The sequence below is a fragment of the Diceros bicornis genome, chromosome 28 (genome assembly GCF_020826845.1).
Source record: "Diceros bicornis minor isolate mBicDic1 chromosome 28, mDicBic1.mat.cur, whole genome shotgun sequence".
Lineage (NCBI taxonomy): Eukaryota > Metazoa > Chordata > Mammalia > Perissodactyla > Rhinocerotidae > Diceros > Diceros bicornis.
This window is the reverse complement of record NC_080767.1, coordinates 28,186,747-28,421,190: the sequence shown is the minus strand read 5'-3', so window position 1 is coordinate 28,421,190 and position 234,444 is coordinate 28,186,747. Positions and strand designations below refer to the sequence as shown.

At 39.4% G+C, this 234,444-nt stretch overlaps 4 protein-coding genes across 6 annotated transcripts; 3 read left to right on the top strand and 1 right to left on the bottom strand.

Moving 5' to 3' along the window:
• The first annotated feature begins 51,964 nt into the window (after positions 1–51,964).
• On the top strand, positions 51,965–73,178 carry RAB14 (RAB14, member RAS oncogene family). Its single transcript, XM_058523918.1, has 8 exons — positions 51,965–52,196; positions 60,799–60,857; positions 62,038–62,091; positions 63,421–63,598; positions 67,599–67,665; positions 71,196–71,283; positions 71,628–71,658; positions 72,703–73,178. The coding sequence occupies exons 2-8, from the start codon at positions 60,806–60,808 to the stop codon at positions 72,878–72,880; spliced, it is 648 nt and encodes a 215-aa protein (XP_058379901.1). The 5' UTR covers positions 51,965–52,196; positions 60,799–60,805; the 3' UTR covers positions 72,881–73,178.
• Positions 73,179–76,782: 3,604 nt separating this feature from the next.
• Positions 76,783–161,352, bottom strand: CNTRL (centriolin). 3 transcript variants are annotated; one of them, XM_058523912.1, is made up of 44 exons: positions 161,264–161,352; positions 150,299–150,546; positions 148,573–148,703; positions 145,661–145,791; positions 143,947–144,088; positions 141,542–141,728; positions 138,455–138,648; positions 132,137–132,256; positions 131,020–131,248; positions 129,011–129,120; positions 126,563–126,757; positions 121,464–121,617; positions 120,201–120,421; positions 116,645–116,821; positions 114,272–114,406; positions 111,169–111,314; positions 109,654–109,861; positions 108,979–109,158; positions 106,917–107,096; positions 106,121–106,237; positions 105,365–105,509; positions 104,750–104,898; positions 102,800–102,989; positions 101,413–101,726; positions 99,681–99,886; positions 96,899–97,091; positions 94,558–94,688; positions 94,265–94,405; positions 94,036–94,162; positions 93,084–93,248; positions 91,982–92,141; positions 90,715–90,830; positions 90,413–90,630; positions 88,217–88,374; positions 87,051–87,124; positions 85,688–85,876; positions 85,019–85,244; positions 83,481–83,686; positions 82,323–82,463; positions 80,623–80,895; positions 80,396–80,458; positions 78,949–79,155; positions 77,651–77,737; positions 76,783–77,205 (listed from the first exon to the last, which is right to left on the bottom strand). In XM_058523912.1, the coding sequence occupies exons 2-43, from the start codon at positions 150,513–150,515 to the stop codon at positions 77,678–77,680; spliced, it is 7,026 nt and encodes a 2,341-aa protein (XP_058379895.1). In that variant the 5' UTR covers positions 150,516–150,546; positions 161,264–161,352; the 3' UTR covers positions 76,783–77,205; positions 77,651–77,677. The 3 variants fall into 3 exon arrangements, with proteins under 3 accessions (XP_058379895.1, XP_058379897.1, XP_058379896.1); XM_058523913.1 differs by lacking the exon at positions 76,783–77,205 and having other exon boundaries at positions 77,650–77,737; XM_058523914.1 differs by lacking the exons at positions 126,563–126,757; positions 129,011–129,120; positions 131,020–131,248; ... (6 more) ...; positions 150,299–150,546; positions 161,264–161,352 and adding an exon at positions 123,257–123,717 and having other exon boundaries at positions 76,784–77,205.
• A 25,149-nt stretch (positions 161,353–186,501) lies between these two features.
• LOC131393811 (complement C5-like) lies at positions 186,502–213,039 on the top strand. The gene is made up of 17 exons (XM_058524832.1): positions 186,502–186,593; positions 187,522–187,714; positions 188,916–189,078; positions 190,333–190,403; positions 191,912–192,003; positions 193,708–193,790; positions 195,396–195,498; positions 197,360–197,474; positions 198,092–198,218; positions 199,047–199,162; positions 199,621–199,806; positions 202,074–202,277; positions 203,282–203,491; positions 203,581–203,730; positions 204,995–205,148; positions 210,356–210,418; positions 212,747–213,039. The coding sequence occupies exons 1-17, from the start codon at positions 186,502–186,504 to the stop codon at positions 213,037–213,039; spliced, it is 2,415 nt and encodes an 804-aa protein (XP_058380815.1).
• Positions 213,040–215,884: 2,845 nt separating this feature from the next.
• Positions 215,885–225,926, top strand: LOC131393810 (complement C5-like). The gene is made up of 5 exons (XM_058524831.1): positions 215,885–216,002; positions 216,974–217,061; positions 219,238–219,311; positions 221,157–221,280; positions 225,738–225,926. Exons 1-4 carry the CDS (start codon positions 215,885–215,887, stop codon positions 221,240–221,242), a joined length of 366 nt encoding a protein of 121 aa, XP_058380814.1. The 3' UTR covers positions 221,243–221,280; positions 225,738–225,926.
• Positions 225,927–234,444: the final 8,518 nt, after the last annotated feature.

Genomic DNA, 234,444 nt, shown 5'->3' with positions numbered 1-234,444 from the left:
TCTTCCACAGAGAAAGCCAGTGAGACCCTCATTAAATGACTAGATGGGTGTGGATAAATGAGTGTGGAGAAACTCGGAGAGGAGAAGGCTGGGCTGGCCAGGAAAGACGTCTGGATCCGTGGGACTCGTTAGGATGCAGACCTCTCCTGGAGCTAGCCTCAGAAAAGTAAGTTATTAGGACAAGTATTTATTGAGCATTGAATGCCTTTAGCAGGTTCCTAGAAGCAGAGCACAAGATCAGGATTTTGTGCAAGGGATTAATTGAGGGAGTGCTCTCAGGAATCCTGGAATATCGCAAGGAGCCCTGAGGCAGGAATGCAGCTGAGCGTGGAGGTCAGACCAGAGCAGGGCCTGAACACTAAAGGGCACGCAGAAAGTGCTCTCCCTCCATCCGTCATCTCTGCTGTCTGCTTCATTGTTCTTCCTCACATCAGATAAGCATCTCTGCTTTCCACAAAATGGCTTCTACCAGCAGTGAGCTGGAATCTTTGTCTGTGGCCCACGTGCTAATTTGGGTCAGATGCCTACCCTTTATCCATCTGACTCTAGAGAGGGGCAGGGTCGTACTGCACAAACCTGGCTGCTCCCACTGTAACCTGTGGATGGAGAGAAATGCAGAGGGAAACCCAGGCAGAGAAGCTTCACTAGGCGAAAGGATACAGTCGGCCTTGAAAGGATGGAAAGAATAAGAATGGAGGTGAGGAATGGGACAGCATCTGCTGCTAAAGGTACGGAATAAGCAAAGGTGTGGAGGTTGGAGGAAGACAAGCCTGGAAGAAGAGAAGGAGTCTGGTATTCGCTCCAGCCTGGGCCCCTTCAGCGGTGTGCTAGAGCCAGCTTGAGCCGCTGCCAAGAACTGGTTGTTAAAACTCCAAGAATTTTGACAGCCAGTTGTTAAAAGTAGCCTTCAATAAAAATCAATTTATATAAATTTATAATTAAATACATTATAAATAAAGGTAATAACTTCTCAAAATTTACCACCTCCTAATTATTTTACTATGCTATTATCTATGTTCCTAAGGTTGTTTTAGCTGTTCAGCTATATGGAGGATATACTGTATAACCGTATGCTATTGCAAATCACTTCCCAATTCCACATTCAATGACATCATACTGGTAATCTGAAATCAGCGATGGTGGGAGTATTTACACCACTGAAATCAGCAAAGGCTGTGAATCAGGGCTTCCCTTCTCCCTGATCATCCCCCACACACTCCCAAGAGCCTATTGTTTACCGTTTACCAGCACAGCACTGCGCAATACCCCTAGGTTTCTCCATTCAACTCTCTGCAGTGAGATTGCCTGTTTATATCTCCCTCATTGACTGGGAGCTCAGTAGAAGGAGAAAGTGTGTTTGCTTCATTTTCCAGAATATGCCCAGTGTCAAATAGTGCCTGGCACAGAGCAGATGCTTAGCAAATTTTTATTGAATTAATTAATCAGTAAATGAGGGAAAGGAGAGGTGAGTTTGATCAGATAGAGTGAGTTGGGACCCATCAGAAGGACACAGGAGAGAGTTGTACTTTGAATTCCAAGCGCTGCCAATCCTAACGTCTTCCCAATGCCCCAGGCAGGAATGTGTTTGTCTCATTATTTTAATGAGAACTTAGAAATGTGGGTTCCATACAATCACTGTCAACTCAGTCATAAAACCCACAGTTTATATATTTGCACATCATTGGATTCTTAACAGACACAATTCAATAATTGTGCCCCATAAAGTCCAGTAAGGTACGGAATAACATGAGCTTCATCGAGGGTCACAAATTCTGATTTCCCCTCCATCCAGCCTCCCAAGTTAGATTTTCAAGGAAATAGCAAAAGCACCCAGATACCCTTCCTCCTTCCGCCATGCCTGTCACTGCTGTCCGCAGTGACACAGCTGACCCTATGACAGTGGTACTAATGAAAATAAAAACTAAAATCATAATTATAATGACCACTTTCTGGGTACTTACTGGCCACTTTATTATTTCAATTTATTATTTCCATTAAGCCTTACAAACACCTCCAAGTTAGGTATACTCTTCAATTTTACGAATAAATAAATAGGCTCAGAAAAGATAAGTAACGTGCTTAAGGTTCCACAGCTGGGTGAGTGGTAGAACCAGGCTTTGAATCCAGGTCTGTCTCCAAGGCCCAGGTTCCTTCCACAGTCAAGGCGAAAGACAGTCAAGGGGAGGGTCGGGCCTTTTCCACGCGTCCTATTCGGGATCAGGAATTATTTAATTTCATCTCGCTGATGTTAAGGCCTGATGTTAGGCCCTTCCCTGGACACTTCATATAACGCTTCGTGACACTCACTATTTCTTTATATGGAAGGTGTTTGGAGTTGTTGAAGAAATGTAGACCTATTTTAAGAAAGCTCGTAAACTGCTGTGCTTCAAAAATACAAAGTAATTCGTAAAACCCCTTAAATATACACACACCCAAAAAATCTTTGAGGCAGTGCTATTTTTGTACTCTTTTATTCTGTTCCCACAGCAGAAGTTCATATTTTCTGTTTTTCCCTCATTTATTATTTACTTACTGCTTTTCTGAGCACCAGCTATGTGCCAAGCCTTGTGCTTGGGCTTAAGGGCACGGAGATGAGTCAGCCATAGACTCAATCTTTGCAGGGCCGGTGGCCAAGGAAACAGACAATTACAATAGGGTGTTATGAGAACTAAGAGGAAGAGGGGGGCGCGGAGACGGGGTGAGAGGCTGGGGGACATAGACAGTGTCCAAGAAGACAGCAAAGAAGATGAGCCGGGCCTTGGAAGACGCCTCTCTGAACCTCAGTTGCTTCATCTGATAACCGTGTCTACCTCAGAGAGTTGTGGGGAAACGGAATGAAATTATCCATGTCAACTGCTTGCTGCAAGGCCTGGAGCATAGCAAGAGCTCTGCAAACAGTAGCTGGTGTCATTATGGGAGCCCCGTAGGTGAAGGCATGGAGGTGTTTAAGATGAGTGAGCACGTGCCAGCATGTCTGGAATGCAGGTTACACGGACCGAGTTCTGGAAGATGAAACCAGACAGCAAGATAACAACAAGATAGCCACAGGATAATAGTATTCATAAGTGCCTGCTCAGGTCATTATCCCCTTCAAATCCGACAACAAATTCCTCAGATTGGAACTATTCTCACTCCCAGTTCACAGATGGAGAAACTGAGGCTCAGAGGGGTGAAGTCACTTGTTTACATTGCACAGATGGGAAATGTCAGGACAGGGGAGACAACCCAGATTTCTCTCCAAAGCCACTATCTCCCAGGTGTTGCTGAGAGCACGCCAGGCTGAAGGGATGGGGCAGGGGGAAGTTGTCAAGGCTCTCATGCAGGAGACTGACACTGTTGGAGCCGGATCAAGAAGTTTCCGCGAAGGGGCACAGGGGCCGGCTGGCCTCGCAGCCCGTGCCTGCGAGGAATTTAGCAGGAAGAGCTGCTTTTGTTCTAGATGAATGAGCCCAGCTGTTTCTGAAAGCCCAGCCCCAGTCTTCTGGGCTCAGCGGACCAAAGGCATTCAGCTGTCCCCACAGGTCACCAGCGGGGTGGGAGGGGGCAGTACTCTGTACACTGGACTGCACCATTTACAGAGACTTACATTATCACAGCACGGAACAATGGGCTTTTCAAACGTTACGCTGCATCTTGGGCTGCAAGTTATAGTGGAAACACAATCAGGCCAGCAAAGCATTACCTTTTTTGGAATTTGGAGAAACTAAAAAAAAACCACTCATCACAGCTGATTGGATTAAGGTTTTAGTCAAACGCTGATCTCCCTCCTCTGCTTTCCTTCTTCTTTCCCTTCTCCCTATTCTCTGTGCTTCTCTTTTTCTTTTTGTTCCCTCTTCCTCCTTCTCCTCTTTCTCCTTTCTCACCTCTGTTCCAGCAAGAGCAGCACTTTGCTGGAGTCCAGATAGCCTTGCCTGGGGAATTAGGACACTCGGGTTTACTCCCTGTTCTGCCTCTTTCTTGCAGTGATCTGGGCAAGTCGCTCACTCCTTTGAGCCTCCATTGTCTCATCTGCAAACTGGGACAATAGAAGGAACTGTCTCCAAGAGAGGTCAAACCTAGCTCATAAAACCAGGAGTTTCTCCAGCCCCTGCTTCTGCTGCAGTAGCCCCAAGGAGAGCAGAGGGAACCTGTCTCATAAGATCTAGTAAACTGTCCTTCAAAACATTAGGCTGTAAGTTAAGTCACTCTAGGTTGTCTTACTTTACATCTGTAATTTGTAAGAATGTTTTCAAATCTCACGGTGCAAAGGCAATCACTTCAGTTCTTTTTTTTTCTCAAATCAAAAACCACCTTCTTGAGAAATCCAATGCCTGGCTAACAAGAAGCGCCATGTTTGCCTGATGGATCTCTCCTTTCTTCCTGAATGTTCCCCAAACTCTGAGGCTGAAGCAGCCCCAGCAGGGAAGGGTCAGCCCTCCATCCACACCCAGCAGGCAATCTGGAGTTTCGCTTTCTTCCTGGTGCACAGTCTTGCTGTTTTGACCCCGACCTCGGACCTGGGTGATGATGACCTTGCAGATCCAGGTCTCTGGGCAGGCTCCAGGGGACTCCAGGAGGGGTCCAGCACCCTCACTGCTTAGCCCAGGCCCCGTGCTCAATTTCTCACACAGCTATTCTCCAAGGTCGCAGCCTACCAGGGGCTCCATATCAACATTTGTCTGCATATCTGCCCTTAGGGACTCCAAACCTCCTTCTCTTTTGTCTCCAGGTGCCCTACCTGTCCCCCCTTAGGGATGAGGGAGCAACATTTAGGCAGTTAAAGGTGAATTACCCCAACTTGACTTTTAAGTTCATCTTTCCCTAGAGCTAAAAAAGAAAAATAGTTACATCTTAGCAGGCAACCTGTGACACCTCTTTTAAAGTATACAGCTGAATCATGGCATAAAATACAATCGATACAGTCTGGTTTTACGGAACCCACGGAAAACTATGGGAACCTTATATGCTGAGGGCCATGGGTTGGTAAGCTCTACATTTTATCACCATTCAGACAAATTCCAAGCTGCTTTAGCCTGGCACGGTGGCCACATGTGATCTGGCCTTGCTTTATCTCCCCAGCTTCATCTCGTCCTCTCCTTCCTTAGTTCCATATCCCTCTGCCACTGAATCACCTGCCGATTACCCAGCAGACCCTGTTTTCTGTCATCTTGATTGACACCTCCAAACCTTTGTACCCCAGTTCTCTCTCTTGGGATTGCCCATCTTGACATCTCCCCTTCTGTTTAACTAACTCTTCCCTATCTTTTCGGACTCAGTTTGGAGGGAACCTCCTTGGCAAAGCCTTCCCTGACTTCTCCAGGGTATATGAGGTTAGCCCCTCAGTATTCCCACAGTCCCCTGTGATACCTCCATCACAGCACTTCCTGGACCATTCTGCTGTAATAGGTTCCCCTATTCTGTGATTCTTCATCCCAGAACCCTGCTTAATTCCCTTATCAATGATGTTTATATATAATGATTTAGGTTACTGGTTTGTTTACTTTCTCTCCCACTAGACTGTGAGGTCCCTGAGGGCAGGACCAGATGTCTCATTCTCTACTGCCTATGACAGTGCCCAGCACAGCACCGTGGACAGAGCAGACCATCCATATACAGTTAAGTGAATTGAATTGAAATGGCACTTATCACACCGTGTTATAATCATCTCTTCACGTTTCTAACTCTACCAGCAAACCCCTTGTGCGCAAGAACCAAGTCTTGTTCACTAATACGCTCCCAGTACCCAGCACAGAACTTGGCATACAGTAAGAGACTAGTAAATGTGGAATGAATGAATGAATGAATGAACAAATGAAATGAAATGAATAAAGAAAAGAACTAACATGAAGGCAGGATTAACAAGTGATCAAATAAAGGAATTTCAAATAACCTTTCTGAAATAACCAATTGATAGCCGTTACTTTCTCTGTTTGAGATAAACATAAGCCTCCTGTCCTGATTCTGTTTGTTTATACTGCTGGAAAAAAATTATAATGGAGTTGGTCAAGGCTAACCTTTAAAAAACAATCCCCACAGAAATCCAATGACTGGAGTAGCCTTTTAATGAATAGGCAGGACATGATATCAATTTACATTAATTAGTAAGGCGAAGATACCCTCTCAAAATATCTGCTTCCTTAAGCTTCTGGATTTGTATCAAGTATCACCCCTTAGTTTTTCCAAATTTTATGTTTTAAAAAGTTTGAGTCACTGTAACAACACTGAAGTGTGTGTATGCGTGTGTGCGTGTGTGTATAAAGGGGAAACTACTGTTTCTTCTCTACTACTCACACAGAACTTCACTTCTGACACCAAATGTGTGGAGTTTTTCCCACACCAACCAATTCTGTGACATCGGCTGGGTGTCCTACAATTCAAGTCCATTCTGATATTTTCTGCCTGGAGTTAGCATCAGATCTCACAGGTTAAGGGCTCAGTCCCACAAGACTGCCCCCACTCCCACTTCAGATAACAGCTCTACATCAAGGGTTCTCATGACACCCTCCTCAGGTCTGATAATTTGCTAGAATGGCTCACAAAACTCAGGACAACAATTTACTTACTAGGTTACCCGTTTATAATAAAGGAACAACTCAGGAAGAGCCAGGTGGAAAGACGCATAGGGCAAGATGTGGAGGAAGAGACACAGAGCATCCACGCCCTCTCCAGGTGTACCACCCTCCCAGCGCCTCTATGTGTTCAGCAAACCGTAGCTCTCTGAACCCCATAGATCAGGGATTTCTATGGAGGTTCATCACATAGGCATGATCAATTATTAACTCCAACTCCCACCCTTCTCCCCCTCCCAGAGGATGGGGGAGTGGGGCTGAGAGTTCCAAGCTTCTAATCAAGGGTTGGTCTTTCTGGTGACCAGCCCCCATCCTGAAGCTATCCAGATGCCCACCAAGAGTCTCCACATTAGAACAATAGGTGCTCTTATCACCCAGGAAATTCCAAAGGATTTAGGAGCTCTGGATCAGGAACCAGGGTCAAAGACCAAATATTAGAACAAAAGATGCTCCTAGCACATTTATCACTGAGGAAATTACAAAGGTTTTAGGAGCTCTGGCCGGAAGCTGGGGATGAAGACCAAAATATGTATTTCTTATTATATCACAATATCACAATGTTTGTTCCATAATGTATATGCACATTTAAATGCTCATGGTATCAAAAATACCATAACTACTTAAATGTCTGCAACATAGCCTTTAGTTTTAAGAAAAGTAGCCATAATTCCCCAACTTTCCTAAAGACAGAATTTAGCACCTGATTGAAGGCTGATAACAATTAGAAACTTTAAACCCATGACTGCCCTAGAATATTCTGGATGAGTCGTCAGCACAGAAATACCACAAGTATTTCTGTATTTACGTAGTTGTGATCATGACATTTAAACAATCATACACACAGCTTTTTTTCCCTCGCTATATTATTTAACAAACATTTTTCCACGTTGCAGTATATTTTTTGTATTTCCCCTGAAAAAGTCATATAATCTCTTGAACTTCCATTTTCTCACCTGTAATCACTTCATCTCCGATGATACCTCCCCCAGAGCTCTGGCAAGTTCATTGAGCTGATGGAAGGAGGCCATTCTATTGGGTGAGAGAGCAGGCTTTGGGGTCACAGACCTTTACGAATCCTGGCTCTGCCACTTCCTTGTTGTGTTACCTTTGGCAAGTTATCTGTCATCTTTGATCCTCAATTTTCTTATTGGTAAACTGGAAATAATAGTGCCTTATGCAGAGAGTTGGCATAAGGATTAAATGACTTTAAAAAAGGCATGTGTGATACTTAATCCAGAGCCTGACACATAGTAGCTCTTAATAAACAGCAGCTATTATTATTGTTATTATTGTTGTTGTTGTTATACTTTGCTTTTTCATAGAGTTCATGTATCATCATTACTTAACTCTTACCAAATGACTTCCTATTCCTTACTCTTATACGTAATTCTGCAAGGTACATCCTCAGGCATACAACTTTTTTCTTCCCCCCAAAATTATCTCTTCATATTAAACTCCTAGGAAGAGCCAGCACAGCCACACAGGCTTTTCCTCTCTCTGCCTGGTGAGCTGGTTCTTCAAGACCCAATTCAAGAGCCTCACCTTCAGAAAGCCTTCTCTGACCCCCAAAGAGAATGAATCTGCCCCACCCCACTTTACCTAGAACACCACCATCTCCCTCATAGGTACTTCTAGGTCCTCTCCTTCCAATTCAACTTCCACATGGCCCCAGAAGGATTTTTCTAGAAATACATGTAGAGCACTCTGTGGGAAAACAGAATCTCTTCATGACTAGTGAGAGTGTAAATTGGTACAAGCTCAAGGAAGGGCAATTTGGAATATTTATTCTCTTTGATTCAGCAATTCCACTTCAGGAATTTTTCCAATTCCACTTTCCAGGAATTTTTTCTATGAATGTACTCAAAAATGTGCAAAATGGTACCTCTGCAAGGTTGTCAGGGTAGCGTTGCTTATAGTGGAAAAAAAATTAGAAATCAGCTAAATGTTCATCAATAGGGGATTATTGAAATAAATTATGTAATGTGCATACATTGGAATATTATAGATTGGTGAAACTCTATGTAGTAAAATGGGAATATTCCCAAATTATATCTATATTTTTAGTGAAAAAAGCAAGATGCAAATCAATGTGTATGGAACGCTAGCATGTGTGTGGAGACTAAAAAGAGGGGAAAGAATAGATATATGTGTGTGCTTGTACTTACATAAAGTACTTTGGAAGGATACGTAAGAAACTGGTAACACTGGTCACCTCTGAGGAGAGTATGGTGGCTGGTGGATGGGGCAGAAAGGAGATTTTTTTGTTTGTATACCCTTTGTTGCCTTTGAATTTTAAACCATGCAAATGCATCATCTATTCAAAATAATAACAATAATAGAAAGAAAACACACGTTGTGGCAACACAAAAACATTGCTATATGTGCTTGTTACTAAAGGGATGGCAGAAGAATTCGTCTTCTGGAGAAAATTGCTCTCACGTTGTGGAAAAAACTTCCTGAGGGTCTTTTGGTTTTGCAAAGCCAAAGCCCAGAGCCCCATCTGGAGGGGAAAGGTTAAAACTATTGGAAAGTAAAGGATGACCTCTTTGAGCGAAGAAGTAGTTCTGATTTTAAGTAATTTTTTATCTCCTCTGGGGTGGACCCAAGAGACAGGGGTTTGGGGCACTGGGAACTGGAGGGAGAGAAAAGGAAAGAGAAAGGAATAAGAATAAGAATAAGAAATAAGAATGGACCTCCAGGGCTGAGATGGCTCCCCATCAATGGTGTAAAGCTAAAGACTTTTAGAACAAGTGACTCGTTTTGGGAGGAGCCAAATCTTGCTATTACGTGTGTGGCAGGATGTGAAGGCTCAAACTGTTTTAATACCAAACAGTTTGTAGTTGCCTCCCTTTCTTTGTCTACTTACCACAATTATTTTCCCTCACTTATTATGCAGTTGGAATGTTGAGCCCTCCTCACCCTTAAGAAAAGGGAAATCTTTTCTTTTTCTTTTTTGGTTTGTTTGTATTAATAGCTGATGATGCAGACTCTAGATTGAATAGATCACCAAGTCTTCAGTTAAAGAACTAGAGAAGAACAGAGGAAGTAGAAGAGAGAAAGAAGGAAGTACTATTGAGGAGGCCAAAAGAGGAGAAAGATTTTCTCAAAACTAGAAGGAGGTCAGAGGATAGAAGGAGGAGGAGAAAGTAACAGGGAGGGTCACCACAACGACCCCACTGGCCTGGGACCTGATCTGGGGCAGTTTACCAACAAGGAGGAGGACTCGAAGCTCAATTGGGCCAGGTAAATGGAGCTATTAAAGAAGGTTTTAGGGACATTGAGCAACAAGGGGCAGGGTGAGAGCTAAGTCATTGTCACAGATTGCTCAGCCCTGACCAGAGAGATAACCTCCTGTTGCCCGCACCAAACTCACCCAGACACATTGTTCCTCTGTGGGCAGCTGGTGAATAGGTCACCCCATTAGCATCAATAACTCACTGGATGCCTGCCCAGCTGGAGAGAAGCCTGTCCATACCACACAACCTCAACATGAACCTGCCCCATTACTCCAGGTGACAGATACTTACCTAGTGCCTCGGAACAATGCCTATAAGCCCAAAGCAAGGGAATGGGGCCCTGGACTCAGTAGAATGGTGACAAGTAAGCTCTGGGCATCTGTACTTGGTGGGGGAAGGGAAAGGAGAAAAGTGCGAGCTCAACCGAACAAATTCAAACCCTCTTGAGATGGGGCAGTGGTTAATAACATTGCCGTTACACATGGATAGGGACAATCTAGATGGCAGTGTCTGGCAAATCTCCACCTCTAGGGTAAATTCCGAATTTCTCAGCCTGGTCTATCAGTCAGGATAAGACAAGTTATGCTACAGTAACAAATTAACCCTGAAATCCTAATGGCTTAACACAACAAAAGATTATTTCTTGCTCATGGTACATACACCATGAGTGTGCTCCACATAACTGCTCATGGACCCAGACTGATGGAGGGGCCACCACTGTGGAGCTGCACCACTTGGAAGACATGACCTCCTTGGTCACTGTGGCAAAGCAGGAAAACTAAGGGAGAACTTGCTTTTTTATACTTTAGCCCAGAGCTGACATGTGTGACTTCCATTTTCAGCCCATTGGTGAAACTAGTTATGTGGTTCCCTTCAAGTGCAAGAAGGCTGGGAAATGTGAGGAGTAGATGGATATTTGGTGAGCAGCAAATATCTCTGCCATACACATCTTTCAAAAGCCTTTGAGATCTGTTCCCAGGATCCCCCCAGCTTCATTTTCTGCCACTGCCCCCTTCCCAACTCATTATCCACCTGCGGTCACAGGGTCTTCTCCCAGCTCCCCAGGCATGTCCTTGAACCATCACATCCTCATACTTTTGCTCATGCTGGTTCCTAAATGTAAAAAGTCCTTTTTCTATCTTCCCCTTCTGCCAAAATTCTACTTCTTCTTTTTAAGTCCAGCTCAAACGTCACCTTCTCCATTTCTGATCCCTTGAGGTAAAAGTAATTGAGCCTTTTCGGTTCTGCCATATTTCTTTTTGTGCGTTTCCATTAGGACTTAGGGTCCATGGGACTGACTTCCTGACATCTTTCACAGTGCCTGGCACATAATGGGCACTAAATAAATATTTGTTGAATAAATGCTTTGACTTTAGAATTTTTCAGATAATAATTTAATTGTATGTCTTTCTCCACACCCATCCACCCAATCCCAATAAGTTGTGAACTCTGGATAATACCGTCTAAATCTTATTCATCTCCTCATTATCTACCAACACTGGAATATATTTCAGTAAATGTTTGGGGAAGAATCGATCAATTTCTCTCATATTTAATTTTGAATAATGAATTAAAAAGTAACTGTGAATAGGTCTTTGAAAAATGGACATCGGCTATGTGTATGTTATACTTCAATCAGCAAGTTTACTCTAAAAATCAAACAAGAGTGATGAGCAAAAATGGGAAGTATTTGGCGAGTCAATTGCACAAACACAAAGGCACTTCTAGAAGATGCAATCATGGATCTGTGAGTTTTGCAATGGCATCTGTAGACAAAACTATTAAGGTTCTTTTGGGTGCAGTCACATTGGCTGGAGCTCGCTAAAGCAAAACAGAACCCACAGGTAGAAACATCTTGGCCTGAGGATCAGGTGGAATTAAGGCCCCAAGTGTGTGGGAAACACACACAGCCCTCTTCACTTCTTTCATCTCTGTTTCCCTCTGAGCATACACTTCATTATTCTCACTCACTAAAAACCAGCCTTTTCGACTTCTCAGAAAACAGCCACTTGACCCACCAGCTGACAGTTACCTAATTTCCAACTTCTTTCCAGAGAGCAACAGTCACCTTCTTTGACCCAATTTCAAGACTCGGAGAAGGACTGATGGGCCCAGCTTGTTCATGTGCCCACCTGGCCCAATCACAGGTGACCAGGGTGGAAAGTCCCCAGGCATACACATGGCTATTTCTCACCTTGACCTTCTTTATGGAGGAACCAGGCACCAGAAAGAAAAAGTGATTGCTACCCACTAAAATCAGGAAGAGAGAGAACTATTCTTGAGAATGTAGCTTCGGAGAGAGATAATATAAATATAAATACAATTATAAATATAAATATATATATCCTCTGGAAAAAAAGGATGACAAGGACACATTATTTGGGAAGGAATTAAAACGGCAGGAGCCACTTCATAGTTATTCTCCTCCATCTCCCTATACATCACCCCGCATGTACATCCATTGTCAATTCTATCTCCTAAATGTCTTGTGAAATAGCTCCCCTGCCCTCACCATCTCCGTTGCCTCAGATCTTCCCTTACCATCCTTGGTCTGGGCTGTTGCAACAGTGTCTTAACTGGTCTCAGTGCTTCCAGTGAGTCATTCTAGTCATTCACAAGATGGCCTCCAAACGATCTTTCTTACGAACATATAATCCTACCATTTCCCCGCTTAAAACTCTTCTATGGCCCCCATTACCTTCCAAGCTTCTTAGCACAGCCTTCAAGGCCCTCTTTGGTCTAGCACCAGCTTCATCTGTTCTTATTCTTTCCTAGACACCAGGACTTCTCCCCATACCCTCCCTACCAGCAATCTATGTTTTCCCATCTTCTCAAGCGTTTGCTCTCTCTGTTCCCTCTGCCCAGGATGCTCGTCCCACCTCCATTATCTCTACTTGGTGATGCTACTTACCCTTCAAGGTCCTCCCTCCCTCTGTGATACTCCACATTGCGTCCATTTTTAGCTCTGGATACATCTGTCTCCCCTGCTATGTTCTTTCAAAGTAGTAACCATGTCTTAGTTATGTTTGAATCTCCAGCTCCAAGCCTAGGGACTGACCCGCAGTAGGAATCAACAAATGCTTATGGAAGGATGCAAGGAGGGAGGGTGAAAAGAAGGAAGGGAGAGAAAAAGAAAGAAGGAAGGAGAGACAAGGGAAGAGAAAGAAAGAAAGAAAGGAAGGAAGGAAGGTAGGTTGGTTTAAGGAAAGAACCAAGGGCTTGAAGTTACAACACTTGTTTTCTCCTCTAATTATCACTGACTAACTCAGACAGGCTATGTCGTTTCTCTGAGACTCAGTCCCCTCCTTTACAAAATAACATCTATCCTATCTAACTCACAGGCTTATTGGGGATCAAATAAAGAAAAGAATGTGGAAGCACTTTATTCATTTCTAGGCAAATATTAGTTGTTATTAATTGGCCATTGTGTACTATTTATTCTCCTAACTAACTGAAGACTGCGGTCTTAGTGGACCGCCTTCGTTGGTCAGGACTCCCTTGCAGGGGTCGGGGTGGGGCAGTGAGGTAGCTTTAGCTATGTTTTATCAGTGACTCATTACCAGAATCTTGTGAGTCAGGGAGGGCTGACACTGGGGTTCATTAGAGTCACAGTGTAACAAGTGAGTAAATTTGACAACATTATTCTATTTTGGATACTTTTTGTGCTTATTTTAAGTCTTGGGTGCTCTTTCCTCTTGATTTTAATGAAAACTAAGGAATATCCACAACCATTGGCTATTATTAATGATTTAAACTCTAATCAAATTTTTTTTACTCACTTCTTTCTCAAGCTTCTGGATCAGTTTAATTGGAAAGTAGCTTGAGATGACTTTACAACGGGAGATGATGAAAAATTGCTTCAGTTTGCAGCTACTTATTGGTGTGAATCAGGATGTTCTCAATACCGTGTAACCAAAATAACAAAAGGAAATTAGAAGCTGCACAGATGGGAGGCTGCAGTTGTCGTGTTGCACTTGTCTGGTAGACCAGGTGGGGCCTGGTTAGGCCTGATGGCGTGGTAAGAAACAGAACAATGTGGGACAAATGTGGGTCAGCGGTGAGTCAGGGTTCCCTTACGTGGGGGTAAACAGACCCTTGAGTGCTTGCACAGCCTCTCCCCCAGTGCCACCCTTGAGCACATCTGGCCTGGCTGATTCCTGACTCCCCAGGGATTGCACTGACCATTGCACTTGAACTTGGCTCTGTGAGGACCCAGGAACAGCAGGGAGCTGAGTCTCCTCACTTGTATCCTTGATCCATGCATGTCTTCTGCACTGTTCGTTTGCCTTCCCTAGTCAACCAAAAAAACACCTGTCCAAGTCGTCATTCTCACCAATCTCTGTACCCATTCTAAACTTCGTGATCTGGCCTGACTCTACTAGACATCTATTGTCCGTCTGCCCAGTTGCTTCCCACTCCTGAATCTCAGGCAATTGTTCTTCCCACGCCTCCGTTCACACGAACATCAGAGGATCCCACAGGATCAGCCACTTTGCACATACCTTGAACCCTAGCCATGACTGACCTAGAAACGGGCCCTTCCCCTTGGATAGGACAATCCCACCTCTCGGACCAATCAATTTCTTCTTCCATAATTTTTGGAATTGGGGTCCAGGGGGAAAAACCAGTCTCTACCTGGATGGCTGAACTTGAGCGTGTAAAACCAGAAACTACGGATGTGCATGTCTTTTATGATATGGACTGGAAAATGAAGACAGCTGGTCTGCAACAAGATAGAGCAGTGATAGATAGTCATAATTATGCTGAGCAGTGGAGACAAGAGATGGAGAAAGAATACTGACAGACGTTACATTTTGAACTACGTTCCTTAAGAGTCTTGGTGGCATTTTCTAGAATTCCACGAGACTTCCCTGAAAGTCCGTAATAAATCTCCAGATTTTACCTAAGCTAAGGCTTCTGTTATTTGCAACCAGAGAATTCTCATGAATACACATTGAGAAACCCCAATTTCAATGTTTATCCATCAAAAACTGCCTCATTTTCTCATTAACTAGCTTTATAATTAGTTTAACAAATTTGAATTTATACAAATTAAATATCTATCAATTTGGATGCTTTTTTTTTTTTTTGCTGAGGCAGATTCTCCCTGAGCTAACATCTTCCTCTATTTTGTATGTGGGTCACCGTGACAGCATGGCTGACAAGTGGTGTAGGTCCAAGCCCAGGATCTGGGCCCATGAACCCAGGGACACCACCAAATCGGAGCATGCCAAAATTAACCACTATGCCACAGGGCTGGCCCCTCAATTTGGGTGCTTTTGACCTCAGGCTTGAGCTCTCATGGTTATAAGGTGGCTGCAGCAGCTCCAAGCATCACATCCTCACGCAATATCCAAACCTTTTCACATACTTTTTAAAAAAAACACCCTTTTTTATTACGAAAAAATTTTTAATCATTTAATAATAGAAAGTATAGTATAATGGTCCCAATATTTTTTTAACGGTAATTTGAAGTTTATTCCAGCTATAATGCAGGTTATTCTCACTTTAAGGTAGTATCACATGGCATACTTCCGAGTCCACTCCCAAGATATCCTGTTGTGCTTATCTCTGTCTGTTTTATAGATCCGTGTAACCTCTGGCAGTAGGGAATCACCTGGGTTTGGATTACATAGCAGTGAACAAATGGATAAAAGACCTTTGAAATAGTTAAAGCAGGAGACCACTGTGATCTTAGAATAGCAAGATAAATGCTGCCATTACTGTTAATATTTGGATCATAAATTCTTGTTGTAAATGCAACCTTAGTGGTCTGACGGGGTAGTCTGTAGGAAAATGAATTGTCAAAAAATATACTTCCTTGATATGGGCTGTCACTAGGGTCCCATATCCGTGGCTTGCCCACCACCCAGCTTTCACAACCGTCACTACACAATCATCCTGTATCATATAAACTTTCACAAAACATTCTCCTCCCTTCAAATTATTTTGAGGCAAATCCTAGACATCATATTATTTCTTCTGTAACTATTTCAGATTATATCTCTAAAAGATACAAGTCCTTTTAAAAAAAAAAAAAAATCTCAGGCCAGCTCTGGTGGCCTAGTAGGAAGTTTACCAGGCGGCCTGGGTTTGGTTCCCGGGCACAGACTTATACCACTCATCAGTGGTCATGCTGTGGCGACAGCCCACACACAAAATAGAGGAAGATTGGCAACAGATGTTAGCTCAGGGTGACTCTTCCTCAGCAAAAAAACAAAACAAAAAAATCTCCACAGTATCATGATCACAGCTAAAAATATTGACAGTCATTTCCTGGTGTCATCAAATCTACAATCAGGTTCACTTTTCCCTGATTGTCTTAAAAATATGTTTTTATTTTTACTCTTTACTTGAATTTGAATTCTTTTTAGTGGGCATTGCTAGGACATATATACATTATTTTCTAAAGAGAAAAAGTATAATGTGTTCATACTGATAATTCCAATTGCAATGGAGAACTACAGTTTTCACTCAAGGTCATCAATCCTACATCTGTATCTCTGTGCCAAATATCTGAGTTCTCTAGGCACCAATATAATTACGTATTTTTGTCCCATGATACACAATTCCTTTTTGTCTTTGGACATATCCTCTAAGGCTGTAGAGTCGAATGATGGTGATTTAAAGTCACTCCAAGTCTTCTCTGTGTGGTTATGTCACCCACTGGATGCACAGTTAAGGTCATTTTTATTTCATTTTCCTTTCAATTTCTAGGGATTGCTTTTTGTTTAATTTTGTTTGTAACTATGTAAAATACTTACATAGTTCCAAGTTAAATCTACAAAATGAGGTGTATTTTTTAAAGTCTAGATTCTACTCATATTCTTTCTTCTCTGTTCCCTCCCTTTTTCCTATAGTAATATTTTATTAAATTTTTATAGCTTCTTCGTTTATTTGTAGATAAGTGATTACATACTCTACACATTTTTCCCTTGTATTTCTCTTCTTACTTAAAAATATATCCTGGAGAGCACTCCATAGTAGTAAAGATATTACTTATTCCTTGCTACAGCTGCATAATACTCCATTTGGGGAATGTACCATCGTTTATTCAATTAGTCTTCTATTGATGGACATTGGGCTGTTTCCAGTTCTTGTAGTTATAAACAGAGCCACATTGGATAGTCTTGTATATACATCTCTTCACGTTTTTGCCACTGCATCCCTATGATAGATTTCTAGAAGTAGAATTGCTGCATTACTGCACACCTATGAGAATGGCTAAAATTAAGAGAGAAAAAAATGACAATACCAAATACTGATGAGAATGTGAAGCAACTGGAACTCTTATGCATTACTAGTGGGAATATAAAATGGTACAGCCACTTTGGAAAACAGTTTGGCAGTCCCTTATAAAGTTTAACATACATTTACAATTTACAGTATGACCCAGCAATCCCTTTCTTGAATATTCACTTAAGAGAAATGAAAATTTATATTCACACAAAACTCATCTGTACATGAACATTTATAGAAGCTTTATTCATAATTGCCAAAAATTGGAAGCAACTCAAGTGTCCTTCAACTGATGCATAAATTGTGATACATTTCTACAATCAAATGCTACCCAGTAGCAATAAAAAGGAATGAACTACTGATACACTACAACATGGGTGAATTTCAAATGCATTATTCTAAGAGAAAGAAGCCATATTTTAAAAGCTACATACTCCATAATTCCATTTATATGACATTCTCCAAAAGGCTATACTGTAGGGACAGCGAATACATCAGCGGTTGCCAGGGGCTTAGGCGAGGTGATGGTTTGACCACAGGGCGGCAGAATGAAGGAATTTCTTGGGGGTGATGGAACTGTTGTACATCTTGACTGTGGTGGTAATTACAGAACTATACGTGTTTGTCAAAACTCAGAATTCTAGGGGCCGGCCTGGTGGCATAGTGGTTAAGTTCACACGCTCTGCTTTGGCAGCCCAGATTCACAAGTTTGGATTCTGTGCGCGGACCTACTTACTGCTCATCAAGCCATGCTGAGGTGGCGTCCCACATAGAAGAGCTACAACTCTACAACTATGATACACAACTATCATAGGGCTTTGGGGAGAAAGAAAAAACAACTCAGAATTCTACACTAAAAAGAGTGAATTTTGGGCCGGCCCCATGGCTTAGTGGTTAAGTACGCGCGCTCCGCTACTGGCGGCCCGGGTTTGGATCCCTGGCGCACACCGACGCACCGCTTCTCCGGCCATGCTGAGGCCGCGTCCCACATACAGCAACTAGAAGGATGTGCAACTATGACGTACAACTACCTAACGGGGCTTTGGGGAGAAAAAAGGAGGAGGATTGGCAATAGATGTTAGCTCAGAGTCTGTCTTCCTCAGCAAAAAGAGGAGGATGAGCATGGATGTTAGCTCAGGGCTGATCTTCCTCGGAAAAAAAAAAAAAAAGAGTGAATTTTACTATACGTAAATTATACCTCAATAAGCCTGACTTAAAAAAAAAAAGATAAATGCATAGGTAATTTTGCTAGTTAGTGACAAAATCCTCTGCAGTAGAATGATTAATGGCTCCCACAGATTTCCGGGTCCTAATTCCTGGAACCTGTGGATACTACCTTTGCAGACATGATTAAGTTAAGACTCTCGAGATAGGGAGAGTATCCTGGATTATTCAGGTAAAGCTTAAATACAATCATAAGTGTCCTTATAAAAGGGAGGCAGAAGGAGATTTTACTGTGGAGAAGGCAATGTGAAGACAGAGCAGAGACAGATTTGAAGATGCTGCATTGCTGGCCTTAAGATGGAGGAAGGAGCCATGTACCAAGGAATGCAAGAAACAAAGCTCTAGAAGGTGGAAAAAACAAGGATACAGATTCTCCCCTGGAGCCTCCAGAGGGAGCAGAGCTCTGCCAACACTTGATTTCAGCCCAGTGAGACTTCTGATCTCCAGAACTTGTAGAGAATAATTTGTATTGTTTTAAGTCATTAAGTTTATGGTAATTTACTAGTAGCCACAGGAAACTAATATGTTCTTCATAGGGGTTGTACTATTTTTTGCAGTCCTTCCAAAAGTGTAAGGCATGTCCATTTTTTTTAAAAATGAGGAAATTTTTCCCAGAAGTCCCAGAGCAGATGTCCCCTTATATCTCATTGGCCAGAATTGTGTCATATGGCCATTCCTAAACCAGTCACTGGCAAGAGTAATCAGGCTTCCTCCTACCCTTCATCCTGCATCATTCTCTCCTGAGCCACACAGCTCCCTGGTCCTGAATCACATCAGGGTTCTGCCCTCAAGGAAAGAGAGAGGCATAGCTTTGGGTTGGCCACCAGTGGTGCCTATCTCAAAAATTATGTGCAGAAAAAGAAAACCCCTCAGTTCAATATGTATTTTATAAGAGTTAAAAACCCTTGGACTAGACTCTCTGAGGGGCCATCAGCAGCAGCCTCCCAGGCCAGGGCTTCCCCCTGTCCAGCACCATCTGGCTCTGCCCTCCTCTCTCCCACTTTCTCCGGATGAGGCAGGGCCCAGCTGAGCTCTGGTTGTGAGTCACCTATGTTAAATAAAGCCCTGTGAACACATGGGCCTGTCTTCCAGAAAAATGTCCCACTTGCAATACTAACTCAAGTCCTCTTAAGGGAATTTTTTCTGTTTTCTCCCTGGTTTAGCTTTTCTCTGACATATTATCCTAGAATTTCAGAGCTGCAAAGGCCCTTAGGAGTAATAATAATAATACTAATAATATTAATATGTAATAATAATAACAATAATTATTATGACCACTATGGTAATTATAATAGTTACCATTTATTGAGCATTTTCTATGTTCCAGGAACTTTGTATTTATTGTCACATTTAATCCTCTAGTCTTCTTGATGAAGTAGATATTATTATCACCCTCGTCTGATAGACTTTGAAACCCAGGAAAAGAAAGGATGAGTCATCCAAGGTAAATGCTGGCCCCAGGGTTTAAACTGAGATCTGTAAAGACTCCAAAGATTTTGCTGTCAAACTCCATGAGGTCCAGAACCTTTCATCCTGTCCGTGGGCAATGATAACTCAGGGTGGGGAGGTGGAGTAGAGGGGGGCTTGGGAGGCATAAGCATCTTGCTCGGTTCGCATGACCGGTGCCAGTGGCCCGGAGAACGGCTGCCCCTTCTAGTGCAGCAAGCAGCTCATATTAGCTTTTCTGTCTCCTCCATCGGAATCAAATATTTACATGTAACTGGACTTAGCTAAGAGAAAAGGTGTTTGTCTTTTTGCAAACTGAGAGCAATGGGGACTTTTCTCATTGTGATTGTAGCATGTATCTGGCAATGTTGGGGAATTAAAAAAAAAATCATAGTTATAACATGAAGAGTGCCATGCAGTTTATAAAACGCTTTCAAATACTTTCTCTCACGTGATCCTTGCTACAGCTCTTGAAGCAGGAAGGTGTGATTATCCCACGTCACAGATGAAGAAACTAAGGCCCAAAAGGGTGATGTTATGTGCCGAAGGTCTCACAGATCATTAAGTGGCAGAGCCAAAATCAAAACCTGGGCCCTGTCCCTTGGGAGAAAGCTTGTTGGCTACGAGGACGCAACATCCAAGGAGAGGGACTTTTCCTGTGAATTTTAGATGCATATTTTCAAGTTTAAAAAACTTTAAGATTTTGATTGGCTGAAGTGATTTTTTATTTTGGCTGAGATTTTTGCACTGAATAAATCAACTTAGTGAGAAATGACATCTTTATAGTCTGAAGTCTTCCCATCCTTCATTTTTTATGCCTCCAAGGAGAATCTGATGGTTTTTTAAAATAGAGACCTTTGCATTTTTGCTGAGTTTTTCCTTTACAAGTTGCCTTGGTAGCTAATTTGAATAACATCTTTGGTTCTGTTATGCTTTTTTTCCAATTGATTTATATTACATTATTTTTATTTCCAGTGACTAACTTGATACTTGGTTGAACATTCCTGTTGTTTTCAAGAGCTTTTCAGTTGATTCTCTTCAGTTTTCAGGATAGAATTATACCATCTGCAAATATTTAAAAAAAAAACAAAACCTGCTCTTCTGATTTCCCAAGAGTGCTCTTTTTACCACATGACACTGAATTTTTCCGCAATTCTGCATTTTCCTGATGACTACATGGCTCTTTTAAGTGCCAAAATATTTAGAAATGTAGGTGCCTGAGCTGAAAATCTTTCTCAAATGAATTACAATGTGTAGCAAACAGCTGTGGTTTTGCCTGCACAAAACGAAACATCCCTCCCCCCACCTTTCGGTAGCAGCCTCTCTCTTTCTTTTGAGGAACTGCCCCTCCCACAGCCCATGAGGTCCCGGCAAGATTGTCCATCACTTGATCCTATTCACATATCCCCAAACAGGTCCTGATTCTACAGCAGGCTGACCCAACTGACTCTTCCAAGAATTTATGTCTTGAGAGAAGAGACACTTGGCCAGAAGGACACTGGAGCAGAGTCATCTAGAAGGCAGGCCTGAAGGAGATGTCCATGAGTTTTTGCCTGGGGCTGCCCTGATTTCTATCTTTAGCAAAGCCTGATTGTTCAAGTTCTCCTTTGATTCCAGGAGCTACCCAATATCCTTCCACTACATTCTCTTTGTTTGCTTAGGGTTGCTTCTGTTACAAATGCTACAGATATTGGTGCCCAAGAGTTGGTTGCAGATAATAGACTCTGTTATGAGTTGAATTGTGTCTCCCCCACACAAAAAAAAGATATGTTGAAGTCCTAACCCCTAGTACCTCGAATTTGGAGATAATGTCTTAACAGAGGTATTCAAGTTAGAATGAGGTCATTAGGGTAGGCCCTAATCCAATATGACTGGTGTCCTTAAAAGGGGGAAATTTGGAAGCAGAGACAGACACATACAAAGGGAAGACAATGTGGAGACACACAGGGAGATTTGGAGTGATGTGTCTACAAGCCAAGAAACTCCTGGAAGTGACCAGAAGCTAAGAAAGAGATATGGAGAGCAGTTCCTTCTCTAGCACCTTTAGAGGGAACATGGCCCTGCTGACACCTTGATTTCAGAGTTCTGGCCTCCAGAATGTGAGACAATAAATTCCTGTTGTGTTAAGCCATCAAGTTTGTGATACTTTGTTCTGGCAGCCCTAGAAAACTAATATAGACTCTCAAGAAAATATGGGCTATTTGGAATGAGGTATGGCAGAGATTGCTAGCTGTTCACCAAAACCCTTCTCCCCTTTTTTGCCTACAAGTAGACTTGTAGCCAGGCTCACGACTACCCCCCAGAACACCTTTGCCAGCCTCTGTTTTATTAGGGTGGCCATATGTCTAAATTCTCCCCAGTGGAATGTAAGTGGGGATGATGTGTGCCATTTCTGGGTCTGAGTTCTAAGATACACAGCAAGCCTCCTCCACTCTCTTCTCCTTTTTCACTAGCCAGAACCCAGAAGAAAGGGCAACCCAGCTTCCTCTCTGCAGAAGAAAACCCCGCCAAGGACATGGAAGAACGAATGACAAAGGAGCACAGCTGCCCTGCTGCCCTGGACCACTTGCCTCAGGGGGAAATAGGCCACTCTAGTTTGTGTTTTTTATTGAGAGCTTAGCTTTTTCCTCTAACTGATCCATGGTTATTGAGCTGAGAGGAGGAGCAAGGCACTGAGAATCCTGATCGTATTCCAGAAGGGAACTAGCAGCCCATGCAACACAGTGGCTAAGTAAATAGTCTCTTTTGGTCTCTTGGGACTTTTTACAAGTGGAAGACAAAACTCTTGGCAACCTAAAAGGGAGAGGAGAGATATTGAAACCAGTAGGGTGGCTGCTTCTGAAGCATTGGGTATCTTTTTTTTTTTGCTGAGGAAGATTCACCTTGAGCTAATATCCACTGCCAATCTTCTTTTTGTACGTGAGCCGCCGCCACAGCACGGCCACTGACAGACGAGTTGTGTGGGTCCATGCCTGGGAACCGAAGCCGGGCCACCGAGGCGGAGTGAGCCAAACTTTAACCACTGGGCTGGGGCTGGCCCAGCATTGGGTATCTTAATTTGAGAGAACGACAAGTTCAAGTCTTGACATGTTTGCTACAAAGCACAGATTGAAATTGAAGGCTTTTCTGTGGCCAAGTGAAAAACCTTTCATTGAGGCCGTGGGTTTAGGTTGCTGGAAGCCAAACTCAGATTCGGAGAGCTGCTGAATTTCAATGTCAGCTGACTACATGATTTTGCCAGGTTTCTTTTATTAACGATGGAGTTATCTGGAGGTTTCAGAGCACTTGGAGAATCCCTACCCACTAACTCTCTCCTGTCAGCAATCTTGTCCCTCATCTCCTTCTCCTGGAGAAGGAAGCTAACACTTTCCCTCATGCCCAATCCCTGCCTGTTGCTCGGGGGGTAACTAACTCCATCTGTAGCAAGTAAATTCTTCTCAAAGAAATGTTTTACATCTATTTTTCATTTGGATTTGCTTTCCCTGCCTTTCTTGCCTCTGCCAGCACCCCAGCCCATGGGCTTACGGAAAGCTTTTCATCCAGTCATGGTTATGTCACACAGCATAGCCTCTTATTAAGGAACTCACTTCACAGCAAAAGTGGCAATGGCCTAATGCCCACAGGATTTACCATCCACGGGCCCCACCTGTGATCAAGGAGCAGCTGGCCTTATAAAACAGTAGGATGGCCTTGTAGAGGCTCATAGTATCCACTGGAAGTTACCTGCTTACTCTCCTCTGGAAGTGATCTATGCTCAGTCAGTATCCCATACATGATCCTATTTCCCTATGTCTCTCTTTTTCTGGGTTGCAGAGGTGGGGCAGCCTTGGTAATAGTCTCCAGTGGCCTTTCTGACCTAAAGCAGTAGAATTTATAGCTGAGTCCGTGGCCGCCCAAAGTTAAGACAACATTTGCCAGCCTTTTTGATCACTCTGTCAAAAATTTGGAGCCCTTTCCCTCCCCACTTTCCAGCTCTCAGTGGAATTGACTGGAGGTCTGCTATCCACTTAAGTTATTGGGTTTGGGTTTTTCTTCTTCTTCTTCTTAGAAATAGTGTCCTAAATGAACTACAGCTTCAAAGAGCTTTTCTAATCAGCCTCTTCAATTGAGGCATTTGGCTCTGGATTGGCTGGATCTCTGCCCCCTTCACCCAGTTATTGTTTGAAGTGTAGGAGAAGTTCTTGATAAATAACATCAACCTAAGACTCTCAGAAATTATCTTGAGGATTGAAAAGAAGAAAAAAAATATCCAAAGTCTCCCGCTCTCCTCCTAATGATGTTTTCTGTGGAAGGAATATAATGATGCTGATGATAATACTCTTTTACCTTTCTAGGGCTCTGCAGTTTTGCAGAGCATTTTCACATCTAGCTCTCATTTGCTGTTCTGAACACTGTGACCTAAAGGGAAGGACAGGCATGGAGGTCAGGGAGAGTTGGGTGGAATCCTCGCTCTGCTATTCATTGGCTCTGAACTGCCAATCAATCGCGTGTCAAAGGAGGGGTATAGCAACGCTCACCTTTTGGTTTTAGCATTAGGACGGTGATGACTCTGCACATAGTAGGAGCTTGTGCAGTCTGTTGAGTGAGGCTGTGAAGTTTGCAAGGGAGGGATTATGAGCCCTGATTTACAAGTGAGGAAAATGAAGGTCATCAGAATGAGGACAAGACTTGTCCAAGGTCACAGAGGCTGGACTCGGATCTTCAAAATCCAAATCCATTGCTTTTTCTGTCACTTTAACCCACTGAATGACAGGATCATCTCAGATTTTAATAATAATAACAGCCCTGTTAGTAAAGGTAGCTTTCATTTATTGAGCATTTAACATGTGCCAGACACTATACTAAGCACTTTACATGAATGAATCTGTCAGGGCAGAGGCAGCCCCCGTTCTTCCCTTCTGTGTTCGTACGGCTGGACTAATAAAAATTGACATAAGACCAGATTAACAAGAGAAAAAAAATCGAGATTAATATGTGCATATTGAAGATCACAAAGAAATGATGCCCAGAGAGTGAACAAAGCAGGCAGTACATATATCTTTTACACAAAGAAACAATAAATTTATGAAGAATTGACAGGACAAAGAAACTTAGATTTGAGGTACATAAATAGTGAAGAATTTAAGCAGAGTTTAGATTTGAGGTAGTAAATTTAGCAAGGTTTGTTTATGCAGGCTTGTCGGCCCTGAGTTCCCTAGCTGTGGTGACAAGGATGCAGGGAGAGCACCTTTCACAGGGGAGATTTATTTCCTGCTCTCAGGGGGAACAGAGACAGGAGGGTCAGAATGGCCTTTTTGCCTCTCAAGTAACTTTAATTCAAAATAATCAATTTGCTATTGTGGGATATTTTGGGGTGGCATGCCCTGGGCCCCAACAAATCCATTTTACAAATGGAGAAGTCTGAGATTCAACAACGTGAAGCAACTTGCCCAAAGACACACACAGGGGCAGAGTCTGCTTGGGTCTTAAAGGAAACCTTGGTTCTTCCTCACTCCAAAACCTATGCTCTGATCCCCCACATTACAACTTCCTCAATAAATAAAATATCCTTGGAATGTGTTGCAAATTGTCTAAGTGGAAAGTTGTCATCCAAATGTTTGCGTTTTGTTACGCAAGCTCTGTGTGCAGTCAGCTAAGGGTTGGGCTGGCATTGAGATCATCTATATGTCTTGATAAGGTCCTTTCTGCACTATAGTGATGGTTGGCCTATCAGTGTAGCTACTTTCTTACGAATATGGATTCAAATGTCCTGAGCTTGATCAGAATCTCTCAAATCTTGTGAGGAGGCAAGCCATTTCACCTCTCTGAGCCTCCTTTTTCTCCTTTTTAAAATAGGGATAAAAGGTGAGCCTGGACTATCTTATTGTGCCAGAAAGCAAAGAAGTGCTAAAAGCTATTGGAGACATGAAGGCACACAGGAGCTGGCTCAAAGCAGCTCCTGCTGGTCAAATTTGGGACAATTTCAACATCAAAATGAATAATGATGATAAGGGATTCCTAGATACTGAATAAAAGAAGAATCCATGAATGCATCATGACACTCTATCCAAAAAAAAAGAAGAAAAAAGAAGAATGCAGAGAGCTCTGCTATATAGAAGATTTTCAGCTTAATAAATGTAGAAGAAATTAGAAAATCACCATTTTGCAACCACCATAGTAATAATTAATTCAGGTAAGATCATCGACGGATGCTAAAATTATTGGGTGAAAAGTTGTTGGGGAACAGAATATTCATATACTCTTAAAGTATCTCCCCAGAAGTTACTTATTAATTACAAAGAGAAAATGGTACGTTTACCATAGACATCTGGTGGACAATACCTTAACCAAGTTGTGTAAGAAAAACTCAGTTCAGGCCTGTGCATCTCCTTTACTTCACTCAGAACTTCACTTCTGACACTTCTGATCACCAAACATGTGGGGATTTTTTCCCCACCCCAAGCAATTCTCCGTGACACCAGCTGAGTGTCCTACAATTTAACTCAGTTCTGACACTATCTACCTGGAGATAGCATCAGATCCGCAGGTTAAGGGTTCAGTCCCACAAGACTGCTCCCACCCACTTCAGATGCCAGTCACAAGCAGTAGGTCCTCAGGTAACCCACAACTTCTGTCCCATTTGGCTATAAATTGGAGCCTCCCATGACCTGCTCTCAGGTTGGATTAATTTGCTAGAGCAGCTTACAGAACTCAGGGAAACACTTACTTATGTTTCCCAGGTAATTAAAGGATATGATAAAGGACACAGATGAACAGCCAGATGAAGAGATACATACGGTGAGGTCTGGGAGGGTCCTAAGTACAGGAGTTTCTGTCCCTGTGGAATTGGGGTGCGTCACCCTCCCTGGGTGGCTGAGATCACCAATCTGGAAGCTCTCTGAATCCAGTGCTTTGGGGATTTTTATGGAGGCGTCATCACATAGGCAGGATCCATCATTAACTCCATTTTCAGCCCTTCCCTCTTCTCCAGAGAATGGAGGGCGGGGCTGAAAATTCCAAGCTTCTAATCATGACTTGGTCTTTCTGGCCACCAGCCCTCATCCAGGAACCTACCAAGAGTCGCCTCAATAGCAGAAAAGAAACTCCTTGGGCCGGCCAGTGGCTTAGCGGTTAAGTGCGCGCACTCTGCTACTGGCGGCCCGGGTTCGGATCCCAGGCGCGCACCAACGCACCGCTTCTCCGGCCATGCTGAGGCCGCATCCCACATACAGCAACTGGAAGGATGTGCAGCTATGACATGTAACTATCTACTGGGGCTTTGGGGTGAGAAAAAAAAAAAGAAACTCCTATCACCCAGGAAATTAAAAGGGTTTCAGGAGCTCTATGCCAGGAACTGGAGGCAGAGACTGTATATTTTCTGTTATCTCACACAGTGATCAAATTTAGCATTGCCAATAATGGGACAAGCTGACAACTCATGCCTTCTGATGTGATGCACTAGAAAGACATGGCATCACCTGAATAGTATTTTTGCCAAAAAATGTATAACCTGATTGAATAGTGAAGAGACATTAGACAAACCCAAATTGTGGGGTATTTTGTAGAACAACTGGCCTGGACTCTTCAAAAGTGCCAATGTCATGAAAGACAAAAAAAAAAAGAAAATAGTGGGGGCAATTGTTCCAGGTTAATGAGACTAAAGATGTATGATAATTAAATGCTTCCTATATTGCTGGATGAAAACTAAAAAGCTATAAAGGACATAATCAGGCCAAGTGGAGAAATTCAAACATGGACTTTTAGGTATAATTGTATCCATCTTATATTTATTGAGTGTGACAATGACATCATGATTATGCAGAAAAATGTTCTTATTCTTAGGAGATATGTGCTACACATTTTAGGGGTGGAGTCATCATATCAGTAACTTTCAAATGGTTCAGGAAGAAAAAGTGTGTGTGTGCGCGTGTACTGTAGGGGAGCAGAATTTGTCACCCCAAAATGTGTCTCTTTGGCTTGATTATTTGGGGCTGATTATTTTTAAGAACGAAAGACTCAGGAACAAACTTTGACCTTCCCCTGACTGCCTAAAAGAATTTAAGATGGAAGGGCTGTCCCAGGAAGGAGCTATCACCAGAGACAACTGTAGTATAACATGAACTAGGTGTGGTAGACAGAGAGGAATCTAGCCAGGCCCCTTGGATCAAAGTCCTCTCCACATCCCATTGTCTCTGCAGGGCATGGCAAATATTTGTTTACCACGCATTTGCTCTTCTACCTCTATGCGAATTGCCTTCTTCCCCTTTGAAGTCCAAAACCACTAACCCCAACATCCTCTTTTGTTTTTAGCTGAAGATGGTGGTGGGTTGGCCAGTTACTCAATTTTCCTGGGTTTCTCCCATGTATACATGTTATTAAACTTTGTACAATTTTCTTCTGTTATTCTGTCTCACGTCAATTTAATTCTTAGACCAGCCAGAAGAAGCTAGAAGGGTAGAGGAAGATGTCTTCCTCCCCTATAGTGCATACATGCACACAGACATAAAACAATTGTGGCAAAATTAGCAAATCTACATGAAGGGTGTATGGGTGTTTATTTTACTGTTCATGTTCATTCAACTTTTCTGTTTATCTGAGTTTCTTCCAAATATAAAGCTGAGGAGAAAATGCAGGCAAAATAATGCCATTCTCCAAAAAGCAATTTAATAAGATAACATTAGTAACATGTCTGGCATACCGCAGATGCTCAATGAAACATAGCTAGTATTGGGAGATAATAATTACCTAAGATCAAATGAGTAATTCTTTGCAAAGCATCATTTATTATTCATTCAACAAACATACCCTCAGCAGCACCTCATATGTGCAAGGTCTGTGCTAGGAGCTGGTGACAGAGGAAGAAAAAAAAAACACATTCTCTTCTAACAGGGAGCTCATAAGATAGTGGAAGAACACATACGAGCAGCTGATTACAACACAGATAATGCCAGAGAGGGGGAAAGTACGACTTGACAAAGGAGAGTGATTGCATCAGGTTAAGACCAAGAACATGAGGCTGTTTGTCCACTTCCTGGTGGCACTGGTACAGAAGCCAGCAGGTTTCACCTGAATTTCTGGGTGCACCAGCCAATCTCTAGATGGACCATGTCACCTCAGAAGTAGTGAGTTCCTGGCCCTAGAATGTGCAGAGTGAAGCTGGGATGAATTCCTGTCTGGGACGCCAGAGCCAGAATTCCTGAGCTGGGAATATTCTACCCAAGCTCCAGCCACACCAGCCTTCTGTTGGTTACTCCAGATAACCCTGTTCCATCCTGCTCAGGCCTTACCAGGGCTTCCCTCAGCTCCAACCAATGCTAATTCCCCCCATCTCTCAGATCCCTTCTTCAGAGCCCTTCCTGAACATTCCCAAGGCTCCTGCTACACTCTGGGTTTCTTTTCCTCTTAGCTTTGCTTGAATTGTAAATAATTCATTTTTGCAAAACTATCTGTTCCATGTCTGATGGCCTCATTAGACTGTAAACTCCAGGAGGGCAGAGACTGCCTCTCTCATATTCACAATGGTCTCCACAGCACCTGCATGGTGCCCAGCATGCATACATGCGAAATAAACATTGTTGAATGAATGAACTGGAGAGTCCAGGAAATCTCTGTGAGTTCTCAGAAAAGGGCAGGGGAAGGAAACACACTTTTTTTTAATTGTCTAATAAGTGCCAGGCTCTGTGCCAGGCAGTACACATTCAGCACCTTATTGATTCCTCAAAAACATTCTCAGACTTGGGTATCACTAGCCCCATTTTACAAATGAGGAAATAAGGAATTGAGATGTTACACATCTCGTCAGAGGACTGGCAAATGCCAGCACAGCCAGGATTCAAATCCAATGTGGTTATCTTCAAAGCCTGGGCTCTTTTCCTCTTCTGAGGAAAAGTGATTGACTGATGCCCCCACAGCTCCCTTTACACCTTAACTCATGTCTGATGCTTTTCCACACAGATTTTGGCTGCATCACTGGAAATCATGAAGATCACAACGACAGTCATAACAACCATGTCTACCTTGATGAAAAATGCCTTTGAGTAAGCCACGTGCACAGGCATTATCTTTTTTTTTTTTTTTTTAGGTGAGCTAACACCTATTGCCAATCTTCCTCCTTTTGCCTGAGGAAGAGTGGCCCTGAGCTAACATCTCTGCCTATCTTCCTCTATTTTGTATGTGGGCCACTGTCACAGCATGGCTTGTCGAGTGGTGTAGGTCCGTGCCCGGGATCTGAACCTGTGAACCCGAGCCACCAAAGCAGAGCGGACCAAACTTAACCACTACACCTCCAGGCCGGCCCTCCAAGGCATTATCTTTTTTAATCCTATAATTGGTCTAATAGTTGGTGAATGACTAAGTAACTACTGATACGTGTTTTTTGTTTGTTTGTTTAAAAGAGTGAGATCTTGTGTAAATTCTCCTTTTGTCTTTCAAACTGCTTTGTAGTGGTTTGTTGTTGGTTTTGCCGTGTAGATGATTTAAAGCGTTTAGTGGTCAAATCTGTTAAACTTTTCTTTACGATTTGTTTTATCTGTTTTCTTTCTTTCTTTTTTTTTTTTTGCTCAAGATTAGCCCTGAGCTAACATCCATGCCAATCCTTCTCTTTTTGCTGAGGAACACTGGCCCTGAGCTAACATTTGTGCCCATCTTCCTCCACTTTATGTGGGACGCCGCCACAGCATGGCCTGACAAGCAGTGCGTTGGTGCGCGCCTGGGATCCGAATCCAGGCTGCCAGCAGCGGAGCACGCACACTTAACCACTATGCCATGGGGCCTGCCCCTATGATTTGTTTTATAAATCACAGAACTAATTTACTCTTATTTTTCTTGCAGTCCATTTATTTATTGATTTCACATTTATTTTTTTACTTTTAAGTATTTGGTCCATTGGTGATGAGGTAGGAATTCAGTTTTATTTTTTTCAAATGGCCTAACTAATGATATAATCTCCATTGATTGACTAACCCAAAGAAGAGCTGACTTCTGATGGGTCCCCATCACCCCCACTGGTATTCACACTAAAAGCAACACTGGTGTCAGGGAGGCTCATAAGAAAGGCTCTATTTATTCCAGAAAAAAGTCAGAAAACCCAGAGGAGAGTCCCAGGTCTGCCCCTAACTCACAGGATGGCCTCGGACAGGTCCCTGCACCACTGGGCACTTTGCTCTGAATTCACAGCTCTACCTTGGAAGTGGGGGGCGAAGGGCAAAGTGATCTCTGGCACGGATAATTATCCTTCTAAAAGAGTCCTGAAGAATTCTTGCCTTAAAAAGAAATATAAATGAAAATAACACCAAGAAACCATTTTTTTCCACCTCTCAGGCTGGCAAATATTGAAAAGATTGATATACTCATTGTTGGCAAAGAAGTATGAAAATAAAGTCTCCTAAACTGGCTGCTGATGGGAGTGTAAATTGATGTCGCTTTTTGGAGGGCAATTTGGTAACCTCTATAGAATGTAAAATGCACATATTCTTGAACACAGCTATTCTACTTTGAGCAATTCTAAGTGGAGAATGATACAAAGATGTTCACTGAAATGTTCATCACAGAAAAAAACTGGAAACAACGCAAGTGCCCATCAGTTGAAAGTTGGATAAACAATGATTTAATGTAGTATCAATGCAAATAATCCATAATCAATCTATAAATCAAAATTGGGATGAGTTTATCATATGAGCCTGATACCTACCGAGCCATGGGCTCGCTCTGCTTGCCGAGATCTGAGCCAATTATACACAACTTGAGCTAGGGATCTAGGGATCAAGAAAGGAAGTTTTAATTAGATTATATTAGCTGGCAAATCAGAAGATGAGTGACTAATGTCTCAAAAAACTCATCTTCCAGGATTACAGAACCTTGAGGCAGTTACATAGGGAAAATGAGCAGTAAGGAAGGGGTTTAGAAATGTACATGACAGACTCTAGGATCTCTCATTGTTCTTTTCTTCTGTCAGTGGTGATGAATATCCTACAGGTGTTCTTTCTCCCCAGCGGCCTTCTTATTCCTTAGGAAGATTCATTAAAATTGTCAAGAACAAAGCTATCAGAGTACCACAGCAGGGGTATGTGCACAGGATCAGGGCCAGAAAGTCATGAGATCATTCAGCTATTTATAATGATCACATGCTAGAAGGGTTTTAACTAGGAAAGGGTTATTTAGTATAACAAGATGGCCTCACTTCTGTTCACTTACAAGCCAGCTTTGAGGACTATAGCCCAGGAGTTTCCTCCCCAAGGAAGAAAACACTCCAAAGAAGCAGAGTGTACAGAGTGCTTATACACCATCTTGGAACAAGGAACATACATCACATATGACAGGAATATCTCTTTTACTACAGTCATGAGATGCCTTTGCTAGCTGTGCTAGGTCAGTGGTCATAAGATGAACACAGCAGGGCGGTAATTAATCTCTAGTTTCTAGGAAGAAATGTTTAAAGAAATGCTAATATGGGGGTAGGCAATACCTCTATCTCTAAAGGCCTCATTCTTTTTTTTTTTTTTTTTGAAATTGACGTTTTAATAGTTTTTAACATTGTGACATTTTGGGTTGTACATTTTTGTTTGTCCATCACCATATATATGACTCCCTTCATCCCTTGTGCCCACCCCCCACCCCCCACCCCCATTGTCCCTGGTAACCACAATACAGTTTTCTCTGTCCATGTGTTGGTTTATATTCCACATATGAGTGAGATCATACAGTGTTTGTCTTTCTCCTTCTGGCTTACTTCACTTAACATAATACCCTCCAGGCCCATCCATGTTGTTGCAAATGGGGTGATTTTGTCTTTTTTTATGGCTGAGCAGTATTCCATTGTATATATATATACCACATTTTCTTGATCTAATAGTCGGTCGAGGGACACTTAGGTTGCTTCCACTTCTTGGCTATGGTGAATAATGCTGCAATGAACATAGGGGTGCATAAGTCTCTTTGGATTGCTGATTTCAGGTTCGTTGGATAGATTCCCAGTAGTGGGATGGCTGGATCATAGGGTATTTCTATTTTTAATTCTTTGAGGAATCTCCATACTGTTTTCCATAGAGGCTGCACCAGTTTGCATTCCCACCAGCTGTGTATGAGGGTTCCTGTTTCTCCACATCCTCTCCAACATTTGTTGTTTTTTGTCTTGGTGATTATAGCCATTCTAACGGGCGTGAGGTGATATCTTAGTGTTGTTTTGATTTGCATTTCCTTGATGATTAATGATGTTGAACATCTTTTCATGAGCCTATTGGCCATCTGTATATCTTCTTTGGAGAAGTGTCTGTTCATTTCCTCTGCCCATTTTTTGATCAGGTTGTTTGTTTTTTTTGTTGTTCAGTTGTGTGAATTCTTTATATATTATGGAGATCAACTCCTTGTCAGATGTATGTTTTGCAAATATTCTCTCCCAGCTGGTGGGTTGTCTGTTCATCTTGATTCTGGTTTCGTTTGTCTTGTAGAAGCTCTTTAATCTGATAAAGTCCCACTTGTTTATTTTTTCTTTAGTTTCCCTAGTCTGGGTAGGCATGTCATCCGAAAAGATTCCTTTATGACCAATGTCAAATAGTGTATTGCCTATATTTTCTTCTACGAGTTTTATAGTTTCAGGTCTCACCTTCAGGTCTTTGATCCATTTTGAGTTAATTTTTGTGAATGGTGATAGCAGATGGTCCACTTTCATTCTTTTGCATGTGGCTGTCCAGTTTTCCCAACACCATTTATTGAAGAGACTTTAAAGGGCCTCATTCTTGGCTTTGGGACATTGTAAATGTTTAAAGCAGATGTACAATGCATGCTCAATAGGCCACGTCAGACCCTTTCAGAAAAACAAGGTCAGGCCAAATTAGTTTTAAACTCAATGGCTTCCTCATATACTCCAATATATCTTATTGCTTTACATTTATTCATCAGTAGTAGTTAGGGGCTTGAATTGTGGCTTTCCCACTGCCTAGGTATGTGACATCAGGCAAATTACTTAACCTATCTGTAGCTGAATTTTCTGATCAGTAAAAATGAAATGATAATAAGGTCTACCTCACAGGCTTGTTATGAGGATTAAGTGAGATAATACTCATAAAGTACTTACAACAGTGCCTGGCACATAGTAAACACCCCCCAAAGTATTAGCTATTATAAACATGATATATGTTTGGGTGAAAAATTGTGTAAGTTTATTGAGTGTCCTTTCAATGGAACGTTGGGTGTTTGGTGGTTATCTGATTCTATAGGGCTTGAGTCTTTCACTGTCTTTGCCTAGGCTATTTCACAACCCTGTAAATTATAGAAAAGTAATAGTAACACAAATTATTCTTGCCCATATAAATGCAAATTGATCTTGTCCTGTAAATGGATAATTTAAGAGATGATTCCAAACACCACTTTATTGCCCTAAAAATAATAACCAACTTTGCATCTATTAGCGAATTTATGTATATATATCTACATATCTGTTAACCAGATTCTCCTTTGAACTGATTTTAAAGATTTTATTTTTATTTATTTTTTTCCCCCAAAGCCCCAGTAGATAGTTGTATGTCATAGCTGCACATCCTTCTAGTTGCTGTATGTGGGACGCAGCCTCAGTATGGCTGGAGAAGCAGTGTGTCGGTGCGTGCCCGGGATCTGAACCCGGGCCGCGAGCAGTGGACCGTGCGCACTTAACCACTAAGCCACGGGGCCGGCCCCGAACTGATTTTAATATATTACTGGTTCCTTCATTAATTACTGAGTTAAATAAAATCTTTGACAAATGTTCATTTATATTTGTATGAGAGTCACGATTTTACCTTTTAAAAAATTCTAACAGTATTTCTAGTATGATCCTATCTTCATTATAAAGATGCATGTCTTTACATTTCCTAGAGAAAGCCTAGAATGATGAATACAAAAATGTTTATGAAAGATATCTTGGGCAGGGGTTGGTAATAATATTTCAGTTGACTTTGATTCTCTTCTTTATACATTTCTATATTTTGTAAACATTTTTATGCTAAACATATGTTTTATGGCAAGTTAAAGAAAACCAACAATGTTCCTTTTTAAAAGACAAAATAGAAAACTCTCCTGCTGGAACCAGTCATTTGGGATGGGAGGAGAGAGGGTTATGAGGGGTCAAATGTGAGCCTCCTTTACTCTGTAGGGCTTTGTGGTTGGTTATTTATGTAAGGAGATCCCTTGGGAATTGGGGAGGCCAGTTTAATTCCCAGCAGACCCATGTTTCCTGACATAGGGCACTCAGGCATAAAACAATATGAAGTGCAAAGCATCTAAGTCCTCTTTGTGGCTGGGCTGGGGTGGTCAATTCTGAGAGTTGGACCTCAGCTCTGGCACTTTAAGCCTCTTCGATGATAAGCTGGTCCATAAATTCAGTCTCAGGCTACAGCCCACAGAATGTCAGCCCTGAAAGAGACTCATCTAATCCAATCCCTTCTTTCTACCAATGGGAAAAGCGAAGCACGGTGAAGAGAGGGAACCTGCAGAGATCACACAGCAAATTAGAGGTCACTCTAGCACTAGAACTGTTACCAAACCAAAGTGGGTCCACTTCTTGGTGAGGTGAAATCAAAGCCTTCACCAGAAGTAGTTGTCACACAAAGTAAAGTTTATTTGCAGCAAGTAAGGACCCATGGGGAATTATTTCCAAATTTGTGGCTCCCCAAGCAGGTGTGGGAGATCAAAATTGGCTACCCTGAAATATGTCTCTTTACTTTGATTATTTTCTCTGACGGACATTTGACCTACCCCACTAACTGCCTGAAGAATTTAACATAGAAGAGCTGTTTCAGGAAGGAGCCACTATCATATGATGGCTGTAATATAATGTAAAATAGATGTTACAATAGGAAAGGCACCAAGCCCGTCTTATCAAAAATTCTGTCTCTTCCCAGTCACCTTCTCTAGGTGGCCCTGAAAAGAATTGCCAGACAAACATTTACATTTATAAGGGAAATCTCCATTTGTAAAGGTATCTCCCTCTCTGTACTGGGAAGAGGGGGGATGACCTCATCTCTAGAAACTTATCAGTGTGGAATGTGAGGCCTTAAATCTGCATAATAACCTTACTCTTATTTACTGGGCTTTTCTAATAATCTCCCATAACTGACTCCCCCCACCCCCAATATCCTCCTTTGTCTTTAGCTGAAGATAGTATTTAAGATGAGAAACTCTACCATTTTGTTGAGAAACTCACTTTTCCTGGTTTCTCCCATGTATACATGTTATTAAACTTGTTACTATTTTCTCCTGCTAACCTGTCTTTTAATTATTTGGCCAGCCATAAGAACCTTAAGGGAAAGGGCGGAGGGGGATTCTCCCTCTTCCCCAACACAGAAGAAAGCAGGGGACTTTTATTTTGGATGGGGAATGAATATCAAAAAGGGAGAGGTGGGTATTCGATTGCGAAGGTTCAGTTGGAAAACAGGCTTCCACATACATCACTTGTTATAGTAATAAGGCCTAAGCACCTCCTGGGGCAGAGATCTTAACATTAAAATGAAGCAAAGGTAATCTCTTGGGCACTTCTTGGCCTGTCTATGCAGGAATCCCTCTTGTGGTGGGGTTTGGACTGGTGACCGCACCTCTTAACATAACTAAAAAAATAATTTGGAGAAACAGTTAAGTGCTTCCAAAACCTTCCTTGAGTTCCTCAGGGCAGTTAGTCAGTGACAGAACCCCTTTATCCAGAATCCTGGCCCAGTGTGCTTTTACTTCACCATATTGATTGTGAAGGCCTCTGAAGCAAAGCCAGGGAGGTTGGCCAGAGAGAGACAGGCATGTTGGACAGAACACCCCAGGGCCAAGGTCAGAGCTGCGCTTTAGATGACTTTTCACTCAGAGCATGGGGAGAGCATACCCCTCCCCATCTGAGGGCTGGGCCAGGAAAGGGGGCTACTCTTATGACCTAACACTCTTCCAGCCCTTTAATAAACTGCCATTGCAAAGCTACTTGCCATTTTAATTGCATTTGAGGGGAAAACTGGCTGCTCTTTTTTTGTTTGAGTACACACAGTGTCAGGGGACTTTTGTTATTCAAAGAGAGGTGGAAATCCCCCTGGAAATGGAGACGTTTAGGACAATAAGGAAGCAGAAAGGCTGTGCTCCTGGTGGGTCTGGTGTACTATGATGTTAACTAGCTTTCATTGGGGCTGGAGCTGGGCTGGGTTGAGGGGCCTGGGGTCTCTGCCAGGAACAGAGGAGAGAGGCGGCCCCTTGGGACTAAAGAGGCCAGGCTAGGCGATGGATTCTGACATCCAGTCTTAAGTTCCTCGTTATTACGTGCAGTATGCAGCGTTCCCCAGTCTTGAGGCCCCACATCTCATAATTTTTCCATTTCAATAAATTAACCACAGTATTGTTTATATGATATTTTTCCGTAAATCTACTCACTTTTAATAACTTAAATACGTCTTTAAAGAGCATTTATATGGCTACATCAAAGGGAAATCAACATTTCCGTAAAAATAAGTGCAAGGAAAGCAACACATTGTGATTAAGTTCTAGCTAGATACCGTTACCCGCTCTCTCTTTGTTAGAAAGGGAGATTGGCACATGTTAGAGAACTTTTAAAAGGATATTAGAAACAACCTGAGGCTTTCCTCAATTTAATCAGAAGGACTGGAAGATAATTGAAAATAGAATAACTATCTCTCTACATGGTTCAGTTACTTAAAGACGTTGTGTGAAACAGCTTAAATGAGCTGTGGTTCCACCACTGATACTAGTGAAACTTTGGAAAATACTTTGGACAGAGTCCTGCTTGTAACTGCGGGCCCTCTAGGACCAGTTCAACTGACCCCACCTTATCAACAGAGTAATTAAGAGTCGATTTTCAGGAACTGAGACTTCTTGTCCAGTTCAGTCCAGTTAAGACCACCAACCCATTACCTGGGCCTGCGCAAATGCTCAATAAGTGACCTTTTGATGTCAAGGAGCTAAAAATTCCACCCTCAAATCATGGTAATGCCACCATTTTGTGAACATGCATCCTATGAAGAGGCATGAAGCTTGACCATGCTTGCACAGATCCTCAATTACCTCACTTCTCCTTACCTCCAATCATCTATCTTCACACTTCAGTCTGCCCTACCGTTCATTCCATAAATCGTGCCCCAAGTACAGATCTGAGGTCAGGGAGACAGATCTGAGAGCTGATGCCTCCTGTCTCCTTGCAGATCAATCTACCAATAAAGCTGTTTTCTTTTCCCAAAAGCTGATGCAGTAATTAATTGGCTTTTTAAAATACACATTGGGTAGGAGAACCCCATCTTTGTGCGGTAACATTCTCTCCCATCCATTAGCTGAGTGACCTTGGGAAATCTCCTCAACTTCTCTGAACCTCTGATTCCTTACCTGCAAAAGGGATATGTTGTCAGAACCTACCCCTTGGGCTTTTCTGAGAGGTGATAATGGTGATAATGATGAGGATGACAACAATGATGAGGATGATAATGATGCTATCAGGAAGGCTTTGGTCAAATTCCTTAAGCTGAACTTTCTGGTATTAGGTGTGCTTCAGGGAACTGAGTTAGGAGTCTGGGTTTTTGCTTGAGTAAAGAGGAGCAGAGAGGGGCAGCCCCCGTGGCTTAGCAGTTAAGTGTGCGTGCTCTGCTACTGGCAGCCCGGGTTCGGATCCCGGGCGCGCACTGATGCACCACTTCTCTGGCCATGCTGAGGCCGCATCCCCCATACAGCAACTAGAAGGATGTGCAACTATGACATACAACTATCTACTGGGGCTTTGGGGAAAAAAAAGGAGGAGGATTGGCAATCGATGTTGGCTCAGAGCTGGTCTTCCTCAGCAAAAAGAGGAGGATTAGCATGGATGTTAGCTCAGGGCTGACCTACCTCACTCAAAAAAAAAAAAAAAAAAGAGGAGCAGAGGGAGCATCAGCAGACAGACCAGCAGAAGAGCTGCCTGGTCAAGAGAAGTTAGGGTGGGTTTGTGGAAAATGGAAGTATTCCCTGGATTCTCAGAATGTCAAGGAAGTGAAACTGAATAAAAATATTGGACTTCTGGTGCTCATGCAGGATGGATGGTTGGACAATATTGGTTGAATATTAAAGTGAAGGGTAACCTCTGAATGACAGACAATTTGAGGACTCAAGGATATGAGTATTATAATTATTGTCCTCCATTTTACATACAAGGAAAATGAGACTCTATAATACTAGGTGACTGCCAGAAAACTCATAGCAGAACTATACTCCATGCCTCCATTCTTTTCAATATTTCAACAAATGTTCTGAACATGGTTAGCCATAGCTAAACTCTGGGTCTGGGCAAGGGGTAGGGTAGATAAAGATATTAAAAAAAAAAAAAAAAGGTGGGGCCAGCCCAGTGGAATAGTGGTTAAGTTTGCATGCTCTGCTTCAGTGGCCCAGGGTTTGCAGGTTCAGATCCTGTGCGTGGACCTACACACTGCTAATCAAGCCATGCTGTGGCAGCATCCCACATGCAAAATGGAGGAAGATGGGCACAGATGTTAGCTCAGGGCCAATCTTCCTCAGCAAAAAGAGGAAGATTGGCAATAGATGTTAGCTCAGGGCTGATCTTCCTCACACAAACAAAAAAGAAAGAATAAGATGAATATTGGACAATATGATCTTATTTATGTAAAAGAGAAAACAGCAAAGCTATATCTTTATGTGTGTGCACCCATATTTGCAAATGCTTAGACATAGATCTGGTAGCAGTGTTAACAGTCGGGTGGAGTGGGGTGGGGAAAGGAGGACTTTAGCTTTGCCTCATTTGAGGTAATAATAATAATAATAATAAATTTCTGTATTATTTGGATTATTAAAAATTTTAAAGAAATTGATACCAAACCTCTTAATCTCAAGTTCATGTGCCCTATGCACAGTAAGCCAATCACCGAGACATCAGTGCTTGGGAGATGGAGAAAGGTTTTATTCGAATTGGCCAAAACAAGAAGGCAGGAGGATAGGTTCTCTCAAATCTGCCTTACCAAGAGAAGAAAGTAGGGGGTTTTACAGAGCTAAGGGGCTTGGCAGTTTCAGAGAAACAAATGCATAATTCATGTTTCTTTCACTCTAGATAAGTCCTTGGGCAATCTGACTTCTGGGCATCAATGGCAGCTGGGGGCTGTTATCTGGTGATCGTAACATCCATGAAGGCATTCTTTTTCTTCTGTAAAACAAGCTCATAAATCATTGTGACCCTTGAGTCGCCCCTCAAGTTAAACAAGAAAACAGCAAATTGACAAGATTAACTTCTTTTCAGAACAAGTTTGATAGGTAATCTTATTGACTATTTACAGTAACCCCAGCTTCAAAATGACTGTTATGGGCTGAATTATATCCCCCTAAGAATCCATATGTTGAAGTCCTAACCTCCAGTACCTCAGAATGTGACTGTATTTGGAGATAGGTTCTTAAAGAGGTAATTAAGCTAAAATGAGGTCATTAGGGTGGGCCCTAATGCAATATGACTGGTATCTTTATAGGGAGAGGAAATTTAGGACACAGATACACACACAGAGAAGACCACGTGAAGACATCCATCTACGAGCCAAGGAGAGTCCTCAGAAGAAACCAACCCTGTGATACCTTGATCTTGGATTTCTAGCTTCCAGAATTGTGAGAAAATTAATTTCTGTTGTTTAAGCTACCCAGTCTGTGATATTTGTTATGGTAGTTGTTAAAGAAAAAAATTCAGTGACACTTGTTAAAGACGGTACGGCAGACTTTATCTAGGACCATACCAATAGGTATAGGGACTGCAATGGGATTTTACAATGGGGGAGAGAGATGGGGCTCAACTCTGAATATGGCATGAGCAAGTGGGAACTTATAGCCAGGAAGCAGGGTGGGGTCAGTGGATGGAAAATCACAAAGAGGAAACATCAGGGGAAGGGGGGCTCTGGCTAAATCAATGTAACCAGATTTTTGCTGAAGACAGGCCAGGATAATCAGACATCACTTGAGGGATGGTGGAGGATGAGGAACCTGATCAGAGATCAAGAGTGACCAGATATCGAGGATTGGGGGTTCTGATTAAACTGATTTAGCAAGGTTCTTGCTGAAACTAGATTTTACAAGGAAGTGCACAGATGTGCCTAGGAGAAGTTTCGGGAGGCTGACTAAAGTTCGCTCAAGCAAAGAATCTTTGTCACACCCCTGGGAAACTAATACAATGATCAAGATAAAGTTCCTGACTTCCAGGAGCTCCTAGCCTAGTGGGAGATGCAGTTAATAGCACAATGTCACTATAATACCAGGAAAAACTGGAGAAGTGCTGCAAAATGCAGAAGTAAAATGCTACAGAACCTGGGGTGGGAAGACATTACTATGCCTGGCAGTTTTCATAGAGGAAGTAGCTTTTGAGCAGGGCCTTGAATGATGAGTAGCAGAAAAAGCAGGGTGGGGTTGGGGGGGTGTTGTTGGGGGTGGGGGAGATGGAGACGGTGTCTGGAGGAAACACACATGCAAAGGCCTGGCAGTGAAGGTCTGCTCTGGGTCAGGTTGGGAAAGGGGAGCTACACTTGAGCACAGGCTTCACAAGGAGATGCGGGGGAGTCATAGCTGGAATTGTTCCTTGGAAGTATCCATTTGTCAGCTATTGCTGATACCTATTGGCCATCACCGAGGGAGTAACATCATCATATTTGCTTTGTAGGAAGGCTACCCTGACAGTCCATGAGGCCAGGGTTGAAAAGTGATGGCCTGAGCACCTTTCAAGTCCACAGAAATGTTTTGTCTGACTCATCTAGTTTTTTTTTAATTAATTAACTGTTCTAACAGCTAATAAATTATAAATGATTAATTTAAATAAGTAATCTATTTAATTAATAATTTATTAACATAATTAGAATTTATATCATGTATTATTTATAATATATAATAATTATATTAATTTTATATGTTAATAAAAATCAATATATTATAATTGTTATTATACTTTATATGTAAAATATAAATATTAATAAATTGGAAGAGCTCATAACATTTCAAATTTTTTGAAAAATCTTTTAACAAGTGCTATGGGTTGAACTGTGTCCCCCCACAAGACATGTTGAAGTCCTAACCATTGGTACCTATGAATTCAACCTTATTTGGAAATAGGGTCTTTGCAGATGCAATTAAGATGTAGATTAAGATGAAATCTTACTGGAGTAGGGTGGGCCCTTAATCAAATATGACTGGTGTCCTTATAAGAAGAGGAGAAGGGACACAGACACACATGAGGGAGAATGCCACGTGGCTGATGACAGAGGCAGAGATTGGAGTAATGCAACTGCAAGCCAAGGAACAGCAAGGAGTGACAGCCACCACCAGAAGCTAGAAGAGTCAAGGAAGGACTCGACCCATCCTCAGAGGGTGCAGGTCCCTGCCCACACCTTGATTTCAGATTTCTAACTTCCAAAACTGTAGGAGAATACATTTCTGTTGCTTTAAGCTACACAGTTTGTGGTACTTTGTTACAGCCGTCGTAGGAAACTAGTACAACAAGGAACCTATATGAGCTCCTAGCAACAATTGGCTGGAGCTGAGTAAGGGCCCCCTTGGAGGTGAGTCTCTAGCCAGGTGGCATTGTTCATTCCTCCCAAGGTGCACACTCTGTAGCAATAGCCCAGGGGAGAAAAGACGAGGGCTCAACTAATGCGGTAGCAATGAGGGGAGGTGAAAAGCTTTGTTCTTAGAAACAATCATTCTTTACTTCACGGAAGGAGATAAAGTAATGTTCATTATTACATATTGTATTTTGTATCATTACCATGAGCCAGGTTCTATGCTGAGGGCTTTTATATGTTGTGCCATTTAATCCTCCTCACAACACTATGACAACTTCCCATTCTATAGATGAGAACACTGAGGCTGGGAAAAGTTGCATGACCTAGATTATAAGAACTAACATCTATTCATTGCCTGCTGGGTGCCAGGCACTGAGCTGAGCACTTTATGTATGAGCTCATTGAATCCCCATAACACCTTTTGAGGTAGGTACTGTTTTATCCCCAATTATCTCCCTGCTACCCCACTGAGGTGAGGAAACGGAGACACAAGATGTCAAGTAACTTGCTCAAGTTAGTCACCGCTGAAGCTGGATGATGAACGTAAGAAGTCTGTGTTTTTGTCTGGATCCAAAGTCCTTGCTCTATAAAGGCACAAGCTTGTCGGTAAAGGGCTCTTTTTCTTTTCATTCATTCATTCATTAATGAATGCTCCTATGTTTTATGCATTTTTGAAGGATGTAGCGGAGAGAGCACAGGCTCAAGTGCTCAGAGACTTGGCTCTGGTCTAGCCTGAGCCTCGATGTCCCTATCTGTGAAATGTAGGGACTGTACCAGCCAGTCTTGAAGGCCCCTTCTTGCACCAAGAGTCAATTCTGTGATTCCCCAGCTTTGGGAAGATTCCCCAGCCTTGGGAAGAAGTTACCAATTATAAATAGAATAGCTCAGAATGCTAACTCATTTGCCAATGTTTCAGCAAATGACAGAGCCAGGATTTTTATCCAAGTCCACCTGACTCCAGAAGTTTCTCCACTTCCTCCTGGGTCTGGAAAAAGAAAGGAACTGAGAAAAGAGACTGAAGAAATACTGCTGCTGAACCAGATCTGCAGGAGCAACACAAATGCGACCAATGACCAAGAGCCAGGAGTTCTGGCTGAGCTGGCCCACCGTGGGCCTGTTACGCCCTCTTGTGGAGCATGTCTGAAATGCTTTGCTCTGCCAACTTTTTCATTTCCATGCCAGAACAGAAGCGGGGATTGGGGGAAGCAGGAAGTGGTTTTTCCAATAGTTTTTGAAAGCCAGTGACCCCAGCTATTGTTCTAAAACAGAGACTGCTTGAAGACATCGGTCACTTAGTGAAGCCCAGCTTCCCTGTGTTCATTTATTGATGAAATAAGTTATTTTTGTTTCTGTTTTTACATCTTGTACATACTTGTACAGGGTATAAAGCAGTGAACCCAACAGAAATGGCACCTTTCCTCCTTAGCTTGGGTGGGGGAGGTCAGACATTAAACCTGTAAACCCAGAATAAATACATAGGCAGGAAAGAATTCTTTCTCCTTCACACTCCCTTTTCTCCTTAGCTTTCTCCCCAGTATCTGGAGGGGAAAAGAATCGTTGGCAAGATCAAAGAATGAGAGAGACTTTTAAGCATACTTCATAATTCATTAAAATTACGTCTGTCTGCTTTCAAAAGTTTCATACGTTTCATGGATACTGTGCTCTGAGGATTCTAAAATAACTAAATCCTCATCTGCACTGAGGCACCACAAGGAAGGGGATGGCTCCTCCCACCAGCGAACCCAGGAGCAAAGCCCAGCTCAATCTTGAAGGCTGCAGGGAACTCCTCCAGGAGGCAGCTGACACTCTGGCAGAGAGAGAAGAGGTGTGGAAATGAGGGGATGGTGGCACGGTGGAGAGGAATTTTACATACATTTCTAACCTTCACAAGAATCCAATAAACTAGGGGCCACCATACCTATCTTACAGATGAGGAAACTGAGGCCCAGAGAGATTAAGAAGCTTGCCCAAGTCTCAGAGCTAAGAGGCTGTGGAATTGGAATCTAAGTCTTGGAAAAGCAATAGATTAGGAATCCAAAGTCTGGTTTCTAGTTCCAGTTCTGAAAACACTTGCTGAGTAACTGTTGGACAAGTCAATTAACACCTTGGATCTGTTTTCTCTTCTGCATAACGGGGGCTTAGTTAAAAAGGCCTCCAATGACCCTTCCTTGTCTGCCAACGTGAGGGCCAGAGCAGAAAAACAGGACGGGGGCCCTGAGGGGCTCCAGTGAACAGGAGGAGAGAGGAGCCCAAGTCCAAGGGCAGTCATTAGTCACTGAGGAGTGAATCACTGATGAGCAAATGCCCTGTTAACTGTGACGTATAATCCCCGGGCAGCCTCTCCTGAGGGGATCTTACAGCTTTCTCAGCAATAAAACACAGAATATCAGAGACCTCAGATTCCCTTATCCAGCTGATTCTAAAGTTTTTAAACAGAAGTCCCATCCATAACACCCTTCACAAAATTAATTGCTATGTGGTTTTTTGTGGGGAGGGCCAGGGAGCTTCAGATAGGTGGGACCTACCCTCTCTCAACCCTCTCCCAAAGTATGTGTGTTTGGGGTGCACAGCGGGTATAAGAAAGGGAAGGCCTAGCCCAGTTTGCCCTGGACCTCATTCCATCCAGTCTTTCAAACCAGCTAAGCCTGCAGGGGCCTGTTTCCTATTTTTCCCTTTTCTCTCTCTCTCCCCAGTTATTTTTATTATTCTGCAGAAACTCTTCTGACCTCTGGTGAATTCCATGATAGCAGATAAAGGTTTTTCTCCTTTCCCAATTTACATGGAGAAACTGCTTCAGGAGCTATTGATTGGCTCTCAGAAATAATAATCGCAGCTACTGTTTCTGAAGGCTTATTCACTACCAGGCACTGTGCTACGACCTTTTCATGCTTTACCCCATTTTCTCTTCACAACCACCCTAGGAATTAGATATTACTATTTCCTCATTTTAGAGATAAGGAAATGAGGAGCTAGAGACCTTATAGAACTTATCCAAAACCACACAGCTACTAAGAGGCAAGGCCAGGACACGAATCTAATTATGGTGTTGGGTAATTTCTGTCTTGTCAGTTTGCGACCTTCTTTTATTTGTAGGCTTTGTTATAACTGCTTGCTCTGCTATTTTAAGCTTCACTCTTTCCCCTCCATGGATGGTAGAGGGGAACCCCTTTTCCCTAGTCCTGGTTTCAGTGGGGAAGGGTTTTTTTTCTAAGCACATTCCTGGTACCTCTTCCTTGTTTATCCATTCCTGGGTAGATGAGGGACTGATCTGTTTGGTCAATTTGAGAAACCTAGTCATGCTCAACTCAGCATTGTCCTTCTTCTTACCGGGAGGGAGCTGCCAGGGGGCCTGCCTAGTCTTTGCAGGCCAGTTCTGGGGTTCACTATTAGTGGTGCCCTTCAGCCACCAGCTCTGAAAGCTTCTTCTCCAACCTGGCTTATATCGTAATAAAGGTGATCTTTTTGTTTTATTCCTCAACTTGTTCAGAACTCAGGCAAGGCAAATAGGATGCTATTTACTTAGAGTCCCCCAGAGAGCCCAAAATGGGCCTTCTGAGGGAATTACACTGGTGGGAAATCTTCATGCTCTACTGCTGGTTCCAATCCTCACCTTGGTGACTTCAGAGTGTAAGTCTAGCTTCTCTAGGCCTTTGAGCTCTAATGCCTGCCCCCTCTTAAGAAAAGAAGGGTGGTGTGGAAGAAATGGCTAGTTGTTTCTTGATATCTGTTCTTTTCTTCCTCTAGTAATAATAATCCTACCCAGAATAAAGACGAAATTTCCCAGTCTCCCTTGCAGCTAGGTGTGGTCACATCAATGGGATGTGAGCAGAGGTGATGAGCACAACTTATGATCATACATTAAAGGGAAGGCACTTGCTATCCATTTCTCTTTCTCCCTTCTGCTGGCTGGAATGGGACATGATGGTGGCAGCTGGAGTAGGAATTTTGAACCATGAGATGGAAGCTATGTTTTTTGGGTGGCAGTGTAACAACCAAGGAAGAGCTTAAAAATTGCCACCTTCAAGCTACCATATCAGCCCTTGACTACTTATCTAGATTTCTATGTGAAAGAGAAGTAAACTTGTAACTTGTGAAAGCCTTTGTCATTTTTGGGTTCCTTAGTTATAGCATCTGAACCCATGTATTGTAACTAACACAAGTAGGGACCCAGGAAGTTGCCTCCCAATTTGGGGGAGGGGTGTAGGGCTCTGGCAGAGGCTTAACTGTGCACCTGACTCACATGTATGAGGGAATCAGTGAATGAGGGAAGGATAGAAAGATTGGGCATTTGTTGAATGCTTACAATATTCCATGTGCCAGCCCTGATGGCCTAGTGGTTAAAGTTCAGTGCTCACTGCTTCGGTGGTCCGCGTTCACTTCCCAGTCAGAGAACCACACCACCTGTCTGTCAGCTGCCATACTGCAGTGGTGGCTCATATAGAAGAACTAGAATGACTTACAACTAGGATATACAACCACGTACTGGGGCTTTGGGGAGGAAAAAAAAAAAAAGAGGAAGATTGGCAACAAATGTTAGCTCAGGGCGAATCTTTCCCTGCAAAAGAAAAAAAGAAAAAAGAATATTCCAGATATTGTGCCTGATACTTTCAGTTATACTTTCTCAGTTGATCTAAACAATAATTCTATGGGGGTAGATCTCTTATTATGTAGCTGAGGCTCAGAGAAGTTAAGTAACTTGACTAAGGTCACAGAGCTAATAAAAAGTTTGCTAGAAATGGAGCTAAGTCAATGTGACTCTCAAAGCCATATTCTTTCCTCTATAGCATACCATTCACTCATTATCCCCTTCCACCAAATACAATATGATATAACACAACAAAATCTTGCCCGTGTTGGGAGACAACCCTCCATGGGTCTCTTGTGTTTCTGCACATCTTGTGAGCAGATGCACTGACTGTCGTTTGCCCCAGATTATCTTTTCACGGATGTCTGTAGAGCAAACAGCCTTCAAAGAGAGAGGTAGTGTTTCCCTTCACAGCAAAGGACAGAAATGCTTACTTCCCACTATAAAAGGTTTGGTTTCTCTCAGCTCAGAGTTCCCTTCCTGTAACACAGTGTGTAAAGACATCCAGGAACTGATATAAATATGCTGATGCTCACGCTGCACACAGTGCTGTGAATAATAAAGTCCTTTGTCTCTGACCCAGAAGTCTCATGTCTTCTGTCTGTGTCCATGAAATTGTATTAGGCTAAGTTGTTAGCTTGCAAACAGGGCGAAATCTCAGTTCTTGACAGTCCCTGCCATATTGGTGTCATAGTGAGAGTCACCATTGTTTTACTGCATGCGTCACATCACACAGGCTTTTAACTTAAATTATTCCAATTAAATGTACAAGGTCAAACAAAGCAATAAAGAAAATTTAAATACTACTCTGCCGTCCCTTTTTAAAAACAAGTGCAGGCCTTGGAGTAAGCATGTGCTGAAAGAGTTGAATCTGCTATTTTCTTAGTAGATCTCAGTTTTCACGTGGATCACATGGTGTGGTCATTTTGCCACAATCAGTGTGATTCTAAAGCTCAAAGATGCATATTTTTTCTTGTATCATGGCTTCTAAATCTAAACCACCCACTTCTTCTGGTGGTCAGCCAAAGAGATAGCTATCACATCCAACGCCAGAGGAAAACTAAGAGACTATAAATCAGACTCCAGTGTGGAGATTTCCTGAGAAATCTTCAAGTACACTTTTCACCTTAGGTGATTTTGTTGTTGTTGTTATGGGTCAACTTCAGAAGTCATGCCCTCGTATGGTGTAACCCCAGAGGATTATATTTTGGGGCATTGGTATAAGGTGTATGGATCTGTTGGAGGGGGGACTATTTTATGGACACAAAACTTCTTTTACAATTGAATATAGCATGTACTAATACTTACATTTTGCATCATTTTCTCCTTTCATATCATAAATTTGCATCTAATACTTTTTCATATCCAGAGACTAAAGAGTCTCATGCACTTGATTTTGACTTCTTGCTAAATTTTGAAGTATATCAAAAGCTATTTCTTTTTTGGTTAAACTAGTATTTTTTAACTATTTGCTTGTTTTTACTCAATTGAATTATATATCACTGGAGGTTAATCAGCGACACTTAAAAATATATTAGTTTTTTAAATTAGGTAGCACATGCACATGGTAATAAAATTCAGAGTATAAATTGTACTGGTTCTGCTGTATCTTCAATATTACCTCAGGAATTGGGACACCAATATTTTAATATCTAGTGCTGGATTGGTGGCAACTCCAAAAGCACTACACAAAAAGGGGTGAGTGTAGAGAGAGAGAAAGAAAAATAATCCACAGTCCAAGATAAGCCTACGAACCAAAATTCTAAAACATATGAGGAAAATCAACAAAATTAAGCTGACAAAACCAATAAAGATGAATTAATCTGATTTAAATAAACACAATAGAGAGATCTGAAAGTGACTCTAAATGTTTAGGCTCTGGAAAAAGACAAAGAACAGAATAATATCTATTTTTACAAAAGCAATTATAAAAATAGAAACAGGTAGAAATGAAACAAGAACAGATGCATAAGACAAAGAATCAGCACCTGGAGCGACCCCATGCACCTCCCCTGGGAATGGGTGACCTCTCATTCATTTGCTGCATCTTCCAGCTGACTGCCAGTTTGTGTCATTCATGCCACACCCCGATGATGAACATCTCTTTGCTGTACTCCAATCTACGACTGGGAAGTCAAGGTGTGTGTGGGTGTGGTGGGGGCAGGTGCAATCCCTCTCCGTCTAGAGCCCTCCACCATGCCACCCAAAGCCCCCTGCAATGTGGTCTCTCTCCATTTGTATTTTCCTTTGCTTAGGATGCAACGGGGCAAAGCAGATCAGTAAGTCTGCTCCCCAAACAGGTATTGGGGGCGTTACTAGTCTCCTCTTCCTGCAGGCACACCCAATCTTCACCAGTCATTCTCTTGGAGGCCTCCTCTCTTGCCTCTAGGAGGGGATACAGCCCCCCAAGGAGGGAAGGGAAGGGATGGGTCTCTTTCCAGAACACTGCATTTTCCTAAAGGCTGACTTACCCCCCATCTCTCCATTCTTTCTTTCCACTGATTAGTGGTGATGGTTTGCGGATGAGGAGAGGGGTGGGAATGAGGAATGGGTGGGGAGTAGGCTGCTGGAAGGGCTGGTAGAAGAACAATAATGGCTCTTCAAATACTCTGCTAGAAGAAAGCTGATTCCAACCACTGGTTCTTTTAGTGTAGAATGTGGGCTCCTTATGGACTTTTTTCTTCAGATTTGGGCCTCATCAGCAGTTTCAGGACAACAGGAAAAATCCCTCTCAATGTCCAGTTACATGAGCATATAAGTCTATTTCCCCCTCCATTTATAGTTGAACAAATGTTGGCACGCTGTTTAGTTTTCTGATTCCTGTTTTTTTCACTTGAGGTATTTCTTAGAGTTTGTTCCATATCAGGACATGTGCCTCATTCTTTTTTTTTTTTTTTTTTGTGAGGAGGACCAGCCCTGAGCTAACATCCAATGCCAATCCTCCTCTTTTTTGCTGAGGAAGACTGGCCCTGGGCTAACATCCATGCCCATCTTCCTCCACTTTATATGGGACGCCGCCACAGCATGGCCTGACAAGCGGTGCGTCGGTGCGCACCCGGGATCCGAACCGGCGAACCCTGGGCCGCCGCAGCGGAACGTGCGCACTTAACCGCTTGCGCCACCGGGCCGGCCCCAGCGCCTCATTCTTTTTAATTGCTGCATATATTCTACAATATGGATGTACTAAAATTTATTATAATAGCCCTCTAGTGACAGTTTGTCTCCAGTCTTTTGCTATTACAAACAGTGCTGCAACGAATATTTTGTGTATATATCTCTTTTTATATAAACAGCTTCTTAAGAATTTACCTAGAAACCCTGACACGTGTTTGGCATCCAAAAGACAGTCCTTCTTTATTATGCTGCAACTGGTCACACAGTCTCTCCTAATTTTGAAAATTCTGTGACTTATTACAACAAGTGACAATTTCTACTGCCTTTAATTGCATTGCTTAGCATGTGACAAGCACACTGCACTCACAATGTTTTCCTTCAATGCTGCAGCAAAGTGTAATGTCTTTTTTTGTGTGAGGAGGACTAGCCCTGAGCTAACATCCGATGCCAATCCTCCCCTTTTTTCTTGAGGAAGACTGGCCCTGGGCTAACATCCATGCCCATCCTCCTCTACTTTATGTGGGATGCCGCCACAGCATAGTTTAGCAAAGCGGTGTGTCTGTACGCGCCCAGGGTCCAAACCTGCGAACCATGGGCCACCGCAGCAGAGGGTGGGCACTTAACCGCTGCGCCACTGGGCCTGACCCCAAAACTGTAATGTCTTTGACATAGACTTAAGTAACAATTACAGATCTACATCTAAGCTGCTACAAGTGCAAATAAGGGAGGAAGTATAGAGCAGTGCTTTGGAATGGGAGTTCTGAAATCATACGTGCTTGAGTTCAAGTCCCAGTACCTCCAATTTTTACCTATATGACTTTAGACCTGTACAACATAGCTTTCTCATTCACAAAATGGGGTGAATATAGTACCCAATACAGAATGGGGATGTTGTAGGGATTAAACAAGAAAATATGCACAATTCTTGGGACAGTTCCTGGCACATAACAAGTGTTCAATAAGCATTAGCTATACATGAAGATTTCAATTCAGGTAACAACTAGATATACAGAAACTTTCTAGTCAGGCCTAAGTTCATAGCTGGATAAGTAATGGTAATTGGTTCACAGCTTTCTTCTTTATTTGGCACAAGCTAATTTATTGACTTTAGAGATGTTAAATTGTGACCACAAACCAACTTTATCTATCAGAATTAAAGAATATAGGAATAGAAGCATATACCTATTGGTTATATATATAATCTAAATATTATTTATATATATATATATAAAACCTACATATACATATCCACAAGGAGTTTTATACATATATACATCCACTAGCACAAGGCAAAAGCACCCAGAGCCCACGAAAGTTACAACACTGCCTTGTACCAAGATGTGCTAAACTTTCTGGTAAGGTGATTATAGCAGATCAAGTTGTAAGACCGGAGGTAGTGGACAAACTGTGAAAAAGGTGGTTACAATTTCTCTTCTCTCATCAAAGGCACCCCAAAGGGAGGTTAAAAGAGACAGAGGTGAAACACAGGGCATTAATTGCCACTTCCTAGCTACACGATCTTGGACAAGTGACTTGATCAATCTGAGCCTCAGTTTCGCCATCGATAAAATGGGGACACGTACACCCTGGGGCTATTGGACAGGGACCCACTGTGCCTTGCTCACCGCTATGCACGGAGCGCTCAATAAATACATATTGAATGAACGCAGTAAATGTGTGCTTAGCACAGTGGCCGGTGTATGCTAAGCGTCCAGTAAGTGGTAGTTGCTGGCATTAAAAATAGTGAAAAGTCCCCAGAGCGACAAACCTATTCCTGTAAAACCCAGACGCACCTCAGCACGTTCTACGCGATCTTGCGTAGTAACACCCCCCAGGGGGCGGAGACAAGCGACTGCGCTTGCGCATAAGCGCTTTCCCCGCCTCTTCAGGCGCGAGGGCCGGTGGGGCGGGCCTAGACGGCGGCGCGACGAGTCCAGAAGGGAGGGCGGAGGAAGGGGCGTGGCTAGCAGGCCGGGCCCCGGACACCCTCTTCCGGGCTCCGCCAGCTGCGCGCGCATCCTCCTCCCCCTTCTTTTGTGGTCCGGCCCATTGCGAGGGTGACAGGAAACCCTGTGCAGGGAGCGCCGCCATCTTGGACCTGCCCGGGAAAGATCCTGAGGGAGCTGCCGGAGCAGGCGCCGCCGCCACCGCTACTGCCTCCGGCGCGTCTGCACCTCCTCGGCCAGCCCGCTCCTTGCCGGGGCCTCGGCCGACCGCCCGTGTCCCTCTCCCGCTGCGCCCGCACTCCTCTTCCTCGTCCTGACGCCCCCCTCCCGCCCGGAAAGCTGCCCAGCCACCAGCACCCCCCCAGGTAACCCGGGCCTCCCGCAGTGTCCGTCCGGCCGAGGCCTCCGCGCCCGGCTCTCCCGGTGCCGCGGCGGGGGACGCCAGGGGGCAGGCCCTGTCAGGCGGCGGCGAGCGCGGGGTCGGCGGTGGGCGCCGCGGCTTCGGGCCTGACAGGACTCCGTGCTGCGGTGAGGGGTCCCCGCGCGGCGCCCGCCGCCCGCGCCTGCGGTGCTCCCGCCCCCGGAGGGCTTCGCGGCGTGCGGGAAGGGTGTGTGCGGCCTCGCCTGCCCGCCTCCCGGCCGGCCTGGGCGGATCGCGCCGCCCGCGGGCCCCGTCTCCTCGCCGCCGTTCCCGGCGGCCGCGGACCACCCCCGCGTATTTACCCCGCGGGCCGCGCCGCCCGCAGCCCCCAGACCCCGGCGCGGCCTCCCCCGTCCCCTAGGCCGCGTCCGGCCCCGAGTACAAAAGGCAGCACCCCGCAGCCCCGCCGGCATCTTGGGGCAGCTCCGGTGTCCTTGTCAATGTGCTAGACCGTCTCTGGGCTCGGGCCCGGGCAGGGTCGGGGGCTCGGTGCTCGCCGGGTGCTGGTTTGGGTGAGTCCCTCTAAGGCCCTGAGCCCGGACAGCCTCTAGAAATAACGAAGACGACAAAAAGTTTTGGCCTTTCTGGAATTTAAGAAAAGAAGGAACAGGCGTGTTTCGCTGGTTTGCACTTTACTGTGTGCCAGGTACGGCTTGAGTGTCTTTACACGGGTGTGTCTTGCTTCACGTAGCCCCTGGTGATAAGGAGAGGTATCTCCCTTTTACAAGTGAGGAAACTGAGGCTCGAAGGTGTGGTGTGGCTGGTTGACGATGGAACATACGGACTGGCCTCGCGCTGCACGGTGGCTGGTGTTTTCTCTCCTACATTCAAGTTAGGCTAGGGTTACAGACCCTTTGAAACGTAGCTACGGTGTAATTCCTTTTTTCCTGTGTTTGCGTTGGATGACATCTGATTCTCCTTTATAACCTGAAGTCTGTGGTGTCAGCCACTGCACTGCCAGCCCTCATCCTCACAACCCCAGAGGAGAGATGGCAAGGTTTCCACTTCATAGTTAAAGAAGAAACTGGGATTCCCAGAGAGCCGGTGCTTTCCTGGTGGTCCCACAGCAAGTGTCAGAGCCCAGATTTGAACTCGTGCAGAGGTTACCGCTCCTTTCATTATTAATTATCACACTGCCTTTTATTGAGGATAAACCTGACCTTGCAATAATCCAGCTCCCGCTTCCTGTTCCCCCAAGACTTTGCAGAATTTTTCTTCAGAGTTCTGCTTAGGCCCTTTCACTTGGTCGTGCCTTGAGGCATGTAGTGGTTAAGAGTTTTGGAGGGTTCCCAGTCCAGTACTGCCACTTCCTAGTTAAGTGACCTTAAGCAAGTTACTTAGCTCTCAGACTCAGTGTCCCTATTTATACAGGGGAAAGTTGTACGCACATTTTAGAGTTGTGAGGATTAAACGGGATTAAAAACCTTTAGCACATTGCTTGGCATATAGTAAGTGCCCCATTGCCTGTTAACAGTGCCAGGCATATAGTGGGTGTTTAATGTTTGTTGAGTGAATGAGAGGAGCATGGCTTTGGAGAGCTGTCGAGTTAGAGCTGGGCCTTAAGCTTAGCTTTCTCTTTAGTAATGTAAGACCCTGGATATACCACCTCTTTGAGCTGGTTTCCTTATCTGTAAAATGAGTTTTTAGGATTAAAGATTGCTTATAAAGTAGCTGGGATATATTAGGCACTCAATAAATGGCAGTTATTGTAAAGATGTAAAACCTATAGATTCTGATAACCTAAGAAATTCCTTGGAATTAAAGCTACATTTTTAAAAGTTTTTGCTTTTTATATTTCATGTTTATATTTGTTGGATACTTGAACTATACAACAGAATTTGGAGTGTTCTTACAACTGATTTTTATCAGTATTAAATATCTTTATGTAATCTTAGTAAGATATTGTATTATTAGATGAAACTTGGTTAAGGCAAATAAAATGTTAAAACTAGAACTATTGACGTGTTTCATTTTTTAAAAAAGCTTGAAACATTTTTATGTGGTTAAAAGTGGCAGGCATGGCTGGAGACAGCAATGTACAGATAGAGGTATCAAAGATACTATATTTTACTTTTTAAAAACTTCTTATTCTAGACAATTTTAAACATATACAAAATAGAGTTGTATATTGAGCCTTCATTTACCCATTAGCCAGTGTCAACAGTGATCAGTTTTGTTTCCTCTATATACACCTGTATTTCTCCACCAAATTATTTTGAAGCAAATCTCAGACATCATATCATATCATCAGTAAATTTTTCACTATTACTAATCCTTTTAACTTTAGTGGTAAGTGAGGGTTTTGTTTTGTTTTTTTCTCCTGAGTAGTTTCTTACTGTGAGTAGAGGTGCAGTATTGGAGTACTTTATTCTCTATTGATACCATCATAATTAGCTGGAAAATTTTGTCTTTCTCTTAACGCATTAAGGAATCTAATTTTTTTTCATATTCACATTAATTGATATAAAAGTGTGACATTAAATATCTTGTCAGAAGTGAGGTGTGTTTTTTTTTGAGTGAGTGTCAGAAATGGGTTAGTTATTTTCAGAGGTTGCATTGCTGTTGAGGAAAGGAAATTGATCAGTCATTCAGATTAGATTATTAGATTAGCTACTGAAGTTTTGTGTTTACTTGACTGACAAATCAAGTGGTATTTTACTTTAGTGGGCCTGTAAACAAATCAAAATGCTTCTGTTCTTGAGTTCCATGAAGGTGGGGACAATGTTGGGCTTTTTTTTTTCTTTAATGGCTATTATATTCTCGAAGTCTAGAACATGGCTTTGTGCTTAGTAGTAGATGCTCAACAAATATTTTTATATTGGAATCACAAAAGGAGTCTATCTTCCCTCTGGTGTTCTTAACAAAATGTCTTGCATTTGAAAAAAAAGAAAACTTACTAATTTTAACAATGAGGATCAGAATTTAAATCACCTGGAATATTTAGTGGGTTGCTTTTTTCCTGTGTTGTCTTGAATCAGTTATGTAAAAATTACACAGTAACATCATATGTTCTAAGGAATAGAATAAAATAGCTATATAACAGTTGTGAAAGGATTAGTCAGACTTAGTGCGTTAACACAGTAAGGAGCCAAACGCTAAAAAAAACTGGAAAAAATAGCCTCGATTATTAGGATGTTTTCTGAGGCCAATCATATGATTGACTTCATATGATCTTCCCCATATTATTGGTAAATGTGGAAGTAATATTATGAATGGGAGTTTTTTTGCCTTTATTCTTTAATTTATTTTGTATTAGAATTATATATAAAAGTGCTTTTAAAATATTTAACAGTCCTTTATATTCTCTACTTTGAATATTTTAGAATATTACCAATGAATATAGTACGTGCTCAGACTGTCAGTGTAGGGATATATAAAGAAAGTTAATAATTTCCCCCTTCCTTTTTTCTACTCTCAGCCCATGTATTCATTTTTCACAATTTGTTGTGTATCCTTCCATATTATATGCATATAGGATTGAGTGTATGTGTATTTAAAAATGGAACATGCTATTGCATAAAACTCTGCAACATGCTTTTTTTCATTTAACAAAATCATTGATATATTTCCAAGTTAATACGTATGTATCTAAATGGTTTTTAAGCAAGATGCTTATTATTTTATAGTATGGATGTACTTTATTCAGTCATTTCCCTGTTGATGGCAGTGTAGTTTCCAGTTTTTTGCTCTAAAGATGCTGTAGTAAATGCTCTTCCACCTGTAACCCAATGGACTGAAGCTTTTGTTTCTGTAGGCTACTTCTAAGTGGGTTTCTTGGCCAAGGGGAGATTTGGATTATTTTTAAGATTTTAAAATATACCAATTTCTTCCCAAAAATGTCGTGGCAATTCAGACTCCCACAAGCAGAATATATGGACGTGCCTCCTTTCACATCTGTATCTGCACATTTCAAAACTAGTCATTTATATGTCTGTATATTTTATTTTGAAAGGTGTGTGATTCGGTATACGGAGACCATGGGATTCTTTTTTGGCACAACAATGATTAGTGGTTAATATGCGTTTAGTAACCATTTAGATCTGTAAGTATTGGCCTGGAAATAGATCCTTGATTTTGTTAAGTGGAAAAAAAGCATGTTGCAGTCGAAATATAATGATGTACACCTGAAATTTATATAATGTAAAGTGCAACCTCAATAAAATAAAATAAAGCATGTTGCAGAGTTTTATGCAATAGCATACCCCATTTTAAATATATTTCTACCTTAACAGTGGTAAGTTTCATGTTCAAGAGATGAGGTTGAGAAATCGTTTGTTAAAGCACTATTAAGCATAGTTAATATTTAAAAGGGGCCACTCAACAATTATTAGTGTTTAATATGCATTTAGTAAACATCTCTCTTGACAGCCAGGAAGTTTAGAGCTAAATTTTACATGCACTGATAGTAAACTATTACCCTAAATTTTTAGTGTAATTATCCTCCATCTTTCTCTGATTTTTTCTTTCACTTTTATCATTCTACATATATATGCCTTTATAAGCTACCTTAGAGAAAATCATGTACTTTGGAATCAGGTCTGGGTTCAAGTTCCAGCTTTGCCATCTACTAACTTTTTAACACTGGCCAAATTAGTGAATTTCTCTAAACCTCAATTTCTTAATTTTTTTAATTTTTATTTATTTATTTTTTTCTCCCCAAAGCCCCAGTAGATAGTTGTATGTCATAGTTGCACAGCCTTCTACTTGCTGTATGTGGGACGCGGCCTCAGCATGGCCGGAGAAGTGGTGCGTCGGTGCGTGCCAGGGATCCGAACCTGGGCGGCCAGCAGCGGAGCACGCGCACTTAACCGCTAAGCCACGGGGCCGGCCCTAAACCTCAATTTCTTCAGTTTTGACATGGACATAATGATAGTGATTCTGCAGAGTTGTAAGAATTAAGTAAGAATTATATAAGACAATATAGGGAAAAGTAGTACAGATCATCACATGGTTTACTCTCAACAAGTGTTAGTTCCCTTCCGAAACTTTTTTGTAAGTAGATATAAATGAATTATTATTGATAGTATTATTATTTATCCATATCTACAAATCCTGATCACAATGTATCCTCTGAATGTAATTATTTAATACTGCTTGTTCAGAATATTAAAGTAGAATCAAGTGAGTGAACTGAGAAAGATTTGTGTCCCAAAGTGCCACTGTAGGCTTTCATAGTGTATCTCATAACTGGAGGAAGCAAGATGGTGTAGTAGTTAAGAGGAGATTCTTGGCAGTCAGAACAGTCCTAGGTTCACTATAGACTTGACCACTTAACCTGTGTGACCTGGGCATGTTACTGATCTGTTGAGTCTTTCCTCATCTGTAAAAGGAGGATAATAGTCACTATTTTATAAGGGTACTACTAAGAATTAAATTAGATTGCATGTGAGATGTTGAGCATATTGCCTGGCATATATTAAGTGCCCAATAAATGATAACTATGACAATTGTGTTTGTTATTAGTTTACAAGTTGTTCATCATGTATTTGGTGATGACTGTTGTCTGAATGTAATACATACTCTTTTCTGAAAGAAATCAGAGGCATTAAAGGAGATCTTATCTACATGTGAACTTTATTCAGATGCTTTTAGTAAAACATGGAAGAAAGTACATTTTAATCATGCCAGTAGCTGTGCACAGGTTTCAGAATATTATCAAGGTTTTTAATTAGTGGAGATTGTAGTGTTGAGTGGACTTATGTTTTCTTTGAACTAGACCAACATTTCTTGCTAACCGCCCGCCTTTTTTTGACTTTTCAGTTCTCGAAGTAAAGCAAAAAGCACCTGTAAGTAATAGAGAAAAAACTTTTTTCCACTTCCAAAAGCTAGTTAAGAATACATTCCTCACCTTAACAGTGCTATGTTTCATGTTGAAGAAATGAGGTTGAGAAATTCTTTGTTAAAGCAATGTTAAGCATAGTTAATATTTAAAAGGGGCCGCTTGAATATAGCTCTCCTGGAAATACATAATTTTGAGTGAATGTTATCAGTAAACTATGGGAGTACAGTTAAACCTATCTAGTATCTTACCTTAGAATAAGAAAGGGAGGACCTGAGCCCGGCTTGGTGGTGAAGCAGTTAAGTGCGCTTGCGCTCTGCTTCGGAGGCCCGGGGTTCGCAGGTTTGGATCCTGGCATGCAGTGACGCACCACCTCTCAAGCCATGCTGTGGCCGCGTCCCATATAAAGTAGAGGAAGATGGGCACGGATGTTAGCCCAGGGCCAGTCTTCCTCAGCAAAAAGAGGAGGATTGGCATCCAATGTTAGCTCAGGGCTGATCTTCCTCACCAAAAAAAAAAAAGGGAGGACCCGTTGTGAGTGTTAGTGGCTGCTGTGCTAGATATTTTCTGCCTTCCTTGTCTACTGCAATGAGTAAGTTTGAGTAGTTTTCCTTTAACTATGCTTTTAGGGTTTTTATTTGTAATTTTTAAGAAACTTGAAACAGAAAATTATATGGTAAGGTGGAGACAGGCGCTGGCGTTCAATCTGAAATAGTGATCATTTCCTTTTATTTGGAAATAGTTTATGCTAATTAATGCTTGGTGATTTTAAAAAACATTTTCAAAATTAGTCATCTCAGTAGACATTTAATTAATGAATGCTTGTGTGATAATTAGCAAGTACACAAATTAGTACACTAGAATTGGGTTATAATTTCATGATTAGCCGTTAGGCATTTCAAATAGAAATTGGGATTGTTAGAGGCCATAGTTTTAACATAATAAAGTGGATGGAAGCAAAGTGTGTACAGCTACAACTTTCAGTAAGAAGAGGGAAAGGAAATAGGAAAATCAGAAGAGGAAGAGCATGAGAGAAACACCAATTTAAAGGTGACTAAATGATTATTTTTTTTCCCAAGTTTGAATGGGGAAAGAGGAGTTAAAAATTAATTAGAGGAAAAGAGTCTGGGAGGAATGCAGGTTAAGAAGTTAATAACCTATAAATATCATTTTTATTGTGAGAGACTTATTTTTTTCCTTGTGTTTGGGATCTGCTTCGGAAATCTGGTGAATAATCCAGACCAGGGTTAGCTTGAGGACCAAGTTCATTCTTACAAGCTTTGAGTCCCCAGTGTCTGGAAAAAGGGAATCGAGTTATTATGATGTTCAGAATCAGAGTTAATCTAACTAGAAAAACTCCTTTTCCTGAAAGAACTGGTTAAGGGAGTTTTCTGTGATGTCAAAGACTGATTATAAATGTGTTGCAACATGTCAGGCTGGAATGGGTAGCAGGGCATCCACTTGTGTTGAATGTAATTTATGCAGCTAAGTGAGAAGACTATCTTGTGTGAAGTAATTGTCTAATAATTTACTATAATTAACAACTTCCTCTTCCCTGATAACAATAATTCACTTATTTTAAATGTATACTTTGTCTACAGTTAAATTTTGTTAGTTATATAGACATTTTATTTGAAATATGATATATAGTAAGGTATTAATTTCAGTAAATGAATTTCTCCAATCATATCAGATGTCTGGCTTGTGTAATGTGACAGTTGGCCAAAACATTAAAAACCAGATTAAAAAAATTACTGGAAAGCAAATTTTTAAAAATGGGGTTAAACCTTCACGTCTATGAAGAATTTTTGTCTTGCCTTAAGCTGAAAACTGGCTTGACAATAAATTTTATTTGAAGTTATTACTAGTTTAGAATTCACCTGTTGTTTGTCTAGCACCTAGCACAGTGTCTGACACATTTAACGCATTCATTTGAATAAATTGGAGAGTTGTTTTTTAAGTTATTAAAAGTAGGAGAGAAATTACAGTTCTTTAAGTATCTGAGGGTAAGGAATGGGCTGTGATCTTTTGAAATATCTTCTAATATGTAAACTTTCAAATTTTACAATCAGGAGTAGTATTTTATGCCACTATTACTGGTGGTTCCGAGAATACTATATAGCAGGCATTTGATGTATTGTTAATGTTCAAATCCCGTGTTAAGTTGAGCCATGTGAAATTGCCAATAATTGACTTTTTTTTTTTTTTTTTTATTTACAAGAATGACAGTTTGCTCTTTCTTTGGATGCTATGCTAACCATTGTTTTAAAGTAGAGTAAAAAAAATATTTTGCGTTTATAAGTTAGTGGTTACTTTTTATAACATTCTGTTGTAAAATCAGAGTTCTGAAAAAGTAGGCCATCAGTAATTCACTTGCTCAGTTAACAGCGATGGGGACCTTAAGTGAGAAGGAGGACTATTTATAAGGATATTTAACTTAAATTTATAAAGATTTCCCTGTTTGAGATTTTCCAGAGTAACATTTCCTGTTGGATATTTCCTAAAGTGAAATATTGGAATTGTTTGGATATAAATTATTTCTTATGTTTCTGTGGGTAATACATGAAAACGTTAAAGCAGTATTCATCCAAGAGAATTTGTGCATTTGATCAATTTGGGAAATGCAGTTTTACTCACTTATTGTCACCAACATTTTGTTTATAATCAGTGTGCTTTATTTTGTATATCTTTAAAGGATAGCAGTGATCAACTTGGATAACTTGTGTATACTTTCCTTCTAAAGTAACACGGTTTTCTTTGTTTTTAGTGCCACCATGGCAACTGCACCATACAACTACTCTTACATCTTTAAATATATTATTATTGGTAAGTTTATTTAACTTACACTCTTGTTCTCCAAAGAAGGTTAATGTGCAAAATATTTATATACTAATATTTAACATACCACTCCAGAAGAAGTGAATGATTTTCTCACAGCAAAATTAAAGCTCCTTTGATAAGATTTATTTTTGCGTTAACAATGTTCCTGTTGCGTTGTGGCCCTGGTACTTCTAGTACAATGCTGGGTACCTTTTGAAGTGATGATGTTTGTTCTTGAGGTCTACTTGAAAGCTTGTTAATACTGGGAATGAGATTAATTTCCTAGGACTGCTGATACATTCCAAGAAATAACGTGAAAGCCCTCAGAGCCCCCTGGATTCCAAAAACTGATAGAGAACATTGATTCAGAATAATTGTGGTAATATATATAAAATATAATATTGGTGGTTCTTCCCTTAAGTTTTGAGAAGATTTTGCTCAAATTAAAAGACAATACTGTTTATCCAAGTATAGTTGTAAGAGCACAGTTGAATTCAGTTGTTAATTCTTCACATTAGTTAGTTCAGTTAGTTAATAACTGAGTTCAGTTCAGTTAATTCTTCACGTTAAAACAGTTTGGTTTAATGTGGAGCTTATGTGACTATTGTAATGCTTCCTTTACCAAGGGTTAAATTGCTGTAGTACAGGCAGAAATGACATCTGTTCTGTTATGGTTTTCATGTAATGTACATTCTTTTCTTTTGTGGAATTCTATAAGAAGTATAAGAACTATGAGATAGGATGAGATCTAGTGAATCAAGCTTCCAAAACTTATTTCTGCTTGTTGTATGCTGCCCTGTTTGTCACTCCTAGGAGTCTTTTGGTTTTATGCATGGTTTAACAGAAAAGAAAAATACAAAACTTTCTAACAGCTCAAAGTAAAAAATACTATTATAATCAGTTTCTCTGTTAAAAAGCACTTCCCAGCTAGTGGCTATTTATTAACATACTTTATAACCAAATTCTGTCACTACTAAAGATTAGCCATAGTAAATTTGTACAACACAGTGAAAACTGACCTGTAGGATCTTTTGAATTCATTATGAATTAGGGAAATACAGCTTCTCCATGTCCCAGAAATTTGTGTTGTGATATGTATGGTAAGGGATATAGTAATCATTGCATATAATTACAAGAGTATAAAATTGAGAAATGTAATTGCCACTTGAAACTTTTTTTTAAACAGGGGACATGGGAGTAGGAAAATCTTGCTTGCTTCATCAATTTACAGAAAAAAAATGTAAGTTCAATATGTAAGGTAAAATGTTAGTAAATTCTTTATTGTCACTTTCCTACCTTTTAAAAAGTGTCATCTTCAGTGTACTCTATGCATTTAAACATAACCTTTTCCTACATAAGCACTTTTGTCTTTAGGGAGTGTTTTTTTTTAAAAAATAGATGCAGATTAAATAAAATATATTCGCATGTTATGTAGAGTGTTGATTTTTCTATGCCATATATAATTTGATTCACTTGTTTAGATTTTTTGATAAAACTTAATTTTTAAAAATGTGTACTGTAGTGGTCAAATTTAAATAATCTTTATTCTCTGACTTTCCATTATAGAAATTATCTTATTAGAGGAAATTTGCTGTGTATGTTATTTAACTAAATAATAATAGATTGGAAATATTTAAAATGGAATTCTTTCTACATCTACGACCAGTTGATTAGGATTCAAAGTACAGCTTGGTTTTGGTTGGTAGCAGAAGGGGCCGTTTTGTTTTATGTAACTGATAGGCTCAATATAGTTGAAATTGTTGCCATATAGTTGAAATTTTATATGGCATTTTTTTGCTTAGTGTAACATTTTTATGAAGTGTCTTTGGTACTCTTTGTACCAAAAAGTAGTGGGGTTTTCAGTGTCTTTCTTACAAGGAAAGGACTAATAAACTTGTCCTACTGGATTAGACATATATAACTTGCCAATATATAATTATAAGTATTTATTAAACATGGTGATTTTCTTTGAGATATTGATAATATTTTCCAGGATAAAAATTTATTTGACTAACAACTCCTAGAAGTCCTAAAACCATTGATTGATTTGTTATATGTAATGATTGTCAGAAGCCTAAATAGTACATAATGTTGGTATTATGAAGAGTTTATTAAAATCTTTATTTTTATTTAGCAGCTTCTTTTATTCCAGGGGTCAGCAAACTATGATTTGGCCTGTGGGCCAGATCCAGTCACTGCCTGTTTTTGTAAATAAAGTTTTATTGAAACACAACTATGTCCATTTTATGTATTGTCTGAGGCTGCTTTTGTGCCTCAACTCACCTGCAGAGTTGAGTAGTTGTGACAGACCTTTTGGCCCACAAACCTTAAAATATTTATTATTTGGTCCTCTACAGAAGTTTGCTGACCCCTGTTCTAGTCCAGTTGCATTTCTGTGACTTCCAGGTTTTTGCTAATTTTTTTTTTTAGTGCTAGCTTTAGTCTGTTTATAGCCTACAAGCATTAATAAGTCATTTGATTATCCAGTGGATTTTTTCCCCCACTGGTCTTAATTTGAAGCTTTCTGGAAGTTGGAATATTATATTATATTTCTTTTCCTCCCTAACAGTTATGGCTGATTGTCCTCACACAATTGGTGTTGAATTTGGTACAAGAATAATTGAAGTTAGTGGCCAAAAAATCAAACTGCAGATTTGGGATACAGCAGGACAGGAGAGGTTTAGGGCTGTTACACGAAGCTACTACAGAGGAGCTGCGGGAGCGCTTATGGTATATGATATCACTAGGTAAGAGATGAATAATTTTTCAACCTTTATACTTGAAAAAAGAAATCTACTTTAGGCAGTGTGGTTTCTTCTTATTGACTTAGGCATTCTTTAGTTTGTAATTGTGTGACTGTAAATGAGCTTATTTGGGTTTTATGGTTTCTTCTCTAAATTGCTGTGTAAGGCTTGATATAACATGTTGATTTCCTTTTCTGAGAGTGGATATGACTGAAGAAAAACTTTAGGAGATGCTGGTGAAGCTAATAGAAGAATACTATTCTGAAAAGCAGCATCAGTTGAATTATTTGAGGTGAAATAATATTTTATACCAAATTTGTTCTTTTCACTTCAGTAGAAAGCAAGCAGGTCTTGAGAGGTTACTGTCTTGTTGAAGTTTATACCTTTTCAAAATAAGGCCAAGCAGGGAATTAAGTAGTTTTGCTAATCCAAATTGGTAAATTATAAAAGGTTCTTATGCTTGCATCTGAAGGTGTTTGAGTATTTGATTATTCATTTACGTAAATTGTTTTTTGTCCTAAAAGGGATTGAAGTGGCTTACAATACTTCATGCAACAAGATTAAATTTGATTTGGCTATTTCTGGAAACTCAGAGCACTTGATATAAAGTAACAAAACTGGACCATGAATGTTTGACTTCGGAAAACATGGAAAATTGTGTCACTGCATTAAACTCTGGGCTGTTTGTCTACTGTAAGCTAGAAAATGAATTGGATCACCTTTCATGTTAATGCAAAGTGCCAGCCTAAAGCAGTGTAACTCTTATCTCACTTTTTTGTGAGTGAGTGGGACCAAGTGATAATTAGACTTTCAAGCATATTTCCTTTGGGCATATTTCCTTTGCTTTGTACTGTTTCCTCTTGAAGAGTCACAATGCACATTAGCATATTGGGACCCTGAGAAGTTCTGCAGTAAAATTCTTTAACTTTCTTTAATTTGGTGTTTCCTAAGCTTGTTTTATTGAGGAACACACTTCGGGAAATGCTGCCTTAGAATAAAGATAGTGATTGATTATAATTATAGTGGTTGAAGTTTTCACTAAATTCTAGAATTGTGTGGTCCCAGGGCAAAATAGAGTGAAACAGCCTTAATGCTCTTCACTATAGCCAGGCAATTGGTAACATGATCAGTAAATAGTTTTGTGGGAAGACTATTAAAGAACCTGGCCATCTGTACAGGACATCCTTTTATGAGGGATGCATTCTGGAGACTTCACATAATTAAAAACTCCATGCATTATTAATAAAATTTAAATATGGTGCTGTGTGCTTAGAGCATATCAATCTGTAGTGTTGTAGCTTGTTTTGCCGATTTTGTGTTTTGTTTTCCAGCTTTATTGAGATATAATTGACATAACAGTGTGTAAGCTTAAGGTGTACAATACGATAGTTTGATACATGTGTATGTTTTGCTTTTAAACGTACCTTTTAAACATAGTGAATACTTTTGGTAAAATTTGGGTTTCTTTTTGGAGTGATGAAAATGTTCTAGAATTAGATAGTGGTGATTATTGCACAACTTTGTGAATATACTAAAAATCACTACATTGTATACTTTAAAAGGATGAGCTTTATGGTATGTTTGTTAGATCCCAATAAAACTTATTGAAAAAAAGTACTTCAGGCATTAGGTGCTTTCTTGACTCATTGATACTTCATAGTGACATTAGTGTTGCAGCCATGACACTGATTTTTTTTCCATTTTTTTCCTATTATTAATCCTTGACATTTTGCAAACTTAAAAGTCCCTGCTTTAATAATATTTTTTTATTCTTGGCATTAACTCTGATTGTTACAGGGTACTTTCCTAAATTGGCAGCATAGCTTACTTATCATGGCAGTTTGACTATATCAGTGGTTTGATATGTTATATCTAACATCTACGCCAAAGTTAGGGATATTTTAGCACTTTTTATTTTTAGCACTAGTACCACCAATTAATGAATAATTGGATGATACTGTATTTATAGATTTGAAATTATGATGGTGAATTTTAAATTAATAATGAAACAGTTGCCAGAATCATTAGCAGAAGTTATGGTACGTGTAAATAATATGGTTTACATGGTTTTGATACTACTTGCAAAGGATGTGTAGATTTTTCTATTTACCAAAGTGGTGGCAGTTTGTAATTCACTCTTGCTGTCAGGTTTGACGTTTTAAAATTAATCATAATCAGTTTGAATATTTTTGGACTTGTATTATTGAAGGTTTTGTGCACGAAGTAAGATATATGTGTTGTGTAAAAACAAGGTATGCCAGTACTACAAATAGTGAACAGTGGTAACGCTTGTGCTCTTTTAAAATGATATTCGACCATTGTTTACTTAGAAAATTTTAAAACATTGAGAAAAAATTATTTTGAGTTATGTGTCTTTTTTTTCCCATTTCGGTGGTGATTTGTATATAATATGATATAGCACCAGTGAAAAGATAGTCTGAATTAGGGGTTTTTTTCAGTTCCTACTGGGAAAGGATTAAATATTTGGAATATCAGATTTTATATGAGCACTGGCAGCTGGAGATCATGGAATATATTCACAAGGCTAAACTCAAAACACTTTGAGGACACCATGTGTATAAAGGGTTCTAGGCTTGGCTCTGAAATCATTTGAATCTTTGTGGGATTCTGTTTCCTCACCTGTTAAATGAATAAGATGGATTAATGTTCTATTGAGTCTATATAATTCAGAAACCTTTTTAACCTTTAAAAATTTTATTATTGGGCTGGCCCCGTGGCTTGGCGGTTGAGTGCGTGTGCTCCGCTGCTGGCGACCTGGGTTCGGATCCCGGGCGCGCACTGACGCGCCGCTTCTCCGGCCATGCTGAGGCCGAGTCCCACATACAGCAACTAGAAGGATGTGCAGCTATGACATGGAACTATCTACTGGGGCTTTGGAGGGGGGAAACATAAATAAATAAAATTATTAAAAAAAAATTTATTATTTTGATCCCTTTGGTAAAGTCTGATTAATATTATACTCTGTATAATATTGTAAACTGTTTGGATTTGTTTGCTGTGTTAGGGTCTACTTGGTGAGTGCAAATGAGCCTATGAGTTTTTAAACTCCTGCTTGGAGAATGTGGCGAAATAGGGCAGTCTGAATCCCAAAATGATTTAGCTGCTGATAAATAAGAGTACAAAGTTAGGGTAAACTCACTCTCTGATATCTGGGGACTTGAATTTCCAGTCAAATGTGTTAAATGTTTTTTTTCTTTGGTGAGGAACATTGGCCTTGAGCCAACATCTGTGCCAGTCTCCCTCTATTTTGTGTGTGGGACACCACCACAGCATGGCTTGATGAGCGGTGTGTAGGTCCACACCCAGGATCCAAACCTGTGAACCTCAGGCTGCCGAAGTGGAGCATGTGAACTTAACTGCCACGCCACTGGGCTGGCCCTAAATGCTTTTTTAAAGCCAGTTTTTATGCTGTTGTAGTTAGCTTACTCTTTAAGGAAAGGTAAATTTTATACCAGCCTACAGTTGTGTGACTATCTTGGTTTCTAATTTGAAAAATTTAAAGACGATGCAAAAATGTTTTCCATTGAATGTGTCATTACTTAGACATTTTGTTACAACTTTGTCTCTATTTTGCGATTGAAAATCTGGATGATTTCAAAGTAATTTTAGTTTTTATTTCAGATTGGAAATTCTGAGTTCAGAATTGTTTTTCATCAGTTTTCCGTGTTGTTCCTTGCTTGCTTATTGGTCTGTTTATGGACGTGCTTTTAAATGTAAACAGTTTACTCCTGACACATAATTAGCAAAGTTGTTGGATATTGAGTTATTTATTTAAAAATAATAGGTTTGGCTAGATTTTTGTAAAGTGTGTGTTTGCATCCACAAATGTTGTTCTTTAGAGTAACAATCTAGTCAAAGCAAAAATACTTTCTTAGGATCTGTTGATTCACGTGTATATTTCAAATATGTATTGGTTTCTTTTTTTTCTATTGTAATGGCAATTATATGTGGCAGTCACAAATGTAAACTTTGATTTTTGCAGAAGAAGTACATATAACCACTTAAGCAGCTGGTTGACAGATGCAAGGAATCTCACCAATCCAAATACTGTAAGTTAAATGACGTCGATTATACAGAGAATTTAAGATCTAAGCTAACCCAAAAAGGAAAGCCATTTGCTAGTGGGATTTTTGTATTTGGATACCAAGAATGAGAGAAGCTTTATTTTATTCTTAAATTACTTGAAGAAAACATATTTTTCAGTACTAATTACCTCAGGTTTTGCATCTTATAGTTGGTTTTTGTTCACGTGTGTGGTAAAAGAAAGAAAGTTGTGAATGGGGTCATGTCAAGTAGAGACTATGAAATCTGAAACTACACTTTAAAAGGGAAGGATCTGGGTTAGTTTCATAAAATGTTACCTTTGGAGGAAACTGGGCAAAGTGCCTAAGGGATCTCTCTCTCTTGTTTCTTACGACTATATGTGAATCTACAACTATCTCAGTAAAATTTCAATTAAAAATAAAAAGAATTTTGCAAGCTTTAAAAAATTAGCTGCTTAGCCAGACTGAGAAGATATGTATTGAGATTTTAAAGGCCAGCCACCATGCTAGACTGCAGTATACAAAGATAAAGGTGGATCCTTGGCCCACAAAAGGTTATAATCTAGCAGGAGATTACCCGTGGGTATACAAATAACTATGCTAAAAAGCAGAATGAAATAGAAGTTAGAAATAGAGTGACTGGTGCTGCTCTGGGGGGCCCAGGATGAGCAGTGCCATCTGGAGAAACTTGACAGAGCAGATGGTGTTTGAGCTGGGACTTTAGGGATGAGTATGGTTGCAGTAGATGCTGTTGAGGGACAAGTGAGGAAAGGGACTGAGCTGTGACGGACTCTGAGCTTCTCGAGAACAAGGCCTATGTCTCACTTAGCTTTGTACCCCAGCACCTAGCAGAGGCCTGGTTCGGTAAATAGGTAATCGTGGTAAGGTTGGCTTTTATCAGTGAATAGCAATTTAATCATATTGAGGGTCAGTTAACATGGTTTGCCTGTTATGTCAGGGACTGTGCCTGGAACTTTCATATCCATTATCACATGAAACCTACTGTAGGTGTACATACAAATCTATAGATGAACGTTCATAGCAGCTTTATTTGCAATAGGCAAAAACTGTAAACAGCCTAGATGGCCATTGATAGGTGAATGGTTAAACAATATGGTACATCCGTACTATGGAATACTCCTCAGCCATACAAAGGAATGAACTATTGATACATGCCGCAACTTAGATGGATCTCAAGGGCGTTATGCTGAGTGGAAAAAGTCTCAAAAGATTACATACTGTATGGTTCCATTTATAAAACATTCTGAAAAAGACAAAATTGTAGAGAGGGAGAACAGATTCGTGGTTGCCAGGGGTTGGGGATAGGGTGTGAGTGGTGTGAATTGACTATAAAGAGGGCAGCGCAAACCAGTTCCTTTATAGTGATGGAACAGTTCTGTATCCTGATTGTGATAACACAAATCTATACCTGCAATAAAACTGCATAGAACTATACACCCACAAGAGCGTGTAAAACTGGTGAAATCTGAGTAAGGGCTGTAGGTTGTACCAGTGTCAGTTTCCCAGTTCCAGGAGTGTACCATAAGCGTGTAAGATGCTGCTACTGAGGAACTTTGTGAAGAGTTTGTTTATAGGACCTCTCTACTGTTTTTTATGAGCTTCTGTGATTCTATAGTTGTTTCAAGTAAAATGTTAAAATAAAAAACAAAAAACTCATTGTGGAGGGTCCTTAGAGGAGTATAATAAAAAATTAGCCATGTCCTTCTTGCCTCATTTATACCTCTTGAAATCTTACCAGATCTTCAGAAGAAAGAAAATCTCTTTTTTAAGGTCCAGCTCAAATGTTATATTTTCTATAAAGTTGCCTTTGAATTTTATGTAGTATATTATATATTATGTATTCTCATATTGGTGGTGGTATATTTTGTACCTCTGTCTTGTTAGCATGCCACCTTATGTCTCCCCTTTCAGGATGACAGGAAGCATGGTTTGGAAATTCTTAAGGAATTGGGTGAGGAGGCAGTGTTTCCACTGAGCAGACATTTCTTGTTTTGAGTACCTGTCTTATAATGGCCTTGTGCTAGTTGATTTTTTAAAAAATTGATTTCCTTTTTTAAGTGTCGTTAGCTTATTCTTTAAAAGACTAGTGGACTGCATATGAAAACTTCTTTCCCTCCTCAGTGGGTACTTGCCCTCACTGATTGAAGAATGCTCACTTTTGTTGTACTACTTAAATGTCCTTGCTCGAGGATTACATTCAGGTCAGAATGGTCATTTAGTTCATTGATTACCACATCTGTTTGGAAGTGGGGGGCAGGTTTACCATTTGGTGTCAACTAAGCTTATATATAGACAGAGACAGTGTATCCACGAGTCTCTCCCCCGACCCCAATGAAGACCAAAGCCCTATTTCCCAAGGCTGTGCACTTGTTTCTTAGAACTTTTTGGAACTGCCTTTAACTTTGGCCTAACTTCAGTTGTATAAATGATTCCAAAGTGGCCGAGGTGTGTGATATTTTAGCTTGGATTTGGACTCACTGCATGTGTGTACCCCCACCCCCTCCTCCCACCTCCAGTGTCCTCCATGGAAACACTGACATTTATCATCAGTTGCTATAAATTTAGTCCTGCCTAGGGATAGTGTGGGGTAGGACAGTATTTGACTGAAGGTCATAGTTTGAGTTTTCTACCTGGGTTCTAATGCCCTCCTGACTCACTGAGTGACCTTTGACAAGTCCCTTATTTGAGCGTTAATTTCCTTATCTATACCCTGAAGGAGTTGAACTAGCAGTTTTTAAACTTCCTGAGGGTCCCAGAAACTTCTGACAATCTGATGAAAGCCACAAACTTTCTCTTCCAGGGAATGTCATTGTTTATAGCATTTTGTGTTTAATTTCAGTGCCTTCACAGATCCCTTGGAGCTTATCTGTGGATCCTTAATAATCCTACTCAGATAAATCATAATCTTTGGCCACACCAGGTGTGTGTCATGGGCTGTTTTGTTTTTGAATGGCTTGCAAACTAAGAATGGTTTTTACTTTTTTTTTTTTTTTTTTTTTGCTGAGGAAGATTAGCCCTGAGCTAACATCTGTGCCAGTCTTCCTCTATTTTGTCTGCGGGTTGCCACCACAGCATGGCTGATGAGCGGTGTAGGTCTGTGCTTGGGATCTGAACCCACGAACCCGGGCCACTGAAGTGGAGCACGCCGAACTTAACCACTACGCCACAAGCCCAGCCCTAAGAATGGTTTTCACATTTTTAAAGAGTTATTAGAAAAAAGAAAAAGCAAAGAAGTATGTATAAAGAGACCATATGGGGCTCACAAACCTGAAATACATACTTTGTGCCCTTTACGGAGAGTTTGTCAACCTCTGGCCTAGATGATTGCTGAGATCCCTCTTTATACTAATGACTTCATGATTCTGTAGTCCTGCCTGGTGGATAATTGCTAGTACTTGGTTTCCTTTTTAGACCCACATGTTTTTTCTATCAAGGTTTCTGAATTTCAGAATTTTCACGGTTGATTTAAATAGTCGCTTTTGTTTTAAGATGTCTTTCTTTTGGTCACAAATTAGGTAATAATTCTCATAGGAAATAAAGCAGATTTGGAGGCGCAGAGAGATGTTACATATGAAGAAGCCAAACAGTTTGCTGAAGAAAACGGTGGGTTTCTTTTAAGACTTTGAATGGCTTTTCTGGATCTCACTTGGGAGAATTTCTAAGGAAAGGTGGGATTTTGATACTGCAGATTGACAGTTTTTTTTAATGCTAACTGTTCAGATCTCAAGAACAAATGTTTTTTTTTATTTGAGATTCATGTTATGAGTAGTACAATTATTTAATGACAAATAGATGATTTCCTCAATCTCAAACATATACTCTTTCATAAAATACTGTGGTAGGAGTATTGAAAGCTGATGGGAAACTTTTATTCAGATCTTACTGAAGAGAATGCCCCTGTGAGTTAATTTGAAATGTCCTAATCATAGTCTGAATTTTATTTTTAGGCTTATTGTTCCTTGAAGCAAGTGCAAAAACGTAAGTATTGCTAGAATTAGTAGGTCATTTTCAATTACATTCAAATTTCTCAAAGTAGAATCATATATATGAAAAATATATAATGTATATGTTCATATAATGTATAGTATATAAATGTATAATGCTTATGGCAGGAAGAACAGTAAAACAGACATCCTTTTGCTTCCTGTTTCACATTTCAAAATAATATTTTTTGTTACTTTACCTAAAAGATTGCACCCTGATTATGCCCACTGGTAATCCAGGTTAATAAATGAAATTGTGTTAACATTTCAGAAGTGTTTGACATGCACAACTGAGGTTGTGTTTGATATCTTGGGCTCAAGCTTGGTCATCCTGTTCATTTAATACTTCTATTTTATGTCATGTTGGCATAAACTAATACTTCGCAGTGAAAAGCATAACTTAAGGAAAAATGTCTAAAAATAATCAGAAGCATAATCAACATTTTCTAATTGTTATTCTGTGTCCATTATTGAACCCCAAGACTCCCATCATAGTTCTTCATTAAGCCAAAACTTCCTTGCAGTGGTGAGAAGCTAGCCCCTTTTTGGTTAGCCTCATCAGTCCTAAGAGAACTGAACTGAAGTGTGAACATGGCTAAGCATGCATATGTCACTATCACGTGATAAAAACAATACAGTTCATGCTTGGCTAATCAGACTGTATAAATCCTGGAATTCTGTTCTGCATGTTTGGAGATATTTCATTTCTGTTTGGAAGACCGTCTGTTATTACAGAAATGACCTAACCTAATTGTCGTTATATGCTAACATATAGCACTTTAATTATTAGAACACATACCGTTATCCAAATAGGGTTTGTAGAAACAGCTCTTAGTACCGTGTTTATATGCTTTCCACAGAGAATATTTTTCCATGTTGTTCTCTTAGCTCAGTCTTCTGGTAATCTCTTATTAGATGACAGTAGCTAAGTTGAAGACATCATGACAGGTGACTAAAGGTTAGCAGAAGGTCAGTGTATAATGTCTTATCTTTTATAGAAAGCCATGGTTCTTAAATAAAGTTGTCAATTGCCTCTTAGGGGAGAGAACGTAGAAGATGCTTTCCTTGAGGCTGCCAAGAAAATCTATCAGAACATTCAGGATGGAAGCCTGGATCTGAATGCTGCCGAGTCTGGTGTACAGCACAAACCTTCAGCCCCACAGGGAGGCCGGCTAACCAGTGAACCCCAACCCCAGAGAGAAGGCTGTGGCTGCTAGTGACCTCTTTGCTGTGGCTCTCATTTGACCTTTCACCTCTGTCTGTTGGAAGCAGTACTTTTTACTGCTTCATTGTCTTCTGTACATCTTACTGGGTTTAATTAAAAAAAAAAAAGGAAAAAAACAATTCTGTTGTAAAAACAGTTTAACACAATACTAAACTGCTAAACAACTAGATGTAATCAGGTTATCAAAGGCAAGTAGAGTAATAAATCTCTCCTGCATGGTAAATGTAGACTTTTTTTTCCCCTTGATTGTCTTCGTAATAGGTATGTCACCAGTACATGATTTAAACTGAGCACTGATGCTGGACTTCATGATTTTTTACCCCTCCCTCTTTTTGGCAAGGCTTTGTCTCACTCTACGGTTTAATTTGATGGTATCTTAAGCCTTCCTCCCATCTTTAACTGTTCAGGTATGTCTGTTGTAACCAATAAGTTTATTGCTGTGAAACGACTTCTGATGATAGAGAAGGGGTTCTAGAACTGCTTTTGTTTTGTTTTTGTCGGATAAATTCCCTGTTGTGTGGGTGGCATTTTTCTTGAGGAGAAAGACATACTTCTCTTGAGAGAAGGTTTTCTTGCTTCTGTCTTAGCCTTGCACAGGGAAAATATCCATTTATCTTTTCTCTTGTGCTTAATAGCTTTATCTTTTTTTATACCATTTTATCCTTTTCTCTTTAGCAGAAAGTAAATATGTATAAAATTTGAAGGAACTGAACTAACAATACATTCTGTGTATATTATTTTAATGAAGAAAATAAATTGATTACTGGCATTGGAACAGTATAAAATACCAGTTTGTACAGTATGACCTATATGTGACCATGTTACTCCCTTCCATTTCACACAAGGAAATAGACACAACTGCAGTTCACAAGTAATACTGGCTCCACCCTTTGGTGCTGGCAGTGTTTGGGGACATGCTGGAAGGAGCTCCTAGCGTGAGAGGATTAACACTAGCAGATTCTGTTCCATCTTTGCACTGTGGCTTACCTGCTGATTTTCTTAACTGTTCTTGTGCAATCGACAGTGTGCTAACCTGCTTTTCTCTTTTTGTAAACATTTTGCATTACAGGCTGCATTTCTTGCCTTACTGTATAGAAAAAGAAAAAAGGCTGGGTTTATTATTGCACATTTTAAGCTTTTATACCTTTATCTTCTTGCAATGGTGAGATTCTGAACTGGACAGCCAGAACCACAGGTCTGCTGGTAAGGGATTTTAAATTGTGCATTTTTAACACTACAGTGAAATAATTTAAGATATCCCTTGTGTTCTTAGTATGAGGGTCTATTTTATGTCATGCTGGCATAAATTGTTTTGTAAAAGGGAAAATGTTTCTAATGGTATTTCACTGTTTGTGCTAATACAGAGTAAGTTGTTACTTTGCCCCAGGTGGTTGGGCCACTGAAAGAATACTGTATTGCAAGGGAAAGTCTTACTTCTTTGGACAACAAACTTATGTTTTACCAAGTTCTTTACTTCTGTTGATTGATTTCTAATTGAATTTATGGTTCACGCTAGGAATTGAGAAGTTATTTGAAGTAGGATAGGTAAACCTCAGTATATTCTATAAAATGCACTCAGTTCTACTGTTGTGTTTAAAATACACATTTTAAATCCCTCTTTACAGACACTAAAAAATACAGCTTTCTGGGTTGTAAACATGTGGTGGTACCAGAGTATTGTATAGTCAATGTTAAATAAAAGCCAAAACTGGAATGTGCAGAAAATAGGATTTGGTTAATTTGTGGACTCATTTTTATTTTTAACTTTTTTAGAAATAAGATTCCTCGAGTAGGTTAGTTTATTCTGTTAAAGATAGTGATCCATTTTGCTGACACTGTTGCATCACAAGGGACTCGCCCAGGGACCATGACCTGCTGGTGTGTGTATATATTTACAAAAACAAAACAAACAAACCACCCATTGGGATATAAGGTAGCAATCACAGACTCAAGATGGCGGCTTGTTTAGGTGCAATACCCTGATTCCCAAAGTTAGTTACAGTGGGTCTTATTGTTTTTGTGACAGGATTTATTCAGACTGCTGTACTCTTCATTTGATGTAACAAAATGCTATTAATCTAAATATTTGTAAATAAAGTACCTGTATCTAGATTAAAATTGTTTGCATTATTTTCTGAACTATAATAGGATTTCATATTTTCTTCAGGCAAACAGTTATTTGGCATAAGTTGTCAGTTTTGATTGCAGAATTGTCCTTATTTGTTGTATAAAGAGAAAAGTCTACGTACGTAGCACATAAATCCACATCACTCAGTAATTGAACTAGTTTTATCCTTGTGTTTGGATCACACTTGCCGTGTTTTTAGTCAGCCTTTTTCAGTGTGAGATCAGCACCTTTTGTGCCTGATAGTGTTCTCCCTTAACTGTACCTGGGGCCAAATTCTGTTATTTGCATGTGTAATACCCTATAATAAACTTGGGTGCTCAAAAGTAGAGGAGCAGATTGTCATATTGTAACATTTGTGTGCCAGACACTGGGCGAATACACTTTGGAGAGAATGTGAAATTCTTTTAATGTTTAATCCATGACAGCTTCCTACTCGTGTGGTCACCTGCTTCTCTGGGTTACTCAATGCGCTCGCACCTATGAGCAGGCCCTCCTGATTAGTAATTGGTGCTCAGTATTCTTTATGCATTAGACCTTCCAGTACAATGTTCAAGTATTTTTCATGGATAATAAAGTGTTTGATGCAGTAACCTTGATTTTTTTTTTTTTCGTTGATGTTCACATAATGCTAGTAAGAGATGGTAAAGTTTCTCTGGAAAGGTGTCTTTTGGAACCAGGTGTTTGGCTTCATTAATTACCTCACCTCTCCAATTCCAGAAGAGTATAGTTTTGAGAATTTTTTGTTCATACATCCTTTAAGTGTTATCTTTTTTTAATAGATGTGTGGTTCAGTTCACTCCCCTTAAACAGAAGACCAAATGATTACCTTCTATTCCTGTTCATGTGGGAATATAGAGAGGGTTTAGAAGCTATTTTATCCTCATTCAGAACATGGACAGAAAGGAAAATGTGTCCCTGAAGGGTTTCAATAATGGTGAATAGGCCAGGCTGTTAAGTCGTCATTTTGCCAAGACTTGTGAAAATGAAACAAGGGAGAATGCAAGTGCAAAAGACACTACCAGATCAAGTTTTGGAAGTAGATGCCTTCTAGAATTTAGTGGGTGTTAATAAGTTTTATGCCAGTTTCATTGTCTTTATTGTAATTATATTTATCCCATATCTTAGTGGTCCAGTTCTAGCCAAACAACTTTTTAGAAATAGAAACCTCAGTAGGGGGTGAGAGAGTACTGCACTGCTATTCTACTTTGTAGTAACATGGTCTAATAGCTGGTATGGTTCAAAAGCTATAGAGGAGTCCTTGGGAATATTTAAAAACCTAATCTAGTACATGTAGTTTAGTTTCATACTCCAGTTAGCCCATGGGAATAATTCTATTACCACACATTCTATTGTGATAGTAGTTGCTATTCTTGTTTTTAAAGAAATTATGGTATTTATAGATCATGGAGTTGAGCCATTAATTACAGTAGTTCAAAAAGTTTAAAGTCTGAACACAATTTGAATTTACCACTGGGTCAGATAATCCAAAGTACAAAGCTCTTAATTTCCCACCAAAGACTATTTCTGGTTGGTTGAGGAAAAGCACCTGAAGTGTAATAGTTTTATAATAGATATTTCCAAATGATGAAATATGTTCCTTGATAGGCACAACATAGTTCAACCTCCAGGCAAAAGGTGGAAAAACATTTGAAAGATTGTCATTTTCTTGGAATTAAGGTAAAAGTTTGATGGCTTTACTGTAGATCTGTGCAATGTAAAGTCAGATAACAAACCCAAATTTATTTTATCTTTCATTTTCATATGGAAATAGATTTTAAGCAAAATCCACAAATAACTCTTGACACGTAAATGAAGAGGGGCTTAAGTACAGTTTTTTCCTTTGTAACTATAGATTTTACTAGTTTATAGATTCAAATTTGCAATTAAAATCAGCATTGGTTTTATAACAACACATTTCAGAGATTTAAAAAAAAAACCTCCCAGCCATCTAGGACCCTGGTTTAAATTGTATACAACTATTTCCATATGTACAAGTGATTTACAAAATCCCTGGCATTAATGGTACAAGTGAAATAGACTACAGTGGAGTTTCAGCATCTGAATTCACTGGATCTTGATAAAAACCAAGTGGCATTCCAATTACGAAGTTAGTGAGGTAGTGGAGAAGGTATTTCCTCTGATATATTTATGCAAGACAGTATTCCTCATCTGGCAGAGCCATTCTTTTCCTACAGTAAGACAAAGAAAGGATGAATTCTTGCAACAGTAAAAACAGGTCTTAAATTAACAGAATTAAGTGATAGCATGATGGCCAACAGATTGGTAAAATATATATTTGAGTACCTCTTTGGAAAAATGTCTTAAGGTGAAACACTGTACAAAATTATCCAAAAGGAAAGTTTTTAGGTAATTTTTCTTAAGACTGTATGATAAGATAGACTTCAAGATCTTCCAGTTGAAAGTGCTAGTTGAAAGAATGCCCTGGTGGCCTAGTGGTTAAGTTCATTGTGCTTTGCTTCGGTGGCCCAGGTTTGGTTCCCAGGCACAGACCTATACCACTCGTCCGTCAGTGACCATGCTGTGGCAGCGGCTCACATACAAAAAGAGGAAGATTGCCAATGAACATTAGCTCAGGGTGAATCTTCCTCAGCAAAAAAGAAAAGTAACATGTACCCTATGAGCAGGAAGCTGGGAAAGGCATCAGTGTTGGTAACTGTCTTGTGATTGTAACGGACCTTGCAGAACTTGCTGGAAGGAGCTCTGAAAAGAAGGGAGATAAAACATTAGGCTCAGAAGCCACCCCCCTAACTCCAACCTAGTTCAGGCTTTATCCTATCCACATATATCTGGATTATGACCCCAGACTCCAAAATAATTCTGACAATCTGACCCCTACCTATTGTGCCTCTAACGCTGATTATTGAACCTGGCCCCCAACCCCCTATGCACTCATCTCCCACTACTCTCCCCTCCAAAGCCCCCTACTTGTCAATGCCCAGTGCCTCTGACCCTTTCTTCCTTAAAGCCTGCCCTGAGGTCCATGACGGTTTTGGCCCTGGGTCCTACCACAGAAAGTTTTAAGGTAATTATATTCAAATCTTGGCTCTGCTGCTAATAAGCTGTGTGCCTATTAAAGACGTAGTTGCCCTTGAATGTTACTCGTGGCTCAACCATCTGATATACTGCTCTGTGGTACAGAAAGATTAAAGCCCTGGTTTTGTCTTTTGCTGTGATCTTGACATCATGTTTCATTTTATACAATTTCCTTATCTACACAAAGGGATAATTCCTACCTCCCAGGATGTTAAGACTAAATGAGATAATATATGTAAAGTGTTTAGTACATGTACACAGTAGGCACTCAAAAATGGTAGCTATTGTCTGTCTCTGACAGTATTACTGTGTTACTATTTACCAATTCCATGAGTATATTTCATGTTCCTCCTAAATGATTATTAACCTTATCTAAGTCTCACACAGAAAAGCTTTGTGAAAGTCAGGGGTTTTTTTGTAGACCCTGGGTTAACAGGTCTGCGTTCAAACTTTTGCTGAGGAATAAGAGTAGGCACAGTCTGTCATCTTTCCCCAAGATACAGGCAGATGGACAGACTAAATTAGGACTCAAATTGGCCTCACAGGTCTAAACTCTTTATATTGACTGAGTAGATAATACGGAAATCCAGAAGTGGAGGGCATTTATAGTGGAATTAACTACGTCCCTGACAGGTCATCCAGTCTCCAGTTCTAGTCTGCTTCCTAAGCCATCAGCTTATCCTCTTTCTACATCTACCAATCAGTTGATTCCCATTTTCCCAGGGACCATGAAAAAACAATTCTTTCCTAAGACAAGTTTTCCAGAGATCTGAAGGTGGCATTTATGTCCTTCTGAGTCTTCTCTAGATTATGCACTCCAAAGCTTTCAGGTACTTTCCATGTATAGATCAGACCCCTTGAGAAGAGCTTCCTCTTACCTGGCTTGGTCCAAGGTGAGAGTCCTCTGCAAGGGAAGACTCCAGCTGAGACAGACTGGGTGACGACGTGGAATCTACAGAGGTGCTGGTGACCAATTCCCCTAAAGCATCGACTTGTCTCCTCAAGCTGTGTAAAGTGCCCTCTGTCTGCCTCTTCCCTTTAATTAACACCTCTGCTTGCTTGGACATACAGTGTCGAAGTTGGGCCTGAAAATGTTACAGTTCAATTTAGGGTTTCACACAGAAGAAATGCACCAGAACTATTATTCAACTACCATCAAGTAGGAATGGCTGCTGAAAATGCTCTTATCCTAAAAAAAAAAAGTAGGAGCTGCCCGATGGCTACTCTCAGTGTGGGTAAACTTTTAGTATTCTGTGTTGTCACTAACTAGGCCTTGTACTCAGCCTGTTCTCTCCACTGTAACAATGCTTAGGGTTTCTGCATCCCCAGCCTCCCATTAATTTCAGAGACTGGACTTCTTCTAAGTCTCTGTGCAGACTTAGAAGATTGCTTTATACTTATCCTCAGTGTCTCTCACATGTATTTAATCCTCAACCCCAGACTACTTTCTGGCTTTTCCCCGTGCTGTTACCTTTGAAATGGCTCTCTCAAATCTACAGCGGCGCTAACAGAACTTTTTGTGACGATGGGAAACTTCTGTATCCATGCTGTCCAATATAGTAGCCACTTGTCATATGTGGCTATTGAGCACTTGAAATGTGGCAACTGAAGAACGGAATTTTTAACCTGATTTAACTGTAATGAATTTACATTTACATAGTGGCTGGAGGCTACTGGATGTCAAGAGCCTCCACTCACTCAATACCTCACACAGCTCCCTCTCAGCCCATGCTGTGTGTGTAGCCGTTCTCCAAAGACGCATTCTGTCCTCTCCTGTTCTACCTCTCCATCGATAATTTTTGAATTCCCACCTGTACTCGCAAATCTTGAGGTCAACACTGACCACGAAACCCTAGACTCTATTTTCGGCTGCCCACAGATAGATATCTTTCCCTGGAGGTCTCACAAGGCCTTCAGACTCAACATGTTCTGAGCCAAACAACTTCTTATCTAACACCCAAGCCACTTTTCCAGTATTCCCAATCTTTCCCCAAGCACTGGCCTGTGAGCTCCTTATCCTTTATCACTGTCTCTCTATTTTCTGTCCCAAATACTTAGGTTCTGTCAGTTTTAGTTGAGGCAAAGCAGCATTACCTAGGTTAAAGAACACTGGGCTTACCACCAGAATTCATGGTTTTGAATACTGACTCTGCCATTTACTAACGGTGATGCCAACTTCTCTGAGCTTCGAGCATGTACTCTATACAACTGCTGTGAGTGCTGCAGTGGAGCGGATGTGACAGCAGTTAAGTAAAGGTAAGCAATTTCCCCCACTCTCCTCAATATGTAAAGTATCTCATACTGTATTTTTTTTTAAAGGGCAACCTTGAGTCGATCTTCACGGTGACGCAGTTTCTCTCGGAGTGCTTCTCCACGCCAGTGTTCATCCTTTTCCAGAGGGAAAGGGAAATATCAAAGAGTCACCAAACACCACTCTCGGCAACCGACCAGCCTTTCCCTCCTACCCCCTCGTCTGGTTTTAGCTTATCTGGAGGAGGTAGGAACCATATTATCCTTTACAAAGCCCAGAGGGTAGCAGGATAAACGCTTACCATTATGTGAACCTGGGAAAAATTCAGTTTTTCTTCAAAAGGTGATGGTCTCTCACTCATGGTGAATGGAAGGTTCTCTTTCAAGCTTTCCAACCCTCCTTCTAGGTTTTCGTTTCTTTCCAAAATAGCTTCCAGATCGGCTGGTAGTTCTGGAAGAAACTGGTTGAGATTCTTCAGGCTGGTTCTAATTTCATCTTTCACCTCGGACTTAAGTGTCCTCATTGCTTTACTGATTTCCGTTTGTCTTCTCTCCAGATCTTTTTGGTTTGCCATCTAAAGAGTGAGTGAGAGTCAGTGACCATTGGGTAAAGTTTGAAATTTACTTAGAATTGAAATGTTTAATGTGTCATGTATATAAAGATCTACAAATGTCGACTACTGCGATTATTAGAACTGTAAAAACTTGTGATTTTTCAACTACTCAAGTATAAGCTACTAAGTAAATGATTTTACAGGCATTTTGACTGAAGCAACTTCCCTTTAAAGAAGCCTGGACACAGTGCTCCTGGAAGGTGTGTTACTCCATAGAAGTCAGCTTCTCTGGAGTTAGACGGAGCTGGATTCCAATCTCATTTCCAGTAAACATTACCAGTATGACTTAGGGCAAGTTAGCTAACTTCTGAACCTCTGTTACTTCATTTATACACTTGGCATTCAGAAATGTGAGAACTAAGTGAGAATTTGTATCACGCTCCTTAGTGGTACCAATAAATGGCAACTACAATAATTAAACCCCAGATGAGAAAAGGGCCATTTATTGAAAGAAGTCAGAAGTGATCTAGATTATAAATGTTAATGCTGGAAAGGGCTTCAGAAATGATCTGGTCAAATGTTTTCACTCTCTAGGTGAAGAATCTGGTGGTTTGGGCAGTCTAGAGGTTTCCTCAGGTGTTATGGACTGTGTTTAAGACCTGAGACAACTCTGTGGCTCTCCCCCTGGAGATCTTAGAGGAGACATTAGAGTCATACCCACTGCTAATGGCCCTTCCAAGTTTGCAGAGGCTCGGGGCCTTTAAATAAAAGTTATTTTTTTCTTGAACTAAAGGGTGGGTGTATACGGGGGGCTGCAGGCACAGATGAAACCAAATGGCCACACGGCGTCGTCCAAAGGACAAAGTGTGGCAGGGTCAACAGAGTGGCCACAGCAGCCCTACTAGAGAGTTCAGGGGTAGCCCAGATGCTGACACTGGCTAAGGGCCACCAGGGCCACCTAGGATTAGATTTGCCCAGTCTAAGTGTGAACTACTCTCACGCCCTCAGCCTGGTTACACGATAGGCTATCAAAGCTTTCCCCTGAGTCATTTTTCCTTGCCCGGGGGTTTGGCTCTTATACACTTGTTTCTGGCATAAAATCTAACATTTCAGCACAGTTCTTTGGGACATGATAAAATTTTATGCTGAAGAACTGCCATTTTTCTTTCAAAAACTAACATAAAAAGCTTCTTGAACTTAAGGGAATTTTAAAAGTATATTTTGAACAAATACTTTTTTCTTATGGAGGTATATTTCTAAATTTTAAGACTGGAAAAACAGATTTGACTTATGTCGGACATTCTTATAATCAGCTTTTCACAATTTCCACAAAGAAACAGTGCTCTTAAAGAGCTATTTAAGAAATGAAATCTATCTGCGCCCAGTGGGGCGTGCGCGTGCCTGAGTCGTCTCGTCCCGGGCTGGCCAGCGGGGGCTCGCGTGCACACCTGTTGCTTGAGCTCCGTGTACTCATGCTGCATCTGATTGAGCTCCTTCATCAGGCGCCTGGCCCGCTCGTGGTTGTCCTGGGCCACCTGTTCAATTGTTGCCATCTCCTTCTGCATGCAGCTGTTCTCCTGCTTTTGCTCCTAGTACAGAAGGAGGACAATGGCTGTGGGTCCAGCACAGGGAGGTGTGCGTGGCTGGCTGACACACTCATTAGCTCCGTTACTTCATTTCCCATCTGGGTCTCAGTTTCTCTAGCTGTAAAATGGGGATAATTCTACTTGTGGTAGAGCTGGGAGTACAGACATGGTCAGAGTCTGTTAGGCCAAAGTCTGAATCCTAGATCTGCAACATTACTTTTGATAATAAGTTACTTTCCCTTTCTGGGCCTCCATTAGTTGTAAAATGGGAACAATAATACCCATCACCATAGGATTATTGGGAGGATGAAAATCTAGATGTCTCCATACTATATTGACACTCATGCTGCCTGTCACTAGTTGCAAGAGTATCTATCGCCCTTTGGGAAACACACATGGTTTGAAAGTTCCATTCACACAACAGGGCTCCATTAGTTCCTTCAGAGGGTGTCAGAAAAATCCCTTCCTGCGACAGTCCCTATTGCTGCCCATCTGCCCCCACCCACCATAAACTGTTTTGAACTCATCTGAGTATCACCTCCCAAAATTTATTTCAAGGATAAAAGCATGGTAGATTGAGCTTCCTGATTTTAGGATAATGATTACTTAAAGCTAAGATTGAGTGAAAAGGGCAGGATGAGAAAAATCTTTGAGCAGTGACTGCAGCTGTGTAAAAATGTCTTCAGAAGCCTTCTTTCTCCAACCCCCACCACCCGCAGTGGAGGTGTGAGCAGAGGCTCACTAGCTCAGAGTGCTCTCTGCTTTGTGCTGACAGTGTGTTCACATGACCATCTTTCCAGCCAGCCAGCCAGAGATCCACTAGGGCTGCAGCCCATCCAGACTCAGGCAAAATCTACCATCAGCTTCAAGAACAAATTAGGCAAAAATACACCAAAAACAACAGTTGGCTTAGGGACTGGGTTGACGGGTAATTTATTTTCTCTACACTGAAGTAGTGTTTTAGTTTATAAATGTAAAGGCATCACTTCCTCCTAAACTGCCAGGGCAGGGGGCACTCACAAGCAGGTTTTGCTCCAGCTGGCTCCGCTGGATCTTAAGCGCTTCCTTCAGGCTGGCAACCTGCTTCTCGGCTTTGTTTCTTTCTGTCAAGAACTGGTTCCGCAAGAGGCTGAAGTCTGCCCTCATGGAGTCCATCTCTTTCTGGAGAGCCAGCAGCTCACTTGACTTTTCCATTAATTGCTGCTCCCGTTCTGAAAGCTGTCGTTCTGAAATGAGCAATTTTAGTACTTTAGCCAGAGGCCCTGGGCTGGCTGTGGGCAGAGCCACACAATCCTTCCCTGGTGGGCAGATTACATAGTGACATGCCACCCATTCCTCCATCACTGAGGCCTCCAAGTCCCCCATAACCCACAGCAGAGGCCCAGAGAAAGCCCCAGATCAGGGTGCCTCTTGACATAACTGGTTCCTGGAGGGCCTGATTCCAAAGTGACAGACAGCCACTGTCTTCCCTTTTGAGCCTCTGAGACCAATGAGAGTAAACAGCACCAATCCTGAGGTGCAGGGAACATGGAACAGACTGCTGAAATGTTTCTTATAAACCTTGATTTTAATAAAGGGAGGCACACCAGTACTTCTCCCTTCACAGGAGGAGGTGCGGTGGAAAGAACGCAGGATTTGGAGCAGCATGAGCCCTATCTTATACAGGGGAATCCTATCTCCTGGTGTTCAACACAAATCATGTATGCAAACACCTAGTACACAGTGGGTACTCGATAAATAATGCTTATAAATAACAGTGACATTTAAAACAGATTTTTCTAATCACTCTCTGTAGAGGAACACCTTGCCCAGATTTCACTTTTCACACCACTGGCATGGTCAGACTCAGTATAATTTTTAAGTTTCATTTTCATAATGACATGGTTGGGTCTGGAGGTATCAAGAGTTCCCAGGGAAAACGGAATAATAACCCTTTCAGATCCCCAAGTCCACTGTGTGCAGCTGAGGGGACATTTCCTGAGCATTATTAAACTGTGCAGCCTAAGAAACAGAAAGATCATTGACTGATGTTAGAACAATCATTTACCCTGGATTCCCGGGTCAACTTCCTTTACACATGGCTCAAGAGAGAGCAAGCAGAGCCAAGGGTAAATACCTGTATTTTGGTTCCATTCACTACGTCACATTTGGACAGAAGTAGAACTGTTATATTGTTTATCTGGTTGAAATGAAATGGATCATTGTTCCCAAAGCTCATAAATAATGTACTTTATAGAAAGCCTTTAGAGCACCTTTTGGCACTTCTTTGCCCTAATGTCCCACTTTCTTGAGAAAGCCTTCTTGAAGAAGGCAGTACAGTAAAGTAAAAAGACTTGATCGTCAGTCTCAGGATCAAATGCCATCTCCGTGAAGACAAGTTCCCTCTGTCTCCCTGAACCTGTTTCCTCCTCTCTCATGGGGCTGGGAGCATCAAATGGGGCGTCATACTTCCCACTGCGCTCCTCCTGGACTATGGCTGAGGCCTGGGTCTCCTTTACACACTTGACAAGACAAGCAGCAGCGTCCCCTCCCTCAGTGCAATGTTCCAGAATACATACTGGTTTGGGAGAGCGTCTTCTCCAGGGCCTCACCCCACCTTTCCTCTTCCTGCAGAGTCCTGACACGCTCTTCAGCCACCAACACCTTTGTGAGCACCTGGTCCAGGTGGCTTTTCTGGTCCGTTAATTCCTTTTCCAGCTGGTGCTGCTGCTCCGTCAGTGTCACTTTATTGGCTTCTAATTTTTTTTCTTCACTTTCTCTCTCTTTCTGGAGTCTCTGAAACATCTTAATAGAGAACAACCTTAGTTACTCATAAAATAACAATACTCAGTGTCCCAAATGAAGGAACCTTCGTGGACTCGAGACAGATTCCAGTTAAACAGGAAGTAGAAAATAGCCCATGGTGACAGAGAGTGAGTTCCCTTTACAAAAGTGACCAAGCAGGGAATGGAAAATATTTGGCCAGCATGTGAGGAGGGGATTCCAGCAGCAAATGGCTTGTGGCCATCAAGGTTCTTTATAGGACCGATGTTCTATGTCTTAACGGTCCCTAAATGTTAATACCAAGAGTGTCAAAGAGTTGGTGTGAAATCCCCACTGGTTACCCAGGGCAGTTAAGGGAAGCTAGTCCCCAGGGGGATACTTCTCAGCAGCTTTCTGCCAGTGGAAACAAGCTCACACAAGTGACCAAGTGTTTTCTTTTAGATACAATCAGAAATGTATAGTACCACTTCTTGTTGGGCTAGTTTGGCCTTGTTTTCTTCAATCTCATTGTGAAGCACTTGAAGTTGTTGCTGTTTAGTCTCCCCTTCTTTCTGGCAGTCTTCACACTTCTTTATCCATTCACTGACGTCCTTCTGGAGCCTGGTCTGCTCGCTGAGTAGCACATCCTTATGCTTGGTGGTGTGGAGGAGGTCCTTCAGGTGAAAGAACAAACTGCAACTACTAACAAAGCCATCTTTACTAACAGCAGCTAGTGCTACTTCAGGATCTACTAAGTCTGACAATATGAGAAGCATAAAAGTTCCATATCCTTTAGTATCTCAACAAACTTATACAAAGGTACCCAGAACTCAATTTAATCACTGGGTTTCCTCTTTTTAGTACCTAAAAACTAAGATACAGAAGATGTCAGAATTGCAAGGAGGGACTCAGTTCCTCCGCGCTTTCGTTGCCTTGTCACTGAGGTGGGAATAAACAATACCCACCTCACAGGACTGCTAGGAAGATTAAGAAAAGCCGTGAATAAGGCTCAATTCTTATTGAAAATGAACTTCAAGTCATGGTTTAGTTACTAACTGAAATATTTATACAGATTAAAAAACTCAGAAAACAATATTCTTTCTTCAAGGAACTCAAATTAAGCATTTTTGAAAAAGTTACCATAATTCTAACACAGAAAATATTTATAAGAACCTGTGGAAGACTTTTTAAATATTATACTTTGGTTTTAAGTTTTATACATCTCAGAAACACAGGATCCGAAAGGTAGAAGGAAGAGAATTTAGATGTCTAATCCAATCCCTATTTTACATAGTGGAAACTGAGGCCCAGAATTGCTTGGGGTTCTCTGAAACTCAAATTCTAGCACTAGCACTGTTCTCACAGGACAACACTGAATTAGCGTTAAGAAGATGATCAGAAGTACAGGGGTCAAGAATCCGCTCTAGTGAACACCTGACAAGATGGAGGCCCAGATGTGGCAGATGTTCTGCAGCTCAATGAGTGCTCAAATCTAAGCGAGATTTTGGAGGCCTCATCCTTGCCATGGACAAGAGGTGGTCCATCTGGTTCCTGAAGTCCCCAGAGGGGCTGCTAAGGGGGTACTGAGGGGTTGGGCTCTGGGCTAGCCACCACCTTACTTATTAGCTTTGAGTAAAACGTTCTCTGAATCAAGAGTTCTAGGGCTAAAATAAATTAGAAAATCACTGCTCTGCATCAAAATTCTTGTGTATATGACGTTTGTGTTATATAAATGGCCCATATGGGAACTGCTGGTGTGAAAAGCAATCAGCCACTTGATTTGTTATTTCAATCAAATGTCTGCATGCCTTGAGGATACTAGTAGAAGATTACATTTGTTAAGCTTACCTGTTTGGCTAGGTTCAAATGGTCTTGAACATCAGCTAGTTCCTCCTGTAGTGAGTTTACTGCTTCTCGTTTTTCTACAGAAATGATATTTACATAAAATAAAAAATACATATGTACGCATTTTCCAGATTCCCATCAGCCCCTCACAAAGTAGAATGGAAGTGAATTTAAACTTCTTTCTGTTAAATGTATGACTATGCCACACTATCTTATTAAAGGCCAAAAGAGAGAGTTACATGCACAACCCGGATCTGGGCTTTGGGCCCAGGTTTTTAAAGACTTACATGTTCAAAACCTTACAATAAAAAAATTTACAGAAAATACCAAGTGTTGACGAGGTGCATGGTTTCAAAACAGGTACCTTCTACATTGCTGGTAGAAATATAAATTTTGAACAACTTTCAGGAAGACAATCGGGAATAAATTTTATATGTATACTGGTTTTGTCACTTACTAACTGTGTGAGCTTGAGCAAGTCACTTCTCTCTTAAGCAAGTCACAAAGAGACTAAGCTTAAATTGCCTCATCTGTAAATGGGTGAAATAATAGTTTCTACCTCATAAAAATGTTACAAGGATTAAATGATAAAATGTACATAAAACACCTGCAGCATGCCTAGGACATAGTAAGTACTCAAGAAGTATATAATTAGCTAGAATTACTTAGTAACTTCTCCTAAATAAACAATCATGAGTATTTATAAAGATTTGGTAATAAAGATGTTATTTTGCATCTTCGTTTTTGTTTCTAAAACTACACACACACACACCGCCCCCCACACATGGAAAAACCGGGAAGGATATTCACTAAACTGATACTAGAAATTATCTCTGAGGGGTGAGGTCAATAATAATTTTTATTTCATTTTTTTGCTGTTTTTTAATTGTTCTCTAAGGAACATGAATGAGTTTTTTTGTAACAGCTTTATGGAGATATAATTCACATACCACGTATTTCACCCATTTAAAGTACACAATTCAGTGGCTTTTAGTATATTCACAGAGTTGTGCCACCATCACCATAATCTAATTTTAGAACATTTTGTCACTTCTAAAAGAAGCCCCATGCCCATTATCATGAATTATTTCTGTAATAAGATAAACAATTAAACAAAAGATCTAACCAAAGGAAGAAGGTCACATCTCTCCTGCTGTGCTGCCTCATACCTTGTAGCTGTTGCTGCATCGCTGTGATGTCTTTATGCAGTGAGAGTTTGTCTCTGTTTAGTCGGTCTAGGTCCTGCTGCAGTTTTCTGACTTCCAATTCCAACTTGCCTAAATTTGATTGCTCCATTTTGCTATTCTCTTCTGTAGCCGCTAAAACCCTACCACGCAAGCAGAGAGTAAGCCAGACTGTCAAATATAAAATGTTCAAGCACACACAAGAGACAACTGAGGAATTCTGTTATGCTTTCACAATGTAGTTTTGGAGTCTGAATGATTATGTTTACAACATTTAAGGCTCTTCAATTCATTTTCAAAAGAAGTCTTATTTTCAGCTTTCCAAATAGATTTTTCAAAAAGTGACTTACTAAATCCAAGTTTTCTAATAATCAGAGATAAAAACATAGATAGCACTCAGAATTCCAAAAATCTAGGTGATTAAAATGGATCACTAACTTCTGATAAGTGAAAAAGCAGGAAACACAATTTTATGTATAATAGGATTTGTCTAGACATGCATGAGCATGGATTCCTTTACATAAATGAAATCATACAGTGTAGACTTGTTTTTGTCTGGCTTCTTTCATTGAGCATAATTACTTATCCATCTTGTTGTATCAATACCCCCTTCTCTTTTTATTGCTGAGTGGTATTCCATGGTATTGATATACTATAATTTGTCTATTTACCAGATGATGAACATTTAGATTGTTTCCAGTTTTTGGATATTGCAAATAAAGCTGCTAAGAACACTAGTGTACAGTTTTTGTATGAAGATATGCTTTCACTTCTCATGAGTAATACCTAGGAGTGGAATAGCTAGATCTTCTGGTAGGTGTATGTTTGAATTTTTAAGTAACTGCTAAACTATTTTCCTAAGTGGTCTCACTGACATTTTACACTCCTGCCAATTGTGTATGAAGGTTTCTCACTAATATTTTGTCAGTCTTTAATTTTAGCCATTCCATTAGGTGTATAATGATATCTAATTGTGGTTTTAATTTGCATTTCCCTAATGGTTAATGATGCCGAGCAACTTTTCATGTGCTTACTTGCTTTCCATGTATCTTCTTAAGTGAAATGTCAGTTTAAATTTTTTGCCCATTTGAAAAACTGGGTTGTTCATTTTCTAATTATTGAGTCTTGAGAGTTCTTTAAATATACATTCTGGGTACAAGTCTTTTATCAGATACATGGTTGCAAAGATTTTTCTCTAGGTCTGTGATATGTCTTTTCATTACCTTAACAGTGTCTTTTGAGGAGAAATTTTAAATTTTGACGAAGTCCAATTTTAGCAATTTATTCTTTTACGAATCATGCTTCTGATGTCATATTTAAGAAATTTTTGCCTAACCCAAGTCCACAAAGGTTTTTTCCTATGTTTTCTTGTAGAAGTTTTATATTTAGGTTTTATGTTCATGTTTATGGTCCATTTTGAGTTAATTTTTAGATATAGTGTGAGGTATGGACTGAGGTTCATTTTTTTTGGTTTTTGGATATGCAATTGTTTCAGCAACATTTTTTGAAAAGACCAGCTTTTCTCTACTAAAGAACACGCCTTTGCATCTTTGTCAAAATCAGTTGTGTACATATTTGTAGAGTTTACTTGTGGACCTTCTATTGTGTTCCACTGATCTATTTGTCTATCTTTATCCCAATACCACAGTGTTTTGATTACCCTAGCTATATACTAAGTCTTGAAATCAGGTAGTGTTAGCTCTAAACTTCTGTTCTTTTTCAAAGTTGTTTTGGTGTCATACCTAAAAAGTTTTAGATTCTATTCTAGGTCCTTTCCATTTCCATATGAATTTTAGAACCAGATTATCATTTTCTATGTAAAAAGCCTGTTGGGATTTTGATTGTGATTGTTTTGAATCTATAGATCAATTTGACGAGAACTGAACCTTAACAATAATGTCTCCCTGCCCACAAACAAGGTATCTCTCTCCATTTGTTTATATCTTCCAGCATGTATTATTTTACTAAAAAAAACCACAACAGATTATTTAAAAAAAATACTTTGGGGAAAAAAAACCTAAAAGAAAATTCACCCAAAAATGCTACTGGTGAATTATACTGTGATACTGTTTGTGGCGTACCTTTTTCCTTTTGTCTATTTTCCAATTTTTTTTATAGCATGTTTATAATGTTTTAGCCTTCAGGAAGTGATCTTGCAAGCTTATTTGTTCCTGCTCTCACCGTTTGGTTTGTGCCAACTTCTTTTCCCAGCTGTCACATTTCTCTTCGAGATCATCCTTTTTTTTGCACAAAGACTCAACACACGATTGTAAGGCTCGGGTCTCAGCAGTTATTCGCTCTATTTCTCGTTTGTCCCTCTCGAGGAGCTGCTTCTGCCACTCTATCTCCCCTCTCTGTCGCAGGGCTGCCTGCTGCAAATTCTCTAATTCCAGTTTCTCCTAAATCAGATAAAAGAGGACTCAAACACGTTAACGAAGAGAAAGGCTTTGGTTTGCTGGGGGTGAAACGGCTTTGTTGATTACCTCTAGCACTTCCACCTGAGTCTTCTCTAACTCAGACAACTTTTGGTCATGTTGTAGCTTCAAACCTTGTAGCTCACTGTTTTCAAGTTGCAACATGTCCAGAATATTCTTTAGTTCTTAACAGAAACAAAGCATGGTCATGCTATTAAATGAACTTGGAAACAGTTACAAAATGAAACAGAAAATAAGGGTATTGACTGATACAAGAAACAATAGATAATCAAAAAAATAGCTGTTGCGCTGAATTAATGGAGCTAATTAATTGTATTTTTAATGAAAAAATCCTTTAAAGTATTGCTAAACACTAAATTTGTTAGATTTTAGTTTGTTAAAAATATTTTAACAAAAACATTTAACAAAGATCTAGTTCTAAAAGCATTTACCCTACCTAAAAGAATTTTAATCAAAATAAATAGGAAAAACTTTAAAATATAAACTGAGATTTATATAACAATTTTTTGTCCTGTAAATATAGATTTTTAAATACTAACTTTTTTATGACTATAAAAATATTTTCTCACTTATAGAAAATTTGAAAAAATAAAGAATAAAAAACCCTGAAAACCCATCATTATCCCACCGTCCAAAGATGATCATTATTGCAATAGCATTTTGATGTATTTCCTTCCAGGAGCACACATACCTACATACACACACATAATTTTAAAATAAATTGGGACTACACTCTATATTCAGTTTTTATCTATTTTTTTATACTTCCCATCAGCATTTTTGCATGTCATTAAATGTCAAAAATACAGCTTTTAAATTGGTCATTTGTTGCCAAATTTTGTCCTTATAAATTTTGCTGCAAGTAACCAACTCAGCCAGCTTAATTTGTGAAACAAGTAAATAAAGGCTTACTTCTCTTAAAAAAAAAAAAAATAAATAAATAAAATATTGCTGCAATGTGCATAAACGCTTCCTTTGTAACCAGTAACGGGTTAAGGGGTTTAACAGGTGTGAATTTTAAGCGTCTTGAAACACTGAAGAGATTGCTGCAGTTTACACTTCAGTCAACAGCCTGTGAGTGCTCTTCTTCCGCCACATCCTGGTCTGCCACAAACACGATCATTTTGCTTTTAAATAAATTTTTCAATTTGAATGGCAGAAAATATCATGTCCCTTTTATAATCTGCTTTTCTTTGCTTATTGGTAACAAGATTAAAACTTTAAAAGAAGTTTATTTGACCATTTATATTTTTTCTGTGACCTGGAATACAGACATTTCCAATCTCAAACTTCGATTGTTTTCCTTTACACTTACCAGTTTTATGTTTAGACATTTGCCCTAAAACCACCTGAAGATTTTCTTCCTCTTTTTCAATTTCCTGCTTTATACATGTAAGCTGAGTTTTTTTTTCACTAATCTGGACATTCAGTTCTCCTTTCTGAAAACTCAGTTCTTCCAGAAGAGATTTTACTTCCTGTGGGGGGAAAAAAAAAGTCAACCCCCCTCCACAAAATTATGAATGGAAATTACTTTAAAATCAATTCTGTTATTAACTGTCTCATTTCATAAAAACCCTAATTTGGAAACAAGCTCATTTTTGCCTTTAATGTCAAGAACAGCACTACATTTTACACTAACATTTCTGTGTAACAGAAGTAAGAAAGTAAGATTATCTTCACTTAAAATGTATATGCAATATTTACTATGTGCAAGGCAACGTGATGTAAAGGAAGAAGGCTGATCCAATACATCTCTCATCCTCAAGGGGTTAGCACCTTGTCGAGAACATAAACGTGATCACGAAAGCCTAAGATGCCCGAGGAAACGTGCAGAGTGCGACCAAACTCAGAAGAGAGAGAAACCCCTTCCAAGGTAAAATCAAGGTCACGCAAGTCTTCTTAGTGGCATGAAGCCGGACCGTGAAAAATGGGTAGGATCTGGACATTCCCAGAAAGGGAATTCCTGGAGAAGTAATGGGATGAGAAAGGGACAGAGACAGAAAACCTTGGACACGTCCAGAAAATATTATGTGGGGAGCTATACAGGGCAGCCACAGCACGGATACATAACGTTAACACCACACTGATGTTACAGAGCAGCCAAGATTCAGGAATTTATATTTGCATTTTGCGGGGAACCATGAAAATATCTCAAAATAAATCTACTATCGTAGACTCTTAAGAAAACCTACGGAGGGCCGCCCGGTGGTGTAGTGGTTAAGTTCGTGCATTTCATTTCAGCGGCCCGGGGTTCGCAGGTTCGGATCCCAGGCACGGACCTACTCACTGCTCATCAAGCCATGCTGTGGCGGCGTCCCACATACAAAATAGAGGAAGACTGGCAACAGATGTTAGCTCAGGGCCGATCTTCCTCACCAAAAAAAAAAAAAAAAAAGAAACGCTACTGAAAAACATACCCTGATGTGATTGCACTTCTCAGTCACTTCCGTTTCTCCCAGTCTCAGCGCTTCGTGGAGATCAGCTTTGGCCTGGACCATGCTTCCCTGGAGTAGACGCAGCTCCTCTTTTTTATGCCCTAACTGCCTGTCCAAGACGGCCATCTCCTGCTGCTGACCTGTCACCTGCATTAAAAAAAGGGAAGAATGTAAAGCTTCACAAAAGCCATGCAGCCTTCAGTGCTGACATGGAGAATATTTAGTCCAGCTAAAGGTTGTGGGGGGCAATTAGGAGCTACCCTAATTCTAATTATCCCAGCTGCAAGAGTCAGGTAGGCCAGGCTGGGGGTGAAGACATAAAATGCCTAATAAAGACCCTGAGGTCACATAAAAAAAATCACTCAAATCACAGCAAAAACAACAATATGATAATAATGATTATCCCTCACGTTATGGTTTTCAAAGAACTTTCATCTATACCTTACTCCATTTGACAACTACCTTGGCAAGGGAAGTTAGGCAGGGATTTTTAAAATTTATTCATTTTGTAAATTTAAAAATTACAATTTTAAGGGCAATACATATTTGTTTATAGAAAACGCAGACATGCAAAAGGAAGAAAATAGAAAATACTCATAATCTCCCCTTATCAGATGACCGCTTTTGTACTTTGGTATAGACTAAAAATAAAAACACAAGTGTTCATAAACACATTTAACATAAATGATCTCAGAGAGTATCCTGTTTTGAGACAATTTTTTTACTCAATAATATATTGTATTGAGTTGGGATTCAAATGTGGCTTGGACTCTATTCTTAACCACTAGGATATATAGCCTTATTTATGCTTTATACTTTATTTTGTATTCCCAGTCTTTTCTACAATCAAACATGTATCACTTTTTATAATCATAACATGAATGTAGGTTTCAAAGCAGCGTGAACTGGTTTTTCAAAGCGCCTGTTGCCATACCTGGCTTTTCAGCTTTTCCAGCTCTGCTCTCTTGGCCTGCAAGAGGGTCTCCGACTCTTTAAGGACCTGCAGATGGTGATCCTCACTGCGTTCTGCGGTCTCGATGTCTTTCTGCAGTTTCTGCAGCCTACAAAGCAGCAGCAGTACTAGAGCAGATCGGAAGGGAGACCGACCCCCGGAGCCGTCTTCCAGTACAAGCCCCCTGAAGCCCTCGAGAGGCTGTACTTACTCTTCCGTAAGTTTTTCCTTCTTCTTGTTTAGACACTGGAAGTCTGAGTCTTTTGCTGCAACAATTTTGTTTATTTCTTTCAAGATTTCTTCTTGGTTGATTTTGTGCTGCTGCAAATCCTTTGCGTCAGCCTGGAGCAATCTAAAACACATCGCTTTATTCCCCCTAGGCCCTTTAGCCTGAACATACATTACTGATCATAAAGCAATTATTACCCTCTTAAAACATCCTCTCAAAACCAAACTTTTCATTCACCTCACTGAATACAGCGATGGCCCAGGGGTTCCACTTACCTGAGCTGCTGGCCAGCTTTGACAAGGTTAACAGCAGTCTCCTGAGCTCGCCTTTCTAACTCTTCAGCATCTTTCTCAGTTTGTAATAAACTTCTCTTGACGTCAGCGAACTTTTCAACAGCAGTTTTTGTCTAGAAAAGAAACTGCCATTAAAAGCAATTCAGTTACCATACTCTCTCATAGCTACTGGTAGTGTAAACTCGTACAGCTCTTTTGGTAAACAACAAGGCAATACATTAAGACTGATAAAAATGTTCCTTCACTTTGACTCTCCAATTCTCAGAATTCAGAAGAACTACTACACAAAAATGCTCACTATGCATACTGAAATAATATACGACGTGACAAATAACAGAGTAGTAAGTGACAATGCATTAACACAATGAAATACTGTGTAGCCTTTAAAATAAGATGGTGTAGCAACATGGAAGAATGTTAATGATGTTACGTTGCCTAAAAAAAATAAATTTAAAATGGTACAAGCACTATTAAGTATGTAAAACTATATCTGTGTCAACAGAGACGGAAAGGCTATGCAAAAATAAAAATAGTTATTTGAGGGTGGTGAGACGGTGGATGATCTTTTTCTTTAAAAATAATCTGTAATACTATTGTATGTTATTTTTTCAAATAAAATTATCTACCCAATTAAATGCCAACAAAGTGATTTTACCAATATTCCCTCCACTTAGAGATTCCTGCTGTACTTTAAATATTATCATCTTAAGTAAAACCTCGTTAACCTGAAGAGGATTTAATTATGGCTGAGAAATACAAATATTAAATACTTTTGAAGTACTTCAAAATCTTCCTATACAAGATTTGCCAAAAACAGTATTTTTTATCAACTTGGTTTCTTTTTCTGTCTAAAATAAGAGGCTGAAAACAATGTCAACGAAGGTCCAAAAATAGAGTTTGGTTTGCACTCGGTTGAGCAGTGACTCACCTGCAGCAAAAAAACTCAAGCTTTGCAGTTGCACTCAAATCAGGTGTCTGTATGCTAAACTAGTCTATTAGCTATGCTGTGTGGATGTAAAAGGGTTGGCAAGCTCCCAAGAGCTGGGTATTTCACCATGTTTCTTTCTATTTCAGATGGCTGATTTCTGTCAGTTTCATCAGCAAAGCATTGAACAAAACTCCCTATGCACTCCAGAAAGCCACGATTCTAAGTAGTTTTTGCCTCCTTCTATGTCAGGTTTTAACACGTCTGGCACATTCCTTACAAAACACAGCACTTTCTCCCTCCCTCTTCCTCCTTAGCAAGCTGCCTCCCTGACTCATTTTGGGAGGATGAAGGGGGAAAAGTTTATTAGCCTCGGTCCACTTACTATGTCTGCCTACCACTTCTATCATTAATTTTTTTCTATATACAAGTGATAAATTTTTCTCTAGTCCCGCTCACACCTATTTTCCCTCAGAGTAATGTAATGTGTGACAGAAGAAGGAAGTGATTATCTGAAAAGAGATGACGATGTTTTTACATTCTTATTACAGCCATCACTCACAGAATTCCTTTAATAAATCCTTTCAGTTCCTGGGTAATAGACTTCTATTCATTTAAATTGCTCCATGTTGAAATAACAACATAAAAATAGTAGCTCCTGAGGTGCTCCATGTGGGTATGGGACTTTTTTATCCTAGAATTCTCATCTAACTAAAAAAGCTCTCTTAGTGAGGCAGAACTTGAGCTGTGAGATCCTGGGCCAGTTACCAGCCTCTCTGAGCTACATCTGTGAATGGGCTAACAACCGTCTTCCATGGTTGCCAGGAAGGTTAAACAAACTGGTATTTATAAAATAGCCAATGTGTGGCCATAGTAGGGGCTCAGTAAAAGGCCGCTCCTTCTCCTCCCCGACTTCCTGCTGTGTTGTAGTCTCAAGAACACTATCTCAGACCCCAAAATACTTGACTGTATATCATTATCAACTTGGAGAACAAAGTAAGAGTAGGAGTCTTGTGAGGTCTGTTGTTGCTTTATAAGAATATAAGACTGACCTAGTCAATAAACACAGATATCAGAACCCAAATAATTTAAAAAAGACACACTGGAGAAGGAAGTGGGGTATGTCAGGAACTAACTGACCTCAGGAGCTTTAAATATGCTGCTTCATTTAATTCATACTGAACAGCCTCAGTATTCTCAGCCTGAATTTATAGATGAGGAAAGTGAAGCTCAGGGACTTAAATGACTTGCCCAAATTCTCACAGCTCCTTAACTAGCAGAGTCCAGCCTGGAACCTGGCTGTCTGACTTAGACAACTGTGCTCTTACCACATTTTCTTTCTAATCCTTCATGCTGACGACAGTAAGCTGTCTCACCCCAAACCACAACAGAACATACTTTCTCTTTCGTGCATGCAAGTTCACTCTCAGCCTCCGCCAGCAGTCGGTCAGCTTCCCTGAGCTCCGCTCGACGTTTCAGAAGGGTCTTCTCAATGCATTCAATTTCATCTACAATATCTTCATGGTGTTTGAGTGATCTTTCTATTTCTAGTTCATTCACAAGACTCTCAACATTTCCATCAATGAAGTCTCTAAAAGAATCATATACACACACATTAAGAGATTTTAAATGTAGACAAAACAGACATTTGTAGCCTAATTGATAAAAAGATGCACAATGATTTCCTAGTTTTCTATGAGAAGGGCTGGGAGAGACAGCTACAGTGATTATGTTCTGGCTCTGTGTTTACCTTTTCATTCAACATGGTCTACTGGAGACATTAAGTGTATAAGATATACAGTGTATGATGCAGTTTTCTTGTCTTTTTTAATAGAAATTTTTTTTTTTTTGTCAGCACTTGGTCAAGACAATGTTGAAACAACTTCTGTGGTATAAAAATAAACAAACCACTCTCACGATAATCATTCATTCCCTCAAAACTATCCTTCCAGGCCCAGCTCCCTGGCTGCCCCAAAGACGACCTAATTTCGTGATTTACTCTGTTCTGCTAGAGTAAAGTTATGATGATATCTGACAAGTCAGAAAGCATGACACAGGATTCGGTAACTCAAGGCTAACATGTCAAAATTATTTGAAGGGCCGGCCCCGTGGCTTAGCGGTTAAGTGTGAGCGCTCCGCTAATGGCGGCCCGGGGTTCAGATCCCGGGCACACACCGACACATCGCTTCTCCGGCCATGCTGAGGCCGCGTCCCACATACAGCAACTAGAAAGATGTGCAACTATGACATACAACTATCTACTAGGGCTTTGGGGAAAAAAAAAGGAGTAGGATTGGCAATAGATATTAGCTCTGAGCCGGTCCTCCTTAGCAAAAAGAGGATTAGCATGGATATTAGCTCAGGGCTGATCTTCCTCACAAAATAAATAAATAAATAAAATAAAATAAAAATAAATTAAAAAAAATTATTTGAAAATGGGACTTTGTATGACAGGAAGACACAAAAATAAATTCATCAACATATTAACAGATTCTTTCTCTTAAATGAAGGCACAGGGCCGGCCCCGTGGCTTAGCGGTTAGGTGCTCGCGCTCCGCTGCTGGTGACCCGGGTTCGGATCCCGGGCGCGCACCGACACACCGCTTCTCCAGCCATGCTGAGGCTGAGTCCCACATACAGCAACTAGAAAGATGTGCAGCTATGACATACAACTATCTACTGGGGCTTTGGGGGAAAAAAATAAATAAATAAAATAAAATTAAAAAAAAATGAAGGCACAAAGAATTTTTATTTTCTTCTTTGAACATATTTGTGTTATCCAAATTCCCTAAAATAATAATTATACTTTTACAACTAGGAAAAGAAGTGGTTAACCCACTGTCCTATCATCCCCCTCAAAAAACCTCAAAATAAAAAAACCCCTCCCCCCCAATATACACCTACAAAAATAATACATCTAACCATCCCTCAAACCCTCAAAAATCTAGTCCCAATCTTCTCTGGGTATAGCCCTTGCTTTTCCCTGCCAGGTCTATTAGTCAGTCACATGTTTGCTCCTAGAAGGCAGAGATCACATCTCACCCACCTCTGAGTCCTTCACAGGTCTCCTCCCAACCCCAGCACCTGGCTCAGTCTGGCTTAAATGACAAAAACTGGGGAACTGTCATAATTCATGGACTACTGCAGAAGACGGGCTTCTCCATAACTGACCCACTCAGCAGATACTGCATTTATTAACACACCCTATGCCAGACGCTGGGGCACAGAGGGGGGCCCAGCTACTGCCTGCTGGGCTCCTTACAACACAGTGTGAACAGCATTATGCCCAAGGTTGCCAATCCCAAACTGTGGGAGCCTGAGGTGAGAGAGGCTTTGTGAAAGAGGGGATCCCTGACCTTCGTCTGGAAAGACAGGTTGGAGCTATTCAGCAGGTAGGTAAGTCATTTCAGGCAGAGGACAGTATGTGTAAAGGTGGAGAGGCAGGAGAAAATGTGGTGCTTGGGGAAACCACAGAAAAGTAAGTAGGGCCAGAAAAAACCCTGTGGGGGAGAGAAGGATAAAAAAAGACATGCAGGGTTCAGATCTTGGAGGGCTGTGTATATTCTGATGGCCTGAGAGTCACATGGGAGAGTGGCACCCTCAGATTTGCAGCCATGTCAAGGGTAGAATGGAGAGAAAGAGACTGGACATGGAAGGCCAGGGTGGAAGCTATTACAACGACCTAGGATGAGACTGATTAAAGGCCAGAGCAGCGGAGATGAAAGGAGGTGACCAGTGTGAGAGCTCTTTGTGCACAGAGTCAGCAGGACTTGGAAACCAGCTGGATGCCTGGGGGAGTGTGGGAAAGGGAAGAGTTGAGGACACCTGTCATGCTTTTAGTCAGTGTAACTGGGGAGGGGGGACGGTTGTGCCACTGTCCAAGAGGGACCACAAGAAGACATGCTTTGGATTATGGGCCCAGAGAACTTAGACTAGTACTGCCCAGTATGGTAATCACCACACAGCTACTAAATCAATTTAAATTAAATTCTGGCCCTCAGTTCCATTAGCCACATTGCAAGTACTCAGCCACATGTGGTTAGAAGCTACTGTTTTGGACACTATTGATGTAGAACATTTCCAAGATCACAGAAAGTTCTATTGGACTGATTTAGGTTGTCCTAATGATCTAATCTCATATTCATCTGAATTATAAAAATAAAACTGCTAATAATAATTACTTTCGCTGTTGATGTTTCTGGATGTTTCTATGTAATTCTTCTACTTCATGCTCTAAGTCTTTCTTCTCTTGCAAAAGGCCATCAATACTATGATGCAGCTCTTCCATTTCTCTCCCAGACGGCTGCTTGGATACTTTCATCCTCCGTTCCTGTTTCTTTGATTTTAAATGCTGCATTATGTCTTCCAATCTAGAAACGTCATTCTCCTGGACAAAGAAAAAAAATGCAATACTGAAACATGACATGATGTTTCCCCTCTTTCCTGACAAAAGCTGAAATTAACTGTGGTTAAATGGGTACCTATGACCTGAAAATGGTGGTAGCTTCTAAGACTTCAGTATGAAAAGAAACATTGAGTCAAGCCGATTTTTTCACACACCACAGAAGAAATTGATAGACTAATAGAACTTTTAACTTTTCTATCAGTCCATCTATGGTTGATAAACATTCACCAAGCACCTCCTGTGGATAATGTCTGACTCCAGAGGTCAACACCTAGCAGAGGAGGCAGACACAGAGGTCTCTCCCTCCTCTGGGCATGTGGGAGGGGAGCTGTCTGAGAAAGCTGCGCAAAGGAAGAGGTATCTTGCCTGGGTTTTGGAGAATAAATGAAATGGAAAAGATCTAAACTGAAGCAATAACATGCGCAAATGTAGTGAGGTATAGGTGTACCTGGGGAACTACACAAAACAGCCAGGTACTGATGGAGGGCAAAGGACCCAGCTTAAGAGATGATCGAATGCTGAACTGACAGAATTGCTATAAATGCAACATGCACTGAAAAACTGCAGGATAATGTGAGTGACTACCATTTTTAACCAGGTAAATATAAGCAGTCCCTCTGAAACCAGTATGACTTATAAAAAGGAGGTGGATGGCTTGGCACCCAGGTGTCCCAGTCTTTTATCTTCCTCTCAATCTGCTGAGAAGAAAAGGAAAAAATAGAGCTAGGTGTCTTGAGATTGAAGGAGGAGCTTGTAGTGCATTTTATTTCTTTAGAACCAAAAAGTTATAAAGTAAGCTAGTGAGTAGGAAGCAACCATTTCTTGGAACCTAGCCTAAGAAAAGAATATTAAATACAATAAAAATTAACACAGTTAAGTCAACTATAGTGCCTACAAATAAAGAAATGTTATGCAGTCATTAAAATACTGATTAAAAACATTTGTAAAACCATGGAGAAATGCTTGTAACATTAAGTGGGAGAAGCAGAATACAAAATTGTATGTACAATAAGACAAGAACAATGAAAAGAAAGAAAAAATAATCATCAATCTCACCACCCAGAGATAATCCCCACCAAAACCTTGCTGTGTGCTGCTCACACACGTGTGTATACATGAGCACAAACGTGTGTATGCGTGTACATATACATATACGTATGTGTACAAGTACAGGCACTTGTACGTGAATAGACCTATACATACACATTAACATAGTACTTGTCAATGGAAAAATATATAATAATCTTTCTAAAATGGCTAATTGCTGGACTGAAAGCATTTTTGTTATAAAATGGTTAAATCAGGTTTGTAGACTGGCCTGGTACCCTACTCCTGTTCAAAACAGTATTTTAGTTAAGAGAATGCTTGCTCAGTTCTAAATATCAGCCTTACAAACACACCATCGGGATATAATCCATTCATAAACAGGTCAGCTCATTAAGTATATAACCGTATTTCGTCTCCCATGGAAGCAGTGTGGATAGGGGGTCTTATATCTTTCCACTTACTAAGTTATGGTGTTCCGGGACGTTGCAATGCAGCACGCCCACAGGGATGAGAGGGACGGAGAAGTTCGGGGGTGGAGGCCCATACACGATGGGGGCCCCAGCAGGAGGTGGGCCATAAACAACAGTGCCTGGGATGAGAGGGCCGCTGTTGTTGGGCAAGGGAGGAGGTGGTGCATACAGGGCCATGCCCTGGGGTACAGGAGAACCATCGGGAAACACAGTATACATCATGTATCCAGGAGGAGGCACAAACGGGCGGTCCTCTTGGTCATCCAGCTCGCTTTCTTCCTGGCTATCTCCTCCACTGTCTGCATCTTGAAAGAAATAAACAGAAGAGTATTTTACCCCCATGGCTTACTAGGTAAACAAGTTTCATAGAGAACAGCAGCATTTAGGCCAAGATACCAGAAATGTGAAGATAAAATTCTATAAGAAAGGTCAAAAGCAGTTTTGAAAAGGGATCAAAACAGGGATTCAAATTATTTTCAGTGGCTGATACTTGAGTTTTTCTTATGCCTATCTGATGGTTTGTTTTTTTCTGTCCTCATTCATTCATTTATTCAGCAACCATTTGGGTGCCTGCTTCACGCTGCAAAAAAGACCAACAGAGAGGTGCTGTGAGATCCCACAGCTCTTAGCATTTATGACTATCATGACATGCAGCACTCTCTAAGGTGTTGGTTTGCTTACTTATCTCCCCTACAGGCAGAAACTATGTTTATCATTGATGACAGAGAACCTAGCACACAGCAGGCACTCAATAAATAGCTCCTGAATGAACAAATACTCAGAAGGCGATATTCCCATTTTACAGGTTAACAGTCTCGGAGCAGCTCAATAATTTGCCTAGGATCACAGAGCTACTTAGTGAAAGGGCTAGGATTCACCGCAGGTCTGACTCTTCCCCCCGGAGCTTTGGAAGACAGACCTATAACACCTCATTTTAGTCAAGCTAACGAATGCAGTGATACAAGGATGTAAACTGCCACGCTCCAGCAGCGCAGGGGAAGCAGCTGCCCAGTCGGCCTGGGTGAGGCAGGGTGCATGTAGGCTCCATAAAAGGAGTGGTGTTTGAGGACCGGGGTCTTGTTGAAGGATGAGTAGGAGTAGGTTTAGGAGAGGAAGGAAGAAGAAGGACATTCCAAACAGAGAGTTTAAAACATGGAGGGCTGAGAAACATGGCATGCTGTGAGTCTCTTAAGCAGTTGGGTATGGCTCACATGTAGGAGTGATGGGAGGTGAGATAGGTCATTGGCCAAGACCAGATCACAGGGTTTCGCAGAGCAAGCAAAGAAGTTTGGACTGTGTCTTATGGATTTCAGAGAATCAACAAAAGGTTATTAAACAGGCAAGAGAAATGCAACTTCCGTTATGTGATTTAACTTACCTCTATTTGAAAACGATTTACGTAAGCCACTCCTGATGGGAGAATAAACCCAGTACCCTGAGGCAGGTGGAGGCCCACGGACTTCCTTCTCATCCTGACATTCAGGTCGTGGTTTTCTAACAGGAGTTGAGGCTGTGTACTTTAGGCCAATGCCAGAGTCCTTGGTGGCTTGGGAACTGTGGCTGGAAACCTAAAATTCATGACAGCAGAACACACTATTACAAATGAAAAGGCCGATCTGGAGAAATGTCCAAGTCTAGAGCAAAGTTGAGAAAGAACTGGTTTCTTTTCATATATCCTAACTCTCATTTTTCACAGACAGAAGTGAGATGGGATTACACAGTCATGCATACAGCATGGGTGTCAGCCTCTCTTCTGTACTCATCTTTCCTGGTGGTTTCTCTTCTTGTGCCTTGTCCTTGACAACCCAGCAACTGAGGCAAAGGAAACCAGTGAACTTTTAAGGCAGTCTGGGGATATCAGTCTCCTGCTGTCCTGGGACCTTGGCATGGCTTTAAGCTCTACCTTGCTCCTCTCCCTCTCTTTGCCAGTTGTAGGTCTATCCCCCAAACCCTCACCCAGCTCAGGCATACAGTGTTTTGCTCTAACCTACACTGCTTCCACTTCCAGCCCTGGTTGTGCCAGGGATGTTGGCTTCCTTTAGATTTCTGGGAGGAATATCTCCGATTCTGCTCTTTGGGGTTCTGATTAAGTCTACACAGCCCTGGGATCCCAGCGTGTCGGAGCTGCTTCTCCCCCACTGTTGCTTCTCCTCCACTGTTGCTTGTCAGCTGCTTGTTGCTTCTAGCAGGTCATCACCCAGACCCTCTGCTTTGGATAAGCGCCGCTTACAGTCCTCTCCTCATGTCCCACATTCAGGCCCCAAGCCCTGACCATTTTGTCTCCTGAACATCCCTCAATCCCATCTCTTCTTCCCCACTGCTCTAGCTCTGGCTTCTATCCTTCACCTGAATGAGTTCAAACAGCCTTACATACAGTTCACGTGCTGTAAGTTTAGCCTCCACACTCAGCCCAATTATTCTTCCTAAACTGCAGCACTGATATTACACACAACTTCAGCCTCCACACTCAGCCCAATTATTCTTCCTAAACTGCAGCACTGATATTACACACAACTTCAGTTTCCTAAGGCCTATATAATTAAGTGCAAGGGATTTTGACACCCTTTTAAAAAAGCGTGACTCCAATCTACTTTTCCAGCTTCACCTTTCACTGTCCCATCCAACCCGCTAGCCCCACAAGGCTACTTGCCATGGCTAAACGAACTCTCCTCTTCCACACAAGCTGTTTCCTCCCTCCTAAAAGCCTAGCCCTTGACGGCTGCTAAGTGCTGACTTCACGACCCTGCTTGTGAAGCCTTCCTTCCTGAACTTCCTGTGAAACGAATCCTTAACACTTCTCTGCAACTAGAGCACACAGGTCAAGTCTGTTGTCACATGCAAGTCACAGTTTTGTAATTACATTGGTGTGTGTGTCTTCCCCCCAGTCCATGAGCTCCTTGAAAGCAGGGGCTGTATCACCCATCATGGTACTCCAACACCGCCTAGCACTTGACCTAGACTTCAGTAAGCATTGAATGAATATGTGTGGAAATGAAATGAAATCCAGGTGCCTATTTTTCTGTCTGAGCCTCTGCACAGTTCTATACCCATTTTCAACAGGTTCTCGGGGCTCAAGTCACCTTATCCCCTTACAGCATCCTCATTCAGAGACCCCACAACACACCACCTGAGCATGAAAGGGCAATTGCTATCTTCCCTGGAAAGGCCTATTTTCATCTCAAATATTAAAAACACTTAAGATCCTCAATGCATGGCTTAGCCTATAAATATTGTTCTTGACACTTGTTCACAAATTTGGGGAAGGGGACACTGTCACACTTTCTTCAAGAAAATTCAGTATACACTCCCAGCACCACAGACTTCCTACTTTTGATGATGATGGTGGTGGCATAAAGTACCAATAGCCTCGTCTTTTGAAAGGATCTGCCACGCTGCTGATGTAATCATTCTGATAAGAAACTTCACGTCGGAGTTCAGCAATTTCTTCTAAAACATTTTCAAAGCCTCCTTTGTTATCTGTAAGGGAAAGCCATTCTATGAAGTTGGGTACGAAATTATCTACTTCCTTTCTCTCTCAAAACAAAAGTGATTCCATGAGAGCCAATGAACTTTATAAGTTCCTCAAAGCTGGTTTCAGCCTGCCCTTTGGTAATGAGTTTTTGCTAACACTTAAAGGCAATAAACATATCCTGTTGTTGTTCACTTATAAGGTGAGTCAGAGAAAGAAAATAAACAGATTTGTAAATCTTATTTCTTTTGAAAATACCAAAATAAATCTCTAGTTTCTTTGTAATCAAGTTTCTGAATAGTGCACTTACACAAAATGCTTTTAAAATTCTTTGATTTTGTCTATTAACTAACACAGCTCTGTAAATCAAGCATGGAATTGATCTGTAACCATCAGATAAGCTTTCTAAAGATAAAAAACAAACAAAATGACATCATGTTAGAACAACTGCAGAATCAAAGCCCAATACTTTACCAGCCCCAGTGAGGTCTAGTAAATTCCGCAGCCTTGCAATCTCTGTCCTTTGTCTCTCCATTGTCTCATTCAGTTTCTCAATTTCTAGTGCCTGTGAGTTTGCTCCTCCAGTGCCTACATCTACTTTCTCCATCTCCGTTCGAAACTATTAAGAAAATCACATACACAAAGTTGCCAATGAATATTCCTTCCCAGACACACTTACCCTTGAACTTGACTGTAATTCTCTAATTTTTACTTACACTTTACTAATGAGGAAACCGCATTACTGCTTATATTTAAACTGCACTCTGCCTGGCACATAGTAGAGGATAAAGCACTGATTGACTATTTATTGCACTTTAAAATTCCTTGAGATGTCACTTCCAGTCATTTAGTCTTTCAGGAACTGATAAGAACCCAATAAGGGGCGGGCCCCATGGCTCAGCAGTTAAGTGCGCGCTCTGCTACTGGCGGCCCGGGTTGGGATCCCGGGCGCGCACCGAAGCACCGCTTGTCTGGCCATGCTGAGGCCGCGTCCCACATACAGCAACTAGAAGGATGTGCAACTATGACGTACAACTATCTACTGGGGCTTTGGGGAGAAAAAGGGGAAAAAAAAAAAGGAGGAGGATTGGCAATAGATGTTAGCTCAGGGCCGGTCTTCCTCGGCAAAAAGAGGAGGATTGGCATGGGTGTTAGCTCAGGGCTGATCTTCCTCACAAAAAAAAAAAAAAGAACCCAATAAGGAGGAAGTCTCAGGGTACCAGCACTGACCTGCTCCTCTTTATCCCTAAGAAGATTCTGCAGGAGTTCGATCTCGGCTTCTGCTCGGGTCAGATCTCTGGCCGCTTGCGCTGCCTTTTTGCTGAACCTCTCCGTTTCCTGCAACTCCTGCCGGGACAGAGAGATGAAAGGCACCACTGCTACCACAGGTGGTCTCCTTCATTTCTTTCTTCCTCTCACATTGATTCCTCTGTTTTCATCAGATTGCCTGCCTGGCTATCCCAGGCACATACGGCACCAAGTCTTATCCCGTGCTGTTCCCATCACTTGGCAGCCTGCTCCACCCCTTTGTGGGGGCCAAGTGGGCAGGGTGTTGCATCAGAAAGAGCAAGGGCTTATTTTTTCTTCACTGTTCTACAGTCTTCCGTGACTGTATCGTACAAAAACTACAGCAGACATTATCTCAGTTAGGAATCGTAACAGCCCTATGAGATAACATATTATCATCTGACTGCACAAGCTGAAAAGTTTGAGGTTCAGAAAGATTATATGGCAAGGCTTTAAAACCTTTGTTCAGGTGTGTTGACAGCTACCTCCCTAAGCAGATCCCTACACTTTGAGGTTAGGACAGTATGCTTCATCTGATGGTTCCTTTCAGGACTCAAGAGAGTGCAGGACCCCTGGCGGGGCTGTGATGGGAGAAATACAGCCTTCAGGTCTGAAGGGAAACAGACAACTTTATAGTGGTTTATAAAATAGCCAAAGTCTATAACAAGAGATCAATAACACAAGTTGCTATGTTTTTTGACAGCATTGGTGGAAACTCGTTTTGTACATGTGGACTCACCTCTGCTCGCTCCTGGTTAATTTTCATAACAGTTCCATGAAGGGACTTCAGCTGGTCTTTGGCAATGGTGAGCTCAGCTGTGGCTAGTTTATCAGAGGCGGCCACAGCTTTCTTTAGTTTCTTCAATTCTTTATCTAAACCAAGAAACTGCTCCTGAGATTTGGCATCTTCAAGTTTCTTCTAAGATAAAAGAAACGTTAATTAAACATATGAATCATTAGGTAGCTGTGAATTAAGATGTAAGCTCCCTGAGGGCAGGGACTCTGTTCACTGCTACACACCTGCGCCTAGAATAACAACCTGGTACACAGTAGGTGCTCCATGAATATTCACTGAGTAAATGAATAAATAAAGTCATCTCAAAACTGTATGGTAAACTTAGAATGAAATCAGCCTTCTAATTCAAGAATCTTAGTGATCATAGATTCATTCATTCATTGGAGAAACATTTCTTGGCACCATCGCCAAGTGATGGACCAGCCCCTTGTGATCACTGAGTCAGGCACTGGGCATATGGTGGTAAATAAAACAGACTTGGCTGCTGCTGTCAATGCGCTTATAAGAGATAGATACTAAACAAAACACTCAGACAAACATATAACTAAAATTGTAGTTAGTGCCATCAAGGGACAGAATAGGGTACTATTTGAGAGGAGAGCAGGGGAGATGCAGGTTGGGGGGAGGGAGCAGGCAGAGAGAAGAATAGTGGAGCAACATGGCCCAGGAGAGGGAAGGGCATGTGGGAAGGCCATGAGAGAAGACAGAACTTGGCATTTTTGAGGGACTGAAAGGAGCATATGAGAAAAGGAGAGAGCTAAACAGAGACAAATCATGCAGGGTCTCATAGGCTTCAGAATTCTGGTCTTTATCATAAAAAACAACGGAAGCTACTGGAGATGGGGAGGATGAGGGGGACTGCCAAGAGCCAATTTGTGTTTTTGAAAGAGCATGTTGGCTGCTCTGTGGAGCAGGGTCATCAATGGAAGATCTGTCAGGAGGCCACAGCAGTTGTCCAGAAGAGAGATGATGGTTGGATGAGGGTGGTGTCATCAGAGAAGGAAAAAGTACATATATTCCAGAAATATTTTGGAGGCAGACTCAGTAGGACTTGGAAACTGACGGGTTCTCAGTGAAATATGAAGCAAGTCGTTCAGTGAGGCTGGGAGAAGGGAGGGGGTGGGCGTGAGGAGTGAGAAGGTATGAAACAGTGGAGCATAGGAGAGCCAGCTTACTAGAGAGAAGGGTAACGTTGTCCATTTGAGGTTGGTGACCAAGAGTTTATAGTGATACCACTATGCCAGGATGGGTGATTTTTTCCTCCAGGAATATTAGCCTGGGTGCAAGCCCAAAGAAAGGAGATGGCTGCAGTTTTGTCATGGAAGTAAGACAGGAGAAAAGGACAACCAATTTGAGGATATTTGCAAAAAATGGCTATAGTGGTAGACCATGGAATTTAAGTTGGGCATGGAGGAAAGTAAAGATAGGAAGGCTTAACGGACCGAAAAGGTGGGGCTAATGCACTGGAATTCTCAAGAAGGTTGAAAAATTGTCAGCATGGGGGTCCTGGCAGATTAAGGGGTTACGATCAAAGTGAGATGCTTCAGTTTGTGATTTTAGAGGTGGCAGGTGCAATTTCTGAATTGAATAAGGTCTAGGACGCGACAATAAGAGTACACGGCTGAGGTAGGATGGAGAAGTTCAAAGAGAGACCAGGGTATTAGGAAGGAAGATGAGGAGTTTAAACATAATTTCCCCAGATGTGTCCAATTAGGCAAGGGGTTTTTGAAAGAAGTCAACTCATCTCAACTGTATTTAAGTACCACCTAACCAGCTCTCAAGTCATTCCTTACATTCCCAACTCTCTTGTTCCATCTCTCATGGCACCCTTGTCTCAGGCCATTGATTCAATGCATGCATCCAGTCTCCTCCCACGTTAGGTTCACCTCTGGGCCAGCAATGCAGCCAGAGGCGGCTGTGGCTCACACCCCTCTCAGCTGGCCCGACTGCCAGGGCAGGACTCCAGCAGCAGAGACTCATGTGTCTCTTTCTGAGGCTTCCCCACCTTTCTCTCTAACTCTTGGAGTTGGGCCAGAATTCTCTCCTTCTCTTCATCAGCTTCCTGAAGTTGGAGATCTGTAAGGCCTTGAATTTCCTCCATACTTTTTAGATTTTCTTGCAAATAGTGAATTTCATTCTCCAACTGCTGGATTCTTGCTTCATGTTGCCTCTTGTCAAAATTAATCTGTGAAGAAATCAAGTTTCAAGGATGATTTTTAACCAAAATATATTTTAAGCAAAATAAAAATTTTTATAAAATTATATTTCATTTTACTAAAGAGCATAATGAAATTGTGTACTAATGAATTACTGAGGATGGTTTATCTCAACTGTTCTCTAGGAACCATTTTAATGTTTGCCTCATCATTAAAATAATTACATCAAAAAATCAGATTCTGGCCCCATACTATGCTCCAGCAATGTGGTATTATTTACCCTCATGTTAAGAAACATCTCACTCGCTTCCAAAACAAGAAAACACAGCGTCACAAAGAAGCCTGACTTTGACATTAGTCACCATATTTAGGGTTGAATTTTAGTCACACCTAGTTTGACTTGTTATGAGTGAAAATAACAATAATTATACTGTATTTATATGAGAAAGGAAGCATTGTAATTTGCTGAAAACCATGAATATTTGCCAACACTTCCCTCCAGCTACCTCCTGCCCCTTTCTTACTCGTGCTTCAAGGGCTCTCTCACAGGCCTGCCGGAACTCCTCTTGTCCCGTGGCCAGTTTCTCTTGTTGCAGAGTCATTTCTTCCTGGAGTTTTCTCTCTCTCACTTGTGCTTCCTCTCTTTCCCATTGGGAGCGTGCAAGAATTTCACTGAATTGTCTCTGCAAATCAGCAAGGCTTTTCCCTAAGACATCTGAAGGACTATGGGTTCTGGTAAGGGGGAAAAAAAAGATGGTATAAGTGTGACACTTTATTTTTGATGCTGGAGGCTGGGTGCAAACATGCTGGTAACATTATTGCAGGAGTAAAAAGAGTGGTGTGGAGTGGGACTCGTGGCAGTCCACAGCAACTTACCGAGCATCTCCTAAGTGCAAATCACTGTTTTATCAAATGCCTGTTGCCACTCTGAAAACACAGGCTCCTATCAGGCTAACAATGTTTTCTCAAAGAATAAAACTCCATTTCATACATTTAAATTAGCCTCAGTTTTCTTTTGAGATCTGTTTTCTGTTTAAAACGGATGATGTGGCTCTACTTCCTGACCATGTGTAATGAACTTTCAAGAAAGAGTTACTCTTAAAACCCTTATGTTTTTTAACTTAAATAATACCAAAAAGTACAAAAGATTTAAAATGTATGAAAGATGACATGAGTGGAGCCATATTAAAATAGAGCCAGAGCCACCATTCCAGAGATACTGCCTTGCACGTCTTGTTTTCTTTATCTTCCAAACTGGACCCAACTGCCAACATTCCAAGAAGTCAGTAAGGACAAGAATATCCTGTCTGTAAGAACTGATGCAATTGGACTTTGCTGATGACTGGACTGCTAACCAATCAATAAAGTACAAGTCTAGCCTTTTGCCTAACGATAGAACCTCAGGCCAATCTCTAAAGCACAAACCTAGCCTTACCTCATCTGGTACCAGTGAACTCTTCTTTAATACAACTCACCTCATCCTCTCTTTTCCCATAAAAACCCTAAGCCCCTCTCCTGTAATCAGGACACTATGTGGGTTTCTACATGAATCTGTGCTCCCGGAATTGCACAGATTTGACCCCAAATAAACGTTTTTGCCTCTTAAACTGGTTTGTTTTTTGCAGGTTGGCAGGGTAAAAAAAAATCAATGACAGACAATTTGAACTAAGCAATCTTATGTCTCAATCATGAAAATACGATAAAGGAAACCTTACAAAAGAAACCAACCATTAACAATAGTTGGAAAGGTGAGTTCATCACTGAACCTCACATTCACAACTCGACCACTCTGTACTTGGAGGTCTTGATTTTCCTTTTTTTAAAGATTTTATTTATTTATTTTTTTCCCCCCAAAGCGCCAGTAGATAGTTGTATGTCACAGCTACACATCCTTCTAGTTGCTGTATGTGGGACGCAGCCTCAGCATGGCCCAACAAGCGGTGCGCGCCCGGGATCCGAACCCGGGCCGCCAGCAGCAGAGCTCACGCACTTAACCGCTAAGCCACAGGGCTGGCCCGGAGGTCTTGATTTTCCATTACCTCATTTCCCCAGCTCCTGATTTCAGTTTTCTCCTTAGCTCATCCACACGAGCTGCCACTTCTTCTGGACGAATCAAACCATCAACCACATGGTTAAGGTGATTCTGGAAATCTTTAAGTTGCTGTTTTAACAGGTTATTGTCATCCTATGGAGGGTGGTGCAATGGGAGGTAAAAGTTACCAAAATAAAATTTAAAATACACCCACATACACAGCCTATATGACTTACCATATGACAGTTCTATTCAACTCCCTTTACCAATTTTTTAAAAACCTTTTCCACTCTGGCTGACAATATCTGAATCTACTGATCAATCTAAAGTCAGAAAAGACACAACCAGGCATTATGACGTTTCCTGATGTGACACAAAAAGAAGTACCTATGAGCACCACCTATGAATGTCTTCTTGCCAAAAAGTAACTAACTTGAATCTAAATAAGTCTCCATATGTAACATTAGAACATTTTAATCAATACTATGGAGATGCAACCAACAAAATCTAGTATATGGGAAACTCTATAGGACAAAGACCTGGTTTTCTTTAATATATAACACAGGAAAAAAAAGAGGAAACCTATAGACTACAAGAGACTTAAGAATCAAGTCAGCCAAATGCAATGTGTGTACCTTACTTGGATCTTGATTACAATAAATACTTGTAAAACATTTATGAGATAATTTGAAAAATTTGAATACTGATAAGGTATTTGATAATATTGGGGAATTACGATAATTTTAAGGTATAAAATGGTATCCGTGTTTATGCTTTTTTTTAAAGCTGTTATTTTTTAGAGATACATAACAATAGTACAGTATTTACAGATAAAATAAGATGTTTCGGTTTTACTTCAAAATAATTGTGCGTGAATAGGTGTGAGGGGTGCGGTGTGGACAGCATTATAGATGAAATAAGATTGGCCATGTGTTGATAATTGTTGAAGATGGGTGATATATATATGAGGATTCATTTCAGTATTCTATTTTTTTTATATGCTTGAAATGTCCATAATTCAAAGTTAAAAAAACAAAAACAAAAAACACTTTCCCATAATATTCAGTTCTATGTGCCAAGCAACTGAAAAATGGAACATCGCGTACTGAAGTTTCTCTAGCAGCTTACAATTCTCTGTGGGACTATTTGTTATATGCCAGCATATTGTCTCTACTAACGAACGAATATATCTAGACCTCAGAATCGAATTCAGACAATGGCCTCTTTCAAGTAAAAAGAAATTTCTAAAATCACCCGAAATTGTAAAGAAAAATAGTTCTACATCCTAACCTATTGATTGTATTTCCCTGAATACCTATATTCTACCTGAGTGATTAATTTACTTCAAACTCAATGTAACACTGTTAATTAAAATGGAGGATTTAAAATTGCAACGAATATGTTAACTGCTTGTCCCATCTGGAGTCTCTTATCTGTAAACTGTCCTGCCCATTGCCCTAAGGTGCCCATATTTGTACTACTAATCTTGGCCACAGGGGATCTGAGCCAAGGCCAGCCATCCATGGACTAGCCAGAAAACAAGTCCTCACTCTCTCCAAAATTTGAACCCAGATCCAGTACAGCAAGTCTGTATAAGAACTTGGTCTGTAAAAATACATCAGCTCAGGCCTGAGGTCCATGCTGGGCCACATACAATGCCCAGAGAGACAGAGAAGGAGAAATGAGAGCCATGTAGCCCCTGAAAGACCAATAGAGCAGCTCTGGTTCCTAGCAAGCTGTCTCCTTACTTGAGCTAGTGCTGGCAGGTTTCAGTTCATTGCGATGAAATGATTTCTGACAAAGACAAATGCAGAGTGAGGCCAAGGACCTAGTTCCAAATAAGGTAGTCTTCCAGCATGGGCCAACATTCTGGAAAGCTGACTTCAGTTTCTGTCTTCAAGGAAAAGGCCCCTAAAGAATATATTTTTGTCCTTTGCTTTAAGAGATGTATACTGAAGTATTTATGAGTGAAATAAAGACATAGGAGGTTTTCTTTAAAACATTCCAGCAAAAAAATGTGGACTAACTGAAACAAGAATGGCAGAATCTTGATAATTGTTTAAGATGGGTAAACAAAAGGGCATAAGACTATTCTCTCTGTTTTTGTGATTATTTGAAAATTTCCACAAAGAAAAAATAATCCAATGGACACCCAACACACACACAACTCACACAGGAATGGAAAGCATGTACATCTTTTATGATATTTGCTTCAGAAGTTGAACTGATAGCAGTAAAAATTAAATTCTAGGTTATCAGATTTCCTTAAACTTTGAGGAAAAAACATTCAAGGCCTTGGAAGAAGAGAGAGAGAATTTGGGTGAGCTCATTAGTCTTATCGGTCACAAACCTCCCTGCATGACTTTTTTGGAAGCTATCCCCAAAACCATAGCAACTCTGCCCCTTTACTTCTGGTAAAGTATAACAGCTGCCACCTCCGTCAGCCAAGTGGCCTCTGACCTTACAGATTTGGAGACCTGAGTGTGGATCCAGGTACCTGTTGGTTCAGACATCTGTGCTCTGTGAGAGTTTAATTACCTGGAAAATCCTGTCCACCTGCTTCTCCTGCAGTTTGTTGGGCAGATTACTGTGACAATAGCTGTAAAAATATTCTGCCAAAGAAAACCCCCACAAATGTAAAATGACTGCATTTTTAATAGCATCCTGTGAAGGGGACTGTGAAAACTGTTTACAGTTAAGAAGCTCTGCAACCCACTAGAGTTAAACTCCTGGATAATTACAAAGATCTTTCAGTGGAAGAAGGCACCACCAGTCTGATAATTTTAGCTCAGTCTGGTGACAAACGTGCTTTTAGAAGAAACACAAGGTACTGCTTTCATCCATGAATTTACATAGTATCCTGTTTACCATCAACATGGCCTCCACCTCTCTGCACCATCAGAACAACACAAAGGATATGCATATTAATAATCATAAAACGATAGGCTCACAAGGGAACAGAGGCTATGGTACTGTTCCACCCAGAATTCCTTTTTTCTAATAATTCAAGTTGCTTACATATAAGATCAGGGTGTTAGGTGTCTGCCTGAAGATAGCAACATCTTTGGGTGTCCTACATAAGAAAGTATTAGGAACCAACAAGTCTCTACCTGCAGCTGTTTAAGTTGCATGTGGAGCTCACTATTTTCTTGTTCCTTTTCTTCTGCGAGTTGGGCTTTTCCAAGGGCATTCTTGAGGGCTTGCTTTTCCTTCTCAAGTTTTGCTTGAAGGGCTGATTGTTCTAACTATTGCCATAGGAAGCAATGATATGAAAATGTAAAATAGCAATAATTTATGATCTAAAAAGGCATAAATAAATTTACATACACATGCAATCTCTTGCTAGCTATGGTTTTATATTAACTCAGTTTTATGTTTGTACTCCCAAGTTTAAAAATCCAAGGTAATTTTTTCACATGCCTCCTTAAACTTACTAATACTTAAGGAAGAGTAAGCATGAGAATCAGCTCAGCACAGTAAACCAAATCAGAATCTGCAGGGACGGCCCAAGTACCTACCTTTAAAAGCTTTGTGAGTGATTCAACAATTGTTGTTCTCCTTTCCCTTAGACCAATATTTCTCAAACTGTGGTCCTCAAATATCTGCATCAAAACCACTTGGTGTGCCTGTTTAAAATGCAGATGCCGAGGCTCCATCTCAGACTTAATGGGCCAGAATCTCTAGGGTGGGGCCCAAGAATCTGCATTTAACAAGCTTCACACGTGATTTCACATAACTAAAGTGTACCAATCAGAGATCTGTAGATCAGAGAGAGATTTATTATGATCCATACTCTCATGTGTGTGGTTTGTGGTTTGACGTGTGGTTTGAAGACCAATCCTGTCAGGCCTGATGCCAACAAGGGGAGTGTCCCTTCCAATACCCAGTGAATTTGTGAAAAGGCCAGGCTGTTAAAATATTTTCATCAAGGCTTGTGAGGAAAAAAACACAGGACAACGGAAGTACAAAGGACAATGGATTTCAAGCTAGTAAGGGTTGGCTTAAAAACTTTTCAAAGAAGAGAACTCATTTGAAAGGAGATGCCACCTAGAAATTTTATTTACTATTATTTAAAAATATTTATTTACTGTTATTTTAATTCTTTTCTCCCCTCCTATTTTCTGCACTCTGATCTTGTCAACTGCAGTTTTGTAAAACTTGGTACTCTTAACATATAATCCTGACAATTGGCAAGTGATCATTGGATATCTCATAAGTAAAGGAACACAAAGTAACATAATTACTATAATAAGCCAGACTTCTTGTTATTTCCTTTTCTAATCATATGAATGCTATTTTACATAAATTCGTGGGATTCAAACTATCTTATTTTATTTCACTTTTATCCAATAGGAACATATTGACCCTCCTCATGTGCCAGGCACTGAGAAAACAGAAACAGGCATATATAATCTGGGCATTCACTGTGCTGAGTCTAGCAGGGGAGATGGACAATCTCAACAGATGATCACCATACATATGATAAAATGCTTTGACTAAGCACAGGTTATAGGAAAACCAAAGTAGAGTCCTGAACCCAGATGTTCAGCAGGCAGAACGGAAACGTGAGGGTGGGCTTCCTGGAGGAAGGTGCAGCCCATTTGGCTAATAGTTAAACAAAAATGTATTTTTAATCTGATAAAGAATATACTATAACTGGTCTCTGTCTGCTTCTCCGTCTTCTTTCTCAGCCTCTTTCCCTACTCTTCTCCTTGCTCCCAGCATAATGGAGGGATACTTTCGGCACTTTAAATGCACTATGCCCTCTCTCCTTGCCTCTTGGAGAATGCTCATCCCTTATCCCAACCCCTTTCACCCCCATTTCCTCTACATAGCCAAATACGACTCATCCTTCAAGGCTCCGCTGAAACATCATTTCTATAGGGGTCTCTTCCCTGACTGCCCCTCCCCTGCTACAGAACCCTATCCTTTTCTTTCTCCCACACTTGTTTTACCTATTGGACCATCAGCTTCACAAGGACAGTGACCATGTCTGTGCATCCACAGCACCTGGCCTTCAATGGCCAATCAATAAGTATTTGTGGGATGACTAACTGTTTCCCTAATTTGCAAGCATAATTTAAACTAGTGGATATTTCATCCAACCAAAATAGGAAGTAGCAAAATAAAATTTAATATCAACTTAAAAGAGGTCTCTTAAAGCTGTTTTGAGAAAGAAAAATTAGAATTTATTGAATAGCAACTGCTAGGTGCTCTCATGCCCATTATCTCCCTTATCCTCACCATAACCCATTTTACAGACCAGGAGGCATTTGTCAGAGGCCCAGAGCCATGAAGTGATTTGCCCATGTTCACACAGGGGTAGTATTTGAACTCAGAATATCTAACTCCAAAAATGTGCTCTTCCCATCACTCCACATACATTATATTAAAAAGTGTTTAATTTTACATTAAATTAAAGGAAGGCTGATATGTCAAGGCCACAGGCTACTTGGTTTCTATGACTCTATGCTCTTACTTACCTGGCTGAGCCTTGTTAGTTTTTCCAAGTCTCCCTTGAGCTGGTTGGCTTCAGCATCCCGTATCTTCAGCTGAGCCTCTAGCTCAGCCTCATAGGCACTGAGATCTCCCTGGGTCTGCTGCAGGGATGCATTCACCTCATGCTGCTCCTGGAGGGCAGTCTCAAGTTCTGCAAGATCCTGGAAGGATTTAGTGTATGTTGAACTACGGAACCCTCACTGCGCTGCTTAAGCATCTGCAAGTCATTATAAGTAACTTGAGCACTGTAAACCAAACGCTGGCCAGCCACTGTTGCCCTGACATAGAAAGTGTTCATTAGCAATATGATGAAGCCACAGGCTGTGCATATCCAGCTTGGAAAACAAAACCCTGACCAAGCGCAATCAGAAAAATCAGTAAGCTACCAACATGTTTTCCAAAGTAACGAGTTGTATGATACTTTAAATGTGTCTGCATACATAAGAAGAAAAAAGAAGAGGAGGATAAAATTTAAGGCCTATTTTCCACCAGACATTGGAATAAATGTTTTCACATTCATTATTTCATTGCATCTTCACAATAACTGTGTCAGACAAGGTATTATTCCCGTTTTACAGACGAAGAACTGGAGATGAACATCTAAGTAAATTGCACAGGACTGTGTAGCTAAAAAAAGATAGAGTCAGGATATTAACCCAGATCTCTGACTCCAAAGACCACACTCTTTCTATTAAACCACAGTATGTTCACTTCTCGGAAGAACAAAATGGGACTAGCACTCTCTAACATCCAGGATGATAGAGTAACTTAAATGAGTGCTAATAAGAATATATGTACATATTGATTAGCATACCACAGTTCTAATTCATTTTAGCCCATCCGTTTTTTATAATTAAACATTACGGCCTCTATCTATTTATTTGGGATCTTGAAGAATTAGATCAAACTATTCTGGATTAAAGAGGAGGACCCTGTGATGAGAACTTCTATAGAAGAGTTTCTCAATGGGTGGTCCAAAGACCATCTGGCATCTGAACCATTTGGGTTGCTTGTTCAAAATTCAGATTCCACATAAAACTAACAAAGGATTAGTATCCAGAATACACAAAGAATTCCTACAAATTGTTAAGTAAAAGACAGACAATCCGATGGAAAAATGGGCATAGAATATGAACAAGGAATTCACTGAAGAGGAAAACTGAATGGCAAATAAATCTCTCCAGTAATCAGGGGAAAATGCAGTTAAAATAAGATACTATTTTATACAGAGCATAGAGGAACAAGTTAAACATGCCATGAAGAAATAATCAGACAAATCCATAATGTGGGATACTCTACAGGACTACCAGCCTGGACTCTACACACACACACTCTCTCTCTCTCTCTCTCTCTCTCTCTCACACACACACACACACACACAAGGTATAAAAGACATTCTTGGCACAACTGAGAAAATTTGAATATGGTTCTGATATTAGATGACATTAGAGAGTTATTATTAATTTTTCTAGATGTAATAATGGTATTGTAGTGATGTAGGAAAATGTCTTTATTTTTAAGAAATGTGTACTGAAGGGATGATGTCATGATATCTGCAACTTTCAAATGATCCAGCAAAAAAACCCCAAATACAGCAAATGTCTGTTGGATCTAGGACAGCACACAGATGCTCAGTGAACTATTCTCTCAACTGTCCTATAAAAATTTTCATATAAAAAGATACTATTTCAAACTCAGCAGAGTGGCAAATACTAAGTCTGACAAAATGTTAAATTTCCTGAATTTGATAATTATTTTGTTTATGTTAGAAAATGTCCTTGTTCTTGGGAAACACATGCTGAAATATTTCGGAGCTAAGGAGCAGAGATGTCTACTACTAATTCTCAAATGGTTAGGAAAAAAATTTATATACAAATCTATATAAAATCATGTAAAATTATATATATAAGAGAAAGAGATAAAGCAAATGTGGCAAAATATTAATTGGTAACTCTGAATGAAGGGTATAGTGAGTTATTCCTGCAACTCTCCTGTAAATTGGAAATTATTTCAAAATAAAAGCTTAAAAAATAAAAGCTGGAGGGCCGGCACCGTGGCTTAGCGGTGAAGTGTGCGCGCTCTGCTACTGGTAGCCCCGGTTCGGATCCTGGGTGCGCACCGACGCAACGCTTCTCCAGCCATGCTGAGGCTGCGTCCCACATACAGCAACTAGAAGGAGGTGCAACTATGACATACAACTATCTACTGGGGCTTTGGGGGGGAAAAAAAAAAGGAGGAGGATTGGCAATAGATGTTAGCTCAGAAACGGTCTTCCTCAGCAAAAAGAGGAGGATAGCATGGATGTTAGCTCAGGGCTGATCTTCCTCACAAAAAAATAATAAAATAAAATAAAAGCTGGACAACACTAGGTGTTGGCAAGGATGTGGTGTAATGGCAGCCCTCACATTACTGATGGGAGTAGAAATTGACAGAATCACTACGGACAGTGATTTGACAACATCTGGTGAAGCTGAGGAGGCACATACTCTCTGCCTCACAGTTTCACTCTGCACGCAGTCCCCAGGCTCAACATGTGTGCAAGCATGCTACTCTCAACACTGTTTGTGACAGCAAAAGACTGGAAACCACCTAGATGTCTCCCAAGAGAAGAATGAATAAGCAATAAATTTGTGATACGCACACACAATGGGATGCTACATACATCAATAAAAATAAAATAGAGCTCCATGTGTCAATGTGCATAATCCTCAAAAATATAAATATGAAGGAAGAAAGGAAGTGGCCAAAGAATATATTATGATACCTTTTATATAAATCTTAAAATTATATAAAATAATACTACATATTGCTTATGCATAGATACAGATATAATAAAAGAAGATAGATGCAGGGAAATAATAATCATATTCAGGATTTAGTTACCTCTGGAAGAGGGTACACAGAAGATTTCAAATATACCTGTAACGTTTTATTTCTTAAGCTGAGTTGTAAGTACATGGTGTTAAATACTATTTTTGGTATGTTTATATGTCTGAGAAATTTCACAGTATTAAAATATATTAATTCAAATTTCCAGAGACAGCCATACTGAGGATGAGGTTTGGGAACCTGGGTTCTCATGCATGACAAAGTTTGCCAAACAACTAAAACAGAGCAAGTGAAATCTCCAAATAAATGGCAACAAAGGTACTGAAGGGTATAATTTACAACACTGTGTCTGTCTTGTTATCTGTAAAATAATCTTAAAATTATGAAGTAACAAGAATAAGAAAAATTATGTCATGCTTAATTTGAGGGCACAAATAATAAAATCTGAATATTTAATACAGCCTTTGTAAAGCTATAATTTCATTTTCCTTAGAGTTATTTAATAATATCTTTCAGGGATAGAAACTCAGCTAAAATAACCCTCCTTTCTTAGCAAAGGAAAAATATTGATTCCGAGTGTATCACAACCAAAGGAAAAAAACAAAACAAAAAAATAGCCACACTACTATTGCTAATTTCCTTAACTAACTTAATTTGGACATCATCTACTTCTGAGGCCAAGGAAAACAGGCAAGAAAAAACAAATCTTACCTTCCTCATATTTTCTGCATCTATAGCAACTATTTCCAGTTGGTCCCTCTCCTGCTCGACCTTGGTCAATCTCTGCAGCAATGTCTCTTTCTCATCCTGGAGCTTTCTGCATTCATTCTGGGCCTGAGTTGCCTGGCCTTTGATTGACCCCAGGTATTCCTGCAACCCACTGATGACACCTTCTAAATCCTTCTTCAGGGCTTCATTTGTTGCTATCTGGCCTAAGCAAGACGGAAAAAGGGAAGGTGATGATATATATAAGAAAATGCTTTCAAAACATATAAATAATTACTGCATTTAGTCTTCTTAGCTATTTGTTACTAAGAATGAAATTCTAAGCTTTCAATTATTTCCTACTATCTTATTTTTCTTTTTCAAGGTATAATGATAGTTTTTTCCCCCAATTATCCATCATACAGAAGTATTAAGCAGGTATACAATAAAAATAGTTTATCCATGGGCATTTCTTATAAAATGCTTAATTGATGCTGTAAAAAGTTTAAAGTAGTGATTTCCAAATAAAACAATGAAAAATGTGCAGCAAAACTGAGTTCTTGCTACTAGATACACAAAATAAAACCACTCAACGTGTTAAGACTAATCCAAGACTGGCAGCATAAACAAGTAACCTGAAGACTTAATAAAAACCAAACCACATATTAGGTACCTACTACGGGCCAGGCACCTTATGAACACTATCTCATTTAATCTTCCCAACAACTAACGATTGTGATAGAAATAACTTGTCCCAGGTCACACAGCTGGTAATGGCAAAATAAGGACTGGGACCTTTTTACATCCAGCCAAGCTCTTACCACTACAGCCTGTTGTCTTCTGCACCCACTATTAGGGCAATGTCACAATTTAAATTTTCATGGTAAAAGTAGACCCTAAAATTCTTTCCACACTCTTCTTATAACTTGACACTGAATGCCTGATGTCAATGGGCTCTTTGCTCCTGAAAGGATTTTATATCTTAAAAGACAATCACATGCCAGGGTTTATCAAGATCATGTATTGAATTCTTGCCTACTGAATGGAATGACCTAACTCACTAGCACATCAACACAACAAAACTAAAATAACAATTTTTTAATTTTATTAACCATTTTTGAGTACTCTATAAATATTTCCCTAGCAAATACTAGTACGAACAGCTGAAGCATATTCAAGCCAATATCCGGATTAATAATGCCTGACTGGGTGTCATTTGTCTTTTATTAATACTGAAACTGATTTACGTTAAATCACACAAATTCTCACCTTCAGTAAGCTGTTGTTCAAGGTCCTTAATCTCTTCGGTTTCTTTAGCAATTCTAGAGAGTATCTCATCCAAACGGCTTTCAAGCTGTTTGTACTGTTTGTTCATAACGTCAAGCTGCTGTTCTTTACCCCTTTTCTGAGACTTCATATGGCACTGAAATGAAAAAAAAAAAATCACCAAAATCCCAAATTCTTTAAACTGTTTAAAAAATAATAATCCTTAACAACATTTCTAAGGAAGAAAGAAAAATAAAATGTAACAATTGTATCAATTTTGTGTCAGGCCCTGCACTGTTTTCACGTGAGTAGTTTTCTTTAAACCTCATGGTAACTTGATGTGGGAATCATCTCCATTTTACAGTTGAGCAAACTGAGGATCAGGGAGGTTAAGTGATTTTTCCAAGGGCACACCTAGTATGTAATGTAGCGAAGTTCAGTGTTCTTTGCATTGCATTAAAATATGTCTTTTTTAAAAGGTTTCCAAAAAGTTGATTATAAATACATATATCCATTGACAAAGACTATATTCCAAAATGTTAACAAGGATTATATCTGGGTAGAAGGATTACAGAAGATTTTTTTTCTTCTCTATGAGTTTTTTTATATTTAAAAAAATTTTATAATGGACAATACTTTTTTAATCCAAAAAACCCCACATTAAATGTACTTTAAAAAAAGGTTTCTTAGGGGAAAAATAGAGACATGAAATAAATACGTACTTAGAATTCAAGTTTATTTTCAATTGCTTATACAAAGAAACCTTTTGCTTTTAAGTCCGGTAAACTGGGAGTTGAGAGAGACCTCAAAGACCATTTAGTCCACTGATTCTCAAGATGGAGGGCCCTCTGGAGGCACACCCCTCAACCACTACACATGCACCTGGTGGAAAACAGAGCTTTCACACACCCACACACCCTCTCACACCCTCACAGTCATTGCATTAGGGAGCTACTGTTAACTGAAAGGAGTGGAGTGTATTTCTCAGGTGTATTGGGGGGGAAAACTGAGACCCAATAATCTAGTCTCACTCTTCCTTTTACAAATGAGAAAATTGAATCTCAGATCTATCAATCCACTTGCCCAGGTCTCCTTAGGTAACTGTTCATATGGAGACAAAGTAATTCCCCAGAGAACCTCTGCCCTCCCTATCACACCCTCACAGCTCTAGTTTGCCCCCATAGGATCACAGGAACAGAAAATAAATTAAGAGAAAGCACTATATTACAATCTGAACAACAAACTCCAAGGTTCTCAAGTCTAAGACCTATTTGATTATAAAAGAACATTTCTAAATTTTACATGTCTGCTGCCCCCAAAGATATGAAAAGTCCCTTCATTTTTGAAGAATAAATGACTGGCAGCGTGACTGGAAGGTTTTCATTTTACTACTGGTAAAACTTGATGGGATTTTCAAAACTCTTCTCCCTACTCTCCCAAAATACCCATCTGAAGTCTTTCTGAATAGGTATCTGCAGATAACAGTTTAAATTTTAAGTAAATTCAGGATTTTTATGGCTCAAGAAAGAATAAAACCACTCCTGCACTCATATCTATATCAATAAATCTTTAAAATTCACCATTAAAAATTCCACTGAAATCTCTTTACATGTAGGACAAAAAAACTGGTTCAATATGACAATGATTTACACTAAACACATGGGATCAAAAGAAGATTCTGCGATTTTCACTACCGTGGAGCTCACGAAAGAGTTGTAAAAACAGGAACTTACATCTCTGACTCCTCCTCCTTTTAAGTCCTTTGTACAGAGAGAGAGAAAATGATCATTTCATACCTTAACTTAGAATTTATCCTGTTAAAACTGTGCCGTTGAGAACAGGGAAATTGTGGGCGGAACGCTTTCTAATGCTGTCTTCAAATTCACGCGCACTTTCCTCTCTGACAGCCACATTTTTAAGCGCCTGGAGCCTCTGTAACTTCCCAGCGCTTCAAACCACATTCCTGGCGAAGACTGAGCGGCAGCCCAGCCTGTCCAATCACGAGTAGTCTCTGCAGGCAGGCCCCACCCTCCACGCTTTAAATCACAACACAGGAAGCTGCCGCCGGCCAATCACGCACAACCTTGGCAACAGATTACCACAGGCTAATTTCCCCAGAGAACAGTTACCTTTTGCTTCCATAGGGCATTGCCTGATACGTTAGAGCCATACAAATATTCCTTCATGTTTGCTCCTGTGACATACGTGCTTCTAGCTATGAACATTTCTTACAACTAAAATGAGATTTGATTTTTAAATAGTAACTTTTCCTTTTGAAACCTAGTTAAATGCTTATGTTTGTTGAAAACTTGACTAGGTTTGGCTCTAAGCTAATTTTAAAAATAATTAATCTCTTTAGACCTTTAATTCCTTTGTGGGAAGAGGGTCATTGTAGCAGCATAAGCATGGGCTCTGCCTCTTCCTAAAAGGGTGACTTTGGGAAATCATTTAATCTTTCTCAATCACATTTTCATCTTCTGCAAATTGAAAAGAATGTCACCAATCTCATAGATGCTGTGATAAAGTTCCTTACCAGTATATGCAAAAACCTCAGCACAATGCAAGACACATCGTCGATACTTAATATATTTGTTTTCCATTGTATCTCAGAGTCTTGTACTGTTTTCTAATCTCTCAAGCTTTTACTTTTAAATTCTATTTGCTATCCAGAAAATTACTTCATCTGATTAGATAATAAAAGTTAATTAAATAAAAGTCTATCTACATCTACAGAAAAATATGCAGAGATCCCACTCTTGATTATTTCCCTTTTTTTTTTTTTGTGAGGAAGATCAGCCCTGAACTAACATCTGCCAATCCTCCTCTTTTTTTTGCTGAGGAAGACTGGCCCTGGGCTAACATCCATGCCCATCTTCCTCCACTTTATATGGGATGCCGCCACAGCATGGCTTGACAAGCAGTGTGTCGGTGTGCGCCCGGGATCCAAACCGGTGAACCCCGGGCCGCCGCAGCGGAGTGCGTGCACTTAACTGCTTGCGCCACCAGGCCGGCCCCTTGATTATTTCCTTTTTGCTAAAATGTTTACACTTTGTAGCCTAAAATGGGGTGCCTAACTAGCCAATAAGATGACTTTGTGCATATTAGAAAAAGATGTTCCCTTTGGGTGAACAAATTAAAAAGAGACATCCTCTGGTGCTCAGACTAAGGCTGTAACCTTAAGAACTAACCTTCAGCAGTTTCAACAATACCAAAAAGGAACCTCAAATCTGGTTTGATGCTTCATCTCCGCTAACACATATTGATTTTGGCTATCTTCAAAACTTGTACGCCATTCCTACTTCTCATTTAACTCTTTTCTATGTGTAATTCTTTACAGAAATCCAGTGAGCATTAGACTCCCAGTACGCAAAGAATATCGCAGTCGTTTGTTGAAAGCAAACATACAATCTAGGTTCTAATTAGACTCACAGATCACAGAACTGGAAGGGGCAGCTCTGGGTAGTGCCTACAGGCCGGTTCCTTCCCATCTTCCTTGATGCAAGCACTCATAAACATAGGGCTGGCCCCTGGGGATACAGTTCCTGTCCTCAGGGGCCTTACATGGAGTGTTAGACATCTGAACAAATAAATGCAATAAAGTAAGATACTACTGACCATATTTTTAGTTGTTAGTGCCATCGAGTCGATTCCGACTCCTCGTGACTGTGGGTACAGCGGAGCAGAACCCCTACCCAGTCTTTCTGCGCCACCCTCTCACCTTCCAGCACTATATTAGACAATGCTCTGCTGTTACTCTTAGGGTTTTCATGGCCAGTGTTTTTGGAAGTGGGTGGCCAGGTCCTTCTTCCTAGTCTGTCTAGTCTGGAAGCGCCACTGAAACCTGTCCACCATGGGTGACCTCGCTGATATTTGAAATATCTGCAGCATAGCTTTCAGCACCACAGCAACACACAGCTGCCACAGTAATGACAACTGACAAATGACAGACGGGTGGTGTGGTTCTCTGACCAGGAAACAAAACTGGGCCCTGGGGAAGACAGCCACCGAATCTTAACCACTAGACCACCAGGGCTTGCTATTGACCATATTACACATTATTTAAAATCTCATTTTTCATGTGACAAAAATTCTCTAAAATAATCAAGACAACTTCTGGTTTCAATTTTAATACTAAGTCTTAGGCTTTTGTTAGAAAAGACCTTACGTCTGTGATGATAAGGTTACCCTTTGTCAAAATTAGCTGGCTTGAAAAAAATATCTGTGACATTTTACTAAAATATTTAAAGGGATAATTAAATAACTTGTCAACTACTTAAAGCAATTATAGTGCATTGTCCTTATCATGTTAAATTCTATTATTCTCTTAATCCAGAAATCTTAAAAAGTTCTTTAAAAAATAACCTTATTATTCAAAGTATACCAGTAAAATATGCATGAAATATTTTTATTTCTATTTTACAAATAGTGGCTAAAATATAAGCCATTAGTAAGACTTCTCAGGGTAGAGGCAGAAAGAGACAAGAACCTAATTCCATCATCCAACTGCCTGATCACTCTGGCCACATTTTAGGAAGACATACTCTAGAGAAATGTTTCCTTTTTAAGGACAAAACAAAACAATATGAAACAACAAATAGCTTTAGTGGAATATTTGCATAAAGGATTAAAGAAGGGGTAGAAAAAGGACTCTGAACCCCCTTCAGCTCTCCCATCTCACCAAAGAGAGAGACAGAGTAAAAGGTTTGGAGAGCACTTTGGAGCAGGTTTCTCTTGATTCGAAATACAATGAAATTTCACATAAAAAAAAATAAGTGTACCATGCATCCATCATTCTACTGAAAGCTACCTCCTTCAAGCCCTAGGTTGTTTCGTTTTAAACACACACACATATATTTTATATATGTGTGTGTGTATATATATACACACACACACAGATATAATACACATATATATAATACACACATATTACATATATATATACACATACACATACATAAACATATCTATCACTCAAATTTGTGCATCAAACTAAAAGGGACTTGCAGAAAGGACTCTGTAGCTAAAAATGATAAGATGTAATATCTAGAGAGAATGATATTCCAGTCCCCACAGAACAAGCCAAAATCTCTTCATTTACTTACATGTGCTGGGTCTTTGGACTCCAGGCTATCTACGGCCATGTGCAGGTCCTTGATCTCCTTCTGCTTTTCAGCAATTTCTTGCCTTTGCTTTTCCATCTGCATTTCTAGATCCAGAGCTTCTTGGCGTAATTTATTTAGAAGTTGTATCCTACCACTCAACTGCTTGAAAAGAAGATCTTTCTCTGCTTCTGAAATCTAATCCCCCCACACCCCAACACACAATTAACAGAGGACAGCAACACTGATTTACAAACTTAAAGAAAACAACTTCTACAATTTAAAAAGGTATTCTATGCTCTATCAGGTTTTTTAAAATAAAAATAAAAGGTAAGAGTTATCTAGGCACTTCATTCATATCTTATACTTTTATGCTTATTATATGTAGAAAGTCTTATTTTATGAAAGTTTATGAAAACTAATAATTGCAGGTAAAAATGCAGTTGTCATTCTAATATAAACACCTTGTAAATTATTAATAATAACAATAACCATAATACAGTCACGCATTCCTTAATGATGGGGATACATTCTGAGATATGCATCATTAGGTGATTTCGTCGTCGTGTGAACATCATAGAATGTAGTTACACAAACCTAGATGGTATAGCCTATTACACACCTAGGCTATATGGTACTAATTTTATAGGCTCACCGTCGTATACGCGGTCCATTGTTGACTGAAACATCATTATGCAGTGCATGACTATTAATGGTAGCTGACTTTATACAGCGCTTACCCTTGTTATTAGCATGTCAAGCAAATTAATAAGGTAATGAAAAATTTAGGATTATACGTACTCATTTAAAATAACTATTTTTTCCAAGCACACTTTGTAAGCATCAATTTATTTAAAAATTATGTACATTATTTACATCTATCAATCTATCTATATAAAGCTTTGGCCAATACTATTAATTAACATCATTCTTGACAGCTCACTCCACCTTGTCCCCCACTTGCAACTCATCTTTACATCTTATCAGTTCTATTGCCAGATTTTACCTGGAATCAGTTTGCGTTCTCTCCATGTCCACCATCACCTTCCTAGTCCAAACCATTATCATCTCTTGCATGTACTAAACAATAGCCTAACAGATGCACACATCTCCATTCTTTCCATCTCCCTCACCCCATTTCACTCTCACGCAGTAGCCAGAGTGACCTTATAAAAATACAAATAGGATCAGCCAGTCTACTACCTAAAGTCCTTCAATGGTTTCCCATCATGTTCAGAATAAAATTCAAACTCTTTCAAATGGCCTGTGACACCTTGCACGATCTTGAACTTCATCCTCCACTACACTCTCCCTCACTCTGCAGACGAATCTTTCATCTGAAGTCCTTTGCACACACTGTCACCTCTGCCTGGAATACTCTTTCACCTAACTCTGCCTCACTGGATCCTTCTCATCCTTTGGGTCTCTAATTGTCACCTCCTCAGAGTGGCCTCTATGGGACCCAACAATCTAAATTATATCCTTTTTATTATCTCTACTAATTTTCTATTTTTTCCTACAACACATGTTGTTTAACTATATATTTCTTTTTTACTTTTTTTTATTTTATTGTCTGTTTCCTCTACAAGCCTGTCCATGAGGGAGGGATACATACCTGTTTTATTCATTACTCAGGGCCAGCCCAGTCGGCGAGTGGCATATATAGTAAGCTTCCAATAAACTTGAATCAATTTCTAGTTACTATATAATTTGAAAGTAACGATACAGTGTATCTTTTAAAAGAATCTATAATTTGGACTTCACATTCTTGTTCTATCTATTTATGGTATGAATGCAGTTACCATCATAATTTTGAAACACTGATTTTTAAAAGTTGCAAATAGCTAAAACTCTTACATATCTAAAAACTGAAAAGTCAAAATACTTCCTTTTTTGAATTTTCTGCCTCTGCAATTACATCATGGGTTTGAGCTGCTTACTTCTTCATGACACACTGGTAATTTCTGAGAGTGTATCATTTCCATCTTTTTGTACACTGTATTTTATATCATTTACATTTTTGCTACTTGTGTTTGATAATGTTCATGGTATAGTAGAGATGTCTTCTGGCTCTTAATCTAGGTCCTAGGATCTTAAAAGTGGGGAGTGCTTAATTTAATTAGAAGAGATATATCAGGAAGCAACTTCCTTGGGTAAAGTAGATACTTTCATAATAAATTAGACCAAATACATCTTTTTACATACATCTTTTTACATAAATTATAAGTAATTTATTTCTACACACTTTATAAAATGCTAACAGGATGTCATAAAGAATGGAAGGGAAATGTAACTGGAAAATGCTAGAACCATATCTGACTCTGAGATTTGTTATTCCACAATTAATTAGGCAGCACTGATTTAAAAAAATGTTTTACATGGTTATGAAGGGAGAAAACACATGTTATTTTTTGCATTTCATCTTAACATTGCTGCTTTGCTTTTACATACTTTTTTAAGTTGTATAGCGTCTTCCAGTTGTTTAAATTCTTCAGTAGCTCTTAAAATTTGTTGTTCTGCCTTTTCTATTTCATCATGCAGTTCTGATAGTCGACTTTGTGCTGCAAGTTTAAAAACCATGCACACAAACACACACAAGAAAAGTTATGAATTCTCAAATTTCTACCAAATTTTTTTCCTTTGCAATAACCTCCTCCCCTTCCCCCCCCCAATTAAATTGTCATTATAAATCACAGGAATAAAAAAAGGAATTTCTCATGATGGTTTTCCTTTATATTAGTTTATATTCCTTTATATTAATGTAATATTTGATATATATAAATATAATATTTGACTATATTAATATTCCTTTATATTAATCTTCAGACTAGTTTCATGATTTGCTATAAAACTAAAATCGACTCTTTTAGTTGTAAAATTCTTAACATAAAAGGGGCTTTCCTTGATACTCCCAACACTGAAAAGCTCTTTTGAGAGAATAAGGATTTTATTGGTAAATAAGCACTTATATGTCACTAAGCTATAATTAGGTTCAAGCTATTAAAAACAACTTGTGTTAGAGATAAATGTTTTATGATGGGACTCAGTATCAAGAAGTTCACTACAGAACAGTCTCTCCAAGCTGGAGGTGATCTCAAATCAATTACTTTCTACCTCAAATTTCCAATTTCTCTCTCTCCCTCTCTCCCCTCCCTGCCTCCTATAAAACTACGAGCCCCTTGAAGTTAGTCTACACATATATCTGATTTATTTTTGCTTTCCCCCCCAGAGCCTTGCATATAGTATATGTACACATGGACAACTCAGTCTCTTTTCTCCCCTCTCCAAGTCAACCTCTACTGGCCTTCCATGTTTTCCATTTAGTTACCAACAAAGGGAAGATGAGCTGTTAATCTGATTGGTGAGAGGCCCACAATGGGGCCATGATTACTAGTGGGATGCATGAACTCAGGTCTGCTTTCTCCTTCTTCTACATCCATGCAGCTGACTGGGTAAGTGGATTCAAAGTTTGTCATTGGCAGGGTGTCTTAAGTGTCCTCTTGGATTGACTTCTTCCTCTTTATGATTTGCCAGGAGATGGTAAGATCCCTTGAATTAGACATTTTTGGAGGGCAGGGGAGAAGGTTGAGGGGTAGCGTATGAAACAGGCCAGGAAGAGTCAGAGGCCAGCCTTGGGCCCAAGCCTAAGGAGAGTGCACTGATCCAGTTTATCCAAAGCACTGCTTTAGGTTTTGGCTACATGCATTGTAATCAAACAATGGTATTTTACTTGCATCAATTATTACTAATTATATCTTTGAACGTATAGCTCCAGTGGTGAGAAGGACCTGTTGGAACGACAAGATTTATGCATTCTTGGATCTCTTGGACATGTTGCCATCAAATTACTCTCAAAAACCCTATTCCTAGCCATAACAGGAATCATTAAAAAATAATCTGCTCAATGAATCACTACTTCTGTTTTAGACTTTTCATGTAAACAATAAATACCTTCAGCATGTTTAATTAGAATTATAAAACAAAATTTGCCTATATAGTCAATTTTTTCATATTTTTAAAGAATTTAAAATAAGTTTTTTAACCTGCACTTATTTTATATACACACAACGGAATACTACTCAACCATAAAAAGGGAGGAGATCTGGCCATTTGTGACAACATGGATGGACCCTGAGAGTATTACGCTAAGTGAAATAAGTCAGAGGGAGAAAGTCAAATATTGTATAATGTCACTCATAAATAGAAGATAAAAACAACAACAAACAAACACATAGAGACAGAGATTGGATTGGTGGTTATCAGAGGGGAAAGGAGGGCGAAAGGGGTCATTAGGCACATGTGTACAGTGATGGACTGTAATCAGTCTTTGGGTGGCAAATATGATGTAATCTACACAGAAATAGAAATAGAATGATGTACACTCAAAATTTATATAATGATACAAACCAATGTTACCGCAATAAATAAAAATAAAAAATAATAAAATAACTTTTTTTAACCTGCACTTATTTTTTTTTCTTTGTCTTCCAGTTGTATGTCCAGTGGCGTATGGGCTCTCAAGTTCACATGCTGACTTCTAAGTTGTTCCCCTTCATCTGGCTCCATCTTCCTGATCTCTATTGGCTGGGCATTATCGATAATGTAACTCTCTGTGGTGAACATATTTCTCTTGTATCTGGATTTGCCAATGTAAGGGCTTTCATCTGGGGCTTTATCAATTTCAACATACTAAAAGCAAAATAAATAGATTTATGGTTTAGTAAATAACTTCAAAGCAGTCAAGTGACTATTCATTTTATTAGTGAAGAACATATCACAGAATTGCCTACATATTAATCCTACATGCCTAGAAGTTGAAAAATATATATCATTCTTTTATCTTATTCTTAATATACCAAAAAGGAACTAGAATTAAAAATGGTCTCAAAGGATTCGTCCTCCTATCCCTGAAAAGTAAGTTTGGATTGACTGGATTGGTTGATTAAAGAACTGCCTACCGTTGTGTGATTTTTAGCACTGCTTAGTCTCTCAAGTCAGAAATCTAGGTGTTTTATTTTGATTTCTTGGCCAATATACAAGTAAAATCTCAGTCTAATAAATTTTAATAATTGAATTTTTACTAAATAATATACGGTATTGGTTGGAATCACTAGGTCTTTGAAGTTAAGCAATTCCTCTGTTACAGTGGCATTTGTACAAATAATAGTTGACTAATACTGAACCCACTGATTATTGAACAAACAACGTAGGGAGATGGCTATTCCATGGTCATTGAAGCAGGCAATGTACTTTTTCTGGAAGTTTAGATTTAAAGGAGCTGATCAACCATACTCTCAAGTGAGGTAACTGAGGATTAGAAAGCTGCTTTGGGTTATCAATATGGCTGTGGGCAAAGATCCTCCTGGGGCTTGTAACCTCTTTTAGACACTGCTCTAACTTACTGAGCCAAATAATTCACAGATTTAACCAAAATACATTTACTCTGCTGATGCCCTCATAACAAGAAGGTGGAGTGGTTATTGATGAAATCCGCTAAATGTCTCCATTGCTCCCCCTCCCCGGCCCCACTCTATGCTGGCTTTAACTCTGGATTACTAAAAAATTAAAATAACTCACCTCTGATGGATAATAATTTAGTGGCTCAAATTTAGCATCAATTTTATAAAAGGCCAATTCCTGTTCCAGCTCATACTGTTTCTGACATGCTCGTGTTAGCTCCATGGTCTTCTGTTTTAACTATTGGCCCCATTTGATATGAAACAACACAGTGTCAGTAAGTTAGTAAAAAAGTACAATGGTATGGCAAGTTCTAATCATAACTAATAAGTATATTGTTTTAAACTCCACAGCAAATAGCACAACATTCAGAGCATTTTATCTTAATTCTAAAGTATTACAAAGAATGAAACACAAAATTATCGTTTCATAAGGGATCACATAAAAGACCTTTGAAGTTTATACGCTATTTCAGGATACAATGAATAAAGATTTTAAAAACCATTTAAATTTGCTTATCCAAAAATGAAAATAACTCTGTATCAATTACATATATATATATATAATTTTTTTCTTTTTGGTGAGGAAGATTGGCCCTAAGCTAACACCTGTTGCCAAGCTTCCTCTTTTTTGCTTGAGGAAGAGTTCCACTGAGCTAATATCTGTGCTCATCTTCCTCTATTTTGTATGTAGGATGCCACCACAGCATGGCTTGATGAGAGGTGTAGGTCCACGCCCAGGATCCGATCCTGCAAACCCCGGGCCGCCGAAGCAGAACACGCTAAACTTAACTACTGTGCCACTGGACCAGCCCCTGTATCAATTATTTTTAAGTAAGTAGTCTACTAAGTACCTGCTCCCTGATTTCCCAATAATTAGCACTAATTTATTTAACTTACTCTGGGATTTTAATGATAGCTTCAAATTGTGGATGAAAATTATATTTGACATTAATTACAAAAGGATCAGAAGGAAGAATGAGGAGGACAGAAATAAGAGATTGGCTTTAATTGTTGTACTGTTGTTGCTGTAGTATTTTGGCTCATGGTATCTGCGTTTTAAGTGTTCAGAACATTATTCTTTGTAATAGAGGATAAGGGATGTGAATAAGCTCAATCAGATCCAAATATGTAACATTAAATTTTTAATAAAGTAATTCTACAAAATTACAACTTCTTAGTTATTCTTGGAAATTTTTGGAGCTAGAAGAAATCATCCAATCTAATTTTATGAATTTATAAATAAAGAAACTGAGTCCCAGATTGGTGAACTGACTTGTCAAAAGTTACATATTAGATTAGTGGTAGAGGCTAAATACTTTATTAAACTACGAGTACCAGCCCCCTTTCTACTAAACCAATCCTTCAAGGTCATTTCAAAGGTCTACTAAGTGATTTTTGCCTTTTTTTTTTTTGCCAGCCTCCAACAGTAGATACCAGACAAAAGACATGCAGAAAAACTTCCTTAATATAAAAATGCAAGCTGAAGAGAATAAAACATAAACTACCATGAACATTTTACAAGGCCCAGGAAATCAAAGTCGTGCATGATTTAGCTTACAGTCACCTCCTGATTATCCGTCAAAGTGGAAGTAATGCTAACCTGGATAACAGGTAATCTTGATCGAGAACTGACGGTATGCCAGACAGTGTGCTAAGCATTTTACATGTGCTGTGTCATTGAATCTTCACAACTACCCTATGAGATGATAAAAGCTGCACAGAGAGGTTAAATAACTTGCCCAGTTGCACAGCTGGTAGTGGAAGAGGCAGAGTTCAATTCCAAGTCTCCTGATTTCAAATCCAGCACTCTGTCTATTGTCCTATGCTGCCTTCAATGTCCTGGTGCAGGGTGTCCAGCACATTACCCACATTCATACTTTCACTGAATGCTCACAAGTCCCCGAGTCTCAAGAAAGCAACTCACAATCAACAGAGTCAACTAATCTTCAACTTCTCTCCCCAAAAATCATTGGCAGTAGGGTCAAACAAAGGCAAATGTGACTGAATCATGGAGAACGCATGGACTGATCTCCGCAGGCAAATAATCATACTCTGTGCATCGTAAAGCACCTTTGTGTCTTTTATAGCACTAGGCTTAGCATATAGTAAGCATTCAATAAATGTCCACTGAGGAAATATATAAATGAGCAAATCAGGAATCAAAGAACCCAGAAAGTAGGCTAGTTACGGTATTAGCTGTGGATAATCAAGAGTTGACTGCAGTTAACATATTTACCAATAGGAAAAATGATACAAATTCCTTCCCCCACATTCAAATTCACTCTCCTATGTATACATCCATTAAAAAAATATACATAAACACACAAGCACATTTCTCAAGAAGGCAAGCCAGTTTCAAAACTTAAAATGTACATAAGCATATTAATACAAGTTATCATGCAAACCATGAAACACATAGTGTGCAATTCAGCCCTGAAGGAACTACCTTTAAGGAAGAATAAAGAATCGGCAGAAAAGGGTCTGCAAGAAACCAAGACAAAGGCTAAAAGGAGAAAGAAGCAAACAGAGACCATCATCTGGAGAACTCTGGAGAGTTGGGCTGTAATAATACAGCTGCTCTTCACTGACAACTTACCTTAGGAAGATACTGTTATTAGTACTTGCATTATTCTTACACGGACACATTTTATCATCATTCTAACTATGAGTTACAGATTTACTACCTTCTATTACTTAGTTTGATTCATTTCAAATTATTTTCACATTCATCACCTCATTAAATCCTCACAACTAAGTGAGGCTGGCAGGAAAGGTAAATCATTCTCATTTTAAAAATGAGGAAACTGAAGAACAGTTAAATAACTTGCAAATAGACAAAGAGTAATATTAATATTAAAGCTAAAAGTTAATATTTGTTAGTGGCAGGAGGGGGACTACTATAGTTTAAATGGCCATCAGAAGTTTTACTTCCATGTTACATTTCTTTTATAGGTTAACTGAACTACTGTATGAGGAACTACTTTATGAAACTGGAAAATATTATACAACTGTACACGATATTATCACCATATATTCTGCATGAGATAATGGAAAATGTTTTTCAAATGTAGGCTCTTAGAATAAGACCTAGAATTCTTTTTTTAATATAGAATAGTCCTTTGGAATAATAAAAGAACAGGCAAAACAATATGAATTTAAAGAATACAAAATAGCTAATAAATACATAGGCATACTCAACACTCCAACAACTAAAGAAATGTGATATTAAAGCAATGAGATTCCATTTTTTTCCTATCCTATTTACAAGTTCAAAATAATAATACAAAGTGGGAAATTGGGCTCTTTCACTCACTGCTGTAGAACTGTAAAGCAGTTATAAGCTTTTTGAAGGGTGCATTAATATTTACCAAAATTTTAAATGCAAATTACAGAGTAATTCCACTTGCAGTGATTTATACTAAGAAATTACTAGTATAAATGCATAAGATATACACATACACAACGATTTTTCTCTGCAGTATTATTTTTAACAGCAAAAAAGTAGAAGCAACCTAAATATTCATCAATAAGAGTAGGCTAAATAAACTATGAAGGAGCCATATAATGGAACACAATATAGACTTTGAAAGAAATAAAGAAGATTTGTGTGTGTGTGTGTGTGTGTGTGTGCGCACATGTATTTTTTTTTAACTTGGAGAGCTGTCCATGAGATATTGTTTTGTAAAGAATAAGATGCAGAATTAAAAAATATATAGTAAGATTCTTATTTTCTAAATCACAAAAATATTCAAAGGTATATATATTTAATTACATATATATTATGTAATTACATATGTACTGTATAAGCATAGAAAACAAAAAGGATATGTATTAACATCCAGGGAACAGGGTAGGGGAAGAGTGAGACCTTCATTTTCTACTGTATACATCTGTGTTGTCTGAATTTGTTAGAATAGACATATATTAAGTTTGTATATAAATGTATTTTTAAATGGTTAATGATAAAAATAACATAATGAAGCAAAGAAAAGCACAATCTGTCCTCTAACCAAAAATAGTTACAGAAAAAAACCCAGCAAAAACTATTGACAATTTACAAAGCATTTATTCACAGCACAAATATATCAACATTATAAATAAACAAAAGAGAAAACTAGGCAACTATAATAATCCATAATTCTGGGATAGTGCAAAGTCATAAAATATAACATTTTGCCAAGGTTTTCAATGGGTTGACTAACATGTACCAGGGAGTCAGCATATAGAAGTTATAAAGTTCTTTTACCTTAGTAATAAAAGATGGATTCTACATTATGAAAAAGATCAATAACTCAGGAAAATTTATTAAATGTTCACAAATGTCAAGTGATACCACAGTAAGTACTATTTTTTATTTTTGTATATTAAATATAAATGTTAAAAAGTGATGGCACAAAGAGTTCACTGCTAAAATAAAATTGATTGTCATGTAAGTATCCAATGATTTAATTACTCATCAATCCACTCTATTATGGAATGGAGAGCAACAAAGTACGTATAATATAAAACCATCACTGGATTATTAACATCATATATAGTATGCCTTCAGAATATAGCTGACATATTTGAAAACTAAGAAGAAGTATATGAAGGAACCCACAAATGCTCTGAATATTTGACTTACAGAGCTGGGAAGCTGCCCTGTCTTTCATCACGTCCCACTGGTATAAATTACCATTTTTCTCAGGCAAAGAAGAGCTCAAGAAGGAGGTAACATATTCAGACTTCAAGAAACAATTTCCCTCTATACACAAAGGAAGGAACACTTTTTTCTTGCTAAAAAATGTAAGTGCTTAAGCAGAATTCTTGTCAACAAATCATGTAATTAAGCCAGAACGCCAATCTTGAAAGGGGATGCAAAAAAAAAGATAACTGTAGCTAGGATTCTGTTAGTTACCCGAGAAATATAATTCTTTAAGTTACGTATAGATCAGAAAAAGAATTGTCAAAAGAAAAAAAAAAGAGGAGAGTACCAATAGCTATTTTTCCCTTTAAGGAAAGTAGCCTAATAATTTCATAGAATCAGATTCTCTGGTTTGAAAAGGCCTTTTAAGGTCATTTAGTCTTTCTCCCTGCCTAATGTTTTTTATCTTTCTCCAAACCTGAGCACGTGCCTGTTTCAGTGACAGCAAACACATTCCCGAGTTATCACATTTTATCTCAGGATAGCTATTAGAAATTTCTTCTTTATTATTAAAGGAAAAACTGTTTTCCTGTAATTCTATTTGTCATTTCTTAATTTTATCTCATGGGACCTTAGTCAGTAACTCTAGTCCCTCTTCTACGATAGTCCTTTGACTATCTGAAGGCAATCATCATAGCTCGCTAGGTCTCCTCTTCTCCAGCCTAGACACCTCTATTGCTTTGGCCATTCCTCAGAGGATATGGTCTCAAGACCTTTGAAGCCTCTGGGTCAGGTACCTTCTGATCATATGCTATCTAGTCTATCTAAATCTTTCTCTTTTGAATTATCTTTTCTACCTATTTCAACCATAAAGCCAAATTATATAAAATTTAAACATTACAGTTATACATAAATGGCAATCTGAAAGTACTTCATAATTCCACTCCTCAGAAATAACTACTGTCAAGAGTTTGGTACATATTCTACCATTTTTCCCTACACATACTTATACTATTATATTTATCTTTATATACAGGATCATACTTGATAACACTGCTTTACAGCTTGCTTTTTTTCACACAGCAATATGTGTTAGACATCCATATCAGGACATAAAGCTCTACCTCATTTTAACAGTAACACGATTATTCTACCACATAGATATTCACTGAGACATTTTAGTTATTCTCAATATTTTGTTAATATAAACAATATTGTAGTGAATGTCCTTGTATATATATGTGTATATGTGTATTTATATATATGCATGTACACATATATAATATCTTTGCACATTCGTGCTACTATTTCTACAGTATATATTATTGGAAATATATATTATATATAACATTATAACTATTACAGAATAATATATTACAATAAATAATATAAATATATATAATATTTCCAATACATAAGACATAGGGTATATCTGTTTAAATTTGGATAATTTTGCCAAATTGCCTTCCAAAAGTTTTTGCCAATGTACAGTCTCACCAACAATGTTGTTGTTAAAAAAAATACAAACACTCAGGGGCAGTCTGACCAACTCCTCATAGTGCAGGGCTCCACCTTCCTCCTATGTTCTGGATACCATACTTCACATGATGCAGCCCAAAGCAGCACTCGTCCTTTGGGCAGCCATATCATACAGTGCACAGGCAACTATAACTTGTAAAAACTTTTGCACATATTTCTGTTAAACCACATCTTCCCCATTCTATGGTCAGGAAGTTGTGTTTCCAGACCCAAGGACAAAGAATTTTCTATTTCAAGAGAATATAGTCAAAGCAATGTAAAATAAGGACTTACCAATTCATTTTTTGTGTTTAGGTTACTCTCTAGCTCCTCACAGCTCTGTTTTTGTAACATGGCCTCCTCTTTTAATGATTTGTTCAATTTATCTTGATTTTTAATTTCCTCAAGGAACTTTGTTTGTTTGCTCTTAAGCTCTTCAGTTTCCATTATTTTCTTTTCCAGGTCTCTTTCCAGTCTTTCTACCTCCTCTGCCAATACAAATTTAATAGTTTATTGATCATTGTATTTTCATTCATCATTGTATTTTCTACTTGAAGGTAAGAATATTTCTCAAATAACAGCAAAAGAAGTCTTAGAATAGTATAAATATAATTTTACTTTTAAAATTATTCACTATGGGTTTGGGAAAAAAGACTATCTTGAGCTAGAAAGTGATTTATATGAAGAGGTAAGAAGGCATTATCATTTGGATAACGATTTTAAAAGACAACACTTCCAAGTATTTAATTCAATTGTGTGTTGATAAATGAGGTTTTTTCCCAGGTCGCCTATAAAAAACATGCAATATTTTATTTGATATTAGTAATTACACTTTAAAGGATGCTGCAAGCATGTTTGCAAAATACTGTTATCTTAAAAATCCTTCAAAGGCTTCCTATTGTGCTTAGGACAGGATCCAAAATGCTTACATGAAGAACTGATAAGGCTCTTCATGATTTGGTCCCCAACTCCCTCTTCAGCCTCTTTTTCAAGAGCACCCCACTGCAGCCTTTCTGAAATGATTCCACTTCTTCAGATTTGTGATGCTTCTTCTCACCTGCAGGCTTTTATTCACACCTTCCGCCTGGAACTGTCTTCCTCTTTCTCCTACTGGCCTATTTTGCATCCTCCAGGTCTTAGTTTTAAAAAACGTTTTGAGAAGACTGGCCTGACTCTACCCTTTCCCCAAGTTAGATGCTTCTCAGGGATGCTCTCATGCCACCCTACACCTCTGCTGTGGCCCTCATCACACAGGGAGTTGTAAAAGGTGATCAAATAGCTTGGCTGTCTGCCTTCCCCACTAAAGCTCTGTGAAAGCAGAAACTGCATCTATCTGGCTCACCATTGGATCCCAAGAGCTCAGCACACGAAATGCTCCTAATTAATATTCAAAGTCATGAAAGAATTATAAGTAGTTTAAACATTTCTCCCAATAGTATATTTATATGATGACTTTCCTTTACATTATTTATATTTTTAATGGTTTCAAAACATAAACTTCAGGGTAACAAATGTTGAGATGGGGGATCCCAAACTAATAAGAATTTATCATATTTCTCAAGTATTGGATCAAACCATATGAAATTGCATTTTTGTAAGTCAAAATGTAATAACACCAATTTCAAATGGTTGAAGATAAAGACTCATTTCCTAACACTTTAAAAATGGCTATTTCATACCTTCCTCTTTCTCTTCAAACCTCTCATACTCCCTGTATTTTCTTTCTCAGCTGATGGTCTCATATTTCATTGAAAAAACAGACCCCACCAGTGGGAACTTCTTCATTTTCCTGCCACCAAAGCAACAAAATTACCCATATCTGCACCTATCTTCTCTCCCTTCTGATGGAGAAAGTGTCCCGTTCCTCTTATCAAGAAACAATCTTTCCTCTTTTTCTCTGATCTCATCTTCTTGTCTTCTCACAGACCAAAAGAATTGAGCCATGATTTGTCTCTCCACTTGGCTCTTCAATATCCTCTGTTTCTTTACTAGCTTTGAGGTTTACTGCATTCGCTCCTGCCCACTTCCTGGTCTGAAAGCTATTGGTGAATTTTTTTTTCACTTTTAAACGTTTTTTTTTTTAATTCATTCATTAGGTACTAAGGGAGAGAAATTATGGGAGGAAATTTCAAATCTTCACCCAAATGTCTCCCTCCCATTCACTTTTCAATCTATAATCTAGCGTTTGTCCCAACCACTCCTTAACTGCTCTTGTCAAGATTGTCATCCTATGTTGCCAATCTAAAGCACTTCTCTGTGCTCATCTTACTTCTTCATGTCTCAGCAACATTCAACATCGCTGACCACTTCCTCTCTTGAAATCATCTCTGGGCTTTTGCAACTCTGCCCGAGTGAGCTAATCGATTCTGGTGGAATTAAATGTTATTTTACACTGATGACTCCCAAATTTATATCTCCAGTACAGCTCTCTTTGAACTCCAGACTCACATTTCTGACTCTCTTCTTGCTTATCTAACAGACACTCAAACTCAGCATTCTGAGTGCTTCCATTTTTACAAGCAATATCACCATCCAACCACTTACTCAAACCAGAAGCCTGGGAATTATCCAACCCATAGAAACTGCTGCTGACTCTACCTCCAAAACTGATCCGTCTATTCCACATCCACCACCCAGATACAGGCCATCAACATTTCTAGCCTAGATTACTGCAACAGCCTCCTAACATGTCCCTTTATCTCCATTTTGCCCTGCTCCAAATCATTCTCCATCCTGCATCAAAAATAATCTTCTTAATAGATAAACTGGATCACGTCCCACCCTTGCTTAAAAATTGCCAATGGCCTTCTTCTGCACCTGGAATAAAATCCAAACCCCAAGGACCTGTGCCACCTCACCACCCCCATCTCTCCAAACTTTTTCTTCAGCTCTCCTCCAGTCATACTGATCTTCTTTCAGTTCCTTAACTCACCGGGGTCTTTCCAACCTCAAAGAACAAGCTGCTCCCTCTCCCGGAATGCCTTTCTTCACATGGCTAATCCTCTCTTGCCTCTGCCTTCACCTTCAATGTCACCTTCTCAGAGAGCCATTCCTTTACACCACTTTACTAAAAAGGGGGCTCCCCTCTGTTACTTTTTCTGGGTTTAGTTGCTTTTCGTCCGTCTTCTCCACTAAAACACAAGCTACACAAAGGCCAATACCACATCTTGCTCACCACTGTATCCTTAGTGCCAGATACAGTGCCTGACTCACAGTACATGCCCAATGAAACTTTGTTGAATTAATCGATTTATGGTACCATTTTCCATGCTAATTTTAATAGCACTACAAAGTTTATAATACAATATATTTCTCTGGATAACTTTTGAAAATAAATTCCTTTCCCACTTAAATTTAGTTTTTTAAAAAATGTCACCTTACCTAAACTGAATCTCTCAAAAGCTTCCTGTCTGTCCTGAGTGGTTACTGGCTGACCTTCCAAACTTTCCAGTGATCGGAGGTGAAAAATGGTAAACTGGAGGTAATGAGGAAGGGTCACAACTGGATTTTCAGCTAGGATCAGAGAAGTCAAATCTTGAAGCGGTTTCAACTTGCTTACATCTTGGAGCTGAAATGATATAAAATGTTACAATTGGGGCTGGCCCAGTGGTGTAGCGGTTAAGTTCGCGCGTTCCACTTCGGCAGCCCAGGGTTTGCCAGTTCGGATCCTGGGCACAGACCCACTCACCGCTCATCAAGCCATGCTAAGGTGGTGTCCCACACATAGAAGAACTAGAAGGACCTACAACTAGGATATACAACTATGTACTGGGGCTTCGGGGAGAAAAAAGAAAAGGAGGAAGATTGGCAACAGATGTTAGTTCAGGGCCAATCTTTCTCCACAAAAAAAAAGCTGAGGGAGGGAGGGAGGGAGAGAGGGAGGCAGGAAGGGAGGGAGGAAGGAAGGAAGAGAAAAAGACGTTACTATTGGTATAATTTAATTTAAAAATCATAAACATAGCTAAAGGAAGTAATAAATCGTGGAAATTGCTATTAACATGGCAAGGAACTTATTCATGAAACTCATTATCCAAAAGTAGTGGTGTGAAGGGAGGAATAGAAAGGGAGTATCTGAGTACAGTGTATCAGGGCAGTATTAGGCATTTTCCGTATACCATTTTATTTGTGATTCCTCAAAACAACCTATAAGTATCATCTTAATTTTATAGATGAAGAAACCAAGGCTCAAAGAAGTTAGGTGACTTGCCCAAGGCTCAGGGGTTATAAGTAAATGAAAGAGGATTTGAATTAAAATCTGTGTAACTCTTAAACCTATTGCCTTTTCATCATACCAATTAAACAAACTGAAAATATAAATGGCTATAAAAAAAGATTTTAGTAAATCTTCAGATAACAGTTATAATTGATAGTTGAAAGAAATACGGATATGTGGAGCAACTCACAGTTTTGAAGTGAGATTTTTACATTTATCCAAAGAGGGATACTGCTAATAGCTAGTACAAACAAACTTCTCCCAAGTGAATGTGTATCACTCTTACTGATGCCAATGTCAAATATGAACTGGGATGAGAATGTCACACAAAATTGAAATAATAATAAATATTTCTTGAATGATTTTCCTGTTAACATCAGCTGATGCTGAGTACTATCTAAGGATCAACTACTTTGAGGAATATTTGTGGCAAATTTTAAATTCATGGCTACCTATTCCCATCACCTCATAAGCTCCAAGAGCTCCAAGGTGATGCTGTGCAACATGGTGGGGGCTTGGGCTCTGAGGCTCTTGGGCTGTCACAGTGAAACGGTAGAGAGTTACCTTACCAGATCTTTATGAAGATGAAATAAGAAAGCATAGACACTGTTAACTGCACAGCTTAAACAAATGTTTATTATTATTAGCTTCCACTGGTGAAGGTTTAAGGTATACAACCTTAGAGTTATTTAGTGTTTAAAAGTTTTTAAAGTATTTTCACGTCTATCATTTCATCTGAGCCCCACAGCACTCCTATAAAGGAGGCGGTGGGGGGAGGGGAGGCTGTTTTCTCCAATTTAAACAGTGAATTTTAGAGAGATGAAGGGATTCCCCAAGGTCACAGAAGGCAAGTCTAGACCCATATTAGAAGTGACATCTTTTATTTTCTATTCTAAGACTGAAGTTCTTTAAATTACTACAGCATGACTGTTAAAATTTGAATGCACATTTAAATAATGTTTTTACTTAACAATGCTTTTTGAATATCTAATTGTATCAATGTCATATGAAACTCATAAATTATACTCCAGAGAAAAATACATCATTATCAGATATATGAACCATGATAACATAGTTGCTCTACTATGAAAAGCTAGTGATTAACCTCCAACACCTAACACTAGAATCAAGATTAAATCATAAGTTTGAAAAAAAGAACTCAGTTCCAGGCATTCAGTGACCTGGATTCTGACACAAGTTGTGTAACTTTGGGTAAGAGACTTAACCTCTCTGAGACTTTACTTGGAATAAGACTATGGTACCTAACTCATAATATTATAAAAATAATCCCTGCACTGTCTCCTTAACAAGAGTGTTCTGAGGCTCAAATGAAATGATAGAGGTGAAAATGCCAAGAGGTCATCTCTCAGTTACCACGGAACCATGCAAAACCAGCACTACCTATATTTAATTATCCTCAAGAATCCTAGGTTATATCTGAATTTGATATTTGGTCAAAGGACCAAGGGCCTTAAAAGAAGAAATCTCATTTTTTAAAAACTTAGATTTTAATCTTTTTTTTCCAACAAGTCCAAAAATTTGAAAGAAATTCTCGCTACTTTGAATAACTTACCGATGATATCTTGTTGCTTTTCAGATTGAGGACTCGCAAAGATTTTAACTTCTTCCCTAACCATACTGGAATATGTTCAATTTCATTTCCTGCAAGGTTTAGCTTTTGCAGATTAATCATATTTTCTATGCCTTCAATTTTGCTGGAAACCAAAGGGTAAAATCAAACTTAGTAAGTACAATGATGGAGTCCCTCCATTGTATTTTTAGAATAAACAGCCTTGGTTTTATGTGGCGTTACTTTTCATAATTATAATTTGTCAATGCTTTTCATAAATAAGAACCAAAAAAAGTGGCTAAAAACAAATTTACCAGAACAGCTCTGGTAAACTTCATTACTGTGCCTAGGAATCCCACCTATCTTACGTTCAGACTTTAGGATCCCACAACACAGAAAAGAAGAGTCTGTCCATGGCATTCGCACTAACCACTGCGAAGCATACTAGCAGACAGCCCGGGGAGAGCTGGGAACTCAACAGCACACATTGTCTATGTGCTACAGCCCTGTCGAAGAGAAGATGCCCTTAACTATTACCTTAAATCATCACCAAAAGATGAGCTATGCCAGGAGGGTATGGCTGCCATTTTGAGCTAGAGGATCCCTTAGAAACTAACCACTGCGAAGCATACTAGCAGACAGCCCGGGGAGAGCTGGGAACTCAACAGCACACATTGTCTATGTGCTACAGCCCTGTCGAAGAGAAGATGCCCTTAACTATTACCTTAAATCATCACCAAAAGATGAGCTATGCCAGGAGGGTATGGCTGCCATTTTGAGCTAGAGGATCCCTTAGAAATGATACTATGTTTATGAACATAAACATTTTAATGAGAATATTTAAATTAATAAAACATTTATCACCCATATTGATGAATTTTCATTGATGAAATATTTTCCCAAGTTAATTCTAATTTAATTCCTTCGTCAGTTTTCTATGCTGGGAAAATATTTCCAAGCTTCATTTTCATTTTTATTTTGTTGAAATTATTTTCACCAGGATCAATTATTTTTTATACAAACTTTACATTAATGATTTGATTCATTAATCAGTTTTATTCTCATTTTATTTTTTAACTATTAGAGCTTCTGCCACTATTAGTTGTTTTGGTTTTTTGGCCATTATATATATCAAGTCTAAAGTGGGCAAAGTATACAGATATGAAGATTTTCAAGATTTGATAATTGTATCATTTTGTCTATAACAAGTTTCCTATGCGCAGTTTTAGCCACTGTCAGTTTTATTACGTTTATTTCTCAGAGCAATATATATTATGAAGTGGAAACAAGACTGAGAGCATATTTCTTACAGCAATGAGCAAAGAACATCAGGATAAACACATAAGCTCAAAATAGGCTGAAATATCTTTAGGATCAAAATGACAGAGTTAAAACATTCTGCTTCATGTCAGCTTTCTTAATGTAATAAGGCAGTGAATCACAGACTATATCTGGGAAAACTTACTGTCAAAAATGAAATTAAGATAAAATTTGGTACTCAAAAAATATAACTCCTTCTTTGATAACGCTAGATGAGATACTGTACTTTAGTAAGGCCAAAACATGAAGACAGTTATCATCTGTGAGGGCTAGGCTATCAATGAATAAGGATCAAAGTGCCAGCTGTTTCAAAAGATTCTTCAGTCATGTGGCAGGATCAATCCACCTCTTTAACAAAGACAACCCTGCAATGCTGCCCAAAGAAGTATTTACTTACCAGATTTTGTTATATGATAAGTTGAGTTCACGTAATTTTAACAGCTTGTCCACCTTCTCAATCTTCCCTATTAGATTATAGCTGAGATTCAGTACTTCAAGTTTAATACATTTTTCCAAATTTTCCATATACTAGTTGGAAACAAATGAATAAATACTTTATACAACAGATGCCCTGACATAAGTACAACATGTAAGTATGTGCATCAGGTGCTGTTCTGATCAGTCATCAGAGAATAATACCCTTATTCCCCTCCGGGACAATGCCTTGGGGCGGCTCTCCTTGACCAGGAGTAGCAGCTCTCCTCAAGCTGCCAAACTCTCCTTGCCCCTCAGGGGACAACACTTCCTACTAAGAAATGCAACACTCTCCAACAAGGATTCCCCCACTATCCTTTCCTCCACCTCAACTTTTCTACATCTCTCCCGTCCTCCTCTCCTTCTTTCTTCAAAGTTCAGCTAGGTACTTATGCTCTTCATAACCTCACTCATCTCCTCTCCCCATGCTCTTGCATCTTCAGTCTCTTTCTCTCTCCTGGATCTTCCCCTCAAGTTTAAAAAGTCATTATTTAACAGATATTCATTACATATTTACTACATACCAAGTGTGGCACCACACAATGGAGGTATACCAGTGAACTAGACAATTTCCCTGCTACAGGAGCCTGCATTCAACACACTCAATCTCCTCTAAACAAATAAAATAAATTACCTTGCACTGAAGTTGTTTTCCAATCAAGCTATCATTTTCTCTCCCTCATTTGCCACCATGTTCTCACAAGAGTTGTGTACATTTGCTCATTCTGTCTTTCATTCACTCTTATTCTACTGGTAAGGCAATGTATCTTCTGCCCTTCCTATGTATTCAAATGCTTCTCTCCAAGATCATCATTCATTCACCCAATCCACAAATATTTATCAAACACGGATTACACGCCAGAAGCTGTTTTAGGTACTGGAAATACAGTGGTGAATAAGGAAAACAAGTTTCTTGTTTTCATTCACAGAGAAAGCCAATAAACAAATGAAGAAACAAAATTTTCACACACTGAAGTGTACTAACAAGAAAATAAAGATAACATGATGTGACAGAATGCAAGGTACCAAGAGGGCAGATTGTCTGCTGTGTTCACTGCTATAGCACTAATGCCTGGCACACAGTGGGTGCTAAATAAATATCTGTTGACTGAAAGAATGAGAGGGAGTGACTGAGGAGAAGGTGGCTAACTGCGATTGGGTGGTAAGAGAAGGCCTCACAGAGGAAGTACACTGAGTTGAGAACAAAAAGTCAGCTGTGTGAACATCTAGGGGCAGAGAATACTAGGTAGAGGGAAAAAAAATGCAAAGGCCCTAAAAGAACGAACTTGTTGGGTTTAAGAAATAAAGGAAAAGCTTTGTAACTGCTAAATCCAAATGACTTCCTCTAAGTTTTCAAGGTATTTGACGATTCTTGACGTTTTACATCAACCTTTCCTGCCTGAAGTTCTCCATCCGTTGGCCTCCATTCACCATACTCTTGGATCTTCTCCTGTTCCAGCAGCCCCTTTGGACTTCTTCACTGGGTCTGCCTCTCCCATGTGCTCTCTCTTTCTCTCTCTGATCCCCCCTCCCTATTTCTCCTCTTAGTCCTAGGCAATCTTCACACTTAGCTCTAAGTTCCCAGAGATCAGAAACTAAGCTTATTTTACCTCTGCATTTACTCCCACAGCCTAACATAATGCTTGGCATATAATAACCACATAGTAAAGATTTACTAATTTGATATTTCATTTTCACAACATTTAAACTTCAGTATGCTTCCTTTTTAATTATACAAGACATAAATATATTCTAATAAAAATTTCACACAAAACATAAAAAGCTTTCATCATCGGGTCTCCAGGCCTCTGTAAAAAATCCCACTGCTCTAAGGTAACCATTGTTAAGAGGTTGGTGTGTATTATATCCAGACCTTTCTATTCATTTACGTCCATATATACACATCCCAACTCTAAGATTTTAAAATATATTCTCCTATACTCTTTCCTAATACTTTTACAGCATTTTTGTTGGTTGATTTTTGTTTTGTTCTCATTACAATCTTCAACCTTCTGGAATTAATTTTTGTGACTAATGTAGTAGGCATCTAAGTTTATATTTTTTCCAATTAAAAATTAAGTTGATTATAATTCATTCATGTTTCTAGTTTATGAATAAAGTAGTAAACACTCCAGAGCAGGGATCAGCAAACTTTTTCTGTAAAAGGCCAGACAGTAAATATTTTTGGCTTTGTGGGCCATATAGTCTCTGCAATAACTACTTACCTCTGCTATCGTAGTGCAAAAACAGCCACAGACAACATGCAAACAAATGCGTGACCATGTTCCAACAAAATTTTATTTACAAAAAAAGCCAGCAGGGGGCCAGCCCGGTGGCACAGCGTTTAAGTGCGTGCACTCTGCTTCGGCAGCCCCGGGTTCACAGGTTCGGATCCCAGGCGCCCACCGGCGCACCACTTGTCAAGCCACGCTGTGGCGGCGTCCCATGTAAAGGAGAGGAAGGTGGGCACAGAAGTTAGCCCAGGACCAGTCTTCCTCAGCAAAAAACAGAGGAGGATTGGCATCAGATGTTAGCTCAGGGCTGGTCTTCCTCACCAAACAAACAAACAAACAAAAAAAAGCCAGCAGGCCCTACTTGGCCTGCAGGCTGTAGTTTGCCAACCCTTCTCTAGAGAGAGTCAATAACAGAATAATAGGAGCTTATGAATTTGAAGATGTCGTACTTTTGATGTAGAACTTTCACTGGAAACAATAAAATGTTTGCTACAAACATTTTATAGGATGAGATATTAATTTAACATAATCTTTTTTTTTCCGTTTTAAAACACAGAAAAATTAAAAACAATGTCTATATTCAGAAATGTTGGTAACTTACCCTAAATTTCTTGCCACCATCTTTAGAAAGTGAAAGGTTCAGAGATTTTACCAAGGCCAAATTGTCCTGTTTAGTAAGTTTTTTAATAAGGGCCTCTGTAATATATCGAACTCCTGCATGTGAATCAGCTTCTGAAATTACAGAAACAGATCATTATCAGCAGAGGAAGACACAAATACTCTGAAAAACAAATTGTTTTGATGTTATACAATAAAAAAATTTATTAAGTCATGCAAATGTAAAAACAGCTGGCTAGTTCTTTACATAGTATTTTAATGATAATATTTTACTTTATATACCATTTCATAATAATGACAATAACAGTCACACCCTATAAATATTAGCTGTGCCAATGCTTTACAGTTAAATTTCATTTGTACAACAGACCTTTGAGACAGAAATTACTATTCTCATTTATATAAAAAAATTATAATAATTTGCTCAAGATCTTACAGCTAGTAATGTGCAAATCCAGAACTTGAACCCACGCAGATGACTCCAAAACTTACACTTTAAATCATATGCAGCACTGAATTTTTTAGCAATATTTTAATGTTAGTTTTTTAAAAAATAAACTGGTACTCTTTAGTTGTTTGTTTTTTTAAATCCTAATCTAAAGTTCAGACATGCTGGAATTCTTAAAAAATCCTCTTTTCTTTTTTTTTTTTATGGTGAGAAACTCAAACTTGTTGCTCTTTTAAGCAGAGAAGATCACAACATACTTCCTAGAGATAAAGTGCTGACTTGATGGATAGCACACCTTGTCCTGAGACCTTCCTGTATATTGCCATCAAAGCTTGTTAAAGCCATGTTACATTTTACAAAAGCAGCCATAAAAAGAAAATTGCCTCTTGGTTCTTTCTTTATGAGTCAGAAAAAATTAATCCTGGGTTCAGATCCAGGCTGTGGGCCAAAGAGTCCCCACGATTATTTATAATAAGTTAATATTACATTTATTTTGATTCAAAATAAAATGATCTTTTTCTTTAATTTGGGCTGCTGTAGGAAAGAAAATGACTATTATTCTAAAATATTAATCAAATTAGAAATAACAGTGTACCAACGGGCAGCAATGGTAAACTCAATGCTGATAATGTTTATTACTAAAAACTGATCAGATATTCAGGTCAATAGAGTTTGATGGCTGTGATTTCATGACTTAGCAAAGAAATCACAGTTTGCTTTCACGTTTAATCACTTTAAACAGATTCTTAGAAAAAAAGAATCTATTTTTGAAAACAGGTTCCCAGACTACCAGAAGGTTTTTAAGAAAAAAATAAAAACCCTGGTGGTACATATACATGTCCCTTATGTGGAAATCAGTCCATTCACAGATAAGCAGTACGCCAATGAGCAGACTGGAATAGCCCGAGGGTGGGTACCATTTGTATATTGAATTAAGGCACTCAGCTCTGAAGTGAACAGACATGCCCTTCCCCTAACCAAGGATGACAGGAAATTTGGCATATGAGCTTTCAGGCAGTCTCCCACCACAGGAAATAAGCTTCTTCTTTCTGGAAACTCCCTTCCCCTAAGCCTTTCCGACATCTTCACCCTCACCCAGAAGCCTCCATCCTCACTGTCCTTACCCAATTTCTGTCAATAAAAACAACAGGTCAAGTTAGTACCAGGATATATGTCACATCTGGACCAAAACTGTTAAGTATAATATTTTCCATCTCTATTTAAGAGGATGTGGTCAAATTCTTAGATTAAAAAGTAATACCTTTCTGGTCTTGGTAGTCCAAAAGCATAGTATTTTCATGTGTAATCTCATCTTGCTCACTCCACTGTCCTCCAGAATGAAAAGGCAGAATCTCGGATCCACTTAAAGGAGACAGTGACCTAGATCTCATATTGGACATAAGAGATGATGGACTAGGAGAGTGAGATGATGGTGGCATCTTTGCTTTGGAAAATTTTTGCTGAGAACCTTTCTTCATTGCAAGAATAAAGCCAGATGTCCATCAAAACCTGTAAGAGTTTTCAGAATATTTAGCAAAGTTAATTTTTCAGAGGTACCAAAACTATTAAATTAATCTATTTCTGAATTTTCACGACTACAAAGTTATAAACTCAGAGGCTGTAGATGCCAGGACCCACGCTACTCCAAGCTGATGGGAGCAGACACTATTTCAAACATTGCTAATCACCGTGCCAGAGGAAAAAGAGACTTCCAGAGGCCCTTGTACTGACACACGCTTCAGCCAGAAGTCTTACCTCTCATTTCCGTTCTCAATTTATTGGACTGAACTAGTTACAACACCTCTTCTACCCACAATGGGTCCTAGAATGCAGGAAGCTGGAAATATTTGGCAACCAGCAATATTTAATACTGATGAGCACTCTCTCTTTCCTGAAACAGTTTCTTCCTTCAGCTTCTGGGATACCACACCCTCCTAGTATCCTCCTGCCTCCCTGGCCACTCCTTGGCCTCCTTTGCTGGCTCACACTCCTCGGTTTAGTCTTCAAATGTCAGAGCTCCCCAGGTCTCTTCCAGTCTCTAATTTCCTTTTAGACAATCTAATGCACACCCATGGCTCCTAATGCTACCTGTATACTGATATTTATATCTTCAATCCAACCTTTCTCTGAGTTCCAGACTCCTATTCCCAACTGTCTACTTGATATCTCATTGGCATCCTAAACTCAACATGTCCAAACTGAATTCATCATTTCCCCCCCTTTCCTCCCATCCCATGCCTCCTCCAGTGTTCTCTAACTAGTAAACAATGCTCATGAGAATAAGCCAGAAACCCGAGAGTCATTCTTGATGCCTCCCTCTCCCTTTTTCCCATATCCAATCAATCACCAAGTTTTGTCAATTCTGCCTCCTAAATATCTCTCAAATTAGTCTACTTCTTTCCATCTCCACTCTTGTTCACTCTAATCCAAGCCCTCATCAAAGTACTATAATAGGGCCGGCCCCGTTGCTCAGCGGTTGGGTGCGCGCGCTCCACTGCTGACAGCCCGGGTTCGGATCCCAGGCACGCACCAACGCACCGCTTCTCCCGCCATGCTGTGGCCGCGTCCCACGTACAGCAACTAGAAGGATGTGCATCTATGACATACAACTATCCACTGGGGCTTTGGGGGAAAAAAATAAATAAAAAATTAAAAAAAAAAAAGTACTATAATAGTTTCTAACTGATCTGTCTACAAGCTCTCTTGCCTTCCTCCTCCATCACTACATTGCAGCCAGACAGCCAGATTGATCTATTTAAAAAATAAATCTATCTATCCATAATGAATGAAATATTCACCCTGACCTATGAGGTCCCCCATGATATGGTCTTGTCTCTCTAGCCTCACTTCGTCACTCATTCCCTCAACTCTGTAGGCCCCAGCCACACAGACCTGCACACACAGTTCCTTTTGCCACAAATGATTGTCCTCAGTCTTGTCTTTTTTTTTTAATCATTTTTTCCCAATTTTTTTTACTGTGATAAAATACACATAATATAAAATTTACCATCTTAACCATTTTTAGTGTACAGTTCAGTGGTATTAAATACATTCATAATGTTGTACAATCATAACCACCATCCATCCCCATAACTCCTCTCATCTTGTAAAACTGAAATTCTATACCCATTAAACAATATACCCATTAAACATTCCTCCCTCCCCAGCTCTTGGCAACAACCATTCTACTTTCTGTCTCCACGATTTTGACTACTCTAAGTATCTCACATAAGTGCAATCATAACAGTATTTGTCTTTTCATGACTGGCTCATTTCACTTAGCATAAATGTCCCCAAGTTTCATCCATATTATAGCATACGTCAGAGTTTACTTCCGTCTTAAGAATGAATAATATTTTATTGTGTACACAATGTACACACCACATTTTGCTTATCTATTCATCCATCGATGAACACTTGGGCTGCTTCCATGTTTTAGCTATTGTGAAGAATATAACTACAGACATGAGTGTACAAATATCTCTTCAAGACCCTGCTTTCAATTTTTTTGGGTATATACTCAGAAGTGGAATTGCTGAATTCCACTTCTAGGATAATATGGCAATTCTATTTTTAATTTTTTGAGGAACCACCATACTGTTTTCCACAGCAGCTGTACCATTTTACGTTCCCACCAACAGTGCATGGGGCTTCCAATTTCACCATATTCTTGCCAACACCTGTTATTTATTTTTTTGATAGTAGCCATACCAAGGGATGTGAGATGGTATCTCACTGCAGTTTTGATTTGCATTTCCCTAATTATTAGTGATGATGAGCATCTTTTCATGTGCTTATTGCCCATTTGTATATCTTCTTTGAAGAAATGTCTATTCAAGTTCTTTGCCCATTTTTAAATCAGGTTCTTCGTTTTCTTATTGTTGTTGAGTTTTAGGGGTTCTCTCTATATATTCTGGATATTAATCCTTTATCAGACATATGATTTGCCAATATTTCTCCCATTACATGGGTTGCCTTTTTACTCTGTTGATACTGTCTTTTGATACACATTTTAAAATTTTCAGGAAGTCCAGTTTGTCTTGTTTTCTTTTGTTGCCTGTGCCTTTTGTGTTATATCCAAGAAATCATTGTCAAATTCAACGTTGTGAAGCTTTTATCTTGTGTTTTCTTTCAAGAGATTTATAGTTTTAGGTCCTTGATCCATTTTGAGTTAATTTTTGCATATGGTGTTAGGTAAGGGTCTAAATTCATTCTTTTGCCTGTGGATATCCAGTTTTCCCAGCACCATTTTTGACAAGACTTGCCCTTTCCCTAATGAATGGTCTTGTCACCTTTGTCAAAAATTATTTGACCATATATTCAAGGGTTTATTTCTGAGCTCTCTATTCTATTTCATTGGTCTATGTTTGTCTTTACGTCAGTACCATGCTGTTTTGATTACTGTAGCTATGTAGTAAGTTGTGAAATCAGGAAGTGTGAGTCCTTCAGCTATGTTCTTTTCTAAGATTGTTTCAGCTATTTGGTGTCCCCAGTCTTTTTATTACGTTAACTCTTAGCCTTTCTTCAGAGATCAGCTCAACTGCTGCTTCCTTAAGAAAGCCTCCTCTGTAGGGCAGACTAAGGAAAGACCTCAGTTACATACTCTCAATCAATTTGTATTTTTCCCTCAAATAATCAGTTTGCAATTATATATTTATGTTATTATTTGCCTAACATCTGTCTCCCCACTGAACTGTAAGCTCCATGAGAGCTTCTGTTTTTACCACTGTCTCCCCAGCCTAGCAAAGTGCCTGGCACCTAGCAAGAACTCAATAAATACTTACTAATGAATAAATTATTTTCCACTTGTCCTTCTCCCTTGACCACCAAGATATTGATTCTATTCCTGAAATATTTCTAAATTCACCTTTATCTATCTTCATAGCTATCACCCTAGATACAACTTTTATCATCTCTTAGTTAGACTATTATGATACTCTCTTAATCAGCTTCCAATCTTCCTTTGCTTCATCCTCAATCCATTCTCCACCTTTGACTCACTTACTTCATAAAAACAAAAGCAGTCTGATGGTTCTCATTGCCCATAAGTCTAAACATTTCCGTGCCAGACACAAGACTCACCACAATCTGGCCCAACTTTCTGGCCTGATCTCTTACTCCTCCCTACCAGGCACCCTGCTCTCTAGTCACCTTTTTATTATTACCTGGGACATATCATGAGTTTCTGCTCATGCATTTCCCTCTCCTTAAAATGGCATCCTCTTCTTCTTCTCTACCAACTAAAATGTCACTTTATTTGTGAAGGCTTTCCAGAAATCTACTTCCTTCAGGTAGAATTAATCCTCCCTGACTAATAGTACAATGAATATTCCTCTATTACAGAACTCATTCTATATTTTTTGCTTTCTCAGAATGTAACATCCAGAAGTAGAGGGATAATGTCTTATTCATCTCTGAATTCTCAGCACCTCAATGGTAGGTCATGAATGTATCTAACATTTTACAACTAGAATTCAATCCGTTTAGAGACCATACTTTCAAGAGCGTGAACACACTCTCTCCCTCTTTCTCTCTCTCTCTGTATATGGATGTGTGTATATGTTTTTGTTGCAGTATATTACATAGAAAAGTGCACAAATCATTAGTGTACAGCTCCGTGAATTTTTATATAGTGAACAAAAGCTGTGTAACCAGTGTCCAGATCAAGAAACAGAATATTACCAAAACTCCAAAACCCCTCTCATGCTCCCTTCCAGGCACTAACCCCCACATATGGGTAACCACTACCCTGACTTCCAACACCAGAGATTTTTTAAACTATTTTTGAACTTGACATCAATGAAATCATAGAATATCTTTTATATTTGCCTTCTTTTGTTAAATATTATGCTTTTGATATTCGTTCGCTTCATGTTATTTGAAAAACATCTGATCACTTCAAACTCCCACGCTTACTATTGCTTGTCCACAAAATCAATTTTATTGAAATTTAGGTATTCTAGAAGGAACTAAAGCATTTATTGATGCAACAGACCTAAGTCAAATTCCTTTACTTTTCTTATAAGAAAATTAAGGCCCAGAATGGTAAATGACTTGGTCAGACACAATGCTAGCTATAGTAATGATGAGAATCAGTTCTCCTCTCAAATTAATTTGTAAGCCAAATGACGTAATTAATCTAGTAGAATGTAAGTTCCACGAAAGTAGGGATATTGTTCACTGATGTATTCTAGGCCTAGAACAGAGACTAGCAGATAGTAGATAATATTTATTGAATGAATTATTCATGAAGAACATGGAACTGATAAAATGCTATTTAGTACTTCAATAAAAGGATATCTTCATGAGCAATATCCTACTTGCAAGGTTAGGTTTATGCAAAAAAGATTTTCATGATATACAATTGCTCTTATAAGTATATTCAGTCTAAAAACATTGCAAAAATTATGAATTCGAGAAACTTTTAGACAAAAAAAATCTTATAAGATGTATAGGTCTTGAACAAGGCTGCATTAACAATGATCCTATTTTTGCTCAAAATCTATAATCTCCCCTACTCTCCATGCTTAAAATGTAAAGACAAAACACAAATTATTTTTTAGAAAAGTAGACTTCAATCCAAAGATTTTGGGTAGCTCAAATCTTAACGCTGTATTAATTAGTATTAGAAAGAGATATTATGGATATATGAACATCTTCATATATCATACACTTTTACAGTTGTATGAGTATTATTATACAGGCTGGGGTTATGAAGAAACTTCTTTTTAAATGGTTGGAACATATACAGTGTATGTAAAGCTGCCTTACACATATTCAATCAATTAACCAACATTTGGCAGATGTAACAGCTTTCAATGACTATATAGTCATTCTAGGAACGCTGATCCTGCCCAAAACATTTCTGGAATTCCTCTTTGGGTCTTGCTTTCAGAATTGATTTATAAGTCTCACAAGAAAATCAGACCCATCACTTCAGCTACACTTTACTTTTATTTTCTCAATTTGATCACTAACTTTACCAAGTGCCAATATTGTGGTAAGCTCTTACACGTATCATCACATCAGAAGGATTAAATACAACTCTATGAAATAAGTGTTATCTTCTATTTCAAAGATTAAGAGGTTAAATAATTTGTTCAAAGTCCCATAACTAATAGGTTAAGCCAAGACCTGAATCCTTATCTGATTCCAAGCCCATGTCTTCATTACCATGGCATATTGCTGACTGAGTTTTTTGGAGTCCAGATCACGTTTGATGTGCTCTCTAGGGCCTAGCATGGTGCCTTACACAAAACAGACCATAAATAAACGCCACTAAATGACCTTGATTAATTGACGACATACACTATAAAAACAATTCCTAAAGGAAAAACAGAAAATTTAACACAATAGCATCACTGATCTCTTGATCTAGCATCTTTTTTTATTTTTATTTTTTGTGAGGAAGATCGGTCCTGAGCTAACATCTGCCAATCCTCCTCCTTTTGCTGAGGAAGAATGGCCCTAGGCTGACATCCGTGCCCATCTTCCTCCACTTTATATGGGACACTGCCACAGCATGGCCTAACAAGTGGTGCGTTGGTGCGCGCCCGGGGTTCCCAACCTACGAACCCTGGGCCGCAGCAGCAGAGCGCGCGCACCCAACCGCTTGCACCACTGGGCCGGCCCCATGATCTAGCTTCTTAGGGTGGCCACTTTGAAGGAACAAAAATCTGCTACATTTGTTTTTAAAAACTGATTATTATTTCACCGTTATACAGTACAATATGGCCAACTGCCTTGTTCTGATAGTCTAGTTCACTTTAAACTGCAAACTTAGATGTCTCTTTACTTTCTTTCATTCATTTTTTCACGTTAAACCATGCAGATAGGTCAGAAAAGCTTCCCCCCAATTCACATAACTGCTATTTATGCCATAGCCACAAAGCTTTTGGTCCTAATTTCACAAGCGTGGTAAACAATTTCTGTGTCTTATATCACACTATTCTGCCACGGAAAAAAGTCTCTTAGCAATACTACTGATTCTGTGCTAAACTGTACTGGCATTCTCTTTCTAAATAAGAATAATATACTCAAACATGAGAAGAGCTAAGGGGCATGTGCTTTAAAGGTAAAATTTTATTTATTCCTGAATTAAATGTAGTTTTCATAAGGGCAAGAGATTAAAAAAATAAGAGTGGAGGGACAGGGCCCAGTTCCCACTTCTATATATCTTTCTCTATCTCATAGTATGATAGAAAATTATAAAATTTGAGTAACAGTGTGCTACATGCTACACATATGCTTTACATTTTTTTGAGTTTCTTGGTTTAAAAAAAGCACATCCCGGGGCCGGCCCTGTGGCACAGCAGTTAAGTTTGGTGCACTCCACTTCGGCGGCCCGGGGTTCGCAGGTTCGGATCCTGGGCGGGGACCTACACCACTCGTCAGCCATGGTGTGGCAGCGACCCACATACAAAATAGAGGAAGACTGGCACAGATGTTAGCTCAGGGCTAATCTTTCACAAGCAAAAAAAGAGGAAGATTGGCAATGATGTTAGCTCAGGGAGAATCTTCCTCAGCAAAATAAATAAATAAATAAAGCATATCCTATATTTTTATGCAATGCAATTATTTTGTATCCCACATCTTAGTTTCTCTCTAAATTTTTAAAATACTGAACCGTCTTGAATTCCTCTCATAACACCCAAATGACCAAGACCCTTTGGGCCTCATTAGACTATCATGAGGTCCTTTGTTACCTCGCTGATTAGAAAAACTCTGCCTTACTCACTTACAGAATTAAAAAATATTAGATTGGATTCCAGAAATCTAGATCAACTCTTTCCTTTTATGAATTATAACACGAAAGATTAAGTGATGGTTCCAAAGTCACAACGCATTCCCAGATCCCCTCCCTGAGTTGCCATAGCTCCTGTAAAGCCTGGACACTGAAACAACAGATACGTATCATGATCTCACAGAGCAGCTAGCTCAGTGAACCGGGCTTAGGGATTTACCGTGTTTGAGAATGGCTGGCATTATTTCAGACACTACCACCTGGAGGTAGTAAATCTTGAACTGCAATTTTAAGGGAGAGATATGGATGTTGTTTGACCCTAGGACACAGTTTGCAATCACATAAACAAAGACCGAGCAATAGAAAAGGAAGACAAAGCTGAGAGGTAGGGCTAGAGTGTGTGAAGCAGCAGCACAGAGAGAAAATAAAACAAACAAGACAAGTCTAGAGCTGGAAACACATTTTTTTTTTTTTTTTTTTCAGGTGAGGATGATTCCCCCTGAGCTAACATCTGCTGCCAATCTTCCTGTTTTTTTTTGGTTGAGGAAGATTCGCCCTGAGCTAACATCCATGCCAATCTTCCTCTATTTTGTATATGGGTTGCCACCACAGCATGGCCGCTAACAAGTGGTTCTATGACCACGCCCGGGAACCGAACCTGGGCTGCTGAAGCAGAGCGTGCCAAACTTAACCACTGGGCCATGGGGCCTGCCCCTGGAGACACATTTTGAAGGCCCAGAAGGTGGTCTGCAGAGCATGAGAAAGCCACTGGAATGATGTGATAATCAGAATCATATGACCAGGCAACAAAACACTACCCATCCTGTCACCCCCAGACTCAAAGACTTGCCTAATCTAACAATCCCATCCATTACAGCTTAGTAGAGACCACACCTCCACCTCTATCCAGCCTTTCTTAATATTCGTAACTTTCCATCTTCTTCTCTGATCTTTTCCAATTGAGGCAGACCTCGATAATCCCCAAAGCTTCCATCTCTCTTCTCAGCCCATTCCAATATGCTAATATCCATCCCCATTTCTTGACCTCCATAACCCTTTCCACTACATTCCTTAGCCCTTTAATGACATCTTGGTACTTTCCCTACGATTCCACTATCATCTCATATCCTCTGACCCATTTAAATACTCTTTATCTTTCTCTAGTCCTTTCAAATATCCTGATTCCCATTCCTCGCTCCAAAGTCACTAATCCAGACACTCTTCTTTCCAGAGGTAACTCTCCCATTCTGTGGTTGTCAACCTTTGCCTCCTATCCTTCATCCCATTCTGATTGCCAAGTTTTCCTACAAATTCTGTTCCAAGTCCCTAACACTGTATTAGTCTCCTCCACTTCTCTACAGTTCTTTCCAGTACCCTGCTTCAACGCTTCTATATCCATCCCGATTTCCCTAACTGCTCATCCCAGCAAATATTCTGACATCCTAATCCATTCCAATACTCTGACTTCTAATTATTTCCCTCCTTGGGCAAAATACTCAAACCTCCACCCATTCCTCTTCATACCAACACAATTACTTACCTACCTGCCTTTCCCTTCTAACACTCCGACCTCTGTGTCCTTCTCTATCCTATTAACATCCTGAATTCTCCTCTCACATTGCTCTCCATTCTACTCAGGTACCCCCAAAATCCAATCTTCCCATCCCTTTCCATTATTTATTCAGTCAATATTACTGAGTAACTTTTATGCACCAAGAACTGTGCTAGGCTCTAAGAACACAGAGCTGTGAAGGCCGGGTTTCTACACTCAAGAGGCACAACAGGATTATATCTCCCTATTATACACGGTCTCTGCATCAAGTAGTCTCCTTTATAACACCTTACACTTAGAATTAAATGATAATTGTTAAATGACTTGATTATTGCTTGTTTCTTCTAGAGTTTAAGCTACAAGACAGCAGGGACTCTGTCTACTGTTTGGTGCACAACAAATATTTGTTGAATGAATGAAGAAGGGACTGTGCTAAGCACTCTAAAGACATTACCAAATTTAAATCCTCGTGTATGAGATCAAAATTATTAACCTCATTCATAAGTGGCCGTGTATCATTAAGAATTAAGAGCTTGGGGGCCGGGCTGGTGGCATAGTGGTTACGTTCACACGCTCTGCTTCAGCAGCCTGGGGGTTCACAGGTTCAATTGCCGGGTGCAGACCCAAGCACCGCTCATCAAGGCACGCTGTGGTGGCGTCCCATATACAAAGTAGAGGAAGATGGGCATGGATGTTAGCCTAGGGCCAGTCTTCCTCAGCAAAGAGAGGAGGATTGGCAACAGATGTTAGCTCAGGGCTGATCTTCCTCACACAGAAAAAGAAGAATTAAGAGCTTGGGGGGCCAGCCCACTGGCATAGTGGTTAAATTTGGTGGGCTCTGCTTCAGCAGTCCAGGTTTGCAAGTTCAAATCCGGGACGGACATACACTGCTTGTCAAGCCATGCTGTGGGGGTGACCCACATGTAAAAACATAGAGATAGATTGGCAGGGATGTTAGTTTAGGGCCAGTCTTCCTCAAGCAAAAAAAAAGGAGGATTGGCAACAGATGTTACCTCAGGACCAATCTTCCTCACCGAAAAAGAAAAGAATTAAGAGCTTGGATTCTGGAACTGAACAGCCTGAATTCAAATGCTAGTGTTACTTTCTGTGTGACATTAGGCAAATTACTTAACCTCTCTGATCCTCAGTTTCATCACTTTTAAAATGGGGATGGTAACCTCATACAAGTTATTTTAAATTCTAAATCACTTAATACACACAGAGGACTTAGAACTAAATCTGATACACAGCGTACACTCAAAAGTAATTAGCAATTATTTTTACAGATGAGAAAACAGATGCTCAGAAAGGTTAAGGAACATGCCCAAAGTCACAGAGCTGGCGAAGTACCACAAGGTGGAAGAATCCAGACTTGAACCCAAGTTTTGACTTCAAAATTCCCCCGTCCCTTAATCATTATACAACGAAGTATTTGCTCTCCTGCTCCTTTTAACTTTTCTTCCCAATCGCCTAACTCTCATCTTTCCCCATGTACTATATTCCGTCCGATCCCACGACACCCGTCAGGAGACCCAAACCATCCCTTATCCCCGTCATTCCCCACAGACACCTGGTAGACCGCAGCCCCTCCCTCGTCCTCTGGGAGGCCGGACCCCCATCCTTCTCCCACCGCGTCCCAACGTCCACAACTCCCCCACACTCTGGTCCTCCGTCCCCAGCCGCCCCCGCATCCCCGCCCCTGACCTCCTGACCTCCCATCTAAACCTCCCTCCTTCATCCTCCTCCCCACGCCCGTTCCGGGCCCTCCCCTCCCTCCCGTCCAATCCCAATTCCCAGGCACACGCCCCCGCCCCGAATCCACCCCGAGCCGGCCCACCCCACGCCCGGTCCAGGCCTTCCCGCCTTCGCCGGCGGCCCCCACCGCGCCGTCCGGGTGTCAGAGACCGGCCTCGACCAGGCTTGGCACTCACCGCCGGGGAGCCGAGCTGAGCCGAGCGGGCCCGCGGGACGAGGCGGGGCGGAGACGCGCCGGTCCTTCCCTTTAGGCGCCCAGCGGCGCGACGGCCATCTTGTTGTGTTGTGCCGGTTGCCGTGGGGCAGCGCGCGCGGCGTGGGCGGGGCCTGCGGCGGCCACGCCCCTCCTGGAACCGTTGTGGGGGCGGGGCCAGCCTTCCCGCCGCCTGGGCCGCTGGCGCGCAAAGGCGCGCGCCTCCTTGAGGGGAGTGGCGCGGAGCCTGCGGGAGGCGAGGCTTCCTGCGGCCGCCGCCGCCGAGCCCATCTCCTTGCACTGAGGCGCAGCAGCAGACGCCTCGCGCCAAGGCTCAGACACGCTCCCTGGGGGCTGGGCCAGGCCAGACGTGGATGAACCGCTGCGCGAACGCAGCCTGGGCATCGGGCAGAGAGTGTTCCCCTGGCTGGTGACGGGGAAGCTAAAGCCAGCAGCGTCTGAGGAGACTCCAGTTGGGGCTGGCCTGAAAGGGCTGCAGTTCTGCACATATATTCCCCAGATACTGAGGGAGAGTTTAGCAGATGCTGTGCTGGATGCCGGGGAAAGGCAGTGAATCTTTTTATAAACCTTGTCACCAAGGACACCTCCCTCCACTCCAGCCGCCCATTTCCGAGCTTGTACCCTGGACCGTGTCACCATCAGAGGCTGCACCATCTCCAGAAATTTCCAGTATTGTCACTACCTCTCCTCTAACCTTAACAGCCTGGTTGCTCAAAAGATCCCATCCCAGCACAGTTTTTAACTTCGTTGTGACCTGCATTCACTTGTCTTAACAATTTTCTCACAACCAGTTCCTTCCTTTCTCCATCATAAAGCTCACGGTCCATCCTTTGTAACACTATTTTAGAAATTCCCTCTCTCCGCGCCTCAGTGTCCTCATCTGTGAAATGGGATAATCATACCTACTTCCTAAAGTTTTCTTGATAGTTATAGAAGTTAGTGCATGTGAAAGAACCTAGAACAGTGCCTGCCCCATAGTAAGTCCTCAACATGTTTTTAGTTATTTTATTATTAGGCAAAGGTTTTCCGGTAGAAGTGACGTTTCCTTCTAGGCCTGAAAGAGGAAAAGAATTTAGTCAAGGAGTAGGAGAGTAGGGGAAGAATTTTTTTGGCAACGGGAACAATTTGTGCAAACCCTGGGGAGGCGGGCAAAAAAGCGTGGCAATCAGCTGCATGTTAAGTAGATCGGTATGGCTGGGGCAAAAATCTGGAGAGAAGAAGCTGGAAGAGGGGCCTAATTATAAGCCACGTTAGGCGTTGGTAATTTTTCCTAAAGGCAGAGATGGATTCACCTCAATAGGAAATTCAGGTGACTTCCAACAGGGGGCACCATTCACATTCACATTGACGCGAATGGGGCTCCCCTCTCCCCAACTATTTGTGCAACACAGAAGAAAGGCCTTGGAGTTTCAGATGATGTTTATTAGTTTGGAATGTGTACATCGCTGAACGTCAGTTCTACTGTTGTTTGATTTGACACTCCTTTCATTTTCTCTTTTCCACCAGAGAATTGGATTTGTTGTGTCACCTCACTGCTGTGCCCCTCAAAGTCTGTAATGATACTCAGGTGGGATCCATCATCAAATCACCGTGTGCTAGTATAGGTCAATATCAATCTTATTTTGGGAGCAGTCAAAAATATATGCAAAATCCAGAGGATGGTGCAAAACACCTATTTTTCCCTTGGGTAGCCTCTCAGTCTGTATCCAGTTAACCTTGGTGGGTACTCTCCAGGCCCTTCTTGCCCAGTTTTCCTCTTTCATCCAGGCATAGTAGCCTCTGCTAGTGTCTAGCGTGGTGAAGGCCTTGGATAGACCTCAAGCATTAGAGACATAGAGGGGAAAACTTTCTCTAGCTAATTTGAATATTAACTGCCTCTCTTAATATGCTAAAAGAATCTCCCTCCCCAAAGCAGGAGTGAGAATAGGAAGGGAGTGAGAGCAACTCTTTTATTCCACATAAATTTGTATTTATCCGATTAATATGAAGAAGTTGTTACTCTTCTGAGTTACATTTACAATACAAATATTAGCCATGGCAGAGTGACCTAGCTATCCCTCAGTTGTTTTTTTCCAACTGATAGCAAAACTATTTCTGTTTGTTTTAACTTGCCTCATGTTTTGCAACCCACTTTAATCATTTTGCAAATTTGCTTTAGAGGAGAATCAGACTAGCTTGTCAGGCAGGGATGACAGCTTCCGTTATTGCCATTTCTTTCCATGACTTGCAGTATGACTTTAAAAAATAACTGAATTACAGATATGTTTTTAAATAAATGCTTATTTTTTGAATGTCACGGAGTAAAGTGTAATTTGAAACATAAAAAGTCATGTACTGGGGCTGGCCTGGTGGTGTAGTGGCTAAGTTCTTGAGCTCTGCCTTGGCAGCCCAGGGTTCGTGGGTTCAGATCCCGAGCACAGACCTACACACTGCTCATCAAGCCGTGCTGTGGCAGCATCCCACATACAAAATGGAGGAAAGCTGGAACAGATGTTAGCTCAGGGACAAACTTCCTCAAGCAAAAAGAGGAAGATTGGCAACAGATGTTAGCTCAGGGCCAATCTTCCTCACCAAAAAAAAAAAAAAAATCGGATACTATGTCTAAATGGAAATTCTGCATTAGATACCTAAAATATTGATATGTGAAAACAACCTGACTCTATGAAAGAATATAGGATGACCTGCCATTGTCTGTAAAGTACCAAATTCCTTGGGCTTGGCTTGGAAAGCCCTTAATAATCTTTCCTCAATGTTCTGGGTTTGTTTTTTGTTTTTTGTTTTTGTGGTTGTTGTTGTTCATCTCCTTGCTCTCCTCTTTATTTATCTATTTATCTATATGTCCTCTTATTATGTGCCAGGTCTGTGGGAATGTAATGGTGAATGAGATAGACGCAGTTTCTGCCCTCAAAGAGATTGCAATAAATATAGAAAAGGAAGACATTGTGACAATGAAGTAGAATTAGAGATTTGGTGTTGTTCTGTGTGAATCCATATATGGGTTTGGGTCCAGGATGGGAAGGACCTGCAATGTCCAGTGATTCGTAACAACCCTACTCAGGTTAACCTTGGGCTGTTTCCAGTGCCAAGGTTTGTGGAGACGCGGTGACTTGAGGAATCTGTGAGTTTGAATCTACTCTAAAGAGGGCTAGGATAGGCCTTAGGTGCTCAGTTCCAAACCAGAGCCACTCAGGCAAACCCTGAACTCCTTTGTCTCTGAACTATACTACCTGAATCCAAACTGTTATTTATCATTCACCTCCCATGTGACCAGAAAATATTTAAGACCAAAACAGTCTCCAAATACGATTTGCTTATGTCCAGCTTTGAAATATTTTAAGCTCTAAATTCCATTGACTTCCAATGAAGCTGAGCCCAAGGAAAGTCAGAATGGCAGACGGTGTGCTATTATGAGAATTATCTTGCCAGCTCCGTGTAGCATGATGCAGGAGCTTGAACTCCTCTTTACTCTCTCTTATAATGATTTCTGAGGACCCCCCCCCTTAGTAATTAGGTGGCCTTTTGACACAGTGGCCTTCACTTAGGGTGACATTTGGGTTCCAGCTGGTACCCTGAAAGGGTAAATTGAAAGAATCTTAGGAGGTGGTCCCTTAGACGAGAACTACGAGTTCAGTGGTTCTTAGCCTTGGCTGCACATTTAATCATCTGAGGAGCTTAAAAATACTGATACTTGCCCACCGCACCAAACCTAGGGATCTTGATTTAATCAGTCCAAGGTATGGCCTAGGGCTCAGGATTTTTAAAAGTTCCCCAGATGATTCTAATGTACGGCCAAGACTGAGAACCACTACTGTATTTGGTGGTGGGAGCTAAAGTATCATTTGGCCAAATCAGCATGTGAGTTCTTCATTTCAATTTGTTAAGTAAATAAAACAAATATGACTCAGCCCTGCTTACCAGGCATGGCTACGTTTCTGTAGGGGAATCCAGACAAGTAGAATATTTTAAAAAATGACAGAATTTTATGGGAAGTGTTGAAAGTCAGTAAGAATAGGGTTTCAAAGGCGCACACAGGAAGAGGCATTTATCCTCTTCAAAGCAGATCAAGGAAGGTATCCCAGAAAATATGGTTTTTAAGCTGAGACCTGAGTACAACCAGTAGGAGTTAGTCACATGAAGAAGTTGAGAAGAGCATCTAAGGCAAAGGGAATAGGTAGCTTGTGCAAAGACCAAAGATACTTGAGACAGCAACTTCGGAAAACCAGAAATTCATCAGTTGAGCTAGAGCAGAGTTGGAGCCATAAAACTTTGAACTAGGTGCCACGGTAGAAGGGGTCAGATGAGGCATATTAATTGTTAAATCTGTAGATCAATTTGGGGTGTTTTGCCATCTTAACAATATTAAGTCTTCTGATTCATAAACATCAGACATCTTTCCATTTATTTAGGTTTTCTTTAATTTCTTTCAACGTGTTTTATAATTTTCAAAGTAGAAGTTTTGCACTTCTTTTGTTTTTTCCTAAGTATTTTCTTTAATGCTATTGTAAATGGAATTGATTTCTTAATTTCATTTCAGTTTAGTCGTTGCTGCTGCATAGAAATGCAATTTATTTTTGTATATTGAGCCTGTATCCTGCAACCTTACTGAACTTGTTTCTTAGTTCTAATGGTTTTTTAGTGAATTCCTTAGGATTTTCTATATACAAGATCATATCATCTGCAAATAGACACCTGCATGTCTTCCTTTCCAATATTGATGGCTTTTGTTTATTTTTCTCACTAATTGTCCTGGTTAGACTCTCTAGTATAATGTTGAATAGAAGCGGCAAGAGTGGGCATCCTTGTTTTCTCCCTGATCTTAGGAGGAAAGCATTCAGTCTTCCATCACTTAAGTATCATGTTAACTGTGGATTTTTCCTAGGTGCTGTTTATCAGGTTGAAGTTCTCTTCTATTTCTAGTTTGTTGAGTGTGATTTTTTTTTTTATCATGATAGAGTTTTGAATTTTGTCAAATGCTTTTTCTGCATCTATTGAGATTATCATGTGGGTTTTGTTCTTTATTCTATTGATGTGGTGTTTTACATTAAAAAATCAACAATCAGTTGATTTGGGGATGTTAAACCAACCTTGCATTTCTGGGATAAATCCCACGTCATCATGGTATGTAATCCTTTTTGTATGCTGCTTGATTGCTAGTATAGTGCGGAGGATTTTTGCATCTATATTCATAAGTGATACTGGTCTGTAGTTTTCTTTTTTTATGATGTTTTTGGTTTTAGTATCAGAGTAATGCTGGCCTCATAGAATGAATTGGGAGGTGTTCCCTCCTCTTCTATTTTTCGGAAGAGTTTGAGAAGAATTAGTACTAATTCTTCTTTATATGTTTGATGGAAACTCACCAGTGAAGACTTTGGGGCCTGGGCTTTTCTTTGTGGGTAGTTTTACAATTGCTGGTTCAGGGGCCGGCCCAGTGGCATAGTGGTTATGTTCAAGTGCTCTACTTTGGGGGCCTGGAGTTCGTGGGTTTGGCTCCCAGGTGTGGACCTACACACTGCTCATCAAGCCATGCTGTGGCGGTGTCTCACATACAAAACAGAGGAAGGTTGGCACAGATGTTAGCTCAGGGATAATCTTCCTCACCAAAAGAAAAAAAAATTGCTAATTCAATTTCTTGTTATAGTTCTTTTCTGATTGTCTATTTATTCTTCAGTCAATTTTAGTAGTTTTTATATTTCTAGGAACTTTTCCATTTTATCTATCTACTTTCTGTTGAATGTAGAGAGATAAAAAAAATGTGTATGTCTGTTGGCATACAGTTGTTCATAGTATTCCCTTATAATCCTTTCCATTTCTGGAATATTGGGAGTAATGTCTCCTCTTTCATTCATGATTTTAGTAATTTAAGTCTTATCTCTTTTTGAGGTCCTAGCTAAATATTTGTTAATTTGGTTGATCTTTTCAATGAACTAACTATTGGTTAGGTTAGATTTTCTCTATTTTTTTTCTATTCTCTAGTTCATTAATTCCCACTCAAATTCTTATTATTTTCTTTTTTTTATTTTTTTTTTATTGTGAAATTTTTGTTGTACATTATTGTTTATCAGTCACCATATAAGTGCATCCCTCCACCCCTTGTGTCCACCCCCCAACCCCCTAGCTCCTGGTAACCACCAAACAGTTCTATCTGTGCATGTGTTGGTTTATCTTCCACATATGAGTGAAATCATGCCCTGTTTGTCTTTCTCTTTCTGGCTTATTTCACTTAACATAATACCCTCCAGGTCCATCCATGTTGTTGCAAATGGGACAATTTTGTCTTTCTTTATGGCTGAGTAGTATTCCATGGTATATATATACCACGTCTTCTTTATCCATTCATCAGTCAAGGGACACTTGGGTTGCTTCCATGTCTTGGCTATAGTGAATAATGCTGCGATGAACATAGGGGTGCATAAGCCTCTTTGTATTGTTGATTTCAGGTTCATTGGGTAGATACCCAGTAGTGGGATAGCTGGATCATAAGGTATTTCTATTTTTAATTTTTTGAGGAATCTCCATACTGTTTTCCACAGAGGCTGCACCAGTTTGCATTCCCACCGGCAGTGGATTAGGGTTCCTGTTTCTCCACAGCCTCTCCAGCATTTGTTGCTTTTTGTCTTGGTGATTATAGCCATTCTAACAGGTATAAGGTGATATCTTAGTGTGGTTTTGATTTGCATTTCCCTGATGACTAATGATGTTGAGCGTCTTTTCATGTGCCTATTGGCCATCTGTATATCTTCTTTGGAGAAGTGTCTGTTCATTTCCTCTGCCCATTGTTTGACTGGGTTGTTTGTTTTTGTTGTTGTTATTCAGTTGTGTGAGTTCTTCATATATCATGGAGATTAATGCCTTGTCAGATATACGGTTTGCAAATATTTTTTCCCAGCTGGTGGGTTCCCTATTCGTTTTGATCCTGGTTTCATTTGCCTTGTAGAAGCTCTTTAATCTGATGCAGTCCCACTTGTTTATTTTTTCTTTTGTTTCCCTTGTCTGAGTAGACATGGAATTCAAGAAGATCTCTTTATGGCTGATGGCGAGTAGTGTACTCCCTATATTTTCCTCCAGGAGTTTTATAGTTTCAGGTCTCACCTTAAGCTCTTTGATCCATTTTGAGTTAATTTTTGTGTATGGTGAAAGAAGATGGTCTACTTTCATTCTTTTGCAAGTGGCTGTCCAGTTTTCCCAGCACCATTTATTGAAGAGACTTTCCTTTCTCCATTGTATGTCCTTAGCTCCTGTGTCAAAGATTAGCTGCCCATAGATATGAGGTTTTATTTCTGGACTTTCAATTCTGTTCCTTTGATCTGTGTGTCTGTTTTTGTACCAGTACCATGCTGTTTTAACTACTATCACTTTGTAGTATGTTTTGAAGTCAGGGATTGTGATGCCTCCAGCCTTGTTCTTCTTTTTCAGGATTGCTTTAGCTATACGAAGTCTTTTGTTGCCCCATATGAATGTTAGTATTCTTTGTTCTATTTCTCTAAAGAATGTCCTTGGGATTCTGATTGGGATTGCATTGAATCTGTAGATTGCTTTAGGTAGTATGGACATTTTAACTATGTTTATTCTTCCAATCCAAGTACATGGAATACTTTTCCATTTGTTTATGTCATCATTGATTTCGCTCAATAATGTCTTATAGTTTTCATTGTATAGGTCTTTCACTTCCTTGGTTAAATTTACTCCTAGATATTTTATTCTTTTTGTTGCAATTGTAAATGGGATTGTCTTCTTGAGTTCTCTTTCTCTTAGTTCATTGTTGGTGTATAGAAATGCAACTGATTTCTGTAAGTTGATTTTGTACCCTGCCACTTGGCTGTAGTTGTTGGTTATTTCTAATAGTTTTCCAATGGATTCTTTAGGGTTTTCTATATATAAGATCATGTCATCTTATCTCGCAAACAGCGAGAGTGTCACTTCTTCATTGCCTATTTGGATTCGTTTTATTCCTTTTTCTTGCCTAATTGCTCTGGCCAGAACCTCCAGTACTGTGTTGAATAAGAGCAGCGAGAGTGGGCACCCTTGTCTTGTCCCTGTTTTCAGAGGGATGGCTTTCAGTTTTTCCCCATTGAGTATGATTTTGGCTGTGGGTTTGTCATATATGGGCTTTATTATGTTAAGGTACTTTCCTTCTATACCCATTTTGTTGAGAGTTTTTATCATAAATGGATGTTGGATCTTGTCAAAAGCCTTCTCTCCATCTATTGAGATGATCATATGGTTTTTATTCCTCGTTTTGTTAATGTGGCGTATCACATTGATTGATTTGCAGATGTTGAACCATCCCTGTGTCCCTGATATAAATCCTACTTGATCATGGTGTATGATCTTTTTAATGTATTGCTGTATTCGGTTTGCCAATATTTTGTGGAGGATTTTTGCATCTGTGTTCATCAGGGATATTGATCTGTAGTTTTCCTTCTTAGTATTGTCTTTGCTTGGCTTTGGTATCAGGGTGATGTTGGCCTCGTAGAATGTGTTGGGTATTGTTTCATCTTCCTCTATTTTTTGGAATAGTTTGAGAAGGATAGGTATTAGGTCTTCTTTGAATGTTTGGTAAAATTCTCCAGAGAAGCCATCTGGTCCTGGACTTTTATTTTTTGGGAGGTTTTTGATTACTGTTTCAATCTCTGTACTTGTAATTGGTCTATTCAGGTTCTCTGTTTCTTCTTGATTCAGTTTTGGGAGGTTGTATGAGTCTAGGAATTTATCCATTTCTTCTAGATTGTCCAATTTGTTGGTATATAGGTTTTCTTTTTTTTAATAATTTTATTTATTTATTTATTTTCCCCCCAAAGCCCCAGTAGATAGTTGCATGTCATAGCTGCACATCCTTCTAGTTGCTGTATATGGGACGCGGCCTCAGCATGGCTGGAGAAGCGGTGCATCGGTGCGCGCTCGGGATCCGAACCCGGGCCGCCAGCAGCGGAGCATGCACACTTAACCGCTAAGCCATGGGGCCGGCCCAGTATATAGTTTTTCATGGTATTCTCTTGTAATCTTTTGTATTTCTGGGGTATCTGTTGTAATTTCTCCTTTTTCATTTCTAATTTTATTTATTTGAGCCTTCTGTCTTTTTTTCTTGGTGAGTCTGGCTAAGGGTTTGTCAATTTTGTTTATCTTCTCAAAGAACCAGCTCTTTGTTTCATTGATCCTTTCTACTGTTTTCTTTTTTAATTTCAATTTCATTTATTTCTGCTCTGATTTTTATTATTTCCCTCCTTCTGCTGACTTTAGGCTTTGTTTGTTCCTCTTTTTATAATTCTCTTAGGCATAGTTTGAGGTTTCTTATTTGGGCTTTTTCTTTTTTGTGAATGTGGGCCTGTATTGCTATGAGTTTCCCTCTCAGGACCACTTTTGCTGCATCCCATATGAGTTGGTACGGTGTATTTTCATTTTCATTTGTCTCCAGATATGCTTTGATTTCTCCTTTAATTTCATCAATGATCCATTGGTGGTTTAGTAGCATGTTGTTGAGTCTCCACAGCTTTGTCACTTTCCCGGTTTTTTCCTTGTAGTTGATTTCTAACTTCATGGCATTATGGTCTGAAAAGATGCTTGTTATGATTTCAATCTTCTTAAATTTATATAAGCATGCCTTGTTTCCCAACATATGGTCTATTCTTGAGAATGTTCCATGCACGCTTGAGAAGAACGTGTAATCTGCTCTGTTTGGATAGAGTGCTCTGTATATGTCTATTAAGTCCATCTCATCTAGTTTTTCATCTAGGTCCATTGTTTTCTTATTTATTTTCTGACTGGATGATCTGTCCATTGATGAGAGTGGGGTGTTAAGATCCCCTACTATTATTGTGTGGTTGTTAATATCTCCTTTTAGGTTTGTTAATAGTTGCTTTATGTACTTTGGTGCTCCTGTATTGGGTGCATATGTACTTAAAGTGATATGTCATAAAAGAGTGAACTAAGACTTGGAAAAAATGTTTTAACATTGCCAGAAAATGCACTGGAAGATAGAAATTATATGTTATTCCCTAAGTACTGTGAGATAATTAAATCAACCTCCAGGGGAGATTAGCTTGAAAACTGGATAGTCTTCCTGTCCTAGTCCAGTGGCAACTGAGTTCAAGAATTTCATCTACATTCTTATTCTTCTTTTACCACTAAAGATAATGTCTTTGTATCTTTGTCTAATAAAACCAGGTGATCTATAAAAAAATTAATAAATAAAATAAAATAAAATAAAAGTGATTTGTCTTCTTGGTGGAGTGTCCCTTTTATCATTATATAATGCCCCTCTTTGTCTCTCATTGCCTGTTTTATCTTGAAGAAAACTTTGTCTGATATAATTATGGCAACACCTTCTTTCTTTTGTTTGCCATTAGCTTGGAGCATTGTCTTCCATCCTTTCACTCTGAGCCTGTGTTTGTCTTTAGAGATGAGATATGTTTCCTGGAGGCAGCATATTGTTGGGTCTTGTTTTTCAATCCATCCCACCACTCTGTGTCTTTTGATTGGAGAGTTCAGTCCATTTACATTTAGGGTAATTATTGATATATGGGGGCTTGTGGGTTGCTATTTTATCACTCTTTTTCTGGTTCTTTTGCATTTCTTTTGTTTCTCGTCTCACGTGTTTCGGGCTACCAATGCAGTTTGGTAGTTCTGTATGGGAGTTCTCTTAGTTTTCTCTTTCTTTATCGTGTGTGATTCTGTTCTGATTATTTGGTTAGTGGTTACCATGAGGTTTGTATAAAAAAATCTCGTGGATGTGATAGTCCATTTTTTGATGGCCTCTTATTCCCTTCGATTAAGTCAATTCGACCCCTTACCTCTTCCCCTTCTATGTTATTGTTGTCACATTTTATTCCTTCTTGTGTTGTGAGTTCATGTTTAACATGATGAGGTTATATTTATGCTTGGTGCTTACCTTCCCTTGTTCTTTGGTTTTATAATTAAGTGTTTGCTAATCTATTTTGATAGAGGACTGCAATTTTTCTGGTTTTAATGACCTATTTTCTTCCTTGTTCAAAACTTTGAATCCCCTTTCTCTTTTTATCCTCAGGGATGAGGGCCTTCTTGAGCACTTCTTGTAGTGGGGGTCTTGTGACAATGAACTCCCTTAGTTTTTGTTGTTTCTGGGATAGTTATTATTTCTCCATCATATCTGAAGGATATTTTTGCTGGATAGAGTATTCTTGGCTGAAAGTTTTTGTCCTTTAGAAATTTGAATATATTGTTCTACTCTCTCCTAGCCTGTAAAGTTTCTGTCAAGAAATCAGCTGACAGCCTGATAGGAAATCCTTTGTATGTTATTTTTTTTTTTTTTGTCTGGCTGCCCTTAATATTTTTTCTTTGTCATTGACTTTTGCCATCTTAACTACTATATGCCTTGGAGAGGGTCTTTTCATGTTGATATATTTAGGAGATCTATTGATTTCATTTACTGGTATTTCCAGATCCTTCCCCAAGTTTGGGAAGTTCTCAGATATTATTTCTTTGAACAAGTTCTCTTCTCCTTTTTCCCTCTCTTCTCCCTCTGGAATACCTCTAATCCTTATGTTGGATTTCCTAATTGAGTTGGATATTTCTCAGAGGGTTTCTTCATTTCTTTTTAGTCTTAGTTCTCTTTCCTCCTCCATCAGGAGCATTTCTGCGTTGCTGTCCTCGATATTGCTAATTCTTTCCTCCACATTGTCAGCTCTGATACTTAAGGCTTCCAGATTTATTTTTATCTCCTCTATTGTGTTTTTCATCTCTAAGATTTCTGATTTTTTTTTTATAGTTTCAATCTCTTTCGTGAAGAAACTCCTGATTTCACTGAATTGTCTGTCTGTGTTTTCTTGTATTTCATTAAGCTTTTTTATGATGGCTATTTTGAATTCTCTGTAGTTAAGGTTATACATTTCTGTGCTTTCCAGGTTGAGTTCTGGGTGCTTGTAATTTTCCTTTTGGACTGGAGATTTAATATATTTTTGCATAGTGCCTGTCAGTGTTGGCTTACTTTTCCTCATAGTGAAAATATATGGTCTCAGTTTCCTCTTGCTGCCACTGGGTGGGGGTCAAGGGCTGTGTATTCTGGCCTGCCTCAATTCGTGGGCGCTCCTGGCGGCCCCTGGCTGATCTGCAGTGTGGCTGAGTGGAGGCTGCTGAGGGGGGAAGCGTGGAAACAGCTGGAGCTGGAGCGCAGCTACGCCAAAGCAGCTGGGGCTCGGGTGAGGGTGGGTTGAAGCAGCTGCAGCTGAAGTGCCGCTGGGCCAAAGAAGCTGGAACTAGAGTGCACTGGACCAAAGAAGCTGGAACTAGAGTGCACTGGGCCAAAGAAGCTGGAACTGGAGTGCGCTAGGCCAAAGAAGGAGGAGCTGGAGCACTGCTGGGACAAAGAAGCTGGAACTGGAGTGCAGTGGGCCAAAGTTGCTGGCACCAAGTCAGCTGGAGCCTGCGCACAGGCCAAGCGGAAGCAGCTGGAGCCGGGGCGGGGGACGGTCACACCAAAGGAGCTGGGGGCAAGGCATGTTCCAGCCAAAAGAGCTTTTTTTTCCCCTTCTGCTATTTTTGCATTTAGTGTGCTCTTCTCTCCCCACTGTCTTAAGGTGGAGGTTGATTTGAGATCTTTCATATTTTCTTTTTTTTTTAAATTTTTTGTTTATTGCAGTAACATTGGTTTATAACATTGTAAAAATTTCAAGTGTACATCATTATACTTCTATTTCTGCATAGATTACATCATGTTCACCACCCAAATACTAATTACAACCCATCACCACACACATGCACCGAATTATGCCTTTCACCCTCCTCCCTCCCCCCTTCCCCTCTGGTAACCACCAAGCCAATCTCTGTCCCTATGTGTTTGTTTATTGTTGTTATTATCTACTACTTAATGAAGGAAATCATACGGTATTTGACCTTCTCCCTCTGACTTATTTCACTGTGCATTATACCCTCAACATCCATCCATGTTGTCACAAATGGCTGGATTTCATCGTTTCTTATGGCTGAGTAGTATTCCATTGTGTATATATACCACATCTTCTTTATCCATTCGTCCCTTGATGGGCACTTAGGTTGCTTCCAAGTCTTGGCTACTGTGAATAACGCTGCAATGAACACAGGGGTGCATGTACCTTTACAAACTGGTGTTTTCAAGCTCTTTGGATAAATATCCAGCAGGGGAATAGCTGGACCATATGGTAGTTCTATCCTTGATTTTTTGAGGAATCTCCATACTGTTTTCCACCCACCAGCAGTGTATGAGAGTTCCGTTCTCTCCACACCCTCTCCAACACATGTTGTTTCCTGTCTTGTTAATTATAGCCATTCTGACGGGCGTCAGGTGATATCTCATTGTAGTTTTGATTCGCATTTCCCTGATAGTTAGTGATTTTGAACATCTTTTCATGTGTCTGTTGGCCATCTCTATATCTTCTTTGGAGAAATGTCTGTTCAGGTCTTTTGCCCATTTTTTAATTGGGTTGGTAGTTTTTTTGTTGGTAAGATGCATGAGTTCTTTATATATTTTGGAGATTAAGCCCTTATCAGAAGTATGGTTTGCAAATATCTTCTCCCAATTGTTAGGTTGTCTTTTCGTTTTGTTGATGGTTTCCTTTGCTGGGCAGAAGCTTTTTAGTTTGATGTAGTCCCATTTGTTTATTTTTTCTATTGTTTCTCTTGCCCGGTCAGACGTGGTGTTTGAGAAGATGTTGCTAAGACTGATGTCAAAGAGCGTACTGCCTATGTTTTCTTCTAGAAGTTTCACAGTTTCAGGTCTTACATTCAAGTCTTTAATCCATTTGGAGTTAATTTTTGTGTATGGTGTAAGGTAAGGGTCTACTTTCATTTTTTTGCATATGGCTATCCAGTTTTCCCAACACCATTAGTTGAAGAGACTTTCTTTTCCCCGTTGTATGTGCTTGGCTCCTTTGTCAAAGATTAGTTGTCCATAGATGTGTGGGTTTATTTCTGGGCTTTGGATTCTATTCCATTGATCTGTGTGTCTGTTTTTGTGCCAGTACCATGCTGTGTTGGTTACTAGAGCTTTGTAGTATATTTTGAAATCAGGGAGTGTGATACCTCCAGCTTTGTTCTTTTTTCTCAGGATTCCTTTAGCTATTCGGGGTCTTTTGTTGTTCCATATAAATTTTAGGATTCTTTGTTCTATTTCTGTGAAAAATGTTGTTGGAACTTTGATAGGGATTGCATTGAATCTATAGATGGCTTTAGGAAGTATGGACATCTTAACTATGTTAATTCTTCCAATCCAAGAGCACGGAATATCTTTCCATTTCTTTGTGTCTTCTTCAATTTCTTTCAGAAATGTTTTATAGTTTTCGGTGTACAGATCTTTCACCTCTTTGGTTAAGTTTATTCCTAGGTATTTTATTCTTTTTGTTGCAATTGTAAATGGGATGGTATTCTTAATTTCTCTTTTTGCTACTTCGTTGTTAGTGTACAGAAATGCAACTGATTTTTGTATGTTGATTTTGTATCCTGCAACTTTACCATATTCGTTTATTACTTCTAAAAGTTTTCTGGTGGATTCTTTAGGGTTTTCTGTATATAAAATCATGTCATCTGCAAATAGTGACAGTTTCACTTCTTCCTTTCCAATTTGGATCCCTTTTATTTCTTTCTCTTGCCTTATTGCTCTGGCTAGGACTTCCAGTACTATGTTAAATAAGAGTGGTGACAGTGGGCATCCTTGTCTGGTTCCTGTTCTTAGAGGGATGGCTTTCAGTTTTTCACCATTGAGGATGATAATTATCTGTGGGTTTCTCATATATGGTCTTTATTACGTTGAGGTACTTTCCTTCTATACCCATTTTATTCAGAGTTTTTATCATAAATGGATGCTGTATCTTGTCAAATGCTTTCTCTGCATCTATTGAGATGATCATGTGAATTTTATTCTTCGTTTTATTAATGTGGTGTATTACGTTGATTGATTTGCGAAAGTTAAACCATCCCTGCATCCCTGGAATAAATCCCACTCGATCATGGTGTATAATCTTTTTAACGTATTGTTGTATGCGATTTGCTAGTATTTTATTGAGGATTTTTGCATCGATGTTCATCAGTGATATTGGCCTGTAATTTTCTTTTTTTTGTGTTGTCCTTGTCTGGTTTTGGTATCAGGGTAATGTCAGTTTCGTAGAATGAGTTAGGGAGCTTCCCCCCCTCCTCAAATTTTTGGAAGAGTTTGAGAAGGATAGGTATTAAGTCTTCTTTGAATGTTTGGTAGAATTCACCAGGGAAGCCGTCTGGTCCTGGACTTTCATTTTTGGGGAGGTTTGTGATTACTGTTTCGATCTCCTTACTGGTGATTGGTCTAATCAAATTCTCTACTTCTTCTTGATCCAGTTTTGGAAGGTTGTATGATTCTAAGAATTTATCCATTTCTTCCAGATTGTCGAATTGGTTGGCATATAGTTTTTCATAGTATTCTCTTATAATCTTTGGTATTTCTGAGGTGTCTGTTGTAACCTCTCCTCTTTCATTTCTGATTTTACTTATTTGTGCCTTCTCTCTTTTTTTCTTGGTGAGTCTAGCTAAAGGTTTGTCAATTTTGTTGATCTTTTCAAAGAACAAGCTCTTGGTTTTATTAATTTTTTCTATTGTTTTTTTGGTCTCTATTTCATTTATTTCTGCTCTGATTTTTATTATTTCTCTTCTTCTACTGATTTTGGGCTTTGTTTGTTCTTCTTTTTCCAGTTCCTTCAGGTGCATTGTTAGATTGTTTATTTGAGATTTTTCTTGTTTGTTGAGATAGGCCTGTATCGCTATAAACGTCCCTCTTAGAACCGCTTTTGCTGTATCCCATAAATTCTGGCATGTCGTATTTTCATTTTCATTTGTCTCCAGCTATTTTTTGATTTCTTCTTTGATTTCTTCATTAACCCAGTCGTTGTTCAGTAGCATTTTGTTTAATCTCCACGTATTTGTGGCTTTTCTGATTTTCTTCCTATTGTTGATTTCTAGTTTCATACCGTTGTGGTCAGAAAAGATGCTTGGTATTATTTCAATCTTCTTAAATTTATGGAGACTTGTTTTGTGGCCTAATATGTGATCAATCCTGGAGAATGTTCCATGTGCATTTGAAAAGAACGTGTATTCTTCAGTTTTTGGATGGAATGCTCTGTATATATCTACTAGGTCCATCTGTTCTAGTGTGTCATGTAAGGCCAATGTTTCCTTATTGACCTTCTGTTTGGATGATCTATCCATTGGTGTAAGTGGAGTGTTAAAGTCCCCTACTATTATTGTGTTACTGTCTATTTCTGTTTTTATGTCTGTTAATAATTGCTTTATATATTTAGGTGCCCCTACATTGGGTGCGTAGATATGTACAAGTGTTATATCCTCTTGTTGGATTGTTCCCTTGATCATTATGTAATGCCCTTCTTTGTCTCTTTTTACAGTTTTTGTTTTAAAGTCTATTTTGTCTGATATGAGTACTGCTACCCCAGCTTTCTTTTCATTGCCATTTGCGTGGAGTATCTTTTTCCATCCCTTCACTTTCAGTTTGTGAGTGTCTTTAGGTCTGAAGTGTGTCTCTTGTATGCAGCATATATATGGGTCTTGTTTTTTTATCCAGTCAGCCACCCTATGCCTTTTAATTGGAGCATTTAGTCCATTGACGTTTAAAGTAGCTATTGAGAAGTATGTACTAACTGCCATTTTTTAACTTTTTTTTTCTCAGTGTTTTAGTAGTCCTTCTCTGTTCCTTTCTTCTTCTATACAGAATTGATGGTCACTTTAGTTTGACCTCTGTCTGAAAGCTGTACTCTTTAACTCCCCTCCTCCCTCATTTTATGTTTTTGATATCATATCTAACCTCTTTTTTGTGCATTTGTATCCATTACCCTCTTATCATGGAAATAGATAATTTTTCCTATTTGTGGTCTTCTCTTTTCCCCTTAAATCAGTCCCTTTAACATTTCTTGTAGCACTGGTTTCTTGGTGACAAACTCCTTTAATTTTTGCTTATCTGGGAAAATTTTGATCTCTCCTTCCATTTTGAATGATAACCTTGCTGGGTAGAGTATTCTTGGCTGTAAATTTTTTCCTTTTAGCACTTTAAATATATCGTGCCATTCTCTTCTAGCCTGTAATGTTTCTGCTGAGAAGTCAGCTGATAGCCTTATGGGGTTTCCTTTGTACGTAACTTGACGTTCTCTTGCGGCTTTTAGGATTCTCTCTTTATCTTTAATTCTGGACATTTTGATTATGATGTGTCTTGGTGTGGGCCTCTTTGGGTTTATCTTGTTTGGGACTCTCTGTGCTTCCTGTACCTGGATGTCTGTTTCCTTCCTTAGGTTAGGGAAGTTTTCATCTATTACTTCTTGAAATAGATTCTCTGCCCCCTTGTCTCGCTCTACTCCTTCTGGGACACCTATAACACGGATGTTAGTGTGCTTGATGTTGTCCCAGAGGTCCCTTAGACTGTCCTCACTCTTTTTAATTCTTTTCTCTTTTACCTGTTCACCTTGGGTAATTTCTTCTAGTCTTTCGTCCAGCTCACAGATCCGTTCTTCTGTATCCTCTACTCTGCTTTTGAGTCCCTGTAATGAATTTTTCATTTCCAGTATTGTATTCTTCATTTCTGATTGGTTCTTTTTTATATCTTCCATTTCTTTGTTGACATTCTCACTGAGTTCATCTATTCTTCTCCCCACATCAGTGAGCATCCTTAACACTCTTAGTTTGAACTCTCTGTCGGGTAGGTTGCTGATTTCTGTTTCACTTAGTTCCTTTTCTGGGGTTTTGTCCTGTTCCCTTACTTGGAATGTATTCTTTTGCCTCCTCACTTTGCCTCTTTCCCTGTGCTTGTGTCTATGTATTAGGTAGGTCAGCTATGTCTCCTGCTCTTGGATAGGTGACCTTATGTAAGTGATGCCTTAGGAGGCTTCCAGTGTGCTTCCCTCAGTTCTCAATGTTCCAGGGGTGACCCCTATGTGGGCTACGTGTGTCCTTCTGTTGTGGCCTGTTTGCTCTCCCTGTAGGCACCCAGGGAGGCCGAGTTATGCTCCTAGCCAGCTGTTGTAATGCTCAGCTGCTTGTAGTTGTTGTGGGCCCTTCAGTCTCTTTATCAGGTGTGGGGAGCCCCAGCACAGTTGGCTGCAAGTTCTAATACCACATTTGTGTTGCAGTATTTCTTTTAAGTGAGTAGGCCCCCAGTGTGGCAGGTTGTTAGGCTCAGGGCCTTACAATTGTTGTAAGCCTCTAGCCTATTAGGTCTCTTGTCAGCTCTCTGAGGATTGCAGCTGGGTGGGGCTGGCCTCAGGCACAGGAGCACCCAATTGTTTCAGGCTTTGGAAGGTGGGCAAACCCCCTATGTGGGTCTTTGAGAAGCACAAGTCTTCTGCAGCTGACAAGCCCTGCCGCCCACAGGTCCACACACACAGTCAACACAGTCCTGCCCTGTGTGCGTGCCCCGTCCTCCCCAAGCGGACCCAGTCTCACCACGGCAGGAGCCCCACACACTCTGCCACCGCCCCACACTCTCCACCCGCTCCTTGTGCACACCTTGCCCGGCTAAAGTCGGCTCAGTTGGCAGGCTGCAGAGAATCCAGTCACCATTCTATGCAGGCCCACAAGTTGCCTGAGGGCTTGTTGTTGGGTGGGGCCAGTCTCTAGGGTGGGCTGCCTTCCCTGGCTGAGCTGGATTAAATCGGTGCTCTAGCGAGTGGGGCAGACCCTGGGCTAGCAGGCCCCAGGGAGAACTCCAATGGCTTCTGTGTCAGCACGCCCACACCAGGCCACAACAACGGCCTCCACCAACGTCCCAGTCCCTGGAGAGGTCTCACCCCTCACCGAGATGCACTCAGGGCCTATTAGGTGAGTCTCTTTTCACTACAGCACTGTGCACCTTTCTTTCTGGTGATTTTAGGATGCTTTCTGAAACAGGTGAGTTTGCGTGTGGGCCCTTTAAGAGCCGGTTTTAGTTTCTTTGTGAACCGGGTTTTCTGGGGGTACTCCCGAATGTTTTAGTAGCAGGCAAAGTCAGATATTCTGCCGCTCGTCTAGATTGTGCTGGGTCCACAAAATGCCCACAGCGGGGGCGCTCCCCGGCTCGGGGCCCCGCGCCTCCAGAGAGGGCTGCAGACCTGTGCGCTGCTCCCGGGGGGCCGTGAAGCTGGCCGCTTGTGAAGGCGGCGTCCTTCCTCTCCAGAAGGGAGTCTCTGCCTCTTCTACCTCAGTTAGGATTGTCCGTTGTTGCAGGAGTTCCTCTTATCCAATTTTCAGTTCTGTCTCAGGGGTAATTTTTCCACCAGTAGTTGTAAATTGGCTGTGTCCACGGGAGGAGGTGAGTTCCGAGTCTGCTTGCACCGCCATCTTGACTCCCCCCACCCATATTTTCTAATATAGGTGTTTACAGCTAGAAAATTTCCTGTAAGCATTGTTTTAGCTACATCTCATATGTTTTGGTATGTTGTGTCTTCATTTTCATTCATCTCAAAGTATTTTCTAATTTCCCTTGTGATTTTTTTTTGAACCATTGTTTATTTGAGAATGTGTTGTTTAGTTTCCACATATTTGTGAATTTCCCTAATTTCTTTTGTTATTAATGTCTAATTTCACTCCATGGTGATCAGAGAACATATTCTGTATGACTTCAACCCTTTTAAATTTGTTGAGGCTTCTTTTATAGTCTAGCATATGGTCTATCCTGGAGAATGTTTCATGTGCACTTGAGCAAAATGTATATTCTGCTGTGGTTGGGTAGAGTGTTCTATAGATGTCTATCAAGTCTAGTTGGCATATGATGTTGTCTTCTATTTGTTTGTGGATCTTCTGTGTAGTTGTTCTATCCATAATTGAAACTATTATTGTTGAATTGTCTATTTATCTCTTCAGTTCTGCAGTTTTTGCTTCACATATTTTGGGGCTCTGTTGGTAGGTATATATATATATGTTTATAATTGCTATATCTTCCTGATGGATTGACCCTTCTATCATTAAAAACCCCTCTTTATCCCCAGTAACATTTTTGTTTTAAAGTCTGTTTTGTCTGATATAGTATAGCCACTCCAGTATTCTTATGGTTGCCGTTTGTGTGATATATCTTTTCCCATCCTTTTTCTTTCAACCTATTTGTATCTTCAAATCAAAAGTGTGATCCTATAGACAACACATAGTTGGATCTTGCTTTTCTTTTATCCAGTCTGACAGTCTCTACCTTTTGATCGTATAATTTAATTTATTCACATTTAATGTTATTATTGATATACCTGGATTTATATCTGCCATTTTATTTTTTGTTTTCTATATGTCTCATGTATTTTTTGTTTCTCTATTCCTCCTTTACAGCTTTTTTTTTACATTAAATTAATATTTTCTAGTGTTAGCATTTTAATTAATTCTGTTTTTAAAAGTTATTTTCTTAATGGTTGCTCTATGGCTTACTATATTCATCTTAACTTATCCAAATCTGCTTCCTATTTATACTAACCTAATTCCAGTGAGATGTAGAAATGTTACTCATAGAAATAGCTTTATTTCCTCTTTCCCCTTTTTGTGCTATTATTATTATACTTATTACCTGTATGTATGTTACAAGCACACCAATACTTTGTTATAATTATTACCTTATATCATTAAGTTTATTAAAGAAGCTGAGAAAAGAAAGGAGAGCAAGTAAATATTTATAGAGTATGTCATATTTACTTTCCATGTAAATTTGATTGTTCTGTCAAAAGTCCTCATCACTCTCAAAATGCATTATTTAATCTTCTTTTGCATGGCATTTGTTTATTATTACATTTATCATATATACAGAAGAGGTTATAAAACATATAAGTATAGCTTAAAGAATAACAACATAATGAATACCTGCATATTCACCACTCAGGTTAAGAAATAGAAGCCCTCTGTGTGCCCCCTATTTACCTGTTTCCCTATATCATTTTCCAACTTCTTCCCCAGAGGAGAATGACTTTTATATTAATAATTCTGACTTTTATATTAATAATGTCCTTGCTTTTCTTTATAGTTTTTCCATGTATATATTTTTCCTTAAGTAATATAATGTTTAGTTTTGAATAACTGAGTAGGAAGCCAAACCTAGCTACTTAAGGAAAGGTCACGATAGCCATTATTAGATCAAGGATCCCTAGAGTAGATAAGTGAATGCTTCTGGGTCGCAGCCTAGTTTTATCTCTTGAGAGTGTACAAGAGCCACTTCTGGGGATGTCACTGTACCTGGGAATGTCATGAGTAAATACAGAAATTGCTGCTGTTGGGCATCTGGTAGGGGGTAGTGTAGACTGGGAATAGAGAGCAAAAATTTCATCAGAACATGATTGCAACACGCCAAATACAAATAAGAATCTGGGTCAGGCTCACCTGGTCATTCTGACCTCAAGTTAAAAAGATCATATAAGAGCAGCATGGATCTGGATGATCCTCAGCTTATCTGTCCCTTGAGTCTCAACTGCTCCAAGTGTTTGAGTTTCCCTGGACATCTTCTGCACAACTGCTATCCTGGACTTTCCCTTCACTATCCTATTGAGAAATCCTTTTGCCTCCCTCTTTCGTTGGACCTCCTATTACCTGTATCCCATATCTTTATTTTCTTGGTTTATTCTCTTATTTGGTAGAGTACATTCTCTGGTAGCACATTGAAATAGGGTATATAGGAGGCAAAAAAATTTTTTTAAATCTTGCATTTCTGAAAACTTCTTTATTCTACTTTTACACCTGATGGATAGTTCATTTGAATATAGAATTCTACATTAGAAATCATTTTCCTTTAGAACTTTGAAGATATTACTCCATTGTCTTCTTGCTTCCCATGTGGCTTTTGAAAAGCCAGACCATTCTCCCTTCTAACTCCTAATCCTTCCAACTCCTAATCCTTTATATGTCACTTCTATCTTTCTCTCTCTCTGGAAGCTAGTTGGATCTATTTTTTGTCCTCGGTGTCTGAAAAGTTCCAAATGATGTGCCTTGGTACCAATACATTTTTATCTTTCTGCGTGGCACTTGGAAGGTTATTCCAATCTGATGACTCATGTCCTTCTGTTTTGGAAAATTTTCTTAATGATTTCATTGATGATAGCTTCCTCCACTCTTCTCTCTTCTCTCTTTCTGGAGCTCCCATTATTCATCTGCTGGACCTCTTTGCATGGTCCTCTAATCATCTGATCCTTTTTTCTCCTATTTACCATCCCTTTGTCTTTTTGCTTTACCTTTTTGAAGATTATTCAAGTTTATCTTCTAAAGTTTTTTATTTATGCTGTCATGTTTTTAATATCCAAGAGTTCATTTTGTTCTCTTTGTGTTCCTTTTAATGGTATCCTGTTCTTGCTTCGTGGATGCAATATTTTCCCTTATCTTTATGAGTATATTAATGAAGTTCTTTTTGGGAGGTGGGAAATAGTCTTCTTCACTTTACATAACCTGTATTTCCTCTAAGTTTGTTTTTTTTTTCCTGCATGTTTTGGTCCTTATCTTTTATGTTAGAGGCTTTCTTCAGATGTCTGATAACTCTTTGATGTTTGTTCTATTGTGGGGGGAGGAGATCTTTAGTTCTATTTTGAATTTATTAAGTTTGAGATGCCAATTAGATATCCAAGCGGATATTTTGAGTAAGGCAGTTAGATATACAACTCTGGAGTTTAGGAGAGAGGTCCAGCAAATTAAATTTTGGTGCGTTGGGGTATCTAGATGGTATTCAAATCCATGCAATTGGATAAGATTGCCTAGTGAGTGGATGTACATAGAAAAAAGGCCTGAACCCTGGAGTATTCCAACATTCAGAGGGAGAGGTCCTCTCTGGAGATACAAATTTGGATGTCATCAATAGAGAGATGGTATTTGAGATAATGACTTTCCTCCTTGTGAAGGAAGCTGAGGGAATTATAGTTTGCCATGGTAACTTAAAATAGCCAAATAGCTCAGTGGAGAGCCGGCTGAAGTCTGTATCTTTGACAGGAACACAAGTAATACTTTCCTCCATCTCCCTTTAAATGCCAGACCATACAGCAATCCACTGATTCTCAATCAGGGACCAGTTTGCCCTGCTCCCCACCAGGGCACATTTGGCAATGTCAGGGACATTTTGTTTTCACGACTGGGAAGGTTTTACTGACATCTAGTGAGTGGAGGCCAGGCATGCTGCTAAACAACCTACAATGCACAGGGCAGCTGCCCATAGCGATCCTTCAGCCCAAAATGTCAACAGTGCTGTAGTTGAGAAACCTTGAGATAACTCTACTTATACAATTTTTTCCTCCTATTTGTTGCAAGGTAGGGGGAAATTTTCTAAAAGTTTCAGTATTAAGGAATGTCAAATGTTTGTGGCCTATTTAAGTTACGCAAGTACTGATGATAGTGCGAAATTTGACCAGAAACATTTTTGGCTCCAAATCTTTGTCACTGTGTTTGTTTTTTCTTGGTGATCATGTGAGTCCACGCACGGGACTGAGCATAAAACAAGAAACACAAATTGTCTTCTTGTGGCCAAAATTTTGAGGCCTGTGTGAAAAGAGTTGACATATGTTAAATATGACCTTGAAATAAAGTGTTTTTTTTTCCCTTTAGATGGTTTCAGTTACTGAGACAGTTGGCCAAAAATTAAAACACAGCTACAGTCATTCTCATCAGCGATGAGAGTGTTTCTGATATTGTTGGTCTGAAAACGTTCTGGACTGGATTGATGCCAGACCTATCAGTGGCACCGACTGTAATCTAAAGATCCTTTTACATTAAATCATCCTTTTCAGTACCTTGTTGCTTAGTAATTTTCCTATCATTGTTCCTGTTTGATATGATTCAGAACTCAGATGGTGGTTTAAATATTAGCTTGCCGGTCCCAGGTCAGAAGAATGTCTTGCAATAGCGGATATGTCAGCTACATCACTTCCAGGAGAATGTTCACTCACTACTCATACAATTCCATTAGTCCCAACAAAATTATAATGTCTAGCTTCGAAGTTATGAGACTCCTACTTAACAAACATTATCAAAATCTAATGCTTTTATGGTAGATCATTTTTAAAAGTTGCTATTGTGAATGAATGTTTGACATCTCAGACTTTCATTAATTTCCACTTGCATCTTACCTTAGAGAACAATTTCACTAATACTTTGCATAGCATGTACTACCTATCTATCCTTTTCATGGAACAAAGAACACTAGTAGGACATAAAGAGATGGCAACATCCTCAGGTTCAGAACAGCAAGATGAAAGTGTCCTTCATTTCCCATTGCATACAAAATGAAGTCTAGATTCCTTAGCATGGCATTCAAGGCCATGTATAATCTGCCCTCAACCTATCTTTCAACATCATCTCCCTTGGCCCATCTGATCATGCATTCATTTATTCATTCATTTGACAACAATTTGTTGAGAGTCTAAGTGTGTTTTAGGCACTATGATAAGTTCTGGGATGTATCCTCATGGTATATGTTAGACCCAGTACCCGTCTTCATGAAACTTGTAGTCTAGAAGGGAAAACAGACAAGTGAAGAGGCAATTACAAAACCCATCATCCCAACATCAGCCATCCTGACTATACCTAGAGACTTGTAGTTCAGGATAGGTCTGCACATGCAATTGAACGCAGACTTGACAAAGCCTAAGACAGCAATATCTTCATAGCTTCCTTGCCCATGTCATGGCCATTGATGGGTCATTTCTAGTCCCAGAGTTCTTGGGACCACCTCAGCATTTGGGAGACTGCCTTGGGATTTCAGACCTGTTCTAAAGTAGATCATACAGGCCTCATGGCCAAATTCAAACAGGACCCATTCCAGGGAAGCTTCAGAACCATTTTCATATCTGAGACATTCCACATGGAATCCAGGATGATAGTCCCCTCCCATGCCCCTTAAATTTAGCATGGTTCCCTAGAAGCAGAGCCTGAGACAGGGAGACATTCTCATGCAAGTGGTTTATTGTGAGACTCCTCTCAAGAGAAACCTGTAAGGAGTGAGGGAAGCAGGACAGAGCAAGAGACAAGCTAAGCAAAGACGTGGTTTAAACTGAGGTCTAGCCTCAGCCTGATCCCCTGAGGGGCTCCACGGCATGAATTGTACCACAAGTTTGTTCCACCTTGAGGCAAGGGAGCTAGTCTGTTGTGCCCCCAGAGCAGTCAATTATTGACTGTGAACCAATCCCGGGGAGAGAATGTAACTTCCTAGACATTTCTGTGCAAGCTGTCTCCCGTGGCTGAGGCGAATTACTTGGAGAAGGGAGCAATTAGGAAACTTCAAAAGTCAACACTCACAGCATCTGTAGGATGGGTATGCCAGGCCAAGTAGAGGGGATCTGGTCAGGCGTCAACTGCATCTACTATAGCCAGAAGATGTGCAAGACCAGAGCAGCCTCCAAGTATTTTGTGTCCAAGTCCAGCTTTGAAAAAAAAATTTTCCTAGAGATTCCCATTTGGGTGCCTTTTCTACTTTACTCATCAAAATCAAGTTTTTCCACTTCAAATTCCAAAATTACCTGTGGACATTAAAAGGTTATCATTTAAATTCTTAGGTTTCCTTCTCAGTGACCCCACTGTCTAACATTAATAATTAACCTGAAGACTAATTTAAACAAATTCTTCAAGCTGAGTTCACAAAAAGGAGGGCAGTTTCAAGAAAGGTTGTGTCAATGGTTTAAGGCTACCCCAGCCATGGACATTTTAAGTATAGTCTGTATTTTTTTCTACTTGGGAAGAAGTTGGGGACAGGAGCAAATGTAAGTGAAAGATCCCATTTTCAGTGTATTTTAGTTGTAGTTTTATAGAAAGCAGAATTCAATTAATGCCACATGAAATTAACTTTCTACTTCTGAAAACTCCAAGTGAATTTCCTCTTTTCTCTATCGTCCAATGCCATTACTCTGTTTTTTAATATGAGTATTTTGTGGGCTATGCATGACTTGCATTCTAATACTCTGTATTTTTCCCAGGCTGTTCCTCCTGCCCCGGGGAAGAGTAATTTACTGATTGGTATTTTGATTAAAAATGGATTCTTCAAAACACAGAAGCATGATCCCTATTTGCACTTCTTATAGAGGACTCTATTAAACATTCCCCTGGCTGCAACTGATCAAAATCACTTCCATCTGCCTCCTTGAAATCTCGTTCTTAAAATGCTTTCTGGAAGCTCTCCTGGCTTTATCACAGATAATAAAATTTAGAGAAATAAAAAATATGTTGTTAAGCATAAGAAACATTGCTAATTTGAATTGATTCTCGTAAGTGAAAAACATTTTAAAAATTATATTTTATTAACAGATTGATTCTATAATTTCACTGTTTCAACAGGTATGTTGTCTCAGCACCTCAAGTATTCTATGTTGGAACCTCTGAAAATGTAGTTATTCAAGTCCATGGATACACAGAATCATTTGCTGTGACCATTGCCATTAAAAGTTATCCTGACAGAAGTTTTACATATTCTTTTGGCCAAGTTAATTTATCTCCAGAAAATAAATTCCAAAGCTCTGCAAACTTAACTGTATGTATTCTTCTCGTAGTTTCTTTTATATGCCAAATGTTTCTTTGTAAAATCTACACGTAGATGGTGCATTGATCCTTTTTTACATATGTGGCTAAAAATGTAATACATCACACTATTAAATGAGTTCAATAGTTGATAGGAGATAAATGCCATATGTTTATACATGTAAGTAAGTGGGAAATGTTAAATAAACAATCTAATTCTGATTTGGAGGCAATGTAAGGAAATGTGAAAGCAGATAAAGGTTATTAAGGTGAAAAGATTTGGTGACATGAGTTGAGAACTAAGTGAACCAACACATGTACCTGTTTCAAAATTACATGATGAATACTAGAAAGAAATAATTTTGATACTTAAATTTTATGTATTAGAAGGAAAAATATGTATGGGGAGAGAGAGACATAAATATAGTTTTGACTCTGTTGATCTAAAAAATTCAGAGAAGTGAATGGAGAATATTTTGAACATTTGTTTTCCTAAACTTTATACACATATGTTTTTCTAGAAAAAATTCATTTTTTCCCTAAAATATATATCGTACGCTTTTTGCACTTTCTCTTTAGACTTGAAACAAACAAATTTTCTTCCAAATAAATTTGTGAACAATGTTCAAGGAAAATTAGAGATGTGTCCACAACCTTATTACTATAAAATATGTTGACCATATGCAATATATTTGAAGAAGACTGTATACCAATTACATAATGACCGAAAGACATGAAAAGCATCAGCAAAAGAAAGGTTTCAACTTTCAGTATAAGTCCAAATATAATACAAATATAAGAGATATTTTGTTCATGTATACTACCACGTGATGTCACTTAGTCCACTCTCTACCTGACATATGGATGGCCCCCTTCTCCCACCCCTCTGTTGCTGATAAGCTTTTGAGCTTTTCATCTCCTCTTAATGACTTTTAGTTGTTTATTGAAAATTGAATTTTTTTCAGTGATTGTCATTAAATCTGGATCAATTTTTTTAAAGTAATTGTTTCAAACTAAATTTGATAAGAAACCAAAATACAGAGGTGTTCCTGGAGAAAAATATATTTACTGTTTTATTTTACAAAATGTTTATGTATGTTGCATATAAACAATTATTCGAATTATTTTCATAAATACCTAAAAGACAAATGCTTTTATTATCTTAAGATTACTATATAATATTCCTCCATTAACTCTTTTTTTTTTTTTAACAGCTGCAACCAAAAGATTTATCTAGAGGACCAAATGTAGTTTCACATGTATATTTAGAAGTTGTATCGGCTTATTTTTCAAAAGCAACAAAAATTCCACTACGCTATGACAATGGATTTCTCTTCATTCAGACAGACAAATCTATTTACAATTCAGATCAGTCAGGTATAATAAAGAGGGAATTGTAATCCCTGGGGGAAAATGGGATAAATCAATTAATGGTATTGGGACAAGCGGCTTATCTTTTGGGGAAAAAATAAAGTTAATTCCCAATTTTATACCATACACAAAAGTAAAGAGCTGACGAACTAAAGATTAAATTGTAAATTATAAAAACAAGGAATCAGCATTATGAGTATAATTTGGAGGTAGGAAAGATCTTTCTTATAATGATGCCAAATGTCCTTTCAAAATGGCTTTAAAAAAAAACTTGAAATGATGTACTATAGAACTTAACGTTTATACAGAGGCTGAATTTTAACTTGGAAAAATCTCATTTTTAATTCTTAATATCATCTCCTTCTACAAATAATATTTCAATTTCATATTAACATTGAAAATTGTGAGCTAAATTACAAAATCCACCTAGCAATGTCTGCCTCCTTATGTTTCCATTTAGAAACGGTTTCAGTCTCCTTTCAGTAAATTCCCTTACAAGTTGTCTCAAGGGCAAGAAGGAAGGTTGAGCTAATGGGGATGTACTGAATGCAACAGCACTTTATGAATGGCCAGTGAAGATGATGGTGATAGTGATGATGCTAATTAGGTGAGATAAGATGGAGATCACCCATAATTTTAGCAACAGGTCAAGGTCCCTGCCAGTACACATTAACCTGGCCTTAGACACTCAGACTGTTTCTTGGACATCTCATCAGAAGATGACTGTGTAAGGAAGGAGGTCATGCCTGTGAGGCTCTCACCCTTCTACACGCTCAAGTACTTAATTATACCTTGAGACACGCAGATTCTTGCCAGCATCTTCTTTGCCTGCATCTTAGAGAATGCTTCCTGGGGCTCTGTTGACACAACTTATTGCTTATATTTTTCCTCCTCCACTCTATAATAAATTCAGATACCAGTGAGCTGCAGTCTTTCTCACCTACCAGTTGTTTAAAAATACAAAGAGTTAAGTAAAAATACTTTTTAATGAGTTGAATCATATTTTAAATGCATAAAGAGAAATATTTAAAAGAACCCATTCAAGAAATTTTTTGTGAAAAGAATTTTTTTTCCACTTTAATATAAAGCTCACATCCAACATCCTACTACGTCTTTCCCTTTAAACTTGGATTTTATGTTTTGGGCTTTCTTAATTTTATTTTTAATTTCATGGCCCTCATGTTATACGGTTATTAATAATATTGTCAGATCACTTAGAGTTGAACAGAGTTTCTAATAATGACAATGTTTTTCTTACAGTAAAAGTTAGAATTTATACATTGGATGAAGACCTAAAGCCATCGCAAAGAGAAGTTACCTTAACTTTTATAGTGAGTATGCCGTTAATTTAAATCCAAATTTAACCTTGGCATTTTCATTATATGAATGAAGAGTTTTCATTATTATAACATTAGTCAAATGTGGCATTAATTTATTCAATATTAAATAGCATCAAGAATTTATTTAGCATGTATTTGTGGGTACAACCTGGTAATTTTATACTTCTTTTATTCCAATTGACAATTTTTGTGTGTAAATTAAATGTTAGTTGAAATATATTCTGATGGCCCCATTAAAGAACACCGTTTGGTAGCACCATCTCTCAAGTGGGTCAGTTAATTAATTTGTAACCTCTTGCTGTCTGTGAAACATGGGCAGATGTGATGAGAGTTGTAGAAGTATAAATTGTGGTACCTGTGAGAAGTGCACGGTATGCATTATATCGTCATGACAACCTTATGGGATCAACATAATTAATATCTTCTTTTTATAGATGAAAAGGCTGAGGGTTAGAGAAATCAAGGAACCCTGAGATCATACTGATAATAATTAGCTGAATCAGGATTCAAACCCACGTCTATCTGTCTCCAGAGCTTCAGCGCTTAGCCTCTCTTGATTTATTTGGGAGATTGTGGGGTGTGTCCCTCTGTGAGCATTTGAGTTCAGGAGGCCAGACAAGTACACATAACACAATAAACCAAGTAAGGGATGATGTAGGACCAACAGCAGACCAGCTCGAAGGGGAGGCAAAGTGGAGATGATTACTAAATTACTTTGGAGGCAATTATGCAAGGATGAGGGCAAATCCTGAGCTCGGTCTTAAAGGAAACCACGGAGAGTTTGACAGAGAGAAGCTGGACTATGTCTCAGGTGATGTGCAGAAAGAGCAGAGGTCTGGAACCAGGAAGAAGCAAGATGTGGAGATGACCATGACAGTGACTTGGCTGTAGCAGACTGGCTTGGAAACACTTCAGGGAGAAACAGTGGCAGCTTTGATGTATTATTTCACATTGGGAGAATTGTGGGGGAAGGGACAGGTTCAGGTGATCCTGTTGTAGAGGTGAATGACCCCACAGACCCCATCATTCCCTTGTTAAAGTTCCCCATGGAGAAAAGTCATTGAACAGGTCAGAGACCATTGCCATGGCATGTCCTGATATGTTCAGGTTTGATCTGAAAGACAACAGGGAGCCAAGGGAGTCTTTTGGGCATGACGTGACGTTACGAAAATGGTGTTTTAAGAAGATTATCCTGGAAGTCCTGTTCAGGAAGAAGGGAGGTGGAGAAGAGCTTGTTTAACATATCCTAAATATTTACCATTCTACTTATGCCTGTTGAAAATGTGCCTTGGAAATTAGTCTTCGTCAACAAGCCTGATCAGTTGACAGTTATCACCTCAATGCCAAGTCAACATCACATTTGCTTAGTTTCAACAAAGTTTCTTAGAACTTAGTGAATATTTCTATAAGAACTACCAATCACGTATTATATTTATGTGTGACTTCTGTATATATAGATTGTTTAAAAAAATAAAACTTGCTTTTCTTTTCACTCAAAGGATCCGGAAGGGTCAGAAGTTGCTGTGGTAGGAAAAAAAAATTATACTGGAATCATCAGTTTTCCTGACTTCAAGATTCCATCTGACGCTAAGTACTTTGAACGATTTGTTGATAAAATGGTTTCTCTTAAAAACAGTGGAGGTAGCTAGGGTTATTGAACAGTCTGATGGAGCTGTTTGTGTGTGAATGAAAGATGCTAATGTAAAGAAAGTTTGCTCCTGGCTATTCTTCTCAGGCCCAGTGAGTGTCTTTCCTCTAAGGTAAGGTGGCACCTACTTGGTCTCTTCTGCATCAACATAGGGAGCCTGACATAATACTGCCAGCAGTAAGCACCAAGCTAGTCTGCACTATTCAGTTTAGTGAGCACCTTCCACAGCAATGTCCAGGTAGTGGATACCGCGGGAAACAGACCCTGCTCTGAAAAGGCTGAGCACAATAGAAGACAGAAAAAAAATGTATAAATGGAAGATGTCTACTAACAATGTTTAATATTCCCCAGAGGCTTTAGAATTTTCTCTGACATTTATTCCCAGAACTTGGAAGACATTTTGAGATATAATTTGAGACTTTTATATTGTGTAATGCCTTGAAAATGTAACACTTCAAAGTGGTAAGGGAAATGACATCTATGGATCCTCTGCTATGTGCCAAGCACTCTGCTAGGTCCTATATCATTCCCATTTTCAAGATAAGGAAATTAAGGCTCAGAGAAATTTATAAGCTTGTTCAACCACACAGCCTTTAAATGGGGGAGCTGAAATGGGAACCCAGATCTCTCTGATGACCAGATTCATTCTTGCTCTTTCCTTCTACCACACTGCCCTCTAAAACTGGCCTTGAGTTGTAAAACTTCCAAAACTATATATTTGTATCATTTTGATAGTTTAACCAGATCAAATGGTCCTAGAAAAGTAGTCTTGATTTTCTGGTATACTATATAGTATATCATATCTGTTAATGTGATTAAGCTTCAGGATTGGTTCATCAACTGAATAATCATTGCTTTTAAAAATATTTTCTAGCTAAATATATACTATGATATACTAGAGAATGAGTCAGTAACATGAAAATAAATTTCAATGTGTTTATAACTCTTCTTTTTTTGGAGGGGGAGGAAGATCAGCCCTGAGCTAACATCTGATGCCAGTCCTCCTCTTTTTTTTTTTTTTTTGCCACGGAAGATTGGCCTTGGGCTAACATCCATGTCCATCTTCCTCTACTTATATGGGACGCCACCACAGCATAGCTTGACAAGCCGTGTCTTGTATGTTGGCACAAGCCAACACAAGACACAATCCGAACCTGCAAACCATCAGGCCTCCAAAGCGGAGCACACGCACTTAACCGCTATGCCACCAGGCCGGCCCATATAACTCTTCTTAAAATGCATGTTTTGGTTTATAATTTTAAAATATCTTTCAAATATGGTATATTAATTAGGTGGTGAATAAATCTGAAGCTGCTGTCAGGGTCATCTAAGCATGGAGTTGTGGTCAAGGACTTTGGAGCCAAATGACCAAGTTTGAATCCCAGCTCTACCACCTACTAGCTGTGTGTTCCTGGGCAAGTTACTTCACCTCTCTGGGCCTCATTTTTCTGATGATAAAAGGGAAATAATAACATAACCTATTCCATAGAATTTTCATGAGGATTGAATGAGTTAACACAAGTAAAGCTCTTAGAGCAGTGCTTGGCCTGTACTAAGTGCTCATTTAAATACTAGCTACAATCATTGGGTGAACTAAAGATATATTATTTGGTGATACCTAAAATTTTAAATGTGTTGCTTTCACAGACATGGTTTATGGACAATTAAAGCTAAATACAAAGAGGACTTCACAACAACAGGAACTACATATTTTGAGATTAAAAACCATGGTAATTTCTCACAAATTACTGAGATTTCCTATGTGCATTTTAAAAAATTATTCTCAACAATTTTGTAGATTAAAAACTCATTAAGGAAGAGGCAGTGAGGAGTGGTGGACAGAGGTGGACTGGGAAACAGAAGGCCAAGGACCTGGGGCTCTTGGTCTGGCTCACCTCAGTTCAGTCACTGAACTTTCTGGGCCTTGTTTCCTCATCATAGTTCTGCAGGGTGTCAAATCCTATAAGAGGGTGGGATTAGATAACATCCTTGCAAGACCCATGTTTCTCTGACTCTCTTAGGAATCATCTAGTTCAATGCCCTCCAGGTGAGGAGAGTCAGACCCAGAGAAATGGGGAGATTGGTCTAAGTTCTCACAACCGCTTTGTCCACGCGGAGAACAAGAATGCTCCCTCTGAACCCCAAGCCAGTGCTCCCTTCCATCAGCCCTAAAAATTGATAATATGTTTGGAAAATTACGTTTGGGAAAAAATATAGTATATTTATTTTGGAAATATTCATATTAATTGTACTATTAATTGACTTATAAAGAGTTCCTTCTGTTCATTTCTCATAGAGGCTTACTAGACTAATTTGTATGCTCTTATATAAATTTATTACCAAGCTATTTAAACAATGTTTTCTCCCCACCAGGTTGATGAGGAGACAGAGAGGTATTTATAATTAGGAAAGAAAGGCAAGCAAGAGTAAAAATTGGAAACATTTAACATACTAAAGCCACAGCAACAGAATACCCTCTGAAGCAATTAAACTCAGCTTTGGAGTTGCTTATTAACACTCTTGGACTCTGTTCCTAGTTACAAAGTCCTTGCTCTGGCTTTTCACCAGTACACTGGAGGGCATTTTTCTCTGACACAGAGAGAAGCAGCAAGAACAATGAGACCCTTGCTTTGCCCTTCTACACCCGGCCCCTCACCACCTGCCCTCGTCACCCTGGAGCCAAGTCTCCTTTTCTCTGAAGGGCAGCCTTTTCCTATTGGGTTCAGTAGCCTGTAGGACAGTGCGTGGTCAATAGGATTGTGAAACCTAGCATCACTTCTTCAATGGATGTAAGGAAAAGACATAGTCCTGTAAGCAGCCAAAAAGTATTATTTGTGAATTATAGCTTCAAAGACATGGAATGTCTGTTCTAATTCTCATTTTTGTAAGAAAGTTATTTTCTGTAGGTAATAACTAGAAGATGTGTTTTCTGCACGAGAGTTTGAAATTTATGCTCATATTTTGGACACTGTATGGAAGACAATTGCTAAACACAAGATGCTAAAAAAGCAAGAAATTTCCAATTTAATAAAAATTTATCAAACACTTACAATATAAGAGGCACTGGGGGGAAATTTTTACACAGGCAAACAAGATCAGGATTTGTCCTCATGGAGCTCACGCTTTGGCGGTAACACACATGCTCTAATGACATCACTGCTGGAGCAGGAGAATGAGAGTGATCCCTGATTGGAGGATAAAGAGGCTTCCCAGGGGTACTGATGATTGTGTGACAAGGGGGAAGGATATCTATGTTACTGATGCTGATCTATCTTATTGTACCAAAAAGTTTCTTGCTTGAAATACAGTTTAAACTGTATAATTTTTTTGCTTAGGTTTATATTTGGTGAAACCACACTTCTTTATCTTAATAGAACCAGAAAATTACTTCATTAGCCATAAAAACTTTGAGGACTTCAAGATTACCATAAAAGCTGGGTAAGAAAATTATTATTTTCAGATTCATCTAGCCCCTGAATAGCAAACAGTTTTCATTTTGGGAGTCAAAATGGCTGATTGAGCCATAAGAAACGATGAAATCCAGCCATTTGTGACAACATGGGTGGACATTGAGGGTATTAGGCAAAGTGAAATAAGTCAGAGGAAGAAGGTCAAATACAGTATGATCTCACTCATTAAGTAGTAGATAATAACAACAACAAACAAACACATAGAGACAGGGATTGGATTGGTGGTTACCAGAGAGGAAGGGGGTAGGGAGGAGGGCAAAAGGGATAATTAGTCATATGTGTGTGGTGATGGATTGTAATTAGTATTTGGGTGGTGAACATGATGTAATGCATGCAGAAATAGAAGTATAATGACGTACACCTGAAATTTATACAATGTTATAAACCAATGTTACTGCAATAAACAAAAAAATAATAAATAAATAAAATCAATTACAATAAAGTACAATAATGTGTTATGATGGGAGAAGAACAGGATTCTCTGGGAGCTCAGAGTAGAAGCATCTTGTCCAGTCTAGAGGGCTCAGGGAAGGATGCCTAGAGGAAGCGAATTCTAAACTGAGACTTGAATGACGAATAGTGGTTCATCAGATGAGGGAAGAGAAGGAAAAGAGCATTATAAGAAGAAGGAACAGCAGGCATGAAGGTCTAGAAGTGAGAGAGAATGTGAGATACTACGGCTGCACTCTCCTATAGGGGAGCCACTAGCCACATGTGGCTACCGAGCAATTAAAAGGTAGCTATAGTCTGAATTGAAATGTGCTGTAAGTGTAGTACTTACTTAGCACACACACATGAAAAAAATAGAATAAAAAAATCTCATTAGCCTTAGTATAAAAAATAGAAAGCAAAATATCTCATTAATAGTTTTTTATATTGATTACATGTTGAAGTGATAATAATATTTTGGGTTAAATAAAATATATTATTAAAATTAAAAAAAAAAAGTGGCTGATTGGTAGTGCTTGCCTGGGGTCCTATGTTGAGAAAGACTCTGAGGTTCAATGTAAAAACTACTGTGATTAATAATATCTGCCATAGTTGTGGGAATTGAGTTCAAGGAAATTTCCTGGAGTGTATTTGCTGATTCCAGTCTTGCAATTGTTTTACAATCTTGTAAGCAAAGAATCCTGAAGATTGAATATCATGGTGACCATTCAGATGACTACAACAGCTTAGGTATTAGAAATATGATATGAAAACATTCACTTCTTCTTATTTGTGACCTAGTTAATATTAATCGATCATACAACTTAATTATCAAAAGTGGTTGTAGAATTGATTGAACAGGCCCAGAAACACACTTGGCAGATGAGCTAATGGGAACACTGGCTTGCCCGATTTATATTTAAACACGGAAAGTTCATATTTTTCTTTGATTCAAAAGGCAAATATGGGGCTAAGCTGAAAATAACTTGCCTTCAGTACATGTGGGATGGATGTGATGTTGCCCCTTTTGCTATAAGGAGCACTGGGGTGTGGGTTCCTATTGTTGCCACACCATGCTACCGTTGTGGAAAATGTATGCCATCTTATGGAGACCACGGTCCTAAGCTCACTTCTCCACTAACTTGCTATGAACTTAAAAACTGTGGGAAGTTGAGCAAGTTCTTTTTCATCCCTCTGAGATTCAATTTCCTCATTTGTCAACAGGAATAAAAATACCTACCTTACTTCTGCCTCTGCAGAGTGTAAGAATAAAATGCAATACTGGATGTGAACACTGTTTCAAGAGTAAAAAGCAAATTTCACATGGTTATATTTTATCTATATCTCATTACCATAATTGCTTTATCAAAAAAGGGGTTAATTATATTCTCTTTTGACAGATATTCTTATAATAAGAATGTAACTGAGGCTGAAGTTTCTGTCTTTTTTGGGATAAGAGAAGATTTAGATGATGGTGGAAAAGAAATGATGCCTGAAGCAACACAAAAGACAAAGGTAAGAAGAGATCAAGCTACCTTCACAGAAATGGAGAATTGGGGGCAATTCACCAGAGTATAGAGTTTAAAAATGGGCTTTCACTCCCAAAAGTTCATAGAACTAAACTAAACAAAATAAAAGCAATAACACTTTGGGTTTCAGGAAGTTCCACTGATGGAAGCAAATAAGTTACAGTGATATTTGTCTTCCATTTGGAGGCTTGAGTGTGCAAAAACCTGCTTCCAGAGACAATTTTGTCTATTTATGGACATGGTATCCGGGACATGAGATAAGGTTTCATCAGATAGATAGTGGTACCCGAATTATAGCCTCAGATTCTGAACAGGGTGAAACATGATTTTGAGTCAGAGATTTTCAGTTCCAACCAACGTTCTTTTTCCATGATCCTGTAATATGGCCTGAGGCTTCAGGCTTAAAAGAAATGACCTAAATATTAATCAGAGTATATCTCACAGACTCAAGCTTATGCTTTGTGTTACCACTAGCTGTAAGCACAATGTCATTGTCAAGTGAAGATTTTGCAGGTTGATGAAAGCAGAACTTGTTATTCCCTCTCAGTGAGTTCTTCTCTAATACTATAGCTTCTACCTTTTTGTCCCGCTTTTAAAACACAGCTGATCGATGGAGTTGCACAAATCAATTTTAATACTTCAAAAGCAATTAAAAATCTGTCATATGAAAGTCTAAAAGATTTGAATAACAAGTACCTTAATATTTTTGTGAAAGTACAAGAAAGCACAGGTGAGTTCCTAAACTAATCTTTAAATTCATTTCTCACAGCCCTTTCTTTTTCCAAAGTTTGGATAGAAATCTGCAACTTATTATTGGTGCACTGTTGGGCAAGTCCAGTTGCCAGATACGCTCTGCCAAAATATTGTCCACCAGCTCCATGCAGGGGAAATGCTCATGAAAGACATCTTTCTGTAGTGGTGAGCCCCCCTGACTCCCACATGCAAAGGATAGCCTCCTCTGTTATCAAAAAGAACAGGTAATGCTGGTACCAGAAAATTTTACTTGCAATAAACAAGACGGTAGAGTTATTCACATTATGAAAAGCATCCCTGAGTCATTTGGTGTTTGCTTATTATTATTATTAAATTTTATTAAATATATAACACATATCATCTACCACACTGGCTGGTATTTGTTTGAATATTGCCTCAAAAATGAGAACAAGCTATTTCCCATGTGAGTGTCTCTTCTAACAGGATTATCGACTCCTTGAGGGCCTGAGGCTCTGCTTGGTTATTTGAAGAAAAATAAATGAAATAAATGATCTGACAAATGGTCTGGAACAGGATACTGTACTTGAAACTCATGAATGGGAATCTTACCAACCTCCTGCAAACCACACTTTCCTGGTTCATGGAGTGGCCAGGCTCTTCCAGGGGGACCATAGCAATCATCCAGACTTAGGATAATAATTGCATGTAAATGACCAAGAAATGGATGAATGGCTTGTCCTTATCCAAATAAAGAAATACAGAGGGACAGAATGGGTGCCCATGCAGATCGATGTAGTACATTGTACTTGCCAGATTCTCAAAGTGATGCATCTTATTCCATTAGGCAGATTCTTCCAAGAAACTGAAGTCACGGATGTCAAATATGTCCTCTCTCCCTACACACTGGATTTGGTTGCTACTCCTCTTTTCCTGAAGCCTGGGATTCCATATTCCGTCAAGGTTAGATGATTAGAAAATCTAATATGGTGCATTTTTAGTCTGTGAAAGGACAGAGGAAAAGGATCTCTGATAGACTTTGCTGCTGTGTGACCTTCAGTGTACACACTTAAATGGAGAGTAGACTCGGGGGGGGAGCGGTAAGGAATAGGACAAGGCTGTGATACAAAACCACTGTCTAGATCCAGGCCTGGTGATAATGTCACCCAACCCATGGCTTATGTACAAGCATGTAGCACAGCGCCTTGCTCTTATTAAACATTCAGTTAACTATACATTGAATTGAATGTGATTCATATATATGCTGGGAGTGGTTAAAACATAACCTTAAGAGAACCACATATGACTACTGAATTACATTCTACCAAGTTTGTGCTTGGGAATGAAGGAGGGAATTATGTTAGAGTTTTCTTTTTGTTGAAGAATCAGTGTTAACTCTTGAAATGGATTGGGTCCAACAGGTGCGGGTGAAGGACGCCTTTGCCCACTTTGTAGGAGGGATTGCAGTAACCCTGAAAGCAAAAACAGTTGATAAAACTCAGAAGAAGAGAGATCTGGATCCAAGAAAAAGTACAACAAATTATAATGATGGAATAGCTTCATTTGTGGTTAACGTTCCCTCTGATGTGACAACGCTGGAGTTTCATGTGAGCAGAATTCTCATTTGTTGTATTTTCTAATATCGCCTCAGTCTGTGTGGTAGCCGGAATGCAGGAAAGATGAGGATATTTTATGCATAAGTCTAGTGAACTTCTCTGAAACATTTGACTTGTGGGCACAGGAAATACAATTTAGTGTACTGAACATTCTATGAAGGATATAAGTGTCAATTTTGTGTTTAGGAAATAATTTTTTCTTATTACGCTAAACATAGTACTATTCTATCTGGAAAATTTAGAGCAAGAACTGCCAGTGGAATACAAGACTACAAACAGGGTCTTCTCTTGTCCATTTTTTCCAGCTATCATCATCTCTCCCTCAATTCGCATGTGAACTACATTAAACAATAGCCTGCATTCCCTTCTTCTGCTCCCAAATCTCCTCAAACTACCGAGATCTGGCTTCTGCCCCTGCCACTCCCTTGAAACTGCTCTCACCAAGATTACCTGTGAACTGCTCACTAGGATCACTGGATATTTTTCCGTCTTTGTCTTCCTTGCCTTCTCTAAGACATTTGGTGTGGTGGACTGTTGTCTTTTTCTTTAAACAATCTATTCTAGCCTCTGTGCCTCCACATTTCTTTGCTTTTTATTTTTCTTTTTTGTTTTCTTCTTTGTAGCTTCCAATTTGGACGAATAATCCCTAACTTTCCCTCTAAATGGGGATGACCCTCAGGGTTCTATTTAGACCCTCCTGCCTTCTTACGTGACACGTTTTTATTTGACATATTTCCTCTGTGATTCCACATGCTCCCATAGCTTATGCTGAAGACTCATCCTAAACATTCAAGATCCTTATAGATCTGGCCTTCTCCATATCTTTTTCTTGGATCTGTCAAAGAAGCATAAACATTGCTTTGTCCAAAACTAACAACCACCTGCCAACCTCAAACATAGACCTCCTTCCAGTGCCCTGTTTCAGTGAATGGCCCCACAGCCACCCAGTTATTCACTCCTCCCAGTCACTCTCCTCATTGTGGCAAAGGAGATAGAGTCATCTTTCTGAGACACAAATCTGATCTTGATTGACCTTGTTCCCCTCTCCAAAATCATTGCTCACCACTCTTCCCATCTCATCTCAAGCTCCAGCTACACTGAGCAGTTTGTAGCTCCCTAACGGCCTGCTCTCTATTGCCACAAGGCCTTTGTAACTCTAACTCTACCTCAGACTCTCCTTCCCCAGTTCTTTAATTCCCTAACTCTTACTTATTTGGGGGTGAGCTTTTAAATCATGTCCTCCAAGGAGCCTTCTCTAACTACCCTCTGCGAATAGGGGTATATATCCCTTACCCCATGAAAGTCTCATGGATTTCAGGTTTCCTGAGGGCAAGAGCTGTGTCTATCTTGTTTACCTTTGTGTCCTCAGCAACTAGCATAGTTCCTGACACATATTAGGGACCACTAAATATTGATTGGCTGAATGCATATATCTCTTTCCAAACCTAAACAAGAGCCAAATGTCATAGTCTCCCTTTTCTCTAATAGCATAAACCATTTTTCCTCTGTTCTTCTTATCAAATTACCTTCACCAGCAAATAATCTAGTTCTTCAGCTTCAAGGAAAACATAGATGTTTCCAGCCTCTTGTTCGAGAACTGGTGCAGCATGGCACGTATATTTATAAGAGTTCCCTATGACCCTGCACTTTACCCTCAAGAACAGATCTCGTTTACTTTCCTAAATCCTTCTCCCTGACTCTCTCCTGAGAAGTGGTGAAATTATTCATCACCATTTCCATTCACAACCGACATCTCTACTAGCTTTTAAAAATTATTGCCACATCTCTCCCACGTTTTCCCTCTCCCCAAATTCGTAGTTCCTGTTAGCCTATGGCAGAAGGGAATGAGTCAATAAGTTGGTATGTCATTTAAGAAAGAAGGCCAACCCTTGATCTAGGATCCTGTCTCTTTTTTGACTTCACTGGACTCTTCTACAGTAACCTAGAATTTCATAGTTAATTTTATTATTTTTTTAATCAACAGCCTTTCTGTAGTCACTTAATAACATAGCTTACCATGATATTAAGGCAGTTGAATGCCCGTCTGCTTCTTCATAAGATGTTGTGAATCCTGAAGATTTATAAGGTATATGGATACAGACATACATGTCAAACACTTAGAACCAGACCTGGCGCTAAGTGAATGCTAGAAAAGTGTTAACGGTTACCAACACCAACATCACCATTATCATCATCATAATCCCTGATGCAAAGTTAGGCATCATAAGTTTTACATTTTGTGACACTATCTTCTTTAGGTCAAAACTGATGACCCAGACCTTCCAGAAGAATATGAGGCCAGCAACAACTATCAAGCAGTGACCTACTCATCACGCAGCCAAAGTTTCCTTTCCCTTAGCTGGACAGACAGTTACAAGAGTTTGCTTGTGGGAGAACATCTGAGCATAACTATTACCCCTAAAAGTCCATATGTTGACAAGATTACACACTATAATTACTTGGTAAGTTCAATAAGATCTTACTTGCATCTAGTCCCCTACTTGCTACATTTTCTTTACTTATGCAAATAATCCTTTAAATGATTTCTCATCTGACACAAAACAGTACTCAATTGATATTTAGTGAATGAATAGATGAACTCACATAGCATTTTATAGTCTATAAAGCACATTCACAAACATCCTCATAACAGAGCCTCACAACACGTCTTTGAGCTCGGCAGGCAATGGAACAGATTGGAGAGGTTGAGTGACCTGCCATGTTCCTAAGTAGTTGGTGGTATATTTAGGATTTTGTTCAAGATCTTCCGACTCCTAGACTGATATTCCTTCCCTGGCATGATGCCAAGGGTTTGATCAGAGCCTTCATTCAGTCCCCAGACTAGTCAGTGACCTCAGCAACGTTTCATGGCCAATCAGAGCATTACCAAGCATTGGACTGCTAGGCCTGGCCCGCATTCCTTAAGAACATGCCTTATTTTCAAAGGGAAGAATTTAAGTCCTGTGCTCAAGAATGGATGCAGTGATTCCAGGCATCGTTCATTGCTGTTTAAAATACAAACTAGCAAGCACGGCAGCATGATACATTTGAAAAGTCATGGGCTTTGAGTCAGCAAGATCAGGGTTCACTTCCTAGATAAATCCATGTTCAGAAACAAACCTTTGAATGTAAACAGCTCCAAACTATCTTCTTTTCAGTGACTGATAACATCATCTTGTTTACTAGGTCATTTGTTGGAATAAGCAATAACCTTATTGATTCTGAGAAAGGCACCTTTTAAGCTAATGAGACAGTTTACATCTATGAGCTTTGATTTCTATAACTACTGAATGGGATTAATAAAACAACAATATACAATTGGGAGGACTGAACATGTTCTTGTTTATGTGCCTAACACATAGTAGACTCTCAATGGACATCAATTCTCTTCCTCTTTCTCACCTGCCTAACTACTAGCCCAACTTAAAGCCCATTCCAATGCGTATTTGTCACTGTGTATTTTTAGGTTTCATCTAAGGGCAAAATTGTACACTTTGGCACAGAGAAGAAACTCCCAGGTTCATCTTACCAACTTTTAAACCTTTCTGTGACTCAGCACATGGTTCCTACAGCCCGTCTCCTGGTCTATTATATCGTCACAGGAGAGCAGACTGCAGAATTAGTGTCTGACTCGGTCTGTCTAAATATTGAAGAAAAGTGTGGCAATCAGCTCCAGGTGAGCCAAAATACTCTCCCCAGCCCAAATTCCTCCTGAGTGACTGTTTAATCTCACGCTAAGATATTTTCTTTGTCAACTGATTTTAGATCCATCTGTCTCCAAATAAAGATGTACATTCCCCAGGCGAAGCTGTATCTCTTACTATGGAAACTCAGTCAGAATCATGGGTAGCATTATCGTCAGTGAGCAGTGCTATATATGGCGACCAAGAAAGAAGCAAAAATTCCTTGGAAAGAGTTAAGTAGGGTAAATGTTGTGGTTACTGATGGTTGGCTCGGCTCGGGGCCAAGTGGTCACCATGGTTCTCTAAGGGTTCTGTGGGTTAGTCATGGGAGAAGAATAAAGGACAAAGATGTGACTATACCAATGTCTGTCTTCTCAGCTAGATTTAAGGATAATAATACCAACAGCAAACATTTATTCAACACTTACTGTATGCTGAGTATTATTGTAAGACCTTTAAATCTATTATCTTATTGAATATTCACAACAATCCTATGAGATGCCTATCAATAATAAAGATATTTAAAATGCCTTGAGCACTTACTAGTGGAGTTCCCATGTTATCCATGAGGAAAACTAAGACACAGAGATATTAGGTGACTTAGGGCCTGAGTGGAATCTCAGCACAGAGTAGAATCAAGTGAACTTGTTTGGTCTGAGTTACCCCTTTTAGTTATCCTTTTAGATATATAAAGGATAGTTATCCAGTTAATTTACTCTCCAATTTATTTTGTATTATATGAACACAATTTACTTGGGAATATCCTCAGTGAAATGCTAAATTGCAGTTTTCTCTGGGAATAAACTAAAATGTAATTAAATCCACATTCAGAAACAAACCTTCAAATGCAACCAGTTCCAAACTATCTTCCTCTCAGTGACTGACGACATCATCTTGTTTACTAAGCCATTTGTTCACTCAAAGAATTCATTCATTCACTCAAAGGATTTTTTTGTTTTGAGGAAGATTGGCCCTGAGCTAACATCTGTTGCCAATCTTCCCCCTTTTTTCCTTTTTTCTACCCAAAGCCCCAGTAGATAGTTGTATGTCATGGTTGTACATCCTTCTAGTTGCTCTGTGTGGGATGCCACCTCAGCATGGCTTGATGAGCAGTGAGTAGGTCTGCACCCAGGATCCGAACTGGAGAACCCCAGGCTGCCCAAACGGAGCGCACACACTTAACCATTACACCACCAGGCCAGCCCCCACTCGAAGGATTTTTTATTAGTTAATTCAATGTATGAATCCTCAAGAAAGGAGAGTGTAAATTGTTTTCTAAGAAGTTCCGTATTAAAGTTATATGCTTAAGGCTTAGCTCTTGAGTGAGTTTTGAACAGCATGTGTTTGTAAACTCTTGAGGTGAAAACTAGGGAAACAAAGAAAGGTTTGGAAAACTGGAGAATTAGACTTTAACATTTAATAAGTGAGTGACTTGCAACTAACATTATCCACAAGTCAGGTATTCCTCATAACAGCCACTGAATATTGCTTTCTAGGGGGGTGATTTCCATTCTGAACAGGTGCTTCGATCTTCAGATAAAAGCGACCAGGACTGTGGAGCAGGTGGTGGCAGGAATAACGCGGAAGTGTTCTACTTAGCAGGACTCACTCTCCTCACCAATGCAAATGCAGATGACTCCCAACAAGATGGTAATTGTTTTCAACCAACTAAACGTGAATATTTTTCTTACAAAAATATACTGCTTTTCCTGGACCCACACTCATTCTCTCTCCAAATCCTCACTGATCCCACAGCATAATTTTTTTTAAATTAATTTTTTAAAAGTTTTTATTTTATTGTGGTAAGAACAGTTAACATGAGATATACCCTATTAACAAATTTTTAAGTGTACAATACATTATTTTGACTATAGGTACAATGTTATACTGCAGATCTCTGTAGCTTATTCATCTTGCTTAACTGAAACTTTTATCTTGTCTATTAGTAACTCCCTATTTTCCTCTCCTCCAGCACCTGGAAACCACCATTCCACTCTTTGATTCTATGAATTTGGCTATTTTAGATATCTCATATAAATGGAATCGTGGAATTTGTCTTTCTGTGACTGGCTTATTTCACTTAGCATAATATCCTCAAGGTTTATCCATGTTACTGCATATTGCAGAATTTCCTTTTCTTTTAAGGCTGAATAGTATTCCACTATATATATAAATATATATATATATATACACACATGTACACATATATACATTTACACATATACACACACAATGGAGTACCATATATATGTGTATATGTATACCCATTTTCTTTATTCTGTATTTATTCTGTATTCTTTATTCGTTCATCTGTAAATGGATATTTAGTTTGTTTCCACATCTTGGTATTGTAAATAGTGCTGCAATGAACACAGGAGTGCTAATATCTTTTTGAGATCCTGATTTCAATTCTTTTTGGATAAATACCCAGAAGTGGAATTGCTGGATCATATGGTCGTTCTATTTTTAATTTTTTGAGGAACTTACATACTGTTTTTCATGGCAGCTGGATCATGTTGCATTCTTACCAACAGTGTGCAAAGGTTGAAATTTCTCCACATCCTCGCCAACACTTGTCTTTTGTTTTTTTTTTTGATAATAGCCATTTTGACAGGTATAAGGTAATATTTCATTGTGGTTTTGATTTGCATTTCCCTGATGATTAATGACATTGAGTATTTTTTCATATACTTGTTGGCCATTTGTATGTCTTCTTTGGAGAAATGTCTATTCAAGTCCTTAACCCACTTTTTAATTGGCTTATTAGTTTTTTTGCTATTGAGTTGTAGGAGTTTCTTAATGTATTCTGGAGCTTAACCTTGTATCGGATATATGGGGTTTGCAAATATTTTCTCCCTTTCGCTCTGTTGATTGCTTCCTTTGCTGTGCTTTTTAGTTTGATTCAATTCCACTTGTTTATTTTTTGTTTTTGTTGCTTGTGCTTTTGATGTCATATCCATGAAATCATCGCCTAAACCAATGCATGATGCTTTCCCCCTACGTTCTCTTCTAGGAGTTTTAGAGTCTCAAGTCTTACATATAAGTCTTTAATCCATTTTGAGTTGATTTTTTGTATATGGTATAAGAGTTCAGTTTCATTCTTTTGTGTGCAGATACCCTGTTTCCCCAACACCATTTGTTAAAGAGACTATCCTTTCCTCATTGTGTATTCTTAGCACCCTTGTTGAAGATGAATTGACCATATACTCATGGACTATTTCTGGGCTCTCTATTCTGTTCCATTGGTCTACATGTCTGTCTTTATGTTAGTACCATACTGTTTGACTGCTGTAGCTTTGTAATATAGATTGAAATCAGGAAGTGTGATTCTTCCAGCTTTATTCTTCCTTCTCAAGATTGATTTGACTATTTGTGGTCTTTTGTGGTTCCATATGAATTATAGACTTGCTTTTTCTATTTCTGTAAAAAACACCCTTGGGATTTTGATAGAGACTGCATCAAATCTGGAGATCATTTGGGGCAGAACAAACATTTTAACAATTTTAAGTCTTTCAGTCCATGAACACAGGATGTCTTTCTGTTTGTTTTTGTCTTCTTTAATTTCTTTCATCAATGTTTGTAGCTTTCAGCATTCAAGTCTTTCACCTCCTTAGTTAAGTTTATTCTTAAGTATTTTTTTAGGTACTATTGTAAATGGAATTGTTTTCTTAATTTCCTTTTCAGATAGTTCGTGGTTACCATACAGAAATGCAATTGATTTTTGTATGTTGATTTTTTATCCTACAACTTTACTAAATTGGTTCATTAGTTCTAACAGTTTTTTAATGGAGTTTTTATGTTTTTTCTATATATAACATTATGTTTTCTGCAAACAGGGAAAATTTTACTCCTTCCTTTCTGATTTAGATGCCTTTTATTTCTTTTTCTTGCCTAACTGCTCTGACTGGAACTTCCAGTAGTATGATAAATAGAAGTGGTGAGAGTGGGCATCCTTGTCTTAGAGGAAATGCTTTCAATTTTTCACCATTAAATATGATGTTAGCTGTGGGCTTTTCATATATGGCCTTTATTATGTTGAGGTTCTCTCCTTCTATTCCTAGTTTGTTGAGAGATTTTATCATGAAAGGGTGTTGAATTTTGTCAAATGCTTTTTCTGCATCCATTGAGACAATTGTGTAGTTTTTTAGCCTTTCTTCTGTTAATGTGGCATATCACATTAATTGATTTTCGTATGTTGAACCATGCTTACATCCAGGAATAAATTCCACTTGGTCATGGTGTATGATCCTTTAATGTGCTGTTGGATTCTATTTGTTAGTATTTTGTTGAGGATTTTTGCACCTATATTCGTCAGGGGTATTGGCCTGTAGTTTTATTTTCTTGTGGTATCTCGGTCTGGCTTTGGTATCAGGGTAATGCTGGCCTCATAAAATGAATTTGGCAGTGTCCCTCCTATTCAATTTTTGGAAGAGTTTGAGAAGGATTGGCATTAATTCTTCTTTAAATGTTTGGTAGAATTCACCATTGAAGCCATCTGGTCCTAGGCTTTTCTTTGATGAGAGGTTTTTGATTACTGACTCAAACTTTGTATTACTCATAGGTCTGTTCAAACTCTACTTTTTTTATGATTTAATCTTGGTAGGTTGTATGTTCCTAGGAATTTATCTATTTAATTTCTTCTAGGTTATCCAGTTTGTTGGCATGTGATTATTCATAGTAGATGCTTATGATCCCTTTTATTTCTGTGGCATCTGTTGTAATGTCTTCTCTTTCGTTTCTGATTTTATTTATTTGAATCTTCTCTCTTTTATTCTTAGTTAGTCTAGCTAAAGGTTTGTCAATTTTGTTTATCTTTTCAAAAACCAACTCTTAGTTTTATTGTTTTTTTTTTTCTATTTCATTTATTTCTGCTCTAATCTTTGCTGTTTCTTTCCTTCAGTTAATTTTGGGCTTAGTTTGTTCTTCTTTTTCTAGTTCCTTGAGGTGTAAAGTTAGGTTATTTATTTAAGATCTTTCTTCTTCTTTAATTAGGCATTTATTGCTATGAACTTCTGTCTTAGTACTGCTTTCGCTGCATACCATAAGTTTTGGTATGTTGTATTTTCATTTATCTTGAGATATTTTCTAATTTCCTTTTTGATTTCTCCTTTGACCCAATTGTCCTTCAAGAGTTTGTTGTTTAATTTCCACATATTTGTGAATTTTCCAGTTTTCCTTCTGCCATTGATTTCTAGTTTCATTCCATTATGGTCAGAAAAGACAATTGGTATGATTTTAATCTTCTTAAATTTGTTAAGACTTATTTTGTGACCTAATATGTGATCTACCCTGTGTGCCTTTGAGAAGAATGTGTATGCTGCTGCTATTGGGTGGAATTTCTGTATATGGCTGATAGGTCCATTCGGGCTATAGTGTTGTTCAACTGCTCTGTTTCCTTATTGATTTTCTGTCTGGATGTTCTATCCATTACTGAAAGTGTGATATTGAAGTCTCCTACTATTATTGTATTGCTGTATTGTATTGCTGTTTGCTTTATATATTTAGGTGCTCTGATGTTAGGTGCATGTATATTTACAATTGTTATATGTTCCTGGTGAATTGACCATTTTATCATTATACAATGTCTTTCTTTGTCTCTTGTGACAATTTTGACTTAAAATATATTTTGTCTGATATCAGTATAGGCGCTCCTGTTCTCTTTTGGTTCCATTTGCATGGAATATCTTTTTCCACCCCTTCACTCCTACAACACAATTCTGATAAGCTAGTCAGCGCTCTGCATAAAACCCTTCCCTAGCTTCCAATTACCTCTACAGGATAGAGTCTATCTTAGGTGGGATTAAACTGCTCCAAGATCTTCTCCTTTCTTGTGTTCCTTCTTTCCTCCTTTAAAGGCCCTGTGTTCAAACCTCACTTGTCTCCTTGTAGCACCTGAGAGAGGCCCTTCTACTATCACCTCTTTGCCTATAGTGCCTTCCTCCTCTAATTTGCCATAAAAGCTCAAGCTTCACCTTCTCCCTGAACCCCAACTCCCAAGCTGGCCTTGGAGAACTGACCTCTCCTCTTATATTAGTTTGCTAGGGCTGCCATAACAAAGTACCATAGACTGAGTAGCTCAAACAACAAAAATTTGTTTTCTCAGTTTGGGAGGCTAGAAGTCCAAGATCAAGGTGTCAGTAGGGTTGGTTTTTTCATAAGGCCTGTCTCCTTGGCTTACAGATGGCCACTTTTTCCCCTGCGTCTTCACAGTCTTTCCTCTGTGTGTGTTTGTGTTCTAATGTCTTCTTATAAGGACATCAGTCATATTGGATTAGGACCCACCCAATGACCTAATTTACCTTTAATTACCTCTTTAAAAACCCTATCTCCAAATACAGTCACAATCTGAGGTCCTGGGGTTAGGACTTCAACATATGAATTTGTGTAGGGACACAGTTCAGCCCCTAACTGTTCCCTTGTACTTGGTATGGCATTATAACATCAATGGAATGAACCCCTATTCCATGTCTTTAGATTTTTGAGATATCCCTTGAGTCTAGCGACAGGATTTTACTGACCTTTCTGTTCCCTGTCTGGGAGAGAGGAGGCACTCACTAAATATGTTTTAAAGAGATGAACAAACCACCTTAAAAATGTGTGCACTTTATCTTATCATATTTGAGCTTCTTGAGGTAATACTCTTGCAAAGAGCAAGTAATAATACTGCTACCAAGACACATGCTCACTCTACTCATGTACATGCCTGTATGAAGAGTATATATAGATCAGAATTGTTGTGGGAAATAGAACATGATCTTTGATAAAATGTGCTCAGTCCAATTCTGTGAATTGATAATTTAGATAATTTGATGAAAGCATTTATTCTGAGGGATATTCTCCTTTTTTTTTTTTAACAGATGGATCGTTTAAGAAAATTCTCAGATCAAGAAGAAACTTGAAAGAGGAAATAGAAAATCTAGGTGCTCCAAAGTTTCATGTTGTTTTCAGAAGTTATGGTAGAATAACCCAGGATCTGCTACATTTTCTCATTCTAGATAACTGATGTAGAGCAAGTGAAAAAGATCTGTGGGCAATTTCAGCTTTTCTTTTCCATAGGGGTAAAGCAAACTGGGTAAATTAACCCACATTTATTTAGCATAGTCGTAATCTAAAGGAAATAGGTCACCAGCATATTCATTCTCTATAGTTATACTAGAGCCAGTTTTTAATTATCCCATAGATTTTACTCTCTGTCAGAGTAGCTAGTACAGCAGTTAGATGTATGGCTTCCATTAAATTCTCACAAAAGCTAGGTCTGATGAACTTGAGGATGAAATAATAATAGCTAATGCTAATTAAGCACTAACTATGTGCCAGGCATTGTGGAAGCCTCATAATCAGATTTTCTCATTGAACATTCATACCAATCACACACAGAAGGTACTTGATGAAAGCATCAAGGCACAGAGAAATTAATCCTAATTAACATGCCCAACATCAAGGGGTAGTGAGTAGCACAGGCAGAATTCAAACCCAGGGCAGATTGATAGCAGAGCCCACTGCGCTTGGTGACCACTATGTTCTACTGAGTGCTACTTCTTTTCTTTGGTGTATTGATATTCAGGACCTATCCAGATTATTTGGAAGATGGGTCTGAAAGAAGCAATTTTTATATACCACTTAGATTTCAAGTGCACCATCAATAATTTTAGTTATTGGAGGAGTTACAGATACCGTTTCTTAATAATAATGATGATGACATTAGTCAAGTTTTCCCATTTCATTAAGTACTTGCCAAAATAGCATGTTTAGAAGGCATCACATAGAGAACAATGTTTTTAGAATCAGAGACTGGGCTTGAGTCTTGGCTTACTATTTATAGCTATGTGACCTTAGCCAAGTTACTTAATCTCCCGGAGCGTCAGTCTCTTCCTCTGCAACATGGAGACAATTTCTGCCTTGCGGAGTTAGTAGAATTAAATGAGATCACGCAGGTGAAGCACTTAGCTCAGGAGGAACTCAATAAACAGTAACTTGTAATGCTTTATTCTTTTTAAAGCCCGCTTACCAAAGCCATACTCTGACCTAGGCTAGACAGAAATTACAATCATTTAATGATGGCAAAGTGAGTTTCTGAAAACTGAACTATCTTATCAAGTCCAAATGACTGGGCAAGGTGGGGCTGCCACAGGCGTCAGAGCTTCCATTCTGTGGTCCAGTGGCCTTTCACCTCATAATGCTGCCTCTTGGCTCCAGCCCTGGCTTTGCCCTTTAGCAGCTGTGGCCACTTGGACAAATCTCTTTCGTTCTTTGCATTGCCATTTCCTTATCTCTAAATGCCAGAGAAGGACATGATCAATTCTAAAGTCCCATTCAGTGGTTTTTGAGAAAACAGGAGGACAACCTAAATGAAAGCTCTTGATCTTTTTTTTTTTTTGATGAGGAAGATCAGCCCTGAGCTAACATCCGATGCCAATCCTCCTCTTTTTTCTTTTTTAAATTTTCTTTTTTTATTTTTTTATTTTTGTGTGGAAGATTAGCCCCTGAGCTAACATCCGATGCAAATCCTCTTCTTTTTGCTGAGGAAGATCGGCCCTGGGCTAACATCCGTGCCCATCTTCCTCTACTTTATATGGGACGCTGCCACAGCATGGCTTGGCAAGCAGTGTGTCGGTTCGCGCCCAGGATCCGAACTTGAGAACCTGCAAACCTCGGTGCGCTGCAGCAGAGCACTGTGCACTTAACTGCTTGGCCACTGGGCAGGCCCCAGCTCTTTATCTTCTAGACACCCACGCAGGCTTCACACTAGTTGCAGCTTGTCTGTCTTGGCCAAGTGAGTGTCCAGTGGAAAGTGACTATATGAGGGTTTTGAAACCAATCATATCCCATGAAAACATGGTCTAAATAAAAAAGTCTCAGGGATGTTTACCAGAGAAAGGGTAAGACTTAGGTGGTCATGATGACTGTCTTCAAATATTCAAGGAACTTGTAATTATGTGATTTTTTTCCTTCACAAGAGGATTAACTCCATGAGTACCAATAAGGATACAAGTAATAGGAGTTAGATTTCAGTTTAGAAGATGTCAGGAAGAATTTTCTAGCAATTAGAGCTGCCTGAAATGGAGCAGGCTGCCTGGTGAGGAAGGAATTTCCCATTCTGGAGCTGTTCCAGCAAGGCTGGTCGACCACTGGTACTAGACCGGGTGCAGGCAGGGGGCACCAGGGAGGAAGCTGGACCACAGCCTCTAAGTCCAGCCTCAAGATTTTGAATCTCTACTTGGCTAAGAGTAGTTGTATTATCATCTCAGCCTCCAAGTTCAAACACCCCCTGATCCGGAAGTGCTGTTACGATGGAGCCTATCGACAGCAGGAGAGCTGTGAGGAGAGAGCTGCGCGGATTACCATTGGCGGGAATTGTGTCAGAGCTTTCTCTCAGTGTTGCAACCTGGCACAGCAAGTGCGGAGTAATAGTTCTCACCACCCTCAACTCTTGAGACATCCAGGTACATGTAAAAAGTCCTACTCCATGTGCAGTGCAGTAGGAGGGTGCCCGGCAGAGTTTGTGCTACCATGGGAAGAAGTACTTCCGAGCTTGGTTTAGTGTAGAAAAGATGAAGTATAAACTCTTGCAATTCGGCTCGAAACAGCAGAGCGAGCAGTGACAGTAATACTAGTTTGGACACCACTAGTCCCAGCTTTACCACTAACTCACTGTGTAGCAGCTACGGGTCATTATTTATCGTCCAAGAGCTAATTTGTAAAACGAAAACATTTGACTAAATGATTCTGATATGCATTTTGTGCATATGTCACTGGCCACACGTGATAACTTAAAATCTTGCATAAAGATAACAGTATAATTTGAAGAATCAAAATATCATTCTTGATTCTGCCACAAAGCATAGCCAACAAGAAATATTAGAAGTAGAAGAAATTCCAATAATCATATGTAGAAAAAGATTTTCCTTTAGTTCAGTTTCAGATGGTTTGCCTGGAAAATAGTGATGAGTACAATTTATTAAAATTTTGTTTAATTTTAATGGCCTACTTTTCAATCTATTTTCTTTGATTTCATCTGAATTCTACTTAACTGTGTGACTGTGGAGATCACGCAAGGTAAGGCAAAGAATAACTAAGGAAAATATGGCAATTTTAGTTTAACCTTGTACTTTAAAAAGTCAATGACTTTTTAAAAATTATTTTAAAAAATCTTTCATTTTAAAAAATTTTCCAGTTTTATTGTGATATAATCGACATATAACATTATATAAGTTTAAGGTGTACAACATAATGATTTGAATTGTGTATATATTGTGAAATGATTACCACAATAAGTTTAGATAACATTCATCACCTCTCATAGTTACAAATTTTTTTCCTTGTTAAATAACTTTTTAAAAAAAGGATTTAATAATTTTCTGTTGCCTTTCCATGAATGTGTAAAAGTGTATACAAGTAAGCTCTGAAAAATATTTTAAGATATAAAACATCTTAAATCCTTGATAATAGTGATATTGAGGGGAAATCCTCCTATAACTTATGAATGTATATATTTTCATGATTTAAAAAAATATATGAATAATATAATCTTCAGGCTTAAAAAAAAGCCAAACAATAAAATTTAGAGGAAAATCAATCAAAAATTTAAGAATAAGCATTAAAAAAATCTGTCGGTTTTCTTACACTCCTCCAGCCAGTGTTAACCATTGTGAACAGATTTCTACAAAAATGAGATCACACTACATAAATGGGATATATATACTTCTGCAATGTGCTTTTTTTTAATGTTAGCAGACTATCACAAAGTTATTTCCATGTCAGGACAGAGAAAGCTTCCTCATTCTTTTTAGTGATTATCCAGTGTTTGATAATATTGATATGCCTTTAGTTATTTAACCATTCGTACATCAATGGGTGTATTAGTTTCTTAAGGCTACCATAACAAATTACCACAAACTTGGCTTAAAACAACAGAAATTCATTCTCTCACAGTTCTGGAGGGAAGAAGTCCAGAATCAATGTGTCAGCAGGGCCACTCTCCCTCCAAAGCCTTTAGGGAAGAATACTTCCTTGTCTCTTTGAACTTCTGTTGGCACCTGGTATTCCTTGGCTTGTAGATGCATCACTCCAGTCTTTGCCTCTGTCTTCATGTGGCCATCTCCCCTGTGGTTCTGTGTCTTCTCTTTTTCTTTCTCTTATAAGGACACCTTATACTTTATATGCAATAAGGACACCTTATAAAGATTTAGGGCTCACCCTAATCCAGGATGATCTCATTTCTCAATCCTTAACTTAATTACATCTGCAAAGCCCTTATTCTCAAATAAGGTCGCATTCACGAGTAGCAGGAGCTAAGATTTGGACATATCTGTTTGGAGCCACTATTTAACCACCTATAGTGAGCATTTAAGTTGTTCTCAGATTTTCAGTATTAGAAACAGTCTTGCAAAGAAAAACATTATTTCGCATCTCTCTTTGTGCATATATGTATTTTTTTTCTGTAAGATAGATATTATTGTCATACGTAGGATCGCTGAATCAAAGACTAGGCACATCTACAAATTTACATATATTTAAAAATTGCCCTCTGAAAAGATGGTACCAATTTCCACTCCCACTAACTGTGTTTAAAGCCTATTCCTTAACCCCCTTGCCCAAATGGGATATTATCCATCTATAATTTTTGCCAATCTGATAAGCCAAAAGTGGTCTCTCATTTTATGTAGCAAATTGATTCTATGTAAATTGACAATCATTACATATGTCTGCATATGTTTGATGGCCAGTGATATTCCTCCTATGAATTAACCATTTATACCTTTGTCTATTTTTGCTTTGACTGGTTTTTTGCTTATCATTTTATAGGCTTTGTTGTACATCATGGAAACCAATACTTGTCTGTTACATAAGTTGCAAATATATATATAACATACACACACACACACACAAACACATAAAATATGATAAATATGTTGCAAGTGTTTTCTCCCAATCCATTGGTCTTTTAACCTTTGTTTATGGCATCAGGAGTATTTAATATTTAGGTGGTCAAATCTGCCTAGAGCTTCTAGGATTGGTGTCTTCATTTGAAAAGCTTTCCTCACCCGGAGGTTACAAAAACATTTCCCTATATGTATTGTTGTTAAATTGTAGCCTCTTTTCTTCTTGATCAGACTTGCCAGAGTTTTTTCTATTGTATTGGTCTTTTCAAAGAAACAACTTTCAGTTTTGTTGATCTGTAATTGTTTTCTATTTTATTGCTTTTTCCCTATATAGTCCCTTAATCTCTTCCTTCTACTTTTTTTGTTTTGTTCTTCTTTTTCTAACTGTTTTTGTGTGTATGAGGAAGATTGGCACTGAGCTAACATGTGTTGGCAATCTTCCTCTTTTTGCTTGAGAAAGATCGTCCCTGAACTAACATCTGTGCCAATTTTGCTCCATTTTGTATGTGGGAAGCTGTCCCAGCACTGTTTGATGAGCGGCGTGTAGACCTGCACCTGAGCCAAACCTTCGAACTTTGGGCCGCTGAAGCAGACCGTGTGAACTTAACCACTACGCCACCAGGCCAGCCACTTTTTCTAACTTTTTAAGTTAATTATATTATTTTCAATATTAAATTGTTGATTAAGACGTCTCTTTGTATTTCCTGCGGTTTTTTGCTCTATATATTTCAAAGCTATGTTCTAAGTGCATAATGTTTATGACTGTCTCTTCTTTATAGTAGATGGTAATTTTATGCACATAAAATATTACTCTTTACTTCATTTAAATGTTGAGTTCTATTTTATCAGAAGTTATTATTTAACTGCTAGCTTACTTTGTGTCAGTATTTGGCTGGTATATGGTTTTCTATCCATATATTTTCAACTTTCCTATATCATTTGGTGGTGGTGTATAGCTTTTAAATCCATTTCTAGACAACTTTTTTTGATCCTTACCTGTTTTGAGAATGTCTAACTTTTAGCGAGATATTTTAAGCCCATTCAGGTTTGTTGAGTTTGTACTTATTCCTGTTCTCTTATGTTTTCTGTTGAATATGCTTTCTTATTGTTGCTTTGTATCCTTTCTTGCCTTTTGTTGATTTGCTTTGGCACATCCTCCTTCTTTACCCTTTTATTAAAAATTTACACTAGTTTTCATTATAAAAGTAATACTGTATAGGAGACTGTGAAGTATAAGGTAAAAATCCCTGATCCCACTACCCACCTGCTTTCTAAGATATTGCCATTGTTTACAATTTTTTATATCCTTCTGGAAATTTTCTCTGCCTAATAGAAACATTTATATCTACATCTCTATCTCTATCTATATGTATTTTGTTTAATGCCTATGGAATCTTACCAATCTGCACCTTGCTTTTTACACAATATATTTTGGACACTAAATCAAGGATTTTATTTTTCTATTTTGATATCACAAAAATTAAATATTTGACTGAATTCCTTAAAATTTTTAATTAAAAGTTAACATCGTGCTTTAACATGTAACTCTATTCTATGTTATGTTTACCCTATGTTTTTATATTTCTAATTTAGATTTATCAAACATATATAAGATAAGCAGCAGTGTAAGCAGCATTTTTTTAGGAAACTGGTTATGGAAAGTATATCATGTTCCTAAAAGGTATTCTAAGACTTTGTTTTCCTTTTCCTTAGGAAATTTTAAAATTATTCAAATATGATGAATAAATGGTCTATCACTCTTCCAAGGGTTTCTTTGATAATTAAGGATAGCACTGATGTTTGATCAAGGTTAATCTGATTGATTGTTGGGTTGATTTTTCCCTCATTAGCAGGATTAATTTCAGAACTAATGATTTTTGCAGAAGAATGCCATTTCACTTACCTTGAACTTTTACTGAGCATGTAGTTGGGGTGACAGCTGGACTTTGCAATTCTATATAATTATTTCAGTCTTTGCAGACAACTACTTTGTAACAAACCCTCCAACAATGTGTACCGTCCATTTAAGAATGTATTTCCAGTGTTATTTATATAAATAACAAATAAAAAGAGGCAATATTTTTCTCATATGATAAACACACACTGTAAAACACTGATTATCCATAAGGCTTGGGAAAAGATTGACTTTTGTTCAGTTAACACAACTTGCCTGATGTCCAACAGCCTCCTTTTATCTCCTTGACTCCAGCCTTGTCCACTTCTCTTCTCCAATTTATTCTTCAAACACACCAGCTCCCATGATTATATTAAAATCCAAGTCTGATCATATCACTTCCCACCTAAAACCACTTCTCCAGGACCTACCCAGCAAAGTCTATGTGGATTAAGATGCTCTTGTCCAGGGCTGTTGCCAACCAGCTCCAGCTCATCTCCCAGCAGCCCTTGCCACTCTCCCCTGTTGTGCCCTTTCTGTTCCAAAAATACCTGCTCTTTGCAGTCTTTAGACCTTTTCCTGGAAATCCTCTTTCTTAACCCCCACTCCTAACAAACTCCATTTCACATTTGACAACCCAACTCAGACATTGGGTTCTCCAAAAGTGGCCCCCAAAGAATTAAATACTTCTCTGCATTCACTCTGTAGAGTCACGCCCCACATAATGGCATTTCAGTCAATAACAGATGGCATATACAGTGGTGGTCCCATAAGATTAGTACCATAGTGCCTAGGTGTGTGGTAGGCTATACCATCTAGGTTTGTGTAAGTACACTCTATGATGTTTGCACAACAACAAAATCACCTAACGATGCATTTCTCAGAATGTATTACTGCCGTTCAGCAACACATGACTGTGGGTTGTACATGGCTTCTATTGAAGCATTTATTACCCTCCATCATAATTTGTTTGTTTATGTATGTCTCTCCTCTTCTGGAGTGAATTCCTTGAAGGCAGACCCTTTGTTATTTCTCCCCATACTTAGTCTTAGGACTGTGCCGTGCACATAATAGACAGTTAAGAAATGTCCACCGAAAAGATCAGTTAACTAACGGACTTTGGTATTGTGCGAATTGCTTTTGTTTCGATCATACTCTACCTCTCTTAGTAGGGTTCACTGAATATAATTTAATTTTTATTTTATAATTTATGATATCACAGTCTTTTCGATTTATAAAAGTAGGGGAATAAAAACAAAACGTGGGAATATATACCAGGTTGAACCATGTCTTAGTCCATTAGGCTGCTATAACAGAAGACCACAGACTGGGTGGCTTATAAACAACAGAAATTGAAATTTCTCACAGTTCTGGAGGCTGGGAAGTCCAAGGTCAAGGCACCAGCAGATTTGATGTCTGCTGAGAGCCCGCTTTCTGGTTTATAGATGGCCATCTTTCACTGTTACCCCTGAAAGCAGAAGGGATGAGGGAATTCCCTGGGACCTCTTTTATAAGGGCACTAATACCATCCATGTAGGCTCCACCCTAATGACCTAATCATCCCCAAAGACTACACCTCCAAATACCATTGCATTGGGGATTAGGTTTCAACATATGAATTGGGGGGGGAGCAGGGCACAAACATCCAGTCTATGGCAAACCGTATGTATCTGCCTGTATCCAACATGCTTGACCTACACAACTAACAATTTCATATGGTTCAACATAATAGATGTATAGTTAATTGTTCTGAATATGTAAGAGGCCCTTGTTATCCTCTGCTCTTTTCTTAACCTCATCCCCACCTGTGGTCACTGATTTCCATTTGTTTTCTTGTGATTTTGCCTCAAGAGCCCATATGGGATCAGCCCATATGCTGATTAATAGGAAATCATGTTAAGTTGGTTCCAAGTTAATTAAGGCTCACTTGTGTTTGAAAACTATGAAATATTTTATTTTCCAGGCGTCAGCTGGAGTTGATGCTACCTGATTTTCTAACTACCTGGGAAATTCAAGGTATTGGCATTTCAAATAAAGGTAAGCAGCTAGTATGATGTACTGAATTAGGGAACAGTTTGTTCACTGTAATGTGTTTATCATTTTATTGACTAGCATATTTTAGACTCCCATTGTAACCTAGGATAAAAGAGAAATATCTATGTCTATGAACATATTTGTTCATTTAATGTTTTTATAAGCCATTATTTTGTAACAATTTCAAATTCCCACTTTCCTAAAACCTTTCCAATTTGCTGGAAGTTTGAGGTGGCGGATAAAAACAGGACTCATTACTGAGTTCTCTCCCAAATTATGGATAGCAGTGCAAACCAGTACCATTTGTAAATTATTTTTAAGAATATTTATTTTATTTTTTGCAATTCAATATTTTTACCCATTAAATGGGTTCCATAATAATTAATGACCTCTTTGCTACATTGAAATATAGGAATGGGACAGACTGCTAAAAAACCTGTGCACTAACAACAACAAAAGAACAACAATCCTGATAAAGTTAAGAAGATATTAAATTCTAACAAAAAACATTACAGTAAACACAGTACTTTATCTTAAAAAAAAAAAAGTGAAGGTAGCTTGACAGAAGGTGGTATGAGGGAGGGCTGAGGTGGCTGAGTTATGGAGACAACAAAATGTACAGACATCTGGGGAAACTGATGGCCAAATTGAGCCAAGATGAAAATATGTAGGGTGAATGGGGATCATGTCATAGTGCTCTGGTTCTCATTTGTTGGCTGCATTCAGCTGAGTAATGTGCTTTGTGTTCAGCTGCTGTTACCTGGTGGCAAAAAATATTAAAGTGCTAGGAAAAAAGTGTACGTGAATCAGTGGGATACATTGCTCTCATTTCCTTATTTATCAGTCATTATGAACGAAGTAACATTCAGGCCTACCTCTGTAGCAGAACAAATTGTACCTAAAAAAAAGTTGTGGGTATGTAATTAATATTTTTACTATAATGCTTTAAAGGAAATTACTCTAGGGCTAATGGAAGTTATTCCATGTTCTGTTTTATTTTAAAAGTTCATGAACTGTTGGGGAAATATGAACACTAGCTGGACATTAAGAAATTATTGTTTTTGAGGGCAGAGCTATGTTTAAAAAAAGGAAGTTATTGTCTTTGAGAGATATATACTGGAATATTTACAGATAAAATAATATGATGCTGGAATTTGCTTCAAAATAATCCAGGGAGTACAGGGAGAGATGGGTATAGAGGAAACAAAACTGGCCATGAGTTGATAATCACTGAAGCTGGGTAATGGGTACATGGGGGTTCATTATACCATTCTCTCTGCTTTTTATATAGGTTTGAATTTTCCTATAACAAGAAGTTTTTTTTTAAGTTTACAAATAATCACGATAATGAGTCTTTATTATGGCCATTATTTGAATGTTCAAGGCAAAGATATGTCCCCCAAGTATTCCCATGGCTCACTCACATCTTTCAGGCCTTCCCTGGCCAGTCTGTCTAAAAGAGGATCCATCCCTTGTCATGATCTCTCCCCCATTACCCTACCTATCTTCTTTATAGTACGTATCACTTCCTGATATTTTATCACATATTTGTTTATGTCTCCTCAACTAGAGGGAAGATTTTGCCTGCCTTGTTCAGTGCTATATCTGCATTGGCTAACACTGGCTGGCACATGGTAGACTCTCAAAATATTAATTGATTAGAGAAATAAGCATCACTAAGTAGATCTTTCAAGAAGCAGAGAGAAATATAGAAGAAATAAAAAAGAAACTCGATATCATATATTTCTTTTCCTCAAAGTAAAGAAAAAAACTCCAAAGAAGTTTGGAGAAGATGGGAGCCCCCTGGGAACCTCCTAATCCACTCTGTGCACCTGTCACCTCTTGTAGGTCTGTGTGTTGCTGATGTACTGCAGTTGCAGGTGTACAAAGACCATTTCCTGGCCATAAACAACAATGTTCCAAGAGTCGATTAAAAGGGACAGTTGCCAACATCAAAACTGCAGGAACTTAAGTAAGTAGGTAAATCTGTGGCGCTGGAATCAATGGCTGAGAAATCTGATGGTAAAACCACTGCACACGATTCACTTCACTGTAATGCGGCATGAACCGAGCTCTTAGTGTGTGAAAGGCCTCTGAGTCAGGGAGGGCTCGGGTGAGGAGAGGGAGGAAGTGAAAGACTCTTTCAAATTGTATGTAACTAACGTATCACCAGGGAAGCTGGATGGAGGTTTAGGTGACGATGAGATCATATTTTTGTTGGGAGATGAGAGAAGTCTTTCTTAAGTAAATCCATAGAAACACAAAGCAGACTGGTGGATGCCAGTGGTGGGGATGTGGGGAGGGATTTGGAGTAATTGCTTAATGGGTAAGGGGTTTTATTTTGGAGTAATGAAAATATTTTGGAATTAGATAAAGGTAGTGGTTGCACAACATTGTTTATATACTACATACCACTGAATTGTTCCCTTTAAAATGGTTCATTTTAATATAGTGCCTTAAAGGAAATTACTCTAGGGCTAATTTTATGTTATGTGAATTTCGCCTTAATACAAAAAAGAAAGAAAAAGCTTCTTCTACTAGCTAATGATGGAGAGAGGCATGGAAGGCTGCTCCTCTGTAAAAATAGGAAGATTGGCAGATAAAATCGCCACACCTCTCCCCCCGCAACCCGTTCTGGACATTTGAGATGAATCTTGGAGAATGGATAAGATTTTCACAAGTAGAAGTAATGACTTGAATATTTTATGATAAAACAGCAAAGATAAGGAAAGAGAAAACCATGGGCAGTTTATTATGACCGGATTCTAGTAGGCCTGGAGGGAAATGTTCTTTTGAACTTCTAAATTGTTTCAGAAGCAGACTAAATGACCTTCCCCAGTCCTACGGTAAGTTGATGGCAGAACTAAAACTAGAACCTTGGTCTTTTGACTTCCAGGGCTGTGTTCTTTTCACTATAAAAAACGATTGGTTCCAGATGCTCCAGACCAGTAAATTAGTCTAAAGTTAATTGTGCTAAGAGTTACAGTGTGCTAAAAATGAATATGGAATCCAGGAATCCAGGAATTAAAATCCCAAATCTCAGTCTGGAATGCTCATATAGTCAACACGTTTGTCTTTCAGAGCTCCACCCAGAGCCATTTTCTTGGGGAACCTCCATGGGCCCCAAGCCCAAGCTCTGATCAAACTGTTACTTTCCTTCCAATTATTTATGTAAAGTTTATCATTGCACACTCATAAGCACACTAAATTAGTGTCCGTTTCTCTCACTAATAATATCTAACATTTACTGAAGACTTACTCAAGGTCAGATCCTAGCCTAAGCTTTTTCCAAGAATTAGTTTATCTAATTCTCACCACGACTCTGTGAGGTAGGTATTTTGTTTGTTCCCCCTTTACAGATAGAGAAACTGAGGCACAAAGCAGTTAAGTAGTTTGCCCAAGGTCAAACAGCAAGTAGCAGAGCCAGGACCCAGCCCAGCAGTCTGATTCCCAAGCCTACACACTGAGGCTCCCCAAGAGCAGCAACTGTCCCTGTGTTTGCTTCCTCAGCACTCGGCACAGTGCCTGCCAAGAGTGGGCACACATGAAATATCGGTCAAATAAATGCATCATCTGGATTCTAGCGTAGGAATCACTCATATTTGGCTGTGTGGCCCTGAGCAAGTCACTTGACCTCTCTGAATTCACCATTTACCCTAACTATCCTGTTTAGAGTTGTACAAAGCCAAATAAGATCATGGATCTGAAAGCAAGTTGAACAAGAATGAATTTTTAAATAAATATAAATGTAGAGGATGAGAGTAGATGTTCTTCATAAACTACATTCTTCTAAATAATTATCTGAGAGAATCATAGATTTAAATTTAATTTTAGTCAGAAAAGCATTTTAAGAGAGGTTAAGATAGAAGTGCTTTTTTTTTACTTTTTTTAATTGATGTCATAATAGTTTATAACATTGTGAGATTCCAGTTGTACATTATTATTTGTCAGTCATCATATAAATGCGCCCCTTCACCCCTTGTGCCCACCCTCAGCCCCCTTCCCCCTTGTAGCCACCAAACTGTTCTCTCTGTCCGTGTGTTAGTTTATATTCCACATATGAGAGAGGTCATACAGTGTTTGTCTTTCTCTGTCTGGCTTATTTCACTTAACATAATACCCTCCAGCTCCATCCATGTTGTTGCAAATGGGACGATTTTGTCTTTTATTTATGGCTGAGTAGTATTGCATTGTATATATGTACCACATCTTCTTTATCCAATCATCTGTTGATAGACACTTGGGTTGCCTCCACGCCTTGGCTATAGTGAATACTGCTGCAATGAACATAGGGGTGCATAAGCCTCTTTGGATTGTTGATTTCAAGTTCTTTGGGTAAATACCCAGAAGTAGGATAGCTGGATCATAAGGTATTTCTATTTTTAATTTTTTGAGTTATCTCCATACTGTTTTCCATAGAGGATGCAGCAGTTTGCATTCCCACCAGCTGTGTATGAGTGTTCCCTTTTCTCCACATCCTCCCCAACATTTGTTATTTTTTGTTTTGGTGATCATAGCCATTCTCATGGATGTAAGGTGATATCTTGGTATAGTTTTGATTTGCATTTTCCTCATGATTAGTGATGTTGAACATCTTTTCATATGCCTATTGACCATCTGTATATCTTCCTTGGAAAAATGTCTGTTCATATCCTCTGCCCATTTTTTGATCGGGTTATTTGTTTTTTTGTTGTTCAGATGTGTGAGTTCTTTATATATTGTGGAGATTAACCCCTAGTTGGATATATGGTTTGCAAATATTTTCTCCCAGCTGGTGGGTTGTCTTTTCATTTTGATCCTGGTTTCCTTTGCCTTGCAGAGGCTCTTTAGTCTGAAGTCTGACTTGTTTATTTTTTCTTTTGTTTCCCTTGTCCAAGCAGACATGGAATTCGAGAAGATCCCTTTATGACCAACGACTAACAGTGTACTGCCTACATTTTCTTCCAGGAGTTTTATAGTTTCAGGTCTCACCTTCAGGTCTTTGATCCATTTTGAGTTAATTTTTGTGTATGGCGAATAGAAGTGCTTTTTTCACGGCATTATTTGTCTCAATGAGGCATGTTATTTGGTAACCATTCTTGCTGGCTTGAGTCACTTGCCAATGATGGTAGCTAGTTGCCTTTCAGACAGAGGCTCCACATAAATCTTAAATTCTTCCTTGACTCTTTTGGAATACGCTCAATTTTATTTCCTTCAGGTTTCAGCTTTTACAAGATTTGTATATATTATTTATGCTTTCAATTGAGGCCTCAAGTAGAATAAAAGCACACTTAACATTATTTGGGAATTGATTTCCATTTTAAAAACAATAATGGGGTCACTCAATTTTGATTGGTGGTCCTGATTATAAACCATGAAATAAATAGTTACTTAAAAAAAGAAAGAGGTTATGAAACAGCCGAATCAAAAACAGTGAATTACTCTTATTTATGGTCCCACATGCCTCTGTTAGAGGTGAGGGCCCTGGAGCAAGCCCTGCAGTACAGAGATCCAAACCTAGGCATCAACCCCAAATTCTGGCGTCACAACCAAACCTTCAGGTTTTTACTCGGCTCCTGGACTCCTTTGAAATACCGTAGCAACTTGAAGTTATGGATTCCCAGTCATTATATGTTAAAAGCTAGTAAAAAGAGGGAGTCATTCAGAGAGAAGTTCATTGACAGCGTTCATTCAGCCCACATTTATTATCACTGACTCAGGCGCCAGGCACTGAGATGGGGATAAGAACTGACTGCTGAAGCAAACAAGCTACAGAAAAATTCCCAAACACAGACGTGACGCCTAACATTGCTATCAATATGTAAATTTCCTTTTTGCTACAACTGAGGATCATTTTGTAATAGCAAGGTCTGCTTGAGCAAACTTGGCCTGACACTCTGATTTCTACCGACTGACCTTGGGTACTTGCCCTAGCATTGAGTATCTTCTTGGTGGCCTGCTCCTTCCTGGCCACTGATGGCCAGAGAAAGAGTCCCCTTGGTTGAGAACATGCTGGCAGAAAAATTCACTTTCTTTCCCCTAAGATCAACGTCTCAAAATGAAATTTTTAAATATATTTCTTTATGAATTCTGCCTTCTATTGAAATAGAATCCTGTGTATTGCCAAAAATAATAATCTTTGGTAGTTCTGTTAGAATTCAACATCGTGTTTCTAATCATTCGATACTCAATATTCATGAATATCAAATGCAAAAGATGAAAACACTTTGTGTCAGAGACTGCTAACCCAGCATTCTTTCTTTCTTTCCCCCTTATTATCAAAACCTGAATTTTAGCTGGACACATTGCTGCCCAGCTTCCCTTGAAGTTGGGTACAGCCAAGTCCCAAGTCTCCTGAGGAAGTGTAAATTGTATGGGACTTCAAGGGAGGCTTCTCAAAGAGAGTTGATTCAACAGGGGGAGGTCCCTTTTTTGCCCTCTTTTTTACAGCCCTCGACTCAGAAACAATGGTTGGAGCTCCAGCAGCCACCTTGAACCAGGAGGTAACACTGAAGATGGAAGCTAGATGCTAGCATGGTGGAACAGAAAGATAATGGCCCCTGCCTCTGATGACATGTGGAGCTGCTATTCCAGCCTTGGACTTTTATGTAAGAAAGAAATAAACATTTGTCTCATGTAAGCAACAGTTATTTTGGTTGTCTGTTATATTTAACAGAACCTAATTCTAATTAATATAAACTCATTTTTTTCCCCCTGGCCCTGCCCAGTTCCTCCATCATAATGCTCATCACAGTCTGGTTTAACTGATTGTTTGATGATCTGTCTTCAATGCTAGACCCCAAGCTCCTTGAGCATCCTGACTAGTTCCCCATTGCTGCCCCAGCCCCTAGCTCAGTGTGTGGCACATTTTAGGCGTTCAATAAACATTCGTTGAGTGAGTGACTGCAGGAGCACCTAAATCTCAATTCTCTCTCCTCTATTTCCCTTCCCTCTCCTTTATATATCATCCCAGCTGTCAAACTTCATCTGATTAAGCCATCTTTCATCTCTCTCCATCCCTAATGACAACCCAACCATTTGTCTACCTCATCCCAACACCGCACCCCCCACCATTCCCATCCCTCTCGACTACATCCCTCATTCCCCAGCTGGGGATGTCCAGGATGCACTCCACCAATTTCACAAGGATCAAGGACCTGACTCCTAAAAGGGAGGCCAGGATGTGAACTCTGACCTCTCCAAGCATACTTGAGGTAGGGCCCATGTGGTGCCTGGGGTTGGGGTTCCAAGGGCCCTGAGGGGGTCCTGAGAGGCAATTCTGCACCTAAGCCGTGGCCTTACAGCTCTTGGGTACCCCTTAGCCATGGCCTGAGCTGGGGCTTGGTGCGAGGGGCCCCCTCTCACACGACAGAATTTGCCCTCCAGCTCGCCCGAATCCCTGTGGTTTCAGCTCCAGGGTCCATCGCAGGACCTGGCACAGTAGCTGCTCAGATGAGGAAACCTGCCCAGGCAAGTGAAGGGCCTGCCAGAGGTGTCCACATTGAGCTGCTCTGCTTCCTCCCCTGAGAGAGGAGGAGAAAAAAACCCTTAAGAGCCTCCATTCTCACCCCAGCCAGATCACATCCTTCATCCTCCACGATTTAATTTTCCTAAGGGAAAAATGCAGAGCTCTCTGAAGTGATTCTATGTGGTCGGGAAGCAGGATATTATTAAGATGCTGAGTACACATGATATGGGTTTTGGCATCTGTTTCTCCTTCCTCATATTACATATATTTTAATTCTAATCTTTGAACTTCTGCCTCCTCTCTGGTCTGGTAAATGTAACACCCTAGTCTCTTTTTTTTTTCTTTTCAGGCTTAAAGAAAAATTGCAGTAAAATATACCTAACATAATGTTTATCATTTTAACCTTTCATAAGTGTACAACTCAGTGGCATTGAATACATTCATAATGTTATGTAACCATCACCACCATCTATACCCAAAACTTTTTATCATCTACGACAAAAACTCTGTACCCATTAAACAATGACTCCCCCTCTTGGTCTGTTTCTTGATTAGGGACCCTGCCACCATCATGGCCATCCCCTGGCCTCAGCCTTGTGGCTAGGTCCTACCTGTTTGCCAGTAGGCCTCCATGATTCAACCTCCTGCCTGGCCTTCTAAGGAGTGCATCCCAGGATGACCTACCCATTGTGACATCATTTTGTCAAATCCCTAATACTGGCTGCCTCTCTGTCTTGTCCGTTTTCGAAGGTACCCTGTAGACGCTGGCTACCAAGATGAATGCTCCCTAAACATCTACAGAGAGGACATTGTCTGTTCCACCCTTGGGAACTGGCTTACTTTTAGGTCATAACTCCTGCCAGTCTGTAAGTCTACTGAAAGTAACCAGGCTGTTCTGTCCTTCTGAAAACCACCTCCCTCCCAAGCACTTCTGTCTCCTCATCATTCTCCTCCCAGATTTTAATCCCTTTACTCCTCCCCCATTCTCCTAGTCCTCAGTCCTTCTATATCTTCAGGAACTTCTCTAACCATCCTAAAGTTAAGGCCAGCAGTTTGATGTTGTCGATTATAGCCTCTTAAAAATTTCTCATCTTCTTGACATTCTTTGATCACTCTGCTAATGCCTTGCCCTGTGTTATTTGAGGAAACTCCATGTGACGGGGTAAGAGACTTGCCTTTGGAGTCAGATACGAGTTCACGCCTGGCTTAGCTATTCCACAGCTGGCTTCATGGGTGTGCAACCCATGGTACAGGGCCCAGCACACTTAGTTTAATGCTTTGTTGTTGCTGTCGAAATTATTAATAATTTTATCTTTGAACTTGTGTTTTATAAGCTAAGTCTGATGGGACAGTGGAGCATGCATGTGAACAGAGGAGATATGGGCAATATTACATGTGTCCACCATTCCTTGCCACCCCATTCACATAGAGCATCTACAATACCCCATGAACACAGAATTCCAGTGGACCCATAATGTACAGAAGTTTAGTGAGACTCAAAATGAGTACAAAGTAAGTGTGTAATGTCTGTGACTGAGCAAGCAGGGGTGCTGACAACCCCTAGAAGGCCACATTTTCCACTGGAACCAGAACTTGTTTTGAATGCAGAAAGAAGGCAATGGTGTCCTAAGAAACACAAATGACTGAGGAACCTCATCATATTCTTCCTTGCTTATGTTACTACCCTGTGTTAGCCAACCACTTACACTAAATATGATGACTTAGAAGGAAAGGGAAAGATATGATAACCCATAGTTCCTCTTCCTTTCAGTCTTTCCTTATTCATCAGCAAAGTTAGCGAGTGTTGGTAGAGCACACGCATATCAAGAAGTAAAATAAAAACAGTTGAGTGAGTTTGTGCAGCATTTCCACTGCTCTGATAAGAATGAAATATAGAGGCCGGCCCTCCGGCCACGCTGAGGCCGCGTCCCGCATACAGCAACTAGAAGGATGTGCGGCTATGACATACAACTATCTACTGGGGCTTTGGGGGGGAAAAATAAATAAAAATTAAAAAAAAAAGAATGAAATATATATGCATGCATGAGCTATGAAATATGAATTGTGTAATTTTGGTGATTCTACATATGAATTAAATGCTCTTATGTTTGCATTTAAAACTGGCTTTGCATAATATAAAGATGAATGGAAAAAATTCATGACATTAATTTAAAATTTTAATTTTCCTTTACTTAGAATGACATTAAATAGCAAAAAAACAAAAAACATAAAACACCATGGAAAGTTGAGAGAGAAAGACCACAGAAGAAAGAAAAAGTCATTATGTTTCAATACCTTTAACAGCACTTTTTTGCTACTTTTTGAACAAGCAGCTACATTTTCATCTTTCACAGGGATCCTCAAATTGTATAGGTGGCCCTGGCTACTTCCTTCTATGTGATTCTGGGCTTCCTTCCTTCCTTCCTTTTAACCCTTTCTGATCATCAGTTTCTTTGTCTGTAAAATGGGGTAAAGCCAAATCATGCCAACCAACATCAAGTGGCCTCTGTTGCTGGGCAATCGTTTTATTCATTTCTTATTCTCTTTCTATTTAACTTCCGTGAAGATATCTATGAAGTATTCTAGGAGGGGGGTTGTTTATGGATAAATGGGGGAAAAGAAAATTATATAAAGTTTGGGGGCAGACTCAGTCTTTGAGAGGTATGGCAGTGATTTGGGGGGAAAAACACCCATTGAAAGGTTTTGTGATATTTGGCTCTCTTTTTCTATTAACAGAGACTTTTGCATGTTTGTGGGCAGAAAGATAGGAGTTGATAAAGCAGGAGAGATAAGATGCTAGAAAGAATAATCATAAGAACTCCTTACATGTTTATATGATTTTCAATGCTCAGGGATATCGCATTTCAGCATTCCTGTGAAGAAGGGAAGGCAGGCGTTGTTATCTCCAGGAATTGAAGAAGCTGGTTCTCAGAAGAGACATAAAATAGGAAGCCAGGGTCTGCCTTGGAAACGTGTCACAGGTTAGCACTGACTGTCAGTACCAATTACTCCAGCCACTTTGGGATGCTATTAAGATACTACCAGCAGGTGGCGCTTTTAGGTAGGCCTCTGAGCCTGCTGTCTTGAAGAACTTAAAGTGTACTTGCAAATTGGTGTATTCATGACGGTGGAGCAAGTGCCCATTAGTGGTGGTATCCAATGCAAGGAGCTTTCACCAGAGTTGCGTGTTTTAAGAAACAGCTATTCTAGTGTACAAGTTAACTATTGCTGTGTAATAAATTACCCCCAAATTTAGTGGCTTAAAATAACAACAAACGTTAATTGTCTTCACAGTTTTTATGGGCAGGAATTCAGGAATGGCTTAGCTGGGTAATTCTGACTTGGGTTCTCTGATGAGTTTGCAGTCACGATGTTAGCTGGGGCTGCAGTCACCTAAAGGTGTGGCTGGGGCTGGAGGATTTACCTCCATGGTGGCTCGCTCACATGGCTTTGGGCAGGAGGCCTCAGTTCCTTTTCACTTGGGCCTCTCCTTAGGCTTTTTGACTATCCTTACTACATGGTGGCTGGCTTCCCCCAGAGCAGACAACCCAAGAGAAAGCAAGGTGAGATGGTACCTTGTATGACCTAACCTCAGAAGTCACACATCTTTACTTTTGCTGTATTCTATTGGTCAATTGGACCAACCCTGATACAGCGTAGGAGGGGACCACACAAGGCCATGAATACCAGGGAAGTAAGGACATTGGGGGCCATCTTGGAGACTGGCAACTACATCTAGCCCAGTGGATGAGTAGATGAGTATGGATGAGTAACAGGTATTAGAATTAGATAAGAGAACTTAATGTTGCACAAGAAGTAAGATTGTCTGAACTGAAAAAGTGTGGAGACAAAGAAGTGGTTAATGGGCCAAGCTTGATCCATTAGAAGTTCTAGAGTATAGAAAGAACAGTTTCAGTAAGGTTATAAAACTGAGATAAAGGGAGAGGGGCCACCTTCTTTTATTGTCTCTTTTTGTTTCCTCTGAAGAAAATGTGCTCAACTGCATTCCATCATGAACACTTTTGACATTATTTTCCACCTCCTCCATACCCTCTACTCTGAAATCTGATTTAGGAACCTGAAGTGGCTTTTTGGGACATGCTATTCTGAACCCACTACTCTGGTGACTTACAAGAATAGTTTGAGCAATAGCTTTCTTCAGTTACCATTTGGAACTTAGATACAAATTCATTGACGCCTGGATTTGAACCACTGTGTTCCCTAGGACATGGCTTACCCAGCTATTCCCTGGCTCTTCCCACCTCTAGCCTTTTCAGGTAATCTCCCCAATCTGCCAGCTGCCTGGTTGCCACTTTAGCCAATTTTACCCCAGTACCCTGTGAGGAAGGGAGAACTAGACATAAGGCAGACTAGTTCTTCACTTTATGTCAAACTCATTCCCGTCTTGTACCTTTGAACCTTTGCCTAGAACGTGAAGTAGTATATAAATAAGAATCAAATGTGTGGACCAGGCTATAAATTCTTTAAGAGTTTATAAAATGGAGAATCAGTTACAGATAGATAGCTGGAGGAGGTGTCAAAGAAAAGGGAAGACTTCAGCGTGGTTTGGTATCTCTCCCTTCTTTTTCCCCCCGATTTCAATGCAATCAAATACCCATCTCTGCAAGTGACTAGATGTGTTCCCTGAAGCAAATCACTATATTTCTCTGAGCCTTAGTCTCTTCATGGGTAACCTGAGGTAGTAGCACCTTTCAGAGTGGTTGTGAAGATTAAAGACAATTTATGTAAGTTAATTATTACAATAACTGTTACATGTTGATTGGTAGCTACTGTGCTGTCATTATTTGGATAAGCTTGGGATAAAGGTTGGAAACATGTCCTCTCTGCCTGAATCTCATATAGCACCTGTTAAAATGCAGTGGAGTTTGTAGGTCTGGTAGAGATGATGAATTAACATTTACGGCCTTTCTTAATTTCTAGACCTATTCCAGGAAGTAAAAAAAATGTTTCAAACAACATCTTGCATAACGGTCAGAGTGAGGCGGATATTTCTGAGCAAAGACCTGTTACAGCTTATGAGATAAAGTAGTAGGTTACACATAATCTGCTAATGGCAATCAATGCCGTAAACAAGAGAAAACTTTTTAAATGCCTTCTAAAAAGGATTATGGTCTGTGGGAACATTTTTGTGCTTCTTTGCTCACTAAATTAGAATGTCAGACTCTGAGGATGGTCAGTCATCTAATCCCAGACATTCAATTGCCAGCAAAAAAACAAACAAAGAACGTGGAAGAGGCAAAATTCTGCTGGGCTCAATAATAAAGAAATTCTTCCATCCTGAGATTCCTGAGACTGTTGGTGTTGTGGTCTGCCTGGATGCTGCCAGGAGGGTAGAACTGTATGAAAAACAGATTGCTATGATCCTGTGCATATATTAAAAAAAAAAAAAAAGGAGTAGAAGATCATGAATATGTCTTAAACCAATAATAATAACAGTTACCATTTTCAGGTTCATGCTATATGCCCAGAACTTTGCACGTGTGTCATTTCATTCTCCCATCAGCTCTACGAGGTATTATTATTTTGATTTTATAGATGACAAAACTGAGGCTCAAAGAGTTTCAAGTTGCCCAAGATCACATAGCCAGTTAGCCAGAGCCAGGATTTGAATTCAAGCCTGCCTCACTCCAAACCATACTTTTTTTCGATGAAACATCTCAAACTTTTAGAAAAGTACCATGACTGACCTATCAAACACCTGTATAACTACCACTAAACTTTACTGAATTATTTGTAAGATATTGACATACTGGCTTCAGATGTTCCTTTAAAACAAAAGGTAATGGATACAGTGGAAGCATATACCCCTTTCCTACCCCAAATTTTTCCTACCCATCCCAGACATAACTGCTATCCTAATTTAGTATTTACTTTTCACGATCATATGTTTATGTCATTATTACTGATATAAATGTGTATAGACAATGACATTGCTTTGGATGTTTTTAAACTTATATAAATATAAATGTTATTATATGCTCTTCATGTCATTCTGCAAGTTGGTTTTATCAGCCAACGTTGCATTCCATTGTGTGAATATACAGTAAAGTATTTATCATTTTTCTGCTGTTTTAAGTTGCTGCCAAATTTTTGCTATTACAAATAATGCTACAAAGAGCATTCCTGTATTAGTCTCTTTAGGCGGATATGAGAAAGTTTTCTGAGGTATATACCTGGAGTGTCTATTTTCCCATTATCCTCTACCAGGTTTCTTGCAGTCTGTGGTGAATTCCTGGTGTGATGTTGGGATACCAGGGTCTTGGATGTGGGATACAGGAACAGGATTGTGAAGAAACAAGGGGCTTTTAGAGGGCTTGGTGTTGATAGCCCAAGTCACTCGGGAGCGGAGTTTTAACTTGCAGCTAAAGCAGTGGATCTTGGACACAAAGAGAAAAGAAGCTGGTTCCTCCTTTGGCCTGATCAACTAATTTCAAAAAATTTCAAACTAATTTCAAGCTGGACTTAGGGATGTTGGTAGAAGGGAGTAATAGGAATGGACCGAGTGAAACAAGAATACCTGGGGGAGGTTGTTTGGAACTTTAAGTTAACAGTTTTTAAACCATGTGTCAGGGGACCCCAGGGTTCCCACGGAGCCTCCACAAGGGCCACCTGGGGGATCACACAGGCAGAGGGCAGGGCCACCTCACTCTGTTCACCTGGAACGCCTCTATTCTAACTATTCTACACATTGGACTTCCTTTTAAGACTTTGTTTCAATGAGCTTTTTGTAGCTAAATGTCTTTTTAACACCCACTTAAATATGTAGGAAGACAAATGACTGAGAGATATTTACTTATAAGGTTCCCCAAGTGGATGTAGTTTGTACCTCATGATTCCTTTTCACACCGGTGTTATGGTCGAGCACTTAGACTCTCAGCGAGTCTCATTCTGCAGTGCTGGTATCAATATCCCATATATATGACCCATGTTTCTGAAGACACATCAAATTGAGGGAATAAATAGGTTACAAATAATAGTTTGGCTGACTGTTTATTACCCTGCTAGGAACACCTTCAAGTCATGGTGACTTCAGAGAATAATAACAAATAATTCAGCTGCTTGGCTGCAGTGAAGAAGGGGAACATTGAGGCTGGAGAATCAAGTAGGGCCCAGATCAGGAGGGGCCTTGTGAACTAAGTGAATTCTTTTATTTGGTCTTGATCCTGAGGGTAGATCTGAGGTGGCATTAGCAGGAAGGTCAGGTGACCACCAAAGTTTCTGCCAGACCTAGAATCTCCTCTTTCAGAGATGCAGTATTTGTCTAAAGCCAGACTTGAGCAAAACGTTGACATTTTAAAATGTAAAGAAGAATCCATCTTTAACCTGAAATTTATACAATGTTATAAACCAATGTTACTGCAATAAACAAAAAATTAAAAAAAAAAAAGAATCCATCTTTGAGCCATGTTTAGATGGTAGATAAAACATTTTAGTTAAACACAGTTGAGAATCTATAAATTGTTGAACTTTAGTTCTATTGAGAACCTTTGAGATCCATCATATTTTAAATGTTTTCTACCAGAGAAACATGCCAATGGTTTGCAAATATCATTTATCAACATTGACTCTATAATACAAGAAAATAAACTTCCTTGTACTTAAAATACAAATATCTATGATGATTTGAGTGTTCTTGCTTTCGCCTAAATATCTTTTCCCGAAAATGAT

Coding starts and splice junctions, on each gene's coding strand:
- LOC131393810 (XM_058524831.1), top strand. CDS start 215,885: ATGTGGGAAGCTGTCCCAGCACTGTTTGATGAGCGGCGTGTAGACCTG. Junction 216,003..216,973: donor CTTAACCACTACGCCACCAG/GCCAGCCACTTT, acceptor TTTCTAATTTAG/ATTTATCAAACATATATAAG. Junction 217,062..219,237: donor GTATATCATGTTCCTAAAAG/GTATTCTAAGAC, acceptor TTTATTTTCCAG/GCGTCAGCTGGAGTTGATGC.
- RAB14 (XM_058523918.1), top strand. CDS start 60,806: ATGGCAACTGCACCATACAACTACTCTTACATCTTTAAATATATTATT. Junction 60,858..62,037: donor CTTTAAATATATTATTATTG/GTAAGTTTATTT, acceptor TTTTTTAAACAG/GGGACATGGGAGTAGGAAAA. Junction 62,092..63,420: donor TCAATTTACAGAAAAAAAAT/GTAAGTTCAATA, acceptor CCTCCCTAACAG/TTATGGCTGATTGTCCTCAC.
- CNTRL (XM_058523912.1), bottom strand. CDS start 150,515: ATGAAGAAAGGTTCTCAGCAAAAATTTTCCAAAGCAAAGATGCCACCA. Junction 148,704..150,298: donor GGACTACCAAGACCAGAAAG/GTATTACTTTTT, acceptor CTGTAATTTCAG/AAGCTGATTCACATGCAGGA. Junction 85,877..87,050: donor ATTTGAACCTAGCCAAACAG/GTAAGCTTAACA, acceptor TTTCACCTGAAG/GACCTCCTCCACACCACCAA.
- LOC131393811 (XM_058524832.1), top strand. CDS start 186,502: ATGGGTATGCCAGGCCAAGTAGAGGGGATCTGGTCAGGCGTCAACTGC. Junction 199,807..202,073: donor TGACAACGCTGGAGTTTCAT/GTGAGCAGAATT, acceptor TATCTTCTTTAG/GTCAAAACTGATGACCCAGA. Junction 202,278..203,281: donor TTACACACTATAATTACTTG/GTAAGTTCAATA, acceptor GTGTATTTTTAG/GTTTCATCTAAGGGCAAAAT.